Raw genomic sequence first — 286,189 nt, 5'->3', positions numbered from 1 at the left:
TTCCTTCAGTCCCCCCTCACTTTCCCTTATGCGGTCTTTGGTGTTTGTATTCTGAGCCTTTCTGGAGCTCTAGGGTAGGAATTGATATACCTCCTGTGCAGACACTGAAGTTACAGATTTTTTAACTCTGCATAATCAGTTACTTTTTCTGCTTTCTCTCTTCCAGAAAATTAGTGCTATATCTCTTCTGTTATCTTCTTTCTTTTTTATTCTGGGTTTATGCCCTTGTTATCAAGCTTATCAAGTTAGTGGATTTCAAATGGGAGCTAAAGTAAACGTGTTCAATTCTCTAATGTTTTTGAGGATTCCATCTAGACCACTTCTTTCCATCTATTTGGAAGTACATTTTTTTCTTTTTAAGTGTGTGCAATAAAAAGCATCCACCAGGGCATGTTTTCAACAGAAGCATTTGCCAAGAAATGGGCATCCAGTCTTTTCAGTGCAGTTTATGTTATGTTTCAGATTTCTTGGCACAGTTTTTAATATTGGAGATTGTTTTGCTTTGGTTCTGTGATCTTTATGGGCCATTGTACTGCCAGAAATCTTACCAATCTCTAGCAAACTTTTTTTTAATAATCATCAGTTATGGTAGACAGCATTCTGTGACTTTAATTACTATATGGGTGTCTTTTCCCTCCCTGTCTCTGATTTTTAGGAGGAGCATTATTTCCCATCCTGGGAAAAATGGGATTGATAATACATCTGGGCTGTTATTTTAAAAGAACTGCCATTTTTATTCTTTTCATATTTTTCTTTGCCTTACCTGTTTTATTTCTATTACTTATTAACCTGAAACATAATTTTAACCCTTAAATTAGTTTGCATACACATGTGATATTTACTTTCCAAGTTTTCTTATGTAATTTGACCTGCGTTTCAATTGTGTTTTATATCTTTATTTATACAATGTTGCATACTCTAATCTGATGTTGGAAGCCTAGATTGGTTTGTTATATCTTATACTAAAGTGTTATTGATGGGCATGGTTTACCTAGGGATTCTTCAGAGGTGATTAAAAATCCTCTATTACCTTTTTCAGATTCTCATTAGAAGTCTAAAGAAGATGCTGGTGTAACACTACTATTTGGGTATTAGCAGGCTGCTTTCTTAGTTTTAGAGTGGAATCGAGAATAAATTATTACCTTTAAACTTCTGTATTTCCTTATATTTACTATTTTTTCCTTTCTTTCCTACACAGCTAAGTTTATGAAAAGGTTTACATGTGTTTTGATTTAAAAATGGCTCTGAATTATATTGAATGAGTTGAAAAATTATGGAAAACTGTGTCTTCTCTTTTCAGGTTCTGTTCTGGATATTATTAAGCACATTGTGGCAAAGGGGGAACATAAAAGTGGAGTCCTAGATGAAGCTACCATTGCTACAATACTCAGAGAAGTGCTGGAGGGGTTGGAATACTTGCATAAAAATGGACAGATTCACAGGTATGTAAAAGACAACACTCTTCTCTTTTGGATAAGTGCAGTGATAGTTGTGCTATATCATTTCATTGAGGCTATTCCCCATTCTTTTGCACAGTTAATCATAATCTCTGAGTGTTAGCAGGGTTCTTTGTAGTACTAGTTCCAGTACATTGTGGTTACACAGCTAGTAAGCATTTGAAAGTAACAAGTACTTTAGTCAAATTGGAAACTCTAGAAACAGGAGAAATTCCTAATTTCCTATGGGAGTCAATCATTGCAATCACTGATAACATTTTGGAATATTCTTTTCCAGTTTCTTTTATACGCTTACAGATATTTAAAACAAAACTGTATGTATAATTTTGTTTCTTTTTTGTTTCCTTTATGTTATATCTTGACTATTTTCTCAAATTATTAAAAGCTTTTGTAAAATCACTTTTTAAAATTAAAAATTATTATTTTTTTTTAAATAAAATGACATTTGAAAACCTGTGTAACATTTCATGGTTCAAGTATTTCTGGCTAATTATATCTATTCGGTCCCTGCGTACAGATAACAAGAATTGTTATCTGTACAAATGGTGGTAGATTCTGGGTTAGTACAAATTTGTTTAGTCCCTGGATTTGGTTTTCCTTCATTTGAAGATATATTTATTTCCCCATCATTTCTGAAGGATAGTTTCCCTGGATATAAGAATTTGTAGTTGACAGTTCTTTTCTTTCAGCACCTGAAAGATGCTGTGGTACTTAATTGGGACCTTCATGGTTTCAGATGAGAAATCTGTCATGTGAATTGGTGTTCTTAGGCAATATGTTGCTTTTCTCTGGCTACTTTCAAGACTGTTTCTTCGTGGGACTTCCATGGCGGTCCAGTGGTTAAGACTCTGCGCTCTCAATGCAGGGGACACAGGTTCAATCCCTGGTCGGGGAACTAAGATCCCACATGTCACATGGCGTAGCCAAAAAAAAAAAAAAAAAGATTGTTTCTTTTTTTTTTTTTTAAACTATTTATTTATTTATTTATTTTGGCTGCGCTGGGTCTTAGTTGCCGCATGCAGGATGTTTTTAGTTGCAGCATGCAGACTCTTAGTTGCAGCATGCGGACTCTTAGCTGCGGTATGCGGGCTTCTTAGTTGTGGCATGCAAACTCCTAGTTGCAGCATGCATGCGGGATCTAGTTCCCAGACCAGGGATCGAACCCAGGCCCTCTGCATTGGGAGCTCAGGGTCTCATCCACTGGACCACCAGATAAGTCCCAAAGTTTGGTGTTGACAAGTTTAATTATGATATGTCTTAGTGTGGGTTTCTTCACGTCTATCCTGTTTGGGGTTCCTAACCTTCTTGAATCTATAAGTTTTTGTCTTCACCAATTTTGGGAAGTTTTCAGCCATTATTTCTTTGAATACCTTTGCAAGCTGTTTTCCCTCATCTTCTTCTGGGACTCTAATGATGGAAATGTTAGATCTTTTGTTATTGTACCATATTGTGCCATAATCCCTGAGGCTCAGTTTTCAGCCTATTTTTACTCTGTTCAGATTGAGTAAATTTTCTTGATTTGTTTTCAGGTTTGCTGATTCTATCCTCTGTCCTCTCCATTCTACTCTGGAACCCATTCCTTGAGCTTTTTATTTCAGTTAGTGTAGGTTTTCAGTTATATAATTTTTATTTGGTTCTTTTTTATAGCTTTTATTTTTTTTGCTGAGATTTTCTGTTTTTCATTTGTTTTGAGAATTCCAAATTGCATGTTAGAAGCATTTTCATGATGGCTGCTTTAAAATTCTTGTCAAATAATTCCAAAACCTGATTCATCTTTGTGTTGACATCATTTAGTTGTCTTTCCTTTTTGAAGTTTTTCCTGGTTCTTGGTATGTTGAATGATTTTTTTTTTAATTTTATCATGGATGTTTTGGATGTTATGTTAGGAGACTCTTGATCCTATTGAAATAATAATATACAGAAATAATATATTTTAGCAGGCAATTGCCCTGATTTTTTAGAGCCCTTGCAGTGTTTGTTGTTCTGGTTTGTTTTGTTCCTGTGGCACTGCTGGGGCTCTCTTCTCAATCCCTGCTGATGCCACCCATTGGAGTAGAGTGCCCTTCCCCAGGCCTGGTGCTGCTAGGTGGAAGGTGGGAGATAGTGGCTGTGCCTGTGGATCTGTGAGCACTTCTTGGGCTCACCTTGTGGACCAGGCCACCTGGCCGCAATCGGGCTCCCACTCATTCTGTGGTATTGCCTGTGGACATGAAAGGCACTTTTCTGGACCACCTTTTGCTACTGAGTGGGGAGTTGGGAGACACTGGGTCTGGGTCATCCTTTGCCAGTGTGTAGAGCAGCGGTCCCCAAACTTTTTGGCACCAGGGACTGGTTTCATGGAAGACAATTTTTCCACACACTGGGGTGGGGTTGGGGGAATGGTTTAGAACAGGCCACAGCCCAGTACCAGTCTGCGACCCTGGGGATTGGGGACCCCTGGTGTAGAGGACCAAGAGGTGCCAGACCTGGGTCACTTTCTGCTGCTGGGTGGAAGAATGGGAGATATTGGCTGGGCCTATCGGTGGTGCTGGTGTAGGCAGCATGGGCCTACCTGCTGCACTAGATGTGGATTGGGCACTGGAGTTTCCTGTCTGGTCTTCATTGGCACCTCTGGTTCTGGCCTAGTGGGTCAGCCTTCCACTCCAGCTATGTAGTCAGGGATGGGGTCCCTGTTAGGTCTGAGCTGTGCTGCCCCTTTCCTGATCCTTTGGCCACAGAGAGCAGGCTTAGAGCTGCTTCTTCTTCTTTTTTTTTTTTTTTTTTTTAGTTGTTTCTTTTTTTATACTGCAGGTTCTTATTAGGCATCAATTTTATACACATCAGTGTATACATGTCAATCCCAATCGCCCAATTCAGCACAACACCATACCCACCCCATCGCAGTTTTCCCCCCTTGGTGTCCATATGTCCGTTCTCTACATCTGTGTCTCAACCTCTGCCCTGCAAACTGGCTCATCTGTACCATTTTTCTAGGTTCCACATACATGCGTTGATATACGATATTTGTTTTTCTCTTTCTGACTTACTTCACTCTGTATGACAGTCTCTAGATCCATCCACGTCTCAACAAATGACTCAATTTCGTTCCTTTTTATGGCTGAGTAATATTCCATTGTATATATGTACCACATCTTCTTTATCCATTCGTCTGTTGATGGGCATTTAGGTTGCTTCCATGACCTGGCTATTGTAAATAGTGCTGCAATGAACATTCGGGTGCATGTGTCTTTTTGAATTACGGTTTTCTCTGGGTATATGCCCAGTAGTGGGATTGCTGGGTCATATGGTAACTCTATTTTTAGTTTTTTAAGGAACCTCCATATTGTTCTCCATAGTGGCTGTATCAATTTACATTCCCACCAACAGTGCAAGAGGGTTCCCTTTTCTCCACACCCTCTCCAGCATTTGTTGTTTGTAGATTTTCTGATGATGCCCATTCTAACTGGTGTGAGGTGATACCTCATTGTAGTTTTGATTTGCATTTCTCTAATGATTAGTGATGTTGAGCATCTTTTCATGTGCTTCGTGGCCGTCTGTATGTCTTTGGAGAAATGTCTATTTAGGTCTTCTGCCCATTTTTGGATTGGGGTGTTTGTTTCTTTAATATTGAGCTGAATGAGCTGTTTATATATTTTGGAGATTAATCCTTTGTCCGTTGATTCGTTTGCAAATATTTTCTCCCATTCTGGGGGTTGTCTTTTCGTCTTGTTTATGGTTTCCTTTGCTGTGCAAAAGCTTTTGTCCTTGTCCCCACGGTGAAACAGAGCCACCCCCCGCCTCCGCAGGAGACCCCCCAACACCAGCAGGTAGGTCTGTTTCAGTCTCCCCCAGGGTCACTGCTCCTTCCCCTGGGTCCCGATGCGCACACTACTTTGTGTGTGCCCTCCAAGAGTGGGGTCTCTGTTTCCCCCAGTCCTGTCAAGGTCCTGCAATCAATTCCCACTAGGCTTCAAAGTCTGATTCTCTAGGAATTCCTCCTCCCGTTGCCGGACCCCCAGGTTGGGAAGCCTGACGTGGGGCTCAGAAGCTTCACTCCAGTGGGTGGACTTCTGTGGTATAAGTGTTCGCCAGTCTGTGAGTCACCCACCCAGCAGTTATGGGATTTGATTTTTCTCTGATTGCGCCCCTCCTACCATCTCACTGTGGCTTCTCCTCTGTCCTTGGACGTGGGGTATCCTCCTTGGTGAGTTCCAGTGTCTTCCTGTCGATGATTGTCCAGCAGCCAGTTGTGATTCTGGTGCTCTCGCAAGAGGGAGTGAGAGCACGTCCTTCTACTCCGCCATCTTGGTTAATCTCCTCTTTTTTTTTTTTTGGTCTATGCCTATTGACAGTTCTGGGTTGCAAGACTGTAATACCCAGTCCAGGATATATGAGATTGAAAGAAAACTCAGGGAAGTGGTATAGTGCTATGTGAAAGTGGACTTGGATTAGTTGTAAATGTGTAGAGCAAACTCTAGGGCAACCACTAAAAAAGGAAAAATAGAAGAATTAATATGCTAAGAGAGGAGAGAAAAATAGAATCATATAAAATGCTCAATTAAAACCAAAGAAATCAGAAAAAGAGTGGAAGAACACAACAAGATATAACATTTAAAATCACCTACTTTTAAGGAACTACAAAAATAAGAACAGACTGAGCCCAGAGTTAGCAGAAGGAAGTTAAATAAAAACATTACAGTGGAAATATATGAAATACAGACTAAAAAGACAGTTGAAAAGGTCAGTGAAACCAGTTTTTAAGAACTGGTTTCTGAAAAAGATAAATAGACAAATTGTTAGCTAGACTCACCAAGAGAAAAAGAGAGAGGACTCAAATAAATTAAATTCAGAAATGAAAGAGGAGACATTACAGCTGATACCACAGAAGTATAAGGGATCATAAGAAACTACTATGAACAATTATATGCCAACAAATTGTACAACCTAGAAGAAATGGATAAATTCCTGGAAACATACAATCTACCAAGATTGAATCATGAAGAAATAGAAAATCTAAATGGACCAATTACTACTAAGGAGATCAGTTCAATAATCAAAAACCTCCCAACAAAAATCCAGGACTGATGGCTTCACTGGTGAATCTTACCAAATATTTAAAGAGGAACTTACAATAATCCTTCTCAAACTTTTCCAAAAACTAGAAGAGGAGGAAACATTAGAAACTCATTTTACAAGGCCAGCATTACCCTGATACCAAAGCCAGACAAGGACACTACAAGAAAAGAAAATTACAGGCCAATATCCTTGATAAACGTATACGCAGAGATCTTCAACAAAATGTTAGCAAACAAAATTCAACAATATGTTAAGAGGATCATACAGCATAACTAAGTGGGATTTATTCCAGGGATGCAAGGGTGGTCCAGCATCTGCAAATCAATCAATCACTATGATACACCACTTTAACAAAATGAACGATAAAATCATGGTCATCTCAATAAATGCAGAAAAAGCTTTTGACAAAATTCAACATCCTTTCATAATGAAAACTCTTGACAAACTGGGTATAGAGGGAATGTACCTTAACATAATAAAGGCCATTTATGATAAGCCCACAACAAACATCATACAAAAAATGATACTGGACCTCTATCTTATACCATACAGAGGAATCAACGCAAAATGGATTAAAAACATGAACTTAGGACCTGAAACTATAGAACTCCTAGAAGAAAACATATCCTTGACATTGGTCTTGGCAATGATTTTTTGGATTTGACACCAATAGCAAAGGCAACAAAAGCAAAAACTTTAAAAACTAGACCACATCAAACTAAAAAGCTTCTGCACAGCAAAGGAAACCATCAAAAAAGTAAAAAGGCAACCTACTAAATAGGAGTAAATATTTGCAAACCACATTCTGATAAGGGGATAACATCCCCAAAATAGGAGGAACTCATACAACTCAGAGGCAAAAAAATAAAAACAACCCAATTAAAAAATGGGAAAAGGACCTGAATAGACATTTTTCCAAAGAACACATATAAGTAGCCAACAGATACATGTGAAAAAGGTGATCAACATTACTAACCATTGGGGAAATGCAAATCAAAACGACAATGAAATATCATCTCACGCCTGTTAGGATGTCTGTTATCAAAAAAACAAGATATCGGAATTCCCTGGTGGTCAAGTGGTTAGGACTCCGTGCTTTCACTGCCAAGGGCCAGGTTTCAATCCCTGGCCAGGGAACTAAAATCCCACAAGCCGTATGGTGCAGCCAAAAAACAAAACAAAACAAAAAGACAAGATATCAGATGCTGTCAAGGATATGGAGAAAGGGAACCCTTGTGTACTGATGTTGGGAGTGTAAACTGGTACAGCCACTGTGGAAACAGTATGGAGGTTCCTCAAGAAATTAAAAGTAGAATTACAGGAGACTTCCCTGGCGGTCCAGTGGTTAAGACTCTGCACATCCAATGCAGGGGGCACAGGTTTGATCCCTGGTCTAGCAGCTAGGATCCCACAAGCCGTGTGGCACAGCCAAAAAAAAAGAATTACAATAAGATCCAGAAATCCCATTGCTGGGTATACGTCCAAAAGAAATGAAGTCATTATCTCAAAGAGATATCTGTACTCCCATATTCAGCATTATTCACAATAGCCAAGATATGGAAACAACCTAAGTGTGTGTCATGGATGAATGGATAAAGAAATTGTGATACACACACACATATACACACACACACACACACACACACACACGTACAATGGACTTTATTCATCCATAAGAAGGAGGAAGTCCTGTCATTTGTGACAACATGGATGAACTTGGAGGGCATGCTATGCTAAGTGAATTAAGCCAGACAGAGAAAGACAAATACTGCATGGTATCACTTAATATGTGGGATCTTAAAACACACACACACACACACACACACACACACACACACACACACACACACACACACACACAGTTAAATTCATTGAAATAGAGAGTAGAAAAGTGGTTGCCAGGGGCTGAGTGGGTGAGGGAAACAGGGAGAGGTTGGTGAAAGTAGAAACTTTCAGTTATAAGATGAATAAGGTCTGAGGATTTAATGTATATCATGTTGACTATAGTGGATAACACTGTATCATATTATTGCAGTTTGCTAAGAGAGTAGGATTTAAATGTTCTCAAAAAATAAGAGTAAATATGTGAGGTGATAAATGTGTTAATTAACTCTATGGAGTTAATCCTTTCCCAGTGTATATGTGTACCAAACCATCACATTGTACACTTTAAATATCTTACAGCTTTATTTATATCTTACAAATTTATTTATCTTACAATATATCTTATTTATTTATATCTTACAATTTTATACCTCAGTTAAAAAAAAAGTCACCTACTTAACCCTAATCCGTCAGCAAACAGACAAGCAAAGGCCCAGAAAAGTAACTGATCAAAGATCAGGTGACTACCAATTTGTAAAACTGAGGTTTTAAGGAGTAATCAGAATATGGAGGAAAAAAGCAAGGTATTCCCTCCCCCTACACACAAACTTTTGATTAGATTACCCTGAGAGTAGAAGCATTTTAAAGAAAATCAATGTATAGTAAGTGAAATCAGTCATCTATAGAAGCATCTCATTCTAGGAAAAATGAATAATTCTTTCCAGTTGTTTAAGTTTTTTCCACCTGCTTAAGTCTTACAAAGGAAACAAACTTTTTTAAAATTAATTAATTTTTATTTTTGGCTGCGTTGGATCTTCATTGCTGCGCACGGGCTTTCTCTAGTTGTGGTGAGTGGGGGCTACTCTTTGTTGCGGCTCATGGGCTTCTCATTGCAGTGGCTTCTTTTTTTTATTTTATTTTATTTTATTTTATCTTATTTTATTTTATTTATTTTATTTTTGGCTGCATTGGGTCTTCTTTGCTGTGCGCGGGCTTTTCTCTGGTTGCAGTGAGCGGGAGCTACTCTTTGTTGCCGTGCACGGGCTTCTCATTGCGGTGGCTTCTCTTGTTGCGGAGCACAGGCTCTAGGCGCACAGGCTTCAGTAGTTGTGGCACGGGGGCTCAGTAGTTGTGGCTTGCAGGCTCTAGAGCGCAGGCTCAGTAGCTCAGTAGTTGTGGTGCACGGGCTTAGTTGCTCTGCGGCATGTGGGATCTTCCCAGACCAGAGCTCAAACCCGTTTCCCCTGCATTGGCAGGCGGATTCTTAACCGCTGTGCCACCAGGGAGCGGTAGCTTCTCTTGTTGTGGAGCATGGGCTCCAGGCACGCAGGCTTCAGTAGTTGTGGCACATGGGCTCAGTAGTTGTGGCTCGCGGGCTCTAGAGCACAGGCTCAGTAGTTGTGAGGGCTCAAACCTGTGTCTCCTGCATTGGCAGGTGGATTTTTAACCACTGCGCCACCAGGGAAACCCCAAACTTTCTTTTTATGAGGATAAAAGAGAGTAATTGATTCTAAGGAATAACATGTAAACTAGAAATCTTGGAAACACTGAAAGTATATTCTTAAGACAATAGGATTTTTCATCTAAAATTGTACGTAATCAGTTGTTTTGTACCTAGTTAAAATAATGTGTTAACAAATGACTGAAAAGGGGGCATGACCAAAGGGTAAATGTTTAGGAATTTATTTCCCACACTGTCAAGGGAAAAGGTGCCCTGAAAAACAGGATTCCTGTCCTCTGAATGGTGATAACCCTGTGGATACATACCTTGATACCAGCAATGAACATAATTCAGTTAATACCTCAGTTCTGATTCCATGTTCATCAAATAATCTTCTAGAAGGACATATGCCATAGACTGCTAATTGGCCCCTAATATGTCTCCCCTTGTTTTAGAATTAAAAGAAAAAAGACATTTTTTACTAGGCACGTGAACATCCAGAGGAAAGGCAACATTTCATAGCCTCCCATGCAGGCCAGATTTGACTGTGTGATTTCGTTTCTAGCCACTGTGATGAAAACAATAGTGTTCCCTTAACAGGTTTTATCAGTCCCAGCACCACTGACTTTTGGGCTGGGCAATTCTTTGTTGCAGGGGCTATCCTGTGCGTTATAGAACAGATCTAGCAGCATATCCGGCTTCTACCTATTACATGCCAGTAGCGCACACACGTACACACTGCCCCCAGTGCCCATTGCGACAACCTAAAATATCTCTAGACATTGCCAAATACCCTGAGAACCACTGCTCACAGAAAGTGACATAACCTCTATTTGCCCTTTCCTTCCTTCCATTGAAATGTGGATGTGGTAGTAAGGCATCTTGGACTGTGCAGCAAGAACTTAGAGATGGTAGAGCAATAAAATATGAGGAACCTGAATCACCAACTCTGTGGAGTTACCATGCTGAACTGATGTCACTCATGCCCAGACTGTCATGTGAGAGGAAAAAAAATTTATTTTACCACCATATAGATCATCAGTGATTGACAGACTCTGGCCCACAGGATGAATGCAGCCTGATGCCTGTTTTTTTTTTTTTGGTTTCTTTTTTAAAACACAGCCATGCACATTTTAGCACTACAGAGAAAAAGTAGTGGTGACAGATATCATCTGCCCCACAAACACTATTTACTATCCGGCCCTTTAAGAAAATGTTGACCCCTGGTGTAGATAATAATGACAGCTAGCATTCACTGCAACTTGTGTGTTAAATACTTTTTTTTTCTTTTTAAATATTTATTATTTGGCTGCGCCAGGCCTTAGTTGCAGCATGTGGGATCTTTAGTTGCAGCATGTGAACTCTTAGTTGCGGCATATGGGGTCTAGTTCCCTGACCAGGGATAGAACCCGGGCCCCCTGCATTGGGAGCATGGAGTCTTAGACACTGGACCGCCAGGGAAGTCCCTAAATACTTTTCTAAGTGTATTTTCTACCTTAACCTGATTTAATCTTCACAATTATTTTATGAGTTGGTACTATTTTTTAAAAGTTAATTAATTAATTAATTTTTGGCTGCGTTGGGTCTTCATTGCTGCACATGGGCTTTCTCTCTAGTTGCGGTGAGCAAGGCCTACTCTTTGTTGCCATGCGCCTACTTCTTACTGCGGTGGCTTCTCTTTGTGTGGAGCACAGGCTCTAGGCACGTGGGCTTCAGTAGTTGTGGCACACAGGCTCAGTAGTTGTGGCTCACAGGCTCTAGAGCACAGGCTCAGTAGCTGTGGCACACGGGCTTAGTTGCTCCGCGGCATGTGGGATCCTCCCGGACCAGAGCTCAAACCCATGTCCCCTGCCTTGGCAGGTGGATTTTTTTTTTTTTAATAAATTTATTTATTTTTGCCTGCATTGGGTCTTCGTTGCTGCGTGCGGGCTTTCTCTAGTTGTGGCGAGCAGGGGCTACTCTTTTCGGTCTTTTTTGGCTGTGTAGGGTCTTTGTTGCTGCGCGTGGGCGGCGAGCAGGGGCTACTCTTCATTGCGGTGCGTGGGCTTCCCATTGGGTAGCCTCTCGTCGCAGAGCACGGGCTCTAGGCACGCAAGCTTCAGCAGTTGTGGCACTCAGGCTCAGTAGTTGTGGCACACGGGCCCAGCTGCTCCACGGCACGTGGGACCTTCCCAGACCAGGGCTCGAACCCGTGTCCCCTGCACTGGCAGGTGGATTCTTAACCACTGTGCCACCAGGGAAGCCCCTGGTACTATTATTATTCCTATTTTACAGATGAGGAAACCAAGGTAAAGAGAGTTAAGTAACTTGCCAAAGGTCACCCAGCTAGTGACAGAGCTGGGATCTGAATTTAGCAGTCTACTTCCAAAGTCTTCTAGGAAATATTGTGCTAATCAGTGAAGCTGGGCATACATTGATTTAAATATCAATTATAGTTTTTAGTTACTAACTCAATAGAATTTAGATCTGCCACTGAATTATTATTCTTTAAATATGCAATTGTTATCTTATTTAACATATCTGTATCTCTATTTTTAAAAGTCAAAGTCCTCACTTCAGAACATGGATAGAAGTATATTCTTTTCCCTAAACCTTTACATATGCAGACTGTATATAGTCAATGGTAAAATTAACCCAAAATACACACTGAAATACAGGTTAAGTTCACTGTCTTTTTTAGAAAGCAATAAAGTTGACTTACATCAAGTTCAGGCACAAATTCAATCTGTGCTCAATTTTGTATGACTGTAACATCTACTTTGTTAAATTTATCAGCTCTCATTTAGCTAAATGAGTAAAAGGGACCAAAAATATTGAAAGAAATAGTGACCTGAAACTTCCAAATTGGAGGAAGAACATTAATCTACAAATTTAAGAAGCTTAACGAACCACAATTAAGATAAATACAAAGAGATCTATACCCAGACACATCATAGTCACACTATTGAAACCTAAACACAAAGAGAATATCTTGAAGGCAGCAAGAGAAAAACAACTTATCATGTAGGGGGAGTGCTATAGACTGAATGTTTGTGTCCCCTCAGAATTCATATGTTGAAACCTAATCCTCAATGTGGTGGTATTTGGAGGTGGAGCCTTTGGGAGGTACATAGATCATGAGGGTAGAGCCCACATGAATGGTATTAGTGTCCTTATAAAAGAGACCCCAGAGAACTCCCTTGCCCCTTCTACCTTGTGAAGATACAGCGAAAAGGTGGTCACCTATGAACAGGGAAGCAGCTCCTCACCAGGCACCAGATCTGCCCCTGCTTTGATCTTGGACTTTCCAGCCTCCAGAACTGTGAGAAATAAATGTTGGTTGTTTAAGTTACCCAGTCTGGTATTTTTGTTATAGCAGCCTGAACAGACTAAGACAGAGCATCAGTGTGATTAGGAGTTGACTTCACATCAGAACAGTGGAGGCCAGAAGTTAGTTGAAGTTAGCCCTACAACACTAATGACTCCTTTGAACTATAGTCCTCTGCGATTGAAAGATATTTTATAGGTACATACAGGTTCAGGATTGTTATCTCCTTGGTAAATTATTCCCTTTTTTTTGTTGTTATATAATGACACTTTTTATTCCTAGAAATGCTTTTGTATTAAAGACAGGTATTATTTTAATATGGCTTTACTGGCTTGCCTTTGGCAAGTATATGTTTCATTGTGGCTCAGTCTTCCCAGGGTCCTAGGTTTATGAAGGGGTCTCAGTTCTCTTTCTCAACCTTAAGCTAGCCCAATGCCATGTTTTCTGTTTATGGGTGGATTTTAAAGCCTGAGCTCCCTAGCTATTTGGGGGAGTATCTCTGTTCTGTCTCCCAAGGCTTACTGCTCTGCTCTTAAGTGTCCTTTTCATTTCTGAAGATTGAAGATTTCCTTTTCTTTATTTCATGTTCATTTATGTGGCAGTTTCCCCCCCCTAATTAATCCAGCATTTCTGTGTGTTTGGAGAAGGGGAATGGTGTATCTTGGGGCCAAGGCCTGGGTAGTAAGTGATGAAAGTCTCTACCGTGTTGCTGGAATGGAAATTCTCTTACACATAAAATCAGAGAAGCTCAGTGTTGGCTTCATATTGGAATCACCTGGGAAACTTTAATAAGTACTGATTCCTGGATCCACTGCCAGAAATTCATTAAACTGGTCTATGATGAGGCCTTGGCATTGGGACTTCTGAAAGTTCCCCAAGAGATCCTAACATGCAGCCAAGGCTAAGAACCCTACTTACACTTTAGCCGAGATGCACTGAGATTTCAACAGGAGAAGGTTGGGATAAAGTTGTTTTACTGGGAAACAGAGATGGATGTTTTTAGTAGGTTTTGTCACTTCTCATATCTTTAGAGTCCAATTGTTATTTCAGGTAGATTTGTGTCCGTCTGGTGGATTAGGTCAAATAATTTTACTCTGTTTCTACTGTGTTTTCTCCTTGACTCCCCAGGCTTTAGAGGTTTTGACTAGGGTGAACAGGTCTCTAATTAGACTTACACTTTTCTCTCTGTATCTACGTACCCAAATATTTTTCCCATTTAAAGAGGTTAGCTTTAACAGAAATGGTAGATATTTAGTTAGTTTAAGATGCCTAAATGTAGCGTATTTTCCAGCTTTTGTCTTGATTCATTTCTTCTCTTGGCCTTTTTCATGTTTTCCATAAACTGTGCCTATTGATGAGTCATAAAAATGTAATGGGGGGCTTCCCTGGTGGTGCAGTGGTTAAGAATCAGCCTGCCAATGCAGGAACATGGGTTTGATCCCTGGTGGCACAGTGGTTAAGAATCCACCTGCCAATGCAGGGACACGGGTTCGATCTGTGCACCACAACTACCGAGCATGTGCTCTAGAGCCCACGAGCCACAACTACTGACCCCATGTGCCACAACTACTGAAGCCCGTGCGCCTAGAGCCCGTGCTCTGCAACAAGAGAAGCCACCGCAATGAGAAGCCTGCTCGCCACAACTAGAGAAAGCCCTCACACAGCAATGAAGACCCAATACAGGCAAAAATAAAATAACTAAAAGTAAATAAATTTTAAAAAAATGTGATGGGGAGAAACTTGTGTTCTGTACTAATGAGAAAGTCAAGTATGTCTATGATATTCCTTTTAATTTTAAAAGGAATCTGTAACTTTGGTGCAGTAGTGACTTGTGAGAAATGGCATCAAGCTGTGAAAAACAACACTTACTGTTTTTGCTATTTAAGAGTGGTTGGAGGATTTAACTGTTGGGGCTGTTGGGTTGCTTGATATCCTTTGAGGCAGGTAACAAAGGTTCTTCAGTTAAGGACCATTATGTTGATTTCCAGAGATTTAGTTACAAATCTTTTCCTTGAAAGGTCATTTGCCCTGTTGTGTGTGAGGACAGACTGTGGTGTGTTTAATTGTCCAGTGAGCCATTTAGCTTCATGAACTTCCTCTGCTTTTACTCTTGGAAACTGTTCTATATTTTACACTTTTGGTTTGAAAAGGGAAACATGAATTGATTATCTGGGGAACTGATCAGGAAAAGTAGTCACCCAAAGTGTAGGTTCGACTGAAAATGGATTACTGTTTCTTCACTTAAGACAAAAGCTTAGAAAACATTATTTGAATGGGTAATGCAAATATAGGCTTAGAAATTCAAATGGTACAAATGGTATATGATAAAAAAACAAGTCTTCACCATATCTGCTGTGCTAAAACATGGTGATAAATATGTACTCTTGATATGATGTGATGAAAATGGCACTTGACTTCTGTGGTTTTCCTTCCCAAAACTCATAACACCAGTTTAATCATGAGGAAAACATCATATAAATTCCAATAGAGGGGCATCCTACAAAATACTGGACCATTACTCCTCAAAACTGTCAAGGTCATTAAAAACAAGGAAAGTCAAAGATTAACTGTCACACACAAGAGAAGCCCCTAAGAAGACATGACAACTAAATGGAACATGGTATCCTGGGAAAGAAAAAGGACATTAGGTTAAAACTAAAATATTTGAATAAATTGTAGACCTTAGTTAATAGTAATGCATCAATACTAGTTCATTACTGTGGCAACAGAACCATTTAATGTGTCATGTTAACAATAGGGGAAACTGAGTGACAGGTGTATGGGAACGCCTCTGCACTATCTTCTCAATTTTTATGTAAATCTAAAACTGTTCTAAAAAAAAAATAAAGCATTTTAGGGACTTCCCTGGTGGCGCAGGGGTTAAGAATCCGCCTGCCAAGGCAGGGGACACGGGTTCGAGCCCTGGTCCGGGAGGATCCCACATGCCGCGGAGCAACTAAGCCTGTGCACCACAACTGCTGAGCCTGAGCTCTAGAGCCCGCGAGCCACAACCACTTAGCCTGCGTGCCACAACTACGGAAGCCTGCGCACCTAGAGCCTGTGCTCTGCAACAAGAGAAACCACCACAATGAGAAGCCCGCACACCGCAATGAAGAGTAGCGCCCGCTCGCCTCAACTAGAGAAAGCCCGCTCACAGCAACAAAGACCCAAGGCAGGCATAAATAAATAAATAACTAAATAAATAAATAAACAAACAAACAAAAATAAATATAATAAAGCATTAAAAAAAAGAAAAAAATCTCCTTCCTTCACTGAACCTCTAGTACCCTGGTCTAAAGGGAACCACTTCTTGCCATTTTCTTGTGATTCCTTTGAGAGAGATTTTATGGCAATATAAACATACTGTATATATCTCTCTCCCTCCTGCTTAAAAACAAAAGACAAATGGCAACTTGATGTATGTAGTATTCTTATTTCACTTAATATATTTGGAGATTGTTCCATATTAACATATATATTCGTTAGTATTCGTAGTATTTCATTATATAGATATACCATAGTTTAACTGCTTTCCTATTTAGATGGATAGTTAGTTGTCCTATTTGATTACAGCATACTGGTTTATAAGCCTAATATTTGGAACACAGTTAAGAGGTGGGAGTTGGGAGGTGGGATGGCAGGAGGGAACAATTTTATTTTTGTATTTAGTTGGATTGATTGATTTACTACTCCACATCTCTTCAGAAACAATCCATTTTTATTTTAGTGTTTAGTTGGATGGATGGATTGATTTAATGATTCACTTATCTCCATAAGAAGATTTAAGGCAGGTTGTCGTCTATTATTTAAATCTATTTGATGAGTATCTGGGAGATGCCCCCTATGCACTAATTATAATATTAAGTAAGTACAGATGATATAGAAATGTACTAAGATATGACTCATGGTGAAATGAGAAAGATTATATTTTTATGATCTGTACTAACATTATAGCCTGCTGCAGAAACACAGAGGAGGAAGTGACTAAACTATACATTGGTTTTTCCGTTAAGTTTTAGATATCATTCCAGATGAGCTCAGAAAAAGGAATTGAAGGTTCATTGTTGCCTTAGTTGAATGGTCTTGTCACCAAGGGAAGGAAATATCCTCAGTTCTCTCCTGTTCATGGTGTAGACTTTAGGTTTGTAGAGCAAAGTGAGCCAACTTCCATTCTAAGTCAGCCTCTGGGAAAGGTCCTATAAATTGCTTGGATTTATAAGCAGAAAAAAATACTCAGTAACATGATTTCCGAATGATTCAGTATATATTCAAGAAAGGTATTGTATACTCTTGGTATGGTGACGTTGCTACACACAGTTGTGAAACTGTTGTTCATTGTTTACCAAGGAATGGTTATAGCTAAGGATAGGGGAAAGAAGACAGGGACAAGGAAGAGATGAAGTGTCCTTTCACTGGTTCTTTTTCCTGACAAACGGTCTTCTTCCATGAGCTAGCCTCGCTTTTCTTTCTTGTCTAGCTTCAAGGCCTGGCTCTTTTTTATTTAATTATATTTATTTTTAATTATGAAACAAATAGGTGAGTCCATTCCCACAAGACTCTGATCCCACTCCTCTCCACTAAAGGAAATAAATTCATTGCTCTCTGTGTATGGAAAGGGGTGTGTGTGTTTTTGTGTGTGTAACATTAATGGTGGCATACAAAATGCACTGTCCTATTTGATTTGTTCACTTAGCAGTATGTATTATGTATTAGAGGGCATGACATGTTGATTGACCTTAATCCATTTCATGGATGTAACAGAATTAATTTAATCTTTTTGCTGTTGTTGGCTTTCTAGGTTGCTACCATTTTTGGTTGGTTATTACAAACAATTCTGTAGACAACCCCCTTGTACATTCTGTGAACATTGTGAGAGTTTCTCTAGGTTATCAAAGAAGTGGATTACTCATAGGAATTAGGGATTGTAAATTTTGCTAGATATTACTGACACATTATTGCATGAGAAAAACAAGTTGTAGATTTGAAGGGATAGTACAGTATCATTTATGTTGGAAGAAAAGCCCAGATATGTCACAGGAACATATTCTGTTAACTAGACTGATAATGGTTGAAAACTTTGGAGAGAATACTAGACTTGAGAACAGTGGTCAAAAGGAACTTTGGCCTTTTCAGTGATGTTTAGGTTTTTATAACAGGAATGTGTTCATGTATTACTTGAGTTGTTATATATAGTTACTAATAAGAATATAGAGATATTTGAATAATTTACATCATGTATTTATGCCACAGGCATAGAATAGTCCCTGTTTTCAACCACATACCACTTAAAAATTTTGATCATATATTAGGGTGTAGAAAAAAATCATTGTATTTTAAAAAGTAGATAAGGTGATAGTAAGTGAGGGTCACATTCTTTGGCCACTATTATCTCAATTGAGTATTTAATAACCTCAGATTTTCCAAATTTAATAGCAAAAAGCTATATGTTATTGTTTACAATGTTTGGATTCTAGTACAAGTGACTACAATTTTTAAAATTCTACTGTTGGCCTTAATACCCTTTACTGCAAAATAGAACATTTAAATATTGACAGTGTTGTGGTGAATATAGTGAACTGCTTAAGTTATGTGACTCCAAAGAATAGGTGTTTTTTAATAAGTGATTTTTTTTTTTTCTTAAAGAGATGTGAAAGCTGGCAATATTCTTCTTGGAGAAGATGGCTCAGTACAGATTGCAGGTAATGATTAGTATTTCTTTTTATTTTGGTTTAATGGTTGATAGAACCACATTACTTATCTGTTATGTTTTCTTAGTCAGTTTTCTCTTCTATCCCCTGGACCCTCTTTGGTCAAACATACTATGTTGACACATCCCTACTGACTCTCAAGATATCTTCCACTACTCATCCTTCATTTTCAGTCTTAGGCATTTTCTGACCATTGCTCATTACCTTACAATTATCTACTCCTTATCCCCATTAAAGTCGTCATCTGTGGGTTTTCATAGCATTCTTTACTTTCTTTTAAAGGAGAAGTAGTCAAGAAACCTCATTGCGTTTAAGAATAAATATGCTACAGAGGGGTGATACAGAACTGCTTCTGTCCTGGGAGAAATGGGGTATTTGCCAATTAGGAAGAGGCATCTGAGATGTGGAAGTGTGCTTTTGGCAGATTCAGAGCTAAAGAGATAAGAATTGGAGTCCAAGGCCTGCCAGTGTTGCTATCCTTTTGAAATGCCCCCTCCACCAGGGTGAAACTCCAGAATAGCTAAACTGCAGGATTGTAGATCAAGCAGATCATCTTGAGAAAAAACCTCATCTTGGTCCCACACTGCTGGAACAGTCAGGTGTTTGGCAGGAAGAAGATAACCACCCAAACCTTGAATTGTTTCTTCAGCTTTAGAAGATAATTTAGGCACACATCTTCATGTCCTCAGGTAAGGGAATATTTTAACCAAGCCACATCATGTTCTAACGTAAAGAAAAAGACTGATAAATTTGGCTCCTGTAAAATTAGCAACTACCGTTCATCAAAAGAAGAACAGTTTGTCTCCATTAATAAGTAAAAAAGCAAAACCACAGAGAAGATATTTGCAGCATGAATAACTTGACAAGGGGCTCAAATTTAGAACATACAAAGAACTCATTAAGGAAAAATCAGATAATCTCAAATGACATCAAAACATAAATATAATAAAAGGTGGTCAACCTCACTAGTTAGCAATTAAATGCAAAGTAAAATAACGTTGGGATACCACATTATACTGACTGACCTAGCAAACACATCTGACAGTACTAGTTATCAGTGTGGATGTAAAGCCAGGGAGAATCTCACCCTCTGATGGTGGGAATATCAACAGTACCAACACTTTATTAAGTTGAAGATATGCATACCCAGAGACTTTAGCTTCTAGGTGTATGGCATAGAGAAACTCATACTTCAGTGTGCCATAGTGCTCATAAGCATTGAAAGTTTGAAACAGTCCCAGGTCTTTTGTTAGTAGAATGGATAAGTAAATTGTAGTTAATTTATACTTTGGAATACTATATAGTGATGAAAATGAATAGAACTACAACTGTATACAAAAGCATTAAATAAATTATAAAAATATAGAGTGAACGAAGCTAGTCAGAATATATAGCTTGTGATTCCATTTATATAAGTTCAAAACCAGGCACAATTATACTGTATTGTTTAGAGAAGCAAAATCAAGTGGTAAGAAACTAAAGAAGAGAGAATTCTGGGAAGATGGCAGAGTAGGAAGCACCAAGAATCTTCTCCCCGCCTAAACAACAATTGAATTGGCAGAATTTGTCTAATGTTGGAATTCTGCATTTTTTGCTTGAAAATTCTAGGGCAAGACTTGGAAGGTAAATTACAGTTAATTTCAGTTAATTTCAGAGCTGCTCATTCCTCACCTATCAGCCACCTGGCAGGCAGCTATGCACATGTTTTTGGAGCAGCTTGCAGGAACCATGGTGGCAGAAAAGATCCTGTCCTCCAAATATCCAGCATATGCTCTGATTACTGATTGCTTCTGATCACAGAGGTGCAAAGAGACAGGCAGCCATTGTTGTTGCAGCTCCTCCCTTCCAAGTGATTTCCAAGGGACTTTAACAGGCCATAGCCTTTTTTTCCTTCCCTTCTCTTCTCTTCTTGCCCTTTTTGGAGCCTGACTTTAAAGACTAAGACATCAAAAAACAACTACAGGGGGAAAAAAAACCAAAACAAAACTATAGAGACTTTCCTGGCAGTCCAGTGGTTAGGACTCTGCGCTTTCACTGCTGAGGGCCTGGGTTTGATTCCCTGGTCGGGGAACTAAGATCCCACAAGCCACGTGGCTGTCCAAAAAAAAACAAAAACAAAAAACAAAACTACATTTGCAGGGAAAATTGGAAAGTGAATGTTCATTCCCAGGAAGAGGTGCAGAAAAGATCTGAGAAGATCTTAACTTTACATTTCAGGCTGGTGCTTAGCACAGATACAGCCTACCACAACCCCAAAAAAACAAAAACAATAACAAAAAACAGCAAACCCCAGGAAAGGGGGAGAATCTGATTTCCAGCATTACCACCTTATTAGATTCAAATGTCCAGTCTTCAACAGCAACAAAAAAATCACAAAGCACTCAGTGAAACAGGAAAGTATGGCCTATTCAAAGGAAATAAATAAACAAACAGAAACTATCACTGGAAAAGGCCTGATGGCAGATCTACTAGACAAAGACTTTAAAACAACCATCTTAAAATGTTCAGAGAATTAAAGGAATATATGGAAAAACTCAAAACAATGATGTGTGAATAAAATCTAAATATCAATAAGGAGAGAAAACCTCAAAAGAAACCAAAAAGAAATTCTGGAGCTACAATAACTTGTATTGTGAAATGAAAAACTCACTAGAAGGATTTAAGTGCAGATTTGAGCTGGCAGAAGAAATAATTGGTGAACTTGAAGATAGAAAAATGGAAATTATCAAGTCTGAGGAACAGAAAGGAAAATGATTGAAGAAAAGTGAATAGAGCCTGAGGGACCTGTTTGGATACCATTAAGCAGACCAACATACACACTGTGGGAGGCCTAGAAGGAGAAGAAAGGGGCAGAGAGAATATTTGAAGAAACAATGGCTGGAAACATCTCAAATTTGATGAAAGACATGAATATAAACATCTAAGAAGCTCAGTGATCTCCAACTAAGGTGAACTCTGAGAGACTCACGGACTCACATTATAATCAAACTTATGAAAGGCAAAGACAAAGAATTTTGAAAACAGCAAGAGAAAAGTGACTCATCACATACAAGGGGTCCTAAATAAGGTTGTCAGCAGATTTCTCATCAAAAACTTCGGAGGCCAGAAGGCAGAGAGACAATATATTCAAAGTGCTGAAAGAAAAAAGTGTCAACCAAGAATCATATATCCAGTAAAACTGTTTTTCAAAAATGAGGGAGAAATTAAGACATTTCCAGATAAACAAAAGCTGAGGGAATAGACCTGCCCTGCAAGAAATGCTCAAGGGAGTCTTACAAGGTAAAATGAGAGGACCCTGGACAGTAACTGCAAGCAGTATGAAGAAATAAAGATCTCAGTAAAGGTAAATACATGGGGATGTATAAAAGCTAGTATTATTGTAACAATGGTTTGTAACTGCACTTTTTGTTTTCTATATAATTTAAGAGACTGATACATTACTAAAAACAGTTATTGATCTAAAACTTGATATTACAGTAACATTGGTTTGTAACTCCAAGTCTTCTTTTCTACGTAATTTAAGACACTAATGCATTTAAAAGAATGATTAGTTCATGTTTTTGAGCACACAGTTTATTAAGATGTAATTTTGTGATGACAACGACAACTAAAAGAGGTGAGAATAGTGCTGTAAAGAAGAAGAGTTTTTGTATGTTATTGAAGTTAAGCTGATGTAAATTCAAATTAGATTGTTAAAACTTTACCATGGTAAATGTAATCCCTATGGTAACCGTAAAGAGAATAGCTATAGAACATAAACAAAAGAAAATGAGAAAAAAAATTAAGCATTTTACAACAAAAAATTAAGCACAAAATAAGTAATATAGGAAATGAGGGACAAAAAAGCTATAAGTCATATGAAAAAAATAACACAATGACAAAAGTAAGTCCCTCCTTATCAGTAATTGCTTTAAATGTAAATGAATTAACTGTCCAATTAAAGACAGAGATTGGGCTTCCCTGGTGGTGCAGTGGTTGCGAATCTGCCTGCCAATGCAGGGGACACGGGTTCGAGCCCTGGTCTGGGAAGATCCCACATGCCACGGAGCAACTGGGCCCGTGAGCCACAATTACTGAGCCTGCGCGTCTGGAGCCTGTGCTCCGCAACAAGAGAGGCCGCGATAGAGGCCTGTGCACCACGATGAAGAGGGGCCCACGCTTGCCACAACTGGAGAAAGCCCTCGCACAGAAACGAAGACCCGACACAGCCATAAATAAATAAATAAATAACAAAACAGGCTGGAAGTTGACAGTAGTTTAAAAAAAAAAAAAAAGAGATTAACAGGATGGATAAAAACATGATCCAATTATACGCTATCTGTAAGCAAGTCACTTTAGATCCAAAGATACAAATAGATTGAAAGTGAAAGGATGGAAAAATATATTCTATGCAAATAGTAACTAACCAAAAGAGAGCAGGGGTGGCTACTCTAATGTCAGACAAAATAGACTTTAAATCAAAAAAGGTTACCAGGATGTGGGGGGGAGGTGAATTGGAAGATTGGGATTGACATATATACACTAGTATGTGTAAAATAGATAACTAATGAGAACCTACTGTATAGCACAGGGAACTCTACTTGGTGCTCTGTGGTGACCTAAATGGGAAGGAAATCCAAAAAAGAGGGGATATATGTATATGTATGGCTGATTCACTTTGCTGTACAGCAGAAACTGATACAGCAGTGTAAAGCAACTATACTCCAATTAAAAAAAAAAAAAAAAGGTTACAAGAGACAAAGAAGTACATTACATATTTTTTTTAAACTTTTTATTTTATATTGGAGTATAGCCGGTTAACAATGTTGTGATAGTTTCAGGTACACAGCAAAGTGACTCAGCCATACATATACATGTATCCAGTCTCCCCTAAGTTCCCCTCCCATCCAGGCTGCCACATAACATTGACCAGAGTTCCCTGTGCTATACGGTAGGTCCTTGTTGGTTATCCATTTTAAATATAGCAGTGTGTACATTTCCATCCCAAACTCCCTAACCATCCCTTTCCCCCCGGTAACCATAAGTTCATTCTCTAAGTCTGTGAGTCTGTTTCTGTTTTGTAAGTAAGTTCATTTGTATCATTTCTTTTTAGATTCCACATATAAGGGATATCATACAATATTTCTCTTTCTCTGTCTTATTTAAGGAAGTACATTACATATTAATAAAAGGTTAAATACAACAAGTAGATACAACACTTATAAATATCCATGCACCTATTAACATAACAGCAAAATATATGAAGCAAAAAATGACAGAAGTGAAAGGTACTGTAGATACCTCTACAATACTGAAAGAAACAGTAGAGAGCTCTATAATAATAGCTGGGGACTTCAGTACTCCACTCTTAATAATGGGTAGAACAGACAGAAGATAAGGAAATAGAGGACTTAAACAACACATTTACCATCTAGATCTAACAGACATATATGGAACACTCTACCCAACAGGAACAGCATACACATTCTTCTCAAGTGCCCAAGGGACATTTTCCAGGATAGACCATATGTTAGGCCGCAGATTAAGTGATATCATCTGACCACAATGAGGTAAAGCTAGAAACCAACAACAGAGGACTGGAAAATTCACAAATTTATGGAAACTAAACACACATTTTCACAATCAATGGATGAAGGAAGACATCACAAGGGAAACTAGAAAATAGAGATGAATGAAAACAAAATCACAACCATACCAAAACTCAGGGGACACAGTGAAAGCATTGCTAAGGGGCAGATTTATAGCTTTAGATGCTTTCTTTAACAAGAAAGATAGCACATCAACAACCTAACTTTACAGCTTAAGGAACTAGAAAAAGAAGAAACTGAACCCAAAGCTAGCGGAAGGAAGGAAATAATAAAATTTAGAGTTGAGAAAAGGAAACAGAGAATAGAAAAGCAATAGAGGGAATCAATGAAACCAAAAGATCACCAAAATTGACAAACCTTTAGGTAGACTAAGAAAAAAAGAAAGAAGACTCAAATGACTAAAATCAGAAACAGGGACTTCCCTGGTGGTCCAATGGTTAAGAATCTGCCTTCCAGTGCAGGGGACGTGGGTTCGATCCCTGGTCAGGGAACTGGGATCCCACATGCCATGGGGCAACTGGGCCCACACGCTGCAACTACTGAGCATGTGGGCCACAACTAGAGAGGCTGCATGCTACAACTACTGAGCCCTCACGCCACAGCAAGGAGCCCGCGTGCCCTGGCAGAGGATCCCATATGCCGCAACGAAGATTCCAACGAAGATCCCACGTGCCACAGCTGAAACCCAATGCAGCCAAAAATTAAATAAATAAATAAATATTTTAAAAAAATAAAATCAGAAACAAAAATGGGGACATAACTACCAATTCCACCCAAATAAAAAGGATTATAAGATGGTATTATGAACAATTGTACTCCAACAAATTGGATACCCTAGATGGACAAATTCCTTGAAACACAAAACCTAACAAGATGAAATCATGAAGAAGTAGAAAATCTGAAATGACCTATAACTAGTACAGAGATTGAATCAGTAATCAAAAATTTTCTGACAGAGAAAAGCCCTGGACTCGATGGTTTCACTGGTGAATTCTATCAAACATTTAAAGAAGAACTAGGGACTTCCCTGGTGGTTCAGTGCTAAAGAATCCGCCTTACAATGCAGGGAATGCGGGTCTGATCCCTGGTCAGGGGACTAAGATCCCACATGCCGCAGGGCAACTGAGCCAGCATGCCACAACTACTGAGCTCACGTGCCTCAACAAGACCAAAAGTCAGACAAAGACACTAACAAGAAAAGAATACTATGGACTAGTATCCATTATGAACTTGATGTAGATATTTTCAGCAAAATAACTAGCAAATCAAATTCAGTAGCATACTAAATGGATCATATACCATGGCCAAGTAGGATTTCTTTGGAATGCAAAGATGATTCAACATATGAAAAGCATTGTTGTACATGACGTTAACAGAAGAAGGAGAAAAAGAAAACCCACCTGATCATCTCAGTGCAGAACAAGCATTTGAGAAAATTTAACACCCTTTCATGATAGAAACATGCAACAAAGTAGGAACAGAAGGAAACTTCTTCAACATACTAAAAGCCATATATGAAAAACCTACAATGAACATCATACTCAATGATGAAAGGTTTTCCTCTGAGTTCAGGAACACAGGAAGGATGTCTGCTTTTGCCACTTCTATTCAACACAGTACTGGAAGTTCTAGATTGAACAATTAGGCAAGAAAAAAAATAAAAGACATTCAAACTAGAAAGAAAGAAGTAAACTTATGTCTGTTTGCAGATTGTATGATCTTATACGTAGAAAACCCTAAACATTACATAAAAAGCTACTTGAGAGGCTTCCCTGGTGGTCTAGTGGTTAAGAATCCTCTTTCCAGTGCAAGGGACACGGGTTCGATCCCTAGTCAGGGAACTAAAATCCCACATGCCATGGGGCCACTAAGCCCGCACGCCACAACTACAGAGCCCACGTGCTCTGGAGCCTGCATGCCACAACTAGAGAGCCCACGTGCCACAACTACTGAGCCCGCATGCCACAACTAGAGAGAAGCCCATGTGCCACAACGAAGGTCCCACACGCCGCAACGAAAGATCCCACGTGCCGCAACTAAGACCCAACGCAGCCAAAAGATAAAATAAATAAATAAATAAATATTTTTAGAAAAACTATTTGAACTAATAAATGAATTTTGTAAAGTAGGATGCAAAGTCAACAGACATAAATCAGTCGCGGACTTCCCTGGTGGTCCAGTGGATGAGACTGCACGTTCCTAATGCTGGGGGCCTGGGTTCAATCCCTGGTTAGGGAACTGGATCCCGCACGCATGCTGCAACTAAGAGTTCTCATGCTGCAACTAAGAATCCACATGCCACAACTAAGTCCACATGCCGCAGCTGAGTCTGCATGCTGCCACTTAGAAGCCATCGTGCCGAAACTAAAGATCCTGCATGCCGCAATGAAGATCCCGCATGCTGCAACTAAGACCTGGCGCAGACAAAATAAATAAATAAATATTTAAAAATAAATAAAAATAAAATGGTAATCTTTAAAAAAAATCAGTTGCATTTTCTACACTAACAATGAACAATTTGAAAAAGAAATTACAAAACAATTCCATTTACAAATAGCATCAAAAAGAATAAAATACTTAGCAGTTAATCAAGGAGGTGGAATACTTGTACAATGAAAACTATAAAACATTGCTGAAAGAAATTAAAGAGGATGTAAATAAATGGAACCACATCCCCCCTGTTCATGGATTGGAAGACTTACTATTGTTAAAAAGTCAATACTCCCCAAAGTAATTTATAGTTTCAGTGCAATCCCTATCAAAACCCCAATGGCTTTTTTTTTTTTTGCAGCAATAGAAAAAGAAAATCCTAAAATTCATATGGAATCTCAAGGAACCTCAAATAGCCGAAACAGTCTTGAAAAAAAATGAACAAAGCAGGAGGACTCACACTTCCTGTTTTCAAAGTTTACTACAAAACAACAGTAATGTAAACAGTATGTTATTGGCATAAAGATAGGTATAGAGACCAGTGGAATAGAATAGAAAGCTCAGAAATAAACCCTCGTACATATGGTCAAATGATTTTTGACAAGGGTGTCAAGGCTATTCAATGGGGAAAGGACAGTCTTTTCAACAAATGGTGCTGGGAAAACTGAATATCCCAATGCAAAAGAATGAAACTGGACCCTTAACCAACACCATATTCAAAAATTAACTCAAAATGGATCAAAATGGACCTAAATATAAGACCTAAAACAATAAAACTCTTAGAAGAAAACATAGGGCAAAAGTTTCATGACGTTGAATTTAGCAGTGATTTCTTAGATATGACACCAAAGGCACAGGCAACAAAAGAATAAAAATAGACAAGTTGGATTTCATGAAAATTAAAAAATTTTGTGCATTAAAAGACACTATCCACAGAGTAAGAAGGCAACCCACAGAATGGGAGAAAAAATTTGCAAGTCATGTATCTGGTAAGAGATTTATAATATCCAGAATATATAGAGAACTCCTAAAACTTAACAACAACAAAAAATCAACTTTAAAATTTAATAGACATTTCTCCAAAGAAGATATTCCAATGTCCAGAAAGCACATGAAAAGATGCTCAGTATCACTAATCATCAGGGAAGAATGCAAGTCAAAAGTAAAAGGAGATACTAACCCATTAGGATGGCTGTTATCAAAAAATAGAAAATAACAAGGATGTGGAGAAATGTGAATCCTTGTTCACTATAGGTAGGAACGTAAAATGGTACAGCTGTTGTGGGAAAGAGTATAGCAATTCCTCAAATCAATTAAAAATAAAAATACTGTATGATCCAGCAATTCCACTTCTGAATGGAATTATACGCCAAAGAACTGAAAGCAGGGACTGAAACAGGTATTTGTATACCCATTTTCATAGCAGCGTTATTTACAGTGGCTAAAACTTGGAAGCAACTTAAGTGTCCATCAGTGGATGAATGAATACACAAAATGTGGTATATACATACAATGAAATATTATTCAACCTCTAAAGGAAGGAAATTCTGACGTATCCTACAACATGGATGAACCTTGAAGATCTTACGCTAAGTGAAATAAGTCAGTTATAAAAAGAAATACTGTATGATTCCACTTACATGAGATACTTAAGAGCAGTCAAAATCATAGGGACAGAAAGTAGAATGGTGGTTGCCAGGGGCTGGGGAGAAGAGGCAACTGGAGTTAGTGTTTAATGGGTATAGTATTTCAGTTTGGGAAGATGAAAAGAATGGATCGGAGCAAGGAGGAAAATCTGAGGAGATGATGATTGTGGAGGTGGAGAGGAATGGAATGAGGAATCTGTTAAGCTATGTCTTAATTTAGTCAAGAAGTTTAGCAGAAAGAAGAGAAAAGGTCATGCTGTGTATATAGGACCATAACTATATCACTTTCCTATCTATTTATGTTAGTTACTGTACTTTTAATGCCTTGCTGTTGTATTCTATTTTAGACTTTGGAGTTAGTGCTTTTTTAGCAACTGGTGGTGACATTACCCGAAATAAAGTTAGAAAAACCTTTGTTGGAACCCCTTGCTGGATGGCGCCTGAAGTTATGGAACAGGTACTGTGTCTTTTGTCTTTTTTAAACGATTTGGGGTTTTGTTACAAAATTGAAAAAATTGAGTAGTGTTTGCTTTTGTTTGTTCTACTAGGTTAGCTTTGGGAAATACGTCTCTGTTCCTTGTTTAAGACTGGTCTGTGCTTAAAAAAAAAAAAACCAAAACTCTAGAATCTTAACAAAGGACATAGGAATCTCAAGATTTATACAAAAGGCAACCTAAGGAATAATATAATCAAGATTGATTTAATGCTAATATCCTTAGTACAAATTAAATGACCTGACTTTTTTTACATGTAGTTTCATTGCTATGGCTCTTGAAGGACTAGTTTTCTCCAAGTCCCTATTTCCCAGTTGTTTCAAACAAACTGCAGTCTGATGTCGCTCATCCCATCACCTAATGGAAACTGCTAATTCTCCAATCCAGTGCTCATTTTTTGCTCCTTGTTTTGCTCTCTTTGTGGCATTTGAAACTGTTGACCTTTTCCCCCTTTACTCACATCCTTAGCTTCCTCATTCTTCACCTACTTGTCGGGCCATTTCTCTGGCTTCTCTTCTGGCTTTCCTTCTACTGCTAAATGACACTGCTTCCCAGCACCGTGTTTCTGACTCTTCTATTCTCTGACGACACATACTATTTTCATCTCCACTTCCCACCTGTTAATTATTTCTAAATTATATCCAGTCGAGTCTTGTTTTTCAAGCCTCTGGATAGATATTTCCAATTCCCTATAGACGTTTTACATAAATGTCTTATGTCAAACTCAGTATGTAGAACTGAATCTACTTTTTATTCTGTTACAATAAAATACAATACAGTACAGGCCTGTATTGACCCTGTTGGTGAGGGAAGGCTTCCCATACTAGGGTTATGGGGATGGCTGAACGCACAGCACCTGACACTGGGCCTAGTGAGATTGACAGGAGTTTATTATTTGTGTGTACACATATCTGGAGGCAGAGGACACTGCATGCCCCACGGGGTTGCACTTAGGAAGGGAGTGAACAAACAGTTGCTGTAGGAGACAGGCTTTGTAGTATCAAGAGAGTGATATGCCCTTTGGTTTCCTTGTGAAGGTGTGATTGGCTTGTTTGAACAATTCTGAGGGCTGGCAGGGAAACCTGCTACTCAGGAATAAACAGGAACTGCACCTGATCCATTTGATAGGCAGGGTTGTTGGGCCTAGGGGACCTTCTCCTTGGGAGGAGACTGGGGAAGGGAACTTTCGCTTAGGTCAATAGAGGTCCTCCTGTTTACCCAATGTTGAAGCAGCACGTAATATGGAGCTTTAATTTTAGGTCTCAAACCACACACTCCCCAAACCTGCTTCTCCTCCTATATTGCTTAGGATAGAAAATTAAAATATTTAATTATATAATATGCTGGTGACAGTATAAAGGAGAGAAATTTGGCAACATATTCACACCAACAACTTTAAAAATATTCTCACCCTTGGTAACTTTTTTCATTCTAAAAATTAAGGTGATAAAACAATACCATAACACAGAGGAATTAATGGGGAGGGTGTGGGACATATATGAAATGGAGTGTTACACAGCCATAAAAAGGAACAAAATTGGGTCATTTGTAGAGATGTGGATGGACCTGGAGACTGTCGTACAGAGTAGGGTGAGTCAGAAAAAGAAGAACATTAACGCATATATGTGGAATCTAGAAAAATGGTGTAGATGATCTTATTTGCAAAGCAGAGATAGAGACACAGATGTGGAGAACAGGCATGTGGATGCCAAGGGGGAAGGGGGGGTGGGATGAACTGGAAGATTGGGATTGACATATATACACTATTGATACTATGTATAAAATAGATAACTAATGAGAACCTACTGTGTAGCACAAGGAACTCTTCTCAGTGCTCTCTGGTGACCTAAGTGGGAAGGAAATCCAAAAAAGAGGGGATACATGTATACGTGTGGCTGATTCACTTTGCTGTACAGTAGAAACTAGCACAGCATTGTGAAGCAACTATACGCCAATAAAAATTAATTTAAAAAAAGAAAAAAACAATACCATAACATAGGAAATTTGGAAAACTATGCCTAAGACTGCCTAACATTTTTTTTTGTTCTAGTTCTTTCTAGTTTTTTTCTTTAATAGGCTATATATCTGTTTGTAATAGTATCAAAACTTATGAAAAATTTTGTAATCGTTTTTCTTCATAAGTGCTTTATCATATCACATCATAAAGTGGTTTTCCATATTTTCATATAGAATTCATTAATATTGCTTTTAGTTGAGTATATAATATTTCTTTAAGTGAATATACCATACTTAACTATTTCCCCATTGTTGGTGAACATTCATTCAGTTTTCTTTCTTTCTTTTTCTTTTTTCCTCTTACCAAGTATATTTGGCTTTTGCCAACTTTAGATTATATTTTATTGGTTTAAAGTTTATGGTTCTTGATACATATTAGAAGCTATCTTTTAAAAGTGCTTTTAGGGTGGTAAAAATAATCTTGTACATCTCTCTGTTCTGTACAGGTCCGGGGTTATGATTTCAAAGCTGACATCTGGAGTTTTGGGATCACAGCAATTGAACTGGCCACAGGGGCGGCTCCTTATCATAAGTATCCACCAATGAAGGTGAAGCTCATATTCAAAATACTACCCCAGCTCATGCTCTAATTCTCTTTCAGAGCCTTACTTCATTTGACATTCTTTTGTTGTTGTTGTTGTTCTCCTTCACTTTATTTATTTATTTATTTAACATCTTTATTGGAGTATAATTGCTTTACAATGGTGTGTTAGTTTCTGCTTTATAACAAAGTGAATCAGCTATGCATATACATATATCCCCATATCTCCTCCCTCTTGCATCTCCCTCCCACCCTTCCTATCTCATCCCTCTAGGTGGTCACAAAGCACCGAGCTGATCTCCCTGTGCTATGTGGCTGCTTCCCACTAGCTAGCTATTTTACATTTGGTAGTGTATATATGTCCATGCCACTCTCTCACTTCATCCCAGCTTACCCTTCCCCCTCCCTGTGTCCTCAAGTCCATTCTCTACGTCTGCGTCTTTATTCCTGTCCTGCCCTTGGGTTCTTCAGAACCTTTTTTTTTTTTTAAGATTCCACATGTATGTGTTAGCATATGGTATTTGTTTTTCTCTTTCTGACTTACTTCACTCCGTATGACAGACTCTGGGTCCATCCACCTCACTACAAATAACTCAATTTCATTTCTTTTTATGACTGAGTAATATTCCGTTGTATATATGTGCCACATCTTCTTTATCCATTCATCTGTCGATGGACACTTAGGTTGCTTCCATCTGGCTATTGTAAATAGAGCTGCAATGAACATTGTGGTGCATGACTCTTTTTGAATTATGTTTTGCTCAGGGTATATGCCCAGTAGTGGGTTTGCTGGGTCATATGGTAGTTCTATTTTTAGTTTTTTAAGGAACCTCCATACTGTTCTCCATAGTGGCTGTATCAATTTACATTCCCACCAGCAGTACAAGAGGGTTCCCTTTTCTCCACACCCTCTCCAGCATTTATTGTTTGTGGATTTTTTGATGATGGCCATTCTGACCGGTGTGGTGTGTAGTTTTGATTTGCTCTTCTCTAATGATTAGTGATGTTGAGCATTCTTTCATGTGTTTGTTGGCAATCTGTATATCTTCTTTGGAGAAAAGTCTGTTTAGGTCTTCTGCCCATTTTTGGATTGAGTTGTTTGTTTTTTTTGATATTGAGCTGCATGAGCTGCTTTTAAATTTTGGAGATTAATCCTTTGTCAGTTGCTTCATTTGCAAATATTTTCTCCCATTCTGAGGGTTGTCTTTTCATCTTGTTTATGGTTTCCTTTGCTGTGCAAAAGCTTTTAAGTTTCATTAGGTCCCATTTGTTTATTTTTGTTTTTATTTCCATTTCTCTAGGAGGTGGGTCAGAAAGGATCTTGCTGTGATTTATGTCATAGAGTGTTCTGCCTTTGTTTTCCTCTAAGAGTTTTATAGTGTCTGGCCTTATATTTAGGTCTTTAATCCATTTTGAGTTTATTTTTGTGTATGGTGTTAGGGAGTGTTCTAATTTCATTCTTTTACATGTAGCTGTCCAGTTTTCCCAGCACCACTTATTGAAGAGGCTGTCTTTTCTCCATTGTATATTCTTGCCTCCTTTATCAAAAATAAGGTGACCACATGTGCGTGGGTTTATCTCTGGGCTTTCTATCCTGTTCCATTGATCTATATTTCTGGTTTTGTGCCAGTACCATACTCTTGATTACTGTAGCTTTGTAGTATAGTCTGAAGTCCGGGAGCCTGATTCATTTGACATTCTTATCCATAGAATTCTGCCCTGCATTCCTTCTAACTCCTGTAGCAGTTAAAATCTCTATTAGATATTTGGTATTTAGCATTGTGTGACTTTACATTGTAGTAGAGCTTTTTATATGATGACTCACCATCTCCTGACTGTGTAACTAGTTTGATATTAGGATCTGTTGTGTCTTATTTTAGGGTGTGTTCCCCACAGTCACTTGTGTAGAACAGCCTCAGTGGGAATGATGATCATTTCTACTTTATAAGGTTGTTGGAAGGGTTACATGTTAATAGTAATTATTGCTAACATTCATTGAGCACTTATCTGTGACAGGCACTGTTTTTAAGTGCTTTTAAGTGTTTTAAGTGCTTTTTATATGTTAAATAAGATCCATGCAAAGTGTTCATGTGCCATACATATATATTATTCTCACTGTTATTGAATAAAAGTTTGCTTTGTAGTAGGACATTAAGCAGCTTTTATTAAAAGGCCTCTTATATCCTGAAGGAGTAGTTACCTGAAACGTAGTTGTTAATCCTAATGCCCCAACATTAGTAATAAGTGAGTTTTTTGTGTTTCAAGATGGTCCTGCCAGTACTGTTGGCAGCCATTTTTATCTGTGACCCCTTAGTTATAATATGCACATGAATTCTATTTGTTTGTAACTGTAGCTGTTGTTTATAGTTCTGCTTGACCACTTTACAAAATGCCCTATGACTGTTTAAAATGGTGACCACCGTTGTGAATTTTTGTCATAGTGATATTACTCATATATCTATGTTCTTGGTGCATTTTAGAACCTTTAAAATGTTATTTTGTCCCCTTTAAGGCTCTAACAACGTAGAGAGGGACAAAACCAGTAAGCGGATAGTATGAAAAACCTCTATATCTGCATATTCAAAACATATGTATATTGATCTATATATTTGATGCGTGAAAGGTTAGTGATATTTTAAGGCCACAGTTTTTTCTTAAAGGTCAAGATGCCTAGGTATAAGTGAATATTCACAGGGTTTTGAAAAGGATGGTTTTTTAATAACTGTAAGGTGGGAGGCTATTTTTAGGCCCAAGAAATGGCTTATTTTTAAAAAGAGGTGGGGGAGGAAGATGAGGTTTACTTTATATCATTGTAGGCAGTGACTCCTGCAGTTGTAGCCAGACATACACGTTAACCTATTTGCTCAAAACGAGAAATACTGCCAATCTCAGTAGTTCCCTTTCAGTAAATATAAATTGAATCTGTATAGCAAGTAATAATTCTGATTATAGCCTTTTAATTTTGGTGTTGACTTTGTGCTTAGAAAAATGGCTTATACTTTTATTAAAAAGTCAAACAGTATAGAAAAACACAAATTATCCCAAATTCCACCATATAAATGTGACCTTTATTATTTACATGTCTATGCATCAAGATAGTATGTTGCCATGTCAGTCAAAGAAGGAAGAGATTTTGAATGGACAGTTGCTGCAGGGAAGGTAGGAAGAATGCAAACTAAAAGAGGCTGTAGCTTTGTTAACTGGGACATCATCAGTGATTTCTATGATTGGAGTTTCTGAGGAGTTCTGGGAAGAGAAGGTCAGGTTACAAGGGGTCAGGTTGAAGCAGAACCATGAATAGGTAAAGTCAGCAAGGTCACACTCTTAATTTTGCTATGGTTTTAATTTTTTTTAAGATAGTTTGCTGGTATAAGAATGGGGACAGAGAACATGAAGAAAGGATTCCAACTAAAGGACATACAATACAATGTTGATACAGTTGAGCCCTTGTAGGCACATTGCCTGGGAAGCCAACTATCTATAAGATACTGTTTATATGGAAAACACCTAAATAACTCTAGTTTCCAAACAACTGGTCTAAACGTGAACTTTTAGAAAATGAAATCTGCTCGTATGTTTGGAGGTTGTCTATATTGAAAAAACTTGGCCGCAATATTTAATTTACTTTACTGAGTCTTCAGAAGTTTATATTGTATTAAAAATTCTTACAGGTTTTAATGCTGACACTGCAGAATGATCCTCCTTCTTTGGAAACTGGTGTTCAAGATAAAGAAATGCTGAAAAAGTATGGAAAATCATTTAGGAAAATGATTTCATTGTGCCTTCAAAAGGATCCAGAAAAAAGGTAAAATATGAGATAAAGCTTACTTTTCTCTTCATCTAATATATAAACCATTGGGGAAGGCTAAGAATCACATACATACATGCCATACATACATACATGCACAGGGAATTCAAAGGAACTAAATACAAACATTAGGGAAAAAATGCACAGACCATTATGCTAGATTGGAAATAAGTGAATTACTTTCTCCCTTCTTTTTAGTATACAGTGTATCCTAAATAGTTAACCTATTTCCTGGTTAATTTCTTATAATTATAAATTTCTATGTTACTGAAATGCCAAGTTAGTGGGAGGGCTTATTTTCAATTTGCATTGAAGAGTTGTAAGTAAAGCAGTATCTTAATGCTCTTTATAATTTTAATAACAAGAGAAATATACATAGCAAATATTATATTTAATGTCAAATAGTCATACTTATTTCCTTACTGTAAAGATATTTTAGTTAAGTGGATCAAAAAGTCAAAGAGCTTATTGTTAACATTAGAAAGATTGGGTGGCATGTAAGTAAAGAAACATGATCATCTAATGTGTGTATCTTTATGAATTAAACAGAAGCATAGAATGTTGAAGATCATTGAATACAATCTTTTATCTTTGAGGTCAACCAAAACTCCTGATTTCTAACCGTGGGCCCTGTTCCCACTCTATCTTACCTTTCTGTTTCACATGGTATATACATAGTCCACTCAGGTTCTTAGCACTAAGAGGTCTTTAATTTTGATTTTTCTAAAGCTCAACAAAAGTAAAAGATTTGAACTGACATCCTTGATCATGTCTTTAGTATATTTAATGGGCTTCAAAATTTACTGTTGGAAATATTAGAAAGGGTAAAAAAAAAAAACAGGCAGTAAAATTCAAACCTATGTTTTTAGAACTTTTTTTCTCTTTCTGAATAAATTGGTATAAAACATAGGTAACACTTTTGCTTCTGCCAAGTTAGTTGACTAAAATAACAGAATTTTCTTGTTACAAACACCCAGAAATGCTGGCTAAATCTATCAAACTTAAAAAACCAAATACAGAGATGAACTTGGAATAAAGGGATGTCTTCAGATGCCAGAATTAATAAGGAAGCCATAAATCCAAGAACTATCATAAACTAATTCTGTGGCTCCCTTCAGTAGGACACTATTCATTCCAATAACCTACTGGTTTGGATTTTTAACTTCCAAGTGGGGACTGGAAATGAGATACTGGGCCTACCCAATGGGGATTTTGAACTGAGATCTCTGCTTAAAGCTAGGACATTCAGAAGTCTGCATCCTGAGTAAAAGGAGAGAACAAAAAAAAAAAAAAAAAAATCTGTCCATCATCACAGAGACACAACAGAAATCTTTCCTGAATAATCCAGCCCTCTGACCTGGACATTCTGCAGGTTTACAGTCTGAATTTATACCCATATTATACAGGAATCCACAGGATTAGAAAGTAAAACAGTTATTACTAAGCCAGTTTTATTTCTGGCAGAAGCAATTGGAAACTGCACTGTTAGAATACTTCCAAAACCCAGGTCCATGAGATTCTTTTTTTTTTTTTTTTTAATTTTATTTATTTTTGGCTGTGTTGGGTCTTTGTTGCTGTGTGCAGGCTTTCTCTAGTTGCGGCGAGCAGGGGCTACTCTTTGTTGCGATACATGGGCTTCTCATTGCGGTGACTTCTCTTGTTGCGGAGCACAGGCTCTAGATGCACGGGCTTCAGTAGTTGCAGCACGCGGGCTTTGTAGTTGTGGCGCGCAGGCTCAGTAGTTTTGTCACACAGGCTTAGTTGCTGCGTGGCATGTGGGATCTTCCCGTACCAGGGATTGAACCTGTGTCTCCTGCATTGGCAGGCAGATTCTGAACCACTGCACCGCCAGGGAAGTCCCCCATGAAATTCTTGCACTGAAGAGATCACAATCCAAAATTACAAAACACACAGTATAACACTATGCTGTGAACTAGAAGCAACATTCGAAGAAATAACAGCTGAGAATTTTCTGCATTGATGAAATACCTTTATTTTCAGGCTAAGGAAATATCACCCCAGATTCCAAGCGGTATCCCTCTTTTCCCACTTGTACACATTGTCGTGAAACTACTGGACACAAAGGCAAAGAGAAGCTCTTAAATGCGACCTGAGAGAACAGATTACCTACTGAGGAATAGCAGGCAGATTGACAGCCACTTGCCCAAAAACAACAGTCAAGGCCAGAATATACTGGAACAGTGCTGAGAAAAAATAACTGTTAACCCAGAATTCTCCATCTAGTCAAACTATCATTCAACAGTAAGCATGAAATTAAGTTATTTTTCAGACAAAATTTGAGTTTTCCAGTCATGTTTTAATCACTTAAAGAACTCTCTAAAGTATACTTTAGAAAGAAGGAAGTGAACCCAGAAGAAAGGAACGAATCATAAAAAACAGTGTTGTGCAAACTGTTGAACATATTGAAATTGTGACTGAATGAAAAAATAGGAATTGTAATGTCTACTTTCAATTTGCATAGCACTTCCACACTGACTCTCTCTTTTAATCTTTATAAGAATCCTCTGAGGCCCTGGTTCTCAAGCTTGAGTGCATATTGGTATCACCTGGGGAGTTCTAAAAACTGCTGATACCCAGGTTTGCCCCCACAGATTCTGCTTTAAGTGTTAAGGGGAACAGCCTGGGCATCAGGATTTTTTTTTTTTTTTTTAAATAAGATAAGAGTTTACTTCTGTCTTGTGTAACAGTTCACATGTGGTATGATAACTCTGTTTCAGGAGGGCAATACAAAACCTAGGCTGCTTCTACCTTGTTGCTCTGACATAGCTAGAATATGACCCTCATGTCTTTAGTCCCAAGGATTTTTTTTTAAACTCCCAGATATTGTAATGCACAGCAGTGTTTTAGAACCACTGCTTTTAGGGACTTGGCCAGGTAATACTGAACCTTAGAGAAGTGATTTGCTCAGGATTACATGGTAGGTATGTGGCGTTAATCAGGTCCAATTTCTTAAGTGTAGTATTTATTATTTATTCTCAGTCATACTAGTTTGTGAAATGGACAACAATGCCTTTATGCAAATGAAGTAAGACTGTGCACAGTTGAGTTAAAAACTGAGTTTAGGGCTTCCCTGGTGGCTCAGTGGTTAAGAATCTGCCTGCCAATGCAGGGGACACGGATTCGAGCCCTGGTCCAGGAAGATCCCACATGCCGTGGAGCAACTGAGCCCGTGCGCCACAACTACTGAGCCTGTGCCCCAGAGCCCACGAGCCACAACTACTGAGCCCATGTGCCGCATCTACCGAAGCCCACGCGCTCTAGAGCCCGTGCTCCACAACAAGAGAAGCCACCACGGTGAGAAGCCCACGCACAGCAACGAAGACTAGCCCCTGCTCGCCACAACTAGAGAAAGCCTGCACACAGCAACGAAGACCCAACACAGCCAAAAAATAATAATAAATAAATAAAAATAAATTAATTTAAAAAAAGCTGAGTTTAGATTAAATTGGGGGACTATACGTTACTCTTAGAATCTTCAGTTTTTTAAAAGGAAATTGTGAAATTATTTTTTAAAAATATGTAGTTACCTAAGATGAAGGCTTGCAGGCAACCATGTGGCAAGAAGCACAGGGCTTGATTTGTGAGTTTAAATATATTTTTTTGCCTTGTTAAAGTAGATAAAGCCAACTTCTTGGGAAATAATATTAAATAGCAAATATATTGAAAGCCACTAAGAAATCATGCTTTTAAAAGAAACATTTCACTAATGAATTTTTGAAAGAGCCTACAGTAATTATTATCAGAACATTTCTATTTGAGTTTTTAAATTCTGTTCAGTGTCTTGTACTGAGTTTATCCTTTTTGGTTTTTAGTAGGTTAAGGACAGTGGAGTACACTGAGTTTTTATCTTGATGCTCAAGAAATCATTTTTGAAAATGAAAACCCACATTCCACTTGAATTTATAAAAACTTTCTTTTCTGGTTTTAGACCAACAGCAGCAGAACTGTTAAGGCACAAATTTTTCCAAAAAGCAAAGGTAGGACATTCTAACTTGATTTCATGTGTTCATATGATCCTCCTCAATTACCTAAATTAGGTTCACTGTTCAGATGTTGCATTAAGATGATTATTTTTGGAAGAATGATGGTAGATCAAATAATTGCTGAGGGCACTATTTATACAATCTTTGATATATAAGATAAATGTATTTTTCATATAAATTAAGTGTCAGGTAAAACTTACAACAGGAAAAATGAATATTAAACTTTACCTTTATAAATAAAATCTGTGGAAAATTCTGTGAAATATACTGAACTCTCATTTCAGGGTTTACTACTGAATTAGTAAACATCTCATTTCCCAAAGATGTGGGATAAGTAGGATGTTACTGTAGTTGGGAAATGTGGGACCATGATCCCAAAGGACATATGTTAAAGCAAACTTTTCATAGATAATGGTTCTTACAGTACACTAAAGTTTTTTCTCAATTTATAAAGTCATGGTAGTAACATACTAAGGAGCTTCAGAAGCTTTTTTCAAACTTCTTTATAAAACAGTTACTATATCACATTTTAATTGTGGTGAATATTTCTGTGTCAGTTATTTTGTTCAATAAAAACTTCTTGTGAGAAGAAAATACTTATTTTTCCTCTCCAGAATAAAGAATTTCTTCAAGAAAAATTATTGCAGAGAGCACCAACCATTTCTGAAAGAGCTAGAAAGGTAAATGGGGATTTAACTCAGTTTTTCTGGGGAATTACTTAGAATAGATTTACTTTTACATTTTGAAAGTATGTTTAACTAATACTGTGTTAACAGTATGAGTATTACTCATTTTCTTTCAGTCTTTTCTTTAGCATTCTTTGATATATTCTTTTAGCAATAGTCTACTGTATGCCTTGGTATTACTCCACTATCAACTAGAATGAAAAGGTATGTTACATAATTAATGAATTAATTCTAAATTCTGTTAAATCACTGTTTGCAACTACCAGAGTAAGTTGTAAAGTTGTGAAGTTTCTTCACACCATACAAAAACAATGAAGACACCACTTCGCACCCACTAGGATAACTATATCAAAAAAGACAAACAATAACAAGTGTTGCTAAAGATGTAGAGAAATTGGAACCCTTACACATTACTGATGGGAATGGAAAATGGTGTGGACGCTTTTAAAAAGCAGTCTGGCAGTTTCACAAAAGGCTAAACAAAGTTGCCATATGACCCAGCAATTCCACTCCTAGTCACACCCAAGAGCATTGAAAACATGTACACATAAAAATATGTACATGGGTCCAATCGCTGGCAGCCGAGGGCTGGCGGAGAGACACGCCCACGGCTGGGAAGTTGGCTGAGAAGAAAAATCCACCATGGGTACTTCTGGGCATTCTCCATATTGATGGAAGAAAGTGTTCAGAGTACCAAGTGAATCCCATTGAAGCCACGTGAGGGAGACAGGAGAGGCTAAATATAGCCACATTAAAAACCATCGGCAATGTTGGAAACAGCTTCAAGCTTAATATCAACATCTATATCCTAAGCTGCTTCGGCTGACTGAATTTCTATTAAATAACAGTATCCTTTCTCTTGGCTGACTGGAAGAACTACTTGTTTTAAGAAGAAAAGAGTTTAAAAAATTAAATAATTCAGTCTTATGTCCTTCCCCCTGACTAAAGTAGAAGCCACTTCCCCATTATTTCATGATTAATATGAAAAAGCACAGGACCAATGAGAGGAAGTTCATCTGTTTCCAGTAGTAACATTCTGGTTTCTGTTGGAATTCCATTGGCAACAGAAGGAAGCGGCATATACCACATGCCTGCCCTATTACAATACAAAAAGCTGTCAACTTCGAACTCTTTTGAAATGTTCGTAAAGTAGAAAAGATGATTGTGGCTTTCCTTCAGTATTATTTGGGTAACCTAGCCTTAAAATAGTGAACAAACATAAGTCCATTATCCTTAAGGCAGGACCAAACCAAGATATTAGTGGCCTAGGTAAGCTAATAATTTGGCATACCTTCAAATGGATACTTTTCAGATATTCACTCAATAGTTGTTTGGGTGAGGAGTTGGGCATGGCAGGCCTTGAGAGAGAGTGGAAAGGGGGCTGGTGGGGCCTTTCAGTTTGCATACTCTATTCAGTATAACAAAGACATGCAACTGATCAGGCTAGATCTCCTTGGAAGGCAGTTTGGTGACCATCTGTAGATTTTCAAATACGCCCTTCCCTACTCCAAGCTGTTTATCAAGGCATTAGTAACTGCAGCATTTATAACTGCACTGGTAGCTCCTTGAAAGGTTACTGCTTTATATTCTTTTCTCTACCTTGTTGCATTCCCAGTGATGCTTTCACACTCCTTATAGATCCAGCCTCCCTTCTATATCATGTACTGAGTGTTTGTTATGTGCCAGGTACCGTGCCAGATACTAGAAATATAAAAGTGATTAAGATACTTTCCATGCGCTTAAGGACACACCTTGGGTAGGGGAAAGATTTACAAACAAATAATACAATACCACAGTGATGAAGCCTATAGCAGTAAAATGGTTATTACTAGATATTACTGGTAAAATGCTCTGAAATCCTTTCTTAAAATAGAAGGTATTTTGAATTTGCCTCTATCTCTGGAAATCTTATCTTGGGTAAGGACTGGAATAAAAAGAGAGTAATGTTAAAAAAAATGTATATGAATGTTCATAGAAGTATTATTCATAACTAAAAAGTGGAAACAACCTGAATGTCCATCTATTATAAATGGATATATAACATGTCATGCACCTATACAGTGGAATATTATTCAGCAATAATAAGGAATGAAGTACTGATACATGCCATAACATGGATGTACCTTTAAAACATTATGCTAATTGAAAGACATATTCTATGATTCCATTTATGTGAAATATCCAGAATAGGCAAATGTATAGAGACAGAAAGTAGATTATTGGTTGCCTAGGACTTGAGCAGATTGTAGGGAAATGGGCAGTGACTGCTAATGGGTATGGGATGTTTTTTGGGGAGTGGATGGAGTGATGAAAATGATCAAAATTTGATTGTGGAGGTGGTTTCACAACTCTGAATATACTAAAAATCATTGGATTATAATACCTTAAATGGGTCAATTTTATGGTATATGAATTATATCTCTGTAAAGCTGTTACTTTTAAAAAAGAAGCATTTAGAGAATGGCACTACCACAATGGCTCTTGGAAATTGAAAACATTATAGAAGAAATGAAAAAAATTCTTTACAAAGATTTTAGGGTAAAGTTGAGGAAATTTCCCAGAAAACAGAGCCAAAAGGCCAAGAGATAGATAACAGAAAAGATGAGAACATTAGAAGATTATTTGAGAAGGCTCAACATTTGAGTTAAAAGAGTTCCAGAAAAGGAGAACTGAGAAAAACAGAAGAAAAGAAATTATTGAAAAACTAATTCAAGAAAAATTTTGTGAATTTCCAGATTGAAAGAGCCCAAGTACCCAGCACAGTGGATGAAAATAGACCAACAGTAAGGCACATTTACCATGGTAGCTCATAATACTGGAGATGAAAAGAAGATGTGTAGCTTTCCAGAGAAGGGGGACAGGGCATGGACAGGATCAAGGATCATAATGACCTCAGCAGCATCTCTGGAAGCCATATCACAATGCAGCACTACTTCAACATTATGAAAAAAAATGTTTTCTAACCCAGATTTTTTTTTTAACCAGGCAAACTGTAAGTGAAGTGTGGGAATAGAATCAAGTTATGTTCAGAAATGCCTGGCTTTAATAAGTGTGCCATGTTGATAGTAGAGGAAGTGCTTAAAGTAAGACCAGGGAAGTCATGTGATCTAGGAAGCATGGTCCTCTGGATGACAGTAGAGTGAGATCTAAAGTACCAGACCTGGTGTCAGTCTGGTGGAACAGATCAGGAGGCTCTGGTGAGAGGCTTCCTCAAGAAGATAATACTGATGAATACCTAATATATGTGAATATGGTGAGAGGAGATTTACACAGCAGGGAGAGAATTGGGGGATGAATATGACAAGAAATAAGCAAATATTAACTCCAGGGGAAATTAAAAAGTTATACAGGAAAGAAAAGTAATTGTAATATATAATAAGGTTCAACTGTATAGTTTATATAATCGTGTTATATAAACACTGAATATTGATTTAATCAAAATTACAATGTATCTTGAAAAAAGAGTAGGGGATTGATAATAGGGTTAAATTCTCATTTTGCATAGCAGGAAGTTCAATAGATAGTTCCTAAAACTAGAAAATCAAGGGGTAATAATAAGAACAGGTTACTCAGAGAGATAAATATAAATTCCAAAAGAATAAGCTAACATGAATTGAAAGTGGTTGCCTGTGAGGAAGAAGATGAAAGTTAGGGGACTGCTCTTTTTCTTAACAACACTTGCATAGCTGTAGTACTTTTGAAACTATGGAGGTATAATTGTGATTTTAAACATTAAAATTGAAAAAAAAAAGAGCAGCATCTTCTTTATCTTGGGTTTATTTATTTGAGGGCTTAAACTCCCCCCCACCTTTTTTTCAGTGTCTCAAGATACGAAACCATTAATCAAATTTGACCTGTGACTTCACATAAGAAGGATTTGGATGATGTGCAGGCTCAGAGTACGAAGTACAGGGAGAGTCAGTGGTTGTGAGTAAAGACAAATAGTGGAGATCATGAACAGAAAGCAAGTGAAGGATGGAGGATGTGAGTTTATATAGGAAAACTTCTTTATTGGGAAAATTATTATCTGCTTACAGCATTGAAGTAATAGAAGGAGGGAGAATATGGCTGACTTTTCTGTATAGTAAGTGTTGAACACTACCATAGTCCACGTCTCTCTTCCTAATGAGCAGGTTCGGAGAGTACCAGGTTCCAGTGGCCGTCTTCATAAGACAGAAGATGGTGGCTGGGAGTGGAGTGATGATGAATTTGATGAAGAAAGTGAGGAAGGGAAAGCAGCAATTTCACAACTCAGGGTAAGTTTTGTTAAACTATATGCTTTAGCTAGAGTTCTATCTTTTTGTCTGAAGCCTCTGAGATAATACTATATTCTGTGGTTCTGTTCAGTTTAACCAGCTAAAATATAAAAAATACAGACAGAATTTTCTTGAACAACTTATTAACAACAGGAGCCCAAGTTATTCTGCATGGAAAAGGGGACTGGCATATCTGTTTTACTGTGATATTTCGGGTATATAAAAATGACCTAAATCGAGAAATGAAAACTATGGTGTCTGAGATGAAAACACACTGGATTAGATTAATGGCTGATTAAACACTGCAGAAGAAAAGATTAGTGAATTTGAAAGCCTAACAATTGAAACTTTGTCCCTAAAGCCTGTTAACTTTCTACCTGAAGAGGAACAGTGCACCTCTTCTTCAATTGGTATATCCTGGATCGTGTGTGTGAGTGTGTTAGTTTTTGCTAGAAGTGGACACCAAGACATGAAGTGAGCAAATACTATTTGAAAAATGGTGCTGATAGACTTGCTCAGTGCAGGGTTGCCACAAACCTTCAATTTGTAAAAAATACAATATCTGCAAAGCATAATAAAGCCTAGTGCAATAAAATGAGGTGGGCCTGTATCTTAAAGAATTTTTTCCAACATTTTCTTGTTTGCATTGTTTACAGTATTAAATCTGCTTGTATACTTATCTTTTCATTTATAAGTCACATTTCTTTTTACTCTGGTTGCTTTTAAGACTTTTTTCTTTATGAATGGTTTTGAGCAATTTGATATCGTATGCCTAGGTGTATCTTTTTTTTTTTTTCATGTTTCATGTTTAGGGTTTATTGAGCTTCTTGGATCTTTGGGTTTATAATTTTTTAATCAAGTTTGGAAAGTTTTCAGCCATTACATTTTCTTTTTTTAAAATATTTATTTATTTATTTATTTATTTATTTATTTGGCTGCACTGTGTCTTAGTTGTGGCACGTGGGATCTTCATTGCCACATGTGGGATCTAGTTCCCTGACCAGGGATCGAACCTGGGCCCCCTGCATTGGGAGTGTGGAGTCTTAACCACTAGACCACCAGGGAAGTCCCTCAGCTATTACATTTTCGAATGCTTTTTCTGTCCTTCCACCTTGGAGAGTCCAATAACATGTATATTAGGCTGCTTAAAGTCGTCTGACTGCTCACTGATCGTCTTTTCATTTTTAAAAAATTCTTTTTCCCTCAGTTTCATTTTGCATAGTTTCTAGTGCTAGCCTGTTCATTAGTCTTTCTTCTGCAGTGTTAATCTGCTGCTAATCCCATCCAGTCTCCTTTCCATCTCAGACATAATGCGAGAATTTTGATTTGGTATTTGATTTGGTTGTTAGGTTCTAGAAGTTTGATTTGGTGTTTGTTTTTGCATCTTCAGTGTCTCTACTTAGCTTTTTGAAGATATGAATATATAATAATTATTTTAATGTCCTTCTCTGCTAATTCTAACATCCAAGTCAGTTTTGGGGCAGTTTTCTCTTCACTGTGGCTTGAAAAGTGTTTTTGGGAGTTGAGTAGATAGAGGTAAGAGATCAAGGCAGATAAAATTTGATAAGGTAGAGTACCAAGGAGGAGAGAACTACCCAGAGAAAGAAGCTTAGAGCTTCCCTTTTGAGTATTCAGCAGCATACTTATCAATGACTATATGTGAGAAAACTACCCATGTGGAGAAAGTGCCCAGCACTCACACAGCCAGGAATAGCAGTTAGACTGGAGAAACTTATAATTCACAGGGCATTTGGTAGAGTGCTCAGTAATGGGGTATAATATGTTGCCCTAGACTGAACACTGCTCCAGACCCAACTAACAACTCATCAAAGCAGGATCCAAAAGGATTAAACTATTTCCAAGTAACTTTACTGTATTCCAAAACAAAGCTCAAGAAGATTTATAGAAATTATCAGCATGCAACAAGGTAAAATTCACAGTTTCTGGCATCTAATCGAAGATTACAAGAGTAAGCATACCTTATGCCCAGATCATGGTTTCTAATGTCATTCCCTACTAAAGAACAAAGGCTCACTGGAGAAATGGCTGATTCCAGGGCTTTCACAGGGAAAATGCAAGATAAATCTGGAATATCTTCTTTTGACAGAAAGATTTTTTATTTTAAAAAAGTCATAATAATATGAGCCAGGTTGAAGGAGCTCCCACTGGCCAAATTAGGGAGAATTTAACCATCAAAATCATTAAGTGTAGTAATAAATTATAAATCATTTAAAAAATAGGAATCTATAGGCCCATACGAATAATAAATAGATATATAAATACATGGGGGGGGGGGATGGTTTTTCATTACGGTAAACTGCCAGTGCTGACTGGTAAATGTAGGAGTGGATGGGGAAGTTCATCATTTTACAGCCATCATAAAACAATCATAAATGTTAGATCAGACAAGGATCATCAATAGGTGCTAAATATATGGGAAAATTTTGATGAACAGGATATTTACATGGTCTTAAAGTTTCTCTCCATAGATGGCCTATTAGTTGTAAGAAAAAAATACTGCATACCTGAGAAATTAGAAAATGCCTTGACACGATGATTAAAATTAACATCACTAATGAGGGGCAGAGGAACATGTGATTCCCTAAGATATGATACTATAAGAAGGATACATCACTCTGTAGAATTCATTTAAGTCTGAATCATGAGGAAACATCAGACAAACCACAAATTAGGAGCATTCTATTCAAATAGAGTGTGTAGTAGGCAGGGGGGAATGATTATGTGTAGGAGGTCATTGGAAAAGTTGGATTATGGAGAGTAAATTAAAGTATTATTTTTAAATTTACTGAAGTTGATTGCTTTAGTAGTGTGACGTTAGGTAAGAGAATATCCCTATTCTTAAGTACACAGTGGGGACTTTCCTGGTGGTCCAGTGGTTAAGACTCTGCACTCCCAATGCAGGGGGCCCAGGTTCAATCCTGGTCAGGGAACTAGATCCCGCATGCCACAACTAAAGATCCTGCGTGCCTCAACTAAAAGATCCCGCACACTGCAACAAAGATCCCGCACGCGGCAACGAAGATCCCGAGTGCCGCAACTAAGACCCGGCGCAGCCAAATAAATAAATATTAAAAAAAAAAAGAAGAAGAAGAAATACACAGTGACTATTCAGTTGTAAAGAACTATGATTATATGCAACTTATTCTCAAATGGTACAGGATTGATTAAATATATATATTTAAAAAGAGAGAAAGTGAACACTAAATAATAAAGCACATGAGGAAAAAGGTTAGTAACGGATGAATCTGGGTAAAGGTTATAGCAGTGTTCTTTGTATTATTCTAACAACTTTCTGTAAGTTTGAAATTATTTCCAAATAAAGTTTTTTTTAAGGTTTTGTGTTGGCTGTATACTTGCTGTAACCCATTAGCTATTGCCTGTACCTTGATTCTCCTTAATAAAATGGTAATGAAAATTTTAAAAACCTAAACTGACCTTATAAGAAGTCTAAATTCACACTTGGTAGAATTTACCATAAATTGATGTTTGTTTAGAGATATGTTGTTGTTTTATGTATTCTCCAGTGCCTGTATCCAGAATTACTACTAACTTACGATTTACTGAATCAATTTAGCTTTAGATTTTCATGTGGTATATTGTAATTAGTATTTCAATTTTGGCTCAAGAGTTTTCTTCATTAAAGCCTATAATCAGAATTACTCTGCTTTAAGAATGTGTTGGATAATTAGCTTGAATGTTTACATTTGGTTTGAGATATTATGCACATAATATGTTCATGATTAGTAGAAAGAATTGAACTTTGAAGAATGTGACCTCCCTACTAACTGATAACTCAGTCCCATTATGTTTGCTTATAAATCTCAAGTTCTAGACTTAAAATACCATAAGTATATTGATGCGTTACAGGCTACCTGGACAAAGAATACAGTAGTATCATGACAGTTTTCTTTTTCCAGAAAACTCTCACTAGAGTTACCGATGAGTTAATTATGGATCAGAATGAAATGGAGTTGACTTGCATTTCAACATTCCGTGCAGTTTGGAACTGACTACAAGTAACCTGAGTTTTCAGTTAACAAGCCTCCTTTTTTTGTATTTCTTTTAGTCTCCCAGAGTGAAAGACTCATTAACAAATTCTGAGGTAAGTAGTTGTGATTATTGAATCATTAAAGTATACGTGCTTTTGTTTTGTTTTGGTTTTAATGTTAAGCACACTTTTTGGTATGTGCCTAAATGGGAATGGGAACTTATACCGGTCGAATTTTATTAGAGCTGTCGATTCTGAGTTTGAATGGATCTTTGCAGTAAATGGTGCCATTGCACTCATTTTAAAAGTGGGCCTAAGAACCCAGAATGTTCTTTTTTGCTTGCTTGACTTTATGAACTGCTATTTTTATCTTGGGCTGCTTAAAGTGGAAATTAGTCTTTTTGCATTAGTCTGTCCAGGAATTTGTCATATGCTGCCTTTGCTTTTTGGACTTTTTTCCTCAGCCTCTTGTCAAATAGATTCTGATGTCTATAGTTACTGCCTCAGTGTGATAGGGAATCCTACTAAACAGACTCCTGTTAGGCTGGCCTGCCTTATGCTCCTTACCTAAAGAAAATAATCATCTCATGAGTATTCAATATTTGGTTTAATGGCACACATGTCTTGCTCTTAATCCAGTTTGTTCTTGCCACATGCTTAAAAGTAACTATTTTTTCCACTTCATTTGTATATATAGTATACAATTATGTACAGGATTATGTTTAAGACTGAAAATACTGTACCTCAGCTTATTACAGGCTAGTATCTGACAACTTGAATTAGAACTGCTATTCACTAAGATTTCTGGCTCTTCTTCTTGGTATGCGGTAGAATTGCATTTTTCTGCCCCTTGAAGTTACTCATGGCCGTGGCAATTACTTTTGGCCAATAAAATGTGAGCAGAAGGAAGAGCCACATTGTGATTCCCTGGGTTCCCTTGCTCCTGCCATCATGACCTGCATCCCTGCTGCAAATTTAGGTACCAAATTTATCCTCTGCTGGCCACAGATGGACTTGAAGTGTGTGCAAGAAATAACTTTATCACCTCACACCTGTCAGAATGGCTATTATCAAAAAGACAACAAGTGTTGGTGAGGATATAGAGGAAAGAGAAGCCTCGTGCACTGTTGGTGGGAATGTAAATTGGTGCAGCCACTATGGAAAACAGTTTCTCAAAAAATTAAAAATACAATTATATATCCCGCAATTCGACTTCTGGGTATTTTCCCAAAAACACTAATTCAGAAAGATATATGCACCCCTGTGTTCATTGCAGCATTATTTACAGTAGCTAAGATATGGAAGCAACCTAAGTATCCATCAATAGATGAATGGATAAAGAATATATGATATATATGTATATATACACAATGAAATATTACTCAGTCAGGGACTTCCCTGATGGTCCAGTGGCCGGGTCTCTGCACTCCCAATGCAGGGGACCCAGGTTCGATCCCTGGTTGGGGAACTAAGATCCCACATACCGCAACCAAGAGTTCACATGCCACAACTGAGGATCACACATGCCACAACTAAGACCCAGGGCAGCCAAATAAATAAATAATTTTTTTTTTTTTTTAAAGAAAGAAGTATTAGTCAAAGAAGGAATGAAATCTTGCCATTTGCAACAACATGGATGGACCTTGAGGGTATTATGCTAAGTGAAATAAGTCAGAGAAAGACAAATACCATATGATGTCACTTATATGTGGAATCTGAAAAACAACAAATGAACAAACATAAAACAGAAACAGTCTCATAGATACAGAGAACAAACTGGTGGTTGCCAAAGGGGAGTGGCGTGAGGGGAATTGTGAAATAGGTGGGGGAGATTAAGAGGTACAGACTTCCAGTTATAAAATAAATAAGTCATGGGGATGTAATGCACAGCATAGGGAATACAGTCAATAATATTGTAATAACCTTGTAGGTGACAGATGGTAACTAGATTTATTGTAGTGATCATTTTTTAATATATAAAAATACCAATTGCTATGTTGTACACCTGAAGCTAACATAATATTGTAAGTCAATGAATTATACTTCGTTTTTTAAAAAAGGAAAAAAAATTCCAAAATGAGCAAAATTTTTTCAAAAGAGTAATAACTTTTGTTCTTGTAATTTACTGAGAATTTAAGATTATTTGTTATGCTCTAACTTAACCTATCTTGACTAATTCCTAGTTTCTCAAAAATTGAATGGAAGGGTATTTTACATATTACCCAGAGTTATTCTTTTTAGTCTCCTCCTTGTTCCTTTGCCTCAATAGCCTCTCCACATGAACTTGTACATGCTCATAGTCATAGTCTCATGCTCATAACTTTGTTGTTGTCTTTTAAATTATGATAAAATACACATAACATAAAATTAACCATCTTAACCATTTTTAGCGTGCAGTTCACTGACATTAAGTACATTCACACTGTTGTGCAACCATCCCCACCATCCATCTCCAGAGTTCTTTTCATCTTGCAAAACCAGCTCTGTACCCGTTAAACAGTAACTCCCCATTCCCCCTCTCCTGCCCCCAGCTCCTAGCAACATCCACTCTGTTCTCTGTCTCTGAATTTGGCTGCTCTAGGTACCTCATAAAAGTGGAATCATACAGTATTTGTCCTTTTCTGACTTGTGTATTTCACTTACATAATGCCCTCAAGGGTCATCTGTGTAACATGTATCAGAATTTCCTCTTTCCTTCCCTTTTAAGGCTGGATAATATTCCGTATTTGTGTGTGTGTGTGAACCACATTTGTTTAACCATTTATCTGTCAATGGACATTTGGGTTTCTTCTGCTTTTTGGCTATTGTGAATAATGCTGCTATGAACATGGCCACACAAATAACTGTTTGAGTCCCTGCTTTCAATTCTTTTGGGTCTATACCCAGAAGGGAATTGTTGGATTATATAGTAATTCTATTTTTAATTTTTTGAGGAACTATCATACTGTTTTCCATAACAGCTGTACTATTTTACATTCCCACCTGCAACGCACAAGGTTCCAATCTCTTCACATCCTCTCATTACTTTGTTTTGTATAACCTTTCTGTCTTGATTATAGGTATACATATATGTGCATGCAATTTGGAAGCTAACTGTCTTTTTGAAATAGTGCTAATAGTTTTAAGCATTTTTAAAACTAATCTTAAAGTTCTGTTTTTCTATCAAAAACTGGAACCAGTGACTAACTTTTGGTTTCCTTTATGTGAAGCTAAGTAAACACAAAATTTTTCTTCCTTGTCTCCTTGCTTTGCTTATATGATAACAGCTATTAGACCTCTCATTGCCCTTCTAATTTTTTTCCTCTTTTAGCTCTAAATTTTGGCCATTACGTTGATATTGTTTTCCCCGTTACCTTATAATTTTGAGTATGTTTAACTTGATTTTGTACTCAACATCAGTCTTTTTTCCCCATTACATAACTAAAATTTGTAAAATTTTCAAACATGCAAAATAATGTTTAATGTCTATGTTATATGTTAATGTTTAATGTCTATGTTATAAAGCTGCACATCCATTTTGAAAAGCATTGCAGATATGTTAAGGAACCATTGGTTGATTTTCTTTCTTTATAAGTAATGGAAGGTCCCCAACATAGAAAAATGTCATTTCTATAACTTCATACTATATACTAAATCTGCATTTTGTAGGTGCTATTTTGCTGGTCCAAGGGGATAGAACAGATGTATTTAAAAATAAATAGGACACAAAGAACTACTATTCTGAAGAAGGAAAAAAAAGTGGACTACTGATATTTGTTACAACATGACTGACTCAAAAACTAAGTTAAAGAAGCCAGACACAAAAAGAGTGCATATTGTAAAATGTGGTTTACATGAAATGTCCACAAAAGGCAAATTGATAGAGGCAGAAAGTAGATCAGTGGTTGCCTAGGGCTGGGTGAGGGAGCAGGAGTTAACTGTGAATGGGCACGGGAAAAGTTGATGGAAGTGTTCTAAAACCAGATTGTAGGGATGTTACAGAAGTATAAATTCTCTAAAAATCACTTGAGTTGTAGGCTGCCGCCTTCGCCACGGAGCCATGCGGAGACGAGCTCACGAGCTAACCTGAGCCAGTGGCCGAGCCAGCCGGCGGGCGTCCCAGAGGTGGCGGCGCAGGGAGGGGCCCGACGCGCGCACTTGGCCCTGGCGGCCGCCATGGCGGATAGCGGCCCCACAGGGGGTGCGGCGTTGGCGGCTCGGGACCCTGGACCGGGGAGTGGTGGCCCAGGGCCCCGCATCTACTTTCAGAACCCCCCTGGGGCTGCAGGCGAGGGCCCAGGCGGTGCGGACGACGAGGGCCCAGTGAGGCGCCAAGGGAAGGTCACGGTCAAGTAGGACCGCGAGGAGCTACGGAGGCGCCTCAACCTGGAGGAGTGGATCCTGGAGCAGCTCACTCACCTCCACGACTGCCAGGAAGAAGAGATCCCAGAACTGGAGATTGACGTGGATGAACTCCTGGGCATTGAGAGCGCTGATACCCGAGCTGCCAGGGTCACGGGGCTGCTGGTTGACTGTCACAAACCCACTGAGGCCTCCGTCTCTGGCCTGCTGGACAAGATGCAAGGCACGCAGAAGCTGAGCACAGCCCAGAAGAAGTAAGGGTCCTCGACCCAGGTGAACGGTGGCTCCCACAGGACAAACGCTGCCCCCCCACAAGCTGGTAACAACAATACCAGTGAATTTCATGGGACGTAAATTACACCTCAAAATTTCTTAAAAACAAAAAAGCGGGACTTCCCTGGTGGTGCAGTGGTTAAGAATCCGCCTGCCAATGCAGGGGATGCGGATTCGAGACCTGGTCGGGAAGATCCCACATGCCGCAGAGCAGCTAAGCCCGTGCGCCACAACTACTGACCCTGCGCTCTAGAGCTGGCGAGCCACAACTACTGAGCCCACATGCCGCAACTGCTGAAGCCTGCGCACCTAGAGCCCTGTGCTCCGCAACAAGAGAAGCCACCGCAATGAGAAGCCCGCGCACCACAACAAAGAGTAGCCCCCCGCTCACCGCAACCAGAGAAAGCCCGCACGCAGCAGCAAAGACCCAACGCAGCCAAAACTAAATAAATAGATGAATTAATTAATTAATTTAAAAAGCATAGAAATATTTGACTTCCATTTGAAATAGGTGTCTTGGGGATGTAGAGATGGGCTGGTTCACTACACAAGGACTACTTTAAAAAGTCTCTCTGCGGCACTGCTTGCCTGTCAGCAGGCCTGCCTCCCTTTCCTCTCAGCTTAAGCAGCACTGTGTGTGTGTTTTTGTTACAGCTGTTTTCAACAACTGATCCTGTGGGTACTTTACTCCAAGTTCCAGAACAGATTTCTGCTCATCTACCTCAGCCAGCTGGGCAGATGACTGCACAGCCAACTCAAGTCTCCCTGCCGCCCCCCGCGGAGCCTCAGGTACAGCAGGGATGTGCTTTCTTTCATGGTCAGCCTTCCGGGTGGAGGAAGAGGGCGGAGGCTAACGTGGACAGCCGCCTGGTGCCATGAGGGTGATGTCCTGGTAGATTTTGAAACAAGTTAGAAATCTGTTTTCACGGTTTTAAATGTATGCAGATAAGAGAGTTTAACAAAGATCACACAGGTTTCATTAAGCAACGAAATAAGTTTATGATGGAAATATTTCAAACAGCAAAAGTTGTGGGGGGGGGCGGTAATTTCTTGTCAGCTTTTTTTTCCCTCACGCGAAGGCGAGGGGTTCTGCCCACCGAGGCGGCTCAATGCCCCCCGGCTCCTGCACTCAGGAGGGACGGCGCTGGGGGGTCTGGTGCCCCACGGCTCCCGCTCCCGCTCCCTCGCCCTCGCCCTCTCGGATTGCTGGGGAAGGCTGTCTCACCCAGGGTGCATCGTCCCCCATCCCCCGTCCCCGCTTGGGCGGCAGCGGGGTGTGGGACGGGTAGCGTAGGAACGTTGGCGGTCCGGCAAAGCCTGTGCTGCCTCAAGCTTGTCTGAAAAGTGTGACAACCCCCTTCTCACGGCCCGGCCCACCACGATCGCACCCACGCCTGCCTGCATCCCCAGCGAAGGGGGATCACATGGCGCTAGCCCGACCAAGTCAGTCCCCTCGGCACTCGGGGAGGACACCGGGACCAGGCCACACCTGGCCCCACCGGAGGGACAAGCGGGCCTCCCTTACCGTCTCGACCCCCCAAGAGAGCTGCTCACGGGAGACGGCACCTCTGGGCCTCGGGCACCTGAGAGACTAGCTGGAGCGCTCTGGAGGTGCCACAGAGGGCCGGGCAAGACATGCTCACGTGCCCGATGCAGGGAGGACCTCTCCTGAGAGTGCTGCGTGGACAGAACGAGAAGAGCGGCCGTGTCTTGTCAGCTTTTTATTCGATCCTTATTATGTTTAACTGCAGAATGCCGCTGGCACTAGGAGCATTTTTAGCTCTTCCGTCATCTTTGTTAATACTGTCTCCCAGCCAGGGTTTTCCTGCATTGCTGTAAGATACCTGTCAATTTTGTGAAGGTTGATTTTATTAAAATGTGGTCATGTAATCTGTGAATCCACACAATCGGGCACACACAAACTTCATTAAATCAGAGTGCACTGAAAGCCACGGAGGGAATGAAGGCCCCCTGAGAGCTGCCCCCACCCCTGCGGTGTAGCCCCTACTCTTCCCTTGGGAAACTGCAGTACTGTCTGAACACGTGACCCTGTGCTGCATGGTGAGAGTAAGGGTTTCAGAGTCTATTCATTTATGAAATAGTAGAGGTGTTTTTATTTTATTTTATTTTTTCCTAAAATTCAGGTGGGAAGAAACAAAAATAGAAGTTCAGATGTTTTCATCTGCATCCCAGTGGTGCTCTGCCTTTGGACATCACTGCTCTGAGCTCTTCCAGTTAGTCACATTCTAACTTCATTTAACCTTTTCTTTGCGCAAGTTTTCCATTTCTGCCCATCATATGGGAAAAGATACAGTTGTCTTGTGAAAACTGATGGAAAGATTGGATTTGTTTTATAAACGGCTTAAATAGAATGTATATTCTCTGTACAGCAAGGGACAGCTGTATGGTTTTCAGAGAGGATCAGTTTAGTCATTAGAAGATGTGGAGGGACTTCCCTGGTGGCACAGTGGTTAAGACTCCGTGCTCCCAATGCAGGGGGCCCAGGTTCAATCCCTGGTTAGGGAACTAGGTCCCACATGCATGCCGCAGCTAAGAGTTCGCATGCCACAACTAAGGAGCCAGCACAACCAAATAAATAAAATAAAATATTTTTTTTAATAAAAATAAATAAAAGATCTGGAACCTCCAGGGAGGGTGGTTTCGTGAGGGGTAGCCAGTTTAGACCTTACTGGCAGATGTGTTGCCACTGGCAGATTTTTTAAAGGGGAAAACCCAGCTTCATGTTCTTCACGCTTATATAGGGGAAGAGAGGTCTGAAAAATACAAAATTGAAATGTGGCTGTGTATGGAATTTCGTGTGGGTTTGAGAATTATCTTTCTCATTATGTTTGACATTCAGCTCTTGTTGCTGCCTTGTGGTACATGTCCTCCCACAGCAGGGAGTGTCCTAGGGACTAGGATGGCCACACCTGGAGATGAAGAAAATTGATGCCAAGTGGATGATTCTTCTGCAGATGGGCATTAGTGACCTCCACGCTTAATAGTCCAGGCAATGACTTTATACCTTTCAATGCTTTTTTAGGCTCTGCCTTCAGGAGCAGGTTCACAAGAAACCAAGATCCCAATCAGTCTAGTACTAAGATTACGGTAAGTAGACATTTTGTTGTTGTTGTTTTCTGAATACTCTGAATATGCTGATTTCTATTGGAAAGTTACTCCTCCTTCTAGTACTTCATGCCTGAGAGTAACTGGATAGGATTGTGTGTGTTTGCTTGTGGGTGTATTGTTTCCCTCAGAAATAATAGCAGTAGTGTGAGGATCTGAATTACCGTTGACTCGTTCCTCCTTACACTTGTGAGTTCCTAGTCATCTTCTCAGTATGACCATAATTAGAGTAGAGGCAGCAAGACTGTTCGGAGAACGTTTTGATTTTACCACTAAGAGTAATGAAATTATGCCATAAATGTGAAGAAAGCAGATTTGGTTACCTTTTCTTTATAGAAGCCTACTCTGTATACCTGGACTCAAATAGTTCTGAATTAATACAGTGTCTTGGTAATCTCATCCTATTTTAACTGTACACAAAGAATATTATTTGTCTCTTCAAAATTTTGTTTTGAAAATTACAGCAGTTAATAGAGAGTATAACAATTCTATTTACATGTGCTTCAGGAGGGGAGAGGGTACTTGTAAGTGATGTAGTTAGCTTTTTTTTTTTTTTTAACATCTTTATTGGAGTATAATTGCTTTACAATGGTGTGTTAGTTTCTGCTTTATAGTTAGCTTTTTGAAGGGTAGTTTTTAGTGGACCGTGTTCCAGACTTGTTTATGGAAGAGGAGGCTAGATTCTTATTCTCACTGCTGAAGACTTTGAAGTTAAATGACTAGACAGTTCAGTTTAGCATATTGTTATCTTTGAAGGTGTTTGTGCTTGGCATGACAGTCACATCACTAAAGTGATAATGAACACTTGACCTTAATTTTATTCAGATTTCAGAAAGAATAGATGGAACAATTACATATTAAGCAGACTAAGTACAGCACTATTAGCTATTGTGCTAAGATACTGAGAAAAAGAGAAAATGAAATGCAATAATCAAGTCTATGTTGAAAGTTGATTTGTATTGTGTACTTAGCATAGCTAAAAACAAGTTTCAGTAGTAGACATGCAGAAGGGTAAGTCTGTGTAGACAAGTGCAGAGAGGCAACGTGAGGGAGAAAATCACTGTGGGGCAGGATGTGTTGGATTTGGATAACTATATTTTAAGCACAATTTCAGTAACATCAAGTATGTGTCAGATAGACCTAAGCTCCCTGAACTGTTTAGATAAAATGGATTTGGGTCCTAATTAATCACTCATGTCTGCCTTTATACATAATATTCTAATTTCTCCATCTTTAACCAGGACCTCCAGGGAGCTTAGTTAATCTCAGTACTTGGTGTGGTGCGCAATCTCTGTAACTATCCTTCACCAGTCACATTTTAATCTCTGGAGCCTTATATTAACTCAGCTGCCAGTATGGGCCCCATTTCTTTCCCCATCTTCTCTGCCTGCCCAAATCCTTCCTATCCATTAAGTTCTATCTAAAAAACTACTTCTAAAGTTTTTCCTCATTATCCCAATCTGTATGTTCTTTATCCTTCTCCTCTGAACCCCTGTGGAATTTGTGGGAGCATCATGTGTTTCATTCTATGAGTCTAGTCAGACTGATACCAGTGGTAGGCAAGGTACTCTCCTAGGCATAGGGGTGTGGGGGGTAGGAGTGGGGATAAGGGAGAAAAGGGCATCCTGTATCATGTTAATCACACCTCCCTGTGCTCATACAGATGTTCTCCTTAGTCTAATATGATCATCCTAGTGGGAATAAGGATGGGCATGGGCATATATTGACCAGTGAAGGACATAAATTAAAAGGGTTGTAGAACAATTAAATGATCACTCTGAGTTGTTTGCTCTGAGCCCTCAGTGTGAGCTCATTAGGACAAATCATACAGTCTATGGGACAGAAAGATCTTTCTCTTGGCATAGCTTTCCTGATATATGTAGGCGGACCCTGAATGCATAAATTCAGAAATTTATTTTATACATTTTGTTTTCTTTCATAGGAATTCAAAAAAGGAACTAAATGATATTCGATTCGAATTTACTCCTGGGAGAGGTGAGGTATCAAAACACTGAAAATAAAATAACTGCTCATTTGTCATTTTAAGGAAATGTGTGTGAAGTTTCTGATCTCTAGATATTTTTCCTCTTAAAGGGTGATAAAAATGTTCCTGGCCTAAAGGTTTTGGGGGGCATATGAATAAAATTAAAATGCAGTTTATTTACTACTACCTCATTTAGAAAACTTAGTATAATACAAAGAGTACTGAATATAGCTCTAATTTACTGCTTACTGTATGGCAGACATTGTGCTAAGCAGTATCTCATTAAATTCTCAAAACTGCCTCCTAAGGAAAGATTATTGTCCCCACTGCATAGATGATGAAATCAAGGCTTAGAGAGAGTGAAGTAACTGGTTGCAGTTCCCACAGCTGAGAAGAGGTGTAGCTGGAATTCAAACTCAGATCTATCGGCGCGCAGAGTTCCTGCTCTTAACACCGAACGTGGTTGTCCTCCGTGACAATAAAGAAGCAGTAAGGCTTCCAGTCTCCTCCCTCCCAGCGAAAGCTGAGCCCTGTCATGCAGTTTCTGGCCGTGAACTTCTCCCAGGGACAAGGCTTATTTCCTTTCTTGCCTTGGTTACTCAGGATTCGTATTTGGGAAGTGGCCCGCAGCCAGCTGGTATCTGTCCTGTGTGCCACGCTTAGTCTTCCTGCTGTCTCGGTATCATGAGCAGTTCACTCAAATGCAGAGAACAAATGCACATGTACAGAGATGCATCTGTTTTCCTTTTTAAAGCCAGACAGAGTCACATTTTAAGGTACTCATTCAAATAGCTGGCCTTTGGCAAATGTGTGTGCACAGCCCCTCCCCAGAGGTCCTCCCGTTTCCTCTGAGGGGATCGGTGTTCAGGCCTCGGGAAGGAGTCAGTTGGAGATGAGGTTAATTGATGGTACTCTGTCCTCATCTTTTTAGTTTCTAGTTATATACCCATTGCTCAGACAGTACAACCTATAATAATTAGATATGAAGGAAAACCCACCAGAATAAAAAAGAAAATTATTTTAGCAAAAAAAAACAAAACCCAAAAAAAACTGGGAGTATGACCCCCAAAGAGAAGAGATTACAGTTTGTTTTCTTAAGACTCGTGGGGGCAATTCCCTGGCGATCCAGTGGTTAGGACTCCGTGCTTTCACTGCCGGGGGCACGCGTTCAATCCCCAGCCGGGGAACTAAGATCCCACAATCCGCATGGTGTGGCCCAAAAAAAAAAAAGAGAGATTTAATTGGGACTAAATTATTCTGCTTTATTAGCCCTGGAGATGTTATACACTCATCATCACGTCTCAGAGCTCACAGGGCTGGCGTCCAGGGTCGCCCTCAGACTAGTAGTTTCTTCTGCAGCATCACTATCAGGTGCTCTTCCGACAAGGCAAGAACCCATCTAAAGTACACCATCATTTAGAACGTTATCTTTACATTGAGCTGATATTTGCCATCTGGGTGATACAGGTTCCGCCCTCTACCTAGACCTGTGATAGTCCCTCACTTGAGATAATCCTGGTGGTAGGAAAAACCTTTATGTGGAGGAAGTCCCTCCCGCCATCCTGGTTCTGTGGATTTAACAGCTAGCTTCGGTCTGGCTGTGCCAGCACCCGCTCTGAATGTTAGCAGGGACATGCATGCACAAGAAACGGAGCACCTTCTTTGTCCTTGCAGATACAGCAGAGGGTGTCTCTCAGGAACTCATTTCTGCTGGCCTCGTCGATGGAAGGGATTTAGTAATAGGTAACTACTTTGTGCTCTGCCTTTGTGTCCCCGTCTCTCTGCTTGTATACTTAGGATCTAGAAAATCAGGCTTTGATTCCACTGAGTAGGTCTAATGATTCTTGGAATGGTTCTTGGCTTTGAGGAAATAACAGGTATTGGGGACAGTTCCTTCCTTACAAAAAAGAAAATCTCACTTCTGAGTTTGCTTTGTGACCCCCGATGATAGTGAGTGAAAACTTACCCAGGTCTCTGGAAGATCGTAGAAATGATGACAAAAGTTACAGGTTAGAGTAAGCTTGGCCATATCTAATCCATTTTGGAGAATGAACGCTATCCTTTTGGAGCTAAGAGTTAAGCAAAAATCATTACAGATTTAGTCCTAAAAAAAGCAGGAAGTAAGAAAAGGCACAGTCGGGCCATAGGTACATTTTACTGAAGGAAAAGACCATTGCCTAGGACAAGTCAGCAGAGTTTTAAAGGGCCAGATAGTAAAGTAAATAGTTCAGGCTTTGTGGACCATGTACAGTCTCTGTTTTTACACTCTTCTTGGCTCACAGGCAGAACAGAAACAGGCTGAAGGCCATAGTTGGCTGATTCCCAGTCTAGGGCTTTCTGGCCCATGAATAGGCAAATCATACCTCTTTCACCCCAGTGTCTTTCCTAAGTTAAAAGAAAGTTAATTTGACAATGATAGGATTTATTTGTGCTACTTGGAGTTGCTTTTAAAAACACCTTGTGTTTAGGGAGCGATTTATCTTTCTGCTTCCATTTTGATTGTACATAGAAGATTGTGAACTACCATTTAAGTTGTTAAAATGTGGTTGAAATGTGCATTTACTTAGCTTCTCATTACTTTCTCTGTTTGTATGATTACAGTGGCAGCTAATTTGCAGAAAATTGTGGAAGAACCCCAGTCAAATCGATCTGTCACTTTCAAACTGGTATTCATCCCTTCCTCTATGTTAAACCATCTCACTTTTTACACACCAGCTTCCATATTCCCTGAGTGATGAGAATATTTAAGTCTGGTGGATTGTATTTGTTTAACCTCCCCATGCCCTGGGCTGATACCTCCCTTCATTGGCCTCCCTTCCCCTCTCCCTCTCAGGAAGCCTCCTACCCGAGGCCCTTGACTATTTATCCTCAAGAGAGATTGCTGGTCAATCTGACTCTGCCTTTGTACCCAGACTCCACCTACACCTTTATCTGCCTCCTGTTTGTATCCCAGGGACCTGTCCCCCACTGCCCTCTTTCCCACAGTCCCCATGTCAGTTTTAATTGCTGCCTGCAATTTTGTTTATAAATAGCCACAGCTTCTCATTTTGTTTGGTTCTTAGGCATCTGGTGTTGAAGGCTCGGATATTCCTGATGATGGTAAACTAATAGGATTTGCCCAGCTCAGCATCAGCTAAAACACAGCCCTGGAAGAGGTGGCCTAAGGAGATTCCACACATGTGTATCTCTGTTGCTTCTGTTGGCCTAAACTCACTACTGCCAAAGAACCCAGCAACAAACCTCCCAGCTAAGAGCTTTAGAGGTCTTTCTTTATGTTTTTCCTGCCATCATTCCCCCTTTTTCCCACAGGGAAAGAAAAGTTGGATCACCAGTGGCCAGCATCCCTTTAAAGAGTTCCGTTAGTAAACTTACTGCACGTGTCCCCTGTCTTCCTCCATCTGAGAAGTGGCCCGGGTGCCTCAAGGCCCAGGAGGGAGGTGTATCAGCTCATCTTGCCTTACTCCAGTGATGGCGCTGGGTGGAAAGTAGCAGCTATCTTGGGCTTCCTCATCCTGCTTGTTCTCCCACACCTGACAGGATTTGGGCATCTTGGGATATCCCTTTACCACTGAAGTAGCAATTAAAAGTTGGTTGTTTAGCTGAAGCCCAGAGAATTTAATTTAGTGGGGTTTTTTTTTTTTTTTTTTTTTTGGTATCCGATGTGAATTCCAACAACCTTTGTTAGGAAGAAGCACAGCCTCAGATGGAGGCAACCTAAACTGTGTTCTTGTTTTGTTCATCATGTTTCTAAGCGTTTTGCTGAAGCTGCTCTCAGGCACCCCTCTTCATTACTCCCTCCAGAAAGGGTTGCTAGCCTTAACTTCAGCTGGTGCAAAACATCTGACTGTAATCGAACTTCAGGCATCGGATCCTTCAAAGTGGAACTTTGGACTGTTTTTAGAGAAAAGATCAAGTAATGGCTTGTAAAGGAGAATTTCCCCAGCAGTGGTTTTTGAACAGGAAAAATCATAACTCATATCATTGCGGAAGTATTTATTTTCAGATCTTAAAACAATTGAAGAAAAACTGTTCCTTGATCCTCCCATGAAAATCAATTTGCCTGGCCTCCAAATCATGAGGAAATGCAAGGCTGAGATTTCTACAGCAATAAAGGAGACTCACACTGGGCCAGAGAGGCCTGCCTTCTGCCCCCTCTCCTGCACTGACCCTTTGGAGGGGGTCCCTGTGTGCTGAACCTGACCCAAGATGGAAAGTGAAACCACATGTGCCGTGACTTTTAGGATTTTTGAGTAGACAGTGTTCATTTGATTTTCTACAGAAATAATATAAATTATTCTTTAGGTTTAAAAAAGAGCACCATAATGCAATATGTGAATCATCAGTGGCGTTGATTTTTTTTTTTTTTTCCTACTGTTTCACAGTCAGCCTTTGTCTAACTGCAGATAGCCCTAACAAGTTTTGTAAATGAAAGGGATCCTCAATCTGGCCTTAAAATGACACACAAAGATGGGCTTTGACCCATCTTTATAGAATCACTCGAGCCCTTTCCAGCATTGTTGGTCTGTGAATAAAAGGATTGCTTTACCTAGTTTTCTCTTAGAGCACTTCTGAAAGCTTTGTCCACAACTAACTTATTATAGTTTTTGTTTCATTCTGAGCTTGTAGTTTTAGTCATGGGCTTTCTTCACCTGCCCTGGATACAAAGGCATGTTGGGAAAGGGATGGGTGTTGGAGAGGAAGGGAGGGGATGCTTTGGGATGGGGGTTGGGAGGAAAGTAGATCAGAGGATCGGACACCAAAGCCCAAGGTCCCAGCAGGATTGGTAAAAGGAGGGAGCCTGCTGAGCCTGGAGACAGAAAAGATTGATCGGCTTACTGGACAAATATTTAGCTTTTCTTTTTCCTTTTTTTTTTCTTTCTTTGTTTTTTTAGAAGAGGGTTGGGGGAACAAGGACAGGAAGGTAGGAATAAGTTATGAAAAAATGTAGTGTCCCTTTTGGCACAAGACTAGTGGCTTACCTTAGAGTCTGTGTTTTGGTTTCAGATAAGCCCATCATAGTCTACTTATTTCTGAATCCAAAGGGTGGTGGCATCACTCTATTCTAGCTTTTATTTGGAGGTGGTCGAGAGCCCAAGCTGTAAGTAAGCAGCAGCCCATCTCCCTGTTCAATTTCTCCAGCCGGCCATTACCTTTGAACTGCAGTGGGACAGGCATGACAGTAGAAGTGGGCTGGGGCTTTCTCTTTCTTTTCCATTCATCTTTTGCCCTGCTGGGAATTAGGAGTCAGACACCAAGCCCCAGGGCAGTGTTATTTCTTCTTCTGCTTGATGTATGGTGGACTCCCTTTGCTGGCTTGTGCAGTGATGCTGAAAAAAAATGAGTGAACAGAAACTTTGCAGGTGAGACAGCACGTGACCTAGTGAGCAGTCTTGCTCCTTCCCAGGAGGGGCGATTCAGGATACACCTCTCTCCCTGGATCCCCAGGATTCCCTGGTCCCTGGGGGAGGGACTAACTTAGCACAAGGTAACATGTGCCAATGCTATTTGTGAAATGTATGGTCTTTCTGAATGACTAATGGATTTGTTTGGGTTTTTTGCTTAAGTTGTGAACCAAATCCTAGAGCCAGCTGACACTCTAATAATCTGGAGGACAGAATAATGGTGTATCCATAAATGGAGGTTCCTCCTTACGATGTACGCTAGATTATGGAAGATGTAAAATATTTGACTTCCCCCTCCCTTTTATTTTTATTTTTATTTTTATTTTTTTGACTTTGTACTTTGCTGCATGTTTCATTCATTTTTAATCAATAAAGAATAAATTGTCTGTGGTGGTGTAAGGATGCTTCACTTTGGTGACTGTTGGTGGGGGCAGTGGGAAGTGGGTCAGGAGGTCACTACTAACTTTAATTTTTCATGCGAATAGAGAAAAGCCAAGGTGCACTTTTCCCTAAAAAGTGTATTAGTCTACAAATTAGAAGAGCTTAAAACCAAGTGGGGAAACTGAAATCTCAAAAGAGAGAGAGATCTGCCCAAGGAAATTTGATAGGGTGGGATAAGGAACTCTTTGCATTGATCTTTTCTGTTTAATTCTGCTCATGCTATTGGGCGGGGGAAAGATGCCAGGTTCAAGCCCTTGGGAATCTGTTGTGGAAAGTTCAGAGCAGGGCTGAACTTGTTCCCATTTGGCTTTGATATTGAAATGGTGAGGTTTCGTGTAAGATTCTAGGCCCCTCTGTATTCCTCCACCTCCTGGATAAGTAACCTCCCTGATCATAACTCCTTCCCAACAGAAGGTGGTCTTTGAGCCATGACAGGACTGCTTTTGTGTGGGTCCCGGTAACTCAGGCCTCAGGTCCTGGGACCTTGGAATTGATGGTATCGTAGCTGCTTGAATTTGCTTTCAAGATAAGCAGGTTGTGGGCTTCCCTGGTGGCACAGTGGTTGAGAATCTGCCTGCCAATGCACGGGACACGGGTTCGAGCCCTGGTCTGGGAGGATCCCACATGCCGTGGAGCGACTGGGCCCGTGAGCCACGATTGCTGGGCCTGCGCGTCTGGAGCCTGTGCTCCGCAACGGGAGAGGCCGCGATAGTGAGAGGCCCGCGCACCACGATGAAGGGTGGTCCCCACTTGCCGCAACTGGAGAAAGCCCTCGCACAGAAACGAAGACCCAACACAGCCATAAATAAATAGATAGATAGATAGATAGATAGATAGATAGATAAGCAGGTTGTAAGAGCGGACTCTGAGTATTGTGGGGACGGAGAGGAGGTGCTGGCTGCTCAGAAGTGACCATGATGCATGTGGGGGTAAGAGCAGGGGCAGGAGTAAACACAGCCTCTCCACTTGCCCACAATCTCTAGCAAGATCCGGTCTCGTCCAGAAGCCAGATTCCTCACCTCTGCCTATTCATAGTAGCAATGCTCAGTGCTACAGTTCATGGATTCCTCCTGTGGGTCAGCTCATCTACCCCACATGTTTTGTTTTTCTCTTTTTTAAAGTAGACTTTATTTTTTTTAGCGCAGTTTTAGTTTCACAGCAAAATTGAACAGAAAAGTACACAGAGTTCCCATATACCCCCAGACCCCACACACACGCACAGCCTCTCCCACTGTCGGCATCCTGCACTGCAGTGGTACATGTGTTACAATCAATAAACCTACACTGGCACTTCGTTGTCACCCGAAGTCCATAGTATGCATTTGGGTTCACTCTTGCTGTTGTGTATTTTATGGGTTTGGACAAATGCACAGTGGTATGTACCCATCGTTAGGGTCTCATAGAGAATGGTCTCACCGCCCAAAACTCCTCTGTACCCTTCTTGTTCGTCCCTCCCTCCCCACTAGTCCCTGGAAACCACTGATCCTTTCAGCGCCTCCAAAGTTTTGCTTTTTCCAGAATGTCATATAGTTAGAATCATACAATATGTAGCCTTTTCAAAACTGCTTCTTTCACACAGTAATATGCATTTAAGGTCTCTCCATGTCTTTTTGTGACTTGATGGCTCATTTCTTTTTAGTGCTAATATTCCGTGTCTGGATATACCACAGTTTATTAATCCATTCACTTACTGGCTGTGTCCAAGTTTTGACAGTTATGAATAAAGCTGCTCTATATCTGTGTGCAGGTTTTTATGTGGGTATGTTTCGACTCCTTTGGGTAAATACCAAGGAGCCCAATGCCAGATTGTATGGTAAAAGTAGGTCTAGTTTTTTAGGAAACCACCTACTGTCTTCCGAAGTGGCTGTACCGTTTTGCATTCCCACCAGTGAATGAGAGTCCCTGTTGCTCCACGTGCTTGCTGGCACTTGGCGTTGTCACTGTTTTAGATTTGGGCCATTCTACTAGGTGTGCAGTGGTATCTCATTTTAATTTGTAATTCTCTGATGACAGTGTGTTGAGCATCTTTTCATATGCTTCTTTGCCATTTGTACATATTCTTTGGCGAGGTATCTGTTTAGGTCTTTTGCCCACTTTTAATCAGGTTGTTCTCTTATTGTTGAGTTTTAAGTGTTCTTTGTATACAGGCAGACTTCGTTTTATTGCAGTTTGCTTTATTTCTGCTTCACAATTATTGCTTTTTTTTTTTTTTTATAAATTGAAGGTTTGTGGCAACCCTTTGTTGTCAGATGATGGTTAGCATATTTTAGCAATAAAGTACTTTTAAATTAAGGTATGTACATTGTTTTCTTAGAATACTATTGCACACTTAGGAGACTACAGTATAAACATAACTTTTAAAAAACTTTATTTATTTATATTTTGGCTGTGTTGGGTCTTTGTTGCTGCATGCGGGCTTTCTCTGGTTGCAGCGAGCGGGGGCCACTGTTCGTTGCCGTGCATGGGCTTCTCATTGCGGTGGCTTTTCTTGTTGCAGAGCACGGGCTCTAGGCGCGCAGACTTCAGTAGTTGTGGCACACGGGCTCAGTAGTTGTGGCACACAGGCTTAGTTGCTCCGCGGCATGTGGGATCTTCTGACCAGGGCTCGAACCCGTGTCCCCTGCATTGGCAGGTGGATTCTTAACCACTGAGCCACCAGGAAAGTCCCTAAGCATAACTTTTATATGCACTAGGAAACAAAAAAATTCACTTTATTGTGTCTAGTTGTTCCAGCACCATTTGTTGTATTGTATTGCCTTTGCTCTTTTGTCAAAGATCAGTTGAATCTGTGAGTTTCTTTCTGGGCTCTCTATTCTGTTCCATTGATTTATGTGTGTAATCTTTTGCCAATACCACACATCCCTGAGTACTTTATAGTCAAGGTTGAAGTCAGGTATTCTCAGTCCTGCATCTCTGTGCTTCTCCAACACTGTGTTGGCTGTTCTCACCTTATCTACCCTGAGCCCCCAAGCAGTCTGTCAATTACAGTCAGATTTTCCTACTGTGATACTGGTTCCTGTGGAAGTTTGAGTTTGTGGATTTCTGCTCCAAGAAGTTATAGTTTTCTGTATTTACCTGTCTAGCTCCAATTCAAGGGATAGCAGTTGGCCCTGTGACCTCACTTCTCTGACAGAAGAGTTGTTGATTTTTCAGTTTGTCCAGCTTTTTACCTGCTAGAACAGAGTGACAGTTTCCAAGCTGTTTACATCCTGGACCAGAAACGAGAACTCCTATCCCCTGTTTTTATCTACTAGAGTCGTTCTGAAATTTGGAAGAGATTTGAGACACCATCCAGTGCATCCCTGTAGGTGATGTTTCGGGGGGTACCTTCCCCTCCCCCCACCATACACACAAACACCGCCCTCTACCCCGTGGACAGTTGATTGCCAGGGATGTGTGTCCATTCAACTTAGCTCCAGTGGTTAGAACACTCTCGTTACACCTCTCTTTGGTCTTAGTTTTGCCCTTTACTGAAGGCAGGTACAAGGAGGGGAAGAGGAGAGAGACAGGCTGTAGGCTCTCCCTGAAGGGCCAGAGGCAGCCCTGTCCTACCCTGCAGTCTCCTAGAGGACAGTGGATGTGACCAGACTGCTCGGGGACGCCGGAGAGCAGCACTTATGCTCCTTTGAGCTCATCGTCCCAGGTCAGTGAGACCACAGGTCCCTGGGGTTACAGTATTCCTGGGAGGACTCCCTCAAAGAAGGGAGCCAGTTTTAGGCTTTGAAGCATCATGGGGAGCCTTAGGCAGACTGGTGGGGTCGGGGGGAGGGCTAGGAGAACAAATAAGTTAATCAAGAAATTAAGATTGGGGGAATTGGGAGTGCAGTGAAGCCAGTGGCATTTGGGGATCATAGTTACAACTATGGAAGGTCTTTGGTTGAGTTTCACTCTTCTATCAGCATCTCCTCATCATTTCTCTATCTGTGTTTTAGAATCCTACACCAAGAAATGGAAGAATCCTTAGCACCTAGTTCAAGCTTTCCTTATACACGGATGCAGAAATAGAGGCCAGGGGGATAGAAGGAGCAGACTGCGGATCACAGTGAATCAGTGGTGGAGACCAAGGGACCCACAGACGGAGGTGGGGAATATCAGTCACATGCACTTATTGTTATGTGCGCATTGCAGTAGACAAGTGTACAGACTTGTATGGACACCCATATTTTCATCACTTGGTTTCCCAGTCTGTCAAGTTCTCTCTGTGAGTCTCCAGGTGGGTTGTCCCCCTCACATCGTGTGTGTGTATGTGTGTATGTGTGTGTGTCTGCATGTGTGCAGGCCTGCACATTCCTCCATCCTAATCTCTTTCCTCAAGGAGTGTGTGAGAGCTCCTTAGGATTCTGACTGCCTGTGAATGATGAGAGTTTCAGGGGGGTTTTGCAGCCAGTTGGGAAAAGTTGGAAAGGCCCAAGCAGGTCACAGGGGTGCCATGGTTGTGGGAAAGAGGCCCCATTTGTCAGGAAGAAGCAGTTAATGACTGTCAGAGGTTCCCCAACTGTACATTCTTAGTGGGTCAATAATTTTACATGGCATCTGCAGGCCAAAAAAATACCTAAAAATTTCATGTATTAAGTAATTTGTTCCAAACAGTTTAAGATGGGGGACTTCCCTGGTGGTCCAGTGGTTAAAACTCCATGCTTCCACTGCAGGAGGGCACAGGTTCGATCCCTGCTCTAAGGGATCCCACATGATCCCACTGAGATCCCACATGCCGCGAAGTGCAGCCAAAAACAACAATGACAAAAAACAAAAACAAAAAAAACTTAAGAAGGATTTATGTACTAATAACTCAGTAGCTGTTTAAAAAAAATACACACGAATCAAAAGAAGACACTTATTTCATCCTAACGTGCAGTTACTTCCTAATAGGGTGTATTGGGAACTGCAAAACGTCTTGATCCTTGAACCCCGCCACCTTCATCTTCTGTTCCACATTGAGTTTCACGTGGTGATTACTTTTTTTCATAGTAACTGCCAAAAACACAACTTCACACAGATATGATGTCACTGAAAAGAATGGCATGAACCATCTGGAGCCGGTAGTTTGATATGAAGCAGATGTTGAGTGTCACAGTATTTCCCTTTACCCTTCTAAGTATCGTGTTGTGCACCCTGAGTTCACGCTGGTGCCCTGGGATGCCTTGCCTGCCCCACTTTTGTCCTGAGAGGTTTGTGGTGGGTGGGCTGGCTGGTAAAGGACTTGCCCTAGCTGCCCCTAGACTCACATCTGCATGTGTCTGCCTCAGCTTAACCTGGTCTGTGGCCGGAAGCATCCGAAGGAGACCTCCCAGTCGGTGTACCTGGCTAGGCTTCTCATTGGGGCGCTCACCTTCGGGCCCCTCTGTGACTGGTAAGATCCTTGACCAGCTCCCCCAACCCAGCACGCTCTTGGGTTCCTGGCCCAGGGTCTAGTTCCTCCCCACCACGTGCCCCTCTCACTGGTCTCCAGGTAAGGCCCTGTCTCCCCGCAATGGGGCTCCCAGGTGGGGCCCTGCACCCTCCCGCAAACAGAGCACCCAGGGCAGGGCCGGGGGCTGGGTCTCCCTCCTTCCCCTCAGACAGACTCCCTCCTCAACCTGCTCTTTCTTACCCCAGGATTGGTCGCGAGGCCACTATCCTGGTGTAGCTGCTACTCTTTGCCATCCTTGGCATGGCCGCAGCCTTTGTGCCCGGCTTTGAGCTCTACATGGCCCTGCGCTTTGCTGTGGCCACGGCCGTCATTGGATATAACTTCAGCAGCGTCACCCTACGTGGGTATCTGGGCCCCGTGCCATCAGCCGCAGAGCGAGGCCTTGGGGTCTGGGTGGCCACGCTCCCACGCTGCCTGTGGGGCCCACTCAACTCCCTGCACCTAACGTGATGGCGCCAGCACTCCCTGTACCGGGCCAGGACCACAGCCCCTGACCTGGTGGCGTGTAGCAATGGCAGGGAGTGAGAGGGCAGGGTCCGGGCCAGCCTCGGACTCTGTGTTCTCACAGTTGCAGAGTGGGTGGGGCCCTGGCGGAGAACTCGGGCTGTGGTCCTGGCCCAGTGCACCTTCTCCATGGGGCAGATGGCCCTCGCAGGACTCACCCATGGCGTCCAGAGCTGGAGGCTCTTCCAGACGGCTGGCGCTGCACCTGTCTTCCGCTCTTCCTTTACTTCTGGTGAGGAGATACTTCCCAGGCAAGCTGCCCCTCGGTTGGCTACATGTCCAGAGAGGTGTCTGGGAGAGCGAGCCTGTGGGGTCAGTGTGCACTGGGACAGCGGGGAGGCCCCTGGGGGAGTGGGGAGGCCCAGGTCCAGGCCCCAGGGTCACAGCCCGACCTACAGGGCTCTGCCGGAAACTGCACGGTGGCTCCCGACCCGGGGGAGGGTAGAGGAGGCTAAACAACCGATCCAGAGGGTGGCCTCGGTCGACAAGCGAAAACTCTCCCCCGAGCTCCTGAGCCAGGTACTTGCAGTAGCTGGGCCAGCCCTGCCCTCATCTGACCACACAGCCCGGCCTGCCTGGCGCCTCAGGCTGCACCTCCCTCCCGGATGGTCCCAGAGAAGACCGGCCCCACGGGGAATGCCCTGGATCTGTTCCGACACCCCCAGCTCCGGAAGGTGACCCTGATTCTCTTCTATGTCTGGTGAGTGGGCCCACAGCCCTCCCTGAGGCCCAAACTAAAGGGCTGCCATGTCTCTGTGGATGGTGGCTGTCTGGGCACCACTGGGTCTCCTGCTGGCTGTGCTCCTGTCTCCTGTTGTGACTTCTGGCCAAAGCAATCTCTCCTTCTGAGCGTGATGGTGTCTCATCACCCAGCAGTGACAGGGACTCCTGAACTCTCTGTAGGTTCGTGGACAGCCTGGAATACTTCGGCCTGGGCCTCAAGGTGGGGGACTTTGGCCTGGATATCTACCTGACAGTTAATCTTCAGAGAAGTTGAGGTACCCACCCGCTACTCCAGCATCTTCTTGATGGAGCGGTTGGGCCTCAAGTGGAGCCAGTTGGGGACTCTGGTTCTGGGTGGCGTCATGTGTTATCACCATCATCTTTGTCCCGGCAGGTACCAGGGCTGGCCTCCCCACCCCAACCTGCTGCCAAGGCCTGTTGTTTCCTTTTCAGGAGTGAGGGCTTCTCTGAAGGTTGGGTGCAAACGGGGTGAGGAGTTTGGGAGGACAGGGCAGGGGCAGGGCCCAGGTGATGGGGCTGGGCAGCCTCCACCAGTTCTACCCGTGGTGGGCACTGTGATGGCCCTGGTGGGGAAGGTTGCCACGGCGGCCGGATTTACCATCTCCTACGTGTACTCTGCTGAGCTCTTCCCCACTGTCATCAGGTAAGGACTGCAGGTGCAACTCCTGTTCCTCTGCTCCTGAGACCCTGATTTTGGCCGTCCCTCCTCTGCCCTTACTGCTGTTCCCCAATGAGCTTACAGAGCTGGCTCTGGGGCAGCAGTGCTGGATGGGGTCCAAGGCTGGACGGGGTCAGTGGAGAACAGAGGAGAGCAGCGGAGGGAAGATACAGGAGGGGCCACACCCTGGCCTTGTCAGGACTGGAAAATGGAGTAAGTCCCAAGTTTGATGAATGGCTCAGAAGGAAGACTCCGGTGGGGATGGGAGGTGGTCAGGAGGTGCAGCCTTTGATCTGAGACTCGATAGTTGAGCAGGAGTACAGCAGGCAGACGGAGAGGCCTGGAGGCGGCAAAAGCAGGCCACACAGTAGGACTAGGGGAGGTGCAGGAGGAGGGGGCAGGAAGGCTGGCTGGACCGCACGGGCCTGGAGACTCTGCAGGCCTGTGGAGACCAGATGAGACATTGGGGTGCTTCCAGGGAGGTGAGCTGGGGTGGAGCTGTGGCCCAGCAGAGGCCGGGTCTTCTCGGCTTGCACTCACCTTTGCGCGGGCAGACGGGCATGGGGCTGGTGGGCATCCTCAAGCCACTCGTGATCCTGCTGGGTGAGTACCACACGGCCCTCCCTATGCTCATCTACGGCAGCCTCCCCATTGGGGCTGGCTTACTCTGTGCCCTGCTGCCAGAGACACGTGGCCAGACCCTGAAGGACACCATCGACGACCTGGAGCAGGAGTCCTGCCCACAGTGAGGTGCTTGGTCTCTCTGAAACCCAGGACCTCATATCAGTGACCCTATCCCAGAAGGCATCTACTTCACCATTTGTCCATTGTTGCATAGAGGCCCATATGGCATCCTCACGATTCCCCTACTTTGGGGAGGGGATGGCGAGGAACTGTAACACGGGATGAATTCCTAAGCAGCCAATGACAGCCTTCTGCTTCCTCCAGCTCTCTGAACGCAGTGCCCTCGGAAAAGGATTCCGAGGCCTCAGGAAGTACTTCTGGCCCGGGGTGGCCTTTAGAGCAGCACGTACCTCTGAGTGTGTCTCCGAAGCCAGACCAGCAGCAGCAGAGAGCTGCCTAAACACTCCCCTGGGAACAGCTGGACCTGTGAGCACGACCACCTTGCTGACGGAGGCAGCAGCCCAGGAGCTGGCCCCAGAGCCAGCCAGCCAGCCACTGCCCAGCCCAATCCCAGAAGCATCTGAGAGAGGCCTCCCTCCTTTCAAAACCTTTCTCATCCCCAGAGCCCCACGCCCAATACCCTGTTCTGACTTAGAGTCTTGGACGTGTCTTGGGCTTAACTTGTTCTCTGACAGTCTTGTGGGGATATGGCTCCTCAGATCCCCTCCATCTGGGGTCCCTCTGCCCTGAAAACACAGTCAAGGCAAAAACAGAACAGCTGGGTAGGACCTCTCCAAGTAGGTGAGAGTAGGAAGAAAAAAACACTTAAAGTTCTGGACTCATCCAGGCAGGTGAAAGAAAAGCTGTGGATGAAGGGGAGGTTGTGGTTCCTCCAACGGCTGGGCTAGGCCCGTGGATAAGGTGGGACCCACAGGGCATTTGATCCAGCTGAGAGGGGACTGATTCAGTCAGAATCGAAGCTTCAGTCTTACCTTCTCTTCAAAGATTCTCCTTCCCCTGTCCTGCACTCAGGGCCCAGTGGCGGGGAGAGGGAGGATGTTGGTCCAGTTCCTCTCCGGGCCACTCCTCCCTTTCATGCTCTGCTTCTCTGTCTCCTTCAGGGCCCATGCAGGGTGAGGGAAAGGGGCAGAAGTCTTCTTACCTGGTGGCCACTGGTGGTAGTTCTTCCGGGCTTGCAGTGGTTAATCATCATTCAGTGGCCCTGGCAGGCTCCTAAAAGTAGGTTTCCCACAAGAATATTCGGGGGTTCTCAGCGATCATCCCAGGACCTCTGCGTTGGTCCTTAGTATGAGCAATGTGCCTGCAACTGACCCCTTGGGACCCCTCTTCACCTCTTGGCTGCCCCCCCTCTCCCCCCCCCCCCGCCCTGTGCGGATCCCCACGTAGTCTCTCTTATGCTGGCCTCCCTTACAGAAGAGTCCAGCTAGCAAGACCATAGCAGCACATGAGCCCGACTGTCTGCTTTCTCTCTTCCTGCACCCCAACTGCTGGTCACGGCTAGAGAGAGTCACACTCCCGACAAGTCTGATCTGTGAATCTGGTCACCAGCACCAACTGGGTCTTTAGCAGCACCTCGTATTCCTACCAGCTTTTCAAGTCAGCTCGTTTTCCAACTCTCACCAGTGGCTATTTCTAAGCTCCACTCTGCCTGCCTCCCATCCTTCTACCCCCTACTGGATAGCTTCTCCTCCTCCTCTCAGAGAAAGGAAAAGCCATCCTACTGCCGCTCCCCAAACTTCCCACCAAGAAGTCTTTAACCTGCACTCCCTCCTGCCCCGGGTGGGATCTGGGAGCAGCTGAGTGGAGGGCCTGTTCCTCCTCTTACTCTCCTCTCCATCCCTCCTCTTCAGGCCTGGGGACGGGGGAGGGCACGTTGAGTCTGGAAGGATGGGAGGATTTCCCTCAGTGGAGGTGGAGCCCTGATGGGGAGGCGGGTGCTCCAGGTGCTGGGAACAGTCTGCGCGGAGGCATGGGGCTGGCTCACGAGGAGATTTTCCCAGCCTGCCTTGCCCCTTCAGTTCCTAGAGCCTGTGGCCACTTGTGCCCCAGGAGTGGAATGCTGTTCCTCCCCATCCCACCCCACCCAGGACCTCCCCACCCCATTGTGACACTGCTCCGCAGACACCATGGAACCCAAGGGTTCTGCTTCCAAGGGTCTGGCTGGGCCTGGCTTGTGGTCCTGTCTCCAGGGAGAAGGGACTGGGAGTGTGTGGAGGGTGGCAATTATGATGACACCTGGCAACTGTGCGGCCGCATTCTCAGCGCAGACGTGGACAGGGCCTGTTCGGCTGTGGGGAGTCTGTGGAAGGAGCGGGCTGTCCTCCCGGGAAGCGTGAGTTCTCAGGTGTGGCATCTGGCCGTTTCCTGCCCTCAGAAGGGGGGCTGCTCCTGGTTATACCTTCCTGTCCCAGGCCTTAGTTTTCCTCTTTTTACATTGAGAACCAATTGCCTGGGGCCTGTCCACCTGGCAGGGTGGTTCCCTTGGGAACAAGGGCTCCAGGGCCTTGCAGGCTGTCAGGCCCCTGTGGGGATTCAGGTGATGCTGTGGGGGGCACTGAAGGGGACCCGGCTGGGGAAGCTGGCTCCGGGCCCAAAAGCCAAATCTCTGTGAGCAAAGCAAAGGTTCCCTCCTTCCCTCTCTCCCTGTCTTCCTTCTTCCTTCCCTCTCTCTCTCCCTCTCTGCCTGGGAAGTCTCCTCTATCCTGTGACACCCCCTCCAAACTTACACACGTGCACACTGTACTAGTTTTCTGTTGCTGTTGTAACATATTGTCACAAACTTAGCGGCTTTAAACAACACAGATTTATTACCTTATAGTCCTGCAGGTCAGAAGGCCAAAATGGGTCTCACTAAGCTAAAATCAGGTGTCATAGGGGAATTTATTTCCTTGCCTGTTCCAGCCTCCAAAGGCTGCCCACAATTCCTTAGCTCACAGTTCCTTGTATCTTCAAAGCCAGCAATGGCTGGTCAAATCTTAAGAGATGTAACTGAAGTTTATGCATTTTCATTGCTGTATTGCATTCCACTAGATAAATATACCACAGTTTATCCATTCCTCTGCTGTTGGGGCATTTGGGCTCTTTTTTTTTTTTTTTTTTCTTCACATTTGAGGTGTGTTGTGAATGTTTTGGTACTCTTCTTGGATTATATGTACAAATGTTTGCCCAGAGTATGTAACTGGGAGTAGAATTGCTGGGTCATAATGTGTGGGGATATTCAGCTCTATAAGACAATGCCAAGTTGTTTTCCAAAGTGGAACTATGAATAAGCCTGCCAGAAATGTATAAAAGTTAGATACTGGGTATTGTCAGATTTCTTAAGATTTCTTAAGCAAATGAGTGTAAATTATGGTCTTGATTTGCATTTCCCTCATTATTAAAGAGGTTGAACATCTCTTCATATGTTTGTTTAAATTTCCTCTTCTTGCAATGCCCATTCATGTCTTTTGTCATTTTCTTATTGTCTTTTTATTATTGATCTGTGGCTTCTTTACATATTCTTGATCCTTTTTCTCCCCAGTAATACAAGTTTTTCAATATATTCTCCCAGTTGTGTTTAACTCTATGATTTTCATTTTTGAGTAGTCAAATTTATAATCAAAAAAAATTTTTTTAATTAATTAATTTATTTATTTATTGGCTGTGTTGGGTCTTCGTTGCTGTGCGCGGGCTTTCTCTAGTTGCGGTGAGCAGGGGCTACTCCTCGTTGTGGTGCGCAGGCTTCTCATTGCAGTGGCTTCTCTTGCTGCGGAGCATGGGCTCTAGGAGCACGGGCTTCAGTAGTTGTGGCTTGCGGGCTCTAGAGCTCAGGCTCAGTAGTTGTGGTGCACGGGCTTAGTTGCTCCGCGGCATGTGGGATCTTCCCGGGCCAGGGCTCGAACCCGTGTCCCTTGCATTGGCAGGCATATTCTTAACCACTGTGCCACCAGGGAAGCCCTATAATTTAAAATTTTATGGTTAGCATAGAATAACATAGCTTTTGTGTCCTGATCAAGAAATCCTTTTTTGGTTCACCCTGCTCCCTCTTATGCTCACATTCTGCCCTGCCATGCCCTGCTCTCAGGAAACTCCAGTCGTCTCCCCCAGCAAGGTGGCCCGGCTTGCAGAGGAGGGCGGCATACCGCTCCACTTTGCCCAGCTCTCGGAGCACACCACCGCCCAGACCAAGGGGTCTACGCGCACCGCGGGCTCTGACCTGTACAGTGCCTATGATTGCACAGTACCACCTATGGAGAAAGCCCTTGTGAAAACCGACATTCAGATACTTCTTCCTTCTGGGTGCTATGGGAGAGTAGCTCCATGTTCTAGCTTGGCTGCAAAACACTTCATAGATGTAGAAGCTGGTGTCATAGATGAAGATTATAGAGGAAATGTTGGTGTTGTACTATTTAATTGTGGCAAAGAAAAGTTTGAAGTAAAAAAGTGTGATAAAATTGCACAGCTCATTTGTGAACAGATTTTTTTTACCCAGAAATAGAGGAAGTTAAAGTTTTAGATGACACTGTAAGGGGTTCAGGAGGTTTTGGTTCTACAGGTAAGAATTTAAAATGTATGCCAAGAACAGAAAATGAGAAAATGTTCCTTCAAAAGAAAGACTTTGCTTAAAGTGAAAAAAAAAAAGAAAGAAAAGAAAAAGGAAATCATTTTTCACATAAAGTCAAAAATATATTCCATATATTTTCTAATAAAAGTTTTGTTCTTTAAATTTAGGTCCTTAATAGGGCTGAAATTTTTGTTTATGGTGTGAGACAGGAACCAATGTTAATTTTTTCCATTTACTGACCTGTCATGCAGGTCTGTCTCTCATATATCAAGATTTGTTTGGGACTTCCCTGGTGGTCCAGTGGGTAAGACTCCACGCTCCCAGTGCAGGGGGCCCGGGTTTGAGCCCTGGTTGGGGAACTAGATCCCTCATGCGTACCGCAACTAAGAGTCCGCATGCCACAACTAAGAAACCTGCATGCCGCAACTAAAGATCCTGCATACCACAACGAAGATCCCGTGTGCTGCAACTAAGACCGGTGCAGGCAAAATAAATAAAATAAAATAAATATTTTTAAAAATTGTTTGCCTAAATCTATTTCTGGGCTATTTAGCTATTCCTGCATTGAGACCACCTTGTCTTTAATGAATATAACTTTATAATAGATTCTGATGTTTGGCAGGACAAATCATTCCTCCTTATTATTCTTCAGAATTCTCTTAGGTATTCATGCCCTTTGTTCTTCCATAATAATTTTAGAGTTATCTTGACAAATTCACAAAAAAATACCTTTTGGATTTTGACTGGATTTGTACTGAATCTACAGATCAACATGGGGAAAAATTAACAACTTTTATTCATGACCATTAGATATCTCTCCATTAATTTTTCTTTTTAACATATTTCTGTAAGTTTTATAATTATTTTACACACAGGTCTTGCACTTTTTTTTTTTTTTTTTTTTGCCCTGCTGCGTGGCTTGTGGGATCTTAGTTTCCTGACCAAGGATTGAACCCCAGACCACAGCCCTGAAAGTGCCGAATCCTAACCACTGGACCTCCAGGGAATACCCTTGCACATATTTTTAAAACATTTTTTATTGTGGTAAAATATACCTAACATAAAATTGATCATTTGAAACATTAAAAAAATTTTAGCATAAAGCTAAATGTAAGATTGACATACAAAATTGTAAGATAGTCAAAGTGTACATTGTGGTTCTTTGACGTACGTATATATTACAAAAGGACTCCCTTCATCTAGTTAATTCACACATCCATCACCTCACATATTTATCTTTTTGTGTGTGTGTGTGAGAAATTTATGTTCTACTGTCTTAGCAAATTTCAATTATACAATATAGTGTTATCAACTATAGTCACCATGTTTTTACATTATATCCTCAGGCCTTATTCCTCTTATAGTTGAAAGTAATTCCTCTTTTACCAACCTCTTCCTATTTCCCCACCCGCAGCCCTTGGAAACCACTTTCACTTTCTGTTTCCACTAGTTTTGACTTAAAAAAAAAAATTCCACATATAAGTGATACCATACAGTATTTGTCCTTTTCTGTCTGTTCACAAGCATAATGCTCCACCCACGTTGTCACAAATGGCAGGATTTCCATTTTTTCTTGTGGTTAAATAGTATTTCATTGTATGTATAAATATATACCACATTTTCTCTATTCATTCATCCGTTGATGGACACTTAATGTTGTTTCCATATCTTGCTATTATTGTTTCCTTTATTTCTGTTTTAACTTTATAATCTCTTTATTTATTTAGGTTTATATTATTTTGTTCTTTTTTCACTTCCTATGATGGGCATTTAGTTTGTTAATTTTCAGTCTTTCTGATTTTCTATTATAAAGCAGGTAAAACTATAAATTTCCCACAGAGTACCACTTTTTATACCACCCATAGGTTTGATATGGGTGGTATAAGTTTTTATAGTTTTTATAGTTTTCACTTATAAGCATTTATATTATCACTCATTTATAAATATTTTAAAATTTTCATTATGATCTCTTCTTTGACTTCTGAGATAGTCACAAGTTTTATTAACTTAAAAATATATATTTATAAAACTTAATAAACTTTAGAAAAAGTATATGTATATTCCATGTTCATGGATTGGAAGACTCAATATTGTTGGTAAGATGTCAATGCTTCCCAAACTGACCTATAGATTCAATATAATCTCAATCAAAAACACAGCAAGCTGTTTTGCAAATAACAAACTTATTCTAAAGTTCAAATGGAAATGCAGAAGACCTGGATATCCAACATAGTAGTGAAGAAAAACAAAGTTGGAGGCTTCACACTACCTGATTTTAAGACTTCCTATAAAGTCTTCCATAATCAAAATAGCATGGTATTGGCAAAAGGATAGACACATAGAACCAAGGAACAAAATAGAAAGTTCAGAAATAGACCCACATAAATATAATCAACTGGTCATAGAAGCAAAGGCAATTCAATGGAGAAAGGATAGTCTTTTCAACAATGGTACTGGAATAACTGGATGACCATATGCAAAAATTTAATGTAAAAAAAAATGTAAACCCAGATCTTACACCCTTTACAAAAATTAACTCAAAATGGATCATAGACCTAAGTGTAAAACACAAAACTATATAAAACTTCTAGAAGACAATATAGGAGAAAATCTAAGTGACCTTGGGTTTGGCAATGAATTTTTAGATATGACACCAAAAGCAAAATCTGTGAAAGAAAAAAATTGATAAATTGGACTTTTTTTTTTAAGATTTATTTATTATTTATTTTATTTATTTTTGGCTGTGTCAGGTCTTAGTTGTGGCACGTGGGCTCTTTGTTGTGGTGCACAGTCTTCTCTCTAGCCGTGGTGTGCAGGTTTTCTCTCTCTAGTTGTGGCGCACAGGCGCCAGGGTGCGTTGGCTCTGTAGTTTGCGGCACGCAGGCTCAGTAGTTGTGGCACGCAGGCTTAGTTGCCCCGCGGCATGTGGGATCTTCATTCCCCTGACCAGGGATCAAACCCGTGTCCCCTGCATTGTAAGGCGGATTCTTTACCACTGGACCACCAGGGAAGTCCCAAATTGGACTTTCTGCTCTGCAAAAGATGCTGTTAAGAGAATAAAAAGGCAAGCCAGAGACTGGAAAAAATATTTGCAAAACATAGCTGATAAAAGACTTGTATCCAAAATATACAAATAACTCAAAACTCAACAGTAAGAAGGTAAACATCCCAATTTAAAAAACAGGCAAAAGATCTGAAGAGATAACTCACCAAAGAAGATATACAGATAGCAAATAAGCATATGAAAAGATGCTCAACATTATTTGTCATTAGGGAATTGCAACTTAAAAGAATGAAAAACTAAATAAAAGAACTCATCTACTATTATGGCTAAAATCAAATAAATTGGTAAGGATGCAGAACAACAAGAATTCTCATTCATTGCTGGTGGGAGTGCAAAATGGTATAGCCACTTTGGAAGACAGTTTCCAGTTTCTTACAAAGCTAAACATAGTTTTACCATATGACTCAACGTTCGTGTTCCTAGGTATTTACCCAACTGATTTGAAAACTGTATCCACACAGAAACCTGCATGCAAATGTTTATAGCAGCTTTATTCACAACTGCCAAACACTGGAAGCAACCAAGATGTCCTTCAATAATTGATGAATGGATAAACAAACTGTATTATGTGGATACATTGAAAAATATTATTCAGTGATTTTTAAAAAACAAGCTATTAGGCCATGAAAAGATATGAATGGCCTTAAGTGCATACTGCTGAGTGAAAGAAGCCAGTCTGAAAAGGCTATATAGTGTATGATTCCAGGTACATGACACTCCAGAAAAAGCAAGATATACTGTAAAAAGATCAGTGGTTGCCAGGGGTTTGAGAAGAGAGAGGAGGGTTTAATAGGTGGAGCACAGATTTTTTAGGGCAGTGAGACTTCTGTCTGAAACTCTAATGGTGGATACATGACTCCACGCATTTGTCAAAACCCACAGGACTTTACAGCCCATACAGTGAACCTTACCATATACAAATTAAAGAAAAAAAATCATTTAGGAGATAGAGGGATCCCAGGATGGAATGCAGACTGTGATAAATGAATGTAACTGTATTACACATGTATGAAAAACATGGAATTTTAAATTATTAAGCTGTTAGTGACTTCTAATTTAATCACATTGTAGTCAGAAGACAGGTCTATATGATGCCTATTCTTTGAAATTTGTCATGAGAACTTCCCTGGCGGTACAGTGGTTCAGACTCCCTGCTTCCAATGCACGGGGTGTGGGTTCGATCCCTGGTCGAGGTACTAAGATCCCACATGCCGTGCAGTGCGGCCAAAAAGAAAAAAAGAAAATTTCTGTCGAGGCTTGCTTTATTGCCTAGTGCATGATGAAGTTTTGCAAATGCTCTGAGTAGGCTTGAGAAAAATGTGTATTCTCTAGTTGTTAGATGCAGAATTTTAGAAATGGTCATTAGTTTAATCTTGTTAACTGTGTTATTAAAATAATCTATCTTTGCTAAGTTTTTACATTTTGACCCCTTGAAAAGGTGCATTGAAATTTCTCATTATGATATTAGAGCTATCAACTTCTCCTATGAGTTATACTCATTATTGTTTTATATATTTGAAGACATTTATTAGGTTCATATATATTTAATTTTTGGTGTACTGAACCTTTTGTCTTTAGATAATGAATCTCTCTATTAATGATACTATATGGGTTTTTGTTTTTGTTTTGTTTTGGTAATAGTATAGCTAAATCAGATTTCTTTTGATTACTGTTCGCCTAATATAACTTTTTCCATCCTTTAACTCTCAGCCTTTTCATGTCCCTATGCTTTAAGTGTGCCTTCTTACAGAGTGACCAAGTTGTCATCAAAATCAAGACACTTGTGAGAGGGAAAGGGGGCGCTATGAATAATTACACAAGCATAAAAGACATAAACTGGGTATGTTCTGGGAAATACTGGCCACCCTGTTTATTTATTTTTAAATATTTACTTATTTATTTGGCTGCGCCAGGTCTTAGTTGTGGCATGCGGGCTCTTTTAGTTGCAGCATGTAGGCTCTAGTTCCCTGACCAGGGATGGAACCTGGGCCCGCTGCATTGGGAGTGCGGAGTCTTAACCACTGTACCACCAGGGAAGTCCCGGCCACCCTATTTAAAAACAGCATATTAATTTGATTTTTAAAAAGCTCAATCCAACTATCTCTTTTAACTAGCGATAATCAATATACTTTGATTCATTTTTCCAGTCACAATTACTGAAATCCACTTTTTCTACGTTTCTTTTTTTCCTTTTTTCACTTTTTCGATTGAGGTTTGGTTTTGTTTTTCCCTTTAGCCTATCTTTTCCCACTACTGTTTTCTAGCTATATTATTGTAGTGGTTATCCTTAAAATTTTATCATGCAAATGTAACTTTGAGGGACTTCCCTGGTGGTCCAGTGGTTAAGACTTCGTGCTTCCACTGCAGGGAGCATGGGTTCAATCCTTGGTCAGGGAACTAAGATCCCGCAAGCCAGGCAGCACGGTGTGGCCAAAAAAAAAAAAAACTGAAAAAAGTAACTTTGAAATCTTGGTGTCTTTCTCCTACACCTTGAACAATAGAAAGATTTTAAGATACTTCAGCTCTCATCATCTCCATCCTAAAATATATTATTGCTGCCCACCATTTTATCTTTTTTTTTTTTAACTCCACAATTGAACAGAGCTTTTACTATTTAATGCAATCAGTATTTGGATTTGCTTACATGTTTACCATTTTGATTGCACATCACTGCCTATCAGTTTGTCGTCTTGACATAATTTTCCTCCTCCTTATTCTCTTTTTTTTGCCCAATGGTTCCAGACCCATTCATTGATGAGTTCCTCTTTTATCCAGTTTCTGAACTCTTTTTTTTCACTACACTGTATATTCCTGCTCCAAAACTATTTTTTTCTTTTTTTTTTTGGCCATGCTGTGAGGCTTGTGGGATCTTAGTACCCCAACCAGGGACTGAACCCAGGCCCCTGGCAGTGAAAGCTCAGAGTCCTAACCACTAGACTGCCAGGGAATTCCCACCAAAACCATTCTTAATTGTTTGAATTTTGTATTATTTTAGGATTTTGCATTTTCATATACATTTTATTTTATTTGGAGCATCCCTCTCCTTATCTTTTAGAAGTTCCATTAAATCAGATCTGTTGCTTCCTCAATTTTTGACTATAGCGCTCTTCATTTTACTCTACTTGACAGATAATTTTGCTGAGTAAGCAATTCTAGGTTGGCTGTTATTTCCTATCAACATGTTGAAGATACTCTTCACTCTCTTCTGGTTTCCTTGTTGCTTAGCAACTTTTGGTTATTTCTTAAAAAAAAGAAAAGAAAAAGAAAATTCAAAAGTCTTAGAGTTAAACAATGAGTCTTCAACATTATAAAGCTATTTATAACAGTAATTAAAGTAGTGGTAACATTTTACCCTTATGAAAATGTCACAGACTTCAGATCACAACTTGGATCCTCAATGATTCAAGTGTTTTATCTTACACAATATGGGTTTGGTCAGTTTTAAGATAAAATTCCTCCAGATATGTTGTCCACAACTTTCGTTTCTTTTTTTTTTTTTTTTTAATTTATTTATTTATTATTTATGGCTGTGTTGGGTCTTTGTTTCTGTGTGAGGGCTTTCTCTAGTTGTGGCAAGCGGGGGCCACTCTTCATCGTGGTGCGCGGGCCTCTCACTATCGCAGCCTCTCTTGTTGCGGAGCACAAGCTCCAGACACACAGGCTCAGTAATTGTGGTTCATGGGCCCAGTTGCTCCGCGGCATGTGGGATCTTCCCAGACCAGGGCTCAAACCCGTGTCCCCTGCATTAGCAGGCAGATTCTCAACCACTGCGCCACCAGGGAAGCCCCAACTTCCGTTTCTTAACAGAAGTCTGTAGACATGGCTCATTTGTCCATGATCTATCTTCTCTCTAGATGTTTTTGAAAATCTTTTCTTTGTCACTGGTGTTCTGCAGCTTTGTTACAGTGGGTTTCTCTTTTATTTATCCTGCTTGGGATACACTGTTTCCTGATTCTAAGGATTCATGTTTTTCAAATTTTAGAAAATGGATTGCTTTTATCTCTTTAAATATCACTTCTCTCTTTCTCCCACTGGGCCTGCAACTAGATGAACGGTTAAATCTTCTATCTTCTAATTCATCTTTGTGTAGAATCTATTTAACCTTCCCTTTAGTGTGTTTATTTCAACAACTTGTTATTCAATAGTTTTTATTTTTAGAAGTTGTGTCTTCCCTCCAAAGGTGTCTGCTTTTTGCCTCTGGTTGTAAGTCCATTTCTGTAATTATAACTTCCATCTTACTCTCAGAATGACTTAACTTCTAGTGGGTTAGGTAATATTTGTTTTGAGCCCTTGGCTTGATCTTAATCTGTGAGAGCCTTTCAAGCTTAGTTTGGAGAAATTTTCCTTCATAGAAGACCTGCATCTGCTTTTGCTGGTAGCCAAGGGGTACCCCAACCCAGGACCTCTTCAGCCCCGCTTAGTTTCCCCATTTTGCTGCTGTTCCAAGGTAATATCCTTACAGTCAGTGTTGCTACCTCACTCCTCCCCTCCGCCTGCCTTTCCAGCTTGGCTCTCTACTGCTGTCACCCTACCATTTTGGTGCCCCATGGCACCAGCCCTGTGTCCTCACCTCTGTGGCCAAGGCTTGCAGCCACCCACCTTGGCCTCAGTTCATGGCCACTTCAGAGCCAGATGTGTGTGTGTGTGTGTGTGTGTGTGTGTGTGTGTGTGTGTGTGTGTGTTTTGTTTTTTTAATTAATTTATTTTTGGCTGCATTGGGTCTTCGTTGCTGCGCGCTGGCTTTCTCTAGTTGCGGGGAGCAGGAGCTACTCTTCCTTGCAGTTCGCGGGCTTCTCATTGCAGTGGCTTCTCCTGTTGCAGAGCATGGGCTCTAGGCACACGGGCTTCAGTAGTTATGGCTCGTGGCTCTAGAACGCAGGCTCAGTAGTTGTGGCGCACGGGCTTAGCTGTTCCGCGGCATGTGGGATCTTCCCAGACCAGGGCTCGAACCCGTGTCCCCTGAATTGGCAGGCGGATTCTTAACCACTGTGCCACCAGGGAAGTCCCTGTTTTGTTTTTTTTAAGGAATGGTCCCTGGAGACCTCTCCTACCTTTTGCAAGACTGGTGGTGCCTCAGTGTGTGTGTAAACAAAGTTTCCATTGTGGGGAAGTTGCAGGAGAGCTCCTCAGAACTTAGTCATCCATGATAACAGAAGCAGAGCATTTTCTAAAACATTAAAAAATCTTAAGTGCTCTATACACATCAGGGATGGGTGGGCCAATGGGGGACAAATTAAGAAATTTCAGAAGCAAAGGAGGGAAGTACAGAGAACATCAAGGTTGGAATCCAAACTGTTTCAAGCCAGTTTCTGGCCAGTGCCTCCCACACTGGTCTCTGATATCTGAAAAGTGGTGTCAGTGAAGACTGAGCTGCATCCTCTCTTTGAACAGATGGCAAAGGAAAACAACTTCAAGGTAGAGTTCAAATTCCAGCATCATCTCAGGAGCTTCCACCGACATGAGGCAGCAGAAAGCCCCCGTTCCTGTTCTCTGGACATGCTGTTACGCAGATTGAGGGCCATAGAAGCCAAGCAAGATGATAAGTTTGCCACCATCATGGATGCAGTAGGGGAGTTTGGCACGTTCCAGCGGAGGCTGGTGGCCCTCACCTTCATTCCCAACATCCTGTCTGCCTTTTTCTTGTTTGCTGACATCTTCGTGTTCACACCACAGAAGCCCTATTGCAACACCAGCTGGATACTGGCAGTGGGCCCCAACCTGTCAGAGTCTGAACGGCTGAATCTGACCTTGCCCCGAGCACCCAATGGCAGTTTCCTGACTTGCCTCATGTACTTGCCTGTGGACTGGGATCTGGATTCCATCATCCATTTTGGCCTCAACCGCACAGACTCATGTCAAGACGGGTGGATCTATCCTGAGGTCAAGAAGCGATCACTGATCAATGAGGTATGCCTTGTCCTGAGTCGTCTGTAGCTAACCCAGGACCCCAGAGATTTGCCCTCACCCTCACTGAACAGGTGGGGAAACTGAGGCTCAGGGAGGGGAAGCAATTGGCCCAAGGTCAACCCGCAGAGGCAGGGCCAGGGCAGAAACAGGATTCCTGCTGCCCAGCCCTGGTCTTACAGGTCTTAGCCAGGAAGCTAGAGTAGATTGGGGAATAGGGGCAGATATCAGGTGGCAGGGTTTGCCACCTGCCGAGAGAATTGCTTCTGTAGTTGTGGCTCTGCCCTCTGAAATCACAGAAATTAGGGAACTGGGGAAAGAAGCATCTTTGATCTGGTACCTCTTATGGAGTTTCTCAGCCTAAGCTGCTACCTGGGCCCTTCACAGCACAGACCTGCCCAGTTTGATTCTCTAGGGTGAGGCCTAGCATCTGTATTTGGGAAAGGGTCTTGGGTGATTCTGGCCTTTGCTCGGTTACCTCTTCACCCAACCCCCTTCTCGGCCTGTGTCTCTGGTCCCTCTCTCCAGGCCTGACTCCTAGAGTCTGCCAGATGCAGGATGGGATGCAGAGGTAACAGAGCTGAGGCATGCTGCACACACAGTTACCTGCCCCTGTCCCAGGCCCCTTCTGCCTAAAGGCCCACCCTGGGTGGAGGCTCAGTCTCGACCTAGAAGGCCCTGGGTGGAGGCCTGTGGCCAATCCCTGCATGTAACCCCCAGTTTGACTTGGTGTGTGGCAAGGAACCGAACCCAGAAATCGTGCGGAACATGTACTTGGCGGGACTCTTGACAGGGTCTTTCCTCTTCGGGTTCATAACTGACAAGTAAGTCTTCCGGAGTTCCCTCTGGGCCCCGGGACACCCCTGCCTCCTCCTTGTGGCCATTCAGAGCCGAAGAGTCTCAATTTAGGGGAGGCAAGGGTAGGGGCCCTCCGGAGGCGGGTGTCGGCTCGGGGCCTGGTTCTGGTGCTGGGAGCGGGCTGGGGCCAGCCACATAGGTCCATGCACTTGGCACAGTCTCCCCTCCCTTCCGTGCGCAGGCTGGGCCGCCACCCAAGCATCCTGCTGTCGCTGCTGGGGCTGATCATCTTCGGCTTCGGGACAGCCTTTGTCAACAGCTTTCACCAATATCTGTTCTTCCGCTTCGGCGTATCCCAAGCTGCGGTGGGCTACGCCATCAGCAGCGCGTCTTTAAGTGAGGCGGGGGGCGGGGCGGGGGCGCGCGTGTACCTACTGGGAGCCCGCAGGACAGGGGGAGTTGTGGCCCAATCAGGCAGGCTGTGGAGGCCTAGAGATGCCAGAGAATCTGTGCCCACACTGCCCTTGCACCATCATCCCCCTGGTACCCCACACATCCCCCCTTCATACCCCTTGCTTCCCCCACCTGGGCCAGGTAGCTGCTAAGCCCTCTATATGTATGTATTGCCTCCTTTCATCCTGGCAACTGTCTATTCGGTAGGCACTAATCTATCATTCCTTTAGCTGAGGAGGATACTTGAGCCTCAGGAAGTTAACCAACTTGCTCAGGGTCACACGGCAGTTAAGTGAAGGAGCTGGGATTCCACCCCAGGCCTGTGTGATGCAAAATTCCCAAGTGCCCGTACATTTATTCAGCCTCACAGCTGCCGTGGCCTGGTATGGAACCTGCTGGGGAACTCTGCTCCCACTTCTCATTGGGAAATTTTCAGAGCCCAGCCAGAGGGAACTGGGTCCTCCACAAAGGCCGAGGTCTAGGTTGCCAAAGCACTGATGCGCTAAGAGCCAAGACAAGGACAGTGATGTCTTGCCTTGCCTGTGTCAGGCCACATGTGAGGTACTGTACCCAGGGCCAGGGCTTCTCAGTGACAGGCGTGTGGTCAGGGGGGGAGGTGTTCAGAGGGAACAGCCAAGTTGAGGACAGACTGGAGGCTATGTCTGTGGTTTGGAGCTCAGGCAAGTGTGCCCTGGGGGCTCAGAGGCACTCTGCCTGGCTTTGAAGTGCTGTCTCTGGACCCGGATCCTGAGCAGGCAGAAGAAACCCAGTCCCTGAGCAGGGCTGGGGCATCTCAGAAGGCTGGGGGCAGGGGCAGCCCTGGGTGCCCTGAGCTGATTATGATTTTGTCCTCTTGGCCTCTGCACAGTCACTGAGTGGCTAGTGGGCATGCACCGGGCCCACGCCATCATCCTGGGACACTGCTTTTTCGCTATGGGGGTCATATTCCTGACGGGACTTGCCTACAGCCTTCCCCACTGGCGGCTGCTGTTTCTGGTGGGTGGGGCACCTGTGTTCCCCCTCATCTCTTATATCTGGTGAGCAAACGAATACAGGGCATGCACAGGGATGGGTCTGATGGGCTGGAGATTGAGGGGTGTGGAGGGTCCTTGAAGGGCTGGAGTGGGTGGGATTTTCCCTGGGAGAAAGTGTATGGGATGAGATGAGAAAGAGCCAAGGGCAGAGCCTCTGGAATCCCAGCATTAACCCCATCAGAGGAGATCCTCAAAGAGATGTCAGAGAGGTGGTCAGAAAACCAGAAGGAAAGGTGTTGAAAGGCAGGAGTTCAAGGACAAGGGAATGGTCAGGGTTGAAGGCAAGAAAGGTGAGGCTGGAGAAGGGTCTGTTGGCCTTAGTGACCTTGACGTGGCTTCCGTGGAGCAGCAGGAGGTTGAGGAGTGAGGAGGAACTGAAAAAATATATCCATCCAGGAGGTGACACTTTCCCAGTGTTGGGCTGAGGCAGGCAGGGGGAAAGTGAGGACGTCTGTGGGCAGCCAAGGCAGAGTCAGGGAAGGGTCTCTGAGGTTTTTAATTGTAGGGGGGGGGTCACAGACCTGAAAGACTGAAGCTATGAAGGGACAACTGCTGGAGCAAAACTTGCAGGAGTAATGAGGAGGGACTGGGCACAAGAGCAAGATGGCACTGCTTACTATGGGCAGGTGGCAAAAGGAGAGGAACGGAAGAGAAGGCAGATAGGGAGGTGAGAGGGAGCAAGCTGAAATCACCTTGTTAAGGGTTAGGCAGTTCTGGGTGAAGAGATGATCATATTGAATCTTGACATGATCACGTGTTATCTTTACAAGATGGGCGTGAGTCTCATGTCCCAGAGGCTGGAGGGAGGGGTGAGGGAAGAAGCTTCGGGGAGTCAAAATAACTTGTCCAAGGTCACACAGCTGAAAAGTGGGAGACCTGGGATTTGACTCAGCCTGTCCGGCTCCAAAGCCCCTGCATTTTAACCACTGCACCGTACACGATATGATTGTAAGAATTGGGGTTACCAGTTAAATGTGAGGGCACATAGGTGGCTTGGAGACCTTCCAAATTGTGCAGAAGCTGGAGACCAGCTTTAGCAGTCGTTGAGATACCCCTAACGAGTGTGAGGACCTGGACCCAGCTGATGCCAGGTAGCATGGCATGTAGCTGGGAAAGAGGGTTTCATGATTTGATCTTTTTTTTTGGTGGGGGGGAGGTGTAGTTGTTTTACAATTGTTGTGTTAGTTTCTACTGTACAGCAAAGTGAAGTAGGGTTCCCTGTGCTATACAGCAGGTTCTTATTAGTTATCTATTTTATACATATTAGTGTATATATGTCAGTCCCTCATGACTTGATCTTAAAACATTTTTTAAAATGTTATTAATGCAATTGATGCATATGGTTAAAAATTAAGTAGTATCAAAAGGTTTGTGATGAAAAACAAGTCAACAATTTCAGCTCCCCTCAGCCCTCAGATGCTTTCCCAGAAGCCATCACACTGATCTCCCTTAGGGCTTTCTTCCGGCCGATGTCTACATAGTTCTACATTCTATGAGTAGACAGCTTATTGAATGGGACACAATTTTTCTTCAACCACTACCTGCAGACATGTCCTGTCAGCTCTCCCTTGCCTGACACTTGACAATATCTTGGGCAGGTTGTATCTCTTTCCCATCATTCTTGGTTGTAAGAAAAAGTCTCATTTTGATCATTAAGCTTCACTGGCAGTCATTAAAAAATCCAGTCATGTCCCCATTTAAAACTTGGTCTTATATCCAGTTCATACCTTCTCCCTGGTGGCTAGGTAGCTCAGCCTAGTCTGTTCTGACCTTTGCTTTCCTCCTCTGTCTCCCTGCTCTGATATTCCAGGTTCCCAGCACCAGAGAAAAACGACAAAAGATGTGTTATCAATGGTCAGTGTCCTCCGTAGGGCAGATGTTCAAATGCCCCAGGAGCCCATCTGCAGGTCTTCAGAGTGTTGGCATTTCCAAATGCTCTAGGCACTGTCTTTGTGACCTCCTCCAGCTCCTGTCCCTAGCAGTTCACCCCATAGCCTCTTTCTGCAGAGGTCTTCTAGCCCTAGCACACGGGGTGCCTTCAGGACATCAGGGTCCACTTGGCTAAAAACTCATTGGCCCCCACCCCCCCAGGCTGCCACTGTGGGCTGCTGCCACCAACCTCCTGCCTGACTATACCCAGAGGGAGAAGGGACCCCAGTCTCTGGGTTTGTGTAAGTCCTCCAAATTCAGGAGATACACAAGGACTCTACCAGAAACTCTTCTGTCTAGAGTACAGGTACCAGGGCAAGCCCACAAGTTTCTGAATCAGCAAGCTCCAGCCAGAGGATGGAAGGACCGACTCCCTTTCTCTAAGGCAGTGCCCTTCACCAGGCTTGAGCTGATGAGCAACATGGGGAGGGGAAGAGATTCAAGACCCTCTCACTTCCACGAACAGGAAATTTCCAGCCTTTCTAGGTGGCTAAGGGAGGTGGCTGCTGGGCTGTTTTGTATTATTATTATTATTTTTTTTTTTTTTTCACACACACACACTGTATTTTATTTTTACAAGAGATAAATAGACTGTATTATTATTATTTTTTTAATAAGTCCTGTCCTGAATGTGGTAACACCTCTCTTTAGAAGGTGAGGTTATCAGCCATTCTTACTAGCTTTGGGACTTAGCTGAAATTCCAGGCAAAAAAGTTCTACGTTACATTCGATTATACCGCTCTTCCTTTTCTCTGATTTCATTTTTTTTGTGATAGCATTTGGATTTTTTAAAAAATTTATTTTATTTTTTTATTTTTTGGCTGTGTTGGGTCTTCGTTGCTGCGCGCGGGCTTCAGTAGTTGTGGCATGTGGGCTCAGTAGTTGTGGCCTGCGGGCTCCACAGCGCAGGCTCAGTAGTTGTGGCGCACAGGCTTAGCTGCTCCGCAGCATGTGGGATCTTCCTGGACCAGGGCTCAAACCCATGTGCCCTGCATTGGCAGGCAGATTCTTAACCACTGAGCCATCAGGGAAGCCCTGGAATTTGTTTTATGAAAATAAAACTGCGAAACAGTCTCAAATGGTTTTGTTTTTTTTTTTGCCCACGCCGCGCATGGCATGTGGGCTCTTAATTTCCCAACCAGGGATCAAACCTGTGGCCCCTGCATTGGAAGTGCAGAGTCTTAACCACTGGACCGCCAGGTAAGTCCTCAAGTGGTTTTGAGGATACAAGTTAGACTTTTCTTTTTTCTCTCCTGTCCCCTACATTATCTGTGTCCTCTGGGGTCCATTTTTTTCGACTTATTTTGGGCCCTTTTTGATTGGGGAGGTTTTCTTTAATATTTGGTGACCTTGCATCATCCCTTCATATTTAAGAGCAAGTCACTAAGAAGCTAACGGGGGGAACTGAGCAGGAGCTCATTGACTGGTCATCCTTTAGGGCAATAGATTGCAAATTGATTGGAGCATCAGAATCACCTGGGGACTTGCTAAAACATTGAGGATAGGGCCCTGCTCCCAGAGTTTCTGGCTCAGTAGGACTGGGATGGGGCCTGAAGACCTGCATTTCCAGCAAGTTCCCAGATGATGCTGATGTGGTTGATCCACTGATCACACTTTGAGGACCACTACTACTGGATGATCAAATGTCAGGTACCTTTTCCCTGAGGGATCCCAAAGCCAGTGAGTTGCCTGGCTCAGGCTGCTCTGCTCCCCAGTGGGGCTGGAGGCTGGTACTCTTGTTATCATCATGGACTTCTGCTCAGTTCCCCTATTTACCCTCAGCCTTGTCCCTGCTATTGACGCCTCTCTTCTTCCTCAGCCTTGATGCCAAACACTCGGCCTCTGTGCACCAGTGCCAAATTGAATTTCAGAGACAGAGTTTTGTTTGTTTGTTTGTTTTTGTTTTTTGGCTGTGTTTGGGTCTTCACTGCTGCACGTAGGCTTTCTCTAGTTGCGACGAGCAGGGGCTACTCTTTGTGGCTGTGCGCGGGCTTCTCATTGAGGTGGCTTCTCTTGTTGTGGAGCACAGGCTCTACGCGCGCAGGCTTCAGTAGTTGTGGCACGTGGGCTCAGTAGTTTGTGGCTTGAGGGCTCTAGAGCGCAGGCTCAGTAGTTGTGGCGCACAGGCTTAGTTGCTCCGCAGCATGTGGGATCTTCCTGGACCAGGGCTCGAACCCGTGTGCCCTGCATTGGCAGGCGGATTCTTAACCACTGTGCCACCAGGGAAGTCCCTTGGTGACTTTCTTGAGGACAGTTTTGCAGCCTTAGAGTGGAGAAGGATAACAGGGTGACTGGTTGCTGGCCCCTGGGTCGGGGGGAATAGGAGCAGGGGCAGGTAGAGGGGATGACGTTGTCTCTAGAGCCCTGGGTGTGTGTGTACAGTGACAGGCCACAGAGTCCAGGCTGGGGCGGGAGGAGGGACAGTTGCAAGAAAACAGCAGGGGCTGATGGCATAGTTTTGTCAAGAGTGCCTTATCAGGTTCATACTAGCTCTGACTCTGTGACCTTGGGCAAGCCCTTACTCCCTGAGGCTGAGAATAAAATGGGAATAATCATACTAGGTCCGGGCTTGGGGGGGAATTAACAAACTGATAAGATAAGGGCACTTAAGAAGTGCTTTAAATGTTAATCTGTGTGGATTCTTCAACCTGGTAGCATTGGGAAGAACCAAGGGCCTAGGGTTATTTTGAGGTCAAAGGCAATGGGAGGTGTGGCTGGGAGGAGATGGGCCAGAGTGGAGACCTCCATTCACCTAGGCAGGGGCTGGGCCCTGGGGTCAAACCTGGGGTCCTGCCCCCATACTCTCCAGGCTATTAGGAGATGGAGAGGAAACAGGAGAATTCCCCAACTACAAGAATGAGGCTCTAATAGAGGGTGTGGACGGGGAGGACAGTATGCCTGGCAGGTGGGGACAACCTCCAAGATAGAAAACAGCTCTTAGAGGTGGCTCCGAGGAAAGGAAGCTGTACTGCAGAGGCAGTCAGTGGGCAGGGTGTCACTGAGCAGCAGTGGGTACTGTGTATGGCTTGGGCAGGGGACGGGCTGACTGCCGGGTGGGGGGGGGGGCGGTGGGCATGGGAGGCCAAGGTTGATGGTCGCCTTCAGGGCCTCCAACATCTGAGTCACCTCATGCTGGAGCAGGATGGCCACCGCTGAGGCTGGGATGGTGCCAACGTGGGTCTGCGGGGCATCTTGGAGTGATGGGTAAGAGAGGGGCGGGCCATGCAGGATTCTCCCAGAGTCCCCACGGTGGCTGATGATGAAAGGGAAGCTGAAAGAGGCCAAGCAGGTGCTGTGCTATGCAGCTGGTGTGAACAAGAAGACCATTCCTTTAAATCTGCTGGATAAGGTAAGAAGCTTCAGGCCTAGAATGGGACCAGGGCAGGGGGCTATGCAAGGGCCTCTTCCCTCCTCATCCTTTCAGGTGGGACCTTGGCCCAAAGGGTGTCCCCAGCCCACTGCTTGAGGAGTATGGTGACAGCAAAATCAAGCCCTGCCAGGGGAAAGACAGAGGCCAGGCTGGCCCTGTGGGGGGCAGGCGGGCCTTGTGAGTTCTGTTGGGGGAAGGAGCAAGCTGGGGTCTCGGCCCTGCCTCTGGCTGGTCCTGCTTGGCCTGTAGCTGCAGCTGCCTGGAAAGAAGGTGACTACGGCCTCTATCCTGGACTTCTATAGCAACAGGCACCTCCGCAAGGTGACCTTGGTGCTGTGCAGCGTGTGGTGAGTACCCAGCAGGGACTGCGAACGGCCTTGCAGGCCAGGGGTACAAGGAGACAGTGGGCGTGGCAGGCTGCAGGGGGAGCGTGGCCTGAGGACCCTGGTGCGGCCTGCAGAACCCAGATCTCTGCGCTCATTTCTCTCCTCCATTGCCGCCCTGCTGCGCTCTCCTCTGCCTCTGTCTTTATTCCTGGCCCCGGCTTCCTGTGTCTTTTTCTCTAAGTGTCTCTCTTCTGGCAACGAATTCCAGGTTTGCTATCGGTTGCAACTATTATATGCTGAGCCTCAGGATGAGGGAACTGGGAGTGAACACCCACTTCGCACAAGTGATTCCTGGCATGATGGAGGTGCCCCCCACTTCACCCCCCACCCCCGATGGCAGCCCCAGCCTTCCGGCTTCCTCAAACCCCTCCCTCCTGCCTCCTGCCCCTATCCAGCCAACAGAACACCTTGGCAGTTAGCCTCATGCATCCACAGCCCACCTGCCCTACAGAGGCCCCGGCCCGTCCTGAGCAGGGGCCGTTCACTAGAGCACTGCCCTCTTGGAGGGGAGGCGGGTATCCCGAACAGGGCGCCTGCAGCTCCCAGAGGCCTGGGAAGGGAGGACGTGCTGTCCAGAGGAATCGTCCTTGTGCAGGAGAGCGGGCAGCCTTCTTCTGCCTGATTCCAACTCCTGTCAATAATTAAATGTGAACAGATGCAGCCAAAGTAGTTCTTCAACTGCTTCCCCTGCCCTGTCTCATCTGTAGTCTCACCAGGAAAAAAATCACTTGCCCGCTGAAGATTGAGCGTAACGTTGGGCCAAACTCTCAGGAGCAATTCTTGCACGGAGGCCACTCCTTCCCAGGGCGGGCACAGTGCCCTGTGCCCTGTCAACTCAGAACTAGGGAAGGAAATGGGAGGGTGGGCTGGCAATATTTTCAGAATTTCAAAGAACCCTAAGACGATGCATATGCTCCAGGTCACAAGGCGAGAAGAGTGTGGCAGGGCTGAGGATGTGAACATTAAGATGTCAGTGTTGGGAATATCCTGCCGGCCCAGTGGTTAGGACTCCGAGCTTCCACTGCAGGGGGCCCCGGGTTCAATCCCTGGTCAGGGAGCTAATCCTAATCCCACAAGCCGCATGGCATGGCCAAAAAAAAAAGATGTCAGTGTTCATTCACCTGATCAGAATTGCTGACCACGAGCGCCCCCTCAGCTGCTGGGGCTGGGATGGCGGAGCCTACATCCGGGGTCCACCTCAAGGGGCTCCCTCACTTTCCCTGGGGTCTGGGATTTTGTGTGTCTTGACCTGGACTCTTCCTCTCCCAGATGTTGGCAGTGTTGACAGGCTAAAACAAGATGGGGGAAACAAAGCCATTGTTCAACTTCTATTGTTTGGTGGTTTTTTAAAAAAGTGGGTCTATAATGAGTCAAGCAGAAATGTCTGAAACTCTCAAATGTGTGAGAGAAACTAGGAGGAAAATCCCCAATATATAAAATTAGATCTCCGATTTCATCCCAGAGCCAAGTAAGGTCAGACCCAAAGTGGGGAGTGGGGAGGCCTAGGGCAGGGTCCAGCAGAGGCTGATAGGGAAGGAGCTGAAACTCCTGGCTCCAGGTCAGTGAGCAGGGGGTCCAGCTCCCGGCTTCCCCAGGCCTGAGGAAGGGCGTTTCCCAGGATCTTTTCTTCCTCCTCCAATGTACGTGTCTGGAGTTGGGCATCCCGGAATGTCTAGCTGTTCAGGCCCCAGGGACCAGGCTTGCAGAGGATGAAGGGGAAGTGGGGAGAGCCCTGAGCAGGGAGCCCGGCACACAAGGCGCAGGCCTGGGGCTGAGTGGACGCTCCAGGAGGTGCTGGCCGTGGGGCGGGTGAAGCTGTGTCTGGGTGAACACGTGGAAGACAGGGAGGCAGAGGTGCAACAGCTGAGTCCACACAGTAGATGGTGGCCTGAGAGGCCACAGAGGTCCCACTCCACTGACCAACTCTCCCACTGCAGATGTACTCATTCCCGGCCTGGCTGGGCCTCTAGCAGACTGACCCTCCTCTGAGTCTACTGGCCAGCTGACCAGGTGGTCTGGGTGGACCTTCAGATGCCTTCTAAGAGGGATTGAGGGAGGGCCGGTGGGCAGGCCCCCCACCCTGCCCCGAGGGAAGGATGGCCACAGACTCAGGTGGCCACATTGTCTGACCACAGAGTTGAAATCCCCCTTGGTCTTGATAATCGTGCTTGGAGAGTTCAGCCTGGCCGCCACGGTCACCGTGTTCTACATCTACACTTCTGAGCTCCTCCCCACTGTCCTCAGGTAGGGGACCTGGTGGGTGATGGCCATGGGGGCATGGGGAGTGTGGGGCAGTAGCAAGATGAATAACAGCAGCTGAGATTGGGCAATCACCTGAGAGGCACCCTGCTAAGCAATTTACATGGGTTACTCCATTTAACCCTCACCAAAAAAAATCCCCCTAACGCCATCATTAACCCTATTTCAGACAGGAGATCAGAGAGATAAGGGCACTGGCTCAAGGTCAAACATAGCAGGTGACAGAAGTGGGATTCAGACCGAGGCGGTCTGACTCCAGTCCCTGACTTGCACTGACAGCCTGAAATGTGACTGGGCCGCTCTGAGGTTCAGGCCCTTCTCCACGGGAGCCCTTGGTGATGGCTGCAGCATCCTCCTCCCCACCCACCCCCGCACACCCACGCTATGGTGTGTGGTCTTACTTTTCCCACTCCTGAACCCATGAAGAAACTACTACCTCCCTTGCAACAGTAAAGAACTAAATTCTCCAAGGTTGCACAGTGAGTTGGGACAGGGTGGAGATGAGGGTGTGGGGTTTTCCCTAAAACCTTTTTCCACCCTACCCAGTCTCTGGGCCCAAGAAGCCCCCAAATGAACTTTCACCTCCCCTTCCAGGGCAACAGGTCTGGGGCTACTGACTCTGGTCTGGGCGGCTGGAGGTATCTCATCCTTGATAGTCGTCAACCAGAACATTGCCATCTTACCCGTCTTTCTCTGCTGCATCTCAGCCTTCGTGGCTTTGTTCTTCTGCTTCAAGCTGCCAGAAACGCAAGATCAGCCCATCCCTGACAGCCTGGAGCACCTTCCCCCAGAGAGAAGGTAGGTGTGTGAGGCTTCTGGGCTCTGGTCAGAACAGGGCCTCGTTCTCAAGCACTGTCCATCCCTGCCCCTTTGCCAGAAGGGCCTATGATACAAAGGCTACTCTATGTCCACAGCAGACTCCCTAGCTCTACTGGATGCTGCCACTTGCCTCTGCCAGCTCCCATCCTGCCTGGCTCTCCTGACCCAGCCTTGGCCATGTCTTCTTCTCTCCTCATCCCCTGGTGCCTGTCTGGACTGGGGTGATGCCCTTGGAAATACTCAGGCCTCCCTCCCCTCCCAGGGCACAGGGGACTGGCTTGGAACCAGCTTTCTGAGTACCTCTCCATTCCTTTCTGAACTCCCAGTTCCTCACAAAGCACCCAGTCTTGACTTACGACTCTGGCCTCTTGGCCCCAGTAGCCCAGGACCCCATGTGGGAAATGGGCTCCACCCAACTGCTTCATGGGCACTTCTGGTCTCTGGTCTCCTAAGTGCCCCTGGAGAAGGCTTGTGATGATTGGTAGAACCATCCCTTCTGGGATTTGGGCCAGCAAAGCCCAGAACTCTCTTCCTGGACCTGAGCAACAGGGAGGGGCAGAGGCTGCTTGATGTCCGACAGGGCCCTCTGCTAATAGCACAGGGGCCTTTGGCCTTCCTCAGTCCTCCTCCCCGCCATCCTCCTGCTCCTTGCCTCCTTTTGCAAACTCTCATTGACACCACCTGTGCTAGGCATTGTACCAGGGCTGGACTGTCAGAGGTAAGAGGTCCCCAGGCTTAAGCAAGCCATAGTTTATAGGGAGACAGATATGCAAACAGTTATCACCAATGGACTCTGACAGAGGGACGTACAGGACGTATAGGGACCCCAGGAGGGAGGAACTTCAGTTTGGGGAGTTGGGGCAGGTTTCCCAGAGAAGGTGATATTTGAGTAGGGCTTTGAAGGATGAATAGGCGTTTGCCCCATTGTAGAGAGGGGGAGTGCCATGCAGCAGAGTGACAGCCTAGTAGGTAAGGACACAGGCTCTGGAGCCAAAGGGTCTGGATTTCTATCTCTGCTAACACTTCCTAGCATGTGCACAGGGAAGTTACCTAATACTCCTGAGACTCAGTTTCTACATTTGCAAAATGGGATGATAACATAGTAATAATAATAGCTAACCTGTATGGAGCATTTACCATGTGTCAGGTCCTGTTCTAGATACATGCCTTTTCACATTTCATCCTAACAACCACCACATACAATAGTGACAGGTAGGTCCTGTCACTATCCCTCATTTTACAGGTGAGGAAACTGAGGCACAGAGAGGTAAAGACATGGAGCTGAGCCTTCCTGTCTCATAGGGATTTGGGAAGGTTGCACCCATATAAAGTGGTTGGAGGAATTTCCTAGTGGTCCAGTGGTTAGGACTCCGCATTCTCAATGCAGACGGCCTGGGATTCGATCCCTGGTCAGGGAACTAAAATCCCACAAGCCACATGGTGCGGCCAAAAATAACTAACTAATTAATTAATTAATTTAAAAAATAATAAAGTGGTTGGCACAGTGGCTCGAGGCAAGTGCTCAGTAAATGCTAGTGATGAAGATGGTGGACAGCGTCCCAAAGATGCAGAAGAGTGAAGGGTCTGACTAGGGCTGGGAGATGGAACAGGTCTGCTCCTGGAGGTGAGGGTCCCTCACGGGCTCGCGGCGAAGCTTGGCTGGGGACCTGCCAAGGCATGGGAAAGACCCACCTCTCAGGAATGCAGAGCCAGGCCTGGCCGGTGCTGCTTTTCTCAGCTCCCAAAAAGATGCAGCTCATGAGTTTTTCTCCAATGGTTTCTTCAGGACCATGAGCGAGGACATGTCGAGCGAGGACATGTTATGTGACGATGTGACAGAGGAAGTGGCCAGGAACACCATTTTCAACGCCACGATGACAAATATGGACCAAGACAGTCTCTCCAACCTGTCTTTGCAATCTGGAGAAGAGGAAATAGACAAACAGGAGGACTGAGGGCCAGGCCCCCAGATGATCTCGGGCTGGGGTTGAGTGGCAGGATCTGGGGCTGTGGATCTCAGACCATGAATTCCGGTCCCAGTGCAGCTTGGGGGGGGCCAGGGTCAGTCCTGCCCCGAGGCCAGCCCTGGAGATCCAAAAATGGCCCGTTCTCGGGGAGCTAGGGTGTGATTCATTCCAATAAAGGTACCATGTTGGACTTGAGACGACTAGGTCAGAATTGGCTGTGTCTGGAGGACCCAGAGGCCCAGGCCAGGAGGAGAGTGGTTCAGACAGGCTTCTCGGAGTCCTTAATGTCCTAGCTGACCTCTGAGGACAACGAGGGGCTGTCTGATTGGGGGGTGTGGGTGGGCCGTGTCTGTGAGGGCCGGGAGTGGGCAAGGGCGCCACTCGCCTCCACGCTGCCCACATCTTTTAGCCCAGGCGTCCGCTAGTGTGGGTGGTCTTCCCACTCAGGTGCAGGCTGAGGACAGATTCCACAGCCCCGCTGTGTGTGTGTTCACCTGCCGAGGCAGGGGTGGAATGTAAAGGAATAATGAGAAATTCTCCCTTTTGTGCCATGGCACAAGGGCTTTCTCACTCCCTCTGCTGCTCCCAGATAAGCACGGCCTTGGGGATTACCTATCTCAGTCTCATCCTCAGGGAGTGGGGAGCGGGGTGTCTCCCCTGATGATTCCATCCTGGCTGACCCCTGACCTCCACCACCCTGAGGATAAGCCCTCAAGCCCCAGCTCACAGTCCTGACTGCCCTGAGGGTGAGTCTGCACTCCCAGCCAGCACGGGGGCTCCCCGAGGCAGGGCCCAGGACTCCTCATCCACTGGTCAGACCTGGAAACCTTTGGGTCAGGCCCTGGGCTCCACCTCCTCTCTCCCTGAGAGGAGAGTTCCTGAGGGTAGGGGCGGGCTCTTCTCTCCCTGCTCAGTTTATTTGGAAGATCATTATTAGCTTGCAGGGAGGTGCTAACCACTGGAGCTTCTGCGGGAAGGAGAGAAAAGAATGTCCGCCTTCACGGAGCCCGGGGTCTCCCGGGCAGAACTGGAGAGAAGGGCAGCAGGACACAGCTTCTGGTACCCTGGCCCAAGCTCACTGCTTTGGGCATGTGCTCCCAAGCTTCAGGACAGCAAGAAGCTGGTGCCAGGCCTTCCTCTTAAAATATCATTTTCTTTTTTTTTAAATTGAAGTATAGTTGATTTACAATGTTATGCTAATTTCTGCTGTACAGCAAAGTGACTCAGTTACACACATATACACATTCTTTTTTTTTTTCTTTTCTATTTTTTTTGGCCACGCGTGGCATGCAGGATCTTAGTTCCCCCAATCAGGGATCAAACCTGGGCCCCCTGCAGGGAAGCACAGCGTCTTAACCACTGGACCACCAGGGAAGTCCTTACATTCTTTTTTTTTTATGTTCTTTTCCATTATGGTTTATCCCAGGAGATTGGATACAGTTCCCTGTGCTATACAGTAGGACTTTGTTTATCCATTCTAAATGTATTAAAATATCATTTTCTGATTTCTCTGTTCGTTACCCAGTTTCCCAGGATTGCCTTCTAAGAGGGGTTTGAAGGACCCAGAAAAAGAGGTCTCGAAAAGTTTCTGCTCACAGGACGACAGGATACTTTAAAGGCCTCCCTTGCTCTTTCTGTGGGAGGCCTGTCTATGAGCTCTGATGGCCACCATATTAGCTATGCTTAAACTCCTCATCTCACATTACTTTGCTGGAAGCATTCAGCCAGTACTGCAGGGAACAGGAGGAGATGGGTCAGGACAGAAAACTGATGGGGCAGAATGGCCACAAGATGTGACTGTCGGTAAGACCTAGTACACCCCTACTTGACTTAGATATTCCTTAGGTGGCCAGGATTTGTCAGTCAGTTCCAGATAGGACCTAGTTTGCTTATCTGATCAATGGCTAATATTACCTAGAGTTTGGCATTGTATACTTTAACAGACCATAGGCTAGCCACTAGCCAGATATGGCTGTCGAGGGCTTGAAATGTGGGTAGTCGGAGTTGAGATGTGTTGTGAGTGTAAAAAGCACACTGGATTTCAAAGACTTAGTACAAAAACCAAACCAAACCCCAAAAATATGTCACCAGTATTTTTTATATTATGTGTAAAAATGATAACATTTTGGATATATTGAGTTAATATTAAAATTAATTGCACCTATTTTTTTAAACTTTTTTTAACGTGACTGGCAGAAAACTTAAAACGACACACGTGACTTGCATTTCCATAAATCTATTGGCCCCTTGGACTCCCTGTTTTGTGAAGTACTTGGTCAAGCTTCTTGGCCATTTTTTTTTTTTTTGACCACGCCGCACAGCATGTGGGATCCTAGTTCCCCGACCAGGGATCGAACATGTGCCCCCTGCGCCCCCTGCATTGGAAGTGCAGAGTCTTAACCACTGGACTGCCAGGGAAGTCCCTCTTGGCCATTTTTGCTTTTTTCTTTCTTTCTTTTTTATATTTATTTATTTATTTAGGTTGCGCTGGGACTTAGTTTCGGCATGCAGGATCTTTGTTGTGGCATGTGGGATCTTTTTTTTTCTTTTTAAAATTTATTTACTTATTATATATTTATTTTTGGCTGCTTTGGGTCTTCGTTGCTGCGCACAGTCTTTCTCTAGTTGCGGCGAGCGGGGGCTACTCTTCGTTGTGGTACGTGGGCTTCTCGTTGCGGAGCACGGGCTCTAGGCACTCGGGCTTCAGTAGTTTTGGCTCGTGGGCTCTAGAGCACAGGCTCAATAGTTGTGGCGCACAGGCTTAGTTGCTCCGCGGCATGTGGGATCTTCCCAAACCCGTGTCCCCTGCATTGACAGGTGGATTCTTAACCACTGCCCCACCAGGGAAGTCCCGGGATCTTTTTTTCTTTGTTTTTAGTCATGGCATGTGGGCTTCTTAGTTGCGGCATGCATGCGGGCCCCCTGCATTCGGAGCACAGAGTCTTACCCACTGGACCACCAGAGAAGTCCTTCTTGGCCATCTTTGTCTGGGATTGTCTGCTCTTGTTCTTACAGACTTGCAGGGGTACTTTATAGGTTCTTGACGAGTCTGTTGTCAGTTATGTGGTTGCAAAGAGCTTCTACCTCTTTGATTTGCCATTTCACTATCTAAAAATTTTTTTACAGTTTCATATTTTTAAAAATATGAATGCCTAATTTTTCCACGATTCCTTGTTGGAAAGAAGGTCTTTTCCCCACTGTTCTCAGTGCCATCATAAATCAAGTGATTGTGTATGTGGATTTGATCCTGCATTCTCTTTTTTGTTTCATTGGCCTGTTTGTCTTCTTGTGACAATGATCTTGGGTACTGTGGTGCATTGAAGTCTTGATGTCCAAAGGAGCAAGTTCTCCCACATTGTTTTTCTTTAAGAGGGTCTTGGGGGACCTCCCTGGCGGTCCAGTGGTTAAGGCTCTGGGCTTCCAATGCAGGGAGCGTGGGTTCGATCCCTGGTCGGAAAACTAAGATCCCACGTGCCACACAGCACAGACAAAAAAAAAAACGGTCTTGGCTTCTCTTGGCCCTTTGCGTTTCCATATAAATCTTAGAGTCTGTTCATTAAGTTCCACAACAAAAATGAAAAACACCTGTTGGGGTTCTGACTGGGATTATGGTGAATCCATAGAACAATTTACAATGTTGAGTCTTCCCATCCAAGAACATGCTAGATCTTCTCTCCACTTATTTAGGTCTTCCTTCAAGTCCTTTGGTGAAGTCTTAGTTTATAGTGTTATGGTTTTCTCCATAGGGGGTCTTGTATTCTTTCTTTATTCCTGGGTACCTGATATTTTTTAAGCTATTTTAAAAGCTATCGTTTGGTTTTGTTTTTTAATTTCATTTTCCATTAGCTGCTGGTATATAAAAATGCAGTTGACCTTTGTATATTGATTTTATATCCACAGCCTTGTTAAATAGATTATCTCTTCATTTCCAATGTTTATATCTTATATTTTTTTTTCTTGCCTTACTGGACTAGTTAGTTCCTCCAGTACATTATGGTAAAGAAGTGGTATGAACTGGCATCCTTGTCTAACTCCTCATTTTAGAGAAAGCAAACATTTCAACATTAAGTGTGATGTTTGTTGTAAATTTGTTGTACATAGCCTTAATCAGATTAAGGAAGTGCCTTACTATTTCTGTTTTTCTAAGAGGTTTTTTTTTTTTTCTCCTTTGGATCTTAGTTGTGCTTAGTTGTGCATGGGCTTCAGTAGTTGCGGCATGTGGGCTCAGTAGTTCTGGCTCGCAGGCTCTAGAGCGCAGGCTCAGTAGTTGTGGCACACGGGCTTAGTTGCTTCATGGCATGTGGGATCTTCCCAGACCGGGGCTTGAACCCATGTCCCCTGCATTGGCAGGTGGATTCTTAACCACTGCGTCACCAGGGAAGCCCCTTCTGTGACATTTTAAAAATCATACTTTCAAGGGGTCAGGATGTTTCTGGTTTACAATTCTCTGATCAAGATGGTCAATGGCTCAGGGGCCTGTGAGTTCATCTTGTCCTGGAGAAACAACCTGAGTTCGTACATTAATGATGATGTCTACAACAGCAATTTTAGTACATAGATGATGTTATCATGTTATCAACAACAGCAGTTTTGGTCATCAGATGCCTCTGCTTGATTAGTGTTCAATTAGCACAGAATTAAGGTCAGAGGGGACAAGAAAGGGGCTGAGGTCAGAGAGGACAAGAAAAGGAATAAAGTTTTGGATAGAGAGAGATTAATCATAAACCTGGCAAGGGAACTTGGTTTTAGGGGGCTCAGCTTCACTACAATGTGAATGATTCTCGAAAAAAGTATGCTGAGTAAAATAAACCAGTCACGAGAGGCCACCTGTTGTATAATTCCATTTAATTTAAATGTCCAGAAAGCCAAAGCCATAGAGACAGAAAGTAGATGAGTGGTTGCCAGGGTCTGGGGAGAATGGGAAACAGTGAACAATGGGATTTCTTTTGGGGGTCATGAAAATGTCCTAAAATTGGCTGTGACAATGGTTGCACAATTCTGTGAATACACTCAAAACCATTGATGGCGTGCTGTATTCTGAACAGGTTAATTGTGTGGTATGTGACTTATATATCAATAAGGATGTTAGTTTTTAGAAAGAGAGATTAGCAGAAGGCAGAGCGGTGAAGGAGCAGAGAGCAAGGTGCTCTCCTGCACCGCGAGGGTAGAAGGGCACATCATGCAGCTTTTCTGGAGTGGAGTTTGGCAAGATGTGCAAATATTTAGACTCTGTATACCTGTTGACTCAGGAATCCTCCAAGATTTACCCAAAGGAGAAGATAATTATCCAAATATGAAAATATGTGTACACAAGGATGTTCATTGCAGCTTTGTTACATTAAAAATACAAAATTTTTGAAAACAAACTTTAAGTCATAACTAATAGACACTACTGTTCAGATTAAATAATTAATACAATTTATGATAAAGCTCTATATTTACTGACATGAAAAGCTGTCATGACATAACATTTAGGGAAGTAAGCAGTTTATGGAACCTCAGTGGTTATGTAAAATTCAGGCATTTCTATATGCATAGAGGGAAGTTCATCAAAATGCTGAGTAATTTCTATAGCCCCTGAATTAATGGGGTATATTAGTTTCCTAGGGCTGCTGAAAAAAGTACCACCAACTGGGTGGTTTAAAATGGAAATTTACTTTTTCACAGTTCTGGAGGCTACAGTCCAAAAATCAAGATTACTGTAGGGTCAATATTCCCTCCGGAGAGTCTAAGGAAGAATCTTTTCATTCCTCTTCTAGCTTCTGGTAGTTGCCCTGAGTCCTTGGGTGTGTATCTGTGTATATGACTAAATTTCTCTTTTCCTATAGGGATACCAGTCATTGGATTAGGGCCCACCCAGTACGAAGTCATTTAAATTTGATTACATCTGCAAAGACCTTATTTCCAAATAAGGTCACATTCACAGGTACTGGGACTTAACTTGAACATTCTGGGGACACACAGTTCTACCCACTGCATGGGGTTAGTTAATTTCTTTTCACTCATTAATGAAAGCGTTCAAGAATATGCATTTATCTCTGAGTATGTGTGTCCCAAAAGTTCTGATAGGGATGTTTTCATTTTCCTGCTTTCTAAATAGCGTGTTGTATTTTGACCCACTAATGAGTTAAAAGTCCTAAGCAGCTTGAGATCCATCCCATTATTGCTATTATGTTTGCTTGTTTTCTTTTTCCTTACTCTTTTAGTCTAAAAGTTAAAAGTTCAACAATACAGAGTGAATTAAAATGCAAAAGTCACCCCCTAACCACCAGTTTCTAAATCCCACTCCAACAGATAATTGTTAATAACTGGGAGTATCTTTTCCAGACCCTCCTTTCACATATACAGAACTACAGGATTTAGTTATCTGCTTTAAACACTCATGGAGTAGGGGAAATTCAGACCCCAAGGGACAAATGCAGTAAAACCAGAAAAATGCAAGATATCCACACCAACATTTAATTTTCCTAAATCAAATTTGCTTCTGAGGTGAGTACAAACACAGAAACAGCGGGCCTATGCATACTCTGGTGAAAATAAGAACTTTTCTCCTCAGAGCTCTTTAGAATCTGCTGAAACATCAAAGTCCATCAAAGTTTTCTCCAGACATAAACACAAAATCAGCTTTTAAAAATCTTAATCCCAGCTGCATGAGTTACTTATTTAACTGGAGGCAGGACACCCCTCACCCTCAGACTTGGATAAACAAATCTGTATGACGTTTGCCCTGCTAAGGGCTATAGTTCCAAACATTTATTTTCAATCATAACAGCTTCCATTGGGAGATTGGGATTGACATATATACACTAATATGTATAAAATGGATAACTAATAAGAACCTGCTGTATAAAAAAATAAATAAAATTCAAAAAAACATAACAGCTTCCCACTGATCTTACAAAAAATTTGTACTACCTTTGAGATAGAACAGAGAGAAGAATTAGTTAATTTCTGACATATCTCAAGATGACATCTTCTAAAAAATTTCAGACAGATACAATAAATTAGTGAACCTGAATTATAATTGATTTGTCTTTTTTTTTTTTTGGCCACGTCATCTTAGTTCCCGAACTGAGGCCACAGCAGTGAAAGCGCCAAGTCTTAACCACTGGACCGCCAGGGAAATCCCTGATTTGTCTATTTCATTTCCCAATTTCTGATTAGTTTTGATTGATTCAGCTATTTTATCTTTGTCCTAGAAGTGGAAGGGATAGGAATTAAAGCTACCAGTACACTCCTAACTTTTCACTCTTAAAACTCCTCATTTAGAAGGATATATATCAGCCTGAACAGTTTCAGTAGCCTCAGTACTAATGAACACAGCTTTAGGTGGGTTGGATAAAAACTAGTCTGCTATTTTTACACAAACAGGATAAAATATACTGGAATTTAAAAACAGTGCATCTTTATCCAGAAAGCATATTTCTTCAGGATTTTTCTCAAAGAAAAAGGTTAACTTTGAGAAAAATCCATGTTGTGGATGCAGACTTCAAAGAATGAAGAGATAGTTTGGTGTTGTTTCACTGGAGACCAGAGTATAGGAACTGAATTTATGTTTGTCTCCATTTTCCTATTTTACAATGAGTTCTCATTATTATATTTACCAAATGAAATTTTTTTCTTTCTCTGAAAAGTTTATATCTAGTGCTTACCCTCAGATAGATTAGTTTTCACTGACTTCTGTGTTATGATGTAGTATATTCAGTTGACAAACACCTAGCTTCAAAGAAAACTCGATTCAATCAAAGACCTTGCTAACAGAAGAAAATGTAGGCTAATGTCTTTGTAGAAAATGTCAGAAAATAGCTTTGTGGCTTGGGAGTGGGGAACACTTCTTAAACAAGATCAAATAGCCTAGACAATAAGAAGAAAAACTGATGGATTTTATTATATTCAAATTAAAGATTTCCAGTCCACAAAGGGCAAGATGGACGTAGTTAGCAGATAAATGACATATTGGGAGAAGATACCTGCAACATTTAAGACTGATTGGGAACTTATATCTTGAAATATAAGAAACTCCTGCAATCCATAAAAGAAGACAGAAATTCCCAACTGAAAAATGGGCAAAGAAAATAAGCAGGGAATTCACTGAATGGGAAATCCTAAATGGCTAGTGAGTGTATATGAAGAGATGCTCAAATTCGTCAATAATGGGAGAAATGCAAATTAAAGCAATAATGAGAAACCACTCCTCACCTATTACACTGGCAAAATCAAAAAGGGTGTAAATGCCAGGTACCATATATAGGATGTGGAGATACACGAACTCTTGTGCATTCCAGGTGGGAGTATAGTCCAGCACAGCCATCCTCAGGAGTAATCCAGCACTCTGACCAAACTAGTTATGCACACATAGTATAAACCCTACTCTTGGATATAAACTCTCCCCCGAGTATGGGTATTCCATACTGTGCTGTTTGCATTAGTGGGGAACTGGAGTCCACCCCGGTGTGTCTCAGTGGCAGCCTGGACAGTAAAATCTGGGGTCAGCACACTAATGAATATGATAGAGCTGTTAGAAGCAACCAAGATCAGGGGTTCCCACATGTTTTCACTTCATGGCATCCTTAGAATCTCAACAATTTTGTCATGGGGCTCCTTGGCCAAAAGAAAAGGCTAACAGTTCTGTTTATTAAGTAGTGAGGTCCAAACAGCTTAATATATACTTAGGTCCTAACAACTTAATAGTTCTTTGAAGAAAATAATACACATAAATTGGGGGAGAAAATAATACATTTCATTCTTAAATAAGCAGAATTACTCACTAAAGGGATGTTGTGTGCCTGTTGGGCACTGCACAGCTCCTCAAAGGTTGGGATCAGACTGGACACTGCTGCCCTCATTTTGCTTCACTTTGATTTTCCTGCAGGACTTGCTTATCACCGTGACACAGTTTTGCAAAGATATGATGCTTTATCCTAGAAAGGAATATAGCACAATCCAATGTTGGAACCGTCAACTACCTCGTTAGCAGTTCCCCTGGTGCCTGACAGAGGTTGAGTATGACTGTGTTTCCCTTGAAAAGTCAAAAATACCCCGTTGCACCCCTATGGGTTCCCTGAAGCTTCCCAGAGCACCTGGGTGCACAGTTTGGGAACCACAGAATACATATAACTGAATAAACTGTAAAAACAGTGCTGAATTTTTTTAAAGTACTTAAAAAAAACTAATGCCTAGGGAATTCTCTGGTGGTCCAGTGGTTGGGACTCCGTGCTTTCATTGCCAAGGGTGAGGGTTTGGTCCCTGGTTGGGGAACTAGGATCCCACAAGCCACGTGGCGTGGCCAAAAAAAAACAAAGCAAAACAAACTAATGCCTATGGGACTGTGCTCTTGCTGAGGTTTCAATGACCTGGCTCCTCACTGCTAAACCGAGGGACAGGTTTCCACTCAGCATTTGACGCTGTCGAGCCCCACCTCACAGGAAGGTTCTTCCTTTTTGGCTTCTACCTCATCCCTCTCTCAAGGTCTCTTCTTGCACTGGGACTATCCTTTTCGGTTCCCTCTGGGTGGGTCTCCATCTGTCCCACTCTAGTCCTTTCTGTGCACTCTAGCCCATCCCCACTGGGAGATGGTAACTCCCAAATCATTGTCTTCAGCCCAGACCTGTTTACTGAGCTGGAGACCTCATATCCAACTGCCTGTTCAATGTCTCCACTCAGACATCCCACAGGCCCCGCAAACCTACCATGTCCTCCCGAAACTCACCGTCTTCCCCCAACGCCTGCCTCTCCCCCTATGTTTCCTAACTCAGAGAATGGAGCCACCTTCCATGTGGTAGTGGCCTGAGGAGATTGCATTGGTGGCCCCAATTCTTCACCCTTCCTCGCATCCACACCCTTGCCATGGCCTCCTCCCCACCACTTGCCTTTGGGCTGGCCACAGGACTGGCCAGTGGCATAGAGGTGAAAAGGTAGCAGGTCAGTTCTAAGTCTAGACCTTTGGAGGCCTTACAAGTGTGCCCTTGCCTTCTTCTGCCCTGCTGCTTTCTTACTTTTTTTTCTTTTTTGGCTGCAAGGCTTGTGGGATCTTAGTTACCCGATCGGGGATCGAACCCATGCCCCCAGCATTGGAAGCACAGAGTCCTAACTGAAACCGTGTACCTCTGATTGGGACTTGAACCCACGTGCCGGGACTCGAACCCAGGCTAAACCCAGATTGGGACTTGAGCCCACGGTCTTTTAATTAGAATCACTCACCTGGTGTCTGGACTAACTGAGGCTCAGGTTCTTTCTGTCTCAACGCAGAAAGAATTCAGTGAGGGACAAAGTGATAGGTAATATTTAGAGAGAAAGACGTTCCACAGACAGAGGGTGGGCCATCTCAGAAGGCAAGAGTGACCTCGAAATATGGTGTGGTTAGTTTTTATGGGCTGGGTAATTTCATAGGCTAATGAGTGGGAGGATTATTCCAACTATTTTGGGGAAGGGGTGGAGGTTTCCAGGAATTGAGCCACCGCCCACTTTTTTGGTCTTTGATGGTTGGCCTCAGAACTGTCATGGCGCTGGAGGGTGTGTCACTTACCTTATGCTAATGAATTACAATGAGCATATGATGAGGCTCAAGGTCCACTGGAAGTCCAATATTCTGCCATCTTGGACCTAGTTGGTTCTAACCAGTTTTTGTCATATCCTATGGCTATGTCATTCTTTTAAAGGCCGTGGCCTGCGCCCTTCCCTCCTGTTTCATAACCACTGGACCGCCAGGGAATTCCCTGCCCTGCTGCTTTCACGAGAAGAGCGTGCCCAGAGGACACTGCTGGTCCCAGGAAAGGAAAGATGAGAGACACAGGGAGCAGAGCCCCTCTAACTGAGCTGAGCCTAGATCAGCTGACCTGCTGACATCTGAGAGACAAGAAAAGATGATTATTTGTTTTTTTTTAAATAAATTTATTTGTTTTATTTATTTATTTTTGACTGTGTTGGGTCTTTGTTGCTGCATGCAGGCTATCTTGAATTGCAGCGAGCGGGCTTCTCATTGCGATGGCTTCTCTTGTTGCGGAGCATGGGTTCTAGGCATGTGGGCTTCAGTAGTTGCGGCACGCAGGCTCAGTAGTTGTGGCGTGCGGGCTCGAGAGCGCAGGCTCAGTAGTTGTGGCTCATGGACTTAGTTGCTCCACAGCAGCATGTGGGATCTTCCCGGACCAGGGCTCGAACCCGTGTCCGCTGTATTGACAGGCTGATTCTTAACCACTGCGCCACCAGGGAAGCCCAAGATGATTGTTTTAAGTCATCAAGTTCGGGGGTGTTTTGTTAGGCATCAGCGGTTATCCAACCAGGTCACCTAAGCCAGGAACCTGAGCATTACCTTTGCTCCCTCTCGCAGTCGACGACGTTCCCAGAGCTTCCTAAGTATCTCTGGAATCCATCTAGTCTCCATCCTCAGCACCTCTGAGGTGTTAGCCCTAGCTCAGGCCTCCTGCAGCCACATTCTCACTCATTTTTCCTTCCTCCCTTTTGCCCCCATTCTCCACACACAGCATCTTGAGTGACCTTTCTAATATGCCAGTCTGATCACGTGACTCCTGTGGGTTTGCCTCGCCCTCAGGCTGTGGCGTCCTTAGGGCCTGATAAGGGAAGGAGCCTTGCTAGGCACTGTGGACAACCTGGTCATGGTGAAGGGACACCTCCAGGGCAGTTTCTGCTTTGTTCCCAAATCCCTGGTGCAGGGAACCAGGTTCAAGGTCAGAGCTGATAGGCAAAAAGACCAGCCTCAGGCCACGGCAGCATTTCCCAAGGATTCCCTGAAACCCCTCTACTACTGGCTGGGCCTTTTCAGGGCGTCAACAGGGAAGACAGTATGAGACTCGTTATGATAACTTGGAATTAAGATTTCCATCCTTATTCCTTGCTAAAGGATCAGATCGTGGGTGTAGTCTCCTTAAGCAGGCAAATGGGCTCTCAGACCTCTAGTCTTCTTTGTGGCCACAGTGAAAGTGCTGTTACATCAAGAGAAAAGATGAGTCACCAGTCACCAGAATGGGGTAGAGATGCCACAACCCATAGAGAAAGGCACCCCTGACCAAGAGTAGGTCTTCCTGTGAGGCAGCTTGAGAAACAGCCAGCTGCCTCAGACTTCAAGAGACTTTTATATTTTGCCACGGGCCTTCTCACAAGGCTGCCCAGCAAATTGTCTTGTTTAGTGGTTAAACATGTAAGTTCTGCACCCAAATTCACTAGCTTTGCATCCAGCCGTGCCACTGACTTTGGGACCTTGGGCTAAGACTAGGATCTGGGATCCTAGCAGCTCAAGTTTAGCAAGAGAGATATGGGTAGTAAGACCATTGCATCAGGGGCTCTGCTGGGCTGGGGGCTCCTGGGCGGAGCATTTCACCTGGGTGGGTGTTGGGAAGGCTTCTGCGGGACACATTAGGTGGAATGAGGGGAAGAGAAGGGGTCCTCAGCTCCAGGAAGAAAAGGAGTGAGTCTGCTTTTTGTTCTCATCCCCCTTCACCGTGCCTGGAATACCAGCTGACCGCAGGAATGAACGAAGGAGCCCCCTCCGGGGGAAGTGGGGGTGAGGTGGCTCAGGAGCTCCGACTTTAAATACAGAGGTGGGATGCGGCACACGTCAGAGCTGGGGAACTACTCAGATCTACTGGGTCAGGACAGGGCCTGCTGGAGCCCCGTGCCTCCAACCTCAGGGCACATTTCCCTGTGCCCCGTAACTCACCACCATGATGGACAGCTGCTCCAGTACCCGAGAGGGACGGCCATGGAGGTCCCCAGGCTCAGGGCCCCCAGAGAGACAGGGACAAGCCGGCTTAAGGTTGAATCCTCTGGCCCAGGCGTCCTCCGAGAGAAGGCAGGCAGCGTTAGGGCCGGGCCTGTGCAGGGAGCACATTTGGATGGGAAGCGGGGCGGGGCGGGATTGAAGGGAGAGGGCTGCGCAGGGGACACCCGTAGGTCGCCCAGGTGCGAAGCGCAGGCGGCGGCCGAGCCACGGCGTCCCCGCCCTGTTCACCAGCAGGCGGCGCCAGAGCGCAAGGCCGCGGGGGCCTCGGGTCACGGAGTCCGGCCGGGCGGGGCGAGGGGCGGACCCCGGCGTATCCGAGCGTTGGGGCGCGGCGGCAGTCCGGCCGCGGGAAGGACCGACAGAGCGACAAGCCTCCTGGAACCTCCGCGGCCATGGCCGAGCACGCCGCTCGCCGCTGCTGCCTGGGCTGGGACTTCAGCACGCAGCAGGTATCGGCGCGGGCCCGGGGCCGGCCGGGCGGGGCCGCCTCTTCCGCGACGCCGGGCGGGCTGTCGGGGGACCCGGGCGCCTGGAACCCTGGGCCGCGCCGCCGGCGCGCCTCCCTCTCGGGCTTCCCGGGGACCCGGCGCCTCCGCCCGGCCTGGACCCCGGCACTCCTAGAAAGGGCGCCCACCCCCACTCTCCTGAGGGCACGTGGCGGGGAAATAACCGGAAGGCTGGGGGGGACCCGAAGGGCTCGCGCGCCGTCATGGGCACAGATTGACAGGGACCCGAAGGAGCTCAGCTACTGTAAACAGAGGACCAGACAGACGGGTAGACACGCAGGCAGAGCCAGTGAACTGCAACCAGATAACCGCTAGAAGCTTTTTTTTTTTTTTTTTTTTAAGTGAAATGGGCACAGTGTACACCTGAACTTTGTTCCGCCCTGTGACAGCCCCTGGTTGGCACCAGCGTGCCCGGGTCAACGTGCCCAGCTGTGCTGCTCTCGGGGCCAGTCAGACAGGCAAGCAGGGTCAAAATTTGTCATCAAACTGGGTTTGGGGTGCCAAGGGGCTGGCTCCTCCTGAACTTGGGAAATCAACACAGTTGCAGTGAAATCCCCCTCCTCGGATGGGTCAAGGGAGCAAGGCCAATCCCTGATCAAAGTCCTGTGGGACCTTGGATAGGTCAGGTTGTCCTGCTAGGCCTCAGTTTCTCCATCTGTCCAGGAAAGGAGTTGCATCCTTGAGTTTGGAGGTCTGCTCCATTGGGGCATGTGTCTCTGGTCCTTGACCATGGTCTGTGGGAACAGACCAGGGGCCTTGCCTCTCAGATCTCTGCAGGCGTGGACCTCCAAGAGACATCTCAAAACCTTGCCTCCCATGCCTTCCCCTCTAGGACTTTCTCAGACCTCCTTGCCTGGCACAGGAACCAACTCATCTGTGAACATCTACCTCTAGAGGAGCTTGGCTTTGGCTGTTTGGAGGGCAAAAATTCCCTGAGCTACATGGGTGTTTCTGCCTCAGCTTCTCCATTTTACTAAGTCTTTGGATATGTCCCCAGATGAGGCCTCTGTTTCCATGGTTACAATGATGCCCCCCCCCCCCAGCCTCAAGGAGGTCTCCAGACTGAACCACTTCTAGGGGGCTGGGCTTCACTTGGTGATGTTCATATCCCTGGACCAGTGTAGAAGCTGAGGAAAATTCTATACATTGTTTTTTTTTTAATGCCTTCCAGGTAAAAGTTGTTGCTGTTGATGCAGAGCTGAATGTCTTCTACGAGGACAGTGTGCTTTTTGACAGAGACCTTCTAGAATTTGGGTATGTACCTAGTGTGCATGTGTGCGTTGGGGGTTGGTTTTGAGGTCCTCCCTGAACCTTTTTTTTTTTGGCTGTACCGTGTGCAGCTTGTGGGACTGTAGTTCCCCCACCAGGGATTGAACCTGGGCGCCCCCCCCACCCCAGGTGAAAGCGTGAGTCCTAACCACTGGACCACCAGGGAACTCCCCCTCCAACCTTTTACATTTATAAACCACACTGTTCTGGTTTCCTCAAACTGCAGGAGGGGTTGTCTTGATAAATCTCTCAGCATCTTTCTTCTATGCCTAGAATGCACGCTCCTGCATTCCTTTCCAATTCCACTCATTGCTTCATATATTTATAGTAGGTATCAGTTGAGACTTACTTTGTACCAAGCACTGTGCTGGGTGCTGGGATGGTGAATGAAAAAGAGACATTGTCCTTGCTTTCCTAGAGCTTCCCGTTGAGTGGGGGGGATTGATATCAATCAAAGACTGATTGATTAAAGAAAAAATAAAAAAAGAATGTTTGTTTATAAACTCAGAGAAGGCCATTGAAGGAAAGAAACTCACTTCTTCAAGTGCATATTGTAAAGGAATGTGACCTAGATTTGTGAGAGTAGTTTAGGGAATGTTCCTAAGGAAGTAGTGCTTAAGCCAAGATCTGAATGAGTGGGGTTGGCCAGGTGATAGAAGGTAGAGAGCTTTCCAGGCAGAAGGAGTGGCATGTGCAAAGGCCCTGTGGCAAGGAACACTGCTCATTCATGGAACTGAAGAAGACCAAGTGGCTGGGGAGCAGAGAGGGAGGTGGAAGCTGGGTTGGGCCATATAGGCCATGGAATAGAGTTTGTCTTTATCCTAAAAGTTATGGTCACCCACTGAAGGGCCATAGGAATGGGGGGGCTGGGGAGGTATGACATGGTTTTATTTGTGTTTTGAAAAGATCTCTCTGGTGCAGTGGGAAAGCAGGTGGGATGTGGCCAGAATACAGGTTGGAAAACTACTGAGGAGGTTTTTCAAGATCATCTGGATGGGAAATGATGTTGACTGGAGGAGAGAGAGCTGGGTGGTAAAATTGACAGGTCTTGGTACAGAATTGAATGTGAGATGTGAAGGTGAGGCTTCTGGCTGGCATTCAGGGTGGATGGTAGACTATGAAAGAGAATTGGTTTCCAGAAGAAAGACCATGAGTTTAGGTTTTGTATTAGTTTGGTAGGGCTGCCAGAACAAAATACCACAGACTGGGTGGTTTAAATAACAGACATTTATGTTCTCATGGGTCTGGAGTCTGGAAGTCCAATTTCAAGGTGCTGGCAGTGTTGTTTTCCTCTGAGGTCTCTCTCCTTGGTTTCCAGATGGCTGCCTTCTTGCTGCCTCTCACATGGTTGTCTCTCTGTGTGAGTGCACCCCTGGTGTCTCCCAGTTATGTTATTTATGTCCTAATCTTTTTTTTTAAGTTGATATGTTGTATTTTCATTTTTATTCAGTTCAAGAAATTTTCTTTTTTTTTTGGCCACGCTGTGTGGCATGTGGGATCTTAATTCCCCGACGAGGGGTCGAACCTGTGCACCCAGCAGTGGAAGCATGGAGTCTTAACCACTGGACCACCAGGGAAGTCCCTCAACTTGTGAATTTTGGGGGACACAATTCAGTCCATAACAGCTGTGGATTTGTTGATTTTGAGGTGTCTCAGAGAGGTCCTGGTAGAAGTTTCCCTCCATGTCTATTTTAGATGTCACTTCCTTCTTGAAGCCTTCTCTGCTGGCCTTTCCCTCTCACTGCCCATCACCTTGTGTTGCCATCTATTTCTCCCCCAGCTGATGTGTCTCCTTTGAGCTGAGGTTGGAAGCCACCTTGCTTTCATATTTTTTTTAAAATTTATTTTATTTATTTACTTTTGGCTGCATTGGGTCTTCATTACTGCACACGGACTTTCTCTAGTTGCGGCAAGCGGGGGCTACTCTTTGTTGTGGTGCACGGGCTTCTCATTGTGGTGGCTTCTCTTGTTGCGGAGCACGGGCTCTAGGCACACGGGCTTCAGTAGTTGTGGCACGTTGGCTCAGTAGTTGTGGCTCGCGGACTCTAGAGTGCAGGCTCAGTAGTTGTGGCACACGGGCTTAGTTGCCCCACAGCACATGGGATCTTCCCAGACCAGGGCTCGAACCCTTGTCCCCTACATTGGCAGGCAGATTCTTAACCACTGCGCCACCAGGGAAGCCCTTGCTTTCATATTTTATATTACTGCAGGCCACCCGTGTTAGAGTTTTGGTAGTTTGTGTCTTTCAAGGAACTGGTCCATTTCATCTAACCTATCAGGTTTGTGGCCATAGAGTTGTTCATAATATTCCTTTGTTGTCCTTTGATGCCTATAGGATCAGTAGTGATGACCCTTCTATCGTTTCTGATGTTGGGAATTTGTGTCTTCTCTCTTTTTTCTCTTGATGAGCCTGGCTAGAGATTTATCAATTTTATTGATCTTTCCAAAGGATCAGCTTTTGGTTTCATTGATTTTCTCTTTTCATTTTCACTGACTCGTGTTCTAATTTTAATTATTTCTTTTCTTCTGCTTGGGTTATTGCTGTTGTTGCCATATTTGAGTTTTTGTTTTTGATTTTTTTTTAATTTTTATTTTATTTATTTATGGCTGTGTTGGGTCTTCGTTTCTGTGCGAGGGCTTTCTCTAGTTGTGGCAAGTGGGGGCCACTCTTCATCGTGGTGCACGGGCCTCTCACTATCGCGGCCTCTCTTCTTGCGGAGCACAGGCTCCAGACGCGCAGGCTCAGTAATTGTGGCTCATGGGCCCAGTTGCTCCGTGGCATGTGGGATCTTCCCAGACCAAGGCTCGAACCCGTGTCCCCTGCATTGTCAGGCAGATTCTCAACCACTGCACCACCAGGGAAGCCCTGAGTTTTTGTTTTTTATGTCATTGAATTTCTCAATCTCTTTTTCTGTTGCTTCTTGGTTTTGAGTCATCGTTTAAAAGGCCTCCTCACTCCAAGATTATGAAGTGGCTTTGGAAGGGCTTCTAATCCAACCCCAAATTTCTCCAGTCCCTTCATGCCCACTGCTCCAAGTGACTGCCTTGCAGCGTGAACCCCTTATACTTAGAAGGCTTGTTTTTGCTGGTGCTTTCCGAGAATTGCCACCTCTGGGCCACACCGGGCAATTTCCATGCCTTCTCTCTCCATCTTGCCCAGCATCTTCCCTGTTCAATCTAGAGCTCCCACACAAGGCTGTGGGGGTGGGAGGGTGCTTCTCCTTCTGTGGGAGGGATCCAGGATGTGCCATCACTGGGCCCCCGCCTGAGGCTCTATCCCACATTCTGTCTTCTGCTTGTAGGACTCAGGGTGGAGTTCATGTTCACGAGGATGGGCTGACAGTGACTTCTCCAGTCCTGATGTGGGTCCAGGTAAGTACAGGGATTTCTGTCCCTCTCCTGTCCCAGCCCATCTTACCAGCAGACTTGGCGATTTGCTAGGGAGCCCAAAGGTGGCAGCTCATGAGAGCCTCTGTTGAGAGGTCCTCCTGGGGCAGTGGAATCTGCATGGTCCTAGGGCCAGACTCAGCCTCGGTACTCCTGAGCTGAGAGGACTCGCAAAGGGCTTCCAGGTTCTGAAGCCAGAGCAGCTGGAAAGTCCTGCCAGGGACCATCTTTAAAATGCCACAGAGCAGGGCTTCCTTGGTGGCGCAGTGGTTGAGAATCTGCCTGCCAATGCAGGGGACACGGGTTCGAGCCCTGGTCTGGGAAGATCCCACATGCCGCGGAGCAACTAGGCCCGTGAGCCACAACTACTGAGCCTGCGCGTCTGGAGCCTGTGCTCCGCAACAAGAGAGGCCGCGACAGTGAGAGGCCCGCACACCGCGATGAAGAGTGGCCCCCGCTTGCCGCAACTAGAGAAAGCCCTCGCACAGAAACGAAGACCCAACGCAGCCAAAAATATAAATAAATTAATTAATTTTTTTAAAAAAACAGAAAAACTCCTTTAAAAAAAAAAAAAAGCCACAGAGCAAACGTTTCCCAAACACTCTGGTTTCAGGCCCTGTGGCCACCCTTGAACCCTGAGATCCAAACATGGCCCTTGGGCTCTTTTCTTAGTACTCAGTCGCCAGACTCTAACTCCAGGGGCAGGGGCCGTCAGAATGGTGGCTTGTGACCTGCCCAGTCAGGCTCGGATCCATCCCACGCCAGGCCTGCCCACTCAGGACCAGCGAGAAAGGAAGATGCCTGTTGCCAGATCCGGGTGACCCACAGGGCCACAGGGCCAGGGTGTGTGGACAGCACAGGCAGGTATGATAGGAGCCAAGGGCTGCCTCATGGGCCGCAGGGGACCTGAGACCCTGAAACTAGAGGCCAGCCAGAGGCAGCACTGAATGTGTCTGGCCAAAGCTTTTTCAGTCCTCCAGTACCTGTTTAACCGATTCCCTGTACTAACTTCTTTCTGTTAATGTAACAAGGATGATTTCTTTTTTATCGGCCTGACCCTGACTCATACTGGAGGGATGGGGGTAAAGGATGAATTTCCGCCACACAGGCTGCCGGGGAAATACTTCAGGGGGCTGAGCTGGACCACAGGGCAGTGGCAGTGGGGGTAACCAGCAAGAGTCGCTGTCTGGAGGTCCCACTGAGGATGTCAGGGGCTTCGGATGGGCCAAGGCCTTAACCTGGGGAGGTGGCAAGTGAGTAGAGAGCCAAGCTTGGGGTTGGGACGAGGATAATTGCTACTCCTGAGGGGCCCCCAGAACTGGACCTGTTCTAGCTTTGCCAGTCCCTTCCCCAGCTCTGCCCCACTCCCTGCCTGAGGTTTGGCAAGCAGGGCCAAGTTGGCAGCCACAGCCAGGGCTGTGAAAGAGCCCTCCCGGCATAGGATGGGGGTGGGAGGGTCAAGCCAAAGCTCCAGTGGCTTCTCCCTGAAGAAAACACAGCCTGGGATCCGTATCTAATTCCCGGGGAAGTGTCAAGCTCTGCTGGGTGGCACCATCCATCCCACACATGGGGTCTTGCCAGAAAGGCAGTTCCAACCAGACGGTGGAGGGAGAAATAGGGGGTTGGGACAGATGGTCACCATCTTTACCTACTCCCTCCAACCTGTACTCCCGATCACAGGAGTCTGGGCCTGGAGCCCTGTTCTGATGGGAGCCTCTGCTTTGCTCTTTGCTTCTCCATTGCAGTGAAGTTATATCACTAATATGGTGGGTTGAAAATGCAGATAAAAGAAACCGAAATTTGAGCCACCTTGTTTTTGCTCTTCCTGCGTGCCTGGAAGTCACCAATTGGAGAAGCAAAATTTGAGGAGTGCTAGTTTCTGATTCCGTTTATTTAAAATATTTTTAACATAGCTCACTTTTTTATTTGTTTGATGCCTACTCGTTTAATTGATGTATTTATTCTAGTGCTTCCAAATCCCGAGTCATCAGTTCCTTCTCTGCCTCCACTGGAAGGGCAGGCACTTACAGTCCAAGTCAAGGCTTGTGTGTTAGCCTGGTTCCGTGGTTCAGGACAGTCACAGTGGATTCTGTGTTTCTTCTCAGGCTTTGGATATCATCTTGGAGAAGATGAAGGCTTCGGGCTTTGACTTCTCTCAAGTCCTCGCCTTGTCTGGGGCGGGCCAGGTTTGTTTGCTGCAGCCTCCGTCTATGGCATAAGGGTGTCTGTCTTGGGCAGTGGTGCACGTGCTGAGGTGACAGCTTCCCTCGAGGGAAGGTGCTTGTTCTTGAAAGCCACTGCGCACATTTTGTTGCAGTGAAAATCCGTATAGCTGTTCCACCTTGGTGGATATATCACTTGCCTCCTTGCAAAAGGATTTGAGACAGTTCTTACAATTAAGCGTTATACAAAATAGGACACAGGGTGAGGAGGCACTGGATAGAGGTCCTCTAAGGCGAAGAAGAAGCATTTGACATGAATGTACTATGACTGTTTGAGGGCACAAAATTGCTTTTCTGTTTCTTGGAAGTAAAAGCAAAGTCAGAAATCATGCTAATAACGATAGCAGTTTTAGTAGTAGAGATATTAGTAATAATGGTGACAAAGAACATGGAGCACTTAGTGTATGGCAGGTGCAGTGCTGAGCATTTTACGTGCATGAACTTAATCCTCATAACGATTGTACCAGGTGGTATCATGCAGTGGTTAGCGCAGGGGCTCTGGGTTTGATCCCTAGCTCTGCCATTTACCAGCAGCAACCTGGGGCACGTCATCCAGCTTGCTGGTGCCTCCATACTCTCATGTGCCGTAGGGTCAATGTGAATGTTAAATACATAGGACAGGGCAAAAAAACTTTAAGTTTTAGCTGCTTTTATTATCATTGCCATTTACATGGGGAAACAGAGGCACCACGTGGTGATATCACTTGCCCAAGGTCACATAGCTGCTAGGAGGGGGAGTCAGGATTCAAGTCCAGTGTTATCCTCCGAATCACTTTGCTCCATGCTGGATTAGCGTGTCTTCACATCCTTGTTAGAGAGCACTTGCTGATGCTTCTGAAGATGCCTCTTCTTCCCCTGACCTAACAGGAGTGTACTGATTGTGTCCTTGTTACACTAAACAGAGTCCCTGGTGATCTTGTCCACACCTGTCACCTGAACCCCAGGCCTGGACACCCTCTCCCTCCCAGACATCCCCTCCGCCCCCTTGGCCGGGTGTCCCAGGAATACCCCAAACTTATCATGTCGCAGACTGAGCACACTGTCTTCCCCCCGATGTCCTCCTCCGGTGCCCTTTCTTGGGGAGTTCTCCTTCTCCACCGGGACCACACCCCAGGTGTCCTTCCTGACCCCTCCATCTTCCCACCCCTACATCCAGGGGGTCCCCTCGTGCTGCTGATTTGTACATGACTCTTGAGTCTGCCATCTCTTCTCCAACTCCGCCTCTGTTGTCCCAGGCCTAGTACCCATCATTTTTCTCTGGGCCTCTGCTTCTCCTCCCTTCCTCCAACCTACCTTCTCCATGACTCCCACAAGCCCTTTCATACGTTCAGCCCTGGCCATGTCACTCCCCTGCCAATCCAGAGTTCTCACCACCCCAAGATAAACCCCAGCCTCCCGAGCATGGATGTCAAGGCCCAGGCTGTCACCTCCCCCTCCAGTCCCTACTGCCCCCCGCCCCAGCCTCAGGCCCCTTCCCTGCACCTGCCAGCCTCTCTCAGCTGTGGTTACTCTCTGCGTGGAGCACCTCCACCCTCAACTCTGGGATCCTTTCCTAATTATCACGTCCACTTCTACCCACCTGCACCCGCAGCTGGCTAGATGCCCCTCCTCTGTGTTCCCGCAGCCCTGCCACTGCACTTAATAGGGTTTTGTCCGTTTGTGTCCTTTTCCCTGACTCAACTCCAGTATCCTGCAGAGTAGCGACAATACTACCCTAGTCATCTGTCCCATGCCTGGCATGATCTAGGTGATCCATCAGTGTTTGTTGAATGAATAATGGGTAAGTGAATGAATGAGTGAATGTCAGGTAATATTATGAGCAATATATTTAAAGACAGTTTTACAAAGCCACCAAAACCCAGACCGATAGTTCTTTCTTGGACCCTTCCTACAAGTTTTGAGGTGGACAGGCCAGAGTTCCTCCCCATATTATAGAAATGAAAACCAAGTCTCATAAAGGTGATGACCTCTGCGACTTACAAGTGACAGGGCAGGCTTCGAGTCCAGTTCTTTGGCGTGTGGTCTGGGGTCTTTCTGGGTCTCCAGGAGGCTGACACAGGTGTGTGGCCACGTGAACGTGGGCTTGGGTTTTCCCTCGGCAGCAACATGGAAGCGTGTACTGGAAGGCTGGGGCCAGCCAGGTGCTGACAAGCTTGTCACCGGACCTCCTGTTGCATGAGCAGCTGCAGGTAACTGGCCGTGCTGTGGGAGTCTGAGAAATTTCCGTAGTGGGGAGAAGGGCCCCGAATCCTGTGGGCCCTGAAGCCTGGGGCTTTTGTGCATCGTCAGGGGTGTGGGAAGGTGGCTTGGGCAGCAGTCCTGTGAGCGTGGTCTTCCCTGCCTGCCTGCCACAGACATCCCTGCTGTCTGGACAGAGGCTCAGGTGCCAACAGCCCACAGCACACTGGTCCCCTCCAGCCCAGCAGGACTCTGTCGCGAGTTCCCCCCTCAGGAATCTCCCCCTGGGACGCGATGCGTCCCGGTGATGCTGGGAAGGTAGGCTCTGGCGTCTCCTTTTCTCCCAGGCTCCACAGGCCCCCGCCGAGCCGCCCTTTGCTGCCGCTCTGGCCCTTCACCGCCCATCTCCGGTGTTGCCGGTGGTGCTCAGGTGTCCTCGCCTTCCACCTTGAGCTTTCTGGGGAGGGACCCCGCTAGGCCGGGCCGAGGTTTGGACATGAAGGGCTTGCCCATGGGTCTTCCAAGGTCACATCCAGGGAAGAGGCGTCCGCAGCTGCTGTGATGGGCATGGCTGCCAGCGCCAGGGCGGCCCCCGGAGTCAGTGGGCGGAGCTCATGCCTGTGCCTCTGCCCCTTCCTTCCAGGCCTGTTTCTCCATCCGTGACTGCCCGGTGTGGATGGACTCCAGCACCACAGCCCAGTGTCGCCAGCTGGAGGCCACCGTGGGTGGGGCCCAGGCTCTCAGCTGCCTCACCGGGTCCCGCGCCTATGAGGTGGGCGGCGCCCGCCACGGGCTGGGGACGGGCTGGGCCAGGAGGAAGGTCTGGTTGCTGGCTCTGGTGCCTTCTCCCTGGGTGTCTGGGAGGACACGGCTGGTGACCTGTCCCTGTGGGATCACGTGAGGCTGCGTGGGTGCCCCCCCGTGGAGCCAGGACCGGGCACGCTGGCCCCTGCTGCTGAGCAAGGCCATGCGTGCTGCTCAGCGAGCATGGCAGACCTCCTCTTGCTCCCCAGCTCTCCCAGGTCAGAGCTGAGGCGTGACCGCGGCTGTGCTGTGCGTGGGGGTGACGGTGGCACCTCAGCTTCAGCCTCTTTAACCTGGAGATGAAAATAGCACTTACATTTTGGGTAGTTTTGCAGCTGAGAGGAGTCAGTGCTTGTAGATGCGTAGTGCAGCTCCTGGGAAAGTTAAAAAAATAAGAGTGCCTCTTTCCTGCTGGCTTCAGCCATGGTCCTACCCCATCCCCTAGGGTGGCTGCTATTGGCCCAGCTGGGGTAATTCGATACTCCCTGGAGCAGAGGTTTGGGGGATAGGACCAACCCCACTTGGGTTGCCTTAAGGAAGAAGAATGTGGGTGGGGAATACCTGAGTCCCCTGCATGGGTGCCCTTGGTCAGAGCAGACACCCTCCTGTGTAAGGAGCGAGGTTATTACTAAGGATGTTCGGCAGACATCAAACATTTCCAGATTTGAGGCCTTCTTAAGCTCTCATGCTAACTAATCTTCAGAGCATGCTGCACTAACTTTACTTTATGAAGTTGATCATTCCCTGTAGGATTTGGGTTTTTAAGAATTTGCACTCTTTTTCCAGCGATTTACAGGAAACCAAATTGCAAAGCTTTACCAGCAGAACCCCGAGGCCTACTCACACACAGAGGTTGGTTAAACGTTCCTCTTTTTTTTTTTTTAAGATTTTTTTTTTTTTTTGATGTGGACCATTTTTAAAGTCTTTATTGAATTTGTTACAATATTGCTTCTGTTTTTGGTTTTTTGGCCGCAAGGCATGTGGGATCTTAGCACCCCAACCAGGGATCGAACCCGCACCCCCTGTATTGGAAGGCGAAGTCTTCCAATACCCTGGACCGCCAGGGAAGTGCCTAAACATTCCTCTTTGATTGAAAGTCACAGTTGAATTCCTTTTATAACTTAGCATAAATCTCATGTGCATGGGCTAAAAACATTGATTAGCAGACTTAAAAATGATATATATTCAATTTGCTTTTATTCTCATTGTCAGGCTTTTTCCAAAGAGGCGGGAAAGAACGGAATTGTGGGAAAGAGAATTCTGGGGCTCTCCTGACCAGAAGGGTGGAGGTCAGGGTCAGGGTGGGAGCAGGGGGACTGATGTCTTCCTGGGACCACCTGAGTAGGAGATCTGGGTGCCCTTAGGCTCTGTCTACTCAATTTCTGTGGTTAATGCAGGATGGTTACCTGCATTTGATTGGTGTGGGGTCATTGTTTTCTTAGGAAATTTGTAAGGCTGGACCAGTGTCTCCAGCTGTGGCCCTTCAACCAGAGCCAGGAACCCAGGTTCATTCCTTGATCCACAGTTGCTGAAAGCCAGCACTTAATGCTGCCTGAGAAGCCGCTCAACATCCTGGCTAGTGATTGTCCTCTCTAAGTAATTAGAAAATGATCAGCTTGTGTTAAACCAAATTGCCTTTTAAATCTTGAACGTTAACATGCAGTTTTTAATTTAATGATTCAAGGTTCCAGGTTACTCTGCAGCGTTAGCCGTTAATGAAGGTTTTGGGTGGAGGGGGTGATAAAAGTTCTCTGAATTCTATGTGTGGAACAAAGGTGGCCCAACTGGGGACAGGAGGTGATGGCATTCTCTCCCCTGGTCCAAGGGCCCGTGATTCCCATGTGGAAGCAGAGACTCTCAGGGTGACATTTAGAATCCATTATCAATTCCTCCCGCTCATGTTTGGCGCCTCTGGCTTCTAAGGGGCCGGCTTTCACTTCTCATTCTGAACCCCTGAGACTGTGTTTGTTGTTTCTGAATCCTGTGGCCACGCATCCCACTTCCTCTGTGACTAGATATAAAGACCACAGACATGGAGGAGGGAAATCAGGGCACCACACTCCCCGGCATATGGATTCTGGGTGAAAACCTGCTTCCCTAAGCGTGGCTTTTTTATAAGGTTTTGTAGTTGGTTTGTTTGTTGTTGGTTTTTATTTTTGGCCATGCCTCGTAGCTTGCAGGATCTTAGTTCCCTGACCAGGGATCGAACCCAGACTCCCGGCAGTGAAAACCCGGAATCCTTCCCACCAGGGAACTCCCTTTTTTTTTTTTTCCATTTTGAACTTGACAGTTTTATGGCTTGTCAGGCACTGGAGAGCAAGGGGCTTTCCTAAGGAGTCACTTCTTGGTGTTCCAGCCACTCAAAATGTTCTGAAGGACTGAGGGATACGCAGTCCCTCACATTGCTGGGGCATCTTGCTCAAAATTTCTACTTCCCTGCCCAGTTTAAAACTCTTGTCCTGTTGTGTGTGTGTCAGAAGTAGTCAGTTGTTTATGGAAGTGAGTCATAAATCTCGCTGTGTTTCTCTCTTCTGCAGAGAATTTCCTTGGTCAGTAGTTTTGCTGCTTCTCTGTTCCTTGGGTCTCACTCTCCTATTGACTACAGTGACGGTAAGTCTTCGGAGTCCATGGTGTGGGTCTGTTTAGCGGGCGTGCGGGCAGCGTGAGCCCCGTGCACCCGGGTGGGTGCCAGTCTTCCAGCCCTACCGTCTGTTGCCAAGAAGGGAGTGTATTATCTTTTGCGGTGTAACAAATGGCCCCAGCGCTTAGCAGCTGAGGGTCATAAAATGTTTATTATCTCAGAGAGTTTCTGAAGGTCAGTAATCAGAGAGTGGCTTCACTGGATGGTTCTGGCCTAGGGTCTCTTAGGAGGTGGCAGTCAAGCTGGCCGCCAGCACTGCGGTCGCTTAAAGGCTTGACTGGGGCTGGAGGATCCACTTCCAGGCCACACACATGACTGTGGGCCAGAGGCCTCAGTCCCTTGCCACGTGAGCCCCTCCGCCATATGGGAGGTGGATTCACCCCAAGCGAGGGGTGAGAGGAGACAGCGGCCAAGCAGAAGCTGCAGAGTCTTTCACATGATCTTGGGAGTGATGTACATCCCTTTCCCTGGTCACACAGACCTATGGGAACAGGGAGAGGGGACCTCAAACGGTGTGAACACTAGGGGATGAGAGGGATCATCTTGGAGCCTGGCTCCCACAGGGAGTTACTTACTGAAGTTTTTGTCCACATTTGGGGAACTCATGAGAGTGGTGAGCTTCTGGAATCAAAACCCTAGCAAAAATAAATGCAGATACTATGTATAAAACAGATAACTGGGCTTCCCTGGTGGCGCAGTGGTTAAGAATCTGCCTGCCAATGCAGGGGACACGGGTTTGAGCCCTGGTCCAGGAAGATCCCACATGCCGCGGAGCAACTAGGCCCGTGCGCCACAACTACTGAGCCTGCGCTCTAGAGCCCGTGAGCCACAACTACTGAAGCCCTCATGCCTAGAGCCCGTGCTCCACAACAAGAGAAGCCACCACAATGAGAAGCCTGCGCACCGCAACAAAGAGTAGCCCCCGCTCGCCGCAACTAGAGAAAGCCCGCGTGCAGCAACGAAGACCCAACGCAGCCAAAAATAATTACTTAATTAATTAAAAAAAAAAAACCATAACTGAGAGCCTTGTGTATAGCACAGGGAACTCTACTCAGTGCTCTGTGGTGACCTATATGAGAAGGAAATCCAAAAAAGAGGGGCTATGTGTATATGTATAGCTGATTCACTGTGCTGAACGGTAGAAACTAACACAACATTGTAAAGCAACTATACTCTGATAAATAAACAAACAAACAAATAAATAAATGCAAACGATGCTAGTGAAGAAGGAGAGCTGGGAGGAGGTTGCTGGAGGAGCTCTTGGCTGAGACTAGCATGGAGGGAGGAGAATGCAGAGCACGAGCCCAGGCCTGGGAGAGTGGCCTCGGAAGAGCCTCGAGTCGCTCCGCGTCTCAGGGAGCTCAGCTGAAGTGTGTGAGTGCTGTTGTGCACCAGACGCTAGTCTAGTTTTAGGGCAAGTAGGGTGACTAAGGAGTGGTCCCGAAGCTTCGCTCACAATCTGGAGAAGAAAAGCTTCGTCCCACACAGGAACCCAGCTCCTTGGAGCTCAGACCAGCAGAGCCCTACGCATGGAAGAGCCTGTATCCACCTGTGTCCTCCACACTCACCCCAGCCGGCTGCTAAGTGCTGCTGGGGAAGGTTACATTGTTGCTCTAGACATTCCTGAGCTTCACACTCAGCTGGGCCTCCACCCGCTCCCCTCACTGTCCAGAAGTCACCTCTCAATTTACCAGCGGTCTGACCATCTCACATGGGCACGGGGCTCTAGCAGCATCCAACCCACCTGCCTGCCTCCACCTGGGCCCACAGAGGAGGAGGAGGGCTGTCCACCTGAGCTCTGGGTTCTCCCCCCTCCGCATCCTCAGGAGAACCTTGGGAGAAGTAGATCGTTGTAGGGAAGACTTAGCTGATCTTAGTAATGAGCGTGAAGAAGTTTAGAGGCGTCTGAGAGCTTTTTCCTCGAAGAGTTAGATGTGATTGGGAAGTCCCTGGGAGCTGACCCACATCAGTGCCAGGGCTGCCTCTAGCCTTGAACCCCAGGGGACACGCAGAGCCATCCTAGGTGACGTTGGTGGGAGCTCCCCTCCCCCAGCCAGGTCTTAGAACAGCGGATTTCCAGGCTAACTGTGGCATTTAAGCCCGTGAGGAATGTTTGGGGGGGCGGAGGCATGTGTTTCTAAGGGCCCTGCTGGCCTCTGGCTCTCTGGTTCGAGTTACCTAGGCACATTGTATACATTCCATCGGGAAAGAGCTCCAGATATACGTTTGCTGTAAGAATGATCCACTCTCGGCCAGATTTGTGCATTTTTACAAAAGGTCCTTTTTTAAGATTTCTCTTTCTTGTTTCCTTCCTTCCTTAGGTTCTGGAATGAATTTGTTGCGGATCCAGGACAAAGTCTGGTCGCAGGCTTGCCTTGGTGCCTGTGCACCTCACTTAGAGGAGAAGCTCGGCCTGCCGGTGCCGTCATGCTCGGTTGTGGTAGGTTCCCTGCCCAGTGACGCGGCTCACTGGAGAGCTGGCAGCTACTGGGAAGCTGTGTAGTATACACACACACACACACACACCCATCCATTTACACACGGGCACACACACATGTGACTTTGTCTAGTACAAGATAAGTATTTGACGTGATTCAGAGCGAAATGTCTGTATCAGTGTCTTGTACTCAGGTGCAATAACTACATCAAAGTAAAAAGCTTCTACGCAGCAAAGGAAACGGTCAACAAAGTGAAAAGGCAACCTATCAAATGAGAGAAAATATTTGCAAACTATATATCTGATAAAGGGTTAATATCCAATACATATATAAAGAACTCATACAACTTAACAGGAAAAAACCAAACAATTCAATTAAAAAGCTTTAACCAGGGACTTCCTTGGTGGTGCAGTGGTTAAGAATCCAACTGCCAATGCGGGGGACACGGGCTTGAGCCCTGGTCCCAGAGATCCCACATGCCGCAGAGCAACTAAGCCCGTGCACCACAACTACTGAGCCTGTGCTCTAGAGCCTGTGAGCCACAACTCCTGAGCCCACCTGCCACAACTACTGAAGCCCGCACTCCTAGAGCCTGTGCTCTGTAACAAGAGAAGCCACCACAACGAGAAGCCCATGCACTGCAACAAAGAGTAGCCCTCACTCGCCGCAATTAGAGAAAGCCCGTGTGCAGCAACAAAGACCCAGTGCAGCCAAAAATAAATAAATAAATTTATTAAAAACAAAAACCCTTTAACCATCAGTGTGGCACCCACATTTGGAATAGGCACTGGCTGTCCACGCCCTGGTTTCCCCTAGTTGGCCGGCTAAGTTCTTGGTTGGGCCCTGCACTCGGCCCTTTGGCGGGGAGCATGTGCCCCACAGCCAGAACAAGCAGAACCCCGGGGTGGTGCAGAGCGTTGGCTGCAAAGGAAGGACAAGGGCCCCTGAGTCCCGGGGAGAGTCACAGAGCTGGGAGGGGTGGGCCACCAGGAGAACCAGGCTATCACGAGTGCCTCAGTCCTCACGTTGAGAGTCCCAACCGCAGAAGCACTTTCTGAGATGAACAGTGACCTGCTGAAAACAGCCTTTGCCACCATGAGCAGAATCTCAAAGCCAAATCGTCATCGTCCAGAGGGTGCCGTGAGGCCAGCGCACAGAGCTTAAATTAAGGGTGTCCTGCCCTGTAGAAGCAGACAGTTCAGGACCCAGGCAAGCTGATGCACAGCAGAAAGAAAAAGGAAGGGCTAACAGAAAACAGCCAAGCCTCTGGGACTGGTATTCCACACACGGCTTTTAGTTTCAAGTGAGATGGAGAGCGGTGTTTTGTCCACGGCAGCTGACTTTGTTTGCCTTATGCCAGGAACACATGCCTCCAAGAGGTAGCCCGTGCAGACACCAGCAGCTTGAGGGATGGAAAAGAACTGATTGTGAAAAGTGTACTTTCATTTGTAACATAGGTACCCACGTGATGGGGGGAAACAAGCAAAATCCATGTTTTCTGTCATCTCTTTTTCTGAAGGTGGTGCCCAAATGGCTTTCTCTCCTTTTCTGCAGGAAAATATTTGGAGATACAGTGTAGCAGATGCTTCCCACCTTGCATCCTCCCAGCCCACTTTTTTGCCAGCTGTTGTGGCTTCACGCAGGTGTCGCCTAGCAGAGCCCTGCGTGAGCTGCATCTCATTTCCCTCACTTCTGCCCGGAGCCTTCTGGGACTCCACAGTTGTGCTCTGCCAGCCTGGAGGTTCAGAGAGTTAGCACCCCACGTGTGCCCTTCGCTGGTGGGGAGCTACGGAGAGCTGCTCCCTGTTCCACCCCCAGATGGACAGCCCCCCCGTGCGTTTCATGCAGCTCCTCAGACGCAGCTCACAGCCATGACCAGCTCCACAGAGGACCCTGGGGTGGGCTTTCCCCCCTTCCCTGTTTCATTCTTCCCTGTCCCCTTCTCATTTCCTGGGGTTACTTCCCCAAATAAGCCACCTGCACAAGCCCTGACTCAGGCTCTGTTTTCTGAGGCAATGGAGGCCAAGACAATTTATCTCCCAGGAGATGGCTTTATTCTGATGTAAATCCGAAAATTGGCTGGATGGAGTAAAATGTTCTTCCCAGACACCAGGAAATCCCATCATTTATTTTACACTTTTGGAACCAAGACAGGGAAAGGGGGAAAAATGCTTTCTTTTCATAACTGTGCTCTCTAAAGACTGTAGGTCTGTCCAGAAGTTATCCCTGCCCTCTGATCCCACAGGCGGTCTTGGAGGGGCCCTGAGAGCTGTGGTTCCTGGTGGAAGCACCTCCTCCACACTGCCTTTCCTTGCTTTATTTTCTTTAGAACGTTGACCTCTGCCCAAACGTGTCCAATTACTCTTAATCTGACTGATAGAGCGTGTGTGCAAGGCATTATCTACTTCTATGAGTTTGCTTAATGATTTCCTCCTGTTATTTCTTTATTTTTAATGCTACATCCATAATTTGGAGCTTACAAAGCAAGTCCACAATCGGAACTGGTCTGTTCTAGTTGCCTTGAATCTCAAAATTAAGTGGGCTTCAAGGCAGTGGGATGACCTCACGTGCGTGGTTGCAGCCCTGTGCTGGGCTCCTCTGGTGTTTTGTGAACAGGAGGGACGTCCCAGGTGTGATGTGACTGTAGGCCCCACCCAGGCCTGTGGCCTTCCTGTGGCCCGAGGTGTGGACAGTTGTGTCGAGCAGGTGGGGTTTGCCTCAGCAGAGCGTGCTTGCCTTCTCTCCTCAGGGGGCCATTTCTTCCTACTTCGTCCAGCGCTATGGGTTTCCTCCAGGATGCAAAGTGGTGGCCTTCACTGGGGACAACCCAGGTGAGTACCTCATGGGATTTCACCCTCCCAGTAGCCCGCCTTGGTCCTTGTGAGACATTGGAGAATGCCAGCCGGCTTCTTGGGGCTTCTTGGGGAAGCCTGTCCTTGGCGGGCCCTCCCTCCCTTGGTGCCCGCCCGCCTGCTGGTATGAACTCTCATGCCTTGTACCTGCCCCACCTTGGCTCTGACTCCGCCCACAAGAGCCACTGAGTGCCTCACCTCCAGGTGAAACCTGATCAGCGATTGAGGAAGACAGTGCCCACCCTCCCTCACCTGCCTTTTCTTTTCTTTTTTTTTTTTTTAACAACAACCATTAATTTTTATTAAATTTCTAATTTAAAACAAATATTTACAACATTATCAGTTTGGGAAAAGACAAACAGTAAAAATGAAGAAAAGTGATGAAAAGACAAATTCAAGGGCAGAATAAATACAGCCTATTTACACGCCTGCCTGGCCCTGGCGGCTGCTGCCAGAGTGCCAGACCCTCAGCCTCAGAATTAGCAGCAGTTCAAATTCTCCTCCAGTTTCAACACGCCCAAGGGTGGGATTCTGCACACCTGCCTTTTCTCTTCCAAGCTAAACATCTCAGTTCCCCCAACCCTTCCTCTGGGACCCAGCTTTGAGTCTCTGCCCCATCATTTGACCTATAGGTATGACTTCATCCAAGCCCCTTGTCTCCTCTTCCTCCTTCTCTTCTCCTCTGGGGGTTCCTGAGGCCCCCCCTGGAGGGGCTGACAGGTCTCTAAAGAAAGGCCAAGTGGCCACAATGAGTACCACCAGAATGCTGCCCCTCACCCCACCTCTGCAGCCCTTTTCCTAACGGGCCACCAAATCAGCGTTGCTGGATAGAGCAAAGACAAATACAGGACACCCAGTTAAACTTGAGTTCAGAGGAAGGACAAATGATTAGGTAGAATGAGTGTGTCCCAGGCAATGTTTGAATTTCAGATAACATGATTTTTCAGTGTCCCACATGTTGTTTCTCTGAACTTGAAGTGAGACTGAGCGTCTTATATTTTATCTGGCAAGTCTACCCCAAGTTGCCATCCTGAGCAGCCATTCCTTCTCTAAGGAAGTGAGTCTCAGGTACATATGAAAGGGTTTGGTGGAGGCCGGGGTCTGACTTCAGCCCTTCCCCTGGTTTCCACACCCGTGAGCCTCCCTGTGCTTACCTCCTACTGGTTGTACAGATGAGGATGTGGACAGCAAAAATAAAATAAAAAGAGAGAGGCACACGTGTCTAGGAGTAGAGCTGTGTGCCTAGAAATGGAGCTGAAGGTCTTGTTAAAATTCATTCATCATCATAATGATGATTTTATATGCCGTATTTCCTGCAGTATCTACGCGTATTTTTGTGCCCAGGAAAAAACATTGAAGTCACCGTTACTATTATTTCTGCCACCACTACGAGTAACACTCGTGGTGCTCCTAGGTCTGCTTTGGGCCTGTCTGCTTTGGAGCTGAGGGCACAGCGAGGATGTCCCCGCCACCCCTGTGGTCGCATCAGTGTCCTGGCCGTGCCCCCTCCCTTCTGGGGTGGCCCCCCCTCTGGCATCTGCAGGGAACCCCCAGGAGCCAGACGAGGGCCTCCCTGTCCCTGCGCAGGTTCTGTAGAACTTCACACGGAGCCCTGTTGTCAAGGCACAAACCCAGACTCAGAGCAGGTTTTGGAGAAGGGACCCTCGTGTTCCTGGTCTGAGGTGAGGTGAGATAGAGGCTGGTAGACAGTGGCCACATTCCTGCAGGAGCAAGGCTTGAAGCCTGTCGCTCTGTCCCCTGGGCGCCTGATTTGAGAGGCAGCTCCGGCCCGTGGTGGGCACGTTCTGGTGCCCCGGCTCCTGGACGATGCCAGGCCCCAGTTCCTGTCTGCCCTAAAAGCTGAGTCACCCTCAGAAAGGAACAGATGGTGCACAAGCGCCGCCGATTCAGGACAATTCTGTGCTTTGTGGGCCATGTTTGTTTGCCTTTCAAAATGAAAGTTACTTCATCAAGTCTCGTTAGAAACAAATGTATTGTTTTTTTATATTGGAGCATTGTTGATGTACAATGTTGTGTTACTTTCAGGTGTCCAGCAAAGGGATTTAGTTATATATATATGTATATCTATCCTTTTCCAGATGGTTTTCTCATATAGGTTATTACAGAGTAGTGAGTAGAGTTCTCTGTGCTAGACAGTAGGTCCTTGTTGATTGTTTTATATATATTAGTGTGTCTATGTTAATCCCAACCTCCAGGTATTTCCCTCCCGCCCGCCCCCCGCCTTTCCCCTTTGGTAACCGTAAGTTTGTTTCCTAAGTCTGTGAGTCTGGTTAGAAAAATGTATATTCTTACACCTACTCTATCAACTGGAAGAATGTCAGGGAGAATAATGGGCCTGCTTTTGAACCACAGAAGCATGAGCTTCTGGGCATGTTTCAGAGGGAACAACAAAGAAGCAGCTTCCTAAACTGTCCTTTTGGACTGCGGTTTCAGGCTGAATGCTGGAGGTACCAGGCAGGTAGCCCTCAGCCGGTCCCTCCCTAAGTCTGACCTTCACTTTGCTGCTGCCTTAAGTAATGCATTAGTCTTATGCTTTTTTTTCTTATACTCAAGGGATACCTCTTCACTGCAGAAAAAAATTTTAAGTACCGACAAACCAAAGGAAGGATGTAAAAAAAAATCATCTGTAATCTCTTAACCCAGAGATAGCCAAAGTTAAAATTTTGAGGGCTGTCCTTCCAACCTTCTTTTCCTATGCCCACAAATAAACAGTTTATTTTAACCAACCAAGGCAGTATTTTTGTGCAGCATCATTAGTGGTTGTTTAGGTTTCCATTGTTCTGGCATTTACTTTGCCAGTGTCCCTCAGATGGAGCTGGGAGATGGAGGTAGGCGTGGCTTCTCCCGTTGAGGCCATGCGAACGTTATCTTGTCCCTTGTCCCTATAGCAGTGGTCACCAGCCCTTTTGGCACCGGGGCCCAGTTTCATGGAAGACAGTTTTTCCACGGACGGGGGTGGGGGGTTGGGGGGGATGGATCAGGTGGTAACGCGAGCAATGGGGAGCGTGCAGATGAAGCTCCGCTTGCTTGCCCGCCACTCACCTCCTGCTGTGCGGACCTGTAGGGGGCTGGGGACCCCTGCGGCCTATAGGATAAGCTCTCGGAGGTAGGATTCCTGAGTCCAGGGCTCTGACACTCTGCTGATCGTACCTCTGCAGCAGTGTTTGAGTACACCTGTTCCTGCCCACATTTCTCCTGCATTCATTCATTCACTCAACGTTTAAGCCTGCTGCTACATGGCAGACCTTCTTTCAGTTCCAGGGTGTATCAGTGAGCAAGGCAGATAAACTTCACTGCCATGGGCCTCACATAAAGGGGGGTCAACATGACCTTGACCCTTTCCATACCACTGAGGTGGGGGAAGGCCCCTCACTCCGGCCTCGCCTTTGTCTTTCTCCGCCGTGTGTATCCTGGTGCCTTGACTTGCCCCCTTGGTCCTCTGCACTCCTGGGGGTGCCTAACAGTGGGTGGGGAGTTTGGACCCCTTTAGATGAGGTTTCCGAGTCCAAATCAGAGGCCCTGACCGCAGAGACTCCACCCTCTAGCCCTTGGGGCGTCCTGAGCCCTTGGCTCACCCTGTTCCCGCGTCCCCCTTAGCTTGTGGACTGGGGTGGGAGATGGGGGCTGCCCTCCCATCTGGCGGGGTGGGGGTGACTGGTTTGCTCTGTGGCTCTCATGTGACCCCCTGCTAACCACAGGCTCCCCTCCCATTCTCAGCGTCGCTGGCAGGCATGAGGCTGGAGGAAGGTGACATTGCGGTAAGGTGACCACTCACTCCCTCAGGCAGGCTCAGCTTTCTGCCCCAGGGGATGAGGGTGCTGGGTCTCAGCACCATCTTTGCTGCCTATCAGAGGGGCTTCCAGGGTCAAAAGGCAGCTGAGGGAGGGGGTAGGGAGACCCCGGCCCCAGGACCTGCCCACAGGTCCTCTCTTAGAAGGTCAGTTGCCTTTGCTGAGCAGACAGGTCCCCTGCCTGCCTTGACAGTGGCCAGTCGTGGTGAGCACAGTGGCAGAAGGGTCAGACCTCGGGCTAGAGCACTGTGAGCTCCCTAGGCGGTGAAGACGTAACCCAGACCCTCCTGCTTCTAGTGGGAAACCCGTTGTCACCCGAACCACGAGTTAGGGGTAGTTGTAGTAAGTTCTAGAAAATCGGCCCACAGGATCCATGGGAGCCTGAATCTGGGGAGCTGACTTTGGACTTTGGTGTGGGAGGGTCAGCAGAGGTTTCTCTGAGGAGGTGGCGTTTAATCCAAGGTCTGCAGCCTGAGGAGTGAAACGATGGGGGTCAGGGCGCGTGGAGCTGCCTCACCTCTGCCCGTCTCTCTCCAGGTCAGCCTGGGCACCAGCGACACCCTATTTCTCTGGCTGCAGGAGCCGACGCCCACCCTGGAAGGCCACATCTTCTGCAACCCGGTTGACCCCCAGCACTACATGGCGCTCCTGTGGTAGGTTGGGTGGCGAGGAGGAGGTGCGGGCAGGTCTGACACCATGTGGAGCCCCCCAGGTCGTTCCACTGCGCAGGCTCTGGGGGCAGCTGAGACCCCAGGGACTCACTGGGTCTTGCTGAGAGCAGAGCTGGGTGGGGAAGCACCCAGGACCTGAAGTCTCCCCCAAACCCAGATACAGATCCCATCCCCAACACCTGTATCCTGTGTGGCCTGAGCCAGACCCCGTAGCATATCTGACCCACACTTTGCTCATAAAATGGGGAGAATAAGAGGTTTACTTGATAGTGTTGTTACGCTATGTCTGGCACATGGTGGACCTTCAACCAATGGTAGCAAGGACATCCTGCTTCCTGACAGTTCTCATGGAAGGGGTCTGTTCTGCACCCTCCAAACAGGCATTTGGGAACCTGCTGGAAGCTACTAAGGGAGAGTTTTTAGCCTTGAAGCTCCAAGAACCACTGAAGAATATGTAGGTCTAGTAAATCTGGCCAGCCCTGCCCCTTGTCCAGGTGGTACAACGTGCTGAAACCACAGCTGTGTCTCTCCCTGGAGCTCCTTTGTGGCAACCTCCCGTGTAAACAGAGCCCACGACAAGTGCATTTCCTGGTGACTCCCAGGGACATGCGCTGGGTCTGATACCTGAGGAGGAACCTCAGATCCCTGCTGTGCACTGGCTGGGGTTGTGGTCCAGCCTGACCTGCAGCCCCTGTACCTGGGACTCTTCACCAAAGCCCGTGGGTCCAGTCAGCAAGCACCAGGTCCCTCCCTCAGGGTTGTGTGCACTTCTGCAGCTTTAAAAACGGCTCCCTCATGAGAGAGAAGATCCGTGATGAGTTGGCTTCCAGTTCCTGGAGCGAGTTCTCTAAGGCGCTGCAGTCCACAGAGATGGGGAACAGTGGAAACCTGGGTAGGCTGTCTGGGGGTGCCTGGGTCTGTGAAGGGGCAGCAGCTGCTGCGGGGAGGGGCAGGGCCAGGGAGAAGCCAAGGGGAGCCCAGACTGTCTGCACTTCTGCTCCATGGGCCTTAAAACTAGCGTGAGACCCCATGATCTGAGTGAGGTGGGAGTGGCAGATCAGGCCAGAGCTGCATCTTCTGTGCCCCTCGAAGCCCCTGGTGACAGCATCAGAGATGGCAGCCACAGTGCCTGCTCTGCCCTGTTGCATGCCCACATGCAGCTTTCTGCCCCAGACACGAGGTCTTGTTAGGAAAAGTGCCCAGCATTGGGGCAGGCCTTTTGTGCAGGGAGGGGATGTGCCTCCCTTAGTCAAACCCATGCTGGTATTTTAGAGTTAGTTGGACAGCTAGCTGTCTCCTGGCCTGGGCGGCCACATGAGAGCAGGAAGAGCTGTCTCCACGAAAAGCTAGCCTAGGCCTTTCCAGTTGCCCTCCGTCCTGCTGGAGAGAAGGACCTGAGAATATTCACAGGTCTCCAGGGGATAGGGGGTCCCAGGGAACAGGGATATAGGGTCATTTCACCCTGCTTTTTTCTGAGGCTATTGAGAAGCTGATCTTTTGTTTTTGACCACTGACAGTTAATCTCTTCCTGGTCTTGTTTCAGGTTTTTATTTTGATGTAATGGAGATCACCCCTGAAATTATTGGGCGTCATAGGTTTAGTGCAGAAAACCATGAGGTACGTGTGTTATTGGTATTGGAGCTACATTGGCTCCATTTTTGACTATTTAACAAATGCCTATCAAACTATGCTAGTTTTAGGGACCTCATTCATTTACTCAGCCATTGATAAAACAAATACTTAAAAAATTTTTCTTTAAATTGAAATATTGTTGATTTACAATATTGTGTTAGCTTCAGATGTACAGCGAAATGATTCAGTTTTTTTTTTAGATTATATTCCATCATAAATTATTACAAGATATTGAATATAATTCCCTGTGCTACACTGTAAATCCTTGTTGCTTATCTATTTTATGTATAGTAAGTAGTTTGTATCTAATCCCATACTCCTAATTTGCCACCACCACCCCCGCCAGTAACCATTAGTTTGTTTTCTATGTCTGCAAGTCTGTTTCTGTTTTGTATATAGATTCATTTGTATTTTTAGATTCCTCATATAAATGATATCATATGATATTTATCTTTCTCTGACTTACTTCACTAAGTATACCACTTTCTATGTCCATCCATGTTGCTGCAAATGGCAACATTTCATTCTTTTTTATGGCTAATACGCCGTTGTATAGGGACTTACCTGGGTCCAGTGGTTAAGACTCTCGGCTTCCAATGCAGTTGTGCATGGGTTCAATCCTTGGTTGGGGAATAAGTTCCCATATGCCATGTGGCGTGGCCAAAAGATATTTTTAAAAATATATATTCTGTTGTATATATACCATATCTTCTTAAGCCAGTCATCTGCTGATGGGCACTTGGGTTGTTTCCATGTCTTGGCTATTGTAAATAATGCTGCTGTGAATGTTGGGGCTTCACATATTTTTTCCAATTAGAGTTTTCCCTGATAGATGCCCAGGAGTGGGATTGCTGGATCATATGGTAGCTCTGTTTTTAGTTTTTTAAGGACCCTCCATACTGTTCTTCATAGTGGCTGCACCAATTTACATTCCCACCAACAGTAGGAGGATTCCCTTTTCTCCACACCCTCTCTAATGTTTATTATTTGTTGACTTTTTGATGATGGCCATTCTGACTGGTGTGATAATTAGTGATGTTGAGCATCTTTTCATGTGTCTGTTGGCCATTTGTATGTATTCTTTGGAAAAATGCCTATTTAGGTCTTCTACCCATTTTTTGATTGGTTGTTTGTTTTTTCAATATTGAGTTGTATGAGCTGTTTGTATATTTTGGATATTAACCTCTTGTCAGTCTCATCATCTGTAAATATTTTCTCCCAGTCCATAGGTTGTCTTTTCATTTTGTTGATGGTTTTCTGTGCTGTACAAAAGCTTTTAAGTTTGATTAGATCCCCTTTGTTTATTTTTGCTTCTATTTCTTTTGCCTTGGGAGACCGAGCTGAGAAAACATTGGTATGATTTATGTCAGAGAATATTTTGCCTATGTTCTCTTCTAGGAGTTTTATGGTGTCATGTCTTATATTTAGGTCTGTAAGCCATTTTGAGTTTATTTTTGTGTATGGTGTGAGGCAGTGTTCTAACTTCATTGATTTACATGTGGCTGTCTAGCTTTCCCAACACCACTTGTTGAAGAGACTATCTTTTCTCCATTGTATATTCTTGCCTCATTTGTCATAGATTAATTTACTGTAGGTGCATGGGATTATTTCTGGGCTCTCTATTCTGTTCCATTGATCTATATGTCTGTTTTTGTGCCAATACCATGCTCTTTTGATTACTGTAGCTTTGTAGTATAGTCTGAAGTCTGGAAGGGTTATGCTTCCACCCTTGTTCTTTTTCCTCAAAATTGCTTTGGCAATTTTAGGTGTTTTGTGGTTCCATATAAATTTTAAGACTGTTCTAGTTTTGTGAAAAGACATCATGGGTATTTTGATAGGGATTGCATTAAATCTGTAGATTGCTTTGGGTAGTATGGCCATTTTAACAATATTAATTCTTCCAATCCAAAAGCATGAGACATCTTTCCATTTCTTTGAATCATCTTTGGTTTCCTTTAATAATGTTTTATAGTTCTCAGCTCCTTGGTTAAATTTATTCCTAGGTTCTATTCTTTATGCCATTTTAAATGGGATTGTTTGTTTACTTTCTCTTTCTGATATTTCATTATTAGTGTAGCAGATTTCTATATATTAATCTTGTATCCTGGGACTTCCCTGGTGGTCCAGTGGGTAAGACTCCTTGCTCCCAGTGCAGGGGGCCCAGGTTTGATCCCTGGTCAGGGAAGTAGATTCCACATGCCGCAACTAAAGATCCTGCAATGAAGATCCTGCATGCTGCACCTAAGACCTGGTGCAGCCAAAAAAAACCCCCAAAAAACAAACAAACTTGTATCCTGCTACCATGCTGAATTCATTTATTAGTTCTAATAGTTTTTGTTTGGAGACTTTAGTGTTCTCTATATAAAGTATCATGTCATCTGCAAATAGTGACAGTTTTACCTCTTCCCTTCCAGTTTTATTTCTTTTTCTTGTCCAATTGCTGTGGCTAGGACTTCCAATACTATGTTGAATAGAAGTAGTGAGAGTGGGCATCCTTATCTTGTTCCTGAATTTAGTGGGAAGGCTTTCAGCTTTTCACTGTTGAGTATTAATGTTGACTGTGGGTTTGTCATAATAAAACAATACTGTTGATGTGCTAGGGTGCACTCTAGATGCTGGGGCATCAGCAAGATATAAGACAGATGCTGTACTTTCTCACAAAGAAGAGTGTGGAACACCTAAGGGTTCTCCCTGAGCTAACGTGTGCTCCCACTGATTGTCATTAAGCATCTTGGAGCCTGTTTCCTTGGTGAGCCTTATCCTACACCTCCCATCTCCAGATGATGAATTTCCTCCTGATTGAAAGAGCCTCTGGCACAGGAGGCACTAACATTTGCTGATGTTTATTGAGCACAGTTTAGTTCCAGGCACTATGTGTGTGGGTTACTTTATCTTCCTCATTTATCTCTCAAAGCAACTCTGTGAATTAGGTATTTTCATCCCCTTTACAGATGGAGAAACTGAATATCTCACCCAAGGCACCAGGGCCTAGGTGGTGGAGGCGGTCAAACCCAGTCCTTTCTGGCCCTAAAGCCGCTATTTTATTTGCCCTCCACCACACGACCTTTCCCAGGAGGGATTTGGTTGATACTTGCTGCTTGGAATTGACTTTTCTGTGAGATGGTTACCAGAGTCATCACCACATTTTGGATTGGACCTGAGAGACTTTTCTGACCCTAAAAGGTGTCTGGGGAATTTCAGTAAGTCACTCTGTCTAATAAGTGTAACAGAGTTGGTGTTGGATTATATGCCGATGATGGCATTACACATTGTATTGTAGATGGAAAGCTTTGTCTAAAGTATAGGGAGTTCATCTCAGTCTTCTGGTGGGGGCCAGTTTGGTTTCTGTTGCTCGTAGAAAGAAGACATGCCTGTTCTCTTTTGTGTAAATCTGTCTGGGTTTATCAAGAAGGGAGTTTTCTTCGTTCATTTCTTCAATCAACAGATATGTATGACTGGTGCAAACAAGACAAACAGGGTCCCTGCTCCACGGAGCCCAGTGTCTAGGAGGATGTAAACAGGTGAACGAACACACACACGATTACAGTGTGTGATGTGGCTCAGACGGGAAGGAACAAAGCGACGTAGGGGAAAGCAGGATGTGTGCCAGGGACTTGCCTTGGATAGGGTGACCAGGTGGGCCTCCCTGAGGAGGTGGCCTTTAGGTGCAGACTTGAAGGATGAGAGGTATCCCACATGGGAAGCTTGGGCAGAGTCCTGGCAAAGGGAGCAATTTAGGAACTGAAAGTAGGTGAGTTGGGTTGGAGCAGTTCCTGAGGGAGGGAGCGGTGGCGTCAATCACTGGTCTCAGGGGCTGGGGAGCGGGGTGAGGCTGGAGTGGGCGCCATTCGGCTTTAGCTGGAAGGACAGAGGGCGCGCCACAGTGGTGGGTTCTCAGCACAAGCTCTCCCTTCATGAGCATCAGCTACATGGACCAGGCTCTGCTGTCTGCTTTTTAACAACCCTGAAACATAGGTGCTCCCATTACGTCAGTTCTGTTAAGAAAGAAAACGAGAGACTCAAGAGGGAGGAGGTATGGGGATATATGTATATGTATAGCTGATTCACTTTGTTATACAGCAGAAACTAACACACCACTGTAAAGCAATTATACTCCAATAAAGATGTTAAAAAAAAAAAAGAAAGAAAATGAGGCTCATAAGATGTACGTTAACTTATTCGAGGTCATAGAGCTGAATGGCAGAGGCAGAACTGGAACCCTCGGCAGCCTGAAACCGAGCTCTCCCCATCCTCTGACTCCCCAAAGTGATACACGCGTGAGGCCGTGAGCACGTGTGTGTGCATGTGAGTGTGTGACGAACAAGTTAGTGGTTCAAGAGCACAACTATGGGTGCGCTCCAGTGGAGGCCTGAGTCATGAGCTCTGAATCTGGGCTACTCTTAAAAAGACACCACACATACGCACACACCACATACATACACACCACACACAGACACACACACACACAGTGAGTGGACAATGAGAGTTCTTCACTCTGCCCACTTTCTCCCGGAATCAGGTCTCAGCATTCCCCTGGGACGTGGAGATTCGAGCACTGATCGAAGGACAGTTCATGGCCAAGAAGATTCATGCCGAGGGCCTGGGCTATCGAGTCAGTAAGTGAGCTGCTGGCGGGCTGTGTTCTGGGGTGGGCGCTAAGGGTTCTGCACATACCCTGAGGTGCTTGAGACCCTTCCTGGCCTTCAGGCCAGGCCTAGTGGACACTGTCTGTTAAGGCTCCATTACAAGGGCCTTGTTCGTGCAGGAGGGGCGTGGAGCCTGGCTCCTGGTGGTGGGGTGAGAAAGCGATCGACTGGCACTGTGGGCAGGCATAGACCAGGAGGCAGGTTGTTCCTGCATCTCTGCTCCGTCCCCAGGAGCCTCATGTCCTGGCCAGGAACTATAGGACTTGGGAGATCTTTCTGTAACCCTAAGCTCCAACCTGCAGACTAAATGTCCTAAGCTCTGGATCCCGAGGACACGGGCAACGCAGGTGGGAAAGGTCTAGGCTGGGGCCATCGCTGGACCTTCACCTTCTAGCCTGGGCAGGCCCCATCTGCCTGTGGGACACAGCTCTGGGCATTTCAGCTTGAACAGGGAAGAGAGGGGATGTAGAACCACTGTCAGAACTGAGAAACCTGCAATGGAGAGGGCAGAACCAGGGCTGGGGGAGGCCCATGGGGAAGGAAGGGACTTCTAAGAACTTGAGCTATGGAATGTGGGCAGCTTTAGGAGGTCAGCAAGTTCCCCTTTTTGATGGCGCTGCAGTGGTCTGGCGGGGGGCAGGGGGGGCGTCTGAAGGAGGTTGGACCCGCCGACCAGAGAGTCCAGGTTTCCAAGATGTATTGTTCCTCTGGGCCAGCCGTGGTCAAGAGAAGGTAGAAAACCCCTGAATCCTCTTAGCTTGAAGGCCTCCTCATGATACTTTTACAGACAATCCTATGTAGTATATGTTTTATGCCTTTGAGCCAAATAAGTAAAAGGATACTTTAAAAATAAGCACTAGGTAAACCTTTTTGAAAACCTGTTAGGCAGCATCTACTAAAGCTGCTTACACGTCCACCCAGCAGCTTCACTTCCCGGTGGATGCGAGACAGAGATGTGGACATGTGTTCACTGAAGACGTGCAGGAGGACACTGCCGGTGGCCCTGTGCTTAGCACCCCACGCTGGAAACAACACAGTGCCCATCGATGGTAAGATAGGTGCCTTGTGGGGTGTTCAGGCGACATGATCCTACACAGAAATGAAAATGAACCAGCCTTAGCCACGCGCAACAAAATGGATGAATCTCACAAATGAAAACGCTGAGCAAAAGAAGCCAAACCCAAAAGTACGCGTGGCAGATGCCGTGGACATCGGATTCAAACGCAGACAAAACTATCGCCTGTTGTTGGAAGTCTGGATCGTTAGTAGTTACCTTTCGGGGGGCATGGAGGGCCTCTGGGGTGCTGGTGAGGCTCTGTTTCTTAGGTTACACAGGTGTGTTTAGTTGTGAAAATGTGTCAAGCTGTCAGCTTATGGTATGTATGTACATTTGTTAGGATGTATGTTATAGTTCAACAAAATTTTTTAAATAGAATGAACTTTATAAACAGTCCCACTCCTCTCCATCCCCCCACCCAGAGTATAAAAAGAAATTCCCCAAAGGTCCCCAAAGGCTTCCAAGGTCCCTGAGAAGTGAGCCCAGGTGAGCAGGGCAGAGATGGTGCTGAGGTGGGCGTGAGTGACTGGCAGGAAGGGTTTTCCGGTCGTCAGGAGGGGGCACTTTGGGGGGCTGGGGGGCTGTCTCCACCGGCCCAGTGTGAGGGGAGAGGCAGTGAGGGCGGAGGGGCCCTCCTGGGCTCCAGGGGGCTAGTGTGATCACGTCATCGTTCCCAGCCTCTGAAGCGATTCTTGTGCAAAACAGCGTAAGCTTACTTATCCTCTTAGCAAGCTTAAGGGTCGAATCAAACCTGTCCTGCCAGCTCTGCTGGGTTCCTCTCAAACAAGATCACATGAATGAATGCGCTTGAACCTAAAAGGGTAAAAGGGCTGCACGAACTGTAGGCATCATGCTCCCAGTGGCTGCATGGCTTGTGGCATCGTGGGATCTTTTTTTTTTAAATAAATTTATTTATTTATTTTTGGCTGCATTGGGTCTTCGTTGCTGCGTGCGGGCTTTCTCTAGTTGCAGCGAGCGGGGGCTACTCTTCGTTGTGGTGCGCGGGCTTCTCATTGCGGTGGCTTCTCTTGTTGCAGAGCACGGGCTCTAGGTGCACGGTCTTCAGTAGTTGTGGCACACGGGCTCAGTAGTTGTGGCTCGCGGGCTCTAGAGCGCAGGCTCAGTAGTTGTGGTGCACGGGCTTAGTTGCTCCGCGGCATGTGGGATCTTCCTGGACCAGGGCTCGAATCCGTGTCCCCTGCATTGGCAGGCGGATTCTTAACCACTGTGCCACCAGGGAAGTCTGGGATCGCGGGATCTTAGTTGCCTGACCAGGGATTGAACCCTGGGTCCTGGCAGTGAAAGCGCAGACTCCTAACCACTGGACCCCCGGGGAATTCCCTCGAGTTTCATTCTTGAACTGTCATAATCTCGTTTTAATAACATCTAAGAAGAATAAAAAGACATTTGAAGTAACACTGATGATCATGATAATAATAGCTGCCAACATTTATTGAGCACGTACTGTGTGCCCAGCCTGATTCCTAAGCACATTATGTTTATTAACAACAGTGTCTCTGGGGCGGGTACCAGTATTACTCCCGCTTCACAAAGTAGGAGACCAAGACTCAGAGTGTTACATCACTTGCTCGAGGCTCAAAGTGTTATATCACTTGCTCAGAGCTTCTGAACCAAGCCAGTCTGGTTCCAGACTCTGGGTTCTGAACCATGGGGTTACCTCTGCTTTCTTTAAGGAATGATCACTTTCTTGATGTTTGGACACCGTGAGACATATGCACCCAGCTGGGCGGGGCTAAAGCCATCATCCCTTTTCAGCTTATATTTCGATGTGTATTTCATTTTGTTTAGGTTGACTTATAAGAGCAGAAAAACCTTATAATAGCGAGTTTGGAAAATAAAGGAAAGAAAACTACCTATAATCCCATCCCCTCTCCCCAACCACTCCTGCCATCTAGGACCGTTTTCTTCCAGTCTCCATTATGAGTTTATTTTTTATAAAGCCAGAGTCCTATTCCCTTTGTACCTACAAAGAGGACATACAAACCTAAAAGTGTGTCAAAGTCTTCATGGTGCTTTACATCATGCCCAGCTGAGTTTTCTTGCAGTCGTGAATGGAGCATGTTTTGATTTTCCAACATGGAATCAACACTGGAACATCTTCCCACGTCCTGGATTGTCTCCTTAGCTGGCTGACATTCCTTCCCCTTTTCCCAGCCCAGGTAGTCTCTCATTTTTTTTAAAATTAATTAATTAATTTATTTATTTTTGGCTGCGTTGGGTCTTTGTAGCTGCGTGCAGGCTTTCTCTAGTTGCAGTGAGCCGGGGCTACTCTTCGTTGTGGTGTGCAGGCTTCTCATTGCGGTGGCTTCTCTTGTTGCGGAGCGTGGGCTCTAGGCACGTGGGCTTCAGTAGTTGTGTCACATGGGCTCAGTAGTTGTGGCTCACAGGCATTAGCGTGCAGGCTTAGTAGTTGTGGCCCACGGGCTTAGTTGCTCTGCAGCATGTGGGATCTTCCAAGACCAGGGCTTGAACCCATGTCCCCTGCATTGGCAGGTGGGTTCTTAAACACTGCACCACCAGGGAAGTCCCCAGGTACTCTCTTAATGGCTGAGGGTGAAGATGGGGGAGGCTGAGAGGTGACAGCAGAGCCTTATAACATTTATTTGTTTTTAAATACCTGCATAATAAATGAATGCCTCTTCATTGTAAAAGAGTCCTGTGACACAGGAATGTAGGGATCTAAGCACTATGAGATTACAGAGCTCTGTTTTTCTGCCCTGCCCCCGGCTTCCGCATCACCACTTACACGGTCCATGGGGGAGAGGAGGGGGTGAGGAGGACTAGCTCTGCGTTTGGGACGCCTCTCCCACACCAACACCACCTAATGCTTGGCTGGTTTTTCTGTCCTGGCAGAGTTTATGTGCCTCTGGAGGATCACTATGCCATCTATCTTGTACTGCAGGTACAGCAAGTTAGCGCTTAAGGGCTCATCTCATTCTAGGATTTAATTTATTTGCACTTCTTTGCATTTACAACTTTTTTTTTTTGGCCATGTGTCATGCGGGATCCCCAGTCGACCAGGGATCGAACATGTGCCCCCTACAGTGGAAGTGCGGAGTCTTAACCACTGGACTGCCAGGGAAGTCCCTGCATTTACAACTTTTTGATAGCATTAAATAAAAATATGTTTTTGTTTGTTTATTCAGCATTCTGTGATTGTCACAGCACAGGGGATGTTCTTTCTGGACCATCTCCATTTTAACCCGAAGTGGAACTATATGTCTTTTACTAGACTGTGGTTTATTATTTTTTATTGTGAAAAGTATGTATACAGTAGAATATGTGCTTCATACAGCTAATTGTGAAACATATTAATAAATCAAACACCTGTTCATAGAGCACTCTGGTTAAGAAATAGAACATTGCCAGAACCTTAGATCCATCCTGTGTACCCTCTTCAGTTGCATCCCCAAGAGGTGGATGAGGAAGCAGCCTCACAAGCAAAGTTCACGTTGGACATGCGTGGACAGAACCAGCTTTAGATCTCCCCTGCAGTCCTGTGTGATAAGCAAGAGGCATTGGCCTGACACTAGCCCTTTGTGGTAGAAGAACTCTGGAAAACAGCTTTTTCTGCCTTGGGGGAATTGTCACAGCCGTTTTTTGTTTTTTGTTTTCTTTTTTCTTGCAGTGCCTAAGACAAAGATTTTGGCCACTGGAGGAGCATCTCACAACAGAGACATCTTGCAGGTAAGTGCCGGTAGCAAGCCCTGAGCTAGGGCCTCTTCCACGTCTAATACTTCCAAGAGCCAGACACTCAGCAGTAACACTGCCTCTGTTCCCACTCCGGCAGGGATGGGGAGCTTACAGCTCATTCTCTCCCAGGAAGCCAGCTCTTTACAGCGCACATGGCAAGCAGATTCTGTCTTACGCTCAAGTGAAAACCACTGCCCTGTACAACTCCACTCTCTGATACCAGCACTGGCCTCTGGCGTCACACAGAAAGTGCCTGTCCTTCATGGCAAACCTTCTGACATCTAATGCCAATGTTCTTGTCTTCCTCAAGGTTTCCCCCTTCCAATTTAAACATCTCTGATTTTCCCAGCCATTCCTCTTATAATACAGTTGCCAGAATTTGTCACTGTCTTTCTGGTCCTTCATTATGCTAGACATATATGACCCAAAGTAGAATCAACCTGCAGATATCTGACAATCAAACTGTCAAATCATGGGGCTGTTAGTGTCTTATTGGGACACTGAGAATTTTGGGGTATAGCCCGAGGCTGCCTTAGCTGTTGGAGTAACTGAATCAACTGTTGACTTGTACAATAGTATACCTGTCTTAGGTAAGATTCTCTAGAAGCAGAGCCTGAAATGGAAATTATTCTATGAGTGATTTGTTGGGAGAGTGCTCCCAGGAGAAAGGGAGTGAGGGATCCAGGTAGGGCAGGGGAAGAAGGATAGGCAAGGATGTGGTTTTGGTTGGAGTCAGCTTCAGCTCCATCCCATGGGCAGATATGGTCCATGAACTATGCCGCAGACTTGCTTCCACCTTGGGGTAAGAGGGCCAACTGGCTGTCGTGGGAAGAGATACGAATAACCTCCTGTGAGAGGCAGCCTCTGTTCAGCAAAGAACAATTCTTTTGAGGAGGGGCAGCTGTGAGCCATTAGCAGCCAATACTCACAGCATCTGGGTGAGGGTGCACACCGGTCCAGTAAGGGGATCCGGATGGGGCATCAGCAATATCTCTGGTTAACTAAGACCCCCCCCAAGTCTTTTCCATGTGAGCTCCTCTTAGTACACATCCTCTGTTCTAAATTTATGCAATTTATTTTGGGGACCGACATGGAAAACTTTTTTATTCTTATAAGACATGCATTTGTTAGTTTGGGTTTGTTTGGCCTTGTTATATTAGTCTGAGACCTAGCCATCTCCACCATGATTGTTTGTTGCTAAGCATACTTTCTAAATCTTCTTCCTTGTCTTTGATAAAATGGTTAAACAATGCAGGGACAACCCAGAGAGCTGTGGCCCTTCACTAGAGACTTCTCCCAGGTCACCCTGACCCTATTATCACCAGGGCGGCATGGTCAAGTGTACTTCCTTTAAGGCAGTAGAGGTGGAATGGAAGGTATCAGAAGACATGTTAGAAAAGAGAGCCCAGTAAATGCATGTCTGTGTGCATGCGCCCTCTGAGGACCATAGTAAGAACTTCTGTCCTTTCCAGGTGCTGGCAGATGTGTTTGGCACCCCAGTGTATGTCATAGACACAGCGAACTCAGCCTGTGTGGGCTCTGCTTACCGAGCTTTCCATGGTAGGTCAATGGATGGCGGCAGATGCCTCTGGCAGTGGTTGGGGCACTGGCTGGGCTGAGGACAGTGGGAAAGGGAGATTGGGATGTTCCCAGTCTTTAGGGACATGGGAGGCTTGGAGTCTTTTTTTTTTTTTAAACTATAGGGCCAATTTTTTTTTAAAATTATTTATTTATTTATTTATGGCTGTGTTGGGTCTTCGTTTCTGTGCGAGGGCTTTCTCTAGTTGCGGCGAGCGGGGGCCACTCTTCATCGCGGTGCGCGGGCCTCTCACTATCGCAACCTCTCTTGTTGCGGAGCACAGGCTCCAGACGCGCAGGCTCAGTAACTGTGGCTCACGGCCCTAGTTGCTCCGCAGCATGTGGGATCTTCCCAGACCAGGGCTCGAACCCATGTCCCCTGCATTGGCAGGCAGATTCTCAACCACTGCACCACCAGGGAAGCCCAGGCTTGGAGTCTTTAGATTCACTTTTCTCCCCTCCCAGCAGGGGGGAACCAACCCCAAACCCTCTGTTCCTTTGTGCTTTACTTAAACTGGGAAAGAGAGGCAGGGTCCTAAATAAATGAGGCCTGGTCAGAGTCAGACTCAGCCCAGGGACATTGGTGGAGGGCACTTGGGCATGGGTCTGGACAGCTGGTGGGCAGGAAGGGGTAGATAAAGTCCAGAGCCATCTTTTCAACAAGAGCAGAAGTTGAGACAAAGGTGAAGGCTTGAGAGCCAAGCAGTCCAGGACCCTGGACAGCTCCTTGGGGGTAGTGGGGAACCACGGCTCTGATGGAGGCCTCCTTGAAACTGCGGGAGCAGCACAGGCCCACAGGGGCATTCTTCTACCCATGTGGTCGACTTGCCCTGTCCTCTGCCTGCTCAGGCCACTCCTCCGGCCACCCATGTAACTCAAGGGCCTTGTCCTTTCCCTCTAGCGGTTGCATTCTTCACGCATTTATCGTTAACTTTTTAACACACCTATTTAAACTTGTATGTTTTCTTTCAACATTGAGAATTAATCAGGGACCATAGCCTTCTCTTAATAATTAAACTCTTACTCTTTCATTCCCCTCCCTCTCTGCCCTATCCACCTCGCCCCACCTTGTGCCTCCGCCTGTATCAAGATCATTGGGCAATTTCTTTCTTTCTTTCTTTTTTTCTTACGGCTTGCAGGATCTCAGTTCTCCGAACGGGGATTGAACCCAGGCCACAGTGGTGAAAGCATGGAGTCCTAACCACTAGGACACCAGGGAATGGGCAGTTTATTTCTAGGCTGTTATGTTTTTAATCAAACTTTACAACATGTTGGCTTTTATTTGCACTTATGTATGAGTTTGTCTTTTTTTTTTTTTTTTTGACTCTGCAGTTTCTTTTTCCTTCATCTCTATGCTAGTTTTGTTGGAATATACAGCCTGAATACATTTTTAAAAGGAAATTCAGTAGGTGATAATTTTCTGAGGGCTTGCATGTCCAGCAAGGGCTTGGTTTCACCCTCCCAAAGAATGCTACCTTGGCTGGACAAAGGACTCTAAAATATTTTCCTCAGAACTTTGAAAACAGCATTCCATAAGCTTCCAGCCTTCAGTGTTGCCCACGAGGAGTCTGGGGTTTACTTTATACTCCTCCTTCTGCCGAAGCAGAAAAGGAACTACCCTTTGGGGCCTCCACTGCTGTGCTGCACTGTGTTCCTTTCTTATTTTTCCTTTTCCGTGCCTGTTTAGTTGTCAGACATTACCTGGGGTACTGCCCTGCTCTGCCCTCCAAAACTAAAACCTGAGCTAGGTCCTAGCACACCAGTTCCCACTTTATGTGGACATCCATTCTCTCCGGCTGGGTCCAGGGATGAAAGCCAGTCATGCAAAGCCAGTCTGTGAGTGAGTAGAGGGGGACAAGAGTCTTTCAAGTAGTCTCTCTGGTGGCTACCCCACCGCCCAGTGTCCCCTCATCCACACAGCTCTGGGCTGGGATATTCCAGCGTTCTTCAGAGAGAAAACTGGGCCTCACATCTTCAGTGGGCCCTCCTTCCCTCTCGGTGGTCTTGAGTTTCCCTTCAGTCTGATACTGCTCCTTAAATTGCCTGGAAATCCCTTACTGTTTCCTGCCCACCTATGGCAACCTTCTCTCTTTTCCAGCCCTGCCACTCTTTTGCTTGGTGAGCATTTATTGAGTGCCTCCTGTATGTGGGCAGTGTGCTAGGCACCAGGGCTCCAGTGGAGACCCAGTCCTGGCCTCTCAGAGCTTCCGGCTCAAGAAGGGAGGGACCTTAAACCAATCTGTGGCAGAAGTAGTGAGATGTGCCCTGAGGAAAGCGGATGGTGCTGAGGGCTGGAAGGGATGTTCCTAGCAGCAGCTTTTCTGAGAAGAGAGAAGAACATTCCACACAGTGAAAAGGCTCTGAGCAGAAGGAATTGAGAGAAGCTGGGGGGGCTGGAATGCAGTGAGCGATGCGGAGAGCGGAGCCCCGTGAGGGAGGAGAGGCGGGCGGACCCTCCCCTCTGTCAGAAATCAGAGGTTAGCTGCCTCCCGACATGCGCTTCAGACAAAGAAGGCCCTGCTGAGAAGAGGCCTGCACTTGAAACTTCTTCTCTTTCTCTCTTTTTTTTAAAGATGGTTTTATGGAGGCCCAATTTATATAACATAAAAATCACCCATACTTAAACGTACAGTTCAGTGATTTTTAGTTAACTTTACTGAGCTGTACAACCATCACCATAATCCAGTTTTAGAACATTTTATCACTCCAGAGAGAAAATGCTATTTCCGGGTAACGCCTTCATTTGCAACATGCACTGATGTGAAATGAGCTTTCCCTTCTAGGCCTTGCAGCTGGAACAGATGTGCCCTTTTCAGAGGTTGTGAAGTTAGCCCCAAATCCCAGATTAGCTGCTGCCCCAACCCCGGGAGCGTCTCAGGTAAGAGACCATCAGAGTTCATTCGTGGCATTTGCATCATAAAAATCAACTACGTTCTTTTTTCCAAAAGGTAAGTTTTTCTTTATCACCTACATTATAGTTGATGTGCTCAACTAAAAGGGAAATCTACTTTTTTTTTTAATTGTCAAGGAAACAGAGCAAAAGAAGACAGGTTGTCTCCGAGATTCAGAGATACGGCTGATCTTATAGCCCCAGGGATCAGACGGCTCACCGGGCATATCTTCCTTGCTCAGATGCCTTGGGGTGCGCCCTTCTAATTCACAGGGTTACAGAGGCCACTGAAAGACTCTGTCATTTAAGCATAAGACATGCTGGGTTTCTACCATTCAGATATGAAATCTGGATCCAACACAGCTGTGTGGTCACTCAGTCAGAGGGAAGGCAGACCCCACTTGTTACAGGTTGGGTTCCCTGGAAAGCAGACCGTGAGTGGTTGATTAGGATGCAGGAGATTTATTAGGGGGCACTCTTGGGATCTGCATCTGTTGAAGGAAAAAGGAAGAGGCAGGGCTGGGCAGAGGCAGGAGGTGAGCTGCAGTGCGATCTCAGTGGAGCCCTCAGTCAGTCCTACAGGAAGTTCTGAAGCTGGGATGACTCTTTAGAGTTTTACCCAGTTGTGGTGAGGGGGACGGGCCTTTATACCCCATGTCAATCCGTTATTGCATGCAGGCCACCCCAGGATGGGGTAAGGCAGCTCTCTATAGCCAAAGCAATCCACAAAGGAGGCTGTCAGCTGAGGGCTGAGAGAATAAGTTCTCTGTTCCTGCAAGGCAATCCGGGTGGTATGCCATAGCGTCCATTTCACCACCCTTCCTGTTTGCAGAAGGTTCTTGCAGTCCAGGAGCAGGGGGTGACACAGACAGAGGGCTTTATTACTCACAGTACAGCAGGCAGCATAAGCTTCATGTTTGCATCAGTTTTCCTTGGCCCTGAAGTGCCATCGGGCGGTGTGGAGTGGACCCAGGTGGATACTGTGCACACACTGTGTCTGTGTCACAAATGAGGGACCCTGCTCATTATAAAGGAGCTGCGAGCAAACCTGTCCGAAGGAGACATCTTTATCATCCTGGTCAGCAAACAAATTTTCCCTCTCCCTATCTTCCAAGGCTGTTTGCTATACAAACACCCTTGAAAAGATAGTCAGGAACAAAAGCTGTCACAAGACGTATAGAAACACATATAGAGAATTGTCTTGCAGTTTATCTTGGAAGCAGAAGCTCATGCTATCCAGGTGACTAGATAACCCACCCACATGGGTCTGCCCAGGCTTCTATTACTTTCTGTTGTGTGTCCTTCTGTTCAAGAGGGAGTTCAATGCAGTAGAAAGATCCTACCTTGAGATAAAGGGCCTTTGGGTTCTGATTCTTATTGTGCCTCTCCCTCTCCGTGTGACCTTCACATGACCTTGAGCTGCACTCCTCATCTCTGAACCTCTGTTTCTTCATCTGGGAAGTGGGGACATCTGTCTGGCCTACTTTTAACCTGCTAATTGTGAGGGTGAAAGAGAATCCTTGCCTATCATGGCTTTATTTATTTATTTATTTATTTATTTATTTATTTGGCCACGCCTCACGACATGTGGGATCTTAATTAGCTCCCCAACCACGGATTGAACCTGTGACCCCTGCAGTGGAAGCTCGAAGTCTTAACCACTGGACCACCAGGGAAGTCCCTATCATGGCTTTACTATACAACAGGAAGTCTGACGGTGCTGCCGTGTTGGTTCAGTGGTTCAACAGTGTCAGGGCTACGGGTGAGGTTTTCTGAAGTTCTCCAGATCAGCAGTGGACAGTGGAAACATCATGAGAGCCACATATGTCATTTAAATTTCCTAGTAGTCTCATTTTTGAAAAAAAGAGTAAAAATAAATAAGTGGCTAATTTTAATATATTTAATTTAACCCAATATGTCCAAAATATTGTCATTTCAACATGTAATCAATAAGAAAAGTTGCTAATGTGATAGTTTACTTCTTTTTTTGTTTTGGCTGAGATTTGAAATCTGGTGTGCATTTCCTACTAATAGCGCCCGTCACATTTCAAGTGCTCAGGACCGCATGTGGCTTGTGGCTACCGTATTGGATAGTGCTGTACTAGGTATGCTCCACATGACCACAGGATGTATGCAGCTTCTCCTAGCATCACGTTCCCCCGCAACTGTATTCATAGGCAGAAATCAGAGCGTGGCATTAGGCAAGGAGTCTCTCCTCACACACTCTTGCTTTTCAGGGAGAAACATACTGGTCTGTTTCCCTCAACTCCCCCAACAGACTACCACTTGGTTATACTGTCAACCTTGGTTGTAAGAAAGGCTGAGGTGGAGTTTGGCTCTTTCATCCTCTCTAGAAGGAGGCCAGCAAGGAAGAAGGTAGTGAGGGTAAGCTTTAGGGCAACAAATAGCTGCAGCTGCCTCATTACAGGCAGCAAATACTCAGTGTGTGTACCGCCAGTCTCCCTGGCTTGCCCATGACCAAAGTCACTAATAGCTCATGGAACTCTTTACCATTAAACCCAAGTGTAACCTCGGAATCCTTCTCAACACCAGGTGGCAAGAAGTGACAGTCTGTGATTGTTGGCATAAGTGACCTATTTGAGGACTGGATTGTAAATACCTTGAGAGCAGGACAACGTCCTCTGTTTGCTTTCTATGGCACCTCTATGTGCTCAAGTGGAAACTCAAAACAGTAACAGTGTTTTCCCTGTAGGCTCTGCTAAATGTTACAACTTCCTCCTTGGAGAGGGTATCACAGCCCTCTTACGTCTGAGTTCACAGGCAGCTGCTCCAACTGCACCAAGAGTAGGCCCTAGTTGCATAATCAGTTACTAAAGGCCTTAACTTTGGAGCCAATTAAACCAAATTAAGAAGGAATGGGATTGGCATGACCTCCTGGTGGTATATGTGAGTCCCAAGGAAATCTGGGTCCCTTGGCCTTGTGTTGCTTGTCTGTAAGACCACATGCGCTGACCTGAAGTGCAAGGCTTACAGAGCCACAGATGAAAACAGCTTTAAACAAAAAGAATGAAGAGGAAGAATGTGGGATTGTGGGGATTGTGTTTCTTTCTGCTCCTTTTTCCCTTGTTGGTTTTTTGGTTTTGGTTTTGGTTTTATTTTATTACACAGCACACTATATATATAATTTTATAGCCTGCTTTTAAAATTCTACATTACAGCATAAGTATTTATATTCTTTTTTTTCCACAGTATACAATTTATTATATTATTTGTGTTTACATTGTCATAAATATTCTTCATGTTTGACATATTTTACATGTTATATTATTACCATTTTTTTTTAAACATTTCTTTACTACAAACTTTTACTATGCTAAGCATTTATATTCTTAAAGGTATACATACTTTTTTTTTTTTTGGTTTGCACACAGTCATTTATTTAACACCTATTTATTAAGTTCCTACTGTGCGCCTAGCACTATGCTAAGCTCTAGGAATCCGAACACACCATCTCTGTGTGTTTGGGATATAATGGGAGATAATGGCACATAAAAAGATAAATTCCTAATTGCTACACACTGTTTGGGCTTCTCCAAAATTCATTTTTTTAAATTAATTTTTATTGGAGTATGGTTGCTTTACAATGTTGTGTTAGCCTCCACTGGTTTTTTTTTTTTTTAATTAATTTTAAAAATTCATGAATTGAAATCTTCACCCCCAAAGTGATGGTATTAGGAGGTGGGAATTTATGAACGTGATTAGGTCATGAGGCTGGAGCACTCAGGATGGGATTAGTGTCATTACAAAAGAGGCCCCAGAGAGATCTCTGGCCCTTTCCCCCATGTGAGGACACAACAAGAAGATGACTGTCTAGGAATCAGGCTCTCACCGGACAGAATCTACTGGCATCTTGATCTTGGACTTCCCAGCCTCCAAAACTGCGATAAACAAGTTTCTGTTGTTTATAAGCTACTCAATCTATGGTATTTTTGTTATAGCACCCAGAATGGGCTAAGACACTAATCATCATGCAATTTGCAGAGGCGCACAGGAACATACATGTTGTTTTTAATGACTGCATAATATTCTATCTGGCTAATGAACCATATTTTCTCGAGCATTTTCCATGTCTTAGAGCAGTTGCTTCTAGTTTTTCAATTATTATAATTAACCTATGTGGGTAAAGGGTTAACAAAACCTTTCCCTATTCTGCATGAGAATTTGACTTTTGGTTAATGTTCTAGCTCTGCTTCCTTTGAGACTTAATAAAAGTGGAATGTCAACAGTGTTACTAGGCAACATTGCTATGTCAAAATGGCCTTGAATTAGGAAACTGCACCAGGAATGGGAAAAGATAAATATCTAAGGGGAAGACATACTTAGGGCTCCCTGAGTGCAGTGACTTCTCACGGGCGTGGCTCTTGTCTATGGAGTTGTTAACAAGGGATACTCCTGTGGGGCATGAGGTTTCAAAGCCAGGGTGGTTCTTGCACCTGTAAGATGTGGATTTCATCTCCTTGCACCTGAGCTGTAACCTGGGGGGCAAGGAGGGAAGAAGGAGGGGAGGCAAAGATACCCTTTCCTGGACACCTGTTCAAACTGTTCATGGTCTCCTGCAGCCACTGTGCCAACACGCATGTTTCTCCATTGTATCCTTTTGAGGGCCAAGGTGTGGCCCATGGTAGTCTAATGAGTCTGAATGTTTAGTGGTGTCTAAGAGGACCTTTGGTGGGCCTAGCACCCTACACTTAGGATTACTTCCTTAAGAGAGCTTTGCAGAAGTAGAATAACTAGGTCAAAAGCCATGGGCATTTTCAAGCCCCTTAATAAAAGTATAAAGTTGAATTGATTTACAAAAGGGTTGCACCACCAACTTCTACCAACTGTGCAATGAAACAGCCATTTCCAGGTACCTTCATCAGAATTTTTAAAAATTTTGTAGATTTGATAACAAAAACTGGTTTCTTGTCATAATTTGCATTTTTTAAAGATCTTAAACTATAGGTTTGAGAACTACTAGCATTTCCTCTTTTGTGAATTGACACTTCCTTTTTTCTGCCCAGCAAAAAATTTAAATTGCAAGTACATGGGATGTAGAATTTTTTAAATTGCAAGTTGCAAAGAGATGTAAGAGCACCTTCCCTTCGCCATCCTAAACTGCTCTTTCCACCCCTCCAGGTCTATGAGGCCCTCCTCCAGCGGTATGCCATGCTTGAGCAGAGAATCCTGACCCAGACCCGGGGGCCTCCGGAGTGAATTCCACAGGCCGGCCCAGTCTCACTGATTCCACTTGTAGACGTGGCCTTGGACAGCAGGGATCCTCTTCCCTGTTCTAAGCAGCTCTGCCTGCCCACCTGGCTCCTTGTGGTGCTCCAACCTGCCCAGGACCACCTTAAAGCCCACCTTAGGACATCCTTCTGAACACAGCTTGTGTCCCTGTGCCCTTGTGCCCAGGGCAGGAAAGCATCTCTCTTCCTGTCTTTTATCCCAGGAGGCAAGATAACACTGAGCCTCGGATATGTCCAATAAAAATTGTGACTTTTTCCCTTTCGGGACCTAAATCAGCAGAATGGGAGAGACAAAGCAAAATAAATAGATTCTTTCCTCTTTATTCACTAGTTTTCAGGATGATGAGTTGATTGCCAAGCATCCTCTAACAGCAACTAGATTTTTAGTATCAATATGATACATTTAACATACTTTATATGTCTTAATCCATTGCAGTAATTATTTTTCTCCTTGTCGTCTTTCTGATAGCCATACTCTCCAACTTTTCTCCTCCTTTCCTGATCTGTCATTCATTCTTTCTTCTTTACTGTTACTTCTGCTCTGTCTACTCCTTAATGATTGCTGGGCCCCAAATCTCTGTTCTCATTCCTCTCTCCCTCCAATTCTGTCCTCTCTTGTTTGATGATTTCATCTAGCATTGGGCTTCAACTGCTACTTATATACTAGTAACACCCAGCTCTGTGTTTCCAGCCAGAACTCCCCTTGGAGTCAGCCAGCATTCTCACAGGGTACTTCAGACTCCGCTTATCCTTTTTTTTTTTTTTTTTAATTTTGAGTCATTTTTATCATTTTTTAAAAAATTTATTTATTTTTGGCTGCTTCAGGTCTTTGTTGCCGCGCTCGAGCTTTCTCTAGTTGTGGAGAGTGGGGGCTACTCTTTGTTGTGGTGAGTGGGCTTCTCATTGCGGTGGCTTCTCTTGTTGTGGAGCATGGGCTCTAGGCACGCGGGCTTCAGTAGTTGTGGCACATGGGCTCAGTAGTTGTGGCTCATGGGCTCTAGAGCGCAAGCTCAGTAGTTGTGGCACATGGGCTTAGTTGCTCTGTGGCATGTGGGATCTTCCCAGACCAGGGCTCAAGCCCGTGTCCCCTGCATTGGCAGGCGGATTCTTAACCACTGTGCCACCAGGGCAGCCCCAGACTCCGCTTATCTTCCCTTGCCCTACCCCAAACCTCCTCCTCCAGAGTTTCTGTTTCAGTGAATTTGTACCACCAACCATCCATTCATTCATTCATTCATTCAGGAACCCAAACCCAAAACTCAGATATCTGCTTCCCCACATCAAATCAGTCACCAAGTGATTTTTGTTATTCCTTTGGTAACTCTTAAAGCAGTTCCTTTCTCTCCATCCCTCCCTGTTTTACTTTATTTCTTGCTCAAATTATTGCAGAAGCCTCCATAGAAAGTCTGCCTCCTGCAAAATCCTCCAGATTTTTCTTCTGCCACAGGCCCGCACCTATGTTGGGACTTCAGTTAAACCAAACTACTTGTGATCTCACCCAGAGTAGAAAAATGCTGCAACAGCTTTGAGACCTAGTGGATCAGAGCAGGGACAGAGACTACCCTTGTGGGAAGTCAAGGGAAGGGGTTTAGAAAATGAGTAGGACCAGAGATATCACTTGTGAGAAAGATGAAGTCATCTTGAAAGGGAGTGGTGTCCCTTGCGGGCTTGGTGGATAAAGGCAAAAAGGGAAACAAGAAGCTGAAGATAACAACCTATCAACAGCAGGTCAAAGATTCAGAAGAGGAACTTCCATGGTGGTCCAGTGGTTAAGAATCCGCCTTCCAATGCAGGGGATGTGGGTTTGATCCCTGGTCAGGGAACTAAGATCCCACATGCCACGGGGCAACTAAGCCTGTGCACCACAACTACTGAGCCTGTGCACTTTAGATACCCCACATCCAAAGACAAAGGAAAAGCCACAATGAGACGGTAGGAGGGGCGCAATCACAGTAAAATCAAATCCCATAACTGCTGGGTGGGTGACTCACAGACTGGAGAACACTTACACCACAAAAGTCCACCCACTGGAGTGAAGGTTCTGAGCCCCACGTCAGGCTTCCCAACCTGGGGGTCCGGCAATGGGAGGAGGAATTCATAGAGAATCAGACTTTGAAGCCTAGTGGGAATTGATTGCAGGACTTCGACAGGACTGGGGGAAACAGAGACCCCACTCTTGGAGGGCGCACACAAAATAGTGTGCGCATCAGGACCAAGGGGAAGGAGCAGTGACCCCGGGGGAGACTGAACCAGACCTACCTGCTAGTGTTGGAAGGTCTCCTGCAGAGGCGGGGGGTGGCTCTGTTTCACCATGGGGACAAGGACACTGGCAGCGGAGGTTCTGGGAAGTACTCCTTGGCGTGAGCCCTCCCAGAGTCTGTCACTAGCCCCACCAAAGAGCCCAGGTAGGCTCCAGTGTTGGGTTGCCTCAGGCAAAACAACCAACAGGGAGGGAACCCAGCCCCACCCATCAGCAGTCAAGTGGATTAAAGTTTTACTGAGCTCTGACCACCACAGCAACGGTCAGCTCTACCCACCACCAGAACCTCCCATCAAGCCTCTTAGATAGCCTCAACCGCCAGAGGGCAGACAGCAGAAGCAAGAAAAACTACAATCCTGCAGCCTGTGGAACAAAAACCACATTCACAGAAAGACAAGATGAAAAGGCAGAGAGCTATATACAAGATGAAGGAACAAGATAAAACCCCAGAAAAACAACTAAATGAAGTGGAGATAGGCAACCTTCCAGAAAAAGAATTCAGAATAATGATAGTGAAGATGATCCAGGACCTCAGAATAAGAATGGAGGTAAAGATCGAGAAGATGCAAGAAATGTTTAACAAAGACCTAGAAGAATTAAAGAACAAACGAACAGAGATGAACAATACAATAACTGAACTGAAAACTACACTAGAAGGAATCAATAGCAGAATAACTGAGGCAGAAGAACGGATAAGTGACCTGGAAGACAGAATGGTGGAATTCACTGCTGTGGAACAGAATAAAGAAAAAAGAATGAAAAGAAACGAAGACAGCCTAAGAGACCTCTGGGACAACATTAAATGCAACAACATTCGCATTATAGGGGTCCCAGAAGGAGAAGAGAGAGAGAAAGGACCAGATAAAATATTTGAAGAGATTATAGTCAAAAGCTTCCCTAACATGGGAAAAGAAATAGCCGCCCAAATCCAGGAAGCACAGAGAGTCCCATACAGGATAAACCCAAGGAGAAACACGCCGAGACACATAGTAATCAAATTGGCAAAAATTAAAGACAAAGAAAAATTATTGAAAGCAAGGGAAAAACGACAAATAACATACAAGGGAACTCCCATAAGGTTAACAGCTGATTTCTCAGCAGAAACTCTACAAGCCAGAAGGGAGTGGCATGATATACTTAAAGTGATGAAAGGGAAGAACCTACAACCAGGATTACTCTACCTGCCAAGGATCTCATTTAGATTTGATGGAGAAATCAAAGGCTTTACAGACAAGCAAAAGCTAAGAGAATTCAGCACCACCAAACCAGCTCTACAACAAATGTTAAAGGAACTTCTCTAAGTGGGAAACACAAGAGAAGAAAAGGACCTTCAAAAACAGACCCAAAACAATTAAGAAAATGGTCATAGGAACATACATATCGATAATTACCTTAAATGTGAATGGATTAAATGCTGCAACCAAAAGACACAGGCTTGTTGAATGGATACTAAAACAAGACCCATATATATGCTGTCTACAAGAGACCCACTTCAGACCTAGGGACACAGACTGAAAGTGAGGGGATGGAAAAAGATATTCCATGCAAATGGAAATCAAAAGAAAGCTGGAGTACCTATACTCATATCAGATAAAATAGACTTTAAAATAAAGAATGTTACAAGAGACAAGGAAAGACACTACATAATGATCAAGGGATCAATCCAAGAAGAAGATATAACAATTATAAATATATATGCACCCAACATAGGAGCACCTCAATACATAAGGCAACTGCTAACAGCTATAAAAGAGGAAATCGACAGTAACACAACAATAGTGGGGAACTTTAACACCTCACTTACACCAATGGACAGATCATCCAAAATGAAAATAAATAAGGAAACAGAAGCTTTAAATGACACAATAGACCAGATAGATTTAATTGATATTTATAGGACATTCCATCCAAAAACAGCAGATTACACTTTCTTCTCAAGTGCACATGGAACATTCTCCAGGATAGATCACATCTTGGGTCGCAAATCAAGCCTCAGTAAATTTAAGAAAATTGAAATCATATCAAGCATCTTTTCTGACCACAACGCTATGAGATTAGAAATGAATTACAGGGAAAAAAACGTGAAAAGCACAAACACATGGAGGCTAAACAATACGTTACTAAATAACCAAGAGATCACTGAAGAAATCAAAGAGGAAATCAAAAAATACCTAGAGACAAATGACAATGAAAACACGACGATCCAAAACCTATGGGATGCGGCAAAAGCTATTCTAAGAGGGAAGTTTATAGCTATACAAACCTACCTAAAGAAACAAGAAAAATCTGAAGTAAACAATCTAACCTTACACCTAAAGGAACTAGAGAAAGAAGAACAAACAAAACCCAAAGTTAGCAGAAGGAAAGAAATCATAAAGATCAGAGCAGAAATAAATGAAATAGAAACAAAGAAAACAATAGCAAAGATCAATAAAACTAAAAGCTGGTTCTTTGAGAAGATAAACAAAATTGATAAACCATTAGCCAGACTCGTCAAGAAAAAGAGGGAGAGGACTCAAATCAGTAAAATTAGAAATGAAAAAGGAGAAGTTACAACAGACACTGCAGAAATACAAAGCATCCTAAGAGACTACTACAAGCAACTCTATGCCAATAAAATGGACAACCTGGAAGAAATGGACAAATTCTTAGAAAGGTATAACCTTCCAAGACTGAACCAGGAAGAAACAGAAAATATGAACAGACCAATCACAAGTAATGAAATTGAAACTGCGATTAAAAATCTTCCAACAAACAAAAGTCCAGGACCAGATGGCTTCACAGGTGAATTCTATCAAACATTTAGAGAAGAGCTAACACCCATCCTTCTCAAACTCTTCCAAAAAATTGCACAGGAAGGAACACTCCCAAATTCATATTATGAGGCCACCATCACCCTGATACCAAAACCAGACAAAGATACTACAAAAAAAGAAAATTACCAATATCACTGATGAATATAGATGCAAAAATCCTCAACAAAATACTAGCAAACACAATCCAACCACACATTAAAAGGATCATACACCACGATCAAGTGGGATTTATCCCAGGGATGCAAGGATTCTTCAATATCTGCAAATCAATCAATGTGATACACCATATTAACAAATTGAAGAATAAAAATCATATGATCATCTCAATAGATGCAGAAAAAGCTTCTGACAAAATTCAACACCCATTTATGATAAAAACTCTCCAGAAAGTGGGCATAGAGGGAACCTACCTCAACATAATAAAGGCCATATATGACAAACCCACAGCAAACATCATTCTCAATGGTGAAAAACTGAAAGCATTTCCTCTAAGATCAGGGACAAGACAAGGATGTCCACTCTCACCAATATTATTCAACATAGTTTTGGAAGCCCTAGCGACAGCAGTCAGAGAAGAAAAAGAAAAGGAATACAAATTGGAAAAGAAGTAAAACTGTCACTGTTTGCAGATGACATGATACTATGCATAGAGAATCCTAAAAATGCCACCAGAAAACTACTAGAGCTAATTAATGAATTTGGTAAAGTTGCAGGATACAAAATTAATGCACAGAAATCTCTTGCATTCCTATACACTAATGATGAAAAATCTGAAAGAGAAATTATGAAAACACTCCCATTTACCATTGCAACAAAAAGAATAAAATACCTAGGAATAAACCTATCTAGGGAGACAAAAGACCTGTATGCAGAAAACTATAAGACACTGATGAAAGAAATTAAAGATGATACCCACAGATGGAGAGATATACCATGTTCTTGGATTGGAAGAATCAATATTGTGAAAATGACTATACTACCCAAAGCAATCTACAGATTCAATGCAATCCCTATCAAATTACCAATCGCACTTTTTACGGAACTAGAACAAATCATCTTAAAATATGTATGGAGACAGAAAAGACCCCGAATAGCCAAAGCGGTCTTGAGGGGAAAAAACGGAGCTGGAGGAATGAGACTTCCTGACTTCAGACTATACTACAAAGCTACAGTAATCAAGACAATATGGTACTGGCACAAAAACAGAAACATAGATCAATGGAACAAGATAGAAAGCCCAGAGATAAACCCATGCACCTATGGTCAACTAATCTATGAGAAAGGAGGCAAGGATATACAATGGAGAAAAGACAGTCTCTTCAATAAGTGGTGCTGGGAAAACTGGACAGCTACATGTAAAGGAGTGAAATTAGAATATTCCCTAACACCATACACAAAAATAAACTCAAAATGGATTAGAGACCTAAATGTAAGACCAGACACTATAAAACTCTCAGAAGAAAACATAGGAAGAACACTCTGTGACATAAATCACAGCAACATCTTTTTGATCCACCTCCTAGAGTAATGGAAATAAAAACAAAAATAAACAAATGGGACCTAATAAAGCTTTTGCACAGCAAAGGAAACCATAAAGAAGACCAAAAGACAACCCTTCAGAATGGGAGAAAATATTTGCAAACGAATCAACGGACAAAGGATTATTCTCCAAAATATATAAACAGCTCATTCAGCTCAATATTAAAGAAAGAAATACCCCAATCCAAAAATGGGCAGAAGGCCTAAATAGACATTTCTCCAAAGAAGACATACAGATGGCCAAGAAGCACATGAAAAGATGCTCAACATCACTAATTATTAGAGTAATGCAAATCAAAACTACAATGAGGTATCACCTCACACCAGTTAGAATAGGCATCATCAGAAAATCTACAAACAACAAATTCTGGAGAGGGTGCGGAGAAAAGGGAACCCTCTTGCACTGTTGGTGGGAATGTAAATTGATACAGCCACTATGGAGAACAGTATGGAGGTTCCTTAAAAAACTAAAAATAGAATTACCATATGATCCAGCAATCCCACTACTGGGCATATACCCAGAGAAACCGTAATTCAGAAAGACACATGCAGGGGCTTCCCTGGTGGTGCAGTGGTTGAGAATCTGCCTGCCAATGCAGGGGGCACGGGTTCGAGCCCTGGTCTGGGAGGATCCCACGTGCCGTGGAGCGGCTGGGCCCATGAGCCACAATTACTGAGCCTGTGCGTCTGGAGCCTGTGCTCCGCAACAGGAGAGGCCGTGACAGTGAGAGGCCCGTGCACCACGATGAAGAGTGACCCCCGCTTGCCACAACTAGAGAAAGCCCTCGCCCAGAAACGAAGACGCAACACAGCCATAAAAATAAATAAATTAATTAATTAATTTTAAAAAATTATATAAAAAAAAAAAGACACATGCACCCCAATGTTCATTGCAGCACTATTTACAATAGCCAGGTCATGGAAGCAACCTAAATGCCCATCGACAGACGAATGGATAAAGAAGTTGTGGTACATATATACAATGGTATATTACTCAGCCATAAAAAGGAACGAAATTGAGTCATTTGTTGAGACGTGGATGGATCTAGAGACTGTCATACAGAGTGAAGTAAGTCAGAAAGAGAAAAAACAAATATTGTATATTAACACATGTATGTGGAACCTAGAGAAATGGTACAGATGAACCGGTTTGCAGGGCAGAAGTTGAGACACAGATGTAGAGAACAAACGTATGGACACCAAGGGGGGAAAACCACGGTGGGTGGGGATGGTGGTGTGCTGAATTGGGCGATTGGGATTGACATGTATACACTGTTGTGTATAAAATTGATGACTGGGGCTTCCCTGGTGGCGCAGTGGTTGAGAGTCTGCCTGCCAATGCAGGGGACACGGGTTCGAGCCCTAGTCTGGGAAGATCCCACATGCCGTGGAGCAACTGGGCCCGTGAGCCACAACTGCTGAGCCTGAGCGTCTGGAGCCTCTGCTCCGCAACAAGAGAGGCCGCGATAGTGAGAGGCCCGCACGCCGCGATGAAGAGTGGCCCCCACTTGCTGCAACTGGAGAAAGCCCTCGCACGGAAACGAAGACCCAACACGGCCAAAAATATAAATAATAAATAAATAATAAATTTAAAAAATTAAAAAAAAATTGATGACTGATTAAAAAAAAAAAAGAAATTACATTATTGGCCAACAATAAAAGGTCTCTTTTCTACTAAGAAACAGAAAGCCACTCAATCCATTCCCCATTTTACCCCTGCCCCCATAGAGTTGCCCATTATTACAAGGACGTCAAGATAAATAGAAAAAGGAACTCACTATTTACACAAATATGGGAAGAAAACAAAGTGAGAATCATAACTTTTCAAGCTAATGAAATACACCAAATAAAAAGGAACAAAGAGTGTAAACTATAACAACCCTCCAACATGAACTTTAAAATAAAAAACAATGGTGGCTATGAAAGAATACCACAGGTCAGAAATTCAGAAACTCAGAGTAAAAATGAAAAATCAACAAGCATATATGGAAAGAGAACTGACCAAACTTGGGAAAGAATTTGAACAAAAAGGTAAAATCACCCTAGATAATGAAGACTACATTACAACATACCCAAATGAAAATAGGAACGACTGCAAGTACCACAAAGCATATAGAAGATAGGAATGAAAAAAGCTAAGACAGCAAAAACAACATAAAGGAAGAGCTGGGAAGGCCCAGAAAGAAAATGATAGACAAAGAAGACAGGCAAAGAAAAACTAACACAGTTAAAGTTGGAGCTCTTGAAGCTAAAATATAAGACAATGGAACAGGGTTAATATTTAAAACTAACCCAAGAGAAATTCCTAAAAACAAAAGACCTGAATCCATATCTTTTTTAAAAATATATTTATTTATTTATTTGGCTGCATCGGGTCTTAGTTGTGGCATGTTCTGACTAGGGATAGAACTTGGGCCCCCTGCATTGGGAGCGTGGAGTCTTAGCCACTGGACCACCAGGGAAGTTCCTGAATCTATATCTTGAAAGGGCCTATCTTGTTACTTGGAAAATTGACCCAGAATGATCAGCTGAGACACATCCTAGCAAACTATTACACTTTGAAGGTGAGGGGGAATATTCTGTAGGCCAAAAGGCCTAGTCTCTTACACAGGAAAGATCAGGTTGGCATCAAACTTTTCAAAAAGCAAGTAGCAAGGGAGCAACATTTTCAAGAAACTCAAAGAAAAAATATGAACCAAGTGTTTGTGTCCAGCTAAGCTGCCCTTTAAGTATCAAGGATGTTTAAAAAGAGCTCAGGAAATATTGTACTCATAACCCCCTTAGGATTCTACTAAAACAAGCTTCATCCAGCTAGGAGATGATTGGGGAAACTTCAGCAAAAGGACTGGTAGTGAGCATTGAATAGTTTTAGATCTAAGACCAAAGTGAAAGTGGGGATAAGGGTGGAAGAGTATCAAATGGCATGTGCTTTGACACAGTAGAAGTAACATAACTAAATAAATCAAAAAGAAGGAAAAAGACAGTACAAAGAGCTCTGTTGCAAAGACAATATGTTCAAGTCAAAGAACATCATTTCAAGCTGACAAACCAAATATCAACGCTTAAATAAGGAAAAAGGGAGTAAATGTAGCATCATATACAGAGTGAACGTAATAAGGACAAGCATATGAGTCGTATTAGTAAATGAAAACTCAACTCATCATTTTAAAAAAAAGTTCAGCTTGGCTTACAAACTAATATCTTACCGTCTATTATTTACAAGAGACACACCTAAAATAAGTGATCCAGAAAGGCTAAAAAGTAAAGGGGGGGACAAAAATATACCAGGCAAATACAAATTATAAAAAGCAAAGCTTACAATTTCAATATCTGACAAGGTAGAATTCGGGAAAAAGACAAGACAAAGAAGGACACTATAATGCTAAAAGCCACGATTCACAGTGAAGATATATGAGTTATGAATGTTACAGCCTCAATGATTTGGCTTGTCAACTTTAAATGAAATTCTTTGAGTCCCACCTATAGATTCCAACAGAATCTATATGTCTTCTGAAGAGATTACTTTGCACCTTATAATAGGGAGTAATAAATAAATAATAGAGAATACACCTATTATTCTCACTCACCAAAAAAATGAATATTTACTATATACCACAGAGAAAACTTCTATAATTTCCACAAAACAGAAATAATACCATCTTCTTTAATCAGAATAGAATGAGAAATTAATAAAATATTTTTAAAGTCCCATCCATACTTTCTATGAAAGTACTAGGGCAAAGGGAAACTATAAACCAAAATTACAGAGCATCTAAAAAAAATGACTGAGCAAATTCCCTGGCGGTCCAGTGGTTAGGACTCGGTGCTTTCACTGCCAGGACCTGGGTTCGATCCCTGGTCAGGGAAGTAAGATCCTGCAAGCCGCATGGTGCAGCCAAAAAAAAAAAGACATAATGAAATCTATGGGATATAATTAAAGCAGTGATAGGTGAAGTATAGCTTTAAAATGCAGTAACACTGGTACAAATAAAAGTGTAAGAGTTAAATGAATTAAAAATACAACTCAAAAAGCAGTAATAATAATAAACTAGTGAACAAAAAAGACAGAAGAAGTAGTGAAGATGAGATCACGCATTAGGAAAACAGGAAAAAATGGTAGTTCCACCTAATTAATCTTTTTTTAGAAAGACACTGTAGTTATTTTCTCTCTAGAAAGTCCATTTCTGAGATATTTTGTTCTCTCTTCATTATGTTCACTTTTCCCAGAAATCTTTCAGCATATTTATAATAGCTTTTAAAAAATCCTTGACTGGTAATGACATCATCTATGTCATTTCTGTTTCTATTGACTGATTTTTCTCCTGATGGGTCATATTTTCCTGCCTCCTCTCATATCTAGTAATTTAAAAACATTTTTTAATTAAATTTTTTATTATACAGTGCCAGATTTGTTAAATTCCTTTAAAAAGTGTTGACCTGTTGTCTGGTAGGTATTTAAGTTACTTATAGATCAGCTTGATCATTTCAAAGCTTGGTAGTGTGGGCTTACAGTAGCCTTGATTCTAGGGCTAGTTTAGCTCCACTGCCATGGAGTGACCCTCTGAGTCTTTACTCTCAGTGTCCTGGGTGTTCAGTGAGGACTTTCCACTTTGGCTGGTTAGGACTAAAAACTATCCTGTGCCAGTCTTGGAACTATTCAGCTTGCTTTCTTTCTTCCCTCACCTCATGGAGTTTCATTCTATGTATGTGAAACCTAGAATTCAGCAAAAGCCCCAAGGAGACTCTTCTGCAAGACCTCCAGCTTTCTCTCTGCAGCTCCCTCCACTCTGTACTCTGCCCCTTCAGTTTGCTGCAGCCTTCCCCATCTCCCGATCTCCAACCTCTCTCTCTGTCCCCAACTCGACAAGGTTGCCAGGCTCTGCTTGGAATGCACTTCCTGCATTGTGGACTGGAATTTGTCTCCAGGCAGAAAGCAGGGGCAATCATAAGCCTCACTTTGACTGTCTTTTTTTTTCCAGGGATTAGAGGATTGTACAAGGTCCAGAAACAAACAGTTGCCTCCTATATTTTGTCCGGTTTTCTTGTTATGGCTCCAAAGGGCAAATACCGTTCCAGCTACTGCATGATGGCTGGAAGTAAAACATCTTATCCAGCTTGATTTTGGTTCCACTTCCAGAAGTTTCTCCTCCTTGGAGGAGCCTGACCTAAAAGGGAGGCTTGGCTGGTCAGTTTTAAGAGTTCACAGGGACAGACTGTTCTAGCTCTTTCTATTCTTACCAGAGTCTCTTTGCATTCACTTGCTTTTGGATTGGAGAAAACCCCTCCTAGTTTCACCTACTGTTCTAAAGTTATTGAGCCATGCTTTCCAATGAATATCTCTTAGATATTTTGGGATTCTGTTTTTCCCAGGTACCTCTTCCACCCTGTTCCTCAGCTTCCCCTTGTACAGATGCTACTCCATGAATCTTTTATTGCTATTGATAGTTTGTAGTTGTCTCCATTTGCTTGTATTTTGGTGTTTGGGGGGAAACCTTGTCACCTAGTTTTGTTGTAAATGTACATGGATTTTCTGGTTTTTTTTTTTTGTTGTTGTTGTTTTCTTCTATGTAGTTGCTCTGTGAGAATTTTGGAAGATTCAAAAGCTATGCAGCCACCAACCTAGCCCCCCATCTTCTCGGAATCTGGTAGAAGTTTTAAGAGCGTGGATGTAATTTACCAGGCTCTCTTTCCCCTGTCTCTGCAGTAAAGAAGCACGTATCAAAATGTTGCCTCCATTAGCCTGTGTCCCTAAGTTATTATAATGAGTACAGCTTGCTTGGTGACCCCCAATGGACACGCAGTATGAGTGAGAAATAAATTTTGTTGTTTTGAGCCACTGGGGTTTGGGGATTTTCCATTAGCACAGCATAACCTAATCTGTTTTGAGAGTTATAGACAGTTACCTTTCCATCCAAGACAATTAATTTAGTTGACCTCAAGGTTAAAGTTAAGAGAGAGGGTGGGAAGAAGAACTATGGGGGCAAGGTAGAAAAGAAAACAGTTTGAAATGTCTGGGAAATAACTTTTGATGTTGACGGCACATGGGACAGATTGGAAATAAATGGATAAGTTTTGGGGGAATTGTATTGCCAAAAAAGCCATGCACCCATCCTATTAATGGTACCCCCTGAAATTGTTTAATGCATTGCTGTACCTAAATTACCCACTAATATATACTAATGTATATCGCCCTGTATTTCTCATAATTACCCACTGTGGCATATCTTTAACCAAGGGCCTTTCAGGAGCTGAGAGAGGCTGGGGCCACTTCTGTGTATTTAAGTGAAGAGGTCTCCAAATAAAATTACAAAAATTGTGGTTACTTTAAGAGTTTATCGGACTTCCCTGGTGGCGCAATGGTTAAGAATCCGCCTGCCAATGCAGGGGACACGGGTTCAATCCCTGGTCCGGGAAGATCCCACATGCTGCGGAGCAACTAAGCCCGTGCGCCACAACTACTGAGCCTGCGCTCTAGAGCCCACGAGCCACAACTACTGAGCCCACGTGCCACAACTACTGAAGCCCGCGCACCTAGAACCCATGCTCCACAACAAGAGAAGCCACCACAATGAGAAGCACGCGCACAACAAAGAGCAACCCCCGCTCGCTGCAACTAGAGAAAGCCTGTGCGCAGTAACAAAGACCCAATGCAACCAAAAATAAATTTTAAAAAACAAACAAAAAACCCCAACACATCCAGCATCAAGCCAGTTCTCTTCCATATATACTATCACCACCCAGCATCTCACATGTGGACCACTGCAACAGCAGTGAACTGAAAGCGATCGTGACTTGTCACCTGCTTTCATTCTCGCCCGGCTAAAATACATCTTCTACATAGCAACTGAAATGATCTTTTAAAATGGAACTCACTTCACATTTCGCCCCTTCTTCAAATCCTCCCGTGGCTTCCTGAAGCCTGTGGATGTGTTTTTGAAACCAACTTACTGATGGACTGAATATGGGAGGAATCAAGAATGACATAAAATTTCAATTTGAGCAATTGGCTGGTTATGCCATTGATTCAGACAGGGACAACTGGAGGAGTAGCTTTATGGGGTAAATGAGGAACTCTGCTTTAGCTAGGGCAATTTCGAGATACCTGATAGGCTGCCCAATAGAGATGTCAAGTAGGGAGTTGGTTATACAAATTTGGAGTTCCCAGAGATGTCAGGGTGGAAGACACAGATGTGTTGGCAAGTTGGACCACCCTGAGCCTTTATTGTGATACCCGACTTGATGTGAAGTAGAAGAGAAGAACCAGCCAATCTAATTGTTGGCACACGGGTTATAGTCGCTACCTTCCAGTAGGAAGGAAGCAGTGACTTATCTTCCCTAGAAAAGACATAGTTGCTTTCCTTGCCATCAGGCGTCTATCAGTATAGCCTCCTAGAGTCTATCAGTGACTCCAAAGTGTGGTCCCTGAGGTGCTCCTGGTGCTGTGGAAACTGGGGGTGGTGGACCCTCGTTTCAACTTCAATCAAGGCAATAAACGTTCTACAAGGTGGAGTTTTACATAAGATTTCGTTTGAATAAGATTCCTGCTATTTAAAATAATGCAAAGCATGGAAGGAATCTAGCCTCCTCACATTTCCCCGCTTATTTATTTAGCCTCCTCACTTTTTTTTTTTTTTTTTTTAATACTTTTTTATTTAGCTGTGCTGGATCTTAGTTGTGGCATGTGGGATCTTTAGTTGTGGCGTGCGGGATCTTTTTAGTTGCGGCATGTGAACTCTTAGTTACGGCATATGGGCTCTAGTTCGGTGGCCAGGGATTGAACCTGGGCCCCCTGCATTGGGAGCGCGGCATCTTAGCCACTGGACCACCAGGGACGTCCCCTCCTCACTTTCTGTAGAAGGAAACTGAGGCTCAGAAGTGAAACAACTCAGACTTCCAGGCACCACCTCCTGCCTGGCCGCTCTTGCCCTGCTCCGAGAGAGGCTGTGGCAAATCAGGAGAGGCGGGAGGACAATTTCTGTATCCGAGGGGTCTGCGCCTCATCCCCGAGCTGTGAGGGGGCTTTCCCTCTTGAGCTGGGAGCCTCAGCATGCCCCCTCCCAAGCTCTGATTGTGGTAAGGACTGTGGAATCTGAGACAGAGAACAACAGGCCCCCAAGGAGGAAGCTGGGGAGTGAAGAGGATAGCGGAGACATTCTCTAGACAAGTTCAACTGCGGGGACGAGAGGCAACTGAGAAGTTTTGAAGGTGCAGAGTGCAGGGGTGCGGAGCGCAGGTGGGTGGCAGTGCTTAGAACATTTCGGGTAAGGGTAAAGAAGCAAGTTGCTAGAGGCCTTTTTCCACCTGCTGCTGCTCTGCGGGGCGGGGCTCGCACCCTCTCTCACTTGGATGGGTCCAATTCCAAGATCCCCAGCTGTGCCTTTGTGTGTGTGTGGGCGGGGGGTTGGATTGCAGACGTGGGGGACCACTTGTCATTTCAGAGAAATCAGACATTTTTCTGCCGAGTAGTTCACCCATCAATAAAGACACCACTCCTGTGGTTCACTGTGACCCCCATCTCAGGTGGGGAAACGGTGGCGCAGAGAGGAATTCAGGCCAGAGTCCGGGGGCGGCCCAGCACTCAGGGGTCGCACGGCAGGCTGCCTTCGGGAGCGTGGGCTCCAGCCAGCGCACGAAGCAAGAATCCCGGTGCCGCGGCCCCGGGGTCCCGGGGTCCCGGAGTCCCGGGCCCAAACCGCGATCTCTGCCAGCTCGCCCTGCCTCGCCCTCCAGTCCTGCGGTTTGCACGCGCCTCGGGAACGGCGCGGGCGTGGGGCGGGGCCTCCGTGTTGTTGTTTCTCTGGGGCCCCGCCCCTGAGGGGGGCGCGGACCACGCGGCCGGAGGGCCCGCCTCCCCCCCCTCCCCTCCCAGCTCGCCCGCCTCTTTGTATCCAACATCCGGGTTTCCCCGCTGGCTCGGCTCCGCGGCCGCGGCTCAGGAGCCATTTTGGACTCGGTTCAGCTCCCCTCCCCCCACCCCTCCCCCCGTTCATGGCCCCTCCGGACTCGGCCCCTGCGCCCCGGGCCCGGGCCCAGCCCCGCCGCGCTATGCCTGAGTCGGGCGCGCCCCGGCCTGCGCCCCGCCGCCGTCCCCCGGCCCCCGCGTCGCCCCGGAGCCCGGGCCGAAGCCTGCGTCGTCCGCAGTGGCCCTGAGCCCGGCCCCGCCGTCCGGCCCTTGGAGCCTGCACGCTGCCCGGGGACGAAGGCTCGGGAAGCGCGCGGGGAACAAGACCGAAGGAAGGAGCGGGAAGGAGAGCGCAGCCGCCGCCGGGCCCTGCGCGCCCCGGGAGCGCCGCGCGGCCCTGCCCGCGGGCTCCGGGTGTCCGCGGGGCGGCGCCGCGGAACATGACGGCGCCCTGGGCGGCCCTCGCCCTCCTCTGGGGATCGCTGTGCGCCGGTAAGGACGGGGCGCGGCGTGGGGGGCGCGGGGCGGCTTCTGGCGCCGTGCGGTGTTTACCAACAAAGGGCGGGCCCGCGGCCTCCTCGCCGCACCACCTGTACCCAGCTTGCATCTCCCGGGGCGGGGACGGGGGGCGCGCGGGGCGCCCTGCTCGCTGATCTTGGGGGGATGATCTTGCCTGTGCGGCGGTCTGCGGGGCTCCGGTTCGCGGAGGCGACCCCAGGGTCGGGGTTCAGGCTACACGGGTGCGTGGAACCGAGGGAGAGTGAGAGAAAATCCCAAGCTTGAGGAAGGTGGCCAAGCGGGGCGGTCAGATCTAATACGGGGTTAGCGGGATTGTAGGTGCAGCAGCGGCTGGGGGCAGGATTGCTTGACCCTCAGAGCCACTAGGTGTAGCGAAGCGACGCGGGCCGCTTCACACAGCCCGGAGGAGTCCCTTGCACCCCATCCCAGCAGCGTCTGCGTGGTGTTCCCCCGGAGGCGCGCCGTTGGCGCCAGCTCCTACCTGCGCCCGTTTTCCCTGCGGCGCCCCGGGACGCGAGGTGCGGCCACCCCGAGGGACTGCTTTGTTTTGGCCTCCTGGGAGGGGAGGTGGGGCGAGAAGACAAACCAACAGGTCCCTATTCGTTCTGGCCTCCGGGAAGCACGTGGCGGGGGTGGGTGACCCTCGCGGCCGGCGCTCGGCTCGCGTGCGGGTGTTTGAGGGTGTGTGGTTGCGGGTGTATAAACGCGGAGTTCCGCTGGGAGACCGCTTTTCCCCCAGGCCGAAGCACTGATTTTCCTCTTCTAGCGGTGCTGGGACGCGCCCTACTCCAGTGTGCGCGCAGGGACGGGCTCCGCGCTCGGCTCCGGACGGCTCCGGGCAGCCCTGGGAAGCGTGGGGAGCCGCGCATTAAAGCTCCAGGGAGCAGCCCGGGGCGGTCTCAGAGGCGGGTGTGCGGCAGCCCGGGAGCCTGGTCCTGCGCGTCTTTGTTCCCAGCCCCCATTACACATGCAGCGCGGGTCCCCAGCCGCCCGCGGTGGCAGCAGCGTAGAGTCTGGGAAACCCGCGAAGGGCGGGGCCGGGCGTGCAGGGGCGGGGCTGGGATCCCCCGGCTGCTGCGTGGGTGGGGAACGCGCATCTCCATCTCATCCCCACTCGCGCTCTACGCGCCTCCTTTGCAGTGTAGCAGGGTTTAGCTGTCTGCACCGAAGGCAAGTGAGTTCTCCGAGTGGGGCTTTGGAGCTGCGTAGCCTGAGTACAGCGACCAGAGGACAGAGACCCCTTATTGGTACCTGGGCACAATATGGAAGGGGTGTCATGGGTCTTTTGGAGCTATTTCCTGTGTCGTAGATGCAGAGAGTTGGTGGTGTTGAACCTGTTCCTTTCTCTGCCTTTTAAGTGCTGCTTTGAGGTGCTTCTCCCCAAGAATGAGATCTCTGAAGTGAAAGGAAGGCGTTGGCCTCTAGAGGGAAGGGCTGCAGCCAGACGACTTACTAGGCACGCAGCAGCTCACCTGACTGTCTCTGGATCCCTCCTGGAGGTGCTGGGCTTTTCCAAGACCATGTCTGCAGAGGGGGCCTCCTCCCGGGACAAGGACAGCCTCAGACCAAAACCCTCTCCCTAATTATCTCCGTCTGGCTTGGCCAGTCTCAGGTCCCTCCCTGATTATGCGGGGCAGGGTGGGATTGGGCCCCTGGAAGGACTGTATTTCCCTCCTCTTCCCTGGCTTGGGCAGTGCTCAGCAGTGCACCTTGCAACGTGGGGCAGCCAGAGTTAGGACAGAGTCCACCAACCTGTGTTCCTGCCCTGGAGGAAAGTGGGGGTCACTGGGTGTTTCTAGTGGTGACACCAGCCAGTCCTTTGGTGGCCACTGCCCTGACTTGTGAAGAACTATGGGAAGAGCCTCGACAGGCCCAGGTGGGAGCAGAGCTGGCCCTCCTGTTCCTTTGACATCCTTGATACCCTTCCTTCAAGTTCCTGGCTTGCTGTTTAGAAGTACCCACACCCCCTGCAGCACACAGTGCCCTTGTAGAAGGAAGATCTAGAACAGCACTGTCCAACAGAAATATAGTGTGAACCACACATATAACTTTAAATTTTTCTGGTAGTTATGTTAATAAAAGGAAAAAGAAACAGGTGTGTCTCAGTCTCCTTGGGCTGATTGTGTGACTTAAACAACAACTTATTTTCTCACAGTCTGGAGACTGGAAGTCTGAGGTCAGTGTGCCAGCATGGTCAGGTTTTGGTGAGGGCCCTCTTCCTGGCTTGCAGATGGCTGCCTTCTCACTGCATCCTCACATGGGCTTACCTGGTGCTTGGGGTGGGGAGGTGGGGGGATTGTGGGGGTTTTTTCCCCTCTTCCACTAACCCCATCATGGGGGCTCCACCCTCATGAACCAGTCTAACCCTTTGCAAAGGCCCCATCTCCAAATACCATCACATTGGGCATTAGGGTTTCAACCTACGAATTTTGAGGGGACGCATTCAGTCCGTGACAAGGTCAAATTAACTTTAATGGTATATTTTATTTAACCTAATGTATATAAAATAATCATTTCAACTTGTAATCAATATTAAAACAGACATTCTCCATTTTTTGTACTGTCATAAAAATCCACTGTGTATTTCATACTTACAGAACATCTCAATTCAGACTTTGCACATTTCAGATGCTCAGTAGTCTCATTTGGCTAGTGGCTACCATATTGGATGGTGCAGGCCTAAAAGAAAAGGCAGAATTGATGCTGCAATAATGGTACAGGGTGCTTGTTACAAGATCAGTGTTAGTTAGTTTTGCACGTCTTCTGTATTCTGTGCCTGGCCCAGTGTCCTTGGGAAACAAGTCATTTGGCTCTTGCCTTGCAGTGGATATCCCGGACACACATCTGTGTATCCCGCAAGAACTCCTGACATCTATCTCTGTACTTGGGGTTTAGATCAGGGCCTGTGGGTTGGAGAGTGTTCTGAGTGAAATGTCAGGAGCCATTGGCTGGGGAGGAGGACCTGATTCCTGTCTGTCACATTGGGAAGTGCACGCCTTGACTGCTCCAAGCTGTCGTTATAGGCGGGCTTCTCTCTGACCCAAAGATACTGTCCATTTCCTCAGGGGAGAAGTGTGTGTGGAATGAGTGAAGTGACCCTCAGGCCCAGTGTAGTGGTAGGTGTCAAGGACACGGACCACAGAGTCATGGGCTGTTGGTGCCCTTCCCCGGGGAAGGGTGTCCTCTGCTACCTGTCCTTGTACCTGCTAAGAATTCCAGACTCTGCCCTGGCTGGCTGGCTGGGCTGCCCTTTGGGAAGAGTGGGCACCCTCCTCAGCTCTTAGAGATGCTTCCAAGGTAGATGATGTAAGAAACTCACCCAGACTCCCTGGCTCTCCACCTGGGTGAAGACATAAGATCTGGAACCCCATGGCCTCCCACAGCTTGGGTGGGCTGCTGTGGTGCACTACTCTGCAGGGTCTTTCTGGGCATCTCAATTCCCAAATAGCACCTGGACTTCCCCTGGCACTTCGCCTAAGGAACTTCCTTTCTAGGGAGCCCAGTGAAGAGTGCCCATCCTACACCATGGGCCCCTTTGAGAATCTGATGAAAGCTGTGGACCCTTCCCCCCCAGAAAATAAATGCAAATAAGAAAGAGAACCCATGTGAGAGTATGCACATACTTTGTGCACACTCACTGTTTGTACTGATACCAGCTAATTATGGCCCCCTGGGTTGGACTCCGTGAAGGCCTGTCTGCCCTGGTTGCCCTGCCCATTGTATCAGTCCTGGCCGGGGGCTGTGCACTGGGCAAGTTCCCACACTGCTGCCTCCACCTACCCTGTTCTAGCCACTGGGCATGACTTCTCCTTTACTTCTGCCTTTTGTGACCCTGTCCAGTGTTCACATGCCAGCCCTGATCCACCCCCCACCCCCCACCCCCCGTCCCTGCCCCTTCCTTCAGGAAGCCCTCCCCTGAGTGCCTGTGTATCCCTACCTGGGAGCTTAGGGTAGTGCAAGTGAGGACCGAGAGACATCAGGTCAGAGTTTAGGTCTGCTTGCAGATACTGGCCTGTTACCAGGGCCTGGGATCTGGGGGCTTAGGTCGGGGGGAGCTGGTCTGGGGAATACTTTTGAGAATGACACTGGGTAGACAGCCCTCAGGCAGGATCCTGGCTGGCTAGACCTCATTCTAGAGCAGCGTTTCTCAGCCTTGACACTGTTGACAATTTGGACCCCATGATTCTCTGGTGTGTGTGGCGGCGGGGGGTGGGTGGAGGGCGTCTTGTGCATTGTAGGATGTTTAGCAGTATCCCTTGGCCTCTACCCGCTAAATGCTAGTAGCACTTCCAATCGCGAAAACCGAAAATGCTGAGTGGAGGGGGCACAAATCACCTGATTGAGAACCTGATCTAGAATGTTCTCATGCCTTTGAAGGGACAGAGAGTTGTGGGCGGTGGGGTTAATGGCTAATACCACCCCCCGCCGCACACACCCCCCCCATCGGATTCAGGGTGGGAGGTTGGATCCTCAAAAGCCTAGGAGATTCCTGCTTCAGCCTCAGGGTTTGGTTCGAACTCTTGGTTCGGGAGTCCTGGCCACCGAGGAGAGAATCCTGGCGTCCTTGAGTTTTCTCAGAAGTGGTTCGGGTTTCAGGGAGGCGGCGATTGTGGGTGGCCGGGCAGCCTGCCTGCCGCCCCCGCCCACCACCCTGACCGCGCCGCTAGGTTCGCAGCGCGCCTCGCCCGAGGGCCCGGGGCCTCTGCGCCGCGCGGCGCCCCTGTGCGCGCACCTGGCAGCCGACGCGGGCCTAGCGGAGCGCCGGGCATGCCCTCCCCGGCGAGCCCAGCAAGCGGGCTGGCCGCCGGGCGCCCTGGGGAGGCGGCGGCGCCGCCCTGGGCCTGGAGCTCCGAGCCCGTGGACCCTGGGGCGGGGGCGCCGCCTCTCCCCAAAGGTACGGGTGCGCGGCTCCACCCTGGCCGGGGGGGAGGTGCGGTAGACTGCACAGCCGGAGACGGGACTGCGCCCGCACCGCGCGGGCCCAGACCCGGGGGTTGATCTCTCCCGGCGCCTGTTGGTTGTGCTTGGCAGGCTGGCAGCCCCTGTTCGTCCTCCGCTCCTCCCCCCACCTACTCGTGGCTCGGCTGGGGAGCTTTACGGGGTCTCCTCTCTGATCTTGAACTCGGCAAAACACAGCTTGCTGAACTGGCAACGGATTACAGACGCTTCTTAGAGTAGGAGGAAGCATTCCCAAAAGCTTCAGTTTCCAAGTTCTCAATGTCGCTGGTGGGTGAAGTGCTTATTTTAAAGGTTTTTTGTTTGTTTGTTTGTTTGCTGGGGTTGAGACTCTGCTTCCATCTCTTTTGGAGTCTTTCCAAACTGGACTTTGTTGCCATCTCAGGATTCTTTATTTTTTTCCCCTTCCCTTCCATTCTGTCACCTGTTCTTTGTTCCGGAATAGACACCCACCCCCTTGTTTGGGGCTTCCTTTTCGGCCTTTCTCCACCAGACTCAGAGGCCTGCCATCCCAGCCCCAGAGGTGCCTGGTCCTTGAGGTCCTGGCGGTGCTGCTTCTGGATGCCTAGGTTGTTGGGTGGGGGCGGGGATGGGGGAGAGTAGAGGCTGCTGCCCTCTTCTGAGTCTGTTTTTAAAGTTTCTCAGTGCTGTTTTTGTCTGAGACAATGGTAGGTACTGGAAACCGACTGGTAACGCAGGCTGAGATTGTTTGGGGGTCAGCTGTGCCTCCCCTGGCCCAGGATCAGTCATGGCTTCCCGCATTTGGACAGCCCCATGCCTGGCCCTGGTTATCCCAGTCTGGCTGTACACATACATGTGCCTTTTTCGAACTCTCTCAGGGACTGGCAGCCCTAGCTGGGTGTTTTCATTCATGGGCACGTGATTGCTGGGACTGGGGGTTGGAAAGGAAGCCTGCCCCAGTGGGCGCATGTGACTCCTCCCAGGGGCCTTCTAGGGGCTGGGCCTGCCACTCAGTGGGACTTCTCCTCTGCCTGGTTTCTGGGCTGGAGCTGAGGCGTTCTGTGAGGTGAGCGCATGTTCTTGTTTGCAAACGTTTCTCTGCCGACTATTTCAGTTCCACTCTGACAACCAAGGAGGCTAAAATTAGTTCTGGGGAAGGAAAAGGAAGGCTGCTTGGAAACCCAAGCCCTTGGCTGGAGGATGGAGGAGGCTGCTTCCTGGGGCTTGGGCCCAGCATTTCGGAAGATGTGACCAGACAGCTGTTGTCTGTCCATCTGAGGAGAGGGAGGGGCCCCTGCTTACCTCCTAGACCTGAACCAGTGAAAACAGGAGGCTGACTTGGAAGCTGACGCTCTTGAGTGTTGATGCCAGGATGTTTTTTCCTTCTGGCTTGCATAGTGATGCACAGTGTTTTTAGGTATGAGGACAATGCCTCTTAACGTCCAGTGTCATTGACAGCCCTCCTTCCCCCTTCCTCCTCATTGATTCAGAAAGCATGCATGAGTTCTCAGAGCCTTGGGCTGGCAATCATGGGTTAAGAAACCCTTACTTTATATCGTGTTTGGGAATTTCCTTCTTACCCAAGTTTTACATTCCCTTCAGGTGCTCACAAGCCAGGCAGACCAGGGCCTTCCTTGGAACTGCTGGCTTGGGTGGGAGTGGGAGTTAGAGGAGAGCCCTGTGGTCCAGGCCTCATAAGTAGAGCCCTTTGTGCCCTGAGGGCAGAGGGGATCAGGGTTCATCCGCTGCTGGGGCTTAGAAAATAGAGGGTCAGAAAAGTTAGGTGAATTCTGGTTTCCCTTCCCACCTGGCTGGCCCCTCCTGTGAACCCGCTACCTGAGAGTGGGTCCTGCAGGACTACGTGGGGGAGCAGAGCCAGGGCAATGCGGTCCTGTCTCCCCTACCATGAAAAACCCCTCCCAAGTCTGCCCTCATCCAGGGGTCTCCTGGTTAGCCACCCTGGCATATAGTTGAGTGGTGGTCACATTGGCCATAACTTCTTTTCCCATTTAAAATTTTATTAATTTTTAGTTTTACAAGTAATACATATGGATTCAGTTGCAGAAATTTAGATATTACAGATAAAACCGGGGTCTCTTTTACCAGCCTGGTCCGCCGTCTGAGTCCTCCTCCAGAAGTGAGCCTTCTCAGGTTGGTGTATAGCTTCTAGACGCTTGACATATGTATCTATAGAAGTACTTAGAGAAATAAAGCTTTTTTTTTTTTTAACCTAAAATGGTATTACTCTTTTTCAAACATTTAACTGAAATATAAAATATGTATAGGATAGCGTAATTATCATAAGTGACAGCTTGAGGAATTTTCACAAACTGAATATGCTGATGTAATCAGCATCCAGATCGAGAATCAGAAATTTACCGGCCTCTCCCCAAGCAAGCCCTCTCTTGCTCCATTCCAGTCTCTACCCCTAAACCCCTAAGGGTAACCACTATCCCAACTTCTAACAACGTATGTTATTTTGGCCTGTCATTGTGCTTTAAATGAATGAAATGTTACAGGATGAACTGCTTTATGTCCATCTTTTGCTCACCATGTTTTGTGACTTGCATCCGTGTTGTCGCGTGTCATGGCCTTTTTTTTTTAAGCTGTGTCGTGCGGCATGTGGGATCTTAGTTCCCCCAACCAGATGTTGAACCCATGAACCCTGCATTGGAAGCGCAGAGTCTTAACCACTGGACTGCCAGGGAAGTCCCTGTCATGGCTTTTTAAACTCAGAGATCTGTTCTGGCAATCTTTTTAATGTATATGGATCTACCTCAGTCTTTTTATTTATTTATTTACTTTTACTTATTTATTTTTGGCCGTGTTGGGTCGTCATCGCTGCACTTGGACTTTCTCTAGTTGTGGTGAGCGGAGGCTGCTCTTCATGGCGGTGCACGGGCTTCTCATTGCCGTGGCTTCTCTTGTTGCTGAGCACAGGCTCTAGGCGCGTGGGCTTCAGTAGTTGTGGCACGCTGGCTTCAGTAGTTGTGGCTCGCGGGCTCTAGAGCGCAGGCTCAGTAGCTGTGGCGCACGGGCTTAGTTGCTTCACGGCATGTGGGATCTTCCCGGACCAGGGCTCGAACCCGTGTCCCCTGCATTGGCAGGTGGATTCTTAACCACTGCGCCACCAGGGAAGCCCCAGGACATGTGTATTTTAAATTTTGATAGATATCGAGAAACGATTATACATGGTTATACTGTGTCGTGGTGGTGGTGGTGATGGTGGTGGTGTGTGTGTCCTGTGTAATGTTAGATTATAGAGGTTGGAAATAGCCCACCTGATGAAGGGCGCCCGGACAGGGCGGGTGCTCACTTCCGCTGACCTGGTATCTGAGGAGCGCCAGAGAGGCTGCTTCCCATGTCTGAGGCTCCTGGTTACTGTGCCGACAAAGGGGAGGTGGCAGTGGACTAGCCAGGATATGGTCTGGGTTTGGGGTGGGTGTGCATGTGTGTGTCTGTGTGTGCTCACTAGCTAGGCTCCATGCTGCCTCCACCTCTCAGAGAGACTGAGGCTCTTGCTGAAGGTTGTGGGGAGCAGGGCTATACTGGTGCACCCTGTGTGTTTGACAAGCTCTGGGCATGGAAGGATCCTGATGTCACGTGTGATGATAATGGTGGTAGGAGGTATGGGAGAAACTTGTAAAAGAATTATTTTAGAGTCTGCTGAGGGGCTTTTCACACCAGAAAGGGTTCTGGTGAGCTTCAGTTCCTGGCTGAGCATGTGCCTTGCTCCCTTGCACGATCTTCTGCCTTGACTGGCTGAAGAATTAAAGAAGACAATTTGAGATGACTTGTTCTCCAAAGCCCCTGCTTTCCTAGTCCCTTCTTCAGCGTGCTCTCTACTCTTTCACTACTATTTTACTGGGATTCCTTGTGTAAGCCCACATGTCAGGCCCTGCTCGTGGAGTTAGGTGGAAGTGGGTTAACGGTACTGTTTCCAGTGTAAGTGATGTCCCAGCCAGCTTTCCCACATTGTACAGGTGATGTGCACTGTCTGTGTATTAATCGGCTTAGGCTTCTATACCATGGAATACCACGGACTGGGTGGCTTAAACAACAGATATTAGTTTTCACAGTTCTGGAGGCTTGAAGTCCAAGACCAAGGTGCTGTCAGGATTGGTTCTTGGTGAGTCCTTTCTCCTTGGCTTGCAGACAGCTGCCTTCTTGCTGTGTCCTCACACAGCCTTCTCTCTGGGTGTGTACACTCCTGGTGTCTCTTCTTCTTCTTATAAGGACATCAGTCTTGTTAGGTTAGGGCCCCACCCATATGGCCTTAATTGACCTTAATTGCCTCTTTAGAGACCTTATTTCCTAGGACAGTCACATTGGCGGTTATGAATTTTGGAGGGGGACACAATTCAGTTCATAAGAGTCTGAAATAATAAAGTTGGTTGAAAGTGAATTTTCCTCTTGAATTACACTTTGGAATGGAAGTTACTTTTTTCAGGACTCTGCTTTGGGGTCAGTGTTCTTCTCGATTAACACTTTCTAAGGGCAGTCTTATCTCTACACTGGTATCTCAGTTGTTGTGTTTGTGTAGAGGTATCCCCTTTGGGTATTATATATGGTCCTGAAAATATATCTAAAACCTGGGTTAAAAGTAGATATGGAGATTTCCTCTTTTGATGATCAGGACCAACCCTCTTTCTGAAAGCACCTGAAAAGATGGACAAACTGAGAAAACATCTCTGGTTGAAAGCATTGTACAGCTACCTCTCAATGCTGAGACCTACCAGGCCAGAATATGTGTGAGAACAGAGGCCTTGGGTGGTGACTTTTACATTTGAGTCTGTTTTCAGCTCCATATGGGCAGCTGAGAAGCTGAGCCTTGCATTTGATAGCCTTGGGCTAGGAAGACAGGAATTGGAGTTCTAAAGAGAGGGTGGGTATAGTGAGCCCCTCTTTTTGGGTTGGGACCCCAAAGATGTAGAGGTGAGGGGGAGCCAAAAGAAGACAAACTCTAAAGTGGGATGAAGATGTTAGATGGTGGAAATCATGTTGCTTCTCAGCTTTCTCCACAGCCAAATTAGGAGTCTGTGTGATCAGTGGCCACTTGTGTATATTTGCTTTCCAACTTCAGAACTTCATTTCTGTGGTGCTTTCCCGTTCTTTTTGTCCTTATGGGTTTATGCCTTAAAAACCTTTTATTTGCTATGGTTTTAGTGGGGTTACAGGAGAGAGCAAAAATAACATTTGTGTATAATCCTTGCCCTTTACCTGGAAGCTCTCTCACCACTGTCCTTCAGGAATGATGGGCCCTGGAGAAAGGCAGGTGTTTCAGAGAATGGCCCTGGACCCACACCTTGTTCCGTGGATGGTGCCAAGGAATCGTTTACAAAGTTCGAGGTTGGAAGTGGCTTGAGGTGACCTAGCTTGATTCCTTGTTCCTAGGCTGATAGAGCTCCTTTCGTCACCCTTGGAGATTGCTCCTGAACTTCCATTTCTGGCAATAATAGTGAACAAAACAGCTGAAAAACCTCTTCATACAAGACACATAGAAATGCTGGATAAAGTATAACAAATATCCTTTTTAAATGTATATGCATGATTGCACGTATAACAAAGTAAGGGACAAGCAAGAGTGGGCTGGAAGCTAGAGCTGTACCGCTTCACTGGTTGAAGCTGCTTTTCCCTGGGGGACTTTGCCTCTCTCCATAATTTAGAGATGTGGGTTTAGTAGCAGTGTGTGAGGCACAGGATATAAGATGTGGAATTTAGACTGAGGCTCTCACATGATAAGACTTCCACAGCGTTATTCATTCAGTGAAAGTATGGGCTAGAGGGAACATTCTTTTGCTGATAAAGGGAATAGATAATAAAACTGTTGGTTGGTGGGGAGTGGGTAGTTTCACTTGAGAATTTGTAACCATACATCTGTGCTTCCATGAGCTTGGGGTTGGAGTTTATACAATCTGTGTTTCCTGGGAGTTGAGTAATTAAAGTGATTCCAGATTGGTAATGTCCTAGAGAATTTGGCAGAAGCAAAAATATAAATTATCTCTGGAAGTTTGCCCCCTCAAACTTGGCTTCACTTTTTATTCCCACAGAAAAGGCCCCCACTGAACACAAACTCTGTATCCAAAAACAGAATCCAAAATTCCAAAACACACAGGGAAACAAGATACCATGAGTGAAATCATCAAAAGTAACAAGTGGCAGAAATAGATGTTCAGGAAGTTAAATTATGGAATTAGAAGTGAGGGATTTGGAAGTATGACAAAGAACAGAAGTATCAAAATTGACCAAGAAGGTTTTTTTAAAAATAAAACTTCTAGGGACTTCCCTGGTGGCGCAGTGGATAGGAATCTGCCTGCCAGTGCAGGGGACCCGGGTTCGATCCCTATCTGGGAAGATCCCACATTCCGTGGAGCAACTAAGCCTGTGAGCCACAACTACTGAGCCTGCGTGCCACAACTACTGAAGCCTGCGTGCCCTAGAGCCTGTGCTCCGCAGCAAGAGAAGCCACCACAGTGAGAAGCCTGCACACTGCAAAGAAGAGTAGCCCCCACTCGCCACAACTAGAGAAAGCCCACACGCAGAAATGGAGACCCAATGCAGCCAGAAAAAAAAAAAATAGAACTTCTAGAAATAAAAAAATAGATTAATTGAATTTATAAATTAAATAGAAGAACTAAACAGATTAGACCCAGCTAAAGAGAAAATTAATGAATTGGAAGTTAGACCTGTAGAATTATCTGTAATGGTGCTTAGACACAGAATTGAAAAATATGAAAGCAGAGTTAAGAGACTGGGAATGGTCTGATATTGTAATAGGAATTTCAGAATCATAGAATAGGGAGATGCAATATTCAAATTGATAAAAGCCAAGAATTTTTCAGAATTGGTGAAAGACATGAATCATCAGATTAAAAGCAGATTCTTCCAAGCAGTACAAAGAAATTTAAACATGGACTTAGACACATAGCTTATAGTGAAACTGCAGGAAGCAGATCTAAGAAAGCAGCCAGAGGGAAAAGACAGAATATGTACAAAGTTAAACTAATAGTAGACGTTTCAGCAATAATGGTGGAAGCCAGAAGAAAGTGGAATAATATTTTCAAAATGCTGAGAGAAAATAACTCAACCTAAAAGTTTATGTTCTTCTGAACTGTCAGTGAGGAAAAAGAACAAACTAACATTTTCAGAAAGATGAACAAAGGCTTCTGTACCAAAAGATCTTTACTGAAGGAAGATGTTCTTCAGGAAGGACAGTGGTCCTAGAAGGAAGAGTGGAGATCTTCCTTCTAAGAAGGGTGAGCAGACAAGCTGGAGAATGTATGGACTAATAAGAAAATGTTGGGCTTCCCTGGTGATGCAGTGGTTAAGAATCCGCCTGCCAATGCAGGGGACACGGGTTCGAGCCCTGGTCTGGGAAGATCCCACATGCCACAGAGCAACTAAGCTCTTGCGCCACAACTACTGAGCCTGCGCTCTAGAGCCCGCGAGCCACAACTACTGAGCCTGTGTGCCACAACTACTGAAGCCCACACGCCTAGAGCCCGTGCTCTGCAACAAGAGAAGCCACCGCAATGAGAAGCCCGCGCACTGCAACGAAGAGTAGCCCCCGCTCACTGCAACCAGAGAAAAGCCTGCTCGCAGCAACAAAGACCCAATGCAGCCAAGAATAAAGTTAAATTAAATTAAAAAAAAAAAAAAAAGAAAATGCTGACTTTATAAAACACAACTAATATCTGCTTTGGGAGGCGGATAAGAAGAACAACTGATTAAATGTGGAACACAGATATTATGTTAAACTAATTTAATGTAAGTTGGAAGGAGGTAATTGGAGTTAGAACAATTAAGTTCCAATGAGGGATGGAAGAGATGTTGATTACTTTCAGGCTTTTAGCATAAATGTACATATTAAAACTTAAAGGCTAGCTTATAATAGGATAGAAATAGGGTGCATTACTTCCAGACCAGAAGTGGCTGAAATAATGGAATTTAAAAAGATAATCCAAGGTGGTAGCAGTAGAGAAAAAACAAATTTAAACATACTGGTAATCATAAATGTAACAGGAGTCAATTCTAGGATCAAAGACAGTGTTAGATTGAGTTGGGATAAAAAAAGATACAGACAGATTTAAAATAAAAGTTGGAAAAAGATAAACTGGGAAAATACTACAAGAAATGTCATATAGCTATGTTAGTGTCACATAAAGTAGACTTTCTGGCAAAGAGCAAACAAATAAATGAAGGGGGTTACTATGTAGTAAGAAAAGTTTTATTGGAATATGTAAAAAATTTCTATAACCCAAAGGAAAAGCAGCCCAGCAGAAAAATGGGAATGGATGCGAACAGGCAGTTCTCAGAAGGAGCTGATGAACACAAGCATGATCGTTCTCACAAGCAGTCAGGAAATGTGGATCAAAACCATGATGTACGATTTCACCCTGACCAGGTGCGCACATATCAGGGGCTGACGGTGTGGCTCAGTGGGGCTGGAGTCTGTTGGGCACATAAATTGGTGCATCCACTTGGGAGAACAGTGTGACTGTATCCAGTGAGTTGGAGATGCTCATCCTTATGTCCCATATCTCTAACGTGTGGCTGTATTCCCTAGAGAAATGCACGCTCATGAGCACCAGAAAACAGGCAAAGGAGGATTTGGGAGGGTTCACAGTGGCAGTGCTTAAGTCAGCAAGTGTTGTAAATGACCTAAAGGTCCAACAGGAGGATGGACACTTAGGTTGTGGTCAGGCCATGCAGTGGACTGTTCTGTAGCACTGAGAATAAAGGTCGCAGAGCATGTAAAGGGCATGTACTCTAGAGCCAGGCTGCCTGGTTTCAAAACCTGGTTTTGACACTTAACAAGTAACTTGGGTAGAGTTATCCTCTGTGTGAAAGAAGTTCAAAGATAAACGTAGGCACGTTTAGGATTCTTTTCTGCCTCTTGTATGTATGTGCCATTCCACCGTTACATGCCCACACACACACGTGTGTGTGTCTGTCTGTCTGTCTGTCTGTCTCGTGCTCTAGCCCTCCCCTTCGCCCACCCCCTCACCTCCATTTAGGTTCCCTTGATCCCCCCCACACGGGCCATCCTCACTGGTCGTGGGAAGATGGTGAAGATGCTCCTGCGTGGATCGGGGGAGGTGGAGTCATAAACTTGGATACAGACACTGTGGCAGGGAGCCCTCACCTTCAGGACCCTTGGCTCCTCTGGAGGAACCTGCGGGCACAGCAGGTGCTCAGCTGACGGCAGGACCCCCTGAGGGGGCAGGGCTAGGGGAGCCTGAAGCAGGGCCTCCCGGGAAGAAAGCCTGGCCACTGTGTGTGTGTGTGGGGGCTGCCCCTCCTCTCTGGGCAGACCTGGAGGCTGGACCATGAGGGAGAAGGCTGGGCTCGCCTTGCGTGGCCACATCTCGGGCGTGGCGGCTCCTGGGGGGGTGCGCTGGTGCAAGGGGCCTGAGGTGGATGTGGTGGTGGCTGGCATTGCATTCTCACCACTCTACAGTGTAGGTGGGCTGCGCCCACAGGGAGGCGGGGGCTGCCGAGGGGCCTCCAGGAGCCAGGGGCAGGGTGCAGTGGCCCACTGGCTACTGGGGTCTGCGCTACCTCTGGGAGATGTTGGCTGAGCTAGATGCACCCCAAGGCCAGAGCTCGGGGGACCCCAGGGGAGGCGTGGCCCCTCTAGCTCCAAACCCTCCCACCAAGGCTCTGCCTCACCTCTTCATCCCTCTTCCTCTCCCCACTGGATTTTCCCCTTGTCTCCCCAGTGCAAGTCGGGTACATCCAGAGTCAGCTGGCCTGGGAAATAGACCTCAAGTGTCAAAGCCCATCATTTAGGTTCATCCCGCTCCTGGAATGTGGGTTCTGAGTGGAATCTGCATGTGTTCTTTCTTTTGGTGGTGGTGCGTGTCCAGGAGCGGGGTTTCTCTGTTCTGCCTGGACTGGGGGCTAGGGGAGCCCTGGGGGCATCTTTCTGCCGAGGTGTAGGCCCCTTGGAACGTAAGGACGGCCTGCTGGGGACACTGACGCTGGTAGACCTGGTTCCTTCGGAGGCTGCCGGTTGGGCTGGCTGGTGCTCAGGGTAGAGTGAGCCCCTCACCCCGGCGTGTGGGGGGAGGGTCCCCACAGGGCTCTGAGGCAGCGCGTGAGAGGGGGCACAGCTTCCTCGCCTGCCGGGATGGGCGAGTGGGCTGGGGTCGGGGAGCCTCCTCTGCAGGGGGCCCCGGCTCTGTGAGTGTGGGCAGGAACCCTGTGTCTGTTAAAAGGCGGAGGTGGCCTTGTGGTTGGAGTGTTGCCAGAGGCTATAAATAGCTGAGTGTGTGCAGAAGCGGAGTGCCAGGGAGGAGGGGGAATCCCTCTCCAGCTGGCAGCAGAGGCTGGGTGTGGTGAGGGGGGGCATGGAGTCTCCCAGTCTCCCCTGGTCCCCCTGGGGCTCTGAATGCAAAGCTCTTGCAGGTTGGGTGTGCACACTCCCAGCCTGACAGGGCAGGGGGCTTGTGCTGTGACGAAATGGCATAGGCAGCAGGGGGGGTCAGGCTCGAATATAACAGCGAACGTGCCAGGCATTGTGCTAACCAGCGTTAAAATGCATTAACTCGTCTCGCTCTTGGAACAGCCAAGGAAGTAGGTTCTGTTATCATCCCCTTTTCATGAGTGGGGAAACGGAGGCACGGGGTGGCTGGATCACTTGCCAGTAAGCATCAGAACCAGGACTTGAATGGGGTCAAGGGCGCCTTTTGTTTTCAGTTGGTCTGTAGGAGGATCTTGTCAGGTGGGGGTCCAGTGTCATCCTGAACCCTTGGGTTCTACCTGGAGCCTTGAGATTTGGACTTCCCAGCCCTGACCACCTGGGTCCTGGCCACACGGCAGTGGCCAGAGGGGTCTCTGCCTGATCAGCAGCTTGGAGAGAGGAGCTGGGCCAGCCTTGGGCCATTCCTGATGTCTGGTGGCCTCTCTTGTTCGGGCTCCTTGCCTTATACAGGGGGTGGGGGCTTGTTGTCTGAGCGGAGATGGAAGCTCCCCTGAGGACCCTAGGGCTTGGGCTGCAGGCTGAGGCCATCCCTTCTGTTTTCCCCCTCTCTTCAGAATCCTGCTCTAGCCAGGAGATAGCTCTGTCCTTCTGTCTGACCGTTGGTCCTTCCTTCCTTCCATACATCCATCCTTCTATCCGGTCTGTGTCTGGAACTGGTTCTAGCACTCAAGACAGTCAAGGCTTCTGCAGTTAAAGCATCAGCTTTGCAGTCCTGTGGGGGAAGCCTGACATTTAAAAAGCAGTTGTCAAGCACATTTGTAATGATTTGTCTCTTTCTTTCTTTTTTTTTTTTTTTTAATTATTTCTTTTTTTTAATTTTTGGCTGTGTTGGGTCTTCGTTGCTGCGTGTGGGCTCTCTCTAGCTGCGGCGAGCAGGGGCCACTCTTCGTGTGCTACACGGGCTTCTCATCACGGTGGTCTCTCCCGTTGGGGAGCATGGTCTCCAGGTGCACAGGCTTCAGCAGTTGTGGCACGCAGGCTCAGCAGTTGTGGCTCGCGGCTCTACAGTGTAGGCTCAGTAGTTGTGGCGCATGGGCTTAGTTACTCAGCGGCATGTGGGGTCTTCCCAGACCAGGGATCGAACCCGTGTCCCCTGCATTGGCAGGCGGATTCCCAACCACTGCGCCACCAGGGAAGTCCCTGTTTTGTTTCTTACATGAGTATTCGTTATGTTACTTTCTCTGGGGAGTTATCTTTGGTTACATTATTTTTATACTTTTTGAATGTCTGAAATAATCCTTTAAACAACAACAGGCAATTAGTCAAGGGTGATAAATTAGGTAATGGAGGAAGCACAAAGGCCTGTGGAAGTAGAGAGAGAAGAGCCAAAATATAAAGGAGAAAGTTGGGAGCATCTTGCAGCCAGAGGTGGTAACTTGTGCTAAGCCCAGAAGCCCAGCTTGGGGGTCTGCCCCACAGGTCAAGTCTCCCGGGACCCCCACTGAAATTGCTGCTGTGGATGCAGTGGGCCCCTGTGCCCTCTGGACTCGGGGCTTTGAGAGCACAGCCACCGAATGCTGCGGCAGGTGGGCAGGAGCCTGTGGGCATTGTCGGCACCAGCCTAGGCCCTGCCACTGGTGCTCACTTAGCCTTTGGCCTCCGGGATCCACCCCATCCTCTCAGCCCTGCCTCTCACTAGTGGAGCTGCTCTGAGACAAGGCAGAGACAGCGGCAGGAAGCTGCCCTCCTATTTTCTCAGACGTGGTCCCTGAGGTCTGCATCAGAACCACCCGAGACAGAGGGGGATGGTTAAAAACATAGATCCAGGGACTTCCCTAGTGGCGCAGTGGTTAAGACTCCGCGCTCCCAATGCAGGGGGCCCGGGTTCGATCCCTGGTCAGGGAACTAGATCCCACATGCATGCCGCAACTAAGAGTTCTCATGCCACAGCTAAGGAGCCCGCCTGCCGCAACTAAGACCTGGTGCAACCAAATAAATAAATTAAATGAATAAAATTTAAAAAAAAATAAAAATAAAAAATGTAGATCCTGCCCCCACTCCAAATGGATGGGTCTGGGCAGGGCCCAGGAATATGCATTCTTTAAACAAATTTATTTGGTTGGACGGGGTCTTAGTTGCGGCAGGCAGGCTCCTTAGTTGCAGCACGTGGGCTCCTTAGTTGTGGCATGTGAACTCTTGGTTGCGGCATGCGTGTGGGATCTGGTTCCCTGACCAGGGATCGAACCAGGGCCCCCTGCACTGGGAGCACGGAGTCTCAGCCACTGCGCCACCAGGGACATCTCAGGGATGTGCATTTTTAGCACCCCCCTCCCGCCCCACCCGGACGACACAGTGATTCTGACCGTGCCCTGGGGTTTTGAGGGCCCCTCCATTCATTGCTGCTGCTGCAGGGAAGCAGCCCCCCTCCCACCCAGGAGCCCCCCACTGTGCATCTGGCTGTCAGTCTGGCACCCTGCCTCCCTCGTGGGCCTGGGGCTACTCTGCAGCAGCTCTCTCCCCCCGGGCACAGGTTCCGGGCGCGGGGAGGCCGAGACGCGGGAGTGCATCTACTACAACGCCAACTGGGAGCTGGAGCGCACCAACCAGAGCGGCCTGGAGCGCTGCGAGGGCGAGCAGGACAAGCGGCTGCACTGCTACGCCTCCTGGCGCAACAGCTCAGGCACCATCGAGCTGGTCAAGAAGGGCTGCTGGCTGGACGATTTCAACTGCTACGACAGGTGCCAGTGCCGCTGGGGCTGGGTGTCTGGAGCCGGGTGTCTGGAGCCAAGGCGGGGGCACACGGGCTCTCGTGGCAGCCTGGGCGAGCAGGGGTGGTGCTGGGTCCCTGCCCCCGTTGCGAGGTCCCCAGGAGGGCTCTGGGTGCACGTCCACCCTCTGTTGTCCCTCCTGACCCTGGGTCCCGCTTTAGGGGAAGTGGGCTCAGGCTCTCCCCCCGCCCCCCGCCTGGTTCCCTGTGGGGTTCTCTGTGGGGAGGGGTTTGGCTGGGCCGCCCCAGGGAGCCTGTCCCTCACCTGAGGAGCGGATGGGAAACTGTTCCTCCAGGCAGGAGTGCGTGGCCACCGAGGAGAACCCCCAGGTGTACTTCTGCTGCTGTGAAGGCAACTTCTGCAACGAGCGCTTCACCCACCTGCCCGAGGCGGGCGGCCCGGAAGGTGAGGGGGGGGAGCTATGTGGGCCGGCCTTGGCCCCCCACCGACCGCTCGGCTCCTCCGTGGGGTGGGGATTAGCCGCAGGGCTCTCTGGTCTGGCCCTGGAGGTGTGCGGGTAGGCGGGCTGTGTGACGCCGGGCTCCGTGTGTCCCCCAGTCACGTACGAGCCACCCCCGACAGCCCCTACCCTGCTCACTGTGCTGGCCTACTCGCTGCTGCCCATCGGGGGCCTCTCCCTCATTGTCCTGCTGGCCTTCTGGATGTACCGGCATCGCAAGCCCCCCTATGGCCACGTGGACATCCATGAGGTGAGATGGGGCTGGCCTGGGGCCGGGCAGGGTAGAGGTGGGGAGGCCAGGCCAGATCCTCTTAAGCCCTCGATCCCCCCAGGACCCTGGACCTCCACCCCCATCCCCTCTGGTGGGCCTGAAGCCACTGCAGCTGCTGGAGATCAAGGCTCGGGGGCGCTTTGGCTGTGTTTGGAAGGCACAACTCATGAACGACTTTGTGGCTGTCAAGATCTTCCCACTCCAGGTGCGTGTGTGCCTGCGGGGCCCAAGCTCTCTGCCCCAGGGCAGTCCACGTCTTGTACAGCTGGGATGAGAGAGGAGTGGGCCCCATTGGGGGTGGTGACATTCACCGTGGGCCTAGGGGAGGGCTTTGCAAAACTTTGATTTGCAAAACCTCAATCCAGTCTGGTTTTCAGGGTTTTGTTTTGACATCAGGTTCTGCTTAGAGGCCCTAGACACCAGGCTACCCCGAGCAGTTGCCTGGGACACTTGGCAAAGCCAGGCCTCCTCTGCTTCTCACTGGTGGGTGGTCCTGGGCTCCTCACTTCTGTCTCTGGACCTCAGTGGCCCCCTTTGTAAATCAGGTGCTGGCCTTAGTGATCTCAGGGGTCACTGTTGGTCTGTGGTCCTGGGCCCGGCTCAGTCCTGCTTCACCTCCCTTACGGGGGCTGAGGTTGGGGGTAGTGGGAAGCTGCAGGGTGGCGTGGCTGCGGTGGGGTTCAGCCGCATCCCTGCCTCAGGACAAGCAGTCGTGGCAGAGTGAACGGGAGATCTTCAGCACACCTGGCATGAAGCATGAGAATCTGCTGCAGTTCATTGCCGCTGAGAAGCGAGGCTCAAACCTGGAGGTGGAGCTGTGGCTCATCACGGCCTTCCACGACAAGGTGAGCCACACCCTGTGGACCCTGCTCCCACGGGAGGTGACCGTGGGCCCCACTGGCCTTCCCCCGAGGTCACCCTTCATGGGTGTGGACATGAGGGTCTGCAATAAGAGCCCCTCGCCCTGGGATCAGTTCTTACGAATGGGAGTAGTGACTTCATGATTATCACTCTCTGACGACACCCCCTTCCCAACCCCTCCTGGCCTCATGAATTCCAGCATCCCTTGGTCGGGGGTGGGAAGCCCAGCCAGTGGTCCATGGAGATGGCCCTCCCGGGGCTGGGCTGGATCCCGTCCTCCTGTGCCCAGAGTCTGTCTGTTCCCTCTAGGGCTCCCTCACGGATTACCTCAAGGGGAACATCATCACATGGAATGAACTGTGTCACGTGGCAGAGACAATGTCAAGAGGCCTCTCATACCTACACGAGGACGTGCCCTGGTGCCGTGGCGAGGGCCACAAACCGTCTATTGCCCACAGGTACCTGGGTTAGCAGTTGCCCTCTCTGCGCTTGACCTGGAGCTGCAGAGAGGGTTGGAGGGTGAGAGCAGGGCCTGGGGGTCGCAGCTTCATAAACGTGGTTAGCTGCTCTGTGGTGTGTCAGAGGCAACCGCACAAAACCCTGTGCCCACCTGACTCTTCTTCCCCTGCCTTCTGCCCGCGTCCCCTGCAGGCTGTGGCCTCGCAAGTCAGTTCTCTGGTGCCCTCCAGTGGCCGCAGGAGGAAGTGCCGACTGCTGACTAACTTTGGAGAGTTGGTTTAGCAGGTCTCAAACTTTATGGTTAGGATCCCTTTACACTCTTGTGGGTTATGTCTGTTGATATTTGCTGTATTAGAGCACACATATTCCATTAACTGTCAGAGTGATGACAGGTGTGTGTAGCCTCTGGAAAACTCTATACTTTTGGGAGAATGAGCTTAAAAAAAGGCAAATAACGGATTATTATGAAAAGTATGCTGACCTTGCAGATCCCCTGAAACAGTCTCGGGGATTCACTGGGGTCCTTGGATGGCGCTTTGAGGGCCACTGTGCTACCTCCTCGTCACAGTGGCAGGCACTGCTCTAAGCACTTAGAAACACCAAGTCATTTCAGCCTCATTACTGCCCTGCGAGATAGGTACTGTTTTTCCCTGCCCCTCTTACAGGTGAAGGAACAGTGGCGCAGAGAAGTAGACCTAGTGTAGTGTGGTTCTGTGGCTGTGAGGGAGGGAGTGAGCCTCGAATTCCAGGGTTCAAAGCTGAAGGGCCCCGATGGTAATAACATTAATGACATAGGAGGTTGACTGTATGAAATTGCCATTGTTGTAGGTCAAAAACGGTTGAATGTCGACTCTTCCATATGGTTCCACCTAACGGTAGTGCATAGTAAGTGTGCCAGGGGTGGCCCTAAACATTCGTGCATCGGTTTAGCCCTCACGGCAAGGCTGAGACAGGCACGGGGAGACTGAGGACCTGCTAGGGAGGGGCCGGGCCGAGCGCAGCCTCAGCACCCGCGCCGCACTCCCGCAGCGGCTCGAGCCTCGGGGGCCTGCTCAGAACCCAGGCCAGTTCACTGAAACTTCTCTTTTCACTCGCATCCCAAATAGTGTAAATTCTTCCCAGAAAACTCGCATCCCTGGCTGCTATGCGCCCTCCTCAAGCCCTCTGAGAACGTGAGGGCTGGCCTTCGATGCTGGGCACCGGGCTGGGGTCAGTGTTGCAGCTCTGGCGGGAGTACAGTTCTGGATTCTCACACCAGTGGAGGGAGGGTCCTAAAGCTGCCTGCCCGTGTGGCTTCATGGAACTCCACCCTGGCGCAGACCCTGCTCCCCACGGGTGGGATGGCCTGGCCTGGGGTTTCTGGGAGTCAAGGTGGGAGGCCAGGAGCAGGGTCAGTTGGACCACATGTTCGACTCTGTCTCAGTCCACTGTCTCCGCAGGGACTTTAAGAGCAAGAATGTATTGCTGAAGAGTGACCTCACGGCCGTGCTGGCTGACTTCGGCCTGGCTGTTCGGTTTGAGCCAGGGAAACCTCCGGGGGACACTCATGGGCAGGTGACGAGCCTCAGGGGGTGCAAGACATGGGGGCACAGGGCTTTCGTTTCACCAGTGGGGAGAGCGAGGCCTGGAGGGTGGCGTGGTTTGGGCCAGCCAGTGAGAAGCAGATTTCCTTTCTTCTTTCAGTTGTAATTATTAAACAAGATAAAAATAAGATAAATAAGAGTATACTAAGAATCCAAACCAGAAACCTAGAAAAAGTAACCTAAGGTTTAGCCTAAGCAAATCATCCTAAAACAACGGCTATTACTATTTTTAAGTATTCTCCCCCTTTTGCTTTTGGCGTGTGTCTCAGTGAAGTACACATCATCTGTGTAGCCCCTCGTGGTGCTGATGGAGGCAGCAGTTCATGGTAGATTACTGCTGTCTCGAATGACACTTTACAGTAGTCATTACTTCATGACCCCGGGGCCCCCCGGGGATGTGGTGCGTCTGGGACGGCCGTCATTGTTGATGGCCCTGCTGTGCACACGGCTGTAGCTCCTGTGTCCAGCTGTGCGTGCATTTGTGCGTGGTCGGTGACCGCAGACCCTCCCCTGTCCCTGTGCAGGTGGGCACACGGCGGTACATGGCCCCTGAGGTGCTTGAGGGAGCCATCAACTTCCAGAGAGACGCCTTTTTGCGCATCGACATGTACGCCATGGGCCTGGTGCTGTGGGAGCTCGTGTCCCGCTGCAAAGCTGCCGATGGTGAGCGGGACGGGAGCCCTGAGCATTCTGGGTGTGGGGGGGTGGTGGGGCTGGGCGCTAGGGTGACCCCGCCGGGCTCTCTCTCCGCCCCCAGGACCTGTGGACGAGTACATGCTGCCTTTTGAGGAAGAGATTGGCCAGCACCCGTCACTGGAGGAGCTGCAGGAGGTGGTCGTGCACAAGAAGATGCGGCCTGCCATCAAGGATCACTGGTTGAAACACCCGGTGAGGGGCCTGGGGGGCAGAGAGGGCAGCCCCTCCCGTGTGTGGCAGGGTCAGAGAGGGGGCTCAGGCAGCGGGACAGCCCCTCCGCCCCTGCCTGGCCAGAGGCCACTTAGTGCAGTGCCTCCCTTCCACCAGGGGAGCGTCTGGGGAGGTTAGTGCTTTGCCGGGAGGCAGCTCTGGTTTTGGCCGCAGAGAGCGATGGGGCCTGACAGCTTCGTCAGAGCCCTGGTTGCCCCCGTGAAGCACTGGTGCAGTGGAGCCCACTGGCCCTGGGCCTGACGCATGTGGGTTGGAATCCTGGATCTGCCGGTCAGTAGCTGGGTGACTTCCGGCAAATTGCTTTATTTCTCTGAGCCTTTGTCTCCTCAGGGTAGTAATAGATTGAAGGAGTTACTGTACATCACCGGGCAGGACACCTATCACATAAGTGCTTAATATGGCTTAGCTCTGTGGCATCTGGGCCCCTCCAGTCTGGAGATACTGTACAAAAGACCCCAGCTGTGTAAATCATTACCTTTCTTGGAAGGATATTTGCCTCCAGCTCCATTGAGTCCTTCCCCCTGCTACCCAAGGGTTAATTCAGAAGAGGGACATCCTTGGGGCCAGTTGGGAGCTAGCACTTTCACCATATGGTCTGGGGTCGAGCTGCGGAGGCCAAGTTCAGCTGCCATGCTGCTCCCTGGAGCCCAGAGCTGCAAATGGAGAAAACTTAGGCATCAGGAGAGGGAAGCTGGGCCAGGAACTTACCTTCTGCCTCAGACCTCCTCAGTCTCCCAGGGCAGAGAAACTGGGGTTGCCAGTCCAATCCCCTGATGAGGAGCAGATCCAGAGAGGTCTGAGTGTGTCCCGGTGCTGAGCAGGCCGGATTGCTCCTGGGTGTGGGCATTTTGCCCATCCTGCTGCCTTTCCCAGCTCCACACAGTTGCTTCCAGCACAGGGTGTCACGCCACGTTCCCTGGACTCCGGGGAGGTGTCCAGGGCTGTGGGGGACAGGGTGGGATGAAGCCTTCCTCTTTTCCCACTGTGACTGCACTTTGGGCCCTTATGTGGCTTGGCCTTGGCCTAATAAGATTTCGTTTGAATATCACTGCTCTGCGGCAGCAGCCATGTCTGCCCCCGGAGGGCCCTGCGTTCCCCTGCTTCCTACGTTGAGGTTCAGTGGACCCTTCGTCCGCGCTGTGGAGGAGGCCCGTGGCCTCAGGCTGGTGACTGTCGGGAGGGGAGTTTCCCTCAGACCCCTGCACATGGGCTCGTGGCTCTCCCCGGTCCTCAGGAACATCGTCAGGTTTGCTTGTCCTCAGTGAGGGCCACCAGCAAGGGCATCTGTTTCCTCTCTCCCGCTGGTGTGCAGGGCCTGGCCCAGCTCTGCGTGACCATCGAGGAGTGCTGGGACCACGACGCAGAGGCTCGTCTGTCCGCGGGCTGCGTGGAGGAGCGGGTGTCCCTGATCCGGAGGTCTGTCAATGGCACTACCTCGGACTGTCTTGTCTCCCTGGTGACCTCCGTCACCAATGTGGACCTGCCCCCGAAGGAGTCGAGCATCTAAGCCCAGGACATGAGTGGATCTCCAGACTCAGTGGATCTGAAGAGGAAAGGAAAAAAAAAAAGTTGTGTTTTGTTTTGGAAATCCCATAATACCAACAAACACGTAAAATGCAGCTGCTATTTTACCTTGACTTTTTATTATTATTATAATTATTATTATTATTATTATTAATATTATTTTTTGGATTGGATCAGTTTTTACCAGCACATTGCTCTACTGTATCGCAAACAGCGGACACGTCAGCAGGCGCTGAGGTGCTGAGCTGTGAATGCAGAACCAGCGCCGTGCTGAGCAGCCTCGGCCACCTCCCGCCCTTCGGGGTTCATTTTTCCCCCTTTCTCTTTGTTTGTTGTCTCAGAATCTGTGACACAAAGAAACCCATCTCCTGTCTTAGGAAACTTAATGCTGCAAACTCTACCTAGAGGAACCTTCGAAGACTGTTACATAAGAACACATCTTCCTCAAAAGAGGAGTTTCCCTCTGCCCTCGTCCTCCACCCCCCCCCCACCCCCCCACCCCCCCCCCCCCGCCTTTTACTGTGTTTTTCTCCCTTTTTAGACAGTGAGTTTAAGAAACAGCAGATGTGTCTTTCACGGATTAACGGGTGTTGTCCTGACCGAGGAAAAACTGGGCTGAGGATGAGGATGGTTTGGACCGGAGTTGGAGGGGAGGACAGAGCTGGGGGTGGGGTTTGGTGCAGAGCTACACTGGACCCGGGCATATTCGGAGCAACATCCTTTGCTATGAGACTACTTCTCAGGTAACCAGGAATCGAGGGGAAGGAGTGTGTGGAGGCCAAGCATTAACGGCAAGAGCAGGGTTTGGAGAAAGTCTGAAATCAGGTGTGGCTCTGACCCATCTATTGGCCCTGACCAGTTTTTTCCACTCACTTGGGCTTGGGCATAGGACAAAACATTTTTTCTGCCCTGATTTTAAGGTTAGGTAAGGGTATAAATCATCACGGTTTAGTGAGTACATTCTTCGTAAGACATGATACTGTAAATATCTTTAATGGAGGAAAAGTTGAAATATGTACATTGCTTCCTCCTGGAGCAGTTCAGGGAAATGGCCACAGGGGGCGCTCTGCACGGCCAGGGCGGGAGAGTTCCCTGGGTTGGGCCTGCCAAGGCCTGCCCCTCGGAGACCCCCGAGTCCTGCAGTGCTGGCTCTGCCCTGTGTGGTGACGTTATTGTCCCTTTCTGTGGCTCGTGAACACAGCTTTCTCCAGACCCTTTAAAGAGGTGCATATTCGAAAAACCGTTTCTCTGTTTTGCCATAACCTTGCTCTCGTCAGTGAATGTTCCTAATGCTGCTGTTTCAACATTTGAATTTTTTTAATTTATGAAACATGCAAATTTTTTAAGAAAACGAAACACACACGTCCACGTATACACACACGCTTTGCTATGTGGCTTCCGAGGTTTAAATTTTGAAGAGTAAGAGAATTAAAACTTCACGACCACAGACCACCTCAAACCAGAAATACCTCAGAATTTTCTACTTGTGTAAGTTTTATTATATATTTTATTAGTTGTGTTGTCTTGTAGTAAGTATATTTTAATGTAAGTTGGCTTTTATGACAAGAAAGTTTAAAAGAAATAGAGAAAAAGAAAAAAAGTTGTGAGTCTTCTAGGGAGTGCTACCGTTTTTCTTTGATAACGCCGCCCCCTTGTAAATAATTGTCATCAACTGTAGGTTGGCTGTCTGGGCCGAGTCTGGGCATTCATCACTCTTATTTGTGAAGGCTTTTCCTTCCCGTTTCTTTAGACCATTTTATTTAAAGACTGGATCTCGTCACCTTGCGGGTAGGCGAGTTGGTGGGCGATGGGGAGAGGTTGACTGGGGTGAGAAGGGGAGGGTGGAGCCTCCTCCTGAGTTATTTGGAGGTCCAAGTGTTTCCCTCGACTTGATTGGTCATTGTTCAGGATGACAGGTGACCCCACTTTAACTTGGCAAAACTGTAGCCTTTAGACCCACGTGAGGTAATTTTACTCGAGACTTAATTTCTTAAGCACATTGGCAGCAGTGATAGCGGAATTGATCTGTAGGCCTCTGGGTCCACACTGCTCGGGGCCGGTCTGTGACGGCGCGGGCTTGGTGGTGAGGGCTCAGCGCCCTGTGCCGCGGGGGTTCTGGGCCCCTGGGCCGTGTCCTCCTCTGCGGGTTTGGGCACGGGGTGTGGTAGGAGGCGAGTTTGCTTCCCTCTCAGAGCTCAGTTTTTGCTTCATGGGTCAAAATGTGGGCTGGCCAAGGTGGCCACAGGGACAGGTTTTTGTTTTTGTTTTTTGGTAAGTTATTTGTCTTTTCTGACTTTTCCTTTTTAAGCTATTTTTTGCTGTGGTATTTTTCTTCCCTCGGAATAATTTTTAACAGAAAAACAGGCCTTACAGCAGTTGCTTTTCTTTTCCACTTATTTCTTTCAGAAGCTTTAAAATATTTATTGAAAAGTGCCATATCTGATTTCTCCAGCTTTCTCCTTAGGCAGTGCTGGGAGTCTCTACTTTTCAACCCTCAGAAGAAACAAATAAACCAGTAACAAATGTAGCTAATTTACCACAGGAATGATTAGATCCCTGATCCCAGCCCGTGTGGAACACTAAACCCCAGCCTCTGTTTGGTTTTAGATTTCCTCTGGGCAGTTTTCCTTTTGCGTGCTGGCTTGATTCTTCTGGGAGCACGTTTTGGCCCTGCTGTGGGACCTTCGGGGCAGGATGCAGGATGGACAGGGCAGGCCTTTTGTCTGGGGGCGCTCCCTCTTTGCTGACCCAGTGCTCAGCCACTGTCACTCCCTTTGGGGCCTTGGCACCAGAATGAAGTGTCCAGTGACGGCCCCGTGTGGTGTGGCCGGGCAGAGGGCTTCTGGCGGCCCCTTCCCCGCGAGCTAGGCTGAGTGCCCCTGACTGCTCGTGGCCAGGAGAAGGTGGGCATCTCTCTCCCGGGCGCGCTGCTGGGGCCTGGGTGGGTCTTCCGCCTCTGATAAAGCTACGTTTACTGTCACGTCTTCTTCTCCGCGGAGTCAACCATCCAGAGCTCTGGTTTGTGTCGATGGGGTTGGGGGCCTCTGCCTGTGCTCTTCTCCACCAAGATTTCTTGTAGCCTCCCCTTCCGGTGAGCTCAGATCACTGCTACATTTTTTTTCCCCCCGCCAAGCTCTGTGGAAGACCGGGGGGGCAGGGAGTCTGGTATCGCTTTCCCTGCCTCATCCAGGGTGAGAGGGTGGCCAAGTCAGGGGACAGACGTGGCCCAGGCTCCCTGCCCCTTTCTTCCTAGTGTGCTGTCGTCCGGGCAGGCTTCTGGCTGCGGGGTGGACTTGTGGGGGGGAGAGTGTGTTCTGTTGGATCGCTGTGGGGAGATCTCCTGAGCCAGAGAGATCCAGGAGTGAGCACGGGAAGGAGGAGACACGTGGGGACAGAGGCCGCCATGCCACAGTGTCCTGCAGAGGACCCTTCATGATGGGCAGCCAGGGAAGGCCATGGATGTAATCGTTAGCTCATGCTGGGGCTGGCATAAGCTGGGCTTTCGCCTGGGGCCGTTGGTCCCTACCAGGAGTCCTTCTTTGGTTGATTACTTGGGGCGTGAGGGCTGAGAATGGACCCTTCTTAGGAGGAAGGGAGACCCAGCTGTGTGTAAATGTGGTGAGCGCCATCAGCCTGGTGTTCAGATGGCCTTCCTGTCCTGTTGGCTTTCAGTAGGTGCCCGGAGGGGTTAGTCCTGCTGGGGAGGCTTGCCCGTGTGTGCCAGCTGCTTCTGACTCAGAATTCACTCTGTCTGTATGTGGTCGCATGTGTCCAGAACACGAAGGACCTTGTCCAGCCTCGAACATCCTCAGGATTCTTGAGCCCCCAGCTCACATGTTCTCAGCCAAGGGAAAGATCTGCCATCTCCAGGCCACTGAGGTGGTTCTTCCCCTGCCCCTAGGGGCCAGGCTCACTTTCCTGTCATGCTTTAGGGAGCTGAGCAGGGGACCATGCAGTTCTGTGTCCCCTTTCTCTCCAGTTGGCCACGTTCTTGCTGGCTGCTGCCCTGCCCCTCTGCACTGGGTGCTTGGGTTGCATGTGTGTTTCCTTGGTGGCAAGCCCAGCCGTGTGTTGCGGGTCCACCATGTGCTATGTGTGGCGCAGAAAGCCCATCATGTGGCCCCTGTGCTCTGAGCCATGAGGGCAGGGAGGCAGCTGTTGCATCCAGGGTGGGAGGACTAGATGACCCTCTTGCAGATGGAATTCTGCCTCTTTTTAGAATGCAATGTGAAGTTCCCAGCATCTGTTGGTAATACAAGGATTTGATGTTTTTTTAGTAATCTAGTGAGCGTATGTATGTAAGTTTTTAGAAGCGGTACTAGAAGTTGAACAGCCAGGCGTTATTCCGGAGAACTTGGCTCACTAGAAAAATATCTAAATTGGAAAGCATTTTCCAGGAGAACTCAGTTTACTCAGTCTGTCAGTCCCAGCTATTTCAGTGGCCGGCTGGGTTCTGAATCTTCGGAGAGACGGCCAGGCCTGCCTGGTTCACAGTTCAGGGGCCCTCAGACCACACTTTTCCAAGAAGCACAGGGAATTGACTTTCTACATGCCCCCCGCCCCCCCCCCCCCACGCCAGAAAAGGAAATAGGACAAGATGGCTTTTTCTCCTCTTTTGGGTGATTTGAATTCTCCTAGGTCAATGGCTGTTTACAAAAGCTGAACTAATAAAATGCTCAGCAGCTAATGTGTTCAGCCTAGTAATGATGAGTTTAAGTCTCAATCAGGAGTAATGTTTTAGGCAAAGAAACAGACCCAGTAATTCAGTTGATGAACTGTTTGTTTATTTTCTCAGTCTAGATTTGTAAACAATGAATTCAGGGTTATAGGCATAGTTCTTTAAGTAAGATTCCTGACAGTTAATTTGTAACCAGCAATTCACGTATGAATGTATCCCAGACCTTTAGGAGGCTTGGGGAAGTTTTAAAAGATGATTTTAGTTTTGTAGCAAAAAGAAATTGGAGTTTAAAACGCACCCTCTCCCTTGGAAATTAATTTATTTGACTCAGCCACACTTTAAAAACAATTACAGTCGGCCCTCTGTATCCACGGGTTCTTCATTCGCGGGTTCAACCTACCTTGGATCAAAAATATTTTGGGGGAAAAAATAAGAGAAAGTTCCAAAAATCAAAACTTGAATTTGCCACCTACTGGCAACTCTTTACATAGTATTTACATTGTATTTACAACTATTTACATAGTATTTATATTGTGTTTGGTATTATAAGTAATCTAGAGGTGATTTCAAGTATAGGGGAGGATCTGTGGAGGTTATATGCAAACGCTACACCATTTTATGTAAGAGGCCTCTGCCTCAGTGGATTTTGGATTCCCATCCCCCTGCCACACCCCTCCCCCATACAGAGGGACGACTGTAGTGGGTCCAGGAAGACCTATACATTATCATCAAGTAAAAGTCCAAATTATCTGGTGGGATATTTTGAATATTCCTATTTTAAACTCATTTTGGGTCCACTGTAAACTTTGGTTTGGACAAGATTTTGAATTTAAAGGATTTACCACTATTTAAATTTTTACAATTTTTACCAAGCTTTTACATTTGTGTGACGGTATCTTCCAGGTATGAATGAAGCAGGACGTTTTGATTGTGGTACTCCATGTATCCCTGTAGTGCCAAAACCAGTGATATTTTATTTGCTCCTATGGCAGCTCGTAGCGATAACACAAGTGTTTTTTCCTCATGAATTAAAATGCATATTCTCTAAACGCCAGCATGTGGAGATGGGCCCTGTGCTGCCCTTTCTTCTCCAGGAGTGTCTTTGGATTGTCTGGGGCCTAGACAATTCTGAGAACTACTGCAAGCCAGCTACAGGACACTAAAGAAATATACACACGGACATGTGTGTATGCAGTGGATTCTACAAACGTGGTTTCTTCTGGACATCTACAGAAAAGCGTTTCATTCATTTGCAAAGTTTACATTTTTAAGCTGACAGTTATAAAAAATACAACTCATTAGCTAATGCTTTTCAGGCAGGTGAGGATGGGTTTTTTGCAAATGGATGAGTTCTGTCTTGAGTCCTGGGAATTTCTGCTGTTGGTTGGGCGTGGGCTCATTCCCTGATTCTCCGCATCATGTTTGCATTGGAATGTTGTTAGGTAGCATTGTAAATAAAAGTATAGGTTATATAATAGAGTTACAACACTTGAAATTTTACTTTAAAAGATCTATAGCACTACATATATATTTAGTTATATCACCTGACAGATTTCTTCTGCACAGTGTGGAGATTGTTTTATACCACAGATTATTTTTATAAAGTCTAGTGAGTTTCGAATAAGAATGATTTTCTAATCAGAGTAATGAGCTTTACCTTTCAAGATAAACATACACTGGAGTGTAAGTGGTGTGGCGCTGTCACTTAGTGCTCCTGCGGATTCTCGTTGATAACACTGGCAGATTACAGACCATCTTTGGGTCTTGTTTGACCAAAACTCCACTCGTGGCTGTCTGTGTGGGACAGTCTGTGCGGGACGGGGATGCTCAGCCCTGGTCCTTGCAGACCTGGAGGAGAGGGGCTGGGAGAGGCAAGAGGGGCCTGCAGTGTGCTTTACAGTCATGCTTCCTCCTGAGGTTTCTTTTGAACAAAGGGTTCTGAGGTGAATAATTTGTTTGTAAGTTACTCTCATGGGTGTCGTAGTGTGAAGGTGTTTTGGGGAACAGAAATTGTATGGGTGCAGATTGGGGTGGGTTGGGACTAGAATAAGATTCAGGCTACAAACATGGGAAGAGAGGATTTGGTGATTGGAGAAATCTGCCAAACTGAATTATCTAGGACCAAATTATCCAGTTTTCAGGACAGAATTCCCAATGGAGTAATCATTCGGAAAGGGGGAGGGTGGTGTGTGGACATAGTGATCAGATTATACGGAGCGCTGCCAGACACACATTATCTTCTCTGGGAGGGCTGTTTGGAGGCGAGAGGGGCGGCATTGGCTCGCCACTTTAGGCTAGCGAGTAACCCAGGAGCCTGTGGACGAGGCTCAGGATCCTGTACCAGCAGTGCATCTTTCCAGTATCTACAAGGTTCTCCTGCTCTTCCTACGACGGTCAGCATCACTGCCATAATCTGGAAGGCAGTCTTCATGTTAGCCTTTTGATTTTTGGGGTAGAGAGTGGATGGTTATTGGGTAAGCCTTCTTGATGGGGATGTATAGGAAGTATACATCATGTATACTCATCTATACTCAAGTACAGAGTCACGTAGCTCATACTCTGTAGCCGTAATGGCTGAAGGCCTGTTCCCCAGCCCCTGCCTGCTGGCTTCAGCTGCTGCGTTCGGAGGTGTTCTGGTTGGCACAATATTGTCAGGAGAGTCCCTCATGTGTCATGTGAAACCAGCTGTGCTTTTATTCGGTCAGATCGAGAGTAAAGTTTTACGCCACCCCTTTTATACTTGAATGAATTGAGTTTCGGCAGATCCAGGAGCACTCTGGGAGCCAACCATCCGTCCTCTACCTGTTCCCCATCAAAGAACATTTCTCTGCTCTCCAGCCACGTGTCTCGGAATGTAATTCTGTTGTGCCTTTGTTTTTGTCACCTGCCTCCCCCCAAAAGCAACTGCTGTAAGCTTTTTTCTACTTGTTTTTTCTAGCCCGAAACCCCACCTTTTTCCTTTTTCCCGGCTGTATTTTCTGGATGCAGTTCTGTGCTCCAGGTGTGTTAAGAACCAGTTACCTCAGACCTTGTGTTGAACAGTGTCACCATCTGGGTCCTCTCGAAACTGCAGGCTTGTGACATACACACGCAGGAACCCTGCCGAGTATGGGTACTTATTTGTTTTAAAGTAAAACTCTTCCCAAGGATTGCAAAAGGGGCTTCTGGCAAGCTCTTCATGGCCCTGCGGTGGGATGGGTCTCGAGTGCCATCTGAAGGGTGCTTTCCGCGCTCAACTTTGAATTCTGCCATTTTCAGTATTCTGCTGTCTGAATAGGCAGAGTGATTCAACTGGTTGGCCTTGTACACAAATGAGTTCCGAAAATGAGCTCTTTGTAACACATTTCCAGTCACTAAAGCTCAAATGAAGAACATTCCCTTAAATGGCAGGGTTGAAACCCCCCGGCCCCCTATCCACCACAGTGCATTTTGGGAAGATGTCTGTAGCATATGTTGCTGTGAAATTAGGCCTTGCGGGTTATGGCTGTTTGTCATTTTGATGTATTTTAAATAAATATATATATATTTTTTAAAGAGCCTTTTTTACCAGTTCAGAAAGTTTAATTAACCAGCAGTCACCACATCTGAATTTTCGTCGCTGGGGCATAGAGGGCAGACCAACATTAAAGTGGTAACTCAGCCCTACAAGTGTGGGCTGCCCACCTGGCCTGTCCTGCTGACCGTGGGACACCAGGGTCAGTGTGTCCCCACTGGGTCCCAACTCAGCCCTCGAAGTGTTCGGTCTCTGCTCTGTTCAGGCGCTGTTTACTTCACTCTCTACAAGGGCTTTACTTCAGCCCAGCTGGGGTTTTCTCAGAGCCCTGCCACGAGTTAAGTGTATGTTGAGCCAAATAATTTCTCCATAAGGGAAAAACGCGCGCATCGAAATTTTACCAGCAATGACAGAGATGAGAGTAGGAAAGGTTAGGCAACATCTGGGATTTGATTTGGAAAGTGTCCAAGTCATTGTCAAAGGCCGTCTGAGAGCCAGTGACCGTACAGAGATTCTTAGGAGACCTCATCTGAGAGCGTGAAGACCTCCTGTGAGGGGAGGAGTTGTTAAAATGCCAGCGTCTCTTTCCTCCCTTTTTTTTTTTTCCTAGAATTCTGTAAAAATGCAAAGAGAATTGGGTGGTACTTGAGAATTGGGGGTGAGGGTTACCGCAGATGAGAAACATACTTCTAGATTTCAGTTCCACGCCACAAATCCACACAATGCCGTTTTTCAACTGTACAAAAGAATCTGCTTATGAATTTGACATGATCTTAATGGTAGCATCAAAGGCCGAATTTTTCACGTGTTAATATTTTTTCCACATTTGTCCTTGAATCTGAAGAACTTCATACAGTACTGTAAATTTAACTTACATTGAGTTTGATGTCAATTCTTGTGAAAAGAGCTTCTGCATGTAACAGACACACAGTTAAAGAACACAGCAGAGTACAACATTTGCAGGACCAATTCTGGAACCAACAGATGTCACCTCTCACTTGCCATCTTATATGTCAGTTTTACCAGCTCCTTCTAAATGTGTGTATTATTTGTAAGGAAAAGAAGGAAAATCCTAAGACTTGTCTAATAACTTAGTGGAGAATGTGTGTGTTGGGTTTAGGATGGATAGCAAAGTCTTTTTGAGCTGTGTTATCTAACTTGTATATAAAACTGTAATTAAAGGTTTGGATTCACCTGTTTCTCGCGGTTTACAATGATGAATCATTTGAAAACTCTGGAAATGTGACTAGGATATGATTTAAGCCTGTAGAAGTGAAGAAGCTCTTCAAGTGCTAAAACTAAAGACTTCTAGTTTTTGGCTCAAATTCAGTAAGTACTGTTTGTATGCCAGGATATGTGAGATGTAAATGTAATAGGTCACTTTTCACCCTTGTAGCTATAAAATTAAAATTTTGTAGAACAGAAATAGATTGTACTACTGAATTAACAAAAGTTATACTAAAGTATCATGTTTAAAAAAAAAAAAATATATATATATATATATATATATACACAGAGTTAAGCTTGTTGCTGTTACCCTGTCTGGATTTGAAAAGTGTGCTGATTTTTATATAATATATATATATATATATATATATATATATATAACACACACACACATATATATATTATATACCCGCACACATCTAAAATGGCCTAAAGCAGACATCCATGTAATTACAGTTGCAAAATGAAGACATTTTGGAGAGAACATTGTATCATAGTTCATTCATTTGCAGTGGATCTTTGTTCCTTTTTACTGTGGTAATTTTAGAAATGAGTGTCAAGTTTGGAATTAGATCTGCTAAGTTGGGGTTTTGCTGCTTGCACTCTGCACTGGGTCCTCAAATAAACCGATGTGAATGTAGTTTTTTCCCCCTGTGTGAAGAAGCAGCCACACCCCAACAGATAGGAGGAAAAATCTAGAACTGTTTCAAGTTTTTTTGTATATGAAAATAAAATAATAATAATAATAAAATCCTGTTGTCTCTCTTAATCACACGGCAGGGGGTTGTGTTCTCCCACTTACAGGGCCAACTTGAGCACCTCCGTGAATTCCTGCTTGGACGACATGCAGTTAATGGCTGATACCTAGGCTGCCAAGGTCCTGTGGGTGGACTAAGCACAGGTCTCCAGTTCTGCCCTTCAGAAGCTCGGGACTTAGTTGGAGACACTGTGGGCTTCTCCTTAATGGACTCTCCTGGGACTTCGGGTATGTTCCTGCAGGACAGGGGTGTATTTTCCAAATCCCCAAGATCCCCCCACACACAACCCTGCTCCCCAATCCTATACTTTGCAGACAACCCTGAGCAATATTTTTGTAAGTGCAGCAGAGAAACCTAGAAAATAAGTTATATTCAGGACTACTGAGAATACAAGCGCTGCCATTTCCAAACATGGCTGAGTAGCCGGGTCACTTGCTGAGCTGTTAAAAAAAATCCAGTGATGGAGCACCACCCCAGATCTGAATCAGCAGGCCAGATCTCCCGTCTGGGAGCTCCTGAGTTATCTCACTAGATGCGAACATGGTTCCCTGCTAATAAAATAATTATAGTCTCTACTACCTAATAAAACAGGAAAGACGCAGAAATCACCTCACTGCTTTCTGCAGTAACATAAAAGACTTTTTTTGGCCTCTAATATTTGCTAAGTGGAGAAACAATTGCTTTGAATCCTTCTGGTGGTGTCAATGCCTTTTTATTCACTGATGATAATTACGAAGATTAAATAACCTGCTTGGATCTCTTTGGAACAAGTTTTGATGAAGGGGCCCTTTATTTAGGCACCAGTTGTCCAGTTTTTGATCCATTTTGTCCTCTCAGAGTTAGAAAGTTCACCTTTGATTAGTGAGTGCCCTTGATGAGAAGAAGAGGAAGACAAAAGGCTAACATTTTTGAATGAAGACCTTAGCGCTAGCAACACTGGAAGGTCGGACTGCAGGGACCATCTGGTCGCTTTCTCTTCAGCAAAGGGATTCTTTCAGTTAAAAAAAAAAAAAAAAAAAATTGAACACAGAAGCCGGTTCATAAAAGCAGGCTTGCCCAAGTTAGCAAGTAGAAGAGGGCTCAGGGGCCATTCAGCCTGCCCTCCCACTCCTTCCCTTAATTCTCAAGCACCCCTATGCAATACTAGGGTTCCCCTGATGACAGTTTTAAAACTACTGGTCCTTCATTTTAAAGGTGGACAAACAGGCCCAGAGGAGGTACCCTACCCAGAGTCAGGCAGCCTTTACTTCTAATTCTTGACTCTTGGGACCCAGTGTGGGGTTCACTGTTGTTTCCAAGTACAGGATGTGGGAGAGGAAGAGTCACCCACCATCTCGCTCTCTTTCTGGTGCTTAGCACAGTTTATGGCACTTAGGAGGGCCTTGAGAGATACCTCTTCAGTGAATGAACGTATTTAGTAAATCCTGATGGAAGCTGTCAAAGCAGCTCTGAAACCTACAGGTACCAGTGTTGCCTGGTCGTACTTGTCTGGACTCTTGATTGCACATGTCAGACACCATTAAACAAAAAGGGGGCTTTGGGCTTCCCTGGTGGCGCAGTGGTTGAGAATCCGCCTGCCAATGCAGGGGACACGGGTTCGAGCCCTGGTCCGGGACGATCCCACATGCCGCGGAGCGACTAGGCCCGTGAGCCACAACTACTGAGCCTGCGCGTCTGGAGCCTGTGCTCCGCGACGGGAGAGGCCGCGACGGTGAGAGGCCCGCGCACCGCGATGAAGAGTGGCCCCCGCTCGCCGCAACTGGAGAAAGCCCTCGCACAGAAACGAAGACCCAACACAGCCAAAAATAAATATAAATTAATTAATTAAAGAAACGTTTAAAAAAATACTTTAAAAAAAAAAAAGGGGGCTTTGCTGGAAGGATCCTGGGGCAAGTGGCCAGCCAAGCCTTACGTAAAGGCAGGATGTGTCTGGGCTTCTTCAGGAGCCTTGGAAGCTGGGGTCAGCATGGCACGCCTTCACCCGTGTCTCACCATGTGTTCCACTGGTGTTCTGTGCAAGACCAGATGCATCTACTCTTTGTCTACTTAGCAGGAAAAAAGGCTGTAGACAGAGCGGGAGTTCCATATGTCACAGCTTTGCTATCTGGAGAAAGTTCCAGATCGAAAATCCTTAGGAAGACTCTGGTTGACTTAGTTCAACCAGTTAGTTAGTGTCAGAAGTCCTGGGGATTATACAAAATGACTTCATGACAGGTAGTCCTGGGAGGGCGCACGGAGCCATGAAGCTGTCAAAGCAACGTATCCATTTAAGTTGGTTGTTAGAAATGGCCTCCTGCTTAGTGAACTAAATCCACATGGAATGCTGGAGATGATGCTGCAAAATGAAGAAGACCTATTTATTTGTGAGTGCGAGTGCATAAAACATATATCCTTCCTTTGACAGCAGGCATTCAGCAATCCGGATTTCATATTCTATCAAGATAAAGTAGAGCTGCCTAAATAAAAATTGCTAATATTAACAGAGCACTTAACGACATGCCCCAGGTTCTTCCCTAAATGCTTTACATGGTTAATCTCCTTTAATCCTCACAAGAACCCTATGGTCTAATAAGTATTATTATTATTACTATTATTATTCCCGTTTTAAAAAGAGGAAACAGAAAAGTAGAAAGTGGTTGAGTCGGTATCCAAACCCCTGTGCTCTGATTCAGGGTCCTAAACCACCATGGAGTACTGTCTTGCCAAGAAACTCCTTAGGAGATGCAAAGCTATCTTTAGAAGTTACGATTTGTGTACCATGCGATTTCAAAGCCACGTGTCATGAGGACATCCAATGTGGCACAGGTTTTAGAATCAGACCTAAGTTGGAATCTCGATTCTGAGGACCTTAGCGTAAGCATGCGCAAGTGGTTTATTCACCTATTAAACGGGACTAAGAGTATTTTCTTCTCAGGACTGTATGTGCACATACTGAGCCTTCAAGGCGTCATGCTCTCATCCATCACCCGGTCCAGGGGACCAGGGGTGGAGCCGGGACGCGCCTGGGCCTCCAGGTTCGTCACCAGGGGGCGCGCGCTTGCGCTCTGGCCTCCGGTGTCTCCTGAGAGGCTCAGGGCCAGCGACTCCAGGTAGCGCATGCGTGTCTTGATCCCGCGGTTGCGATTGGCTTTCAGGCGGCCGACCTGAAGGGCGCATGCGCTAAGGCAAAAGGCTAGCGTCTCGGGTAAGATGGCTGCCAAAACTTTTGCCTCCCGTTTCCGAGGCTCCCGACGCTTTTTGAGTGGCTTCGTGGCTGGAGCCGTCGCGGGCGCTATGGGAACCGGGCTAACTGTCGTGCAGTTTCTCCGGAGTCGGGACGCTGAGCCAGCGTTGGCGGTGAGGGAGCCGGACGGTGAGTGTGTGGGTCCCCAGGTCTCGGGCCCGGGCTGCTACCTCGGGCAGGAGCCGTAACCATGGACGTGCTCTGTCTCCACTCGCCCGGCCCTTGGTCGTCTGCCTTGCAGTCTCCCGGCTCGGCTTCCTCTCCCCGCGTTGCGTCTCACCTGCCTGCTCCATGTACTTCCTTCCCCTTGGGGATCTACTACCCCGACATGTCTGTTTTTATTGTTTATGTCCTCCCCTAGATTGTTAGCTCCATAAGCGCTCGGACGGTGTCAGTTTTCTTCTCCACCAGCCCTGTACCTGGTACATAATTGGCATCCAGTACGTATGGATGAATGAACGAATGAACACATAGTTTTAGCAGATCAGTTAACTGTCCTCAATTTATCATCGTTCAAATGAAGAATACCTGCTGGCCCTTCTTCAGAGGATGTAAATCCGCAGGTTACCAGGTGTACCTTATATTTGACAAAGTAAATGAGCTCATGCTCGTTTCTTTCTGTCTCGGATATACTAATTTAACTTGCTCCTCCTGATACTTGGCATTTAGCAAGAGAGCAACTCTGGTGGGTTGAAGCCTGGAGAGCGCATCAAGAGAGAATTATTTGGAAACCGACTCCCTGTTCCGTGCGTGCTTGGTTTCTCCCACTAGGAAAAGCAATACCAGTTTTACCACTGTCTTGCTGCAGCACACATCTCTGCTTCAGTACCAGAACATTGAGGAAGAGTGTCGGTGAACGATGGTCTTTTTTTTTTAGGCTGCGTTGGGTCTTCGTTGCTGCACACGGGCTTTCTCTAGTTGCGGCGAGCGGGGGCTACCCTTTGTTGCGGTGCGCGGGCTTCTCATTGCGGTGGCTTCTCTTGTTGCAGAGCACCGGCTCTAGGCACACGGGCTCACAGGCTCAGCAGCCGTGGCGCACGGGCTTAGTTGCTCCACGGCATGTGGGATCTTCCCGGACCAGGGCTTGAACCCATGTCCCCTGCATTGGCAGGCGGATTCTAAACCACTGCACCACCAGGGAAGCCCCTGAACGATGGTCTTTTAAAAAAATTTAAAAGGCTGTGCTTTTGTCCCCACATTAACTCTTAGAACATAATGAGTAGGTAGGCTGTCTCGCATTCAATCATATCAATGACTAGTAATGACAGGAGTTTTTTCTTTGCTGCTTTTGTATACACTGTACTTTGTGGGGCAGAGATTTGAAAATTTGATGTGAAAGACCAGCAAGATCAGGTCCTTATTTAACAGTTAATGAGGTACTTCCCTGGTGGCGCAGTGGTTAAGAATCCGCCTGCCAATGTAGGGCACACGGGTTCTGAGCCCTGGTCCAGGATGATCCCACATGCCTCGGAGCAACTAAGCCCGTGCACCACAACTACTGAGCCTGCGCTCTAGCAACAAGAGAAGCCACCTCATTGAGAAGCCTGTGCACCTCACCGCAACTAGAGAAAGCCCGCGGGCAGCAAAGAAGACCCAACAGCAATCAATCAATAAAAAAATAAATAAATTAGAAAAATAAAAAAAAATTTTTTTAAATTAGAAAACAACAGTTAATGAAATAGCTACAGTTTACCTGGATAGAACTATACAACTGATTATAGGCAAAACCAGTATTTTGCCTACTGTCTCTTCTTTGCTTTATAAGTAATTGCAAAAATGAGATCACCTGGTTGATTAAATTGTTGAGTCAGTCCTTTGTCTTACCCCCTTCCTTATAATTTTTTATTCCTAATAGTAGTCACTAACTGTTATTTTTTTCCCCTGTTTTTCATTTTTAGGTTCTTCAGAAAGGGCTCTCTTAGAACAATTTGGATTCCCTTTAACTGGAACAGAGACGAGGTGCTACACTAACCATGCCTTGTCTTATGATCAGTCAAAGCGGGTTCCTAGATGGGTTCTTGAACATATATCCAAGAGCAAGATAACGGGTAGGTGGTTAGAAGCAAAGGCATTGAAGAAAGATGTTTCCAAATTTAAAACGAGGATTATTAATAATTTCAACTTTTTCTACTTTACAGCACATTTAGAAAATGATGGTGTTTGTATGGCTCACTAGAGAAATGGACCCTGCCTGTCAACCAGGGCGCCCTAGACCCTTCCAGGCTGTCTCAGGGGTTGAGAGGATCTGTATCTTGACACATTAATTGGAGGCTTTGTCATAAATATTGTTGCAATGAGCACCACTCATTCATTACCTCCACAAATGCTTTTTTTTTTCTTTTCCTGCCTCAGGTTTATTTGTACAAATAGCACAGGAGGACACCAGCCCCATGCAGACAGCAGCCCAGGGGTCACACCAGTCCTTCTGTCCTCACATTGGCAGATAAAGGTCTCTACTCCAGAGCCTTTGTGGGGTTCTGGGCACCTTTGGGAGCCTGAGCTTGAGCTGGAGCCGCAGCTGCGCCTGCAGCCTTGGCCTTCGTTTGAGCCTTGGCCTGGGACTTTGGCCGGCAGAGCCTGAGACCCTTGGCGATGCGGGCATGAGCACGTTTCCCGAGCTTGGGGTGAGCAATGTAGGCAAGTCGACTGAGCTTGCGGCTGCCGCCCGTTGGGATCTTGGGCTTGACCTCCTTGGGCTTTACGAGAGCCTCTTTTAAAAAATTAATTAATTAATTATTTTTGGCTGCATTGGGTCTTTGTTGCTGCGCGCAGGCTTTCTTTAGTTGTGGTGAGCGGGGGCTACTCTTCATTGTGGTGTGTGGGCTTCTCATTGCGGTGGCTTCTCTTGTTGTGGAGCACGGGCTCTAGGCACGCGGGCTCAGTACTTGTGGCTCGTGGGCTCTAGAGCACAGGCTCAGTAGTTGTGGCGCACGGGCTTAGTTGCTCCGCGGCATGTGGGATCTTCCCGGACCAGGGCTCGAACCCGTATCCCCTGCATTGGCAGGCGGATTCTTAACCTCTGCGCCACCAGGGAAGTCCCTTTACGAGAGCCTTTATAGCCTCAGCACGTGCACTTATGGCCTTGGCGTTGTTGGCCTGCATCTTCTTCAGGCCCTTCTTGTTGTGCTTCTTGGCAAAGCGCATGTTCCTCAGGAACTTGGGGTCCACCCCCTTAAGAGATTCACACCGTTGTGATCGGGGTTTCTTGATGCCGTTTCTGTGCTGCTTTCGGGACTGGTTGTGCATGGTGTGGTTCTTGGACTTGACCGGGTCTGCACCGGGGCCTGCCCACAAATGCTTTTTAAGCGCCTACCTTGTGCATAGCACTGTGCTGAGCCTTGGGGTTATATCAGTGACCAGAGTAGATGGTCTCTACCCCCAAGGCACTTTGAATTGGGGAGGGGGTGGGTGGACCTATCAAATAATCATAAGTGTATAATTACAATCGGCAATAACTGTTCTGAAGGAAAAATGATTGCAAGTTGGCATAGTATAATTAAGGAACAGTAAAGAATACGATGAGAGATTATAACAGGAGAACCTGATAACTGAGTAGCGAGGCTTCTTTGAGAAAGTGGCCTGAAGAGTGGATGGCAGTCACTCAGGCAGAGGAGTTGGGTGGGCAGCGGGGGTATGGAGAGGAGCGTTCCAGGCAGGGAAAGAGAAGCACAGTTGCATCTTTAAAGGCCCCCATGTGAAGAGTTTGGTTCGGTTACGGAACTCAAGGAAGGCCAGTTTGGCTGGAGCAAGGGAGAGCGTGATGTGAAATGCGACTGGAGAGGCAGGCAGGTGTGTGAGCCTGTTCACGTGCCCTCAGGTTTCTTGGTGCGTTCCTGTAATTAAGATGACCAGATCTTGCTGGTCAACGTCAGATTGGTTTCTAGGTAGCTTACTCCAATTTACACTCCCACCATCATTATTTGTCCTATCTCTCCCAGCCCTCACACATAATGAGCATTATTGAGCTTTACCAATTTATTAGTTGATTTTATTTACGTTTATTGATTACCAGCGAGGGTTAATATTTTGTGGATTATTCTTTCCTTGTGAATTTTTCTTTACGATTTTCAATAGGGATATTCTTTTTTTTAATTATTTTATTTATTTATCTTGGCTGCATCGGGTCTTAGTTGAGGCATGCAGGATCTTTAGTTGTGGCATGTGGGCTCTTAGTTGCAGCATGCAGACTTTGTTGCGGCATGCAGACTCTTAGTTGCAGCATGCATGCAGGATCTAGTTCCCTGACCAGGGATCGAACCCGGGCCCCCTGCATTGGGAGTGCGGAGTCTTACCCACTGGACCACCAGCAAAGTCCCAGGGATATTCTTTTTTGAATTTTGTAGGAGTTCTTTTTTATATTAAGGATATTACTTTTTGTCATAGTTGTTTTATTCCCATTCTCTTATTTGCCTGTTAATTTGCTATATGGCCCACAAATTATTTCTCCATTGCTTTACAGTGCATGCTATGTTTAAATATATTAAAATGCTGATATTAAGATGAGTGTGTGCCTTTATAGAGTACACATTAACCAGCAGAATATCGGGAAACTTGGAATATGCTTGCTGCTAGAAGGAAACTGAGGTAGGCCTAAACTTTATCATAGCAGGTGAAATTGATTATGTATTTACATCAAGAGAAACTCACTTGATTTAGTCTCAAGCCTGATAAATTTCCTTTAAATACAAAAATTTTCCCAAGATGAAATTTCAGCTTTACTAATTTTATCTTGCTGTTAAGTTATCATTTTCAGAGGCATATAAGAAAAGCACTGTTTCATATTGTAAATCACGTGAGCTGTTTAATTTTGAGGAGGTAAAATAGAGCTAATTAATATTATTTGAAAACAAGAAGCCATATACCTGTGATTTACTTATTATAGTGTAAAGCATCTTCTGTTTTAGTTATGACAGACTAAGTTATTTAGATTAACTCTCCTGCTAAAAACAACAAGAAATGTTATTAGCAGTATATAAAAAGTATATAGAAAAAAAAAATCACTAAAAAAAAAATAACATGAAGAGGGACTTCCCAGGTGGTCCAGTGGTTAAGAATCTGCCTTCAAATGCAGGGGACGCGGGTTTGATCCCTGGTTGGGGAACTAAGATCCCACGTGCCACGGGGCAGCTAAGCCCACGCGCTCTGGAGCCCGTACGCCGCAACTAGAGAGAAGCCCATGTGCCCCAACGAAGACCCAGTGCAGCAAAAAAAAAAAAAAAAAAAAAAAAAAAAAAAAATATTGTCTCAGAAGCCAGATTCCTGGCTTTAAAAACAAACAAACAAACAAAACATGAAGAGGCAACATGATAGTAGAGCTTTTTTGCCAGGCCAATATTTGGGGGAATGCCAGAATCCAGAGGGGTAAGGGTGGCCCTGGTAAACCAAAGCCACATTGCCTTTGGTTCTGCAGCCTTATGGGGTCAGGGGGACTGAAGGCAAGACCTAGGGCTCACCCAAGGTAGATTATGTTACAGGAGACCCTTCCCACATTAACCTGGAACCCCAGAGGGCTGCACCCTCGGGGAAGGGTGAACCAGAACTTACTTGCCTGCCCACCATAGGGAACTACACGGAAGGTTGCCTTGGCACTGAGCAGACAAGGATCAAAAAGGAAAATAAAAAGTTTGTTCTAGAGAAGTTGAGGCCACAAACTGGCTGTCATGCAGACTTGTAGCCCAAAGCCATGTAGCCTGTACGGATCAAAGAACCTTAAACCCTGAGCTTGGTTTACTGTGGTCCTCCACTGCTAATGCCTCCAGACACTGGACAGAAGTAAGTTTACATCCTCTCTTCAGGAAGGCATCTTCATCCTAGGATTTTGGAAATTCCCACAAATGATTTTTCTTTTTTTTTTTTTTTTTAATTTATTTTTGGCTGTGTTGGGTCTTTGTTGCTGCATGTGGGCTTTCTCTAGTTGTGGTGAGTGGGGGCTACTCTTCGTTGTGGTGCACGTGCTTCTCATTGCGGTGAACGGGCTTCTCATTGCGGTGGCTTCTCTTGTTGTGGAGCACGGGCTCTAGGCGCACAGGCTCAGTAGTTGTGGCTCTCGGGCTCTAGAGCGCAGGCTCAGTAGTTGTGGCGCACGGACTTAGTTGCTCTGCAGCATGTGGGGTCTTCCCGGACCAGGGCTCGAACCCGTGTCCCCTGCATTGGCAGGCGGATTCTTAACCACTGCGCCACCAGGGAAGTCCCTCCCCCCGCCCCCAAATGATTTTTCAAGGGCAGTGAGCACCAGACAAAGAAAACCAGACATACCAGGAAGCGATTCCAATGGTAATGACACTTTGAGAAGTTTACTAGTAATTCTCTGTTTACAGTTATTATTTTTTTTTTATGGGGTGATTCTAAGAAGCTAGACATTAGATACTTTACTCTGAACCTTGGGGTCTGATAATTTAATTTTTTTCTTGATTGAATGAAATGACGTTAGAATCAGTAACTTCATTAATCCCCATTTTACACTTTTTTGAGTAGCAGCCTGAGTATATTCCATTTGTTCTCATAATTTTTATAGTTTAACAAGGCCTGTCCTAATGACAGTGGAAAACATAGTGTTAGGATTCGCTGATGTCCACGGTGGCAAACTATTCTGGAGGTATCAGAATATAAGTAAAATTGAGATTTTGTCTCTCCTGTGTGGTGCTCAGATATTTTATGTCAGGAGTTTCTGGATTGATCTCATAACCTAAATGTTTGTTTTGTCATGGCTTAAGAGGCAGTAAGCAAGATATCAGAGGCACTCTCTCCCTCCTCTAGGCTGTGCCTGCCCAGAACAAATTGTTTTGTGTCTATATATATCCATTATTTCAGTACATATAAACTTGTCAAATACCGTTGTACAACATATAATACATGGGGGTCTTTTGTTTTTGGCCATGCCACGCGGCATGTGGGATCTTAATTTGCCGAGCAGGGATCGCACCCACGCACCCCACACGGAGTCTTAACCATTGGACCTCCAAGGAAGTCCCCGTGGGGGTCTTTTTTAAAAAGCAAGAGTGTATTTAGTAACTAAGCTTTTTATACAGCTCAGCTATTTGATTGGTCATTGCTTTTACATAGATACTATCCAAGGGATTTTTCCCTTTAACTTGAAAGGCCAGAAACAAAAGTATATGAGATGAGATAGCTGCACTGTATGAAGAACATTCTTTCCTGGACTAGTCCTTGCTAAATTCAGGTGAAGTATCCGAGCTATCCCAGGAACTTGAGACATGCGTGCTGTCACTACGTACTAGCTGCTCAGAGAGATACCAGCCAGCAGCAAGCAGCTTGCCTTGCTTAGAGAATCTTGAGGGATATTTGTCCACTGGTAACTTACCATTTTGTGTGTTTTTCTTCAGGTGATGCAGACAGAAAACATTGTAAATTCAAGCCAGATCCCAACATCCCTCCAACCTTCAGTGCCTTCAACGAGGACTATGTTGGCAGTGGGTGGTCACGAGGCCACATGGCTCCAGCAGGAGATAACAAATTCTCATCTGTAGGCATATTTTTTGGGAGGGATGGGAACACAGGGCTGGTATTATGTGTACCATGGGACTTGGAAATTAAAAACCTAGGAGCCAAACCCTAACACTTGAGAATTTTCATACCCTATTTTGTCTTTTTCTTCCTGACTTCACTTCCTTTCTTTGCTCAGATGCTCAGACATTTTTAAACAGGTTGAGGAAAACTAAATGCTATGCAAAAGGGAATTGGAAAGCCACCAGGAGCTAAAGCTACTCGCTCATTTTTATCTTGAAAAATTTCAGACCTGTAGAAAAGTTGAAAAAAGAACACAGCAAAAATATTTTGACTTGTAGAAAAGTTGAGGATAGTACAGCAAAAACATTTTGATACATATATTTTACATATGCATTTTTTTAAACCATGGACAGTGAATTGCAGACATTGTAACACTTCACGCCTAAGTAGATTGCTCGGGAGATTGTATTGTCTAAAGATGAGGATATTTGAATATATGTCAGGTGTATCATTATACCAAGAAATGTGTGCAAGTGTGTTTTTGTATATTTGTACAATAATGTCCAGTATACAGTTCTCATTCAGATTTGCCAAATTTTCCCAATTATGTCCTTTACAACTTTTTTTTGGATTCAGTATCTAATCATGAATCACATATTATATTTAGTTGTCATGTCTCTCTAGCCTCCTTTAATTTAGGATAATTTCTCTGCCAAAAAAAGGCGAGAAATGTCTTTTCTGACGTTGGCATTTATTGCATGAATTGGTGATTATTATCATTAAGATAGTGGTTCTTAACCTTGGATACTCATTGTAACTACCTTGGGAAGTTTTAAAAAATCCTGATGCCCAGACCTGTAACCCAGAGCAGTTAAATCAGAAATTCTAGGGGTTGGGACCCAGGCATCGATATTTTTGAAGCTCCCTAGGTTATTTCAATGTGCATCCAAGGCTGAGAGCCACTGTTTGATGATGAGAGGGTATTTGGTGGCCTTGGCAGTGTAGATCAATGAAAGGAAATCCAGTGACAGAGCCTTGGGTTTACAGGTCAGAAGTGTGAGATGAATGAACACATGGTGGCTAGAAATTCAGAAGAATAGGACTTTTTTTGTGCCACTCTTGAACTAATGTGTTTGCACTGTACTAAAATACTACTGTGCTCCTGAAAGCTGCCCTTTGTTGAGAAATCCTCTGCCAGAGGCTTAGCACTAGAATTCACCTTTTAGCTTTATACTGGAAATTTTTCGTTCATAGAGTCTACATTATAGGTTTGAATTTTATAAATTGTGAAGAAAAGCAGCACACCAAACTACTTCATTTGTTATAGTCCTTACTCTGAATAATCATTATTGAGCTTTCTGTCATGGAGTAGCTGTGGCTTTTGTTTATCTAAACAGATAGTTGCTGTAATTGCCTGGAGCTAAGGTATGAATAAGGAACTGGTTGTCTCTGCTTTGTAAAATCTCTCTCAAAGGGAAAGGTATTTCAGTGCAAGTTACTGTTTTTATTTCTTTTCACAGAAAGCCATGGCTGAAACCTTTTACCTTTCTAATATCGTGCCTCAGAATTTTGATAATAATGCTGGTTATTGGAACAGGTGAGGGGTGAGAGTTTTTAAAATGTGATTCTGTGGGAGATGAGTGATGTGACAGGAGAATGTGTGCCTAGCACCTGTTTCTGCCTTTGGTTTTTCAAATGTTAACACTACTGAAGATAAATATTTCTTTGCTAGATTTGGAAGTATAGACTTCAAAACATAGCCAGCCATTTTGGTCATGTTTCCTCTGGTCAGAAGTCAAGTTCTGGAAGAAACTACTAAAAATCTTATTACTGAGGCAGTAGAACACTATGTTTATAGGCAGAGGATACTGTATTTTTCTCCACTTGTATTTAAAGAGTTGCTGAGCTTTTTAAGAACAGTTTTGGTACCGTTGAACATAACCATTACCAGTTTTTGATAGAAGCTGTCTACAGTAGTCCCCCGTTATCCACGGTTTTGCTTTTTGCTGTTTGTTACTCACCGTCCACAGTCCAAAAATATTAAGTGGCAAATTCCAGAAATTAACAATTCATAAATTTGAAATTGGCGCGTTGCTGAGTAACCTGCTAAAATCTAGCGCCTCCTGCTGTGTCCCGCCCGGGATGTGAATCCTCCCTTTGTACAGCGTATTCCCCCCATTGGTCAGTAACTGTCTCGCTTTCATAGTGCTTGTGTTCAAGTAACCCTTACTTTACTTAATAATGGCCCGCAAACGCAAGAGTAGTGTTGCTAGCAACTTGGATTTGCTGAAGAGAAGCTGTAAAGTGCTTCCCTTAAGTGAAAAGGTAAAAGTTGTTGACTTAAGAAAGAAAAAAAATTGTATGCTGAGATGGTTGAGATCTGTGGTAAAAAGGAATCTTATATCTGTGAAACTGTGAAGAAGAAAAAAGAAACTCATGCTAGTTCTGCTGTTGCATCTCGAGCTGCAAAAGTTATGGCCACTAAGCATAAGTGCTTAGTTTAGATGGAAAAGTCATTAAATTTGTACAATAAGATATTTTGAGAGAGAGAGAGAGACCACACCCATATAAGTTTTACTACAGTATATTGTTATAATTGTTCTATTTTATTATTAGTTATTGTGTTAATCTCTTACTATACCTAATTTATAAATTAAACTTTATCATAGGTATATATGTATAGGAAAGAACATAGTGTATATAGGATTTGGCACTGTCTGCGGTTTCAGAAATTCACTGAGGGTCTTGGTACGTATTCTCTGTGGATGGGGGGGGGCTACTGTATAAAATCATCTGGGCATTCTGTATTTTTCTGATGCTTTCATGCAGTTCTGTCAGGGGATCTTTTAAGCATTTAAAACTGGTACAAATATTTCATGCTATTGCGTTTTCCCCAAACATTACTGTGTGGTTTAAAATAATGAAGAGAGCACCTCACACTGAAAAAGACTTCAACAATTATCAGTCATGGCCCACATTTGTTTCATCTACATACCCTCCTTTCCCCCTACGCAGATTATTTTAAGCAGGTCACAGATGTATTATTTTATCCACAAATTTTTTTTTAATTAATTAATTTATTTTTATTTTTGGCTGTGTTGGGTCTTCGTTTCTGTGTGAGGGTTTTCTCTAGTTGCGGCGAGCGGGGGCCACTCTTCATTGCGGTGCCCGGGCCTCTCACTGTCACGGCCTCTCTTGTTGCGGAGCACAGGCTCCAGACGCGCAGGCTCAGTAGTTGTGGCTCACGGGCCCAGTTGCTCCGTGGCATGTGGGATCTTCCCAGACCAGGGCTCGAACCCGTGTCCCCTGCATTGGCAGGCAGACTCTCAACCACTGCGCCACCAGGGAAGCCCCACAAATATTTTGATATATATTTTTAGAAGATAAGAATTCTTTAAAAAATATAACCACAGTACTGTCATTGCCCCTAAAAATGTAACAGTAATTCAGTAATTCCTTATTAACAATTTTACAATCAGTGTTCAAATTTCCCTGCCGGTTTTTACCTTTTTTTTTTTTTTTTTTTGGTTGATTCTAACACAGTCCACACATAGATTTGGGTAATATATCTCTTCAGTCCCTTTTAATCTGTAGGCTTCTCCTCTTCTCCCTGCCCCCGCAGATTATTGGTTGAAGATCTGGGATGTTTGTCCTATAGAGTTTTCTTTCCATATTCGGACTGATTACATACCTTCGGAAGCATTTAACATTTTCCTTTTTCAAGGGATATACTTTTTGGAGGAAAACTTTACCTTCAATTGGACATATATGCTATAAGATGTAATGTTGATTTTACTTTTTAGATACAGAAACTGAGGAATGATGTCATGCATTGTTACCTCTCATAAATTGCTTCCAACTGCAGTATAACAAAGTGCATATTAAAACTACTTGCCAGGGCTTCCCTGGTGGCGCAGTGGTTAAGAATCCACCTGCCAATGCAGGGGACACAGGTTCAAACCCTGCTTTGGGAAGATCCCACATGCCGTGGAGCAACTGAGCCTGTGTGCCACAACTGCTGAGCCTGTGCTCTAGAGTCTGTGAGCCACAACTACTGAGCCCGAGTTCCACAACTACTGAAGCCCGTGTGCTTAGAGCCTGTGCTCTGCAACAAGAGAAGCCACCCAATGAGAAGCCCACGCACAGCAACAAAGACCCAACGCAGCCAAAAGTAAAAATAAATAAATTTATTTAAAAAATAAAAAAAATAAAACTACTTGCCATTTTTATCTAATAAATTAGCAAGAACAGTTTTTAAATGATTATTCCCAGTGTTGTAAAGATTCTTGTGAAACTGCTGTTTCGTATTTTGGAGTTTATAGAGTAAATTTGTACAATCTCATTAAAAATATTAGTTTTACATATAATCAAGCATCAAAATATTCAATAAAGTAATTCTGGCCCTTGAAATTTATTCTAAGGAATTAATACAGTGTTGCATTATTTAAGAAATGTCAGGATAAACCCAATTGTCCTACAATAGGAGTAGTTACATAAAAAAGATATATCAACTTTTTGAAATGATATGTAATTCTTGAAAAAAGTTTATTTGAGAACTAGGACATAGAAAAATATGAGAGGAAACAAAACAAAATTTCAGTTATAAACTATGTTGAATGCACACACAGGAAAATGTAGGTAGTTGTATAAATGCGTGTATTTTTAAAGTTTTTCCATGCAGTAAACACACTGGGAAGAACATTGCTTATATGCTTATAGTGTTTTGTGTCATATTCTCTTTACATTGATTTCTCTAATATTCTTGGTTTCTCTCTTAAGGACTTGATATGGTTTGCTGCTTTTTCTACGTTTATGTGTGAGAATATCACACATCTTTTTGCTTTGTTTCTCAGAATAGAAATGTACTGTCGAGAACTGACAGAGAGATTTGAGGACGTCTGGATAGTATCTGGACCGCTGACCTTACCTCAGACTGGAAGCAATGGAAGGAAAACGGTTAGTTACCAGGTAGGAACATGTTTTAATATTCAAGCTTATGTTATTTGCATGAGGTTATAATCTCATTCTTCATTCTACTTTTCAATTTCATTTATTCACCAGGATTTATTGAGCACCTGTTGGAATGATAGGCATAGAGGATAAAATGATGGGTTAAAAAGCAAGCATTGACTTCAAGGAGGTCACAGTTTAGAAGGGGAAATAGACATGTTATCAGTTAATTATGTTAAAGTGTGATCTGATATATAAACGCATAGATGAAGTGGTGTCAGAACGAACTGACCAACCCTATTTGTGGGGGTCAGGAAGACTTCACAGAGGAGGATATGTTTTTTTTGGCCCCGCTGCATGTGGGATCTTAGTTTCTCGACCAGGGATCGAACCCTCATCCCCTGCATTGGAAGTGCAGAGTCTTAACCACTGGACCGCCAGGGAAGTCCCCCAAGGAGGAGATTTTTGAGCTAGATCTTGATGGGTGAGTAAGAGTGAACTGAGTCAGGAGGGAAGCACGGGGACTCCAGAGGATTGATGGTGTGAGCGCCGGACACTTAAGATCAATAGCAGAATTCTGGGGTTTAGGTATCGTTACAGACACGGGCTGAACTCAGGCAGATGGAGTGAGGAGGAATAGAGGAATACAGGAAAGAGTAATCACAAATTCACTTTTTAGGTGAAGAAGAGGGAAGAATTCAGGAAGACATCCAGATTGCAGTTAGTTGAATAAATGGGAGGAAAAGCTTTTCTTTTAGATGCTTGGATTTTTTTAAAAAGGTGAAGTTTTTTTTACACGCACGATATTTGAGAACTTTATGAATTGAAGGAAAGGGAGATTGAAGATATAAGAGAGTATAATTAGTGGTGTGAGAGCTGTAGACAGCTTCTGTTATGCCTAAGATTAAGGATTCTGCCAAGATATGGACACCAAGGGAAAAGGAGGGTAGGATGAATTGGGATATTGGGACTGACATACATACACTAATATGTATAAAATAGATAACTAATGAGAACCTGCTGTATAGCACAGGGAACTCCACTGTACAGTAGAAACTAACACAACATTATAAAACGACTATACCCCAATTAACAAAAAAAAAAAAAAAGGAAAAAAAAAGGATTCTGCCAAGAAGGTAGCTGAACTGATATACTGTGAGATCTACAGAGGGTCGGGAATGAAGTGAGGTGAGGAGGAAGAAAGGTGATAGAGTCAGTGAAAGGAGAGGGATTGAAGGACTTCCTGGAAAGTCAAAGAGGAGGTGTGTTTGGGGGGAACATCTAGTAGATGTTTAGTAAATTATGCTTAGGTTACATGATTACTTAAGGGAGTCTGTGATAAAATTGAATGATCCGAGAAACAGAGTTAGGAAAATGAAAACAATTTTAGGGTGTATTCTGTCCCACTTGACTGGCTTATTATCAGCCCGTCTGGCTCTGATGAGCAGTGATGTGTAAGTCTCCAGGTGTTCACACAGGTGCTCACGCCCTCAGAGTATTCCAGGGGTTCTTGTGGGAGTGAAGGAGTGGCAATGGAGTTAGTATTCCAAGCAGATTAATCTCTCTCATCAACTTGCTAATTTTCGTATTTTTTGTAATACTAGAAGGAAAAAATGCCTTAAACCTCCCTGTGTTCTCTTATTTTTCGAATACTAATTATTCTTGAGCTTTGGTAAATCCTCTTTACTCTTACTTTTGGAAAATAGGTTCTCCCAGCTTTCACTTCTACACCTTAAATGATCAAATTACAGTTTTGTGTGGGCTTTGTTTTCATAAAATTGAAAAATTTGTATGACTAGCTTACTGTGTAGTAGAAGAAAAATGTATACAAGGTTTAAAAGGGACAGTTAACCAGTAGTTAAGAGCATTTCACAAAACAGCTTTTGTGTGTGTGTGTGTGTGTGTGTGTGAATATTTCTGTTAAATATGTTTTGGCCATATGCTGTCGTGGGAAGTATATTGTTTTTCTTAAGTTGGATATAATTTTTATTATCTATCTGCTAAAAGCGCCTAGAAGCAGTGATATGCTATTAGCAATGAGTGTACCCTGAGACCAGATCTTGGTTTCTAAAAAACCACCTCCTGCTGAAAGAACGCAGCACTTGCAGAAATGGCTGATTCCAGGGATGGTGCAGGGAAAGTACAAACTGGAACATCTTGTGCCAGGAAGCAGGTAAGTACTCAAACAAATGGTGAGGACATGTCAAAAGAACACAGGAATCAGCTTTATGGAGTTCTAACTTAACGTGTCTGGAACTATTTGATATCAAAATAAAATGGATTATAGAACTTATAAATAGGAATCCATATCTTAATACATAAGTAAACACATGGGTGTAAGGAGAAGCTTCTGTGTACCATGGACTGTCAACTAATAAGTTTATAAGAATGAAAGAGAAAAATCATTTTGTAGCCATCATGGTAATGTGTTTCAAACAATCATCAGTGGATGTTAAAACTAGAGAGTAGAAGCTTTATGATGAATAGGACATTTATATAATATATAATTCTAAACGAATCCCTCCACAAATTACTTATTGATAACAAAGCAAGAAATGGTAACTTCACAGTAGAGAAACTCCCCCTTAACCGAGTGATCAGAGTTAATATTGCATGTATGGGACTTACTGATAAATTGTACTTCCTGGTGTGATGCACTAAGGATACAATATCACTTCTGTGATATTTCTGGCCAAAATGCATAATGTTGAGTCTCATCATGCAGAAGTATCAGGCAAACCCCAAATGAGGGACATTCCGTGAAATAGCTGACTTAACATTCTTCAAAAATGTTAGTGTTGTCAAAGACAAAGGCTGAGAAATTAACTGTTCCAGGTTAATGGAGACTAAAAACTAAAGACTAAAACGCCTGAAAACAAAATGCATTGTGTTATCTTAGATCAGATCCTAGATCAGAAAACAAAAGTTGCTAAATAAGACTTTATTCAGACAATTGGTAACATTTGAGGTCTGTAGATTAGATAATTATATTTTATCAGTGTTAAATTTCCTGATTTTGATCATTGTACTGTGATTATGTAAGTGAATGTCTTTGCTCCTAGGAGATACATCCTGAAAGATGTGTCTATGACTTACTTTCAAAAGGGTTAGGGAAAAAATAGAGAGAGAGAAAAAGAGAGTGATAAAAGGAATTGGGCAAAATGTTGAGTTGATGAATCTGGGTGAAGGGTGTGCACGTGTTCCATATGCCATCCTTACACATTTTAAATTTGCAGTTAATTCAGAATGAAACAAATATATACGTATATACCTTTTAGTATATCTTTTCTAGACCAGAATTCTTACTACACTGGAATATGTAAAACTAACCACTAAAAAGACTTAACCTTGCTTCTCCTAAATAGTTGATCCGTGAATGACATTCAGGCGTGTTCAAGTAGCCTTGAAGAGAGTTTCAAAAGAGACCTGTCAGCTCTTCTCACCCTAATTAGTGTCGTAATGGTGAATGTGTGAGGGCAGTCAAGATCAGCTTCCTGAAGAGTATACTTTGAGTAACAGTCTTGTTTTTTTGTTTTTATTTTAAAGCATTATTGGTCTTAGGCCTTTTCTTTCAGATTCTGGGCCTCTGAACCTATATCATTAGTTTTCCATGTCTATATTAATTTATAGGACCTATTCATGCTCATACTGGCAAATCTTTAATTCGACAAATCTTTAAGTACCTCTCATGTGGGAGGATTGTATATGGAATTGTAAATGACATGCTTCAAACTACATTCTTGATTACTTTCTCCCTTCTTTCCTCTATTTCACATCCTGGGAGTCATCTCTCTCTCTGAATTTCTTTGAGTCAACAACTTTTATCAGTTCTTTTACTTAATAACTTGTACTCAGATTTTGCGGAATCTCTGAACACCTGTAATATTGAGGAGGACTCCACTAAGTTTCTCTGCACTTCCTACTTTCTGGCATAACAGGATGTTCCAGACTCGTCTTGGGCAAACTCTGGAATCAGCCATTTCTCTTGGTTCATTTTAATGGGGATTGGTATTTAGAAACCAAGATCTGGACAAGTTGATTCTTGAGTACTCGGTCTGCTGTTTGCCTTGTCATGTGTGTTCACCACATTTATTTTTAGCCGTTTTTAGTGGGTGGAGAGAGCCCCAAAGAACATAGTATGTGAATTCTATTGCCTTTCGTGGCGCACTGTTGGGAAGGCCTTTTTTCTCCATCTTCAATATTCCTATGCTTTTTTAAAATTTAATTTTATTTATTTATTTTTGGCTGCATTGGCTCTTTGTTCCTGCGCGCGGGCTTTTCTCTAGCTGCGGTGAACGGGGGCTACTCTTTGTTGCACACGTGCTTCTCATTGCGGCGGCTTCTCTCGTTGCGGAGCACGGGCTCCAGGCGTGTGGGCTTCAGTAGTTGTGGTACGCGGGCTTCAGTAGTTGTGGTACGTGGGCTCAGTAGTTGTGGCTCGCGGGCTCTAGAGCGCAGGCTCAGTAGTTGTGGCACATGGGCTTAGTTGCTCTGCGGCATGTGGGATCTTCCCGGACCAGGGCTTAAACCTGTGTCCCCTGCATTGGCAGGCGGATTCTCAACCACTGCGCCACCAGGGAAGTCCTTCCAGTGCTTTTTGAGAAGGAGATTTATAGCCCCTGGTCGTAAAGGAAGCAGATAACTCTGTGTGTTATGTATGTGTACATAAAGTTGAATGTTGATAGGAATCTATATCCCTCGATGGGTATGTAGTTTTTCATCTTTCATGGAATCATATCAAAGTGACATCTACTTTTATATACGTATTTATATTTTTCACTAATGATTTCTATTATAGCTTTTGTTAGATTTGGCATCAAACTTGATTTCAGGTGGAATTTTAAACTTAAAAATCTTTAGTATATTTATTAACATGAAAGCAAAATAGGATCCTTTAGTAAATTAAATTGGAAACATTGTCTCAGAGCTCACCATTTTAGGAATTTAGTTGGGCCAAAAATATTATATGTATGCGTACAAATATATACACGTATAAACTTGGGTGAATTTGGTTAAGGAAAACAGACATGGGAGGCAAAGCTAGGCAAGGGGAAGAGGTAGGAAAAGGTAGGATGTATGCCGAGAAATAGTAAGTCCCTCAGACAGTTGGATTAGAGCACTTGTATAGGGAAGAAGACGAAAATAAAAGGAAAGGATAAACAACAAGGACCTACTGTATGGCACAGGGAACTATATTAAATATCTTGTAATAACTGTAATGGAAAAGAATCTGAAAAAGAATATGTATGTGTGTGTATGTATAAAACTAAATGACTTTGCCGTAAACCTGAAACTAATACAATATTATAACATTATAAATCAACTATACTTCAATAAAAAGTTGTTTTGAAAAAATAAAAATAAAAGGGAAGGTTTGTACCAGGTGGTAGAAACCTTGAATGCCCAGCTAAAAATTCAGGTTATTTTCTAGCAATTCATAATAAAATCATTGTGGATAAAACCATGTCCTTTAGTGATGCTGAGAAAGGGGACACAGCATTGCCCAGCCCTCGAGGTGGGTCTGTTCCTCTCAAGGAATTAATATGTATTTGAATCATGAATTCCTGTTTCCCGGGGAATATCTTGCAGTTATGTGTGGCAATTCATGTTTTGTTTTCTTAAATCCATCCATTTTGTATTTACTTCTTGTTTACAACTATACTCTGAACCTTATTTTAGGAGGATGTAGCTAATAAAAATGAGGTATTAATTTACTTTTCTATCTAGGTAATGAAGCATATATGTGTATACTTTGGAGGAAGTGAAGCAGATGAGCTGGTATTTATCGAGGGCCATATACACCACCCAGTATGTAGGTAGCTTTGTTCATGCTATCCCAGTCAGTCCTCACAAACAGCTCTTACAAACAAGCAGTGGTTATCTTCTTTTATAGGCAAGGAAATTGAGGTTTTGAGGGGTCATGTCCAAGTCACATTGCTAGTAATTGTCAAGGGGGAAATCCAAAGGTGGCTCTCTCTACTTGTATGAGAATTGCCAGTCATTCGTAGTATTTTTCTTTAAGCTCTCAAAAGTCGACAGTGAAGGGATTGCTGTGCTCTTCATATATAGAAGCTTAAGGCCAGGAGGTAAAAAATGATGTGGATGGAGAGCAGTTACAAGTGATATTTACTAGCCTGCAAAAATAAGAACAGAAAATGGGCCAAGAGGAGGATTCCTCATAACCAGGCAGAAATGTCTGCTAGAATATGTAGGAAAGAATCACAGCATCATAGGACTTGAGTGAATGTGAGCCTGAGGGAAGATTGGTAGCAGTGATTTTATCAGAGTGAGTCATCTGACAGCTCTAATTAGAATCACCCCCTTTATTATAGCTTAGGTCATCCATGTGCCTATTTCTAGAAAAGATTGAATCAAGACAAGTGAAACATACCTGAAGATCCTGGCCTGAACATTATAATTGACCTGGCAAGAAAGTGAGCTTCAGATTTGACAATTCGGTAGTGGTGGTGGTGGTGATGTTAGAAGTACTTAACAGTCTGTGTTTTCCTTCTACAGCATTATTTTCCAAACTTCCACAACTCCTGGAGTGGGGAGGAAATCGAAAATATGTCTCCAGGGATCTTGGGGCATCAGCTGTAGTGATCAGGAATGTTTTTTTGAAATCTCCTCTTTTATCTTTATGCAATCTTCATTTCCATATCTATTTGTTTTAATTGAAATAAATTCTTTTATGTGTTAAATATTTCCTCACCCCCATCCTAAATTGCCTAGTAGAATTGAGAGTCTGGGAAGCTGTGCTTGTTTCACTGGCTTGGCATCTCCCACCTCTGCGCCGGGTGGGTGCCCCGTGTGAGAAGCACCACCTCCCAGGGTTTGAGCTCCCGCAGAGGTAGCACAGGTACCACACGGGGCTGCCACACCCCTGTTGACTCCCCACCCCTGTGACTCCCTCCCTTTTTGTTCCTCCAGCCTCTCACGTAGAGATTCCCTGTTTATCACACTGTCATGGTCTCTTTCTTTCACTTGATTGGCATGACCCTTATTTTAAGGGCTTCATCTCTTGATGTGTCCAACAGTTTTATTTTTGGAATTTCTTTTTCTTTTGTCTTACCAGGGGAACGTAACCAGATACATTACATCTATCTGAGTCTTGCAGGTACATATTTTTTCCTCACGACGCTGCTTGCTATTTCACTTAAGGCACAGTTGCTGCAGATATGACATGACAGAGGGCAGGCTTAGCCTGGGTGTTGTTTGCGGCCAGTGTCTTCTGGCACTGAGTCAGCATGAAGGCCCAGCTCTGTGTGTGTGGAGCTGGGGGTGGGCTGGGGGAGCAAATTGTCATCTCTGTCTCTTGGATAAGAGGGAATGAGAGCAGGTCAGCACGTACGGAAACTAATTTCAGGTCGCGAGCAAGTGCCAACTTTATGATTGTTATATATATTGTATTTTTTAGTGATTCCCAGTTGATTTCCAGCTTTTGTTACAACCTTGACAAGAGTTCAGTGCTTTTTGGTAATTTAACAGCAGCAAAGATTTCCTTTGTAAAGCATTTTTATACCTAAATGTTATATGAAAAGAATTATTGCTGATTTACTGATACTAAAGACTTGGTTCACGTTAAGCCCTCGAGTCCTTTGTTTAGGGCATCATTTGGGTCCAACCTGTTTTCTTCTCCTGAAACCCTATTGTCCACCTTGAACTGGTCTAATTTTGCTTGATCCCATGTTTCCCCACTGTCCCTCTGCAGAACCATCTTTTGTACCAATGCAATTGCATTTCTTTCTTTTGAATGACATCCACTACAAAAATAGCTTTTTTACATAGGCCTTGCAGATTTCAAAATCTTTTTTTTTTTTTTTTTTTTAACGTGTCTTTGTATCTTCAGAACTATTCTATGAGATAGACAGCTTGGGGATTGTTATTACCCATTTTATGAATGAAAAAAGAAGATACCAGTGGCTGTGACTTGCAACTTCATGCAAAGCCTCAGGTCTGTGGGGTTTCAATCTGCTGAACCATTCTGCTTCAGTACCCTAGTTTCTAGAAACATTTTCTGAAAGTCTTCCAGTTTTCCTGAAAGTGGGAAGAATTTATTTTGTAGGTTGAGTTGTTTACAGAGAAGATAGCTTTAAAATATTTCAGGATTTTTTTGTTTTTAAGTTTTAAATTCAAGGAAGAAACAATGAGGTTTCTGAATTTCCAAATAGGACTGGTTCCGATATTAGGCAGATTAAAGATATTTACTTCCTGAAAACAAAGCAGACTGAGTCAGAGAAGATAGATAGTGGCTAAGGTTTCCATTATTCTCTTTATTTCTGGGAATAGTGTTTTATGGCCCCTTTGTTGAAATATTGTGAGACCGTCATGGGTGGAAGAGTCACACTTTGTGGTTCTTAGTAGGAATTTCTGTGTCCATGAGGTTTCTCAAAAGTAATATTAGAGGTCCTCTAGCTATGTGAGAGTTTTTGAAAATCTAATAGAAATGGTACATTTCCATGAGGTAAAGCCATGAATCTTAAAATGCCAAGCTTCTTTACTTTTGGCTGGAATTTAATAAACCTGGTTAGAAGCTCTGGTTGGCAGCACATGGCCTAACCAATTAATTATTTTTGAGAGTTGTCATTTGTAGACAAAGAGTCCATGAGGAGAGAAAATAATCAAGTGACTGGTCTCCTGACAGTTGGAGTCTGAGATCTGTGCTGCAGTGATGGAGGGTGTCCACCAGGGGGCACCAAGGATTTGCTTAACTGTTGGCTCCCCAGCTAGTTAGTGCCTGGACCACCTGAAGCCCATTTAACCTCCCCCCACCCCACCTCCACCTTGTAAACTGTGGCTCAGCTGCAGCCATCCCCTCAGCGCTGCTGCTGCTCTGTATCAGCGTCTCACCACATTTTGCCTGCAGTGAAGGCTGTGGGTGTTTGTCTCCTCTCCTGGATGGGAAGCTTCTTGAGAGCAGCACCAGCTGCATTTACTTTAAAGCTTATTCCTTTCGGTATTTCCAGCAGTGCCGGGCACAGGACCTCTGAGTTGCAGTGTTGAGTTAACATCTGTTGGTGATCTGTGGGCTAGTTGTGACCCTCCATCGCGTTCACTTTCAGTATGTTTTTTGTCTTGAAGGGCATGTTTATTTTCCCAGCCGCATAAATGACTTGCTGGAGGGGGTTGTGTAGTTTCATAAACCTTACTCTAAACTGCACCCTGACCAACCACTTTCACTAACTTCCAAGGCAGTTATAGAGATCATTCCTGTGGAATGATGGGTCTTCCCGCAGCCCTGCAGTTGGCCTTGGCGGTGGGACTTCCCTGCGTGTTAGGCAGCAGATGGCCTCGGAGTTGTTAGGCTGTGCGCCGTGTAGGTGGGAGCTTGGGAAAAGCAGAAGAGAATCCTCTGTAGCTCTCATCCCTCTGCCTTATCTGGGCTCCCAGTGGGGCCTCCCACAGCAAGCGGGTTTGGCCTGGGAGGGAGGCCTCTTGCCGAGGAAGGGCGGGCCCGGGAGGAGCAGTAGTACCACAACATATTGTAGTTGGATTGTGTCATTTTATTGGAGACCATTAAGGAAGTGGACATTCATTTTTTTCTTTTCCAGAAAACAGATAATGGCTTCTAAGCCAATTGGAAGGAAATTTGAAAAGGTTTCATAACAGTGTTATTTCATTATTGCAGCCAACCTACACAGGCAACCAAGTTGTTTTCAGGCCTGACCCTGGCTCTGGCTTTTTCGTTGTGTGGATACCTTTCCAAAGTGTTTGATTTGATGACACATTCAGAAGTTCTGTGTTTGATAGCAGACCCAAGAGTGTGCAGAACTCTGAGCAAACAGCATTTACATTTACCTAATGTAATTTAAAAAATGAGCCACAGTCTAGGTGATACTGGAGATGGTAATACTGATGTGGTGTGTCTGGGTGCTTCTTGAAAGGCTGTTTGTTTAGCTCCCTAGTGAATTTGGTAAACTAAGGCCATATTTTTATTTCTAGAGCTGGGAGTTCCCCAAGCTGGCCGTTTTGACCTTTGAATGTTAGGAGCACCAGAAGTTCTGATTATGAGACAGAGAGAAGGTGACAGCTTTTCTTGTCCATTAAAAAACCCAGGACTCACTCCTGATATCCCTTTGTCCTACAGACGGAGCAGAGAATGGGACCCCTGCTCTTTGGGGTGGCATTGCTTTAAAGACGATCAGAATCTACCTGTTAAATGCTCATCTTCTCTGTGAATCTGTGTCTTGGTTTATTATTACCTTTGGCAGCTGAATTTAAATCCACTGGGGGTGGGGTGGGGTAGTTTGTAAGTACATTTTCAGAAATGCATCTTAAAGCTTTTCAGGAAAAATTTGGGACCTGCTAGTGCAGATTAGCATTGCAAATATGGCTGCTTTGCTTTTAGGTGATCGGCGAGGACAATGTGGCGGTGCCTTCCCACCTCTACAAGGTGATCCTGGCGCGCAGAAGCCCGAGGTCTGCTGAGCCCCTGGCACTAGGGGCCTTCGTGGTGCCCAACGAGGCCATTGGCTTCCAGCCCCAATTAAGTGAGTTCCAGGTGAGCCTGCAGGAGCTGGAGAAGTTGTCAGGACTGGTGTTTTTCCCTCATCTGGATAGGACTAGTGACATCAAGAACATCTGCTCGGTGGACACCTGTAAGCTCCTGGATTTCAGGGAGTTCACTCTGTACCTGAGCACGAGAAAGATTGAAGGAGCCCGATCGGTACACAGACTGGAAAAGGTCATGGAAAATTTGCAGAACGCAGGCATTGAACCTGATGAGGAGTTCATGACTCGCTACGAGAAGAAACTGGAAGAACTTAAAGCTCAGGAGCAGTCAGGAGTCCTGGAGGGAAAGTCCTCGTAGTTCACGTCTCAGAAGCGTGATGTCATCTGTAATGAAGCAGGTGCGGCCTCTTCAGATACTGTATTTTAGTGGCTTTGTTTTAAAATGATGGAATCCTAAATTTTAGACTAAATTTCTCATCAAAAGATGTCAGATGTTTTGGTTGGTATTTTATTTGACGTGGGAAACTAAGGAAACTGTTAACGCCTGCAGATCACGGGCTGGTCTTGTGTCAAGTTAACAGGAGGGCTGTGTCTGCGGGATGACGCTGTGTGCGTGTCCCTCTGGATGTATTGTATGTGAAGGCGTTCTATTTTCTGCCTCCAAATCGTACAGTGTCTTTGATTTATCTGCTCAGCCTTCTTGGAACCCAAGATTGTACGTTTTCTTTCCCTTGGACTTGAGTTGGTCTTAGAGATGGCTTTTAGATAACCTCTATGAATTATCCTGACCACATGTATTATATATTTGTTTCTTGTTCCTCCTCTCATGGACCTGCTGTTCCTCCTCTTCTGTTATGCAAAAGCACTCAACAACTACATTTTCTGCTCACTTAGTGTGTTCTGTATACTAAGCTAAGTGCTTTACATGTACTATCCTACAACTACCCTCTGAGGGAAATACCACTATCCTCATTTTACCCATGAGGAAATTGAGGCTTAGAGAGCTGAAGTATTTTGCCCAACGTTCATCTTCCCAAAGAAGTAATCCACAAGGAATGAGGCATATAACATGGGGTACATTAAAATCTTCCCTGACACAGAGGCTCAAAGACATACTTCTGTGGGTGTCTGTGATCCTGGGGCCTGCTTGGTAAGAGGGCTCTGGTTTCCTGTCTGCAGTTGAGCCATAGGGACTTTAATGTTCTCTGACTTGAACTCTCCTAAGTTCTTTGGGAAGAAACAATCACAGGTATTTGAACGTTAGAGGACAGTGCTTTATGGGGCTTACCTGAGTCCCTACTTGCCTTCAGAAATGCAATTCTTCTAGTGACTGGCTGGTGCCAAATTGACGTGTTTCTTGCTTTCCAGATGGGCTTTTTGTGAATCTCTGCCCGCAGATTCACCAGCTCATGGCTTGCTCACCTTTGTGCCTGCCTACCTGGTTGGCCCAAAGACCCAAAGACAGTTACCCCTGGGGGAAACAGTGGCTGTTTTTCTGAGCCAGATCTCTAGATTTGGGTTTACGTGGAATCCTTTCATGGGCTGTCATAAGTGCAGGCAGTAAAATATCTTCAAATAGAGCATAGGAACTTGTCTGACTGTGTCCTATCAGTACTGTCTTTCCAAGTGGTGTTACCAGAACAGTTTTTGTGGTGTTTTTGTGTTTGTCTCTAACAGACATGCCAAGGTGTTAAGATAAAGGTAAGATGAGAATGGTTGATCTTGTTCTGCTTTATTTGGGTAAACAAGAAGTTGGGGGGTCAGAACACTTCAGCCCGGTTAATACTGGCCTGTTTTATCACACTGTTCCCCAATTAGCTTGTGCCGGTCTTTTTCTTCTCAGGGAGAAAGAGCCAAAATGTCACTGTGACCAAAAATATCTGTTACTTTCTCTCCTTGTTGGAGAGGTGACAGTGGGGTCTGGGTGTTTTTCCAGGAGCCCGAGGGCGGCTCTGTGGGAGGGGTCCTACCGCCCGTCTCCAGAGGTGAGTCCCCGTCCGCTGTCCCCGGGGCCTGTCACTACATTCTCCTCTGAGCTGAATTTCCAGCAGCCTTGGGGTTATTCCCATGCTGTTCTCACTCCTGTGCCTCCACCTCGATGGTAGAAAGTCTTGATTTTTAGATCAGTAAATTAAAGTGTCTTAACACATTTTTAGTTCCTATGAAAAATGCTACCTAGTCATTGTGAAAAAGAGATAACTACTTATAATAAAAAAAAAATGCAGTCTCCCAATCCTCATTATTATATGTAGAAGTTTTGTTGGTATACAACAGGTGATACTTGAATTGTTGTCTCAACACTTCCCCTAAGAGTCCCTCCAAAACAAACTGAAATGTAAACACTGGGTAGAGCTCAGGACTTTCCTCTGGATCAGGTCACTTCCGCCTCCCCCGCGGGACTGTTGAGTACTTGGACTCAGTCGCGGCAGAGCCCTAAGCCTCCCCCCAGCATCAGGTGTGTCCCTCTGGTCAAAGAAGCACCTCGTTACTGACCTGAGCCAATCACCATCCAGCCGGGCCCTCTGCGGGTCCTGCCGCGGTCTCAGGCTGCACCTGGGACTCTGCCTTCCACTCTGTTTATGCTCAGGGAGCCCCTGGTCGGAGGGAGGCTGCCGAGGGAGAAGGACCAGGCTTTGGGGGCTCTGCTGCTGGGACCCGCCTCTGGGGGCGAGAGACTCACTTCCTAATCTCTCTCCACCTGCAGTAACATCTTTATTTCGAGACTTCAGGCTCTTTGGTCTATGGATTGAGACTATTTCGCCTATATCGTATGCAGCAAAGGGGGGCCTTCCACAAGTGGCAAAGGTAGGATGGGTGTGCTAGCCCCTTAAATACCTGTTAGTATTTCTGCCCTTGTGCCTCCATCTTCAAACGACTGAAAACCTCCGTCCCTCCTTCAGGACTTAGGATAGAGCCAGCAGGAGATACAGAGTATGATCTCAAGGGAATGAATGGCTTCCTACAGAGCTGGGCTCAGCCTGCAGCCCTGCTCTTGGAGTGACTGTGAGTATTACCATGTCGCCTGTGTTCCCTGCCTTGATCGTGAGTCCATAAATGTCATTGGCGTTAACATGACAAATCTCAAATTTCCTGTCAGCAGCCCATCCGCAACTCCAGGGTCTGCTGTTCTGTTCCCTGCTAACTCCCTCCCATGTCCACCCTGTGTGCCCTTCCCCTTTCTGGGCCCTCACTCTCCTCCCTGAGCCTCTAATTCATTCTGGTGGAGTTGGTCAGGGGTGGCGTCACATCGACCACGGAACCCCTGCTCTTGCCCACCTCCATGCCCAGCCTCTCCATCCGGCCTGCTTTTCTGGATGTCGTCATGGAGATGGTCTATCAGGGGATCCAGTGCTGCTTTTCCAGTCCACCCCCACCTCCAGGGACCAACCCTCAGGTCATCAGAGGGCCAAGTGGGATGTACCACACTCTGTATAATTTGGGGCAGGGGACATGGGGTGCTTGGATGGGCTTCTTTTCCATGTTCTTGAACTTGACAGTTCGGCCAAGGACTGGTCCCCTCTGAGTGCACAGCACCTCTAGGGGTCAATGTGGCCTAATGCCACACTGCTGGGACCTCGCCCGAACGCAGAGCCTCAGTCAGCAGGCTCTCAGGCTAGATGGGACGGGAGGGGTCATCTTGTCCAGTGCGCCTCATGTTTGGCTCATGTCAGAGTAGCCTAGGGAGTTTAATCCGCTCCCCCTCCAATCTTATTTTGAATAATTTCAAGCTTTCAGAAAAGTTGAAAGTGCAGTGAATGAATGCCCTCCCTCAATATTGTGTCTCATTGGTGTTCTTTTCTTGAACCATTTAAAAGTAAATCATTGTCTAAAAAAAAGTAAGTTGTAGACACAGCACTTCACGTTTTTTTTTTTTTGCATTTTCTCCTTTTTATTTTGAAAGTGAAATCTCTGACTGCTGAGTGGATAATGTGGAAACTAAGACACTGTCATTCCAAAGACATGTGAAATGGCTTCTACCAATATAGAAGATTTACTGAATAGTGTATCAGTTAACCCTAAAAACCAAGTTGATAAAGAGATTAAACAAAATAGATAGTACAGAGCTCCAGACTATACAATGCTTACTTGTATTTTTTCCTAATATTTTTACCATAGACATGAAGTATGTGTGATAGATATAAACATATGCAGAGTTAATAGTTGTTAACAAGGCCTTTTAGTGGTTGTTAGAAATCCATACTCTTTATACAGCAGATTAGGAAAAAATGTTTGTGTGATACCAATAAGATGCTGGATGTTATTTTGAGACATATTCATCTTGAAAGCAGTGAGAGAGAAGCTACTTATCATGTACAAGGGATCTTCAATAAAATGAACAGCTGATTTCTCATCAGTAACCATGGAGTCCAAAAGGCAGTGGAATAATCTATTCAAAGTGTTGGGGGTGAAAAAATAGTCCAGACACACTTGAGAATTGTTGAGTCTATATGTAAGAATAGCCTAGGAATTGGAATGACTTCTGAGGGTAGTTAGATCACTTTTTTTTTAATATATAAATTTATTTATTTGTTTATTTTTGGCTGCGTTGGGTTTTCATTGCTGCGAGCGGGCTTTCTCTAGTTGCAGTGAGCAGGGGCTACTCTTCCTTGTGGTGCATGGGCTTCTTATTGCGGTGGCTTCTCTGTTGCGGAGCACAGGCTCTAGGCACGCGGGCTTTGGCAGTTGTGGCACGTGAGCTCAGGAGTTGTGGCTCACGGGCTCTGAGAGCGCAGGCTCAGTAGTTGTGCTGCATGGGCTTAGTTGCTCCGCAGCATGTGGGATCTTCACGGACCAGGGCTCAAACCCGTGTCCCCTGCACTGGCAGGTGGATTCTTAACCGCTGCGCCACCAGGGAAGTCCCAGTTAGATCAGTTTTGAACTTCCTTTCTTACTACCAGGATCTGTTCAACCTAAAAATATGTCAATGAATATGTCTCAAAGTAACATCCAGCATCTTATTGGTATCACACAAACATTTTTTCCTAATCAGCACTTCACTTTTTTTGTTGTTTTTTTACTTTATTTTTTTTTAATTGAAGTATAGTTGATTTACAATGTTGTATTTCTGCTGTACAGCACAGTGATTCAGTTACACATATATATACATTCTTTTTTTATATTCTTTTCCATTATGGGTTTTTAAAAAAATTTATTTAATTTATTTTTGACTGCATTGGGTCTTCGTTGCTGCACACGGGCTTTCTCTAGTTGCGGTGAGCGGGGGCTACTCTTCGTTGTGGAGCACGGGCTTCTCATTGCAGTGGCTTCTCTTGTTGCAGAGCACAGGCTCTAGGTGCGTGGGCTTCAGTAGTTGTAGCACATGGGCTCAGTAGTTGTGGCTCGCAGGCTCTAGAGTGCAGGCTCAGTAGTTGTGGCACACAGGCTTAGTTGCTCCGTGGCATATGGGATCTTCCCAGACCAGGGCTCGAACCCGTGTCCCCTGCATTGGCAGGTGGATTCTTAACCACTGCACCACCAGGGAAGCCCTCCATTATGGTTTATCATAGGATATTGAATATACTTCTCTGTGCTATACAGTAGACCTTGTTGTTTATCCATTCTATATATAATAGCTTACGTCTGCTAACCCCAACCTCCCACTCCATCCCTCCCCCAACCCCCTCCCCCTTGGCAACCACAGGTCTATTCTCTATGTCCATGATTCTGTTTCTGTTTCGTAGGTTCATCTGTGTCATATTTTAGATTCCACATATAAGTGATATCATATGGTATGTTTCTCTGTCTGACTTAACTTAGTATGATAATCTCTAGTTGCATCCATGTTACTGCAAATGGCATTATTTTGTTCTTTTTTATGGCTGAGTAGTATTCCATTGTCTGTATGTACCACATCTTCTTTATCCATTCATCTGTTGAGGGGCATTTAGGTTGCTTCCATATCTTGGCTATTGTGAATAGTGTTGCATTGAACATTGGGGTGCATGTATCTTTTCGAATTAGAGTTTTCTCTGGATATATGCCCAGGAGTGGGATTGCTGGATCATATGGTAGCTGTATTTTTAGTTTTTAAAGGAGCCTTCATACTCTTCTCCATAGTGGAGAATTAATTATTAAATAGAATAGGTCCCCAATGAATCATCCATCCTGCTTGCCAAGTACTCTTTGGGCCACATGTAGGAGGCCTGAGGGCCAGCCAAGGAGGTGGCCTTGAGGAGGCCTCTTGACTCTCGTGGCACCTTCCTTGTCCTAGTCAGAGACCAGAGGTGCCTCCACCCACTCTTGGGTGCTCTGTCCCCCAATTTTGCATCCAAAATTGCTCCCAAGTTTCTCACCCTCCACTGTCCCCATCCTAGTCCAAGCCCCGTCATCTCTCCCTACAGAGACCACCTGACCTGTTTCCCCTCATCTATTCTTATGCCCCACAGATCTTTCCCTCATAGCAAGAGGTGGGATCTTTCTAAAGTACAAACCCAGATGGCAACCGTGCCCCTCCCCGCAAATAATAAAAAAGCATGTACAACAAGGCACCTCTTTGTGTGCCCCTGGGTCACGTCCACACTCCGCTCCTGGCTCCCCCTCACTCCCATGCCAGCCACGTGGGCCATCTTTCCCTTCTGGACCAGGCTGCGACCCTTCCCTCTCTCTGCCTGGCAACACCCACCTCAGTCAACACAAATGCCATGTCTTCATCAGAGGTCTTCCCTGTTGCCGCCCCTGGATATTCGTACTCGTTGTACTTTGTCCCACCCCACCCCCTCACTGTTTTGTAATTATAAAGAGCCCTGGTTTGTGGATTTTGAGGTTAATGTCTGTCTCCCCAGGATGACCTTGAGTTCCATGAGGGCATGGGCCTCCTCTGTTTGTGCTCATTTTTTTAACTCCAGAACCTGGGAGATGTTCAGCACATGTTTGCTAAAGGAAGAATGGACAGATGCCTCGGTTTCCCCAGCTGGTCCCGTGTGTAGGCTGACATCACTTAGCAGGAGTGAGGGAGTGAGGTAAGGGATCCCTTTGGCTCCGGGGCCTCCTGTCACTCGCGCCTGGGGAGTCCCGCTGCCATCAGGCCCGCAGGCCAGGCTGTGGCCCCACTGCTCCGTTTTTATTTATCCTGCAGACGTCAGAGTCTCTACAGGAGGAGGAGGGTGGTCACGCAGCAGCTGGGGCTGGCGGGAAGGAGACACATGGGGCCAGGTGGTCTTCAGCTGGGGCACAGGAGCAGAGAAATTGGCACGGGGGGCTCTGCAGCAGGTGGGTGGCGAGGGCTGGGCGGGCTGCCCATAATCGAGGAGCTGACAGTGGGCGTAAAGAGCCCGCTTAGTGCAAGTGGAGGACTGGGGGTGGGAAGGCCAGAGCTTCAGCCCCCCGACCCAGCCATTCCTCTGGCCTCTGCTAGTCTCCCTGCTCTGGGCTTCTAGAACCCCCAGGCCCCCAGCCCCTGTGACGCCCTCCACTCTCCCAGCCTCCCTGTCCCTCAGCTCCCCAGTCGCCACCTGTGGCCCGTCCTGCCAGTGGCCTGGGCCCTGCTGGCCAGCCCCCTTCTCTCATCACCTCCTCCTACTCCCTGTGGCACCCTGGCACCAGGCCCAGGTCTGTGTGGACTGATTTCCCGACACTCCTGTCCTCCCTGCCCCACACCCCCAGGGAGGGGCTCCCTTGGGGATCCAGCTTTCCCCAGAGGTCAGGTGCGGGGAGGATGGGGCTGACGGAGGGCCTGGTCCACCCCGAGCTCTGGAGCTGAGCTAGGGAGAGGGCATGGAGGGAGAGGAGGGCATGTGGGGCCACTGCGGGGCAGGGGATGGGGTCCCCGAAAGGCCACACTACCTCCCCACTTTCCTTGGTCTTGCCTGGTGCCATCTGCCCTTCCCAGCTCTTCCTCAGTCTTCACTGTCCCCTCTGGTCCTTCCAGCTTCTCATGGTCCCTCTCATTGGTGACTGAGGAGCTGGGGCCTAGTCCATTCTGCGCGTCAGGAAGGACGGGCTGCGGGGAGCTTTCTGCTGCATTGTGTGTGTAACTAGTGTCCCGGGGGTGGGTGGCTATCGGGGGGTGGTCCTAGGTGGAGGACCTATGAGGGGTGTGTCAGTAAACAGAGAGCAGTTCAGGAAACCAGTGGATGTTACTGTGGAAGGGACTTAGAGATTGTCCTTAACCATTTACAGATGAAAACACAGGGCTCTGGAAGAGGGAAATTGGATTGGCATGAACAAGTCACATGGGGGCTGGTAATCATGCTCATCATTATCATGCTGGATATTTATTAAGTGCTTACTGTGTACTAGGGATTATTGTAAATTTTTTGTGTTTTAGTTTATACAATCCTCACACTACGCTAGGAGGTAAGTATTGTCATGCCCATTTTACAGATGAGAAAAGGGAGACTAGAACAGTGAGGTCAGTTTCTCCAGATGGTACAGCAAGCCCATGCAGAGCGATGGAATGTTGTCACACTGCCCAGGGAGTTTTGCTCCTTCAGATGGTGACATATGTATTAATATATAAAGCATTTCTTTAGAGCTCCTTAAAAACAATAGCAGACATTTCACCAAAGAGGATATAGGAATGGCTAATAAGCACATGAAAAGATGCTCAACATCATTTGTCATCATTAGTCATCAGGGAAATGCAGATTAAAATTACAGGATACACCCACGCAATTGGCTAAAATTAAAGGAAAAAAAAAAAGACAATTCCAAATGTTGGCATGGATATGGAGCAACTGGAACTCTCATTGCTGGTGGGAATGAATGATGAACAACCACTTTGGAAAATATTTGACAACTTCTTATAGAGTTAAACATACACTAATCAGATGAAACTGATTAGTTGTCCCCTGAAACTAAATTTCTAGGCATTTACCCAAGAGATAAAAACATATGATCAGACAAACACAAGTACACAATGTTGATAGCGGCAGCTTTATTCCTGATGGCAAAAAACTATAAACAACCCAAATGTCCAGTCCATCAACTATTGAATGCAAAACTAACCATGGTACATCCATTTAATGGAGTACCTCTCAGCAATAAAAAGGAACAAATCAACACAGGCAGCAACATGGATGAGGCTCAAATGCATTATGCTAAGTGACAGCAGCCAGACACAAAGGCTACATGCAGTATTATTCCATTCAAATGAATGCTCCAGAAAACAGAACTACAGGAACAGAAAACACCTCAGTGGATTCCAGGGACTGGGGTTGGGAAAGGGGTTGAATGTAAAGGAGCATGAGGACGTGATGGAAATATCTGATATCTTGATTTTGGTGGTGGTTATACTGCTTATACATTTGTCAAAACTCACCACACTGTGCATTTAAAAAGGGTGAATTTTGGGACTTCCCTCGTGGTCCAGTGGCTAAGACTCCAAGCTCCCAATGCAAGGGGCCCAGATTTGATCTCTGGTCAGGGAACTAGATCCCACATGCTGCAACTAAGAGTTCGCATGCCACAACTAAAGATCCCACACATGGCAACTAAGACCCAGCGCAGCAAAATGAATAAATATTAAAAAAAAGAAAGAAAGAAACAAGGGCTAAGATCTTAAAAATAAAAAGGGTGAATTTATTACGTGTAAATTATACCCTACAGAACCTGATCTAAGTATACAAACAGTGGCTGGAGAGGATAGAAAGTACGATGGTCATTGTTGCCTCATTGCGAAAGTGACATCCGAGGAAAGAGGGGAGCCATGCACTCTCTGGGAGAAGACTGTGTCAGAGAGGGACCAGCCACTGCTGAAGCCCTCAGGTGAGGCGTGCACGGCCTGGGCAAGAGCCAGCAAGGAGCTGGTGTGGCTGAAGTGGAGTAAGAGCGGGGTTGTAGACGGGCTCAGACAGGCCCTGGGGAGCGGGGTGCATTGAGGGGCTGCAGAGGGCTCAGGCTGTTCTCTGAGTGTGATGGGGGCCACTCGGGGGTTCTGTGCAACTTGCCTTTTAATAGACGCCACTGGCTGCTGTGTTGAGAACGGTCTGGGCCAGGGACCAACCAGGAGGCCTTTGTAAGAATCCAGGCAAGAGGCGTTGGTGGCTCAGACCAGCATGGCAATGGTGGTGTTGAGGAGTGGTCGGATTTGGGATATATGTTGAAGGCAGAGCCGGCAGGATTTCCTGCTGGATTGGATGTGGGGTGTGTGAGAGAGAGGAGGTAGGGATGATGCCAGGGTTTTTGGCCTGCGCAGCTGGAGCTCCAGCTGAAAACCCCATGGGGGCTGTTACCTGTCCCTGGGGCCTGTGGCTGAAGTCAAGACAGACACGGGGGAGGGCTCGGCCCTGCTCCTGGCTCTGGGGCTCGGGATGGGCTGCCCGTACTGGGTATTCCATTACCCTTTATTTATTGGCCTTATTGGCTTTTGTCATTTCCTCGTCTCCCGTCTGGAGAGAAGACTATAAATGTGATGGATTGATACAGGATACAGGAGGCCCAATTATCTCTGTCGAGCCGGCCTCTCCTCTTGGTCAAGCCCTCCCCGTTCTCTGTCTTTGCAGCACCTCCCATAGCCTTGCAGGCAGAAGCAGCCTGGTCCCTGGCTGTCCAGGAAGAGGGAGTGCAGCCCAAGAGGGTGAGTGGCAGACAGACGGTCCCCAGGAGACACAGCTCCAAGAGCAAATACAGGAGGCAAGCTCAGCCCCACAGAGGCCGGGCCGGAGGACAGCGGGGTGGGAGGGCAGGACGTACCGCCGCCGGTCAGCCCACACCCGGGGAAGGGGGCTCTGATTCGACTTGCACGCCTTTCTGGAATCCGAGCTGGCGCCTCCCTCCACGAACGCTGGGGTGATGGGGCTTTTCTCTCCGGCAGCAGGTGCCTGGCAGCTGCCCATGGATGCCAGCCCCGTGAACTGGCCTGGGAGGAAGTGCTTGTCGGAGTGGTGATTGTACGTGCTGGGCTTGGGCTTGGGCTTGGGCTTGGGCTTGGCCCGTCCCCGTCCGCTGCCCTTCAGGCTGACTTGGGACACCCACAGGAGAGTGGCGCCTTGGGTGGGGGCCCCCGGGGTCCCTCTGGGATCCCCCCAGGATCCCCTGAGACAGAGCTTGGCAGCTGCCAGGCTTTGAGTGTCATTTCTGGACCAAATCCCTCGGCCCCCACCTCAGGCCTGTCTGCCTGCCTCTGTCCCTGGGAATGTCCTGAGGCCCCTGGCCCAGGGCGGTGGGGACAGGAAGCCTGAGGTTCCTTCTTAGGATTTCAGGCATCTCCCTGTGGTCACGCCCTGCTCGCTCCCCAACACGGACCCTGGTTACTGTGCCTTGAGCGTGCGTGTGTGTGAATCCGCACCTGCCTCTCCATGTAGGCGAGGATCTCATGTAGGTGACGTCCTTCCAGAAGAACAAAGAGTGGAAGGTGGGACTGTGGGTGAGAATAGGAGCCAGGGACCTAAGAGGACAGAAGGGCAGGAAGGATTCAAATGGAGGAGAGGATCCAGGTGTACCCAGTGGACAGTGAACGGCTGGGTTGAGGGGGTGTCTCTTGTGCCAGCATTCTGGGGCTGCTCTCTGTGCAGGAGCATCTCTCTCCCTGCCAAGGGCTGAGATCCTGAGCTGCATGCCTTCCTTCTGACACAGGAGCCGGCATCTGTCCCTCACGGAACCTGGACCCCAGCCTCACCCCAGAGTGGCCAGGTGACAGCTGTGGCGGTGTGGTGACTGCAAGGCCCACTCTTGCCTCCCTCCAGATGCGCCTGACACCTCCCAGGCCACTTCAGGCAGCTACAGAGACCCACACAAGGGTCCCCACACCCAGAATCCAAGTTTTGGCTTCAAGAACAGTGAGGAGCTCCTGCACTGGCCCATTCCAAGCAGTAGTGACCTGGAGCGTGTCAGAGAGGAGGCCTGGCCCTTTACTGCTTATGGTGAGTGCCCCAGCCTCCCCCCACCTCCACGGGCTCCACAAAGGGTTACTGAGCCACTGCCGCGTGCCAGCCGCTGAGCGAGGGACCGGCCACAGTGCTGAGTAAAGCGCACTTAAACCCTGTCCTCATGGTTTTGTTTTGCTTTTAATTCTTACTTTACATGGGAGCACTGTATAGTTGATTAACAATGTTCTGTTAGTTTCAGGTATACAGCAAAGTGATTCAGTTATACATACACCTGTACCTATTCTTTTTCAAATTCTTTTTCCTTTAAGGTTATTACAGAGTATTGAGCAGAATTCCTGTGTTATACAGTAGGTCCTGGTTGATTATCTGTTTTATATACATTAGGGTGTATATGCTAATCCCAGCCTCCTCATTGATCCCTTTCTCCACCTTTCCCCTTTGGTAACCATAAGTTTATTTTCTAAGTCTGTGAGTCTGTTTCTGTTTTGTAAATTAGTTCATTTATATCAATTTTTAAAGATTCCACATATAAGTGATATCATGTGATATTTGTCTTTCTCTGTCTGACTTAGTATGATTATCTCTAGGTCCATCCATGTTGCTGCAAATGGCATTATTTCATTCTTTTTTATGGCTCAGTAATATTCTATTGTCTCTATGTACCACATCTTCTTTATCCATTCATTGGTAGATGGTCATTTAGGTTGCTTCCATGTCTTAGCTATTGTAAATAGCTACAGTGAACATTGGGGTGCATGTATCTTTTTTTTTTCTTTGTTTTTTTTTTTGGGGGGGCACGCCAGGCGGCATGCGGGATCCTAGTTCCCTGACCAGGGATCAAACCCACGCTGCCTGCTGTGGAAGCACGGAGTCTCACCCACTGGACTGCCAGGGAAGTCTCTGTATCTTTTCAAATTATGGTTTTTTCTGGATATATGCCCAGGAGTGGAATTGCTGGATCATATGGCAACTCTTTTTAGCTTTTGATGAATCTCCATACTGTTCTCCATTGGCTGAACAAATTTACATTCCCGCCAACAGCGTAGGAGGGTTCCCTTTTCTCCACATCCTCTCTAGCATTTATTGTTTGTAGACTTTTTGATGATGGCCACTCTGATGCAAGGTGATACCTCGTTGTAGCTTTAACTTGCATTTCTATAATAATTAGTGATGTCGATCATCTTGTCATGTGCTTTTTTTTTAAACAGTGTGAGTGAAAGTTACCTCTTGAAATTGGCTTCGTGACAGTCTTCTTTTTGGATTACCTCCCCCAGGACATTTCTAGAGGGCAGGTGTCATTTACAGCCCCACAGGCCTTGTTAATATGAAGTGCCCATGAGAAACAGTTTTAAAGTTGTTGTTACGGGAAGCCCCAAGGCGGCAGGATTTCTTCATGCCCAGCTTGGATACTCGGGCAACCAAAGCCTTGGAAAGTCAAAAGTTGTGTTTGGGGATTGTAAATTACAGTGGAATGTGCCAGAAGAAATACCCAAGGGGGTTGTGTCTCATTACTTCCTCCCCCTTACCTTTCACCTCCAGGTAAAATCCCAACCCTTGCAAAACCACTTTGCTGAGTGTGCTGTTGTCTGGAGGCGGGGCGACTCTAAGCAAGGAGGCTGGAGGTGGGAAGCCCACCACCAGAACACGTGGAGACCAGGTGACTTTTCAAAGCTCTTACAGCCCTGAGGGTCCACCATTCTTTGGTTGCACTAGGCTTTGTTTAGCTGTAGGAGGACCCGCCTGGATCTAGAAATTGTGATCCCATGCAGAGGGGACCAGACACTACAGGTCCAAGGGGGGCTAATTTGCTGGTGCATCCTCCCCAGCTTCCTCAGCCCCAGGACAGTCCAGCCATGAGAGCAAAGCTGGCTCAGGCTCCATTGATGTGACACCAGCCCGGGTCACCGAGGCCAGAGAGGAATATAGTAGGCATTTCTTTTTTTTTTTTAATTTAATTTTTACTTTATATTGGAGTACAGTTGATTTACAATGTTGTGTTTGTTTTAGATATTCAACAACTTGATTCAGTTATACATAGATGTATATCTATTCTTTTTTGGATTATTTTCCCATATTAGGTTATTACAGAGTGTTGAGTAGAGTTCCCTGTGCTATACAGTAGGTCCTTGTTGATTATTTTATATATATTGGGGTGTATATGCTAATCCCAACCTCCTCATTTATCCCTTTTCCCCACCTTTCCCTTATGGTAACCATAAGTTTGTTTTCTAAGTCTGTGAGCCTGCTTCTGTTTTGTAAATTAGTTCATTTGTATCAACTTTTGGATTCCACCTCTAAGTGATATCATGTGATGTTTGTCTTTCCCTGTGTGACTTACTTCAGTTAGTATGATCATCTATAGGTCCATCCGTGTTGCTGCAAATGGCCTTATTTCATTCTTTTTAATGGCTGAGTAATGTTCCATTGTCTGTATGTACCACGTCTTATTTATCCATTCATCTGTCGATGGACATTTTGGTTGCTAGTGTTTTGGCTATTGTAAAGAGTGCTGCAGTGAACATTGTGGTGCGTGGGTCTTTTTGAATTATGGTTTTCTCTGGATATTCGCCCAGCACTGGGATTGCTGGATCATCTGGTAGCTCTATTTTTAGTTTTTAAAGAAACTTCCATACTGTACTCCATAGTGGCTGTTACCAGTTTCCACTCCCACCAGCAGCTTAGGAGGGTTCCCTTTTCTCCACACCCTTTCCAACTGCTGTTGTTTGTAGACTTTTTGATGATGGCCATTCTGACTGGTGAAAGGTGATATATCTCTTTGTAGTTTTGATTTCCATTGCTCTAATAATTAGTGATGTTGAGAATCTTGTGTTTTTTTTTAAACAGTGTATTCCTGGGTTGTAAATTAGAGTGCAATGTGCCAGAACAAACACCCGAAGGGTTGTGTCTCATTACTTCATCCCCCTTACCCTTCACCCCTGGGGCAAATCCCAACCCCTGGAAAACCACTTTGCTGAAGGTGCTATTGTCCAGAGGTGGGGCGACCCTAAGGAAGAAGGATGGAGGTGGGAACCTTCCCAGCAGGAGATGTGGAGACCAGGTGACTTTTCAAAGCTCTTCCAGCCCTGAGAGTCCACCACCCTTTGGGTGCACTGGGCTTGTTTTAGCTGTAGGAGGGCCCGCCTGGATCTAGAGATTGTGGTCCTGTGCAGAGGGGACCAGGCACTACAGGTCCAAGGGGGGCTTCATTTGCTGGCAGATCCTCCCCAGCTCCCTCAGCCCCATGACAGTCCAGCCTTGGGACCCAAGCCTGCTCAGGCTCCAGGGATGTGACACTAGCCCAGGTCACTGAGGCCTGAGGGGAACATTGTAGGCATTTTTTTTTTAATTTTTGTTTTCTATTGGAGTACAGTTGATTTACAATGTTGTGTTTTTTTAGGTGTTTGGCAACTTGATTCTGTTATACATAGACATATATCTGTTCTTTTTCGGATTCCTTTCCCATATAGGTTATTAAAGAGTGTTGAGTAGAGTTCCCTGTGCTATACAGAAGGTCCTTGTTGATTATCATCTATTTTATATATATTGGGGTGTATATGCTAGTCCCAACCTCCTCATTTATCCCTTGCGCCACATTTCCCCTTTGGTAACCATAAATTTGTTTTCTATGTCTATGAGTGTTTCTGTTTTGTAAATTAGATCATTTGTATCAATTTGTAGATTCCTCATCCAGTGATATCATATGATACTTGTCTTTGTCTGACTTACTTCAGTTAGTATTGAAACCGTGCCCCTGTGTCCTTGTCTTTTGTAATAAAATGCTGACTCAAGAGTTAATGATTGGGAAATGTGAAATAGAGAAACAAAGAATAGCTGTTTGGCTGAGGAACTGGTAACAATTTAGACTATAATTCTGCCAGATAGCAGAATCATGAAACCCACCGTTCCCTGAAAGATATAAAGGCCTGACACACATTCCTGAGTTGTTTTTACAGAAAGCAGACCCTCTCCAGATGAAAACTGCTGACCACAAGAACACAGACCCTAGACTGGTTGAAACCAGAAGGTTGATGAAGCTTGAAACTTCGCCTTGATGCCAACCAATCCGAGAATTGTCCGCGAGCTAATCACCCCCTCCAGTCTTGAGGGCATTAGCCCGCTGTGGCCCTGTTTGCCTGGCAAAGCAGTAAAAGCTATTCTTTTCTACTTAACCCAAAACTCTGTCTCTGCATTTCTATTTGGCACTGGTGAACAGACGCCGAGTTTTGGCAATAGAATTTTGGGGGCTCATCCAGGATCGACCTGTGTGCAGGTGGCCTTGAGGCACCCCTGTGTTTGAGCGGACGCTCTGAGGTTTCTCTCCACACCAGCCTCCTTCGAGAGAGCAGAGGGTTGAAGGACTCCTCTGGAGGCCGGATCGCCAGGGATCCCCTGCCGTAGGGCTGTGCCCTGATCATACCCGGCCTGCCATCTCGGTAGTTGGAGCTCCGAGGCAGGGATGGAAGACAGGAGAGAAGCTGTCCTAGCAGCTGCCAAGGCCACCTTTGCCTTGAGGTCATCCCCCTCTCCTTCTGCCCACACCGGTCCGGACTTCCTGCTCTGAGAAGATATTTTGGGGAAGCAGCAAGGTAGCGTTTGGGACGTCGCAGCACCTCTGCCAGCACTTCGGTAAGCCCCCCGGCGTGCACTCCAAGGACCCTCAACCTTGTCCGTTTGGGGAACCTTCTGTTGCCGTTTGGAAATTTTTTATTTTATTTATTTTTTTGGGGGGTGGATTTTTTAGATCCAGTTTGTAAGTAGCAGCTTGGAAACCAATTTGAGCCTTGGGCTGTTTGGTTTTTTTTGTTTGTTTGTGGCTTCTGTTTGCCCGACAAGGATTTGGTTTGCCTTTGGTTTTGCTGGCAAGTGTTTAATTTGACTCAACGTAGGAAGCGCTTCTTTGATTCCATCTGACAGCCCACTAGGGAAAATTTTGGCAGCCTGGTCAACCTATAATTATAAACCTATAAATAAGGAAAAAATAATTTAACAAACACCATGTGGTCACAATATTCTTTAGACTCCAGAGAAAACTGGTTGAGATGAAACTCTTGAAATTCCAAAACTGGTCCATTTTGCATGTGCAGTTAGAGAAAGCTGGCTTGATAAAATACTTTTTTTCAGAACACTGAGAGAACAAAAATATTCTTAGGAGAAAACTTGAGGTTAACTCTTATCATGTCCTTGAAGTACAAACACAGCCCACTTTGCCTGGGACTTCAGTCTTGGGTTAATTAGTAGAACCTCAAGCCAAGGGGAGGCAGGAAAGGAGGGAAGAAAAAGAAGCCTTTTAAAATCAAATGTGTAAATTTGAGTATTCTGTTATTCATAAACTAAGTTTAATTACAGTGCCTGATGAAATATAAAAAGATGAAACAATGAGATCTCTGTCCGTCTGTATGTATGTCTCAGTATGTGTCTTTGACTTTGGATAATATTGCTGAGGTTAATTTGTAAATGAGCTCTATTTAATTGGTTTAAAGAAAAGTAAGTGCTTACAAATGAGATCTAAATTTACCTACTTTTGTCTTCTTGCAAGAGGGAAACTAAAGATGTTTGCATTTATTAGACACATGTCTTGTGCCACTTTGAGAAAAGAAATTGTGCTTTGGGAAAATGCATGTTTTTGGAGATTATAGAATATGTTCCTAAGTTTGCTAATCAGAGAATGCCAATATGACAGACAGTTCAGTTGCTTTCTTCTTGGTTCTCACTAGAGATTAAGGGTTGGGTTTTTTTTTAATTAATTAATTAATTTTTTGGGGGGCTGCATTGGGTCTTTGTTGCTGAGTGCAGGCTTTCTCTTGTTGCGGCGAGTGGGGGCTACTCTTCGTTGTGGTGCGTGAGCTTCTCATTGCAGTGGCTTCTCTTGTTGCGGAGCACAGGCTCTGGGCACCTGGGCTTCAGCAGTTGTGGCTCGCAGGCTCTAGAGCACAGGCTCAGTAGTTGTGGTGCACGGGCTTAGTTGCTCCACAGCATGTGGGATCTTTCCGGACCAGGGCTCAAACCTGTGTCCCCTGCATTGGCAGGTGGATTCTTAACCACTGTGCCACCAGGGAAGTGCAAGCATTTTTTTAAGGGTTAAAAATTATAATATGTAATTAAAGCTAATAAAATGATAAGGGAAACATTACAGTGTGTAAAGCAAGTAGGAGATGTATTGCCAGTGAAAGAAGGTATAAAGATTGCAGATATTTTTGTTGAGGAAAAAAATGATGATAATAAATTTTGTCCTACAGTTGGTTGTTTCTGGATGGAAAAAAATAAGGGACAAATTATTATGAATCCGGAAAGTGATAAAAGGGTTGTGAAAAAGGTACTCTGAGAAAAGAATTTTCTATGTTGTTAACATTGATCCCCTCATTGTCAGATATCTGCTGTCCTGCTGCCCTTATAGCATGGAAATGGTCTACTCCTAAGTCAGGGAATTTAAAAATGAATAAACAAAAGCTGTAAATTTTTAAAAATCAGGGCTATGGGAAATCCAAGATGCCCTCTTGGCTTTTCCCGGCTCCCTGACAAACCTCATTTTCTATTAGATGGGTTAAAGATTTCTCTGGCTGCAGGGAATGGCTCACAATGAAAAGGAAAAGGTTAGAAAATGTGTTTCCCACTTGGAATATAGTGTCTACCATCTCCAGTGATCAAGACACCCACTTCACTGGACAAATCATACAAGACTTAACAAAAATGTCACAAATTTCTTGAAATTATCACTGTCACTATCATCCTCAATCATCAAGCAAGGTCAACAAAACTAATGGAAAAACTGGACTCAAACAACAAAATAAATTATAGGGGATTAAATGAACTGCTAAATATAATTATAGTTTTTATGAATTGTCTGACATACTGCTGGCTTCTAATCTTTGTTTTTCAGGTATAGAAAAGCCCTTTTCTTCAAGCTACTTACGATTTACAATAATTTGGTAATTTACACCTGTAGGTAAAATTAAAATATTTTTTTCTCTCTGCCTGGTTCCTCCAGAAATTGGAGACTCTTGGGTTCTGAGCAGCCTTATCAGGTGAATGGAAAAGACTGTCTCTTGGCATGTGCAGGAATCTAGATACTCTTTAGACCTGGAGAAGAGACAAATTTACCCAATCTATAGATATCACAGGCAGAATCTGCAGGCAAGCCTGGCCTTGAGAGGCCTTTTAAAAGTTTGATCTGGGGGCTTCCCTGGTGGCGCAGTGGTTGAGAATCTGCCTGCCAATGCAGGGGACACGGGTTCGAGCCCTGGTCTGGGAAGATCCCACATGCCGCAGAGCAACTAGGCCCATGAGCCACAATTACTGAGCCTGCGCGTCTGGAGCCTGTGCTCCGCAACAAGAGAGGCCGCAATAGTGAGAGACCCGCGCACCGTGATGAAGAGTGGCCCCCACTTGCCACAACTAGAGAAAGCCCTCGCACAGAAACGAAGACCCAACACAGCCATAAATAAATAAATAAAATTAAAAAAAAAAAAAGTTTGATCTCTGATTCCTAACGAAGGGTTCCAGTGCAGCCAATATAAATGAGCCTATATGAGCAATTACATTTATATGAATAATCAGGCCATGTATATTGAAACCAGACTTATTTTGAACAAAGCCTTAATTTGGCTGGACTTAGTAAAAAGTGAGGATAATCTAGACAGAAAAATTATGTTTCAATAGTATACCTTTGCGGATATTGAGGTTTTATATTTATTGAGGCTTTGTATTTATTATCTATGTCCAAGATGGCTCCTTATTGCTATGTTACCTTATTATAAAGTTTAATTGAACTAGTAAAAGAATATTCTAAGCTTGTTTCTAAAGCCAATCTCAGATGCCCTGTGACCTACACCTAAGAGATTATGCACAGTGGAAAAGACATTATTTAAAGGACTGTCAGCAAACTAAATAAAAAGACCCTTAAAAGATACTCTTAACTATAATATGTACCACAAAACTGAAGGGAATTGACTCGAATTCATATTTCCCATTTAAGAAGGGCCTCTGCATTTGAATGTCTATAGAAAAGACTGCTAACTCCAAACGACACCCACACCAGGATGAAAAGAAGATAACAGCAGTGGAAGACAGCTGACATAAAAATCTGGACCAGGCCCGTAAGAACCATCCAACTAATTCAACTGCACTGTTTATCAAATGTTTGTCTTCCTATCAAAACAGAAAGTTATTGTTTTACTTCTAACCATACTTTTGACCCCAGTGTTCAGCATGAAAAAAAATTCTCTAGTGAAGTTGTCACAGAGTATAAATATTCATGACATGTATCACTGCTTGTTTTAAGAGTATTGCTAAGCGCACATGTACAATGCTTGCGTGACAATTAAGTACAAGTGATAAACTGTATAGCCTACAAAGCATTTCCCCATTAACATATCTCTGAGCCTGTTCATGATATCTGATTAGTTTTCCCCCAACGTGGAGAACTAAGCAAAAAAAAAAAAAAAAAAGGCATAGGACCGAGGGACATATATGGACCCAGAGCAGGCAACTGGGCCACCACTCTGGCAACGTTGGAAAAACATATTGATTATCAATGCCATTTATGGAAATATTTGCAGTCAAAAAGGGAAAATGATGGAAGAAATTTTCACATGTTGAGGTATGGGGAAATCATTCTGGCTTGTACATGACTGAATTTGAAATTTAGGGTAACCAAAACAGCCTGTTTTGGGTCTATTAAACATGCATTGTACATCTGCTTTAGCCATTAAAAAAAATCAAAATGAAATAACTGGTTCAGACGTCCAAAATGGAACTAGGTGGCCAGTATGGATGTGGGTTCAGACACGTTCCTATACTACTGAAAACTTGAGTTCTCTAAACTTTATCAGACTTAAGGACACCATCAGCCATTTTCAAAACAATATCTAATAGCAGCTGCCAACTGCAACCTTATCCTCTCAAGGTCTTCTTGTAACTATGAAACCTTTTTCCTACTTTAAAAATAGTAATAGCAAATGAGACAGCTCAAGCTATAGCCTCCCAGCAAAAGCCTACTTGGTTACTAAATATCTGTAAAAAGGAAACACTCCAAAACTTATTTTCCTGGTTGCCATCTAAAATAGGAGGATTATTTTGAAAAATACTACAAAGGTGTATTTTAACCATTATCTGCATTGTAATATGTCTAATAATTTTCAAATGTTTGTCTAGGTGCTATGACAAAGCAATCAGAGAGGTAATATTTTCTTAATACAAAATATTGATGCTAAGCTTCGAATTCGAGATTATTTCCAACTCTGTGTCCATTCCCCCAATTAGTCAGGACTACACCCCACATCAGCAGGAAGTAACCAGAGTGGTTGTCACCCCATTCCCACAGAGAAGGGGAAAATTGAAACAGAGATGGACTGACAGTTCTTCTGCCAAGTTTATGATTAACCTCTCAATCTAAAACATTCCCTTTCATGTTCTGCACCTATTCCTCCTCAACTGAGGAATATCAAAGAAAAAGGGGGATTGAAACCATGTACAAGCACCTGTGTCCTTCTCTTTGAAGAAAAACGCTGACTCAAGAGTCAGTGATTGGGAAATGTGAAGATGTAGAAACAAACAATAGCAGATGGGCTGGGGAACTGGTAAGAATTTAGACTATACTTCTGCCAAGTAGCAGAATCACCCAACTTAGAGTTTCCTGAAAGATATAAAGGCCTGACACACATTCCTGAGTTCTTTTTATGGGAAGCAGTCCCCTCCAGCTGAAAACTACTGACAGCAAGAACATAGACCCTAGACTGGATGAAAACCGAAGGTTAATGAAGTTTGAAATTTCACCTCGATGCCAACCAATCTGAGAATTGTCCATGAGCTGATCATGCCCTGCTTCTTGAACACTATAAAACTACTCACTACCCCCTCCAGGGTGGGCCACAGACTCTTGAGGGCATTAGACCGCTGTGGCCTCCTTTGCCTGACAAAGCAATAAAAGCTACACTTTTCTACTTCACACAACACTCTGTCTCCGCCTTCCTATTCGGTATGGGTGACCAGAGGAGAAGTTTCAGCAACAATATGATCATCTCAAGGTCCGTCTGTGTTGCTGCAAGTGGCATTATTTCATTCTTTTTAAGGCTGAATAATACTCCATGGTCTGTACATACCAAAACTTATTTATCCATTCATCTGTCTATGAACATAGGATTCCTTCTGTGTCTTCACTATTGTAAATACTGCTGCAATGGATGTTGGGGTGCATGGGTCTTTTCAAATACGGGTTTTCTCTGGATATACCACAAGGAGTGGGATTGCCAGATCATCTGGTAGCTTTTTGTAGATTTTTAAGGAACCTCCGTACTGTTCTCTATAGTGGCTGTTACCAGTTGCCATTCCCACCAGTAGCTTGGAGGGTTCCCTTTTCTCCATGCCATCTCCAGCTATTATAGTTTGTAGACTTTTGGACAATGGCCATTGTGACTGGTGCAAGGTGAGACCTCGTTGCAGTTTTGATTTGTGTTCCTCTCATAATTAGTCATGTTGAGCATCTTGGCATGTGCTTTTTTTTAAAACAGTATGAGTAAAAGTTACCTCTTGAAATTGGTTTCGTGACATTCTGCCCTGATTTGAATGTTTTTTGGATTGCTTACCGCAGGACATTTCTTGACGGCAGGTGTCATTTACAGCCCCCCAGGCCTTGTGAATATGAACATGTGCCCATGAGCACCAGATTTAAAGTTGTTGTTTCAGGAACCAGCCACAAGGCGGCAGCATTTTCTCATACCCAGCTCCGGTTACTCCTGCAACAACAACCTTAGGGAAAGTTGTGTTCCCCAGTTGTAACTTTGAGTGGTATGTGCTAGAACAAACACCCGAGAGAGTGTCCCTGGTGTCCAGTGGTTAAGACTCTTCGCTTCCAATGCAGGGGGTGCGGGTTGGAGCCCTGGTCAGGGAACTAGGATCCCACAAGCCCCAGGGCCAAAAAAAAAAGAGAAATTCCAAGGGGTTGTGTCTTATTACCTCTTCCCCCTTACCCTTCTTGCCCGGGGCAGAACCCAACCCTTGGAGAACCACTCTGCTGAGGGTGCTGTTCTCCAGAGGTGGGGCGACTGTGAAGAAGGAGGATGGAGGTGGTAACCTTCCCAGCAGGAGACGTGGAGACCAGGTGACTTTTCAAAGCTCTTGCAGCCCAGAGAGTCTACCCTCCTTTGGGTGTGCTGGGCTTGGTTTAGCTGTAGGAGTGCCAGCCTGGATCTGGAGATGGTGGTCCCATGCACAGGGGACCAGGCACTCCTGGTCCAAGGAGGGCTCATTTCCTGGCACATCCTTCCCAGCTCCTTGAGTCCCTTGGACAGTCCAGGCCTTGGGACTGAAGCCTGCCAAGGCTCCAGGGATGTGACACCAGCTTGGGTCAGTGAGGCCTGAGGTGATCATATGAGGCATTTCTTAGTTTTAGGGGTTTTTTTAAATTTAATTTTTATTTTCTAGTGGAGTATAGTTGATTTACAGTGTTGTGGTTTATTAGGTGTTCGGCAACGTGATTCAGTTATAGATAGACACATATCTGTTCTCTTTCCGATTCCTTTCCCATATAGGTTATTAAAGAGTGTTGAGTAGAGTTCCCTGTGCTATACAGAATGTCCTTGTTGATTATCTATTTTATATATATTGGGGTTTATGTGCTAATCCCAACCTCCTCATTTATCCCTTCTGCCACCTTTCCCCTTTGGTAACCATAAGTTTGTTTTCTAAGTCTGTGAGTTTGTTTCTGCTTTGTAAATGACTTCATTTGTATCAATTTTTGGTTTCCTCTTATAAGTGATATCATGTGATCTTTGTCTTTCCCTTTCTGGCTTACTTCACTGAGTCTGATCATCTCTAGGTCCATCTGTGTTGCTGTAGGTGGCATTATTTCATTCTTCTTAATGCCTGAGTAATACTCCATTGTCTATATGTACCACATCTTCTTTATCCATTCATCTGTTGGTGAACATTTTCATTGCTTCCATGTCTTGGCTATTGTAAATACTACTGTAGTGGACATTGTGGTGGTGGGTCTTTTCAAATACGGGTTTTCTCTGGATATACCCCCATGAGTGGGATTGCCGGATCATCTGGTACCTTTATTTGCAGTTTTTTAAGGAACCTCCATACTGTTCTTTATACTGGCTGTTACCAGTTTCCTTTCCAACAAGATTGTGCCAAGATTTAAAACTAGTGCTTTCGGGCACTCAGTATTCACCAGGACTACAGGGATTTAAATGACTCCTGCCCTCAAGAAATGTCCTTGTGTAGGTAATCAAAAAACAATACAAAGATTGCAAATTTTCAAGAAGGCAGTTGCAGCAGCCAAATTTTACTCACACTGTTTAAAGAAAGGTCATGAAAAGATACTCAACATCGGTAATTGTTAGAGACATGCAGGTCAAAACTACAACGAGGTATCACGTCGCAACAGGCCGCATGATTATCATCAAAATGTCTACAAACAATTAATGCTGCAGAGGGCGTGAAGGATAGAGATCCCTCCTACACTGTTGGTGCGATTTTTAAAGTGGTAACAGACAGTACGGAGACCAGTATGGAGGTTCCTTAAATACTGAAAATAGAGCTACTATATCATCAAGGAATCCCACTCCTTGGCATATATCCAGAGAAAACCATAATTCAAAAACACACATGCACCCCAAGGTTCACTGCAGCACTATTTACAATAGCCAAGACATGGAAGCAACCAAATTGTCCATCGTCAGATGAATGGATAAAGAAGAAGTGGTAGATAGAAACAATGGAATATTACTCAGTCATGAAAAGAATGAAATAATGCCACTTGCAGCCACATGGATGGACCCAGCAGTGATCATACTAAGTGAAGTAAGTCTGTTGCAACAAAAATAGAAATGAGGTTTTTCCTCTCCTGTTAACAAGGAAAAGAAAGTGAACAGTAAACAGGCTAGAGGAGAAACATAAACTGGCTTGAAAGAGGTAATCAATCCTAGTTTCATTTTAACTATCACTCATCTGTAGTGTCTGTAACTAGATTTGGTTTTCACAAAGCTAACCTCTAACACTCTCTGACACTATGTGAATTACATCCTGCACCTATCACTCCTTAACTCTGTTTGAATTATATCCTGCCCCTAACACACTCTAATCTTGTGTGAATTACATCCTGCACTTTGTGTTTACACTCCCTGCACTCCCCTGTAGCAAATCTCCCCTTGTAGCATTCTGCATTTCAGAAAGAAGGTTGCAGGCTGATAATTTAGAGATGAACGGACCCAATTACCGGGTTGCCTGATGCTAGCTGTGACTGTTTTGAAATAATGCAGAAAGAAGAAAAATGCAGACCTTCACCACTTTGATCCTTATCACCTACCCCGGACTTCGAGCCTCACCTATAGGACTTCCCCCCAGGGAAGGGGGTCACAGTTCTTGAGGTGCTAGTGCGCTGTATTTTCCCATTTCCCTGTCAAAGATAAAGCTATTTTTCTTTTTCTCCAAAACTCTGTCTCTATATTTCTGTTTGGCATTGGTGCACAGAAAGCCAAGATTTTGGCATCAAATCCGAGAGGAAGATAAATATCATATGATATCACTTATAGGTGGAATCTAAAAATTGATACCAAGGAAGTAATTTACAAAAGAGAAACAGACTCACAGACTTAGAAAACACACTTATGTTTACCACAGGGGAAAGGTAGAGGAAAGGGATAAATTAGAGGTTGGGATTAACATATATACACTAATATGTATAAAATAGATAATCAACAAGGACCTACTGTATAGCATAGGAAATTCTACTCAACACTCTGTAGTAACCTATATGGGAATAGAATCCAAAAAAGAACAGATATATGTCTATGTATAACTGAAGCAAGTTGCCAAACACCTGAAATAACGCAACATTGTAAATCAACTATACTCCACTAGAAAATTAAAATTAAAAAAAAAAAATGAAAACAAAGAAATGCCTCATATGATCAACTTCAGGCCTTGCTGACCCAAGCTGGTGTCACATCGCTGGAGCCTTGGCAGGCTTCAATCCCAAGGACTGGCCTGTCCAGGGACTCGGGGCTGGGAAGGATGTGCCAGGAAATGAGCTTTCCTTGGACCAGGAGTGGCTGGTCCCCTGTGCATGGGACCACCATCTCCAGATCCAGGCCTGCACTCCTACAGCTAAACCAAACCCAGTGCACGTAAAGCAGGGTAGACCCTCTGGGCTGCAAGAGCTTTGAAAAGTCACCTGGTCTCCACGTCTCCAGCTGGGAAGGTTCCCACCTCCATCCTCCTCCTTTACAGTCGCCCCACCTCCGGAGGACAGCACCCTCAGTAGAGCGATTTGCAGGGGTTGGCATTTGTCCCAGGGGTGAAGGGTAAGGGGGAAGAAGTAATGAGACAGCATCACTTGCATGTTTGTTTTGGCATGTTCACTCCAATTTACAACCCAGAAACACGACTTTCACTAAGGCTCTGGTTGCCCAAGTTCCCAGAGTGGGGCATGAAGAAATCCTGCCGCCATGTGGCCATTTTCCATAACAGCAACGTTAAAACTGGTGGTCTTGGGCACTTAATAGTCACAAGGCCTGTGGGGCTGTAAATAACACCTGTCCTGTAGAAATGTCCTGGGGTAGGATGGGATCAAGATGGCAGGGGAGTAGGACGTGGAGCTCAGCTTCTCCCCAAAGATACATCAAACATACATCTACGTGTGGAACAACTCTCACAGAACATCTACTTGAACACTGCCAGAAGATCTCAGACTTCCAAAAGGGCAAGAAAATCTCCAGGTAACAGGGTAGGGCAGAAGAAAAAAAGAGAGAGAGAAGGAATCAGGACAGGACCTGTGCCTCTGGGAGGGAGCTGTGAAAGTAGAAAGGTTTCCACACACTGGGAAGTCCCCTCACTGGCAGAGACAGAGGGGGAGTTTTTGCCTCAGAGCAGAGTGCAGCAACAGGTGTTTGGAGGGCAAAGCGGATAGAGACCTGCATACATGATCAGTGCTGCCTGGCTCTCCACAGCCTGAGACACTTGTCCGCTCGCCCACTGGGACGGGTGGGGGCTGGGTGCTGAGGCTTGAGCTTCGGAGGTCAGACCCGGAGGAGAGGACTGGGGTCGGCTGTGTGGAGACAGCCTGAGGGGGCGAGGGTGCAGTGTGCCACAACTGAGGGAGTTGGGGAAGAAGCCTGAGCCCGCCAGAGAGTCAAGGCACCATTTTCGGGGGGTGGGGCACACGAGGAGAGGGGCGGGCCTGCCATAGGAGCTCCTTCTCTGCCCACTCACAGGCAGCAAGGCACCGCCTACCGCCTCTCGAGCTCCAACAGTGGGCATGAGCCGTGGCTGCCATCTTGGACTCCAGAACGGGCCTGGACTGCTGCCACCACCGCCACTGAGGGTCCTGTGAGTGGGTGCAGGTCACTGCCCTCACCCTCCCAGGAGCCTGCTTAGCCCACTGCCAAGGGTCCCATGATCTGGGGCCAACTTCCCCAGGAGTGTGCATGGTCCGCCGCCACTGCTGATGGCCCTGCAACCTGGCACTGACCACTGCCCCCACCTCCGAGAGGCCGCACGACCCACCGCCGCCACCTAGGGTCCCGAGATCCTGGGCAATCTTCCTCAGGGGCCTGCGACCCACCGCTGCCGCTGCAGAGGGACCCATGACTAGGAGCCAGCCACTGCCCCTGCCTTCCTGGGAGTCTGTGCAAGCCATGCACCTGCACACCTGCACACCCCCTATCAAGGGGATACCAGCCAGCACACACTGAGGTAAGAGACGGCAAGCATCCAAACCAAAAGCAGCCTTCATGCCAAAAAAAAGTTAAACCCACACAAGCTACACAGGGATGCCCCCGCATATAAACAGCCCTCCAAGACTACAGTAGATACTTGTTTTCCTAAACTCACAGACTAAGAGAAATAGAACCATAGAACCAAAATAAAGAAGCAGAGGATCCACTCTCAGCTAAAAAACCAAGAAAATTCCCCTGAAGGAACAAGCAATGAAACAGACCTCTTCAGTCTAATAGACACTGATTTCAAAAAGGAGGTAATGAAAATACTGAAGGAATTAAGGAAGTCTATCGATAGAAATGCAGATTACTGTAAAAAGGAACTAGAAACTATAAGGAGGAGCCAAGAAAAATTAGAAAATTCATTTCCCGAGATGAAAGCTGAGCTCAAGGCAGTGAATAGCAGAATGAATAATGTGGAAGAAAGAATAAGTGATCTGGAAGATAGAATAATGGAAATTACCCAATCAGAAGAGCAGACAAAAAGCCAAAGGAAAAAAGAAAGCAATATAAGAGACCTATGGGATAATATAAAGCAGGCCAATCTACGTGTTATAGGGATTCCAGATGGAGAAGAAAGAGAAAAGGGGATTGAAGATGTATTTGAAGAAATTATGGCTGAAAAGTTCCCAAACCTAAAGAAGGAAACAGATATCCAGATACAGGAAGCACAGGGGGTCCCAGACAAGATGAACCCAAACAGACCTACACCAAGATATATTATAATAAAAATGGCAAAAGTTAAAGAGAGGATTCTAAAGTCAGCAAGAGAAAAAGAGTTCTTTACAAGGGAACCCCCATGAGTCTATCAGCTGATTTCTCTACAGAAACACTGCAGGCAGGAAGAGAGTGACAAAATATATTCTAAGTCTTGAAAGAGAAAAATATGCAATCTAGAATACCCAGCAAGATTTTCATTTGGAATAGGAGGAGAAATAAAGAATTTCTCAAACAAGCAAAAACTAAAAGAATACAGCAATACTAAACCTATCCTGAAAGAAATATTGAAAGGTCATTTCTAAATAGAAAAGATGCAAGAAGAAATAGAAAGGAGAAAACCACAATTGGAAAGTAAATCGCTTAAATTAGCCAGTATATGGATCAAAAAGAAAAACAAAAAAAACAAAACCTATTTGTGAAAGCAATGATAAACACAAGGAACAGCAAAGCAAGCAGATATAGCAAGGAGTTAACAATACTTGAAAAACAGGGCAACCACAAATCAAGAACATACAACAGATTCACAAAAACCAAAAAGAAGAGAACACAAGCATAAAATAAAAGGAAATCATCAAACCACAAAAGGAAAAAGAAAAAGAAAGGAATGAAGAAGAAACAAAGAATCAACTGGAAAACAAGGTTTGAAATGGCAATAAATACATATGTATCAATAATTACCATAAATGTCAGTGGAGGGCTTCCCTGCTGTGCAGTGGTTGAGAATCCACCTGCCAATGCAGCGTACACGGATTTGAGCCCTGGTCCGGGAAGATCCCACAAGCCGCAGAGCAATTAAGCCTGTATGGCACAACTACTGAAGCCCACACGCCTAGAGCCCATGCTCCGCAACGAGAAGCCACCGCAATGAGAAGCCCATGCACTGCAATGAAGAGCAGCCCCCGCTAGCTGCCCGTGCGCAGCAACAAAGACCCAACACAGCCAAAAATAAATAAATAAAATAAATAAAAACATTAAAAAAACACTAAGGATATCTGAATAAAGTATGCACTTTAAAAAAAAAATGTCAACAGACTGAGTGCTCCAATCAAAAGACATAGAGTGGCAGACTGGATAAAAAAAACAAGAGCTTACAGTATGCTGCCTACAAGAGACCCATCTTAGGGCACAGGACACACATAGATTGAAAGTGAGGGGATGGAAAAAGGTATTTCATGCAAACAGAAATGACAAGAAAGCAGGAGCTGCAAGACTCATATCAGACAATAACTTTAAAGCAAAGGCTATAAAGAAAGATAAAGAAGGACACTATATAATGATAAAAGGATCAATACAAGAAGAGGATTTTATACTCGTCAACATACATGCACCTAATATAGGAGCACCCAAATACATAAAACAAATACTAACAGACATAAAAGGAGAAACTGACAGGAATACAATAATAATAGGAGATTTTAACACCCCACTCACATCAATGGACAGATCTTCTAGACAGAAAATCAATAAGGAAACAGAGATCCTAAATGATACAATAGAACAGTTAGACTTAATTGATATTTTCAGGACATTACATTAAACAAAAATCAGAATACACATTCTTTTCAAGTGCACATGGCACATTCTCTAGGATTGACCACATACTATGGCACAAAACTAACCTCAACAAATTTAAGAGTATAGGAATTATTTCAAGCATCTTCTTTGACCACAATGGCATGAAACTAGAAATCAACCACAGGAAAAGAAATGAGAAAAAAACAATTACATGGAGACTAAATAACACGTTACTAAAAAACCAATTGGTCAATGACAAAATCAAAAATGAAATTTAAAAAATAACTTGAGACAAACGACAGTGAAAACACAACCATACAAAATCTATGGGACGCAGCAAAAGCAGTTCTTAGAGGGAAGTTCATAGCAATACAGGCCTTCATCAAAAAAACAAGAAAAATCTCAAGTAAACAACCTAACCTACCACCTAAAAGAATTAGAAAAAGAATAACAATACCTAAAGTCAGCAGAAAGAAGGAAATAATAAAGATCAGGGTGGAGATAAATAAAATAAATATTTAAAAAACAACAGAAAAAATCAACAAAACCAAGAGCTGGTTCTTTGAAAGGGTAAACAAAATTGACAAACCTCTGGCCAGGCTCACCAAGAAGAAAAGAGAGAGAACCCAAATAAACAAAATAAGAAATGAAAAAGAGGTGACAGTTTGCACATGGAAAATAAAGTGAGCACTTCAACCACATGTGGCGCATGACTCAAACCCACCACCTGCCCGCGTGGAACATTCCAGAGGCAGAGCCTCCAAGGCCCACAGACCCACCTGTGGCTCTGGGAGGTTGCATCCCCTCCCACTCCCTACCTGTGGGTCCTTCCTGTCCGGCAGGGCCAATGCGGTAGAGCAGGTGGCGCTCATTCCGGCCCGATGGGCGCACGTGGAACCCATGTTTCACTGTCAGTTTTTGTGCTTGATTTTGAGAATGGAATTATGGGTTTTTTTTTTTTTTTAATGTATCTTAACTGACGTCTGTCAGTGTTTACAGCGCTGCCTCCAGGCTTTTAGATCCCTAGTTAGCTGGACGGGGAGGCATTTTGGTCACCAGTTCACTCTTGTGCTTTGATGTTTTCCTGTCTCTCCATCCCCCTCTGTTCCCAAGAACAAAGATTAATTTAAAGGCAAAGATGGAGTCACTGTAAACTAACCTGTCCTCGTTTACACCTTCCTTTTCTTTTCCAGTGCAGAAATTAAAATAAGTATAAAGCAAAAAAAAAAAAAACCCCACAAAAACAAAAAAAACAAACCACTGTGCTTCCCTGGTGGCGCAGTGGTTAAGAATCCGCCTGCCAATGCAGGGGACATGGGTTCAATCCCTAGTCCAGGAAGATCCCACATGCTGCAGAGCAACTAAGCCCGTGCACCACAACTACTGAGCCTGCACTCTAGAGCCCACGAGCCACGACTGCTGAGCCCAAGTGCCACAACTACTGAAGCCAGTGTGCCTAGAGCCCATGCTCCACAACAAGAGAAGCCACCGCAATGAGAAGCCTGTGCACCACAATGAAAAGTAGCCCCCACTCGCTGCAACTAGAGAAAGCCCGCGTGCAGCAATGAAGACCCAATGCAGCCAAAAATAAATAAATAAATTTTTAAAAAAAGAACATTACAGGCCAATATCTTTGATGAATATAGATAGAAAAATTCTCAACAAAATATTAGCAAATTGAATCCAACAACACATTAAAAAGATCATACACCACGACCAAGTGGGATTCATCCCAGGTTCACTAGGATGGTTCAACATACACAAATCAATGTAATACACCACATTAACAAAAGAAAAGTCAAAAACCACATTACCATCTCAACAGATGCAGAAAAAGCACTTGACAAAATTCAACATCCATTCATGATAAAAACCCTTACCAAAGTGGGAATAGAGGGAACATATCTCAACATAATAAAAGCCATTTGTGACAAACCCACAGCCAATATCATACTGAACAGTGACAAGCTGAAAGCCTTCCCCCTGAAATCTAGAACAAGACAAGGATGCCCACTCTCACCACTTCTCTTCAACATAGTATTGAAGTTCTAGCCACAGCAATCAGACAAGAGAAATAAATAAAAGGTATCCAAATTGGAAGGAAAGAGGTAAAATCATCACTATATACAGATGACATGATACTATATATAGAAAACCCTAAGGACTCCACATAAAAGCTACTAAATCTAATAAATTAATTCAGCAAAGTAGAAGGATACAAGATTAACATTTGGAAATCATTTGCATTCCTTTACACGAACAATGTAATATCAGAAAGGAAGTGTAAAAAAATAATACCTTCTAAAATCGCACCAAAAAAACCCCCACAAAACCTAGGAATAAACCTGACCAAGGAGGTGAAAGACTTATATGCTGAGAACTATAAAACATTAATAAAGAACATTAAAGAGGATTCAAAGAAATGGAAAGATAATCCCATGCTCTTGGATTAGAAGATGTATAAAGATGATGTGGTGTGTATACACAATAGACTATTACTCAGCCATTAAAAAAGAATTAAATTCTGCCAGTTGCAGCAACATGGATGGACCTAGAATGTATTATATAATACCTTAGTGAAATAAGTTAGAGAAAGAAAAACACTCTATGTTCTCACTTACATGTGGAATCTAAAAAATGCAAGAAAGGAATGTATGTAACAAAACAGCAATAGACTCACAGAGAACTAATTAGTGGTTACTGGTGGGGAGAGGGAAGCAGGGAGGGAAAGATAGTAGTTTGTTTCTCTTAATCCAATACCCCTATGTAGAAAATAAACAAACAAGGATATATTGTACAACACAGGAAAATACAGCCATTATTTTGCCATAACTTTAAGTGGAGCATAATCTATAAAAATATTAAGTCAATATGTTGTACCCCTGAGACTAATGTAATATTGTAAATCAACTGTACTCCAGTGGCAGTGACATAAAGCCGCAGATCGCACAGCCACGGGGAGAGGGCTTAGGTTTCAGGCCTGCTTCCTATGTCATGCAGTCCCTGGGGATCAGATCTGATTTCAGCCCCGCCTAGAAGGGTGGGCAACTTGCTGGCACCTGTGCGCTCCCAGAGCTCATAGAGGTGGCACCAAGAAGGAGGCTGCTATGGTGGTCCTGCACCTCCCTTCACCTGCCCCTCAACAATGGCGCTTCGCTTCTGTGGCTGGCCTGGGCTTCTTCCGCGCACACCCCCGCTTGGGCACATACTATACTCCAGCCCCTTCAGGCTGTCTCCGTGCAGCCAACCCCAGTCCTCTCCCTTGGTCTGTCCTCTGAAGCCCAAGTTTCAGCACCCAGCCCCCGCACGTACCAGCAGGCATGCATCTTGGGCTGAGAACTGCACAAAGTAGCACAGATCCTTTGTGCAGGTCTTTGTTTTGTCTGCTGCAAACTGGCTGCTGTGCCCTCCTCCAAGTCTCTGCAGCTCCCTTTCTGTCCCAGCTGATCTCTGCACCAGTGAAGGGGCTTCCCAGGGTGAGGGAACATTTCCTCTTTCACAGCTCCCTCCCAGGGGTGCAAGTCCTGTCCTGTTTTCTTCCTTTTTTTTTTCTTTTATCCTATCTCATTATGTGGAGATCTTTCTTGCACTTCTGGATGTCTGAGATCTTCTGCTAGTGTTCAGTAGGTATTGTGTGAGGATTGTCCCACATGTAGATGTATTTTTGATGTATTCAGTATTTGCAGGACAAGGTGAACTCCACGTCCTTCTATTCCACCATCTTGATTCAATCTCTGTGTGATTTTTTTGCCCTTTTTCTTCTACTACAGGAAATCAAATGATCAATGCCTGAAGAACACTGACTAGAGGCCCAAGGACACAGCATATATCAAGGTCATCACACAAACATCAGCCCCACAGCACCCCTAAAGCCCAGAACCTAAAGAAGCAAAAGAGGGGACAAACTGCCTTTAAAAGGACATTAGTCATGTATACTCCCTGCACGAGTGTATCAGAGGGCTTGTTTCCACTGATATTGACAAGAGACGCTACAAAGGCAGTTTAAGTTTCCAATATAATGGGGAAAAAAACGTTACATTGGCATTGTAATGTATTTTCCCCGACCATCTCTTTGAGGTTGGGTGCCTCTTCATATGTAAAATGATCGTTTTTATTTCTTTTTCAGTGAAATTTAATTTCATAGGTTCCAAATATTTTTATTTGGTCACTTCTATTTTTTGTCTTGAGAGGCAATTCAAATATACTTTATATTTGTGGTGTCTTCTCCCACAGCATCCTTCCAAGCCAATTACTGTCCACAGTCACTAAAAAATTTGTCAAGGAACTCGTTTTCACAGGTCATCCACCACTCAAGACACCTGATATGAGGGCCATCTGCCTTGAACAGCCTTACATCAAGAACTCTGTACTGAGCTCTTTGCTCTCAACTTATGGACCAGATAAAGGACAGGATGAGGGTGTCATTATTACCTCACAACCTGCACCCAAGCACATTGGTCAGTGCTCAAACATCATTGCCAAGGTGACAGACAACAGGCCTGGATCTTCTCCTGTGATGTCCCCAGCTTGCCACCAAGACATTTGGTCTGGACTATGTCATCAACCACAAGGCACAACTCAAGTGTCCTGAAGTAGACTCAGTGTGTGGACCAGAGCCTGTCTGGTCACATAAATGTGACCAGGACTCCAAACTCAGGCCCCAGGCAAGAGACCTTCCCAGGTCTCCATCCAGTTTTGCTAGAACCTCCCCTCCCCCCAAAAAAGTAAGACTCGGGTCCTTATTTTCCTCTGAGGATACTCAGAGACCTGATCTGTGGAATTGTCCATGGTCTTCATCCTCTTCCCAGTACAACTGGACTTGGATACACACAGGCACATCAAATGACCATAAGGCCACCTGCCCCAGTGCTAAGCATTGACTCCCAGCCTCTACCCAACTCGCCTCACCTGAGCCCAATCCAGGCCTGCACTGTCCCCCAACCCCCACCATCTGTGCACATTCCAGACCAACCCCCCAGAATTGTCTTCATGATGGGACAAGGGATGGGGGAAGGGCTCCAGGTTCAGAACAGCTTTCATTTCATCCTCCTGAGAAGCCTGCTCCTACAAGTCAGATGTTTCACATCTTAGAGGAATCTGGGTGATCCTAACCCATGTCCCAGTCCATGTTCTCCATGAGGACCTTCTGGTCTCCTCCTCTGAGGAGAGTGGTCCGCCCCACCCCAAGGCACGGAAGACTCAGCCTCCAGGCTAACGTGTCTTGGAGGGGACTACTGCAGTAAAAGAAAGAAAAGAGCAGAATTTGTCTCATGAATTAGCACTTCCCCAGGTGTGCTTTATGTACAAATTTCAGAACACTGAATACCATTGAGAGTTTCACAGCCCATTTCATGTAATGTTATGAATGATGTAAATTTAACTTATGTTTTAAATGGAAGTTACCAAACTGTCATATAAAGTATTTAGTAAATTAGAAAAATTGTTGTTTGCTAATCCTTTTACAATATATGTCAAGTCATTATGCTGTGCACCTCCAATTTCTACAGTACTGTATGTAGAAATTGTATCTCAATAAAACTGAAAGAAAAATAAAGGAAAATAATAGTTAATAAGAAACTGAGTCAACACACTGGAAAATATTAAGCTATAATGCCAGTAGGAGGCAATTGATTAACATTTATTTGTATTCAGTGTGCAGGTAACTGGAATTTGGGAAACTCTGGATAAAACAGAGACCTATGTTTTTTAAGCTGAGCCTCTCCTGAAACTAGAATTTTTATCTCTGAAAGAGTGCTACTGAAAACCATAATGGAGGATATTTTCTTCATCTTATAAATTTTGGTTATTAAAAATCACTGGAAATTATATTTGGTTAGTTTCTTCATGATAATGAGAGCCTCCCAATGTGATATATTGTACAGATATTTTCACTTCCAGTCATCACTTATAAGGTTTTTTGTTTTGTTATTTTGTCACCAAGTTTTATTTACTTCGGTGTAAAAGAGGCCCTTAGTAGTCTAAGTGTACTGTAGTCTGTGTCCCTGAATTGTGTTCAGATTTCAGACTTTTAGGCATAACCCAGGGCTCTGAAACAGAAACTGCCTTTTAACAATATTTTCAGGTGACTCACATGCACATTTTTTTTTTTTTACTAAGTAGGGCAAGTGTACTTATTCTCAATTTGACAGCAAATTTGAATAACATGGTGATATTTTAAAAATACTGATGCCCAGAAATACTAATTTACTGAATGCTTCTAAGTCCTGGGGATGGGAATTTTAAAATGTTTTCCAAGTAATAATGATGTGAGGCAAAGTCTGAGAACTCCTATAGATGAAGAGGTAACAGTTCCCTGACTTGTTCTGGTCTTTTTGCAGCGTGGGAAGAAACTCTGACCTGGGTCAAGAAAGTGTGGGTGGTTTTATAGAGAATGGGATTCTATTAGGAGGGGCAAAGAACCTAATCATTTTTCCCCATGAGAATCTGTCTCATGGAAGCTTCTCTCTCTCTCTCTCTCTCTCTCTAGGACTTCTTCCCTTAATGAGGAAGACTCCTGGTTGAGGCCTCAAGACCAATGAAAATATAAAAGCAAAGTAAAGGAAGCTCAGGTTGAGTTACTCAATTTGACTTGAATATATTCCAGTGAGGAGTTCCATGAGCATTACGGTTGAATAAGATGTGCCTCCTCATGACCCCCTTCAACAACTTGGCTTCATTCACAGACAAAAGTGTCTTTGTGGGAGCTGTGGGTTCCAGCACCACACACCAAGGGGCCCAGGAGGAGTCTCACCCACCCATGAACAGGGTAGTAGGCACAGAGACCTCAGTCCCAGCTCTGGACTTTGCAGTCATCTGTTAACTGGCTCCTCTTGGCTCGAGTCCAGGGGCACCTGGAAAATACTATTTTAAGCCATCACTCATGAACAAAAGAGCCTTTGTGGATATCCAGGTTTCTAGTAGAGAAGTACTAGCACAATGTTGGAGCAAAAAAAAAAAGTATGAGTTTGGATGCATTGGACAAAGTAAAGGGAATAGTTTCACTTTACCAACATCATGCCTCCCCCAAGATTGCACAATTTAGGGCCAAGAGATATCTTCCTGGCCCATGATTTCTCCTGCAGGGGCAAGTAAAAGCATGTGAGTGAGCATGTAGCTTCTCCAACTGTGTGAGATGCTGCCCAAAAGGCCCGTTGTTTTCTTGCCCCATCCAGAGTGCTGAATTATGAGTTAGTTGCATGACTGGGGGTTGGGAAGAGGTAGCAGATAGGATTCTGGTAAGGCATTAATGTGGGGCAGATACTACTAGCTGTACTCCAGAGTCCATCAAGAAGCCCATCCACTGGACTTCCCTGGTGGTCCAGTGACTAAGACTCAGCGCTCCCAATGCAGGGGGCCCGGGTTCAATACCTCACCAGGGAACTAGATCCCACATGCTGCAACTAAAGATGCCACATGCCGCAACTAAAAAGATCCCGCATGCTGCAACTAAAAAGATCCCGCATCTGCAATGAAGATCTGTGTGCCGCAACTAAGACCCGGGGCAGATAGATAGATAGATAAATAAATAAATGTTAAAAAAAAAAAAAAGCCCATCCATGAGCCAGTAGGGATGCCTCACCCATAGATCCTCCCAACTGGCCAATGGGCACCCTTGGTGCTCTGCACACCTCACCAACACAAACCCTCACACTGTGGTCAGTTCACCATGTGTGCTCCCAACCAAGGCACTGAGGGCAAGCTTTGGCAGACAGCTTGAGAACACACACAGAAAGTTGGCTCACATCTGCGGGCCAGAGACAGACCATAAATTTCTGCATTAGCACCACCCTTAGGAGAAGAAAAGAGGGGCTGTCAGCACCCAGCGTACTGTGTTGCAAGATCAAAAGATGGCACATAAGCTCACGAATTCTGCCAAAAGATGTGATAAGAAGCATGAAACAGGTTTATCCATAAAGGTCTGAGAAAGCCTCAGAATCTCTAACTCTACAGGGCTGACAGAAGGTGTTTCTCTCCTGAAAACAGGTAGTAAATGCTGGAGCAGGTGCCTGCTACTTCAGAATTGAAAGTAGCACAAAACCCCAGGAACATTAAAAAAAATCAAAGTAATCTAGCACTACTAAAGGACTGCAAAAGTCTGCCAGTTACCAATCCCAAAGACTTAGAACTATCTGCAATCTACCTAATAAATAATTTTAAAATACTGTTATAAGAAACCTCAGTGAGCTATAATGAAAGAAAAAAAGACAATTCAATGAAATCATGAAAACATGAAGAAAAGAAAAATACAATGGACAAAAATTGTAAAAAAAGAACCAAAAAATGTTCTGGAGCTGAAATAAATGAAAAAATGCAACAGAAAAATCTATAGCTACAATAGCATTTTAACAAATGTGTGGATAAAATGAAGTATATTGTGACATAAAAATATAAAAAGAGAAGAATAAAAGAATGGAACATTTGGACTCTGGGAGGGCTCACTCCAAGGAGTACTTCCCAGAACTTCTGCTGCCAGTGTCCTTGTCCCCACGGTGAGCCACAGCCACCCCCGCCTCTGCAGGAGACCCTCCAACACTAGCAGGGAATAAAATCCAGACTGCTTAGTCTGGCCTTCAAGTCTCTGTCTTTCATGAATTCAAGCACTTAACAATCATCGAATCCTCACATGTGAGAGGTTAGAAAATAATTCCTAGGTCTCAGACAGCAGAAGCAAGAAGAACTACAATCCTGCAGCCTGTGGAACAAAAACCACATTCACAGAAAGATAGACAAGATGAAAAGGCAGAGGGCTATGTACCAGATGAAGGAACAAGATAAAACCCCAGAAAAACAACTAAAAGAAGTGGAGATAGGCAGCCTTCCAGAAAAAGAATTCAGAATAATGATAGCAAAGATGATCCAGGACCTCGGAAAAAGAATGGAGGCAAAGATCAAGAAGATGCAAGAAATATTTAACAAAGATCTAGAAGAATTAAAGAACAAACAAACAGAGATGAACAATACAATAACTGAAATGAAAAATACACTAGAAGGAATCAATAGCAGAATAACTGAGGCAGAAGAACGGATAAGTGACCTGGAAGACAGAATGGTGGAATTCACTGCTGCGGAACAGAATAAAGAAAAAAGAATGAAAAGAAATGAAGACAGCCTAAGAGACCTCTGGAACAACATTAAATGCAACAACATTCACATTATAGGGGTCCCAGAAGGAGAAGAGAGAGAGAAAGGACCTGAGAAAATATTTGAAGAGATTATAGTCGAAAACTTCCCTAACATGGGAAAGGAAATAGCCACCCAAGTCCAGGAAGTGCAGAGTCCCATACAGGATAAACCCAAGGAGAAATACGCCAAGACACATAGTAATCAAATTGGCAAAAATTAAAGACAAAGAAAAATTATTGAAAGCAGCAAGGGAAAAATGAAAAATAACATACAAGGGAATTCCCATAAGGTTAACAGCTGATTTCTCAGCAGAAACTCTACAAGCCAGAAGGGAGTGGCATGATATACTTAAAGTGATGAAAGGGAAGAACCTACAACCAAGATTACTCTACCCAGCAAGGATCTCATTCAGATTCGACGGAGAAATCAAAAGCTTTACAGACAAGCAAAAGCTACGAGAATTCAGCACCACCAAACCAGCTCTACAACAAATGCTAAAGGAACTTCTCTAAGTGGGAAACACAAGAGAAGAAAAGGACCTACAAAAACAAACCCAAAACAATTAAGAAAATGGTCATAGGAACATACATATCGATAATTACCTTAAATGTGAATGGATTAAATGCTGCAACCAAAAGACACAGGCTTGCTGAATGGATACAAAAACAAGACCCATCTATATGCTGTCTACAAGAGACCCACTTCAGACCTAGGGACACATACAGACTGAAAGTGAGGGGATGGAAAAAGATATTCCATGCAAATGGAAATCAAAAGAAAGCTGCAGTAGCAATACTCATATCAGATAAAATAGACTTTAAAATAAAGAATGTTACAAGAGACAAGGAAGGACACTACATAATGATCAAGGGATCAATCCAAGAAGAAGATATGACAATTATAAATATATATGCACCCAACATAGGAGCACCTGAATACATAAGGCAACTTCTAACAGCTATAAAAGAGGAAATCGACAGTAACACAATAGTAGTGGGGGACTTTAACACCTCACTTACACCAATGGACAGATCATCCAAACAGAAAATTAATAAGGAAATAATAAGGAAACACAATACACCAAATAGATATAATAATAAGGAAACACAATACACCAGATAGATTTAATTGATATTTATAGGACATTCCATCCCAAAACAGCAGATTACACTTTCTTCTCAAGTGCACATGGAACATTCTCCAGGATAGATCACATCTTGGGTCACAAATCAAGCCTCAGTAAATTTAAGAATATTGAAATCATATCAAGCATCTTTTCTGACCACAACACTATGAGATTAGAAATCAATTACAGGGAAAAAATGTAAAAAACACAAACACATGGAGGCTAAACAATATGTTACTAAATAACCAAGAGATCACTGAAGAAATCAAAGAGGAAATCAAAAAATACCTAGAGACAAATGACAATGAGAACATGACAATCCAAAACCTATGGGATGTGGCAAAAGCAGTTCTAAGAGGGAAGTTTATAGCTATGCAAGCCTACCTCAAGAAACAAGAAAAATCTCAAATAATCTAACCCTACACCTAAAGGAACTAGAGAAAGAAGAACAAACAAAACCCAAAGTTAGCAGAAGGAAAGAAATCATGAAGATCACAGCAGAAATAAATGAAATAGAAACAAAGAAAACAACAGCAAAGCTCAATAAAACTAAAAGCTGGTTCTTTGAGAAGATAAACAAAATTGATAAACCATTAGCCAGACTCATCAAGAAAAAGAGGGAGAGGACTCAAATCAATAAAATTAGAAATGAAAAAGGAGAAGTTACAGCAGACAGCGCGGAAATACAAAGCATCCTAAGAGACTACTACAAGCAACTCTATGCCAATAAAATGGACAACCTGGAAGAAATGGACAAATTTTTAGAAAGGTATAACCTTCCAAGACTGAACCAGGAAGAAATAGAAAATATGAACAGACCAATCACAAGTAATGAAATTGAAACTGTGATTAAAAATCTTCCAACAAACAACAGTCCAGGACCAGATGGCTTCACAGGTGAATTCTATCAAACATTTAGAGAAGAGCTAACACCCATCCTTCTCAAACTCTTCCAAAAAATTGCAGAGGAAGGAACACTCCCAAACTCATTCTATGAGGCCACCATCACCTTGATACCAAAACCAGACAAAGATACTACCAAAAAAATTACAGACCAATATCACTGATGAATATAGATGTAAAAATCCTCAACAAAATACTAGCAAACAGAATCTAACAACACATTAAAAGGATCATACACCATGATCAAGTGGGATTTATCCAGGGATGCGAGGATTCTTCAATATACGCAAATCAATCAATGTGATACACCATATTAGCAAACTGAAGAATAAAAACCATATGATCACCTCAATAGATGCAGAAAAAGCTTTTGACAAAATTCAACACCCATTTATGATAAAAACTCCCCAGAAAGTGGGCATAGAGGGAACCTACCTCAACATAATAAAGGCCATATATGACAAACCCACAGCAAACATCATTCTCAATGGTGAAAAACTGAAAGCATTTCCTCTAAGATCAGGGACAAGACAAGGATGTCCACTCTCACCACTATTATTCAACATAGTTTTGGAAGTCCTAGCCACGGCAATCAGAGAAGAAAAAGAAATAAAAGGAATACAAATTGGAAAAGAAGAAGTAAAACTGTCACTGTTTGCAGATGACATGATACTATAGAGAATCCTAAAGATGCCACCAGAAAACTACTAGAGTTAATCAATGAATTTGGTAAAGATGCAGGATACAAAGTTAATGCACAGAAATCTCTTGCATTCCTATACACTAATGATGAAAAATCTGAAAGAGAAATTACGGAAACATCCCCATTTACCATTGCAACAAAAAGAATAAAATACCTAGGAATAAACCTACCTAGGGAGGCAAAAGACCTGTATGCAGAAAACTATAAAGACACTGATGAAAGAAATTAAAGATGATACCAACAGGTGGAGAGATATACCATGTTCTTGGATTGGAAGAATCAATATTGTGAAAATGACTATACTACCCAAAGCAATCTACAGATTCAGTGCAATCCCTATCAAATTACCAATGGCATTTTTTACAGAACTAGAACAAAAATTCTTAAAATTTGTATGGAGACACAAAAGACCCCAAATAGCCAAAGCAGTCTTGAGGGAAAAAAATGGAGCTGGAGGAATCAGACACCCTGACTTCAGACTATACTACAAAGCTACAGTAATCAAGACAATATGGTACTGGCACAAAAACAGAAACATAGATCAATGGAACAAGATAGAAAGCCCAGAGATAAACCCACACACCTATGGTCAACTAATCTATGACAAAGGAGGCAAGGATATACAATGGAGAAAGGACAGTCTCTTCAATAAGTGGTGCTGGGAAAACTGGACAGCTACATGTAAAAGAATGAAATTAGAACACTCCCTAACACCATACACAAAAATAAACTCAAAATGGATTAGAGACCTAAATGTAAGACTGGACACTATAAAACTCTTAGAGGAAAACATAGGAAGAACACTCTTTGACATAAATCACAGCAAGATCTTTTTTGATCCACCTCCTAGAGTAATGGAAATAAAAACAAAAATAAACAGATGGGACCTAATGAAACTTAAAAGATTTGCACAGCAAAGGAAACCATAAACAAGACCAAAAGACAACCCTCAAAATGGGAGAAAATGTTTGCAAACGAATCAACGGACAAAGGATTAATCTCCAAAATATATACACAGCTCATGCAGCTCAATATTAAAAAAACAAACAACCCAATCCAAAAATGGGCAGAAGACCTAAGTAGACATTTCTCCAAAGAAGACATACAGACGGCCACAAAGCACATGAAAATCTGCTCAACATCACTAATTATTAGAGAAATGCAAATCAAAACTACAATGAGGTATCACTTCACACCAGTTAAAATGGGCATCATCAGAAAATCTATAAACAACAAAATGCTGGAGAGGGTGTGGAGAAAAGGGAAGCCTCTTACGCTGTTGGTGGGAATGTAAATTGATACAGCCACTATGGAGAACAGTATGGAGGTTCCTTAAAGAACTAAAAATAGAATTACCATATGACCCAGCAATCCTACTACTGGGCGTATACCCAGAGAAAACCATAATTCAAAAAGACACATGCACCCCAATGTTCATTGCAGCAATATTTACAATAGCCAGGTCATGGAAGCAACCTAAATGCCTATCGACAGACGAATGGATAAAGAAGATGTGGTACATATATACAATGGAATATTACTCAGCCATAAAAAGAAATGAAATTGGGTCATTTGTAGAGACATGGATGGATCTAGAGACTGTCATACAGAGTGAAGTATGTCAGAAAGAGAAAAACAAATATAATATATTAAAACATATATGTGGAACCTAGAAAAATGGTACAGATGAACCGGTTTGCAGGGCAGAAATTGAGACAGAGATGTAGAGAACAAATGTATGGACACCAAGGGGGGGAAAGTGGCGGAGGGTGGGAGAGGTGGTGTGATGAACTGAGAGATTGGAATTGACATGTATACACTGATGTGTATAAAATGGATGACAATAAGAACCTGCTGTATAAAAAAATAAACAAAATTCAAAAATTCAAAAAAAAAGAATGGAACATTTATAGGCATACAAAGATAAGTTTATATCAGCATAAAATGGACTGTTTTAAAGATGAGATGTTTTATATATGCCTCATGGTAACCACAAAGCAAAAATCTTTAAAAGAATCACAAACATTAAGAAAGGAAACAGAGCACACCAACATGGTAAACCACCAATTTAAAAACGTAGACAGACACAGAGGGGAAAAAGAAACAATGGAAATACAAAACAATCAGAAAGCAATAATAAGATGGCAATAATAAGTCCTTGCATCTCAAAACAAATGAAAATGGAAACACAACATACCAAAACCTATGGGATGTTGCAAAAGCAGTTCAGAGAGGAAAGTTTATAGCGATAAGTGCACAGCACAAAAAATTAGAAAGCTCTCAAACAATCTAAATCTACACCTCAAGGAACTAGAAAAAAAAAAGAAATTTATTCCAAAGTTGGCAGAGGGAAGTATATAATAAACACTAGAGTGGAAATAAATAAAACATATACAAGAAAATCAATAGAAAAGAGCAACAAACTAAAAGCTGGATTTTCAAAAAATTCACACACTTTTAACTAGACTAGGAAAACAGAAGACTCAAATGAAATTAGAAATGAAAGAGGAGACACTACAACTGATACTACAGAAATATACAGGATCTTAAGAGACCACTGTGAACAATTATATGCCAACAAATTAGATACTCAGGAAGAAACTGATAATTTCTAGAAACTCACTTCCTACAAAGACCAAATCAGGAAGAAATAGAAAATCTGAACAGACCAATAACAAGGGATTGAATCAGTAATCAAAAAACTCCCAACACAGAAAACTCAAGGATGAGGTGACTTTATTGGTGAATTCTACCAAACCCATGATGAAGAATTAACACCAATAATTCTCAAACTCTTCCAAAAAATTGAAGAGAAAGGGATACTTTCAAACTAGTTCTACGAGGCCAGCATTTCCCTGACACCGAAGCCAGATAAAGACTCTACAAGAAAAGAAAACTAGAGGCCAATAAAACTGATTAATATAGATGCAAAAATGCTGAACAAAATATTAGCAAATCAAATTCAACAATACATTAAAAGTATTATACACTGGGACCAAGTGGGATTTATCACTGGAATGTAAGAATGGCTCAACATACACAAATATGTGGGATACACCAGATTAATAGAGTCAAAATAAAAATCACATGATAATTTCAATAGATGCAAAAAAAAAGCACTGGATAAAATGCAATTCTTTTATGATTAAAAATTCTGAACAGATTGAGTATGGGTGGAACATACCTCCACACAGTTAAGGCCATATGTAACAAACCCGGCTAACATCATACTTGATGGTAAAAAGGCAAAAGCTATCACTTCATCACTCTTATTCAATATAGTACTGGAAGTATTAGCTGGAGCAATTAGGCAAGACAAAGAAAGGCATCCAAATCAGGAAGAAAGAAGTAAAATTGTCATTATTTGAAGATGGTATGATTTTGTATATAAAAATCCCAAGAAATCCCCAAAAGTTGTAACTAATCAACAAAATAGGTAAAATTGCAGTATATAAAATCAACATACATCATCAGTTATATTTCTATGTACAAGTAGTAAAACATCTGGAAAAATAATCTAATTTATAACAGCATCAAAAATAATAAGATACTTAGGAATAAATTTAACAAAGTTGGTGAAAAGTCTCTACATTGAACACTATAAGACATTAATAAAATAAACTGAAGACACTAACAAATGGGAAGATAGTCTACGTTCATAGATTGCAGAAATTTCTAAGATTAAAAAGTCCTAAACTCAATGCCCACCATCTATAGAGTCAAAGAAATCTCTCTCAAAAATCCAATGGCATTCTCCACAGAAATAGAAAAATCAATTCTAAACTTTCTATGGAACCAGAAAAGAACTGAATAGCCAAAACAATCCTGAGAAAGAAGAACAAAATCAGAGACATCACAGTTCCTAATTCAAACTCTATTACAATCTATATTAATTAAAACAGTATGGTGCTGGCATCAAAATACACACCCAGACCAATGGGACAGAATAGAGAGCCCAGAATTAAAACCCTACATATAAGGCTAACTAATTTTTGACAAGGTAGCCACGAACAACCATGGATTCTTAACAACTGCACCAGCAGGGAAACCCTCCACATTGGTTTTGATGATTATTTTTTTGGATATGACACTAAAAGCACAAAAAACAAAAGCAAAAAGTCAACAACTGAGAATAAATCAAACTTAGAAGCTTCTGTACAACAAAATAAACAATCAACAAAATGAAGTCAACCTACCAAATGGGAAAAAATGCAAACCATATATTCAGTAAGGGACATACAATCAAAATACATTTAAAAAAACTCATACGGCTTCCCTGGTGGCACAGTGGTTAAGAATCTGCCTGCCAATGCAGGGGACACGGGTTCGAGCCCTGGTCCAGGAAGATCCCACATGCCGCAGAGCAACTAAGCCCATGCGCCACAACTACTGAGCCTGCACTCTAGAGCCCACAAGCCACAGCTACTGAGTCCGCATGCTGCAACTACTGAAGCCCACATGCCTAGAGCCCGTGCTCTGCAACAAGAGAAGACACCACAAGGAGAAGCCCATGCACCACAACGAAGAGTAACCCCCTGCTCGCTGCAACTACAGAAAGCCCGCACGCAGCAACAAAGACCCAGTGCAGCCAAAAATAAATAAATCCAAAAAAAAACCAACTCATAAAATGCCACAAGAAACCAAACAATCCAATGTATGGATGGATAAAGGAAATAGACTTTTTTTCCATAAAAGACATACAGATGGCCAATAGTCATATGAAAATGTGTTCAACATGACTAATCATCAGTACAATGCAAATCAAAAACCACAATAAGTATCATCTCACAACTGTTAGAATGGCTATCATCAAAAAGACAAGAGATAAGCGTTGGTGAGGATGTAGACAAAAGGGAACACGTGAACTGTTAGTGGGGATATAGTTTTTGCAGCTACTGTGGAAAACAATATGAAGGTTTCTCAAAAAAGTAAAAATAGATCTATTATATGATTCAGCAATTCCACTTTGGGGTATTTATCCAAAGAAAATAAAGGCACTAACTTGAAAAGATATATGCACCCCCATATTTACAGCAGCATTATCCACAATAGCTAAGATATGATCTCAACCTAAGTTCCTACCAACAGGCGAATGGATAAGAAAGATGTGATATCTATATCTATATATACATACACACAATGAATATTATTCAGCCATTAGAAAGAAGGAAATTCTACCATTTTCAACACTGATGTACCTTGGCTAAATTATGCTGAGATAAGTCAGAGAGACAAATACTATGTGATATCATTTACATGTAAAATCCAAACAAAAAATGCCAAAACTCATAGAATGTTGGTTACCGGGGGCTGTGGTGTGGGGAACAGGAGAGATGTTGTTTAAGGGTACAGACTTTCAACTAATAGTAAACAGTTCCTAAAGATCTGCTGCACATTACAGTGAATATAGACAATGGTGTTACATTATAATCAAACTTGCTTAGAGACTAGATCTTAATTTTTCCAACCCCAATAAAGAAATAATGATTATGTGACATGATAGAGGTGATAACTACTGCTACAATGGCAATCATACTATAATATGTAAATGTATCAAATCACCATGCTGTACACCTTAAATTCAAATAATATTATATGTTAAATATATTACAAGAAAAAAGAAACGCAATAAGCATCATCAATATCAAAACAGATCAAGCAGAAAAAATATTCTGTGAGTTAGAAGACAGTAAGTTGAAAATACCCATTCAGAGGAGAACAAAGATAAAGAGAGTGAAGAATGACTATGTGATCTATAGATAACCATCAAAAGAAACAGTCTGTGAATTATGGAATCTTAGAAGGAAAAGATACAGACAGAAGGCTTATTTAAATAAATAGTGGCCAAGAACTTTCCAAGTCTTGGGAGAGATTTAGATATCCAAGTTCATGAAGCCCATAGGGCACCAGACAAACTTAATTCAAAAAAAAATTCTTCTCTAACACATTATAATAAAACTGTCAACTATCAAAAACAAAGAATCTTAAAAGCATCAAGAGGAGATAAGGTTATAAGTTACAAGAGAATCCTCATAAGATTAAAAGTTGATTTCTCAGCAGAAACCTCACAGGCCAGGAGAGAATGGGATAATATATTCAAATTGCTCAAAAAAAAAAAAAACCCAAACAAACAAAAAAACCTGCCAACCAAGCATATCCTATCCACTGTAATTATCCTTCTTAAAAGAAGAGATTAGGGCTTCCCTGGTGGTGCAGTGGTTGAGAATCTGCCTGCCAATGCAGGGGACAGGGGTTCGAGCCCTGGTCTGGGAAGATCCCACATGCCGCGGAGCAACTGGGCCCGTGAGCCACAATTACTGAGCCTGCGCGTCTGGAGCCTGTGCTCCACAACAAGAGAGGCCATGATGGTGAGAGGCCAGCGCACCATGATTAAGAGTGGCCCCCGCTTGCCGCAACTAGAGAAAGCCCTCGCACAGAAACGAAGACCCAACACAGCCAAAAATAAATAAATAAATAAATAAATAAATAAATAAAAAAAAGAGATTAAAAAGTCTTTTCAAAATACAAAAGCTGAGGGAGTTCATCATCACTAGATCTGTCTTAGAACAAATTCCAAAAGAGTTCCTCAAGCTAAAATAAAAGGAAACTAAATAGTACCATGAAAACATATAAGAATACACAGTAGGCTTATAAGTATATAGTTAAGGTAAGAATACTTCAATAGTGTGATATGGTGGTGTGTTAACCAGTTAACTAGTATAAAGGGTAAAGGATGAGATTATTAAAATAATGGCAGCTATAATAATTTTAATGTATAAACAATATACAAAGAGGTAAATTGTAATACCATATACAAAATTCATGGAGGGGAGTAAAAGAGTAAATTTTTTTGTATGTGATGGAAGTTAAATTCTTACCAACACAAAAGAGACTGTTATATCTATAAAATGCTTTCCGTGAGCCTCATGGAACCACAAGGCAAAAACCTATATTAGATTCAGAAAATATAAAGAGAAGGAAATCATAACATACCACTACAGAATATCACAAGTTCTCAAAGAAAGGCAGCAAAAGAGGAAAAAGGGAACAAGAAACAACAAAACATCCAGGAAACAATAAGATGGCATTCGTAAGTCCTTACCTATCAATAATTACTGTAAACATATTAAATTCTCTAGTCAAAAGTCATACAGTGGCTAGACAGATAAAAATACAAGATCAGCCTATATGGGAAAAGAATCTTAAAAAAAAGTTGATACATGTATAACTGATTCACTTTGCTGTACACCTGAAGCTAACACAACACTGTAAATCAACGATACTCCAACAGAAATTAGGAAAAAAATATAAGGTCAAACTATATGCTGCCCATCAGCAATTCACTTCAGTGTTAAAAACACAAATTAGGCTCAAAGTGAAGCTTTAGAACAAGATATTCCATACAAGTGCAAACCAAAAGAAAGCAGTGGTAGCTAGAGTTATACCATACAAAATAGACTTTAAGCCAAAAGCTACAACAAGAAAAAAAAAAAAGGGACTTCCCTGGCGGTCCAGTGGTTAAAACTCTGCTCTTCCAACGCAGGGGATGTGGGTTCCATCCCTGGTTGGGGAACTAGGATCCCACATGCTGTGAAGCCAAAAAATTTTTAAAAAGAAAAAAATTAAGGTAATTATATAATGATAATGTTGTCAGTTCATTAAGAAGACAACAATCAAATAAATATGCACCCAACAGTGGAGGACCTTAATGTGTTAAGCAAATACTAACAGATTTGAAGAGAGAAATAGACAATACAAAAAAAAAGTGTACGGATCTTTAATACCCAACTTTCAACAGTGAATAGATCATCCAGAAATTAAATCAATAAGGAAGTACTGAACTTGAATTATACATTAGACCAAATGGACTTAACGGACAAAAACAGAACAGTCCATCCAACAGCAGCAAATTAGGCTCAAAGTGAAGCTTTAGAACAAGATATTCCATACAATGGAAACCAAAAGAAAGCAGTGGTAGCTAGAGTTATACCATACAAAATAGACTTTAAGCCTATTCTTCTCAACTTCACATTGAACATTCTCCAGGACAGACCATGTGATGTGTCACTAAACAAGTCTTAGCAAATTTAAGAAGACCAATATCACTAAGTAATTTTTTTAGTGATTCAGTTTTATATATATATATATATATATATATATATATATATATATACACACACACACACACATACACATACACACACAGACACATATATATACATATATATATATATATATATATACACACACACACACTCTTTTTAATATTCTTTTCCATCATGGTTCATCATAGGATACTGAATATAGTTCTCTGTGCTATACAGTTCAATCTTATTGTTTATCCACTCTCTATATAAAAGCTTACATCTGCTAAACCCAACCTCCCACTCCATCCCTCCCCCAACCCCTCCCCCTTGGCAACCACCAGTCAATTCTCTATGTCCGTGATTCTGTTTCATACGTAGGATCATTTGTGTCATATTTTAGATTCCACATGTAAATGATATCATATAGTATTTGTCTTCCTCTTTCTGACTTGCTTGACTTACATACTAAGTATTTTTTTAACCTCAATGGTAAGAAAGCAGAAATGAACAACAGGACAGAGTCTGGAAAGTTTACAAATGTGTGGAAATTAAACAACACGATCCAGGGACTTCCCTGGTGGTGCAGTGGTTAAGAATCTGCCTGCCCATGCAGGGGACACGGGTTCGATCCCTGGTCTGGGAAGATCCCACATGCTGCGGAGCAACTAAGCCCGTGCACCACAACTAGCGTGCCTGTGCTCTAGAGCCTGCGAGCCACAACTACTGAGCCCGTGTGCAAAAACTACTGATGCCCACACACCACAACTACTGAGCCCGCATGCCACAACTACTGAAGCCCATGTGCCTAGAGCCTGGGCTCTGCAACAAGAGAAGCCACTGCAATGAGAAGCCTGCGCACTGCAAGGAAGAGTAGCCCCTGCTCACCGCAACTAGAGAAAGCCCATGCGCAGCAACGAAGACCCAATGCAGCCAAAAAAATAATAATAATAAATAAATAAATAAAAATAAACAACACGATCCTAAAAAAATCAACAGGCCAAAGAAAAAATTAAAAAATTAAAAATAAAAGGACTGAATCATGAAGAAATAAAACAATCTGAACAGACCAAATCACTATTAAGGAGACTGAATCAGTTCTCAAAAACCTCCCAACAAGAAACTACCAGGACTAGATGGCTTCACTGGTGAATTCTATCAAACTTTTTCTCTATCAAACTTTTAAAGAAGAAATAATTATTTTTAATTGGGTAAATCTTATAAATCTATTTGTGGATGATGCACTTTGTATTTTACAAATACACTAGGGGAGACATACACATAATGATATAAAATAAGTTAGAGCTATTGGTTCTGAATCTTTGATGTCTTTGAAAATATCATTTGAGTTGAGCTATATTTCAGAAATTTAACACAATTGAGCATACATTAATAATATTCTGGTAAACTTTTTGGAAAATACAGAGAAGTGATAAAGAAGAGTATGTCTGTTGCATGAGCACAGAGTATAATGGAAACTTACAAGAACAAGCCTTGACTGATTACAACCTCCACCTGAAAAGCCAATATCTTTAATAAACAAAGGGGACAATGTTCATTTTCCAAAGCAAACTACAAGCAAAGGAAAACTAAGAAGAAATTGGAGTTTCCAGATTTACCATGATGGTTTATGCACATTTCTCAGTGAATCACACCAAACCCTTACTAAACATAAAAGAAATATATAAACTTCATAGCAGAGGAATCTTGCAGAAAGCACCTGAACCAATGAACATCAGGTGTAATGGGACAAATCATTATCAGGTGACTGAAGCACACAAGACACATTATCCCTACTGTGGTATTCTGGGTGAAAATACATAAGAAAACCATAATCTGAAACTATCATGAAAAAATGTCAGTTTTATGCAAATTTCAGTCCACATATACCTCCCATGTTCTCTGACTCTAATACTGTAATTAAATAGTCTTTCTTATCAATAACGTATATTGAGATTTGAGAGCAAATCTCTCCTACTTTTTTTTCCCCCAGGACTTTGAGTTATCTGGACCACTAATGCCATCCCACTTAAAAGTGTGTTAATCCTGTTATGCTAAGTTGATGTTGCATTCAGATGTACATTAATCTTTCCACTTTCCCCTTCTTCACTAATAGCTCAACATCTGAAATTATCCCATAGGGAGTTTTGGATATTAATGCCTTCCCATGTTGATCTTTCACAAAGGGAATAATTTCAATAGTTGAAAGTCATTAATTCATGGTGAGAATTCTCCAAGCTCTGTAAGGAGCCTGGATGCAGACAATGGGGAAAAGGCTCTGGAACACAGAGAAGTATTGTAAAGAGCTGACTATCATAAGAAGGAAAAAAACAAGTAGTTGAAAACAACTTTGCTAGGCAGGAACATCAGAAGTAGAAAATGAAAAGTTTGCAGGTTCTCAACCCATGACATTTCAGGAGGAAAAGCAGACACGGCCTCTGACCCAGGACAGGACGTTTACCTGAGAAGCTGCCATTTTCTCCTCTTCTTCCTCCTGCTCTGGGTTGTTTTCTCGTCGGTATTATATTGAGAAATCACATCAGCATCTTGAGAATATACCTTCTGTGGCGTCAGCACAGCTCCTTCACCTGTTCCCACCACACCCACAGGCAAAAGGACCTTGAAACGCTGAAATGCCAACCTTTTGAAAAAGAGAGATTCAGGAACAATGAGCTCCTGCATGGAGACCAAACTGTGTGGTTTTTCTTTCCTGTCTACATGTGCTCTCCCCTCACACAGAGGCCCAAAAACTCTGCTACAGCATAGAGTAAGTGGGCTACACGACCCTACCCCTTCCAATCCCACGTAGAGCAGACACCGACGCCTCTCCAACGGCAAAAGGACCAAAGACTGGAAGCAACGCTCACCAATGAACCCAGCAGCCCTCGTGCTTAAACAGGGCCTAACCTTAGAATCACCTGGAGTTAAAACAATGCAGATGCTCCCACGCAGATCGATAGATTCTGTGGGGAGGGCACAGGTGATGTTACTGTTAAATACTCATCATGTAATACTAGTGGGAAAGTGCATGGGAGCAACGTAGCAAACATTTCTTCCAAAGATTTAAAGTGCTTACAAATTTGGGGGGAATCAGGGCCCCACTTGAAGTTATGATTCTCCTGTGGGGCTCATAAAATGGCATCTTTAACAAGTTTTTTGTTGTTGTAGATGTTACTCCTCAGACCCGTATCCAATAGCAATGAGCTAGAGCTATCAGGCAGAGCACACCTGAGACCACTGAGTAGCGTGAAGGTTTGGGGTAAGAACTTCAGAAGCGCAGGTTCCCTGGGCCTGATTCCTAGGGGTTGAGCCCTTCCTGGAGTAGCTGTGGCCTTGCTGTTGCCTACGGGAGATGCTGCTGGGTTGGTGGAAATCACATGGTGGGTTTAGGGTTGTGTGAGGGGTGGCCCGTAGAAATCTAACCAAAGGTACCCTTAGTCCTCAGGTCCTTTAGCCCCCTCTCCTCTCAGGGCCCACCTGACCCACAGGACTACCAGAGCAGGGCATGACCACCTGTCCTCAGGTGAGCTGAGACTCCCTACCCCCAAAGATCCAGAGCATGAAGTTGTTTGCATCACAGATTTGTTTGAAAATAAACCAAAGGCAGCAACGGAGGGTGGATTATCATTTTGTGTTGGGAATGGAGCCTTTGAAAATGATGCCATGAATGAATATTTGATGATTCACAAAGGAAGTCGTGATCTATGTTAATAAAGTACCTTATAACTGAATCAACAGATCAGAATTTTTTGTTTATTGTGTGTCAATGTGTGCGTGTTATAAATTGTGGTGCCAGAGTTTGTTCTCTCCACCCACCCCCCCTTACATATTTATACTTTCTCAAATCTTTAAAGTGCATTGATTAAGGTAAAAATTAGAGAAAAGCATATCCATTTTTTTGAATATTCTTTGAGAATATTGAATCTTTTAATTTTTTTATTTATTTAAAAATTTAAAATTTTTTATACCATTTTTAAAGGTTACTTTCCATTTACAGTTATTATAAAATATTGGCTATTTTCCCCGGGTTGTACAATACATCTCTGAGCCTATCTTACACCCAATAGTTTGTACCTCCCACCTCCCCACTGGTCACCACTAGTTTGTTCTCTGTATCTGTGAGTTTGTTCTTTGTTGTATTCACTCATTTGTTGTATTTTTTAGATTCCACATAAGTGATATCATACAGTATTTTCCTTTCTGTCTGACTTATTTCACTTAGCATAATGCCCTCCAAGTCCATCCATGTTGCTGCAAATGGCAAAAATCACATTTTTTCATGGTTGAGTAGTATTGTGTTGTACATATATACCACATCTTCTTTATCCATCTGTTGATGGACACTTAGGTTACAATCTTGGCAATTGTAAATAGTGCTGCTATGAACACTGGGGTGCATGTAACTTTTTGAAATAGTGTTTTGGGTTTTTTTTTTTTTGCATATACACCCAGGAATAGAATCACTGGGTCATATGGTATTTCTATTTTTAGTTTTTTGCATCTTTCAGTATATCCCAATAAGTGTTTCATGCTCCACATACCAGTGTATTTGAACTTTTAAGTGATTTGAGGCTTTTTTTTTCTTTGGCCACGTGGCTTGTGGTATATTAGTTCCCCAACCAGGGATTGAACCCAGGTCACAGCAGTGAAAGCGCCAAGTCCTAACCACTGGACCTCTAGGGAACTCCCAGACAAATTAGACTTTAAAATAAGGACTGTTAAAAGAGACAAAGAAGGACACTACATAATGATCAAGGGATCAATCCAAGAAGATATAACAACTGTAAGTATTTATGCACCCAACATAGGAGCACCTAAATACATAAAGCAAATATTAGCTGACATAAAGGGAGAAATTGACAGTAACACAATAAAAGTAGGGAACTTTAAAACCCCACTTATAACAATGGACAGGTCATCCAGACAGAAAATCAATAAGGAAACACTGGCCTTAAATGACACATTAGACCAGATGGATATATATAGCACATTCCATCCCAAAGCGACAGAATACACTTCCTTTTCAACTGCACATGGAACTTTCTCCAGGATAGATCACATGCGAGACCTCAAAACAACCCCCAGTAAATTTAAGAAAATTTACTTAAGAAAAAGTCATATCAAGTATCTTTTCCAAACACAGTGCTGTGAGACTACAAATGCTGTGAGACTTTGATTACTGAAGAAATCAAACAGGAGATTAAAAATACCTAGAAACAAATGAAAATGAAAACACAACAATCCAAATCCACGGGACACAGCAAAAGCAGTTCTAAAAGGGAAGTTTACAGTGATACAATTTACCAGGAAACAAGAAAAATCTCAAATGTACCACCTAACCTTACACCCAAAGGAGTGAGAAAAAGAAGAACAAAGCTCCAAGTTTGTAAAATAAAATTTAAAAAATCAAAAAGATTAGAGCAGAAATAAATAAAATAGAGA

The 286,189-nt window shown here is 44.6% G+C and overlaps 6 protein-coding genes, 1 long non-coding RNA gene and 4 pseudogenes across 39 annotated transcripts in view; 9 read left to right on the top strand and 2 right to left on the bottom strand.

Annotated features, from left to right (window-relative positions):
* Positions 1-1,291, top strand: part of LOC309608495 (transformer-2 protein homolog alpha pseudogene) — an 8,124-nt pseudogene extending 6,833 nt beyond the window's left edge. Inside the window, exon 1 of the transcript in view lies at positions 1-1,291. This exon is cut by the window's left edge and continues 6,833 nt beyond it. The product of the transcript in view is annotated as a transformer-2 protein homolog alpha pseudogene (transcript).
* Positions 1-63,782, top strand: part of OXSR1 (oxidative stress responsive kinase 1) — a 99,611-nt gene extending 35,829 nt beyond the window's left edge. Inside the window, exons 4-18 of the mRNA XM_082348628.1 lie at positions 1,301-1,442; positions 18,728-18,783; positions 28,804-28,913; positions 31,413-31,514; positions 35,179-35,312; positions 39,265-39,313; positions 39,934-39,999; positions 44,139-44,261; positions 48,349-48,384; positions 53,539-53,673; positions 55,928-55,992; positions 57,953-58,005; positions 59,669-59,737; positions 60,596-60,660; positions 61,057-63,782. Coding sequence (XP_082204754.1) covers positions 1,301-1,442; positions 18,728-18,783; positions 28,804-28,913; positions 31,413-31,514; positions 35,179-35,312; positions 39,265-39,313; positions 39,934-39,999; positions 44,139-44,261; positions 48,349-48,384; positions 53,539-53,673; positions 55,928-55,992; positions 57,953-58,005; positions 59,669-59,737; positions 60,596-60,660; positions 61,057-61,131 — 1,280 coding nt within the window. The 3' untranslated portion in view covers positions 61,132-63,782. The remainder of the gene's footprint in view (positions 1-1,300; positions 1,443-18,727; positions 18,784-28,803; positions 28,914-31,412; positions 31,515-35,178; positions 35,313-39,264; positions 39,314-39,933; positions 40,000-44,138; positions 44,262-48,348; positions 48,385-53,538; positions 53,674-55,927; positions 55,993-57,952; positions 58,006-59,668; positions 59,738-60,595; positions 60,661-61,056) is intronic.
* On the top strand, positions 48,392-53,069 carry LOC309608502 (protein phosphatase 1 regulatory subunit 14B pseudogene; annotated as a pseudogene). Its single transcript has one exon. The product of its transcript is annotated as a protein phosphatase 1 regulatory subunit 14B pseudogene (transcript).
* A 2,331-nt stretch (positions 63,783-66,113) lies between the features above and the next one.
* Positions 66,114-71,919, top strand: SLC22A13 (solute carrier family 22 member 13). The gene is given in 10 exon segments (XM_082348820.1): positions 66,114-69,187; positions 69,433-69,460; positions 69,464-69,587; positions 69,816-70,270; positions 70,357-70,451; positions 70,655-70,723; positions 70,725-70,842; positions 70,844-70,868; positions 71,030-71,138; positions 71,704-71,919. Coding segments are annotated over 10 exon segments (1,341 nt in total). The 5' UTR covers positions 66,114-69,068; the 3' UTR covers positions 71,903-71,919.
* Positions 71,920-75,825: 3,906 nt separating this feature from the next.
* Positions 75,826-78,739, top strand: LOC309608504 (deoxyuridine 5'-triphosphate nucleotidohydrolase pseudogene; annotated as a pseudogene). Its single transcript has one exon. The product of its transcript is annotated as a deoxyuridine 5'-triphosphate nucleotidohydrolase pseudogene (transcript).
* Positions 78,740-80,884: 2,145 nt separating this feature from the next.
* SLC22A14 (solute carrier family 22 member 14) lies at positions 80,885-101,732 on the top strand. Its single transcript, XM_082345830.1, has 11 exons — positions 80,885-82,870; positions 83,185-85,312; positions 86,030-86,133; positions 86,349-86,503; positions 87,429-87,597; positions 92,752-92,872; positions 93,143-93,240; positions 93,488-93,693; positions 95,256-95,523; positions 96,133-96,336; positions 98,144-101,732. The coding sequence occupies exons 2-11, from the start codon at positions 84,797-84,799 to the stop codon at positions 98,310-98,312; spliced, it is 2,010 nt and encodes a 669-aa protein (XP_082201956.1). The 5' UTR covers positions 80,885-82,870; positions 83,185-84,796; the 3' UTR covers positions 98,313-101,732.
* A 4,970-nt stretch (positions 101,733-106,702) lies between these two features.
* On the bottom strand, positions 106,703-111,083 carry LOC309608560. Its single transcript, XR_014232968.1, has 2 exons — positions 110,998-111,083; positions 106,703-110,263 (listed from the first exon to the last, which is right to left on the bottom strand). It is a non-coding gene; the product is annotated as an uncharacterized lncRNA (long non-coding RNA).
* Positions 111,084-111,356: 273 nt separating this feature from the next.
* Positions 111,357-154,929, top strand: XYLB (xylulokinase). Of its 10 annotated transcripts, none has more exons than XR_014232893.1 (19): positions 111,357-111,509; positions 112,738-112,820; positions 116,138-116,207; positions 118,328-118,408; positions 120,547-120,633; positions 121,266-121,394; positions 122,213-122,278; positions 123,964-124,036; positions 126,389-126,507; positions 129,255-129,336; positions 133,096-133,136; positions 133,707-133,822; positions 134,617-134,732; positions 135,384-135,457; positions 139,992-140,088; positions 141,043-141,167; positions 143,242-143,355; positions 144,825-144,883; positions 146,362-146,382. XR_014232893.1 is itself a non-coding variant. In XM_082348616.1 (19 exons), exons 1-19 carry the CDS (start codon positions 111,453-111,455, stop codon positions 154,572-154,574), a joined length of 1,611 nt encoding a protein of 536 aa, XP_082204742.1. In that variant the 5' UTR covers positions 111,357-111,452; the 3' UTR covers positions 154,575-154,929. The 10 variants fall into 10 exon arrangements, 5 of the variants coding, with proteins under 5 accessions (XP_082204742.1, XP_082204744.1, XP_082204745.1 ...); XR_014232894.1 differs by having other exon boundaries at positions 141,040-141,167; XM_082348616.1 differs by lacking the exons at positions 141,043-141,167; positions 143,242-143,355 and adding exons at positions 149,251-149,345; positions 154,497-154,929 and having other exon boundaries at positions 146,362-146,449.
* A 15,246-nt stretch (positions 154,930-170,175) lies between these two features.
* Positions 170,176-206,810, top strand: ACVR2B (activin A receptor type 2B). Of its 4 annotated transcripts, none has more exons than XM_082348614.1 (11): positions 170,176-170,615; positions 188,516-188,723; positions 189,049-189,158; positions 189,312-189,463; positions 189,546-189,689; positions 190,186-190,329; positions 190,655-190,803; positions 192,244-192,358; positions 192,912-193,050; positions 193,145-193,275; positions 194,627-206,810. In XM_082348614.1, exons 1-11 carry the CDS (start codon positions 170,564-170,566, stop codon positions 194,819-194,821), a joined length of 1,539 nt encoding a protein of 512 aa, XP_082204740.1. In that variant the 5' UTR covers positions 170,176-170,563; the 3' UTR covers positions 194,822-206,810. The 4 variants fall into 4 exon arrangements, with proteins under 4 accessions (XP_082204740.1, XP_082204741.1, XP_082204739.1 ...); XM_082348613.1 differs by lacking the exon at positions 170,176-170,615 and adding an exon at positions 174,620-175,536 and having other exon boundaries at positions 189,336-189,463; XM_082348612.1 differs by lacking the exon at positions 170,176-170,615 and adding an exon at positions 174,624-175,536.
* A 1,334-nt stretch (positions 206,811-208,144) lies between these two features.
* Positions 208,145-266,771, top strand: EXOG (exo/endonuclease G). 17 transcript variants are annotated; one of them, XM_082348719.1, is made up of 14 exons: positions 208,145-208,346; positions 210,116-210,265; positions 215,561-215,700; positions 217,205-217,281; positions 220,538-220,652; positions 230,983-233,541; positions 233,791-233,891; positions 233,987-234,089; positions 237,932-238,045; positions 240,633-240,791; positions 241,529-241,915; positions 242,601-242,887; positions 244,394-247,480; positions 264,579-266,771. In XM_082348719.1, the coding sequence occupies exons 1-6, from the start codon at positions 208,184-208,186 to the stop codon at positions 231,442-231,444; spliced, it is 1,107 nt and encodes a 368-aa protein (XP_082204845.1). In that variant the 5' UTR covers positions 208,145-208,183; the 3' UTR covers positions 231,445-233,541; positions 233,791-233,891; positions 233,987-234,089; positions 237,932-238,045; positions 240,633-240,791; positions 241,529-241,915; positions 242,601-242,887; positions 244,394-247,480; positions 264,579-266,771. The 17 variants fall into 17 exon arrangements, with proteins under 17 accessions (XP_082204845.1, XP_082204841.1, XP_082204829.1 ...); XM_082348715.1 differs by lacking the exon at positions 264,579-266,771 and having other exon boundaries at positions 241,529-241,602; positions 241,843-241,915; positions 244,394-252,804; XM_082348703.1 differs by lacking the exon at positions 264,579-266,771 and having other exon boundaries at positions 241,529-241,602; positions 241,840-241,915; positions 244,394-252,804.
* On the bottom strand, positions 210,545-213,776 carry LOC309607350 (large ribosomal subunit protein eL29 pseudogene; annotated as a pseudogene). The gene is made up of 3 exons: positions 213,762-213,776; positions 211,263-211,526; positions 210,545-210,925 (listed from the first exon to the last, which is right to left on the bottom strand). The product of its transcript is annotated as a large ribosomal subunit protein eL29 pseudogene (transcript).
* Positions 266,772-286,189: the final 19,418 nt, after the last annotated feature.

Source organism: Balaenoptera borealis (assembly GCF_965194805.1).
Source record: "Balaenoptera borealis genome assembly, chromosome: 12".
Lineage (NCBI taxonomy): Eukaryota > Metazoa > Chordata > Mammalia > Artiodactyla > Balaenopteridae > Balaenoptera > Balaenoptera borealis.
The sequence above is the reverse complement of the archived record's forward strand: the minus strand, read 5'-3'. Positions and strand labels throughout refer to the sequence as shown.

What these genes read in the sequence shown, in the direction of transcription:
- EXOG (XM_082348719.1), top strand. Translation starts at nt 208,184, where the DNA reads ATGGCTGCCAAAACTTTTGCCTCCCGTTTCCGAGGCTCCCGACGCTTT. An exon ending in GAGATAACAAATTCTCATCT is followed by an intron (nt 215,701 to 217,204) that starts GTAGGCATATTT and finishes TTCTTTTCACAG; the next exon opens with AAAGCCATGGCTGAAACCTT. An exon ending in AATGCTGGTTATTGGAACAG is followed by an intron (nt 217,282 to 220,537) that starts GTGAGGGGTGAG and finishes TTTGTTTCTCAG; the next exon opens with AATAGAAATGTACTGTCGAG.
- ACVR2B (XM_082348612.1), top strand. Translation starts at nt 175,410, where the DNA reads ATGCCCTCCCCGGCGAGCCCAGCAAGCGGGCTGGCCGCCGGGCGCCCT. An exon ending in GGCGCCGCCTCTCCCCAAAG is followed by an intron (nt 175,537 to 188,515) that starts GTACGGGTGCGC and finishes CCCCGGGCACAG; the next exon opens with GTTCCGGGCGCGGGGAGGCC. An exon ending in TCAAGATCTTCCCACTCCAG is followed by an intron (nt 189,690 to 190,185) that starts GTGCGTGTGTGC and finishes TCCCTGCCTCAG; the next exon opens with GACAAGCAGTCGTGGCAGAG.
- XYLB (XM_082348616.1), top strand. Translation starts at nt 111,453, where the DNA reads ATGGCCGAGCACGCCGCTCGCCGCTGCTGCCTGGGCTGGGACTTCAGC. An exon ending in AGAGACCTTCTAGAATTTGG is followed by an intron (nt 112,821 to 116,137) that starts GTATGTACCTAG and finishes TTCTGCTTGTAG; the next exon opens with GACTCAGGGTGGAGTTCATG. An exon ending in CACTACATGGCGCTCCTGTG is followed by an intron (nt 133,823 to 134,616) that starts GTAGGTTGGGTG and finishes GCACTTCTGCAG; the next exon opens with CTTTAAAAACGGCTCCCTCA.
- SLC22A14 (XM_082345830.1), top strand. Translation starts at nt 84,797, where the DNA reads ATGGCAAAGGAAAACAACTTCAAGGTAGAGTTCAAATTCCAGCATCAT. An exon ending in CCCCTCATCTCTTATATCTG is followed by an intron (nt 87,598 to 92,751) that starts GTGAGCAAACGA and finishes CGGGCCATGCAG; the next exon opens with GATTCTCCCAGAGTCCCCAC. An exon ending in CTCCTCCCCACTGTCCTCAG is followed by an intron (nt 95,524 to 96,132) that starts GTAGGGGACCTG and finishes CTCCCCTTCCAG; the next exon opens with GGCAACAGGTCTGGGGCTAC.